This window comes from Pleurodeles waltl, chromosome 7 (genome assembly GCF_031143425.1).
Source record: "Pleurodeles waltl isolate 20211129_DDA chromosome 7, aPleWal1.hap1.20221129, whole genome shotgun sequence".
In the NCBI taxonomy this organism is placed as follows: Eukaryota; Metazoa; Chordata; class Amphibia; order Caudata; family Salamandridae; genus Pleurodeles; species Pleurodeles waltl.
The window spans coordinates 905258911-905547268 of record NC_090446.1 but is presented as its reverse complement, the minus strand read 5'-3'; the positions used below and the strand labels follow the sequence as shown (position 1 = coordinate 905547268).

The 288358-nt window shown below is 46.5% G+C and overlaps 1 protein-coding gene across 2 annotated transcripts; it reads left to right on the top strand.

The window, feature by feature from the left end:
* Positions 1–170238: 170238 nt before the first annotated feature.
* Positions 170239–262355, top strand: LOC138245698 (vascular endothelial growth factor C-like). 2 transcript variants are annotated; one of them, XM_069199528.1, is made up of 7 exons: positions 170239–171037; positions 191401–191596; positions 194023–194213; positions 209453–209661; positions 231117–231211; positions 231299–231986; positions 260196–262355. In XM_069199528.1, the coding sequence occupies exons 1-7, from the start codon at positions 170807–170809 to the stop codon at positions 260308–260310; spliced, it is 1725 nt and encodes a 574-aa protein (XP_069055629.1). In that variant the 5' UTR covers positions 170239–170806; the 3' UTR covers positions 260311–262355. The 2 variants fall into 2 exon arrangements, with proteins under 2 accessions (XP_069055629.1, XP_069055628.1); XM_069199527.1 differs by having other exon boundaries at positions 170696–171037; positions 231299–231982; positions 260196–260406.
* The last annotated feature ends 26003 nt before the right edge of the window (positions 262356–288358 follow it).

The following is a 288358-nucleotide window of genomic DNA, read 5'->3' as shown; positions in this document are numbered from 1 at the left end:
AAAATCATGGGCCAAGCCCACACTTGACTCCTGCCTCAATACGGAGAGAACACTGCAGGGGCATCAGGTTGAAAACACACAGGCACCTCACGGGGATGGGGAAGGGGTGGCACCTCAGCCGGAAGATGGAAAAACGCCACTTCTCCTCGAGGGGGGTCCATGCCCACTGCTTGGTCCTGGGGAGTGCTAAGCCACAGTCTCTCAAGTGGGTGGTTTGCCCACTGCTTGGTCCTAGGGAGTGCAAGCACAGTCTCTCAAGTCTCTCAAGTGGGTGGTTTGCCCACTGCTTGGTCCTGGGGAGTGCAAAGCCACAGTCACTCAAGTCTCACAAGTGGGTGGTTTGCTCACTGCTTGGTCCTGGGGAGTGCAAAGCCACAGTCTCTCAAGTGGATGGTTTGCACACTGCTTGGTCCTGGGGAGTGCAAAGCCACAGTCTCTCAAGTGGATGGCTTCTTCCACTGGTCCTGGAGGGGGCATTGTGCCCAGTGTGCTTCATCCTGCCAAGGATAGAGTGAGTTGATGCATATCTCCACTGGTTCTGTAGGGGGCCTTGTGCCCAGTGTGCTTCATCCTGCCAAGGATAGGGTGAGTGGATGCCTTTCTCCACTGGTTCTGGAGGGGGCTTTGTGCCCAGTGTGCTTCATCCTGCCAATGATAGGGTGAGTAGAAGCCTTTCTCCACTGGTTCTGGAGGGGGCCTTGTACCCAGGGATGCAACACTTGGGGTGTGGCAGTTCACAGTCTCTCACCTTGGTGTCTGAGGCACAAGATTTGCAGGGAACAGGTTGCATGATAGTCCATGGCGGCAGGGCTAGACTCCATCCTGCGGTGGCTAAGGCTGCAAACTGGTGGTAGTGCCAGTGCGGGTGCTGCCAGTGGCGGTGGGAGGCTCCAGCCCTTCTCCTGCAGCCTCAGACAGCAGCCCAATGGGGCTGCTGCTGTTGGTAGTGGTGCTACTGTCAGCGGTGCAGGTGGCGGTGCATGGGGCGGGGCCTGCGGCGGTGCAGGTGGTTGTGCTGGCCATGGTGCAGGTGCTGGTGCTGCCAGTGGCGGAGGGAGGCTCCAGCCTTCTCCTGCAGCCTTGGACGGCTGCCCACTGGGGCTGCTGCTGCTGACAGTAGTGGTGCTAGCGGCGGTACAGGTGGCGGTGCTTGCGGCGGTGCTAGCAGCTAGGTGCTGGTCACGGTGCAGGTGGTGAGGCTGGCGGTTGTGCTGGTAGCCACCAGGCCTTCACCAGCAGCCTCCAACGGCTGAAGTGCCTTGCCTGGTGTTTTCTGCCCCTTTCTCCCCTTGGCAGATGGTGGTGTGACCTTGGGTCTGGCAGCTGGAGTCTTTGAGATGGCCTTGATGGGTGGTTCGTGCTCCTTGCCCTTGCTGCATGCTGTCCCCCTCTTCACCTTGGCAGGTGGCGGAATGGTTTTGTCCTTTGCAGGGATTGGTGGCACACTGGCTGGGCTGACGGGTGCCCCTTTGAGCCTCTGTGAGCTGCAGGAACCACAGCGGATGTCAACTTGGTGGCTGAGGTGCTTGCCTGGGTTCTGAACACCCTGGCCCAAGGGGAATGACAGGGGGAGGGGGAGGGAAGAGATCAGTGTTTGCCAGGAAAATCTTCTTAGAGACACTGGGGTGGGAAGAGGTAGAGGGTTTGGGAGTGGAGGAAGAGGGAGTGGTTGTAGGAGGTGTCTGTCTGCTGAGTTTGGGTGCAGGTGCATGGGCTGGATGCTGTTGTGAGGTGGATGGCTGTTGGGTGGGTGAGTGCTTGCGTTTGGGTACTTTGAGAGGAGGGGTCACAGACAAACTGGGAGAGGACACGGGATGTGTGCATGGATGTGGGGGTGGTGACTGCCCGCGAGGGGTGTGTTGTAATGGGCGTGCTGGTGATGGAGGTAGTGGATGAGGATGTAGTGCATGCAGGTGTGAGTGCAGACGCTACTGGGAGGAAGGTGGAGGATGAGGAGAAGGGGGACACAGTGGAGGCAGTGGATGTTGATGTGTCTGCATGGGGATGGTGCTTGTGTGAGTGCCTGTGAGATGAAGTGTGGTGCTTATGTTTGCCTGAGCCACTTCTGTGTGTTAATTTGGGTGAATGCTAGTCTGAAGGTGTGCTTGGGATAGGCTGGGGTTGAGGGGATTGGGTCTGGGTAGAGGAAGTTGGAGGGGGAGGCTAGAGACAGGGTCAAGTGCTGCCATCAATGCAGAGGCCAGAGCCTGAAATGCTCTCTGTTGGGCCGCCACGCCAATGTGAATGCCCTCCAGGTATGCATTTGTTTGTTGCAAATGCCTCTCGACACCCTGGATGGCATTCAGAATGGTTGACTGCCCAACAGTGAGGGATCTCAGGAGGTCAATAGCCTTCTCACTGAGGGCAACAGGGCTGACTGGGACAGGGCCTGAGGTGCCTGGGGTGAAGGAGATGCCCACCCTTCTGGGTGAGCAGGCACAGGAAACACGCTGAGGGGCTGCTGGGAGGGCGGTGCTGGTAGGGGGGGTGGCGGCTGTACGTGTTGTTGGGGTGGGCACAGAGGTGTCTGCCACCGCCAGGGAGCTTCCATCGGAGGAGGAGTCGCTGTCTGTTGTCTCCCCTCCTGTCCCCATCGTGGTGCTCCCCTCACCCTCCGCCCCACCCTCAGTGGATTTGGCCTCCAGGCCCATGTGGTATGCAGCCTCCTCCATCGCAGGTGCCTCTGCTCCTCCGGCAGATGATGCTAATGCACACAAGGACAGGGTGACAAAACAAAAAGGAGGGGGGAGAGACAGAGGATACACTTTGTCAATGCCAGCAACAACACTACTGTTGGCGTACACAACACACAGGGAGCAGCCCATGCAGTAGGCCATGCACTACCAGTTACTAAGATAGTCACCAGCCCATGGGGTACAATGCCTAACGCCATTAGCTGCACACCTGAAACCCACAGGACCCTGCCCAGTAGTAGATGCCCACTAACACTATTGGGGTAGGAGTGTTTCAGAGCCTGCCCAACAAGGGACCTACACTGCCATCTTTGCCCTGGCCTAGGGGCACCCCTAGCCCACATCCCCAACCCTAACTTGTAACTATTTACACGCTCAAAGTTAGGATTCACAATCTGTACTCACTGCCTTGTGGCTACTGTGATGCCTTCAAGTGCCCATCCAACTCCGGATAGGCCACCGCCAGGATGTGGAACATCAGGGAGGTCATGGTGCGATGGGCACCCCTTCCTCGTTGGGAGGCCAGCCCCTGCTGGGCCTCCGATGTATTCTTTGCCCAGCGGTGCAGGTACTCCCACCTTTTGTGGCAATGGGTGCTCCGCCTGTCAAAGTCCCCCAGGGTCCGCACCTCCTTGGCGATGGCACGACAAATACCCTTTTTCTGGTGGGCACTGCCCTGCATGAAAAAGACAGGAGAAAAGGGAATTAGTCAACCGTCCTGACTGTCACAATCATGGCCCACCAGATCCCTCTCATCCCCTGACGCACATACATTGACCACCTTACATGCAGCACTCTGGCCAGGGCGCATCAGCCCCCCCTACATGTGGCTTACACACAGAGCAATCCACACATTCATGGCCCACGCATCATGCTCATAGTGTACTCACCTGTTTGTCTGGAGGACCGTAGAGTAACGTGTACTGGGGTAGGACCCCATACACCAGTTTCTCCAACTCCTCCGCAGTGAAGGCATGGGCCCTTGCCCCAGACACATGAGCCATTGTCGCTTCCAGACACAGGTCACAGGAGCACTTGCAGTGTAGGTCCTCTCCTGTTGAAGGTCAGGTAGCAAGTGAGTGAACAGATAGAAAATGGCGGTCACGTCAGCGGCGGTGCGTACCGTCACCACTGGCGTACATCGCCATTGGCTTCTGGAACCCATAGGGCCCAATGATAACCAATGTGAAGTTGCGAGGCGGTCTTTGACCGTCTACTGCAACAGCGCACAACACCAGCAGAATTACCTAATTTCCACTTGTCCCTCCTCACAGGTCAGGTAGCCGCCATTTCAGGGGGGCACAGGGCATGGCACCTTACTGCGTCACAGCAGACACTGGCACAGCAACTGATTCTCTGATTCACATACTGGTTATGTAAAGGGAAAAATGCATCATTAGTACAATAGATGTGTGAATATGACCCTCTGCTCACCGTTTTCTTCCATAGGTTTCAACCGCTGAGGCTGAATATGAGATTGTGGCATCCTTCAGTGTACAGGCCCCTGGTGGATCTTGCGACAATGGAGGACAGACACATTATCATAACCTACAGACTGGGTCAGGCCACAATCCAAGAACTGTGTGCCCAATTGGAGCCAGACCTGATGTCAGCTAACCGCCAGCCCACAGGTATCCCCCCTCTAGTGCAGGTCCTGTCAGTGCTCCATTTCCTGGCAAGTGGTTCCTTCCAAACAACAGTGGCCATGGCATCAGGGATGTTTCAGCCAATATTCTCCAACGTGTTGACCAGAGTGTTGTCAGCCCTGCTGAAACACATGCACAGCTACTTCGCATTCCCCCAGGTGGAGGATTTGGCCACAGTGAAAGCTGACTTTTATGCCCTGGGACATATCCCCAACATCATTGGTGCCATTGATGGTACACATGTGCCATTTGTCCCTCCACCCCCGGAGAAATGAACAAGTTTTCAGGAATAGAAAAAGCTATCACTCTATGAATGTGCAGATGGTGTGTTTGGCGGACCAGTACATCGCCATTGTGAATGCCAACTATCCTGGCATGACGCCTTTATTTTGAGGAATAACAGCATCCCACATGTGATGGGCCATCTCCAGAGGCATCGGGTGTGGCTAATAGGTGAGCCCAGGGTCCCCACCCAGTATGAGTAGGCGTCTGGGTATGGGGTTGTCCCTACGGGTTAGTGTGTGTCTAAAAGTTGTCCCTCGATATTTGCAGGTGACTCTGGTTACCCCAACCTCTCATGGCTACTGACCCGAGTGAGGAATGCCAGGACAAGGGCAGAGGAACGTTACAATGAGCCACATGGGTGTACAAGGAGGATTATTGAAAGGACCTTAGGCCCCTGATGGCCAGGTTCCAGTGCCTCCATCTGACAGGTAGATCCATGTGCTACTCACCCTAGAAGGTGTGCCAGATCATCGTTGCATGTTGCACAACCTGACCTTGAGACGCCAGGTGCCTTTTCTGCAGAAGGATGTGCCTAGAGATGGTCTTGTGGCAGCAGTGGAGCCTGTGGACAGTGAGGAAGAGAAGGCAGAGGAAGAAGTTGTTGACAACAGAAGTAATATAATTCAGCAGTACTTCCAGTGGCACACAGGTAAGACACTGTAACTTCACTTAACTTCTCAGTTTTGTGTTGGACATTGTACATGGCAGCCTGATTTCCCTATGTCTATGGCCACTTACTGTACCCTCTGGAATCTCTATTTTCAGATCTATGTGTCCCACTCCGGCTCCCGCTATGTGTACTGCTGCCCACCAAAGGTCATTCCAAAGTATGTTTAACTGTACATATGACTTGCAATGCTTTGATAATGTAGTACTAATACATATTTGAATCATTTGACAGACTCCAGATTTGTATTTGTTCCAAGGGTGTTTATTAAGTGTTAGTGTATCTGCGTGTGCCATCTTGTGCATGGGTGTGTTTCCCTGTATGATTGTGATTTCCCTGTCAGCTTTGCCTTGTGTGCGTGGTGATTTTTTGGGCTAGGTGAGTATCTCTACTGGGCATGCTGTGGTGATGGGTGTCCATGCAGGTCCGTAATGGGGGTCCATGCATTGGTGTTACATGCAGGGCTTGGTATTGGGATGGGTGGGTTGTGATAGTGGGTTATGTGTGAGGTGGTAGAGTGATGGGGGTGAGGGTAGGGGTAGGAGCTTGTGATAGCATGCAGGTAGGGTGGGGGGGATAAAGTAGTAAATATTTGACTTACCAGAGTCCAGTCCTCCTGCTACTCCTGCGAGGCCCTCAAGATGCATTATTGCCAAGACTTGCTCCTTTCATGTTGTTAGTTGTTGGGGGGGAGGTGGGGGTCCACCGCCAGTCCTCTGTACGGCTACCTGGTGTCTTACAACCACGGAACGTACCTTCCCCCGTAGGTCGTTCCACCTCTTCCTGATGTCATCCCTAGTTCTTGGTTGCTGTCCCATGGCGTTGACCCTGTCCACGATCCTCTGCCATAGCTCCATCTTCCTTGCAATGGACATCTGCTGCACTTGTGATCCGAATAGCTGTGGCTCTACCCAGATGATTTCCTCCACCATGACCCTTAGCTCCTCCTTTGAAAACCTAGGGTGTCTTTGGGGTGCCATGGATGTGGTCTGAGTGGTATGTGTGGGGTGATGTGTGGGGTGTTGTGAGGTGTGTGGATGGTGTATGGGTGATGATGTATTGTGCCTCTGATTGAGTGGGTGCTCCTGGCTTGTCTCTCTCTACTTGCTATCTTTTTTTCACTGTAAGGGGTTGTGGGTATTGTCGGTGTGTGTTTTATAGTGGTGTGGGTGTGTGAGTGTGGTGTGTGTATGTGTGTCAGGTGTGTGTAGTTTGAATTGTCCAATGTGGTGTAGTTTTGAACGTGTGTGTATATTTTGAGCGTGGCGGTGTGTACCGCCAATGGTTTACCGCGGTTGAAAGACCGCCGCAGAGATTCGTGGGTCATGATACTGTGGGGATATTCCTGTTGGCGTAATGTGTGACTTTTGCCATCGCCAGTTTATCACTGACCTTTGGTCTGGCGGACTTGTGTGGGTGTCGGTATAGTGGTGGATTTCTTAGTGTTGGCCATAATACCCGTAGCGAAATAACGCTGCGGTCATGGTATGTTGGCGGCCATCGGCACAGCGGTAGGCGGCATTTACCGCCGGGGTTGTAATGAGGGCCATAGACCCTTCCTTTGTCTAGTCTCACGTTCACTATTCGATAAAGATCTGCGAGCCATGTCAATTTGCATAGGTTCCTCATTGGTAGTTCCTCAAGTTTCAGGACGAGTTTCCTCAGAACGATGAGGAGGTGCACGTGCAATTACTGAAGATGGCATACGATTATTTTTCTTTTCCACCCTGAGTTCATGAAGACGATATTCTATGGCGAGAGTTAAGTCCATCAGACTCTTGAGATCCTCCACTCTAGCAGAATGCGCTAATTCGTCTTTGATCTCCTCCCCCAGTCCTCTTCGATAAAGAGTAACAAGGGTACGTTCTACCGAAGAGGTTTCCACTGCCAGTTGCCTAAACTGTGTGATGTATTATAAGACGTCCTGACTCCCTGGTTGGATATCGCATAAGGCTTCTTCTGCAGAAGTTTCAAGTCCAGGATGCTCAATCATTTGCTTAAAGGTAGCGATGAAGGGAGGAAAATTAGACAGACGGGAATCAATGGAGGTTACCAGAGGAGTTGCCAAGGCTAAACCTGGGCCGGACAGGGCACTGATTAGGTATGCAACCTTGGTCTTGTCTTGCGTGAACTGTGACTTTCTAAACGCAAAATAAACTGTTAGGGCATCTAGGAATTCTTTTAATTTGTTGGCAACCCTTGACCTGCGTTTGAGGTCAGGAGAAGCTCCCCGTGTCGCACAGCTCTACCTGTTGTGCCCATGTCCCTCTCCCTGCCCTCACAGCTGCTACTCGAGTTCGAGGCTCTCCTCCACCCGCAGGCTCCCATCTGTGCCTCATCCCTGGTGGTCAGTGGTGCCATAAGTATTGTCTGTCTGTTTGCTTTGTGTCTGTTGTTTACTGCTTTCTTGCTCTGTTTCTCTGTTGTGCATTTTTTGTGCCTTATTTTGCCTTTTGTCTGCTTTTTCTCTGTTTGCTGCGTTTTTCCTGCCTTTCTCAGCTTCTTCCCCTGTGGTTTTCCCGCTGCTGTGTACCCTGCAGCCCCACCCCCTCACGTGCCCATTCGCGCTTCCCTTCCACCTCCCAGCTGCTCCTCTCTCCCATCTCCCCCTCTTAATGGCGGCCGCTGCGCGGTGAGAAGAGCAACCCTTGACCTGCTTTTGAGGTCAGGAGAAGCTCCCCGCGCCACACAGCTCCACCTGTTGCGCCTCTGTCCCTCTCCCTGCCCTCGCAGCTGCTGCTGCGAGTTCGAGGCTTTCCTCCACCCGCAGGCTTCTGCCTGCGCCTCATCCCTGGTGGTCACTGGTGCCGTAAGTATTGTCTGTCTGTTTGCCTTGTGTCAGTTTTTTAATGTTTTCTTGCTCTGTTTCTCTGTTGTGCGTTTTTTGTGCCTTATTTTGCCTTTTGTCGGCTTTTTCTCTGTTCGCTGCGGTTTTCCTGCCTTTCTCAGCTTCTCCCCCGTGGTTTTCTCTCCTCTGCGCCCCCTGCGGCCCAGCCCTTGTCGCGCACCCATTCACGCTTCCCTCCAGCCTCCCACCTGCTCCCCCTCCCACTTCCCCCTCTTAATGGCGGCCTCTGCGAGTTCGAGGTCCTCTTCCACCTGCAGGCTCCTCATCCCTGGTGGCCAGTGGTGCCGTAAGTATTGTCTGTATGTTTGCCTTGTGTCAGTTTTTTACTGTTTTCTTGCACTGTTTCTCTGTTGTGCATTTTTTGTGCCTTATTTTGCCTTTTGTCGGCTTTTTCTCTGTTCCCGGAGTTTTTCCTGCCTTTCTCAGCTTCTCCACCCGTGGTTTTCCCTCCGCTGCAACCCCTGCAGCCCCACCCCCCTCGCACGCCCATCCGTGCTTCTCTCCCGCCTCCCACCTGCTCCCCCTCCCACTTCCCCCTCTTAATGGCAGCCTCTGTGTGGCCGCGTGCAGCGGGCGTGCCAGACACAAGCCCGACTGTGCCCGTCCACGCCTGGATTGCACCCAGCGCCAGTCCCTCTGGCCCCAGCGACCCCTCCGGCACCCGACGCCACTACAATGCCAACGCCCTCCACGCCCTCAACACCGGCTGATCTACCACCTGCTTCCAGGCCTCACCAAAGCTCACCCACTGACCCTTCTCCTGCTGGAGCTGATGCTTCTCCACGCTCCGAGCCACCACCTCACCCACCAGAAACGGACACAACCACCTCAGATGCATCCTTCTCAACACCCGTTCTGTCCACAAGCACGCCATCGAACTCTGGGACCTTCTTGTCTCCTCCTCCCTGGACATCACCTTCCTGACAGAGACCTGGATGAACCCATCCTCAGCACCCGACATCGCCACAGCCATCCCAGATGGTTACAAGATCACCCACAGAAACTGCACCAACAGACCAGGAGGAGGGATCGCCATAGTCCACAGGAACACCATCAGAATCTCAACCAACACTGAAGACACCCTCAGCACCGCCGAACACATGCACTTCCAAATCTACATCGATCCCAAGACCACCCTCAGGGGTACCCTCATCAACAGACCCCCAGACCTCAACCTCGGTTCAGTGACTCCATTGTCGACACCATCAGCACTCAAGCCCTTGCATCTACAGACTACATTCTCCTCGGAGACCTGAACTTCCACCTCGAAAACACCGATGACAGCAGCTCCACCGCCCTGCTCGACAACCTCGACAACCTTGGACTCAAACAGCTCATCACATCTCCCACCCACTCCACCCATCTTCTCTGCCAGCAGCCACATCGCCTTCAGCCACACCGCAGAACTCCACTGGACCGACCACCGCTGCGCCTACTTCACCTTCAATAAAACCACCACCTACAACCAATCCCCCACCGCAGCTGGAACAAGGTCACCAACGACCGGCTGATCTCTGCCCTCGCCCAAGGCCCACCAGCTGACACCACCGATGCCGACACAGCTGCCTGGAACCTCAGGCAATGGATCGACGACTGTGTCAAAACTCTTGCCCCGATCAAGAAAGGCTACCTGGTTCACCACCGATCTCTGGACCTCCAAACAGGCCTGCCGAAAACTCGAAAGGAAGTGGCGCCAGGAACAGACACCAGTCACCCACACGGCCCTCAAGAACGCTATCCGGAAGCACCACCAGCTCATCCAGACCACCAAGAGATCCTCTTTCAAGGAACGTATCGACAACAACGTGCACAATAGCAAAGAGCTCTTGAACATGGTGAAGGAACTCTCCAACCTCAACTCCAGCACCAACGACAGCCCACCTTCGCAAGACCTCTGCAACTCCCTTGCCACCTTCTTTCACCACAAGATCACAGAAATCCACAACAGATTCAACAACAAGACCCCACCAGCTGCCACCAACACCTCCGACTCACCGCCCCCCCCCAACCACACCAACCTCCTGCTCTCCTGGACACACGTCAACGAGGCTGACACCACTAAAGTAATGAAAACCATTTATTCCAGCTCTCCATCTCACCCCTGCCCGCACTACATCTACAACAGAACGAGCTCCATCATTGCCCCCCAACTCCGTATGATCATCAATAGCTCCTTCGTGACCGCCACCTTTACGGAAAGCTGGAAGCACGCCGAGATCAGCTCCTTATTCAAGAAACCCAAGGCGGACCCTAAGGACCTCAAAAACTACCAACCCATCTCCCTGCTTCTGATCCCGGCAAAGGTTCTTGAGGAGATCGTCAACAGGCAACTGACCCACCATCTGGAGGAAAACAACACTCTGGACCCGTCCCAATCCGGCTTTTGTAGCAATCACAGCACCAAGACCACCCTTATCGCTGGACAAGATGAAACCGCAGCCCTCATCCTCCTTGACCTCTCGGCCGCCTTTGACACTGTCTGCCACCACACCCTGCGCACATGCCTTCATGACGCAGGGATCCGCGACAAGGCTCTAGACTGGATGACCTCCTTTCTCTCTGACAGAACACAGAGTCCGCCTCCCTCCATTCCGATCTGAAGCCACCAAGACCATCTGCGGCGTACCACAGGTCTCCTCCCTCAGCCCAACACTCTTCAACGTCTACATGGCATCGCACGCCAAAATCATCCGATCTCACAACCTCAACATCGTCTCTTACGCCGATGACACCCAGCTGATCCTCTCCCTCACCAAGGACCCCGCCACCGTCAAAACCAACCTCCACGAAGGTATGAAGGCCGTCGCCAACTGGATGAGAACATTCACCTAAAACTAAACTCAGATAAGACAGAGGTCCTCATCCTCAGCTTCACCCCCTTCACTTGGGGTACCTCCTGGTGACTGCCCATGCTGGGAGCTGCACCAACGCCCACCAACCACGCCCGCAACCTGGGTTTCATCCTTGACTCATCGCTCTCCATGACCCAACATGTCAACGCGTCTCATCCTCCTGCTTCAGCACCCTCCGCATGCGCTGCAAAATCTACAGGTGGATCCCTACCAAAACCAGAAGGAAGGTTACCCAGGCCCTCGTCAGCAGCAGACTGGACTACGGCAACGCTCTCTACGCGGGAACCACAGCCGCTCTCCAGAAAAGACTGCAATGGATACAGAAAGCCTCAGCACGCCTCATCCTCAACATCCCCCGCCGCAGCCACATCACAGCCCACCTGAGAGACCTACACTGGCTCCCCGTCAACAAAAGGATCACACTCAAACTCCTAACCCATGCCCACAAAGCACTCCACAAATGCAATGATTGATTGGTTGATTGATCCCCACAAAAATGGGGTGTATAGGCAGAAACGGTGGGAACATCAGTGGTCCTGGAAGTTAAGGCTTGGCGTAAGGCCGCGTTTTCGTTTCGTAGCTGTTGTAGTTCCTGGGCTTGTTTTTGGATAGTCAGGAGCAATGACTGATTTGTTTGTTCTGTACTTGTCGAGGGGTCCTCCATGATACTGGACCACGACCGGAGGTTTTGGGCATTGCAATCTGTAAGATTTTGCCTTTGGTTTACCGTCCAGGCCAGAGGGAGATGGCATGGAGCCTCCGTTCTTGCAAGTCCGGCTCTGGCCAAGGTCGGGGCGACCCCTTTCGGTAGCCACGGTGCTGCTGACAGTAATACGCCACTACAGTCCATGCCCTCTAGAAGGGGTCCCAGAGGAAAAAACCCATAGGGAAAAAACCTCCAGACAGGAAAAACTCAGGAAGAACAGAGGGAAAAAAAGGAGCAAAAACTGGATTCCGAATAGAAGACCAGCTGGAGCATGACCACCACAGGAGAAGTGTTGCAATGCAAAGAGAAGAGAATTCAATCCCCTTATATACCCGTAGACAGCAAGTGAAAAACAGGAAGATGAAAAAATTGCCATCTTGGATTGGGAAGGGGTTATAGGACTAGATAGGAAAAGCACCACAGTAAGAAGGGACCAGATGAATGCAGAGAACCAGAAAAGAGAAAGGTATGCTGGGAGAGACAGGAAAAAATGGCTACCAGAAGAAAGAGGAAAAGGAGGCGGACAATTAGTGGGCACCAGGTGAGTGGAAGGCCAAGGGGGGGCCTGTGGGCATCCAGAAGTAATATCCGCGCTGTGCACAACGCGCAGCGAGAACCGAAGCCCAATCCTGGGCTCCCGTCCCTGCCACAGCAGAGAGAACGGCAAGAGGCCAGAAGAAAGGGGCGTGGTGGGCCTCATGGCCCGTAAAATGGACCGTGGCCCCCGTTGTGGCCCGAGCAGGGGTTCCCACGACGTGACACACCTCAACACACCTTGTGAAACAGCATTGTTTGCCCATTCATCATTAAGGCAAGGTGTGTGCCATACGATAGGGGTGTCAGGTAACTTTCCACTTCCTATTCTGTTTGCTTAATCAACACTAATGTGACCTATTGTAAGACTTGACCTGAGCATACGTAACAAAGAGTCACACCATTACCCATGATGTACCCACATGTACAACTGATTGAAACTTCCCAGAAAGTTTAACTTCAAGCCTGAGCTGCACATCAGAGTTGTCAACACATTCCAGAACTGAAGCCGCATACCCTGTGCAATGTTGTGCTACATGTGTTAAATCACACACACAAGGTGCCTGCATGGGTGTCCTTAGGCCCACGGTGAGTTTGGCACTGCAGTGGGTGCTGCAACAGTATCCAGAAACATTTTACATAATTTGCACATACATGTCAGATATCATTAAAGTACCAGGTACGCACACAGCATTCACATCATATACATATGTGATATGACCTACGTCACTCACAAATATCATGGTGACAGGACCATGTTGTGAAAACTGCTTGAGATCTGGTGTGGGAAGAATCACAAGACTTTTCACACAACCATCTGGACCTTAGATGTCTACTAAATGTGTACCCTACTGATTGTTGTACAGCACAATATGGTTCCTTGCAGTACTACAGACTCATTATATCTGAAGGGTACTGAGGCACCTGTGATGTATGTGTCTTCTGCATAAGCCCCCTAGAGACCTCCGCAGATCTCACCTACATCTGAACCATCTTTTCAGTAAGTGAAAACTATGTGTGGCACTGTGCCGACAATGGTGCTGTGACACAGTGGCTGTAAACAGGCATGCTATGTACATAGACAGCTGCTCTGAGACCTATTATGGTAGACACTAATGACTAACTGGCCAGCCATGACAATTCCCATTTCATACAATTCCATGCCAGCACACGTTCCCCCTTGAACTACATGCAAGCTGTTCTCATTGCACAACATTCCAAGATACATGATGTTACCATCCTTATTCTCCAATGATATCAGATCATTGGTCAGGCAAAACCATCTTTCATGACATTCCACTCTTAAGACTGGCTCACACCATACCCTGGATTAGTACCCATGACGCACAAGATGACACTTACTGGGTGCATCAGGGTCTTTGAATCACGCAACCTCTCCTACAGTGTAGGGTGCAGGTCCACCTGCAAGACATGGATGGAAAACATTGGTTAGTGTGATTTGTACTTTTCAGTAAATGGACAACATTGTGTACTGTTACCTTGTTAGGCTGAGTGGGGATGTCATCCTAGTGGAGGGCAGAGCAACTAACAAACATCTGTGATCAGTCAATCACACATAGTTTCAGATAATGTTGACCCACACACCTACGACCCATCATACTCCTGTGGTGCTTCTCACTGCACCATTTATACACAGCATTGTTATGCAGGTGTATGTTAGCCCTACATCTTCATGACCATATGGGACTGCTTGACACTGTAGATTGCATCTGAGGGGCATGCAATGGTTGTTGCAGTGGCTGTCCCACTGTGACACCCATTGCAATTGGGGCTGCCTCAGATGTAGACATCTACCTCATTGTCACAGCAAACTGACAAACTACTGCACAGGGGTTTTGTGGGTATTCCAAGGTGTTGAGGAATGATGTGATACATCCTTCAGTAAAGTAAGTAATGTGTGTGTGCCATCACAAGGCACACACATGAGCAATAGTGCCATGGGAGTATACTTCCTACCTGCACATTGACTGATTGAAATCATGGATGTCTTGCCAATAGTGTGTGGCCAGGCATTATAGCCATGGTATACCATTATTTGTCCAGGAAGGGATAAGGACATGGGTATAGAAAATGCCTCAACACAGAAACACTTGCTCTGTGGTGCAAGGATGCATTTGTTGGTGCAGGTTACTGAGTGATGTGCCAGTGAAGGAGCAGATGCAGGGTAGCCCCATACTGTCAGTGAGCAGTGGCAAGCCTGTGGAACTAACTCTGCCCATGTGTGATAATAGACATAGTATAGAGCGTATGTGATACACAAGGAACTGGAAGAGGAAGTGCTAGTAGTCTGGACCCAGTGCGTGATCAAGCTCCCTTACATGGCCTTGACCAGTGGCACAAAGGGTTCAATAAAACAACAGGGGTGCAGCACCAATTGCATTAATACAGTCCTTGTGGCCCTCAGTGCACCTCTTAGCCCCTCCATGTGTGCGCCTAATGAGAATTAAGGCACAGCATGATCCAGGTAGGGTCCTCACGGATCTATTTCTGTCTAGGTAAATGATATACACAGCAGGAGTTGCAACAGATCCTCACGACTTTTACTGAGTACATTGGGAGCCCATCTCATACATTTAAATCCCCCCATATCACACCTGCTCCCAGGAGCCGTTCAGAGTGCCGGTATAATTGTACTAAGGGATTTCTTAGCTTACTCAGTGGCTTATACATATGCCACCCATACAGGTTTTGGGACCCACTTCCATACGTGATGCATGACGCAGGCCTTATTTGGTGCTGCTCATTACCGAGTTGCCCTATGCATGCATCACAAAACTTTGTAACGGTTGTGCACTGGAAATGGTACATCTGCCCAGCATTGACTTCATCATTGTACATCTGAACTGCAGACGTAAAGGTGGCGTTGGGACTAATCATACAGGTAGCATACAACATGTCCACATCCACAGACGTTACATGCAGCACCCAACCGCATTTGCAACTGTCATGCACATGCAAAAGTAAGGAATTTGTACTGGAATTGGAGACTTACCAATTGCTGCACCAATCACAATTCCACGATGATCCAGCAGATCCTGCTCCCTTGTCAACAGATCTGCCCATCGATGTTTCAGTTGGTGGTCGTTCCTTCCACTGCCAAAGATCCTGGTGCGGTGGTGGAGCACCTTGCCCCATCGCGGCCGCCGTACCTCTGTGGTGTATCCAAGGACCACCCAGCCACCCAGTTGCAGCATCAAAGGGAGGTAGTGCTGTACAAGCCAGATGAACCCCCCCAGCTCATCCGCACACATCCGCCTCATCCTCCCCTTCCCAGACATACTGCAAATGTAGTTCAGCCTAAACAAAAAATAAAGTAAACCTAACCCCTACCCCAACTACCCCAACAACTATTCAACCCCAGACAAACACCCCACAATACAGAGACAAAATACAGTACAATTACACTACAAAAGACAAGTTTAAAGACAACTAAGGACAACACGTACCAGACACAGCACAAGAAGCACTACAAACTCTCCATAATACACCAATCCAACTACAACACCACCCCTACACACCCTCACTCAGTCACATACAATAAGACTGTGAAGTAAAAGTGAACTCACTGTACCATATTTGGAGGCAGGATGTCCTGTTTCATCGGTAACTGGGTGTGCGTGTCACGTTTCCAGTCATGCATCATTTTTTTGACGCATGACGGCCACGCGTTGTGTTTCTCACCATTAGGGTGAAAATGTCTGTGGACGTGCAATAGATAGGGGCTAGGCGTCTTTTAGCTTAGGGGTATTGTATGGTATATGCGTATGCGTGAAAACTTTTGACGCATGATGGTCATGCATGGATTTTACACCATGGTGCATTCAGAGGCGTGTGTACGTGAAACTGCCGTTCAGGGCCCAGCCGTCATTTTACAAATGTTGCAATGTGTACTTTATGCGTTTGCATCATACATTTTTGACTCATGACAAATTTGCGGGGATTTTTACACTGTAGGCCTTGAGTGCACCCTGATTAACTTAACATGTTACATGGGCAAGAATGTTATATTTGTGTTATGGCAACATGTGTGTGAATGTCCAGTACTGTCATTACGGTGACAACGGTATGTTGAACCTATAGGTTTGTTTATGAGTCTGCTGAATGCGACTACTCATACCTTGTGCATGTGTAGCTACACTGTGTCCACATACATTTTGGCCCATGTGTGCTATGTGTGTACACGTGTATGTATACTAATTTGCGGGAGGACTACATTGTCATGTCTGAGATACAAGTGTATACATACCTACAATAGAATATATATGGTGGCCTATATCCAACACATGGTAAAGCATGTGACAACCATGACAGTTTCTACTCACAGAATTCAGTGGACTTGGACTGCAATAACATAACGCAAACCCTGCCTATTTGCGTGTGCATGTGTGTCCACACTGTGGTGTGTTGTTGGATTTTACTTCTTGTTGCTCTGCTACACGTGTGCCATTTGGTCCCTCATGCATCCTCCATCTTAGTTGCAGGAGATGTTATGTACATATGTGTTGGTGAACATGGTATATGCTGTGTTTGTATATTGACATGTGTTTTGTAATATCTGTAACATATGACGACAGTGGTGTGTTCATGGGATGTCAAACCTCATATTACTATCTTCCTGCATTGACATATGTTGGCATTTGACAAATGCATGCGTTGTCACATCAGTGCCACCTATGTTTCCGTATGTCAGAACACATGTGAAAGTCAGTTCTTACAGTCACTGATTTTTTTTTAAACATCTTTTTATTGTTTTCTGCACATCAAACAACAGCAATTACAGTTTGTCATAGTAGAATTTAGTTGATCTAACATAACATAAAACGTAGAAAACAATAACAACTCTAATCTCATTCCATTGTTCATGTTTTGCATCTCAGAGTTAAATCACATGTTACATCTAGCATCATACTTAGCAGCTGGTGTACACCATCCTGTTTTCACATCCTATTTGCAGGTGAGTCGGGGCTCAGACCGGAGTGCCGACTGTTTGTGTATGTATGCACCAATTATGCATGTTACTTCCATGTAAGGCATCCTTGTACCAAGCAGAGTTATATGTGGTCTGTTCACTGTTACCTTTCCGAGTTACTTCCAGGTTTCATGGTGGGCGCTCATCATTTTTAACCTCCAATTTGGCAAAAAAAAATTCCCAAGCATCAAACCCAGTGTGTTTCTGACCTTTCTCTAATAGCTTACGTAGTACCTGATATTCTGTGCGTGCCCAGCGCAGTGTTAAGGCACGCCACGTTTTCAGATCCGGTGCATTAGGGGCTTTCCAATTCATAGCAATCAACCTTTTATACATTATGAAAGCTAGGTCTGCAAACCTGTGTATGCATTCATGCTTTTTATCCCTTTTCCTGACTCCCAGTAAACAGGAGCCTGGATCTAGTATGAATATAAGGTCTGTGATATCTGTAATATCAGCCACTACTCCCCGCCATTCCGATTCCAGGGGTCCGCACTCCCAGACCATATGGTAAAAGTTGACTGATGGGGAACTACATCGAGGGCATTGGAAGTCTGCCCCAGGAAACATGCACTTCAGCCGCGCAGATGCGAGGTATGTTTGATGCGTATAATTAAATTGAGTGTATCTAAACCTGGGGTTTCTTGACACACTGCGGGTATGATTTAAAGCCTGGGACCAATCTTCAGCTGTCAATTGGTTCAGTAACACAGTGTTCTATCGAGTTCTAACGTTTTCTAATCCAGTTACAGGGAATGTGTTTAAGACTTTGTACGTGTTTGTTATAACTTTGTTTTGGTTGTCGTATGACAGCATGTGGTGTAACGCTGGGGAAGTAATAGGTTCCTGGTCCCCCGATGTTCACGCCTTCTTGACTAAATGGCAAATAGAATGATATGCTATAAATTGGCCTGTTCCCACTGAGGTAAGGTCTCTCATAGATTCAAACAACATTAGCTTTCCTTCCTCAAAGCAGTCTCCCACCGTTAGTATGCCTGCCTCTGCCCAAGTTGCAGCGGAATACATGCCAGCTATGTTCCCCCTTCCTGGGATTTGTCCAAATGGGATGAGGAGAGTATGGGATCCCCTTTCGACCCATTTGGACTTATCTTGACCAGCATTCGTGTGCGGCTATCATTAATGGGTTACCGGCTGTCCCTTTCGCCAAGGTATTTAACAGCCATGTAAGCAGTGGTTTGCCATGTAGCTGCTTCATGATCCATGTAGTTTCAGCCGATTTGGGTCTGTGTATCCAGTTTAGGATCCACTGCAGCTGTGCAGCGGCAAAGTACAATTAAAAAATTGGGGCTCCCAGTCCACCCTCACTTAGTGGGCGCTGTAGTGTGGCATGAGCCACTCGAGTCCTACCCCCCAATATAAGTCTCAGTAGGGCTGCGTTTAATTCTCGGAAAAAACTTTTAGGCACTATAACCGGCAATGCCGCAAAGAAGTATAGAAGTCGGGGGAGTAGTAACTTATTCGCTATTTCCGCTCTGCCTAGTGGCGATAGTGGCAGTGCACACCAGAAACATAGAGACCCCTTTATAGAGTTCAGTGCATGTCCCAAGTTGCCATCCCTCAAGTCGTCAGGCTTGTGGTATATATGATCTCCCAGGTACTTGAAGGTGTCAAAGCACCATTTCAAGCGCCCTTCTTGTGCTGACTCCCTGTTCTCAGTAGGCCATTCGGTCAGTGGGACCACACACGACTTATCCCAAGTCACCATCAGTCCTGATATCCTTCCAAATTCCTCTAATAGGGATATCACCAACAGTATGGTTTCATTTCCCTTTCTCACATATATCAGGGCATCATCTGCATATAGCGAAACTATATGGCGAGTTCCTGCACTGATCACTCCCCATCGCTCCCCCTCCGTGCGCAACCTGGTTGCCAGTGGTTCCATCGCTATGGCAAAAAATAAAGGAGATAGTGGGCAACCCTGCCTGGTGCCCGTTTCAATAGGAAAGCTGTCTGATATGATGCCTCCTGTCTTCACTCTGGCCCTGGGTTCTGCGTATAATGTCTGCACCCAGCCTATATAGCTAGGCCCGAACCCCATATTTTGCATAGTTGCGAATAGGTAGTTCCACCCCAGTGTGTCGAATGCTTTCTCAATGTCCAATGCCACTGCCACATTATCATGTGCCTCTGGTGGAGTATCGCCTATTATACTCAGCAGTCTGTGAATATTCAAGAATGTGTTGCGTTTTGGAATAAAACCGTTCTGGCCTTCATGTATTAAGGTGTGTATTATGGGAGCTAATCTGTTCACCAGTATTTTGCCCAGTATTTTGCAGTCTAGGTTTAGTAGCAAGAGTGGTCTGTATGACTTAACATCTGTGGGCTCGCGACCCTGTTTAGGCAGGACCACTATTAATGTTTCTCGCTGTGAGCACGGGAGTAATTTATGTGACCATGCCTCTTCAAACACCTCCAGCAAATGTGATTTCAAATGTTTGGGACACATAGGGGGTCATTCTGACCCTGGCGGTCGGTGATAAAGCGGCGGCCAACCCGCCAACAGGCTGGCGGTTCAAAAAATGGAATTCTGACCCTGGCGGGAACCGCCAACAGAGCCCGCCACATTAACACTCCGACCGCCACGGCGGGACAGACAAACAGCGCGGCGGTCACCGCCAACAGGCAGGCGGCAGACAATGTACCGCCCACCCTATCACAACTCACCAATCCGCCACCTTTTCCAGGGCGGGAGCCCCGCCGATAAAAACACGGCGGAAACAGACTACGAACGGGAAAACGCTCACCTCTATACACTCCACGAGGACGGAGGACAGCATGGAGCACGAATTACACATCCTACCCGCTCTCGTCTACCTGCTCATCTACCACGAGTACGAACTCCGGCGCAGACGACTACGGTGAGTACCGCACCTACGACACAGGGGAGGGGGGGAGGAGGAAGGGTTACGGGCACACACATACGCATCACACCCACCCCCCAACTATCTACACACCAATGCAGAGCACCAAGTCAAAGTGACCCCACCCAAACCCCCCGGAATAACGAAAAGATATGATTAAAGTGAGAAACAACATTTATGTTAAAAATAGGTTCATTGAAGACATGGTAAAATAGGAAAATGAAGCAAAAAATGTCAAATGTACACATTGCGTGACCGAGAAATAGAGGCAGAAAGTTCTGCACAGTCACAGAAATTGCAAATGTCCGTGGGCCAAAGTGTATCAACACATGGGCAAAGCCCACACAGGAGACCTGAGTCCGTTGGAGAGAACACTGCAGGGGCATCAGATGACAAAACTACAGGCACCTCAGGGGGAAGGGAAGGGGGGGCACCAGAGCCACATGAGTCCACGACGCCAGATCCAAGAAGGGGCCACCATGCCCACTGTTCAATCCTGGGGAGTGCAAAGCCACAGTCTCTCAAGTCTCTACAGTGGTTGGCTTGCCCACTGTCACATCCTGGGGAGTGCAAAGCCACAGTCTCTCAAGTCTCTACAGTGGGTGGCTTGCCCACTGTCACATCCTGGGGAGTGCAAAGCCACAGTCCATCAAGTGGATAACAGTCTCCACAGGCAATGGGGGAGGCAGGGTGGCCCGAGTGCAGCGTGAACATTAGCACGACACAGAACCGGCACAGTCATTGGGCCAGCGGTGCTTGAGACGGCGGGGCCCAGCGGAGCGGTGCTTGAGACGGCGGGGCCCAGCGGAGCGGTGCTTGACAGGAAGGGCCCAGCGGAGCGGTGCTTGACAGGAAGGGCCGAGCGGAGTGGTGCTTGAGACGGCGGGGCCCAGCGGAGCGGTGCTTGAGACGGCGGGGCCCAGAGGAGCGGTGCTTGAGACGGCGGGGCCCAGCGGAGCGGTGCCTGAGACGGCGGGGCCCAGCGGAGCGGTGCTTGACAGGAAGGGCCCAGCGGAGCGGTGCTTGACAGGAAGGGCCCAGTGGAGCGGTGCTTGACAGGAAGGGCCCAGCGGAGCGGTGCTTGAGACGGCGGGGCCCAGCGGAGCGGTGCTTGAGACGGCGGGGCCCAGAGGAGCGTGCTTGAGACGGCGGGGTCCAGCGGAGCGGTGCTTGAGACGGCGGGGTCAGCGGAGCGGTGCTTGAGACGGCGGGGCCCAGCGGAGCGGTGCTTGAGACGGCGGGGCCCAGCGGAGCGGTGCTTGAGACGGCGGGGCCCAGAGGAGCGGTGCTTGAGACGGCGGGGCCCAGCGGAGCGGTGCTTGACAGGAAGGGCCCAGCGGAGCGGTGCTTGACAGGAAGGGCCCAGCGGAGCGGTGCTTGACAGGAAGGGCCCAGCGGAGCGGGGCCTGTCTTGGCGGGGCCCTCTTCAGCGGTGCCTTCCTGCACAGCGGGGGCCCTCTTCAGCGGTGCCTTTCTGCACGGCGGGGCCCTCTTCAGCGGTGCTCCTCCCGGTGGGGCCCTCTTCAGCGGTGCCTTTCTGCACGGCGGGGCCCTCTTCAGCGGTGCTCCTCCCGGCGGGGCCCTCTTCAGCGGTGCTCCTCCCGGCGGGGCCCTGTTCAGCGGTGCCTTCCTGGACGGCGGGGCCCTCTTCAGCGGTGCCTTCCTGCACGGCGGGGCCCTCTTCAGCGGTGCCTTTCTGCACGGCGGGGCCCTCTTCAGCGGTGCTCCTCCCGGTGGGGCCCTGTTCAGCGGTGCCTTTCTGGACGGCGGGCCCTCTTCAGCGGTGCTTCTCCTGTAATTCCAGGGAGTCAGACCTGGGCAGGACTCCCTGCTCAGTCGCCCTCCGACCGTGCAGTTGCTGGACCCTTCGGTGACGGTGTCCTGGGCCCTTGGGTGTCCTCCCTCACACCCGGGATGGGGCTTGTGGGGCCCTCCTGGTCCACGCTCCTGCTGCCTGACTTCTCCGCCCTGCTGCCCTTGCCCTCCTTCGCTGTGGCTCTCTGGGCCTTGCCTCCCCTGGATGTTGTGGCAGGTGAAGTGTCCGAACGTTGGTCCTTGGGGGCAGCCGTGGCACTCCTCCCGCGGCGGCCCCTCACTTTCCGGGTCCTCTTTCCAGGGGGGGGGGCTGGCTGTCCCCTTGCTGCTGACCGATGTCTCACTGCTGCCAAAGGGGGGACTCCAAAATCCATGGACTACGCTGACACGTGAACCCGGGCTGGTGGTGGCTGAGGTGCTCTTGGGACTCTTAGCAGATGGAGGGGGTGGGTCAGGTGAGGGAAAGAGGTCAAGATTGGAGAGGTAAAACTTTTTAGGACCAAGGTAAATGGTAGGTGCAGTGGTTATGGGAGTGGAGGAAGAGGAGGTGGTGGTAGGAGAGTCAGGTGTGCTGTCCTTGGGTGAAGGTGCATGGGCTGCAGGCTGTCGTGAGGTGGTTGGCTGTTGGGTGGGTGGCTGCCTGCGTTTGTGTGTCTTGGAAGAGGGGGTGACAGACACAGTGGGAGAGGACACAGGGGACGTGTAAATGGCAGTGGGGGTGGTGACTGCACGTGTGCGGACTGTACTGGAGGGTGTGCTGGTGATGGGTGTACTGGCTGTTGGTGGTGTGCATGCAGGTGTGAGTGTAGACGTCACAGGGAGGGAGGAGGGAGACGAGGAGGTGGGGGACACAGAGGTGGTAGTGGCTGTTGGCATGTCTGCATCTGGGTGTTGCTTGGGTGAATGTTTGTGTTATCTGTGGTGCTTATGTCTGGATGAGCTGCCCTTGGGTGTTGAGGTGTGTGCAGGCTGGTCTGATGGTGTGGATGGGATAGGCAGAGGAACAGGAGACAGAGACAGGCTGGAGGCAGTTAGAAGAGGGAGGCTGGAAACAGGGACAATGGCTGCCGTCAGTGCTGAGGCCAGAGAAGTGAACGATCGTTGATGGGCAGACTGACCCGAATGAATGCCCTCCAGGTATGCATTGCTACGATGCACCTCCCTCTCTACCCCCTGGATGGCATTCAAAAGGGTAGTCTGCCCAACAATGATGGTCCTCAGGAGGTCAGTGACCTCCTCACTGAGGGCAGCAGGGGTAACAGGGGCAGGGGCTGAGGTGCCTGGGGCGAAGGAGATGCCCGCCTTCTTGGGCGAGCGGGCACGGAGCGTAGGCTGAGGGGCTGCTGGGAGGGCGGAGCTGGTGCGCTGGGTGGCGGCTGTACCTGTAGAGGCGGGGGGCACGGATGTTGCCGCCACCGCTAGGGAGCTCCCATCCGAGGACGTGTCGGTGTCGCTGGTTTCAACACGGCTCCCCGTTGTGAAGCTCCCCTCGCCCTCCGTATCACTGGTGGCCTTGGTGTCTGTGCCATGGCCCACCGGGGCCTTGTGAGTCGCAGCTCCCTCGTGCTCCGGTGCCAAGTCTCCTCCGCCTGATGATGCTGAAGCACACATGCACAAGAAGAGAAAGAAAAAGGGTGGGGGGAGACATAATAAAAGGTTGAGTACATGCATTGTCAACACCGTTGGCGGAGAGGACAGACACAGGAGCCTCATGCACTAAGCCGCGCAATCGGGGTACACTACTGAGTACTTGTGACTGGGCCAACAGGTCTAGGGACAACAAACGCGCACATGGGTGATGCAGGACCATGGCTAGCTGTACCTGTCACCGTACAGAGGTGGGGGGCGGGGTCACAGGGACATGGCTAAAGGAGAGGAATACAATACAGAAAGCGCCCTGGCCTAATGTCACCCACAGCCCTCCTCCCCCACCCAGGCACCTCCACTGCGCGTAAAGATAGCTGAATGTGCTGGTACTCACCCCCTTGTGTCTGCTGTGATGTCGTCATGCGCCCATCCAAATCGGGGTAGGCCACCGCCAGGATCCGGGACATCAGGGGGGTCAGGGTACGACTGGCACCCCTCCTAGGTTGGGAGGCCATCCCCAGCAGTGACTCGGCGGTCTTCCTGGTCCCGCGGCGGATGTCCTCCCACCTCTTGCGGCAGTGGGTGCCCCGTCTGTTGTGGACCCCCAGGGTCCGGACTTCCTTGGCGATGGCACGCCAAATGTCGATCTTCTGATGGGCGCTGACCTATTTGACATGTCCAGGGTGGAAATTGAAATATCATCAATTTTCCGCATGATAGATGCGATTGTCCCCCCCTCCCCAACCTTGCCATGTGGCACATGCTCTCATCTGTCGTGCATTGCACTCGTCATTGTCCCCTCACCCCACCATCTTACATCCACCATACACAACCCAGGGATAGCCCATTCAACGTGCACACAGTGTACTTACCTGTTGGTCTGGAGGACCGTAGAGTCGCGCATACTGGGGCAGGACCCCATCCACAAGTTTCTCCAACTCTTCTGTAGTGAAGGCAGGGGCCCTTTCCCCAGTCGCAGCAGCCATTGTATCTCCCAGACCGAGGTCACAGCAGCACTTGCAGTATAGGTCCTCTCCTGTGGATGATCAGGTCTCAAGTGATTAACCAGATAGAAAATGGCGGTCACGGCCGCGGCGGCGCGTACCGCTGTGGTGCGTTCCGCGACCGCCGGCGCAGCTAGTCATTGGCTCGTGAAACCCATAGGGCTCGATATTAACCAATGCGGCTTTGCGCCGCGGTCTTCGACCGCCTACCGCCACGGTGTGTCACGCCAGCGCATTGACCTCACATCCCACTGTCACACTCCTCAGGTCAGGCAGCCGCCATTACAAGGGACCACAGGGCTTAATTACTACTGAGTCACACAGGCTTAGGCCTTGCATTGCCACTCATACAAGCCATTCAATTAATTGACAATCGTGTACTGTGCAAGCTGTAGTTACGTACCTGTGGGTTGCTTGACTCTGTGCTCCATGTTGTCCTTCCTAGGCACCGTCCGCTGGGACTTGCGAGGAGAAGGATGAATCCTCCCGTGTACCGACCGCTGGTGGACCTGTCGACAATGGAGGAACGTCATATTATACTTCGCTACCGACTTGACCGAGCCACTATACATGAACTGTGTGCCCAGCTGGAGCCAGCACTGATGTCCCCCATCCGCCAACCCACAGGAATTCCCCCTCTGGTGCAGGTTCTGTCAGTCCTCCATTTTTTGGCAAGTGGGTCTTTTCAGACAACAGTGGCCATGTCATCAGGGATGTCTCAGCCTATGTTTTCTAAGATTTTGTCCAGAGTGTTGTCTGCCCTGACGAAATACATGCGGAGCTACATTATTTTCCCTGAGGAGGGTGATTTGGCCACTGTGAAGGCTGACTTCTATGCCCTTGGACATATCCCCAACATCATTGGTGCCATTGATGGGACCCATGTGGCCTTAGTACCCCCAAAAGACGATGAGCAGGTGTACAGAAACAGGAAAAGTTACCATTCGATGAATGTCCAGGTGGTCTGTTTGGCTGACCAGTACATCTCCCATGTAAATGCCATGTTCCCTGGGTCAGTGCATGACGTGTATGTTATGCGAAATAGCAGCATCCCCTATGTGATGGAACAGCTACAGAGACACCGTGTGTGGCTAATAGGTGACTCTGGTTACCCCAACCTGCCTTGGCTACTGACCCCAGTGAGGAATCCCCGGACCAGGGCAGAGAAACGGTACAATGAGGCCCATGGGCGATCTAGGAGGATCATAGAAAGGACCTTTGGCCTCCTGAAGGCCAGGTTTAGGTGCCTGCATATGACAGGGGGATCCCTAATGTACTCACCCAAGAAGGTGTGCCAGATCATCGTGGCCTGCTGTATGCTTCACAATCTTGCATTGCGACGCCAGGTGCCTTTTCTGCAGGAGGATGGTCCAGATGGTGGTGTTGTAGCAGCTGTGGAGCCTGTGGAGAGTGAAGAGGAGGAAGACGACGGGGACGACACGGACAACAGGGACACGGTCATACAACAGTATTTTCATTAGCACCCAGGTAAGAATCCCCCACGGCATTTTACATTTACTTCTGGCCTCCTGCATCTCTACTTTCTGTGTTTCCCCCCAGTTCCTTTCAACTGAATTGTGACTTTCCCTTGGCTTTTCAGAGCTGTATGACCCACTGCATGACTTCTGGTTTGTTCGGCCATGGAGTAAAGCAAATTGACATTGGTATGTTGTCATCACAATGTAACTGTACATTTTTTAACCGTTATGTGTAATACATTTGTTAAGAATACAAGCAGACTCCTGAGTGTTTTAAGTGCAATAAGTGATTTATTTAAAGTGCTACATATAGGTCCATGATAGTAAAACGGTGATGGGTGGGGGTGGAGTGATGTCCATGGCAGAGTCCAGTTCTCGGTCGCACAGGTGCATTGTCCATATGCCTGTGGAAGGATGGAGCAGGGGCAGTTCAAGGTTGGACAGGGTGACGATGTGGGACAGTGGAATGACATCCGGGGGGATCTTAGGCTGGCGGGGGTCTTGGCATCCTACTCTGTCTTCCGTTGTGATCTCAGGCTCCTCTTGCGGGGTGGTTGATCTTCAGCAGGAGGTGGGGTTCTGGCGGCCCGTCGTTGTGTGGGGGCCTCCTGTCCACTAGCGCCAGCGGAGGTGGTAGGCTGTTCCTGGTCCGGGCTGGTGACAGGGGCCCTTTGGGGTGCCACATGGTCCCGCAATGTGGTGACTATTAGGTTCAGGGCCTGGACGATGTTCCTGAGCTCCTCTCTGTACCCCATGTACCGTTCCTCCTGCTGTGCCTGGATCTCCTGGAACCTGGCCATTACCGTCGCCATCGTCTCCTGGGAGCGGTAGTATGCTCCCATGATGGTGGTGAGGGCCTCTTGGAGAGTCGGTTCCCTGGGCCTGTCCTCCCCCCCTGTCGCACTGCAGCCCTCCCAGTTGCCCTGTTTCCCCGGGCCTCTGTCCCCTGGACGGTGTGCCCACTACCACTGCCCACAGGTCCCTGTTGTTGTTGGGGTGTTGGGTCAGCCTGGGTGCCCTGTAGTGGCGGACACACCGCTGATTAACCTGTCCTGGAGACAGAGGCATGGGCCCGCTGGGTGGGAGCGGTGCTGATATTACCAGAGGGGGTTAGGTCTGCTGTGGCCTGTGTCTGTGTGTGGGGAACCGACTGTCCAGAGGTCCCCGATGGTCCGGGCTGGTCATCAGGTTCCAGGTCGACAGAGCTGCTGTCCTCACTGCGGGCCTGTTCTGGGGGTGGGATGGACATATCTGGACCCTCCTGGCCGGTGTGTTGGCGTTCGGGCCCTGCAGGGGTGAAAGAGTATGGTTATTGCTTCTGTATGTTCCATGGTGTGCGATTTGTGGGTGCCCTTGTCCCCCAGTGCTGGCATTCCCTTGTGGCAGGAGTTGTGAGGGTGGTTTGTGGGGGGGATGGGTATGTGCAGTGGTCATGCATAGGTGATGGGTGTCCATGGTTTGTGTTGGCATTCAGGGTTTGGTTTTGGGTTGGGTGGGTTGTGCTGGTGAGACATTGGCAGGGAGGCTGTGTGCTGGGGGGTTGGGGGTGAGGGTGGGGGTGTGGGTTGGCATGCTGGTGGTTGGGGGGGGGAGTAGTTGAGACTAGACTTACCAGAGTCCTTTCCTCCGCCTACTCCAGCGAGGCCCGCAGGATGCAGGATGTTAAGGACCTCTTGCTCCCATGCTGTGAATTCGGGAGGGGTGGGTGGTGGTCCGCCGCCAGTCCTCTGCACAGCGATGTTGTGTCTGGAGACCATCGACCGTACCTTCCCCCGTAGGTCGTTCCAGCGCTTTCTGATGTCTTCACGGTTTCTGGGATGCTGTCCCACAGCGTTGACCCTGTCGATAATCCTCTGCCATAGCTCCGCCTTCCTGGCTATTTTGTTGCACCTGTGTGCCGAAGAGCTGGGGCTCTACCCTTATGATTTCCTCCACCATGACCCGGAGTTCTTGGTCCGAAAACCTGGGGTGTCTTTGGGGTGCCATGGGGTGGTGTGGATGAGGTGTGGGGTGGTGTTTGCGGTGATGTGAGTGGTGGTGTGTGGTGATGTGTGCGTAGATGTGGTGTGGTTGATGATGTTGGGTTCCTGTGTGTGTTGGGGTTTTCAATTGCTGTGCTCGCTCCCTCTCTCTCTCTCGCCTTCTCTCCGATTTCCAACTAGTGGGGGTTTGTGGGTGATGTGGGTGTATGTTTTTATAGTTGCTTGGATGTGTGGGGGTGGTGTTTGTATGTGTATCAGGTGTGTGTATTTCAAATTGTCCAATGTGGCTGGGTTTTGGAGCTGGGTGTGTATTTTGAGCGCAGCGGTGTGTACCGCCAATGGAATACCGCGGTTGAATGACCCCCGCGTGGATTGGTGGGTCGTAATGGCATGGGCGTGTTTGTGTTGGCGTGGCGATGGAGGTTTGGTCATCTCCAGTTTATCGCTGCCCGCTGATGAGGCGGCCTTCCGTGGATGTCGGGTTTTTGGCGGCTTGGCAGTTGTTGGTCAGAATGACCGTGGCGGGTTACCGTGGCCGCGGCAGTAGAATGGCGGTCTTCTGACCAGTGGTAAGAGCCTTTTACCGCCGAGGTCAGAATGACCCCCATAGTGTAATATTCTATTGGCAAGCCATCTATTCCAGGCGCTTTATTTCTAGACATCTGTGCCATGGCTGCTTCTAGCTCTGCCATTGTTAGGGGAGCCTCTAGTGTCTCTTTATCTGCTTGTGACAATTGTGTTAAGTTCTCTCCCCTTAAAAAGGTCCCAAGTTGCTGGACAGTGCATGGTTCCTGTCCCTTGTATAAACCTGTATAATACTTCTCAAACGCTTTGTTGATTGCTTCCTGACTAGTGGCCATAATTCCATCTGCCTGTTGTATAGCCCCTATAGGAGCTTGCTGGCGATCCTCTCGGAGTAGCCATGCCAGCAGTCTCCCAGCTCTATCTCCTTCTGTCTGTAATCGCATTAAATAATAATTATAGTCATGGTGGCGGAGTCTTAAATCCGCCTCCTTGTATTTTAAGCGTGTGTTCCCTAGTTCTGCCTGCGATGCCCCATTAAATGCCGCTGCAATTTCCAGCTTTCTCAGCTCCTTTTCCAATTTGGTGACTTCAACATGTAGTGAGCGCCTGAACCCCGAACTGGCAGACAGACAATGCCCCCGAACAATGACTTTGTGTGCATCCCACTCCGTCGCTCTTGTATCTGTGGAGCACTTGCTAATTTCCTAGTAAATTTTTATTGTTGTGTTTAATTCCTCCCTGAAAGCCTGGTCAAGGAGAGCCTCTCCCTGCAGGCGCCACATAGGGATCGCAGATCTTCTCCTTCCCCACTGCAGCGTTAACCGCAGCGGGGAGTGATCAGACCAGGTATTCCACATCTTTGACTAGTGAGCGTATTTTGTGGGTGCCCCACATAGGCCCTCATTCTGACCTTGGCGGGTGGCGGAGGCCGCCCGCCAAAGTCCCGCCGTCAGATTACCGTTCCGCGGTCGAAAGACCGCGGCGGTAATTCTGACTTTCCCGCTGGGCTGGCGGGCGGTCGCCTTCAGACCGCCCGCCAGCCCAGCGGGAAAGAGGCTTCCACGATGAAGCCGGCTCGGAATCGAGCCGGCGGAGTGGAAGCTGTGCGACGGGTGCAGTTGCACCCGTCGCGTATTTCACTGTCTGCACAGCAGACAGTGAAATACATGTAGGGGCCCTCTTACGGGGGCCCCTGCAATGCCCATGCCAGTGGCATGGGCACTGCAGGGGCCCCCAGGGGCCCCGCGACCCCCCCTACCGCCATCCGGATCCCGGCGGTCCGACCGCCGGGATCCGGATGGCGGTAGTGGGGGTCGGAATCCCCGCGGCGGTGCAGCAAGCTGCGCCGCCGCGGAGGATTCAATGGGGCGGCGGTACACTGGCGGGACCCCGCCAGTGGTGCCGGTCCGACCGCGGCTTTACCGCCGCGGTCGGAATCCCCATTGGAGCACCGCCGGCCTGTCGGCGGTGCTCCCGCGGTCCTCCGCCCTGGCGGTCAAAGACCGCCAGGGTCAGAATGACCACCATAATGTCTATCCTAGTGTGCACTTTGTGGGGTATGGAATAAAATGAATATCTGCGTTGTGTTGGGTGGCTCGTGCGCCAGATATTGTGTAGTCTCAAGTCCCCTGCCCATGTCAGCAGTGGACCGGTAGCGTTTCTGTGTGGTAGTCCTCTCGGGGCGGGGTGGAACGATCAAGTGTCTTGTCCGGTGTGCTATTGAAATCCTCACCCCACACCGCTGGTGCCTCTGTGTTGACTAGCAAGGCCAGTGACAGGGTATGCAAGAATTCAGGCAATGCACTATTAGGGGCGTAGATCCCTACTAACGTGAGTTGTCTGCCATCCAACTGCCCCCTAACACCACATATCTGCCCCCTTGATCTATTCTGTGTGTGTGTTGGACATACGGTACTCCCTGGGCTATCCATTAAGTACCCCCCTGGCGTAGGCCGAGTATGATGTGCCTATAATCTGTCCTCCCCATTGCCCCCTTAATACTTTTAGATCGGCCTCTAGTAAGTGTGACTCTTGCAGGATGGCAATGTGTATCCCCTGGCGCTTAAGACGGGCGTGCACACAATGGCCCTCATTACAACATTGGCAGTAGAAGCCGCTTACCGCCGTGCAGAAGACCGCCAACACACCGCTGCGGCTGCGGAATTCCGCCACAGCAATTACGACCCACTGCTAGGAATCCACCAAAATTGAGACACCCACAGAAGTCCGCCACACCAAAGGTCAGTGATAAACTGGATAAAACAAAACCTCCACCGTCACGCCAACAGAAATACGCCCACACTATCACGACACACGAATCCACGCAGCGGTCTTTCAACCGCGGTATTCCATTGACGGTACACACCGCCGCGCTCAAAATACACACACTCTTCCAAAACACTACCACATTGGACAATTCCAAATACACACACCTGATACACATACACACAACACTCCCACACACCCATTACAATATAAAACACACACCCACAACACCCACAAACCCCTACGACAAAATTACAGAGAGAAGGCCAGAGAGAGACACTATAAACTACCACAAAGCATCCACAGGCACACAATACAATCACCCACATAACTTCCACGCACCTCACACAACACACCACTAAATATCACCCCACTTATCACTACACACACCACCCCACACATCACCCACACCACCCCATGGCACGGCAAAAACACCCCAGGTTCTCTGAGGAGGAGCTCACGGTCATGGTGGAGGAAATCGTCCGGGTAGAGCACAGCTATTTGGATCACAGGTGCAGCACACCTCCATAACTAGGAAGATGGAGCTATGGCGCAGAATAGTGGACAGGGTTAACGCAGTGGGACAGCACCCAAGAAATAGGGATGACATCAGGAAGAGGTGGAACGACCTACGGGGGAAGGTGCGTTCTGTGGTCTCAAGACACCACCTTGCGGTTCAGCGGACTGGCGGCGGACCCCCACCTCCTCCCCCACAACTAACAGCATGAGAGGAGCAGGTCTTGGCGATTCTGCATCCTGAGGGCTTCGCAGGAGTAGATGGAGGAATGGACTCTGGTAAGTCTACTCTTAACTATTACATCCCCCACCCTACTTGCATGCTATCGCATACCCTCACCCTCACCCCCATCACTCCAACTCCTCACAAATGTCCCAACATCACAAACCACACATCATAACTCCAAGCCCTGCATGCAACAACAAAGCATGGACACCCATCACCAAACCATGGCCACTGCACATACCCGTACACCCCCCTAAACCACAATCACACAAGGTACCACACAGGAATGCAAGCACTGGGGTACATGGTCACCCACCCGTTGCACACCATGGCACACACAGATGTAATAAACATCCTTCTATACCCCTGCAGGACCCCTACTCAACGTCACCGCACAGGAGGATCCACACATGTCCATACCACCAACAGAAGAGGCCCACAGTGATGACAGCAGCTCTGTCCAACTGGATCTAGAGGACCAGCCAGGCCCATTGGGGACCTCTGGACAGTCGGTTCCCCCGACACAGTCACAGGCCACCACAGAGCTTCCCCCCTCTGGAAACACCAGCACAGCACCCACCCAGCGTGCCCATACCTCTGTCCCCAGGACACGTCAATCAGCAGTGTGTCCACCACTACAGGGATCCCAGGCTAACCCACCACCCCAACAACAACAGGGACCTGGGGGCAGTGGCAGTGGGCACACGGTCCAGGGGACGGAGGCCCAGGAACACAGGGGAACTGGGAGGGCTGCTGTGCGACATGGGGAGGACAGGCCAAGGGAACCCACTCTCCACAAGGCCCTCTCCAACATCATGGGAGCCTACCACCATTCCCAGAAGACGATGGCAACGGTACTGGCCAAGTTTCAGGAGACCCAGCGCCTACAGGAGGAACAGTATTTGGGCTTCGGGGAGGAACTCAGATCCATCAATTCCACCCTTGGCACCATCGTAGGGGTGCTAAAGGAAGTCCTCAATACCAGGAGGGACACTGTGGCACAACAAGGGGCCCCTGACACTAACCTGGACGATGAACTGCCCACCACCTCTGCCGGCGCTAGTGGACAAGAGGTACCGCCACAGGACCACGACACCAGCACCCCACCCCTTGCAGAGGGAGAACCACCCGCCAAACGGTCCCTGAGATCCAGGACAAAGGCAGAGAATGATACCAAGACCCCCGTCAAGAAATGAGACCACCCTGAATGTCATCCTTCTGTCCCACCTTGTCACCCTGTCCATCCTCAAACTGCCCCAGCTCCACTTCCTATGCCCATTTGGGCAATACACCTGTGAGACTAATAGACTGGACTCTGCCATGGACATTCCTCCACCATCACCCCTCACCATTTTACAACCCTCCCCAAATATTGAGCACTGAAATAAACACCCTTAAAGCACAAAACAATCAGGAGTCTGTCTGATTTCGAAATAGTTTATTAGCAATTACAGTGTCAAAATGCTCTATCAATTGTAATGTCAACATACCTATGTCACACAGCTCTAGTCCATGAGGAAACAAAGCAGATGTCACACAGTGGGACCCACATCTGTGAAATCGTAAGGGAAAGTGACAACTCAGTGACCATACACGGGGGGAAAACGACAGACAGTAGAGAGGTAGTAGTGTTAAAGTACATGTAGTAGGCAGGTTTGTATTCTTACCTGTGTCTCACTGGAAGTATTGCAGGATAACTGAGTTCCTGTTGTCGATGTCCTCTTCTTCTGCTTCCTCGTCTTCACTGTCCACAGGCTCCACAGCTGCCACAACACCTCCATCTGGACCCTCCTCCTGCAGAAAAGGCACCTGTTGTCGCAAATCTAAGTTGTGAAGCATACAGCAGGCCACGATGATCTGGCACACCTTCTTTGGTGAGTAGAATAGGGATCCACCTGTCATATGGAGGCACCTGAGCCTGGCCTTCAGGAGGCCGATGGTCCGCTCTATAATCCTCCGAGTCCGCCCATGGGCCTCATTGTAGCAATCCTCTGCCCTTGTCCTGGGATTCCTCACTGGGGTCAGTAGCCATGGCAGGTTGGGGTAACCAGAGTCACCTGCAAATGGCGAGGGACAACTGTTAGACACACACTAACCTGTAGGGATACCCCCAGACAACCATTCCCCATGACTGCTCACCTAATAGCCACACACAGTGCCTCTGGAGTTGACCCATCACATAAGGGATGCTGCTATTCCACAGGATGTAAGCATCATGCACTGAGCCAGGAAATTTGGCATTCACATGGGAGATGTACTGGTCTGCCAAACACACCATCTACACATTCATGGAATGATAACTCTTCCGGTTTCTGTACACCTGTTCACTCCTGCGGGGGGTACCAAAGCCACATGTGTCCCATAAATGGCGCCTATGATGTTGGGGATATGTCCCAGGACATAGAAATCACCTTTCACTGTAGGCAAATCTCCACCTGAGGGAAAACGATGTAGCTCCGCATGTGTTTCAGCAGGGCAGACAACACTCTGGACAACACGTTGGAAAACTTAGGCTGGGACATCCCTGATGCTATGACCACTGTTGTTTGAAATGACCCACTTGCCAGGAAATGGAGTACTGACAGGACCTGCACTAAAGGAGGGATTCCTGTGGGATGGCGGATAGCTGACATCAGGTCTGGCTCCAGCTGGGCACACAGTTCCAGGATTGTGGCACGATCAAGCCTGTAGGTGATGATCACATGTCTTTCCTCCATTTTCGACAGGTCCACCAGCGGTCTGTACACCGGAGGATGCCGCCATCTCCTCACATGTCCCAGCGGAATGTGCCTATGAAGGACAACAGCAAGCACAGAGTCAACCAACTCAGAGGTACGTACCCACAGTTTACACAGAACACAAATTATAATCCGAAATTTGGCCTGTATGAGTGTTGAGGCAAGGCCTAGGTATGTGTGACGCAGTTAAAAATTGAGCTATGTGGGCCCCTGAAATGGCGGCTGCCTGACCTGTAAAGTGGGACAATGGGATGTGAGGTAACTGCGCTGGCGTTGTACACCATTGCGGTAGGCAGTCGAAGACCGCAGCGCAATTCTGCATTGGTTAACATTGGACCCTATGGGTCTCAGGAGCAAATGATGATGTACGCCGCCGTGGACGTGACCACCATTTTCTATCTGTTCAATCACTCGATACCTGATCTTCGACAGGAGAGGACCTACACTGCAAGTGCTGCTGTGACCTCAGTCTGGAAGAGACAATGGCTCGTGCGTCTGGGGAAAGGGCCCCTGCCTTCACATCGGAGGAGTTGGAGAAACTCGTGGATGGGGTCCTCCCCCAGTACACGCTACTCTACGGTCCTCCAGACAAACAGGTAAGTACACTGGGAGCATGCTGTATGGGCTATGCCTGTGTGGAGTGGGGTGGATGAAAGATGGGGGGGGGGGGATTGAGGCGTGCATGTAACAATGGTGAGTGCATGTGCCACATGGCAAGGGTAGGGATGGGGGCCAATGACTGTGATGGTACAGTTGTAATAACTTTCCTTTTTCCCATGTACAATTCATGTAGGTCAGCGCCCACCAGAAGAAGGACATCTGGCATGCCATTGCCAAGGAAGTCCGGACCCTGGGGTTCTATCACAGACAGAGCACCCACTGCCGTAAGAGATGGGAGGATATTCGCCGCTGGAGCAAGAAGACGGCGGAGGCCCAGCTGGGGATGGCCTCCCAACGTGGGAGGGGTGCCCATCGCACTATGACCCCCCTGATGTTCAGGATCCTGGCGGTGGCGTATCCGGAATTGGATGGGCGCTTGAGGGCATCACAGCAGCCACAAGGGGGTGAGTACACTCTCATTCAGCTGATTTTGCGCGCAGTGGAGGTGTCTGGGTGGGGGAGGTGGGTTGTGGGTTTCCCTAGGCCAGGGCGAGTGTGCTAGTTAGGCCCCCTTGTTGTGGCAGACCGTGTGGCACCCCACCCCACCTGTGTACAGTGCCAAGTACACCTAGTCAGGCTCCTGTGACATCCATGTGTGCAGATGTCGGCCATATCCTTGTAGGCCATGTCCCAGGGATTGAACAGTGGAGCCCAAGTGCACGGCGTAGTGCAGGGGGCTTCTGTGTCTGTCGTGTCTGCCAACGGTAGCGGTAATGCATGCACTCACCATGTCTTTCTTCTGTCGTTCCCCCCCTTTTTGTGGTCTCCATGTTCTTGTGTGCATTAGCATCATCAGGTGGAGGAGCAGTGGCACCGGAGCAGGAGGGAGCTGCATCCCACATGGCCCTGAAGGGCGAGACCACAGACTCGGAATTCACCAGTGGGACGGAGGGCGAGGGGAGCTCCACGGCGGGGACATGAGTTGACACCAGTGATACGGACTCGTCCTCTGATGGGAGCTCCCTTGTGGTGGCGGCCACATCTGTGCCCCCCACATCTACAGGCACAGCCCCCACCCCCTACCAGCACCGCCCTCCCAGCAGCCCCTCAGCTTTTGCCCCGTGCCCGCTCACCCAGGAGGGTGGGCATCACCTTCGCCCCAGGCACCTCAGGCCCTGGCCCAGTCACCCCTGCTGCCCTCAGTGAGGAGGCCATTGACCTCCTCAGGTCCCTCACTGGTGGGCAGTCTACCATTTTGAATGCCATCCAGGGTGTAGAAAGGAGGTTGCAACAAACAAATGCATTCCTGGAGGGCATTCATTCTGGTCAGGCGGCCCTTCAGCGAGCTTTTCAGACTCTGGCCTCAGCACTGATGGCAGCTATTGTACCTGTCTCTAGCCTCCCTCCCTCCAACTTCTTCCACCCAGACCCAATCCCCTGTACCTCAGCCTATCCCAAGCACACCATCAAACCAGCATGCACACACGTCAACACACAAGGGAAGCTCAGGCAAACATAAGCACCACACATCGCACAGGCACTCACGCAAGCATCACACACATGCAGACACACCAACATCAACTGCCTCCACTGTGTCCCCCTCCTCCTCGTCTCCCTCCTCCCTTCCAGTCTCGTCTCCACTCACACCTGCATGCACTACATCTACAGCCACTACTTCCATCACCAGCACACACACCACCACATCCCGCTCATGTGCAGTCACCACCCCCACTACCATTCACACGTCCCCTGTGTCCTCTCCCAGTGTGTCTGTGATGCCACCTCCCAAGATACACAAACACAGGCATACACCCACCCAACAGCCATCCACCTCACAACAGCCTACAGTGCATGCACCTTCACCCAAAGTCACCAAACGAACACCTCCTACAACCACAACCTCTTCCTCCACTCCCAAACCCCCTCCAGCTACCCGTCCCAGTGTTCCCAAGAAACGTTTCCTGTCCACCCTTGACCTCTTTCCCTCACCTCCCCACCCCGTCAGTCTCCTAGGGCCCGAGTCTCCAGGTCCCAACCTAGCACCTCAGCCACAACATCTCCGGGACCAGTGGTGCCTGTAGTCACCGGAATCTGGAGTGCACCAGGCAGCAGGGCAGCCAGTGTGGCACAGAGCCACAGAACGGACAGTCCCCCACCTGTTAAGCATCAAAAGTTGGCCAGTGCCCAGTGGGAGAGGGGGAAGACTCCAGCCACCAAAACCGCTCCCAGGGGTACAGGTGGGAGTGTGGAGTCAGCTGCGACACCTTCCAAGGAAGGGTCACAAGAAACTCAGCAAGTCTGGGAAGAGCAGCAGGACGGAGAAGACGGTCATCATCCCCGGTGCCCAGGAGGCCACTGCCATCATCCCCACTGCCCAGGAGGCCACCGCCAGCACCAGCCCTGCTGCCCAGGAGGCCACCGCCATCATCCCCGCAGCCCAGGAGGCCACAGACATCATCCCCGCTGCCCAGGAGGCCACCGCCAGCACCAGCCCAGCTGCCCAGGACAGGACCGCCAGCACCAGCCCAGCTGCCCAGGACAGGACCGCCAGCACCAGCCCAGCTGCCCAGGACAGGACCGTCAGCACCAGCCCCGCTGGGCCATAAAGGACCACCAGCACCAGCCCCGCTGGGCCATAAAGGACCGCCAGCACCAGCCCCGCTGGGCCATTAGGGACCGCCAGTACCAGCCCCGCTGGGCCATAAAGGACCGCCAGCACCAGCCCCGCTGGGCAATAAAGGACCGCCAGCACCAGCCCCGTTGGGTCATAAAGGACCGCCAGCACCAGCCCCACTGGGCCATAAAGGACCGCCAGCACCAGCCCCACTGGGCCAGACAGGACCACCAGCAGCTGAGTCACTGCCAAGGACCCCGCCGCAACACACACCGCTGAACAGGACACCGCCGCCACAAGCACCGCTGAACAGGACACTGCCGCCACAAGTACCGCTGAACAGGACACTGCCACCACAAGCACCGCTGAACAGGACACCGCCGCCACAAGCACCGCTGAACAGGACACTGCCGCCACAAGCACCGCTGAACAGGACACTGTCGCTACAAGCACCGCTGCCAAGGACACCGCCGCAACAAGCACCGCTGGCCCATGAGCGCCAAGGGCACTGACGCTACTGAGTCCGTCATGAGCAGGATGAAGCACTCTGGGCATCAGGCCCCCTCCAGAACCAGTGAAGAGATACATCCACTACCTCAGTCCTTGGCAGGATGAAGCACTCTGGGCACCAGGTCCCCTCCAGACCAGTGGAGAGATACACCCACTACCTCAGTCCTTGGCAGGATGAAGCACTCTGGGTATAAAGCCCTCTCCAGAACCAGTGGAGAGATACATCCACTACCTCAGTCCTTGGCAGGATGAAGCACTCTGGGCACAAAGCCCCCTTCAGAACCAGTGGAGAGATACATCCACTACCTCAGTCCTTGGCAGGATGAAGCACTCTGGGCACCAGGCCCCCACCAGAACCAGTGGAGAGATACATCCACTATCTCAGTCCTTGGCAGGGTGAAGCACTCTGGGCACAAAGCCCCCTCCAGAACCAGTGGAGAGATACATCCACTACCTCAGTCCTTGGCAGGATGAAGCACTCTGGGCACCAGGCCCCCTCCAGAACCAGTGGAGACTGTTATCCACTTGAGAGACTGTGGCTTTGCACTCCCCAGGATGGAACAGTGGGCAAACCACCCACTGTAGAGACTTGAGAGACTGTGGCTTTGCACTCCCCAGGATGGAACAGCGGGCAACCCACCCACTGTAGAGACTTGAAAGACTGTGCCTTTGCACTCCCCAGGATTGAACAGTGGGCAAACCACCCACTGTAGAGAATTGAGAGACTGTGGCTTTGAACTTCCCAGGATTGAACAGTGGGCAAACCACCCACTGTAGAGACTTGAGAGACTGTGGCTTTGCACTCCCAAGGATTGAACAGTGGGCAAACCACCCACTGTAGAGACTTGAGAGACTGTGGCTTTGCACTCCCCAGGATGAAACAGTGGGCAAACCACCCACTGTAGAGACTTGAAAGACTGTGGCTTTGCACTCCCCAGGATTGAACAGTGGGCATGTGGCCCCTCGTGGATTTGGCGTCGTGCACTCAACCGGCTGAGGTGCCCCCCTTTCCCCTCCCCCTGAGCTGCCTGTTTTATTGCTATCTGATGCCCCTGCAGTGTTCTCTCCGTCATGTTCGGGGATTGAGTGTGGGCCTCGCCCATGCCATGTGGGCCCAGTGTTCCACGGACCTCAATGGAGCACTACCTGGACTACTATTCTTGGTGTATATATTTGTTTATAGTGTATATATATTTTTGCGTACTGGATTTTAATATATTACAATGGTTACACTCATTTCCTTTTGTCGTTGCATTCTTCCGGGGGTTTTGAGGGGTGTAACTGTAATGTATCAATATGTATTAGTGTGTGTGTTGTAGTAGGTGAGGGTGGGGGTGGGGGTGTTGCGTGTTGTGTGTGTGTGTCCCTGTTTTTTTCCTCCCCCCTACCCTGTGTCGTAGGTGCAGTAGTCACCTGGTAGAGGAGCAAGAAGTTAAGGGCAGGGAGAATTTGCAGCTCTGGTTCCATGGCGTTCTGGTTCCTCATGGGTTGTGTAGAGGTGAGCGTTTTCCCTTTGGAGTCCTGTTTTTGCCGTGTTTTTGCTCGCGGTTAATCCGCCCCGGAAAAGGTGGCGGATTGGTAGGTTGTGATACTATGGGGGGTACATCGTCCTCCGCCTGTCTGTTGGTGGTGACTGCCATGCTGTTTATTTGTACCGCCGTGGCGGTCGGAGTGTTAAAGTGGCTGTCTATGTTGGCGGTTTCCGCCACAGTTGTGATTCCATTTGTTTTACCGCCAGCCTGTTGGCGGTTTTACCGCCGCTTTAACACCGACCGCCATGGTTGCAATGACCACCAATATCTTTTGCCCTGTGTTGCCATTCCTCCGCACTTTCCATGTAATTATGTTGTATTCGTGCATGGCGTGATTTGATATCTGCCCCATGTGCTTTTCTATCATCTTTGCACATGTACCTCGGCCTGAACCGCCAACACACCCTCCATTATTTTCCCCTGTTCCGTACTTGTAACATCAACTGCCAGCTGTACCAATCTGTTTCATTGTTTGAAAAGACCTAAAAAGCATAAATATCTACAATCCCCTTCCCCCCACCCCAATGAATCACCCACAGCAATGCTGAACTTGAATAAACAACACACACATCACACTTCTAATAGAAAAAAGCTGTATCCATACGGATACCTTCTGGGGAGGCATAATAGCTATTGGAGGTGACCCTTATAAGGGGTCCCCACCTTTGGCCAAGTAATAAATATCAAAAAAGAGATTACAGATGTCAACGCCTCTGGTACAAGCCGGCCCCAACAGCACCTCATATGCAGTGATATATCTTCCTCGTCTATCCCCTGAATGAGACAGCCCGCTGTTTCTTATATGCAAAGGTCGTGTCCCACTTGTGCTGTCCTGACCTTCCGCACCAGTGTTCCGTGATAGCCCCGCTGTGACCGATGAGGGATAAGATCTCTTTAACCCTTTACTGCAATCACAGTGCATCCGCTGATCTGGGTGTTACCTTCGGACCTCTTAGCGCCTCTAGTATCGTCGAGTCGGAACTCACTGAGTCTGAGTCTGTGTGGTCACTTGCATTAGTGCACAGTGCGCCGAAGGAGTTTTGTGTGTGCAAGGACGTCTCCTGCAGTACCTTTGCCCTCTCAGCTGCCACTTGTTTTATGGAGGGTTGTGATTTAGAGCGTTTCCTGGTTTTCCTTCGATCTGGTGGTGTGATCCATTCCTCGCCATCTCCCATGCCCTCTCGGGGTTGTGCCAGCCCCTTGGAATGCAGCCATGTTCACGCGTCTTCCGGAGTGGGAAAAATATGTGTTTTATCCTCTGATATCACTCATAATTTAGCAGGGAATATTAGGGCATACTTGATGTTGTGTTCCCGAAGTTGTTGTTTAATTTTCAAAAAGGAGTTACGTTGTCTCTGTACTTCTTGAGTAAAGTCCGGGTAAGCAGTGATAGATGAGCCCTCATATTGGATAGAGCCTTTATTACGAAAGTGTTGCAGAATTGCGTCTCTGTCCCTGTAGTTCAGAAATCTGGCTATTAGTGGCCTGCGCTGAATCCCCGCCGCCGGCTGTCTCCCTGGTACTCTGTGTGCTCTTTCCACTGAGAAAAACTTTGACGGGTTACCCAGCATTACTTCATTGATTAACCATTGTTACAAAAATAGTTCTGAGTTTTGGCCTTCTGATCTTTCAGGAAACCCCAAAAAGCGGACATTATTGAGTTGGGATTTCTTACAGTCACTGATCTTGTGATACCTATGCCTTTACTGTGCTAGGATGCCTTTTACTCAGAATCCATACACATTGCCATGCCTGCGCCATTACAGTGGTACATGTGGGCTGACAAATGTGGCATATGTGTGCATGCCATCAAGTAGGCACTCACATTTCTCCACATCATGTTTGTTATGACAGTCACAAACAATGGCATACCACTGTGTAACAGTGTTGCAGTCTGGCATAGATAGCAGCCTACTCATCAACACAACAGTGTGCATTTGTATGGCAACACAAAGCCATGGTTCCATGTGAAGGGGCAAGTTGATGAAGCTCCAGTTTACTCAGCGCCCTGTGCACATGCATCAGGCCCCTGACAATGTAATTTGTTAATGTAGCAAGAGCAGTGGTCTGTGGGCTTATTGAGCAGATACCCAGCCTCTTCAATATTGCTACTCAGCAGAACTATGCACACTTCCCAGCAGACAGGCACATACACAATTGTGTTCATACTGACCAGGATATCACATTTTCCTCTGAGGTACTTGATGCAGCTTTCCACTCTCAAGTACAGAGATTGGGTGCTTGCACATGTGGGACATGTGACATTATTTGATGTCCTTGGTTGTTTCCTTGGGCAGCTTGTTGGGCTTGTATATCTGTTGTGACTTCAATATTGGAAACGTGCCAGGGTACAGATTGTGTTGTCTGTCACAGCTTCCTGTCATGGTGGCATGCGATGGGCAAATACCATAGTATCCTACTGCCCAACATGACAAGGTTTTGTACTGACCTGCCCACCCTCACTCTACATATGTAAAATATTGACATGTAGACACTCACTACAGTCAATGTTGGTCTATGTGTCCCTTCTCCATGTATTCCTGCACTACTCGTAAGGCATGTATTGTCACCTAGATTGCTCCCATTCTGTAGGCTGCTTGCACTTTGTATACCTCGTCTACGACAACATTGTCTGGTGTCTGGTCCTACATGGACATAATGCAACATGTGACTTGTGTAATTGGAAGATCTACACATCTCCTTCTACTGGCTACTTGATAGTTAAGGCTCCATTGACAGTATTTGTGAGATGTCATGAGTTCCACACACATGACATTACTCCTGCCACAGCACTTGTGTTGTCTCCATTTCACGTCCCGTGTTGTATTTGCAATTATCTGTGGGTGTCTCAAAGCTGTCCATCCACAACCTCCATTGAACATGGGTATGCATTTCTTCCAGCATGCCACGACTTAGTTAACTCTTACCATGACTGAATGATATTGAGGTGTAAAATCATCTCAGTGCTGTACAGTACATTTGCCAATTGCTACATATATATGGCCGGGTCTACTCACACTCAGAATGGTGTTGTGTTGCAGACATTTTTCAACAATGCTGAACATAGTAGCATATCCCACACCTGATTGCGATGTTGGAAGCAACAACACGGGACAATTTGTTACTGTTGCTATCATGCACTTGTTCTGTCATGTGAGTGGCAATGAGTGGTGTGTATTGCTTTGTGCTGTGTGATGTATTTATACACAGCATACAAGGTATACATGTAGACACGTCAAGAATTGTTGATACTGGCAAATCCATTGCTACCTCCGACATACACCTGTACATCAGTCTTGACATGTTTCCCTGGATTTGCTCTAGGCATGTGTCAAGACAGCAGGTTTGTGTGCCAAGTGTGCACCTCATGTAAATAGTGAAAATTAGACACTCTGCCTACATTCCACCCAGATAAACATTTGTTGGTGCATTTTCCCAATAAATCCATGGATTGTGACTATGGGTTATGTGTCTGGATAGTGATTCTGCACCCTTAGCTGATAATTTAGTCATGCAACCCATTGCGCACTCCACAGCCAACATGTGCATGCGATAAGTGAGGTACAGTCCACCATGTGCCAGGGTTGTGCCCACTGGCAGTGCCAGGACACAATCCCATGGATACACTGTGCAGGCTCAGCGTCAGACATTGGTTAAAATCACTGGACATTTACTGAAGGACCGTAGTTAGCAATGATGTTCCACTATTGTCACACATGTACCATGCAGGCAAAGCTACTTTCACCATGAGTTGTGACAGTGTTCTGTTCATAAATAACTTGATATCCATTTGTTGACAGCCCCTACCTTATGTGTGCCCCACTTACATACATCCTGTTATGCATGTTGTTGTTGTGGTCAATGGGCTAGGTATTAGCAACTTGCCCACTTGATGGAACAAGATATGTAGTGGTGCGTGGATCTAGACCTTCAGGAGTCACATGGCCACAAATTGCATGTCACTGATATGTGAGATGGTGGCAGTTGACCCTCTGACATCACAATGTTGCTACCATACTGGTCAGCTTTGTGTTACTTACCTGCTCACTGGAGTTTGAATCACATTCCAATTGTGTATGTAGTGGAGAATGAGTAGACCAAGGAGAATCAGGTGCAATTTGCAATGTGATGTTTATAGTATAGTGACTACGTGTAGAAATTCTCAACAATGTGGAGTCTCCTACCAACTCCTGCAACAGTCTTCAGTTGTTCCCCCTCCACATTATCTGCTCCATCGTCATCCTCCTCCTTGTTGGGGACATTAACCTGTTCATCATAGGGGATATTTGTCAGGACACAAATGTTGTGCAGGATTGCACATGCCAGAATTATCTTGCAAACATGTGGTGGTACATACAAGAGGCACCCCCTGTCAGGGCCAGGCATCTGAACCCGGATTTCAGGAGCCCAAATATCCTCTCCACCACAGTGTGAGTTTTCCTGTGTCCCTCGTTGTAGGCCCGCTCTTCCACCGTTGTGGGATTGGCAAATGGAGTCATCACCCATGGCTGTATGCTGTACCCTTGATCAGCTGCAAAGGATAGAGAGAAGATGTGTTGGTAAGTGATGATAGTGGTTTGGAACATACCATGGCAGCTGTACTTTTTAGTTGGAGTGGTGACCCAGACTTGCTTGTTGTATAGTGTATTTTCCTGTTCTTGTGAAATGGTTTCATTGGAGTGTGTTGATGGACATGACAATCTTGGGTAGTGGCTCAAGGGCCTGGGTAAATTTATGTTGATCCCAAAATGATGGTTTTGATTTAGGTAAATGTGTTGTGTAGTCCATATTTGAAGTGGTGTTCTATTGTTAGATGGAACCTACCACCTCCTAGCACCACAACGGTGTCAGATGTTGAAACATCATAGTTGCCCTACAAAGCCAGACTGTGCTGTCCATGTTATCCTGTTGCACTACGCATGCAGTGTGACACTTTGTGACCCTTTGTGGCAGATGATGGTTGTGCCAGCCATCAAGTGTACATGAGTGTATATGACACATTAGTAGGATGATGTAATTTGGTGCAGTAGTGTTTCCTAGCTTCCAATTCATGATTTCTGACTTTCTACACATGCACAGCGCAGGCTTTGGTGGGGGGGGCACAGCTATTTTTAACATGGGTCCCTTAGTACGGTGCAGTATGTCCTCCATACTCCTACCAAGTACTACTATGACATCCATGATTCTTAGTGTTGTTTTTACAGACTCACCACCATGGTTGACCGCTTCTGGTATTTGCAATGGACATGGTGCTGTTAGGGGGCACTAGAGTCACATGTGAGGTGGCACTGGAGTAGGTGCTGCCCCATCTCTCATGATTCAGCCCTATGGTCTTTAATGGCAGGTCATTTTGTATTTGTATGTGTGTGACACAATGCAGCAGGTAGGTGTATGTGCACAGTACAGGTATGTCAGGTATGTGTTGCTGATATATATTTGGTTATGGCACCACTTGTGAGGCATTTGATTTAGGTTCTGCCAGATGCTTTACGTGGGACTGTGCCTATATGTTACTTCCTCAAAATGACCATAGCCTATGCCATTGACATGCCTGTGCGCTTCTTTGTTTGGTGTAACGTGTGTGTGAAACCTGTATTTAGTTGTCAATCTGTGGACACTTGTAGTGGTTGTGAGCAGCTTCTGTATGCAAAGGGGACTTGGCTCCTCCTGTCCACACATGGTGTGCCAGTCGGGGTGTGGTTGTGTTATGACCATTTGGGTGTATGTGTTTGTGACATGCAATGTATGCAGTGTAGTGTGGCATGTTGCATATGTGTTGTTGCCTCCACATCTCTGTGGCCCTGCCCATGTGTATTTAGTGTGGTGTTTGTCTTGTTTGTCCTAGATGCTTGGTGTGTTGTGTGTAATGATTGGTATGGTGGCTTACCTATGAGTAGCCCATTGCCATATTGGCCATCCTGGAACCACTGGTTGATGGTGCAATGATGAAAGATGTATTCGCCAGGATGTTGCTGAAGAGCCCACGGTGGTCCACGATGACATTCACATTGATAGAATGTGTGTGCCTGCGGTTCCAATATAGGCATTCTGTTGCTGCAGTTGGCACGAGTTGCACATGGGTAAAGTCCAATGCACCCAGCACATGCGGAAGTCATCAATTTGATAGAAACCTTGCTTGGTCTCCAGCTGCAGATGCTGGGTGTTTGTGAAGCAGATTTGGTGGGGTGTGAGCTTAGGATTCCATCCAGGACCTTTGGTAGAAAGACGGAGAAGGATGACTGGGAGATGCCAGCCACCTGTGCACTCGTCATCTGGAATGATCCAGACACCATCATATGGGAGACAGCGAGGAGTTTTTTCATCTGTGGAATGTTATGGGGAGCTTGCACCCTTGTCGTGATGTGTGGCGCAATATGGTGCAGAAGGCATACAATGGACTCCCGGTTGAGCCTGTACATCCAGACCACATCTTGTTCCCTCATTCCAAGGATGGTTGTCCACTGTCTGAATACCCTCTCCCTCCTTCTACACTACCTTTCTGGCTGCTGAGGTGGTGTTTGGGGTTGCTGCAGTGGTCGTGGAGAGATGTGCTGTCTTCGCAGACGTCTGCGGCATGTACCGAGCTGGAGCAGTATGACTTCAATGTTGTCATGAACATTTCCAAAGCTCCTTCGTGTGTTTTCCTTGAATGGTGGTGTTTGAGCCTCTTTTTAACGTCTAGTCTCACCAGGCAATGAAATGTGACACGCTTCCTTAGTTAGCATTGTTTTTGCATCTGGAGTTAAATATGGTGCTAGGGGGTTGGTGTAGTGTTTAGGAGAGGAACGCCTACCTTGCATCCAAGAAATGGAGCTCACCTCAATATTTTGATGCTAGACAGGTCTAGCGTCAAAATATAAATATGGAGTTAGGTTAGCACCGTTTTAGTGCCAAAATAAATGGTGCTAAGATGACGCTAACCATCCATAAATATGGGCCTTAGAGTCTTTGAACAGCCATTTCAATCTGCTTTAGTGCAGTTAATTGATGACCTGATGGTTGCATCTAACATGCGTGAAGCTGGCAGACAAGATACCATAGCGTTATTGAATCATATGGGTGAAACCGGGCAGAAGGTTTCCCCTGTTACAGTGTAGCCAGAAATAAGTAAGGTATTTGGGTCACCAAATTGAGAAAGGTGCAAGGAAAGTGTCCTGAGAAAGAGTTGTAGCAATTATGCAAATTAATCCCCGAGTTACACAGAAAGATGTCAGAATGGTTTTGGGCATAGTGAGCTACTGTTGCCAAGGGATCGCAAAGTTTTCAGTAATTTCTAAACCTTTGCAGAGGTTGACACACAAAGAAGTCACAGACTTAGTTCCCTTTAATGAAGAGTGCATGAAAGCTTTCACTGAGTTGAGAGAAAGTTTGTGCAAAGCTCCGACTTTGGGAATGCCTGATTTCACGAGAGGTTTTGCATTGTTTTGCCATGAACGTGATGGTTGTGCTCTTTCTGCTTTGATACAGTTGCATAGAGGAACAAACAGGCCAGTGGCATATTTTTCAGCCACATTGGATCCAGTCGCTGCTGCTTTGCCCGGTTGTTTAAAACCTGTGGCCAGTGCTTGTGTGAGCATAAGTCAATTCAAAGGCATTGTGATGTGACAACATTTAACTGTTTACGTCCCACATTCAGGTGAAGTACTTTTGACCCAGCCTAAAACCCAATATTTGACTAATGACGGTCTTACCTTTTATGAGATATTGATCCTTGGGTCAGCCAATGTAACTGTCAAAGGGGATGCAGTCTTAAACCCGGAAATGTTACTGCCTGCAAATGTTGATCATTCCAATGATGTTAGTGAAATGGAACTTTACTGACTCAATGTCACAGAACTGTGCACCAAACCCAGACCTGATATTCAAGATACTCCTTTAGAGAAGAATGACCAAGTTGTATTTGTTGATGGCTCCTGTTTAAGAGACAGTGAAGAGCTCATTATGCAGTTGTCGGAGTGGTTGAAGCCTCATAACTTCAAGGAGTCATTTCTGCCCAAGCAGCCCAATTGGTTGCTCCTACAAGAGCATACTTCGTATCAGAGCAGCTGAAAGTGACAATATTCACAGATAGTCAATACGGATTTGGTGTTGTGCATGTTGGGCAGTTATGGCACCAATGAGGTTTCATGACCTCATCAGGATCACCCATTTGGAATGGTGAAAAAAATCATAATGTGTTGAATGTTTACAGTTATCTGAGAAGATTGTGGTTGTAAAGTATATAGCCCATCAAGGATTGAATGGTTATTTATCGTTGGGCAATGCCTATGCAGATTAAATTGCCAGATATTGTGCACTCCATTGCGTCACCTTTTATGAAGAGTGAAGTGGTGGAAGAGAAACCAGTGAGACAAATCAAAATTTCTTGATGTCAGTGGTTGATACCTGGGATTAGATTAAAAGGCAACAGAGGAAGAACACAGAGGTTGGCTAAAAGGAGGTTGTGTTCAAAGAGAGGGAGAGGATTTCTGGATTTCAAATGAAGGGAAAGTTGTATTGCCAGATTGTTCATTGAACTAGATGGCTAGATATTATCATGGTCAGGTTCATCTTGGCAGAGATGTGATGATTTGCACATTCAAACAGACATGGCACAACCCCAGATTTATATTGATTGCAGAAGCAGTTTGTCACAGATGTGTTACATGCAAACAAATGAATGCAGGGAAACACACAGTGGTTAATTTGAGCCCATATAGGTAGATCAGGAGGTCCATTTACCAGAATGCAACTTGATTTTATTGAGATGCCTGCCTGTAATGGATTGAAATGCGTATTGGTTGTTGTATGTGTATTCTCCCATTGGATCAGGGCATAGCCAACACATAGAAATAATAGTCTCACTGTAACTAAGCTTCTGCTCAGGGAACTGATACCCAGGTATGGGCTTCCAACTTCTTTGGAATCAGATCAAGGAACACATTTGAATAATGAGATCATAAATTTATTGTGTGCAGCACTAAACATTGAGCAAAACCTCACAGCAGTTACGGACCAGAGGCATCTGGATTGGTGGAACAAATGAATGTACCACTGAAAGCTCAATTGGCAAAGGTTTGTGCCTCTACAACATTGAAATGGCCTAATGCATTGTCACTTGTCCTGATGAGCATGCATAGCACACCTGACAGGAAGACAGGACTATCTCCCCATGAGATTCTGATGGGTTGTGCAATGAGCCTACCAGCAGTACTTGCAAATGCACTTGTGAACATAACAGATGACTTAGTGCTGGATTATTGCAAAGGTCTAGCTGATGTGGTTCGCTCTTTGTCTCGTCAGGTTGAAGCAGCAACAGTTCAAACCGCTCATGAAAAATTGTCACAGCTTGAAAGCTGGTGACTGGACTTTAGCCAAGAAGCATGTCAGGAAGACTTGCCTAGAGCAAAGGTGGAAAGGACAGTTTCAAGTTATCTTGGTGACAACAACAGCTGTGCTGGCCTTTCCGAACTGGGTCGATGTAAGCCGTACATGCAAAGTTCTGTGTCCTCTTGAAAACACACAATCTGATCCCACAAGAACGAATGTTGATGAATAAGAGGTTCGACTTGACCAGACTGTGAGGACTGATCAAGTGGCTAAAGCAGAAATCATGCAAAGTGGTGAAGGTGCAAGCAGCCCACATATAGACAAAGGTGCAGGAGAACAAAGTCAAAGTCAACTGAGTCCTACCAATACAGCATACGTTGTAAAAGCAGTTGCAGCCGAAAAGAGAACTGTGAAAGGAGGTAAATGGCCTGCAGCTGCACATGAACTGGTTGCTGATAAACTCCTATCAATAACAGAAGCAGTTGAAGGGTCTAATCAGAATGAAGATGAAGATGGGGCAGTAAGGAGAACAAAAAGTAAAAGAGGGCTAAGTCACAGATACTATTCACCTGAATGGATCTACCTTGTCACAAATGAATGGGAGAACAAGATTATAGCCTTTTGGTTTGACCGTGAGAAATCAGTTGAACATTCTGCAACTTGAAACTGCATTTGAACTGAGTTTTGAAATAACTTTACCAAATGATCAACAAAGACATTAAACTCTGGAAGTGACCATAAGTGATCATCAGACTGTGCTGTATTTAATTATTTCTGAGAGTTTTAGTTAAATCTGAAAGAATTTTCTTGAAGATCAAGAGCTTCTGAAAATTGTGCAACAACTTTGAAAAGCCGCTTTGTTTTTTACTCATTTTTGTTCATATATTTTTGTCTTTCTTTTCACCTCTGATTCTACAGAAGCCATGAATCCTGGACAGCGCAAACATAATAAATGTAAATATGTGTGTATTGGTTTAATAATAGTGTGTATGGTTGCGTGCATTTTATTGATTGTGGTAGTGAGTGTTCCAATGAAAAGAGAGATGTAAAGTACAGCAATTCTGGAGCAGAGAATGAAAGTGGGTGATTGTTATGTGTGTACACAAATTCCTTCATTAGCACAAGAAGGAATCACTTATCATAGTTTTATATTGACATATGGTATTAGTTGCAGTCTACTATTAACACATTTGTACAAAGAATACATTCAGTATTTGTATTCTAATTATGATTTAGTTTTCTCTTTTGTTCCCACTAATCAGCATTTGAGCAGCATTGCAAAGGCTAGGAGCATAGATGTAATAGGAGGATTCTTTGAGCCTACACTGACTTTTGGCACAGCATATCCACACCAGAATAACTTAGCATGTCTTCTTACACAGGTAGAAAAGGAGTTCTTTATTCAAGTAGATGACAGAAGAAAAGCAATGAAAGAAAAGCTAGATAAGGGTATACTTAGCCAGAAGAAAACAGTCCACAACGCCCCTGATACACAGGGATGCTTGGATTGGCAACATGTAGGGAAGCTTTGTATATACAGACCGCAATCAAAAGCTGGCAATAAGTTTGTAGGAATGAGTGAATGCAGACATGTGTTTTCGTTTAAGAATGTAGGGATTTTATGCCAAATGGACAAGACCATGCTGTACCTGGTATCTATTACATCTGTGGTAAGAACGCTTATTACAAGCTGAGGAAAGGCTGATATGGTACATGCTATTTAGGGATGGGTTTTCTGAAAATCTAACAAGTGGACAACATTGACAATCCAGCAAGGATTGAGAGACTTAAAATGAGATTTAAAAGGGAACCAATTATTTCATAGATTACATGAGATATTTTTGGAGCATTTACTCCATCAGTGGGTGTGATCTTGAATGACATGAAGATAAGAAAGTTATCAACGATTGTAGATAAGATGGCAACTGATGCTCCTATTGGACACAGAAATGGTGACAGCAATGTCTATGATCCTGCAGAATTGCCTTGCGTTAGACATCCTTTCAGCAAAAGAAGGCAGAGTCTGTGAGTTTTAAAGTCACAGCACTGCTGCACTTACATTCCTTTCCTAATAACAGCAAGGAGATAAGGATATCCTTATCTAATTTGAGGGTTTTGAAAAATGACTTAAACAACCTAAAAGAGACAAATGTTTGGGAGACAATAGCTGAAGAATTCTTGAAAGTAAGATCTTGGTTTGGAAACTTGGAAAATGGTTTTGTGAGCAGGATCTTGAAATGTTTATTGATTGTAACAGTGTGCATCATTTGTGCACTTGGATTTTACAAGGCTTACAATTTCTGGAAAAGGCAAAGAGTGAGAAAGTTCTTTTGTGACATCATAGATGGCTGCCAGAGGAGGGACAGTAAGAGATCAAATGTATTAATGTATTAGTGGCATAGAAGTTATGATATGGTGACAAATCAACCTAGTTTTAAAGCCTAACAGAGAAAATAGCCCAAGTTGTAAAATGTGTACGTTTGAAATATGGTGGATCATGTGGCCGCCATTTGTATAAAGCACTACGTTTTAACATGAGATATTTGCATTCACATTAAAATAAATACTAAAATGAGTTAACATGAAGAGTGTTTTAAGATGAAAATTAGAATGAAAATATTAAATGAATATGAATTTTCGTACTTATATTGAATTAAATCAATTTTATTAATATGAGTCAAGTGTGCAAAAAAATACATGCACATCTAGAATTGTTCTAAGATGTCATAAATAATGTTTGTGATTAAATATTTTGCTTTGCATATTTGATTTGAATTGTAAGGTGCACAATAGGGTCATTACTGTATTGAGCGTATTAATGTGTATTAAGGCTTTCTTAGCTTGACTAGGCCTAAAAGGTTCATTTTACAGCAGTAATAAAAAATCACTTGTTTATTCTGTCTCCTCTGACCTGAATTATTTTCCTAGGGTGGTAAATTGATGTTAAATGTCCTATTGTAGTGAAGATGCAGTACATGTTTTGTTAATAAAAATGTTGCATTATTTGTTCTAGCTGTTGAACAAGACAGGAAACATATGATTCCCATGAAAATTGTATTAGTTAATTTAGTGTATCATGAGAAAAGAACCTGAGGTTGCAAAGTGTTAGAGAATGTAATATTTTGTCAGAACGGTGTGAAAGTATTAAAATGACAATGCACTTTAGCTGAGAAAATCTGAAATAGTTGCAAGTTTGGTTGTGCCATCAACAGCCATTGGACACTGAATCTACCACCTGAAGTGAGATCACCTGAAGGACCAATTAATGGATCATGCATATTTCTAGTTAGTGAGGAACTTTGAAAACTGAAAGTTAGTTCATGTTAGTGTAAGTTTGAGTCGGTCCTGAGGTGCTGAAGATGTCCAGCTGCTCTCTCTCTGCTTCCTCTGAATCCCTTTAACCATTAGCTGCCTTTTGACGAACAAAAACTTCATTTTAATTGCCCTATTCTGCTATGCGGCTCAGTACTAAGAAGCCCAACTAACTCTGAACTGCTGAGATGTCCTATGTGCACCCTGTGTTATGCACTGACCTGATGATTCTGTCAACTGACGCTAGAATAAAATGACCATCCTGCCTGATGAAGTATTACTGTCTGCTGTCCTATGAGGAGACGAATAACTAAGGGCCAGATGTAGGAAGCATTTTGCATGGTGCAAACTGTGAAAATCACAGTTTGCGCCATGCAAAATGCTCATTGCGATGCTCATTCACAATTTGCGAGTCAGTACCGACTCGCAAATTGTGAATGCGACTCGCAAATAGGAAGGGGTGCCCCCTTCCTTTCTGCGACTCGCATCGCAATGCTAAATTGCTTTATGACCGCGAATGCGTTCGCAGAGCAATTCGCAGTTACCACTAGTGTCACACTGGTGGTAACCCATTCTCATTGGGGACCCCTTCCCCTTTGGGAATGTTGCCCAAATTGCTTTTTCAGAGCAGGCAGTGGTCCAATGGACCACTGCCTACTCTAAAAAAACGAAACCAAATGGTTTCGTTATTTTTTTTATTTTGCAACTCGTTTTCCTTTAAGGAAAACGGGCTGCAAAATAAAAATAAAAAACTGCTTTATTTAAAAAGCAGTCACAGACATGGAGGTCTGCTGTCTTCAGCAGGCCACCATCCCTGTGAGTGCAGGGACTCGCTATGGGGTCGCAAAATGCGACCCACCTCATTTATATTAATGAGGTGGGTCTTTGCGACCCCATAGCGAATCGCAGACGGTGTCTGAGACACCGTTCTACATCCGATTTTGCAAATCAGAAATTGTGAGTCACACCGACTCGCAATTTCCGATTCGCAAAATCTGAACTTCCTACATCTGGCCCTAAATGTGGTTTCTTGTTTTATTTTCAGTTAGATAATTCCACCTGCGTTTTTTTATAGTGAGTTGCCCTAGGTAGATGTTTTTCCAAATTATTTTGGTATTTCTTTAATTTTTCCTTTTGTCCGCATGTTTTAGCCCATTCCCACACATGGAAGTCTAAATTTGTGTCAGTGACAGGAATGGCCCAGCTTTGAAGCCCTGCAATCTGAAATTGACTATGAAAAACTGTATTTTGATGATTTACTGATGTCACCATCATTTGCTTTGAAATCTGGTGATAATGTGCATATTGCGCTGTTGCTAATCTATAATATTCTTTTGGAGTGTTTAACAGTATTAATGTTTGGTAGGTAAAATCTTTTCAGGCCTTTTGGTCAGCCAATCGTTTTCATGTATGCTTATAATTTCCTTCTGCACACCATACATTTCACATTGATTCTGGGATTGTAATAAAGCTTTGAAACTTTAATCAGTTAGAAGTCTGATTTAGTGTTAAATTGCTCATGGTGTCTAGTATTGTTTATGGTTTATATCATTGACTTTTGATTGAATGATTCTGACATCTACACTCTTCGCCAAGTCCAAAGATCTAGTCGACCTAAATTGGTGAGAATAGCTATGATGTCTCACCAGCGCGTTTGTGGTTTCTGAACCCGATGTGGGTAGAAAATCTTCCCAGCACAACATGCCAACAACAATCAGGTATCTAAATATAAAATAACACACAGCTTGAATGAAAAACAAATAAAAAAGTTGTTAGTTGGAAATGCACTATAGTAGATTATGGAACCTTTCTTAAGTAATGTACTGCAGATAACTGTGTGTATATAGAAAGTAACAGAATTAAATCTTGGTTGTTGCAGTAGAGTAATGGCTTGAGTATTTTTAGCACTACAAGGTCACAGTCTGTGACAGAAAGCACTGTGAATATGTATTATTTTAGGTTTGCATTACACACAGTATAAGATAGACTGCAACAAAATGTGCAAAAAGGTTTAAAATAAAATGGTGCTGCTAAAAATATAGATTTTAGTAATACCCAGATTGTATGTAATGCATTTTTTCCATCACTGTGCCTTCAGCACCTCCAGGGGTAGTAAGTGCTATATAAACACAATTGTAATTAAAAGCACACACTTCACTGCTAATTTGTTAACTCTTTGTACAACCACTCAGAATAAATCTTTGTCAGCACAAAGCTTCACAATCAATTAAAGACAGGATTGGCTCCAAGCACCCTTTACATTTGCAGATTAACTTGTTGCACATATTTGTATTTCTTTCAGACAAGCAGACTCCCTGGCAAGAAGGCTTGTTAAGCTGACTGCCCTGCTTCAATTTCACATAATAGGAGACTTACTGAATGACACTTCAGCTGAAGCATTTAAACTATCGGAATTACGTAATGGGGTGGAGGCAGTGTGCTTCTCTATCTCAGACCTTTTATACCGTCACTGCCTTTCATGGCCAAAAATAGAAAGTAGGAGGGCAGAATCATTAGTGGGTGCCCTGTTGGGATGAGATCATTCTGGGTCCGGGCTTTGCATTATGAAAAGTAGGCTGACATTTTGGAACATGTTTAAATTAGTACAGCCCAACACTCTCCTCCACCACCATTTCACCCCTAGGACCCATATCATCTAGCTCCCTGCCTCTGAACTGTATTCACTTTCTGTTACCACAGTGCTGAAACCAAAATTGAAACAGCTGTGGCCTTTCTAATCCCTGACCTGGACTTCCTGGTAGTCTTGGTGCTGCGAGGTGCCAGCTCAAAGCTTGTAACTAAGATTTTTGTATTTCTTGGGTTTAGTGGCTTCCAGATTGTTTTTTATGCAGGTGGGTGGAGTACAGAAAAAAAGAGAGAGCATTACGGACCCGTCTCAACACTTTGCAAGTGAGTCCCATGACCTGTCCACTGAAAATGCAGGAAACACTGGCTGAAGAGATACGTGGGCCATTTCAGTCACAGGTTTGAAGCATCAGAATAGCACAGATAGTTAATGTGATTGCTTCAGATCATATGGTTTCAAGTGTAGGCGACACGACCGGGTTTTATGTAGCATAACAGTTAACAAGCTTGTGACAGAGATTATTATGTTACCCGGTATCCTGCTCATTTTTAGTACTGGTCGAGACTGTGAGAGTCCAGTACGATAGAATGTTTATTTGCACTGGTAGGTGACAGAGTTGTACAACAGGAACCTACCTGGCTCTAATTAGATCATGAGAAATTTCAATAGGAGTGAATAAACTTTGCACATAAGCCAGTCTCCTTCACGGCTGTTGTCAGGTCTGCAGAAAGCACCCTTCAGATTTTAGTGGATTAGGATATGATGTCCTAATGCACCTTAAAATATTGCAGACGCAATCTGCAGTTGGTACAGGTGCCACAAACCTAGGCTCTTGTGATGTACTTGTCGGTATGGAGTCATGGGGAACTGAGTGAGGCCATGCTCCCTCCTACTAAATGCAACCCACTGTTGTTCAAATAACTATTGTTTCCAGTGTTTCTTTACTTCTAGTTGTTAAAACGATGGGGTGCTGGGAGTCAGCATTGGAGGGGTCCAGACGCCTGTCCGCAGGAATAGACATTTCAGGGTCAAGACTTACTCGTAATGCACACCCAGCTCTGATCATACATCCAATCCCATTGTGACACAGGGAAGGGGAGAAAAAACGAAAGGCCTGAGGAGGAACGTAAAGTACAGAAGGCATAACAAAATCTCATGGACAGTAAGTAGTTCAGAAAATCCTGGGCCACACGCCAAAAAAACATAATTTAACGTCAAGGTATGTGGTTTCAATATAAATGCTTATTCTAATACATATAAACAAATTCTACGTCACCCGCATTCTTTATTAAAAAAATGACAGATAATGTCATATCCTCTGAGAACCACTAATTGCAAATATTGAAAATGAGTATATTCACACAAAGTGGATTGTAGTGAAAAACGATGCAGTGATTTGTGCATGTGAAATTAGTATACACAAATTACAATTTTTGGTGAAGCCAAAGTTTAAAAAAATCTCGATATTTCCAAAACTCCAATAATTAGCGAGCTAATGTCAAAAGAAGGAGAATGATTATGTCCAATCTGTCTTTGTTTTGGCAAGGAAGGTCAATATCAGTATCCATAAATACTCGCTAGTTGCGTGCCGATGCCATTCGGACACTAGTGATTGGGTCAATTGGTCATCATTGGGAAGGGATACATTTATCCAGTAATCTGAGATCACGTTTGTCGGGATCGGTTTACACATTCCCTAGAGGCAACCAATCCTTTGAACAACCCCACAATATGTCTCATAAACATTTAATTCAATAGTCAGTAAAGAACTTCTGACTTAGTAATTCATCGAAGCCAGAATTCTTAACAACTTCAATTCCAAGGTAGTCGACAAGCGGGAACAAAGCTTTGATTGTGGGTCAAAAGAAGCACTAAATCTAAGGTCTTTCATGTGCTTGGACACTTCCATGCCCACACTCCCTGCGGGTCTACCATTACACAGATACATGGAGCTGGAAAAGCCTGTCATATGAAGAGCCATGTCTTCAGTTTCTTGCAGAATGTCGTGAGTGTGGTGGCTGTTCTGATGTCCTGTGGGAGGGCGTTCCAGGTCTTTGCTGCTAGGTAGGTGAATGAGTGCCTCCTGCCCTGCGTCTGTGAATGCAGGAAATATCTGCAAGTGACAGCAAAGCCCATCAAAGGCTGCAGGGTGGCTGGTGGAAGTGCAGATGGCGGTTGAGGTAGGTGTGTCTATTCTGTTGTATCACTTTGTAGTCGAGGGTAAGTATCTTGAAGTGGCAGTGTTTCTGGACGGAGGGCCAGTGGAGTTCCCTGAGGTGAGGCATGATATGGGTGGGGCAGAGTAGGTTGAGAACAAGTCTTGCAGCTACATTTTGGGTGGTTTGGCAGTTAGTAGAGGGTGTTGCCATAGTCTAGCCTGGTTGTGATCAATGCCTGAGTGACAGTCTTGCTGGTGTGCCGGGTGAGTCATTTGGATAGTGCTCTGATTATGCAGAGAATGTTGAAGGAGGCAGATGTGGTGGTGTTGATTTGGGGTCTCATGAAGAGTTCAATGTCCATGATAATGTACAGGTTTCAAGCCTTTTCATGGGGATTAGGATGGGTCCAAGTTCAGTGGGCCTTCAGGTGGTGTCCCAAGAGGAGTTGTTGGATCCAAAAAACAGGACTTCCATCTTCTCAGTGTTGAGTTTCAGGTAGTTGGTGGGCCTCCGGATGGCAACTTCCATAATGAAATATTTGAACTTTGAGGTTGCTTATGGTGTTGATGGGGTCTTCTGAGAGGGAGAGGAAGAGTTGTGTGTCATTGGAGTACAAGATGATACTGAGTCTATGGGAGCGGGTGATCTTCGCAAGGGGTGCAAGGTAGATGTTGAAGAAGGTGGGCTCTGAGGAATGATCCTTGTGGGTCTCCACAGATTACATCTTTGGGTTTGGAGGTGAAAGATGGCAGCTTAATGCATTGTGCTCTCCTTGGACTCCCGCATCTTGGAGTCTGGTGATGAGTGTGTGGTTGGAGACCTTGCCGAAAGCGGCAGAGATCGAGCAGAATTATCAAAGAGTTCTTGGTCCAAGATGGTGTGAATGTCGTCAGTTGCAGCGATGATGGCCGTCTCAGTGCTATGGTTGTTGTGAAATCCCAATTGTGAGTTGTCAAGGAGCTTGTGCAGTCCAATGAAGCTGGAAAGCTGGCTGATGATGGATGTTTCTGGGATTTTTTCAGGGAAAGGAAGCAAAACGATAGATCAATAGTTGCTGAGGACTTCGGGGGTCTGTGGATGGTTTCTTGAGGAGAGGGTTACGGCTGTTTGTTTCCAGGCATCTGGGAATGTGGCTGTAGCAATGGATGTGTTGATGAGGGACTGTATTGCTGGGCTTAGCATGATGCTGCTGAGGTTGAAGAGATGGTGCGGATATGGATCAATGGGGGCACCTGAGTGGGTGGATGCTATGAACGTTGTGGTTTCTTCAGTGGTCAGCGGGGCCCATTTGGAGAGATATGGTGCTCAAGACGGGAGATCCTGAGGTGCGTGTGGGAGGCTCATGGGATGATGTGGAGGGTTGGAGTTCTTTTATATGTTGAGATTTTGTCATGGAAGAAGTCTGATAGGTGACAGCAGAGGTCCTGCGATGGGGTGATGAAGTTGTATGTGACTTTGGGGTAGGTGAATTCATTGACAATCGTGAAGAGCTTTTTAGGGTTGTTGTTGCTGGCTTTGATTTTCTGGGGTAGGGCCCTCTTCTTGGTCTCTATCAGCTCATGGTGGTAGGATCTGAGTGCATCCTTGTAAGTGCTTCTGTCCAAAGGTTCTTGAGAAAATCACCTCTTCCTTTCCAGCAGTCTGCAGTGTCTCCTGGAGAACTTGAGGGTGTCTGTGTACTTGTTTGCCTGTTTTCAGGTTTTCCTGGGTTTGTTGACCTTGAGGGGAGCAAGGCTGTTGGTGCAGGTGGTGAGCCAATCATTGAGGCACTGGGTGCTTCTGTCAGCATCATTGGAGAGAGTGGGGTAGTATAGGGTGAGGTTGGTGATCCATGCTCGTTAGGTGATGTTTTCTAGTTGTGGTTCCAGGAGGTGGGTGTCACTGTTTCTGTACTCGTAGGGGTGGAGATGTTGAAATGGATGATGCCTGTTGAAGACATCAAGCAGCTGACACCTATGAATTGTATGTACTTTAGCAGCTACTCAAAATGTAGCACAGGGAATTAATTGACATTTTCACGCAACATTTATTGGGATGCATACTGGCAGCAACAAGCTCTTTATGAAACAACTGTATGATTGTTTGTCAGGACATCAACCATCATCCTAACATTTCCGACATCAGACAGAATATGACCACAGACTCTCCAACCAAACATACACGTCCGCCTATGATTTCCCAGGAACATTAACTGCACTACAGTGGCCATCAGGGGAAGCGACAAATATCAATACACATCGATGTGTGAAGGAGGTTAGCTGCCCAAGCAAAAGAGAAGAAACATAATAAAGAATCATCTGACTCACTGGAAGAAGCAGAGACATGAATATACTGCATTTGCATGATCTCATTGACATTGAGTATTCATGTGTTCGTACAGAATTATAGTATTGTCTTTGAAACAATAAGATGTGTTGATGAAAATATAGAAAAATTGAATGATGTGGTGTACTGCCATTTGATAAAGTTTGTTTTGACCAATGACTTTGTGTTTCACCACTGCGCATATTAGTTGCTCAATGTTCACCAGTAGCACATGGTATGTTTTGTTCAGTTTAGCTGCCTATTGACTTTGACATGCTATTAGATATTCTGCCTATTGGCTTTGACATGATATCATATATTACATTTTGTATTCAGCTCCGCTGCCTATTGGCTTTGACATGATATCATATATTACATTTTGTATTCAGCTTAACTGCCTATTGGCTTTGACATGATATTGTATATTGCATTTTGTATTCAGCTCAGCTGCCTATTGGCTTTGCAGCTGCCTATTGGCTTTGACATGGTATTATACATTGCATTTTATATTCAGCTCAGCTGCCTATGGGCTTTGACATGATATAAGACATTGCATTTTGTATTCAGCTTAGATGCCTATTGGCTTTGACATGACACATGACATTGCATTTGATACTTAGGTTAGCTGCCCATTGCCTTTAACGTGGAGTTAGACATTGCAGTTGAGAATCCAAGCTGTATTTTTCCAAGCTGTGTTTTTGCACCAGAGAACCAAGATGTTTTTCTCACAGTAGACTAGACATGATAAGAGAGAGTACATGGGTGTTGTTTTTTCTTCGCTTGAGCTTGGGAACAGGAGTAGTCTTGGAGACCTGGCCAGTCTCCAAAAGGCTTGCTCAGTTTCCCAGGTCTGAGAGGAGGGGGCACACCTTTGTATCGAATGTAACAGGCTGCAGAGAGTCAGATTCGAATCTGCCGGACCTCGTGCTGGAGCTTGGCGCCAGCTGCCAGCAATCCCGTGTGGGTAGATGAATCTCTCTTTCTCGCGGCTGACAGGGGTCATCAGCTTGCAGACCTTAGAAAGATGAAGCTGTAGATAGTTCCCACACGGTGAAGTATTTGTTTTGCTTTGCATTCAATATCTTATAAATATAACCTGCTGTGTATATTGCAAACTGATATATTTTGTTTGATTAACGCGGACTTGAAAGCTACTAATTCGTCATTCATAAATATTGTGGTTGGGGAAGAATTAACAACAATAAAAGTTTTCTTTGACCTCACAAGTGCATTTCTAGTGGTTTATGTATGTGCTTAGAAACTAAATAAGAGGAAAGCACTACAATTGGTACCAGGAGTGGGGTGTCGGTCATTAAGAGGTGATTAAGGGGGTTTGACGAGTTAGTAGATTTCTAAGTGCACACTTTAAAAGTGTAATTGTTTTTTGTTGTTTGGAGAATTACAGAAATTGTTTTCTGTTTGGGGAATCACAGTAGCACGGCAGACCATGTCTGAGAATTCATGTGTTGATAAACTGCCTGATGGTGCTACGAAAAACTGTGAATTGTTTTCTGTTTGGGGAATTACAGAAGAAAATGCATGTGTAGAAAACGTGTGTTTTGGAAGTAATGATGACAGAAAGGTCTGGATACCTTTATCTGCTTACAGAGAAATGCAGGAGAAATGTAGGAAGTTGGAACATGAAAATAGGAATTTACGTGAGCAAATTAGCCCGACTGAAAGTTATAAAAGGGCTGTTTTTGAAGAATCTTTCTTGTCCCATTCCAGTAATGAGGGGGTTAAGACAGCTCCGAGCTGCACTGAGTTTTCGTGTTTCCTTAACTGATAACACGGACCAAGTAAAACGAAAGATTTTAGAGCAAGAGCCGACTTTCATTAGCTTGTTTGATTTTTGGAAAAAGAATAGCTCTCATTTGAGTGAAATCCTAACACTTTTGTATATGGTCACTGTGAAAAATTATATGCAGCTGCGCGCTTGTGATTTGGCAAATGAAATAATGCAGACTTTAGGTTTTTGCGCAGTGCAAGAAGGAAATACTTATGTACATTTAAATCAAGAACAAGGAAAGAAAATAGTGCCCCTAGCTAGAATCATACAATGGATCTGGTACTTGCAAGACAGGGCTAGAGTACCACAGGTAAAAGAATTATCAATGAAGTTGTGTGCACCATTTGAATTCGTGTCCACTGAAGATAAAAAGCATGTTTGTTTTACTAATGATTCATTGACTGAAATGTTGTTTTCTGGCACAGTAGAAGGAACAGCGTTGTATAATGTGTGTCAGATTTTAAAGCAAGAGCTACGTGAGATGTGTCATTTTTACGCTGATTTTTGGTTCTTTGATAATGTTTTAGCCACATGGCTTGTACCTAACTGGTTCAATTACCTTGCAGATGTTAATGAGAACAATTCAGAGAGAGAAGTGTACACCCGGAACAATGCCTTAGTGGGGATGGCTAAGTGGGTGCCCCAGAAATGTGAACAGCTGAGAGAAAAAGCCACTTACAGGTGGGCAGAGATGAGAGAGATGCACATTCCCCTAGATTTGATAAAAACTGTGCAGCACGCACAAAAGCAATCTGTCATGCAAGCAGTCACAGAGCAGTTGGGGAGAGGAAAGTTACCAGAACAGAAATGGCAAATTGATCAGGTTTTAGGGAGAGTGATTGCTGCAAATTACCAAGGAAAAATCGAAATTATGCTGATACCTAGAAAAGAATCTGATTCATTCATACAAATTGGAGACAGAATGGCCCAAATTGGCAAAAATGCAGTGAATGGAGGTTTGGTAAAGAAGGAGTCTGCCCCAGCCCTTCAAGAAAAGGGAAGCTGTGGCGCAGCAGATAAAAACCTCGGTGCTGATGTGTGGGCTGAAGCCCCAAGTGATCCTCCAGAACCTGCAGAAAATATAACAAAGGGCCTCAAAAACGTCCTGCTGATTATAAAACAGGGAAAGAAAGAGGAAGGGTGCAGTTTAAATGAAAAATGTTATTTGCAAGAAAAGTCATACTTGTTTCTTTTGCAGATCCTACCACGTTTCGCCACTGTCCCTGAGTGTGCTGTGTGGTCCCCCTTCCGGTGTGTGCGTGTGGGGTCGGGGAAGGGACCGAATCCCCAACCTGAACCTGGCTGAGTAAAGTGCCAGCACCATGGATCCATTTTGCGCAAACTGCGCCTTCAGTTCAAGTTCAACTTGTTTGATTGCATTCTTCCACCGGAACTAAGCTGTGTTTTTTTTTTTTTCCCTCTCGTATGGAACTCTGACTTTTGCTTATCTTCCAGCAAACCTTTCAGGTGGACCGTGCCTCTTTACATGAGCAGAACTCATGCCACATCAAATTGCTAACACTGTTGAATTAGAGACTCATTCAGAGTACAAATTGCCCAGTCTTTTCTATGTAGATGTATCTGATGTGAAAGGTTATGAAATCAATGTGTTAATTCACTTCTATTGCTTTGCAGGGATTGTTTTGATCATTCTGATGTTTTTTTTGTGTTTGTTTGAAACAAGAGATATGTGAAACAAAAATTCATTGGTCAAAGGGCGGAATGTACTGCCATTTGATAAAGTTTGTTTTGACCAATGACTTTGTGTTTCACCACTGCGCATATTAGTTGCTCAATGTTCACCAGTAGCACATGGTATGTTTTGTTCAGTTTAGCTGCCTATTGACTTTGACATGCTATTAGATATTCTGCCTATTGGCTTTGACATGATATCATATATTACATTTTGTATTCAGCTCCGCTGCCTATTGGCTTTGACATGATATCATATATTACATTTTGTATTCAGCTTAACTGCCTATTGGCTTTGACATGATATTGTATATTGTATTTTGTATTCAGCTCAGCTGCCTATTGGCTTTGCAGCTGCCTATTGGCTTTGACATGGTATTATACATTGCATTTTATATTCAGCTCAGCTGCCTATGGGCTTTGACATGATATAAGACATTGCATTTTGTATTCAGCTTAGATGCCTATTGGCTTTGACATGACACGTGACATTGCATTTGATACTTAGGTTAGCTGCCCATTGCCTTTAACGTGGAGTTAGACATTGCAGTTGAGAATCCAAGCTGTATTTTTCCAAGCTGTGTTTTTGCACCAGAGAACCAAGATGTTTTTCTCACAGTAGACTAGACATGATAAGAGAGAGTACATGGGTGTTGTTTTTTCTTCGCTTGAGCTTGGGAACAGGAGTAGTCTTGGAGACCTGGCCAGTCTCCAAAAGGCTTGCTCAGTTTCCCAGGTCTGAGAGGAGGGGGCACACCTTTGTAACGAATGTAACAGGCTGCAGAGAGTCAGATTCGAATCTGCCGGACCTCGTGCTGGAGCTTGGCGCCAGCTGCCAGCAATCCCGTGTGGGTAGATGAATCTCTCTTTCTCGCGGCTGACAAATTAACAACAATAAAAGTCTTCTTTGACCTCACAAGTGCATTTCTAGTGGTTTATGTATGTGCTTAGAAACTAAATAAGAGGAAAGCACTACATGTGGTTAAACAAAAGTTTTACTATCAATGTATTTCAGATTTTTGGATCATGATTTGTGGGTATACATGTTTTATCTTGGAGAAGACGGTAATATTGGGTGGGGCTGTTGTTACAAAGTTTTATTGAGATAGAGGTATGTTTGGTATGTCTGATAAGTATGACTAGGTATGCATGTGAATTTCTTTTAATGATGTTGTGCTTCTGAGGGGAAGGGTTCTTTTGAATAATAATTTTGAATGTTGAATTCCCAATATCACACAAATACATATACTTTGTGGTTGTGTAAATAAAGGAAAAGATTTGTAAAAGAACTGATGTTTCCAGGTCTTATGGTTTAGTACATTATATTATCATTTGGAGAAACTGGACTCTAGTGTGAGCCTTATTTGGAGGTGGGTTGTTTTTCTGCTCCCAGCGCCAGGAATGCTGGTCCTCCAGCTGCTACCCTTCAAGCCCTCAACCCCATCCCCCGTGCCACACTGCTACCTCACCAACCCACACAACACAGAGGGAGCATTATCCTGCACTTCCTGCAAGTTTTCATGACTTACCTCCACCCAACACTCACCGCACCAACAGCATCCAACACCCACCTCTCTCACACTCACCCTGTCCTGCAACCATCCACACAGCACTCCACACTCTCATGCATGCTATACAACACCAGCATGCATCTCTACACCCACGTACTCACCAAACATGCCACAGAGATCTGGGACCTGCTGCCCGACAATGGCCCTGACCTACTTTTCGTCATGGGAACCTGTCTCAATCTTGTATCAGCACCTGATTTCACTACAGCCATCCTCTATGACTACAATATTGCCAGGCAAGACAGACACCACAAACCTAAAGGCGGAATCACCATCAGCCCCAACAACACAACCAGCTGCACCACATCTACGAACACATCATCCTCCAACAAGGAATGCCTGGTGTTCAAGCTCACTATCACAGCCAACTTCACCCAAACGGGCGCTTTTATCCACAGATCACCCAAACCACGCACCAACTTCACCAACACCACCACAGGCCCGATATTAGCAATTACATTCTGCACAGACACCTGAACATCCACAAGGAAGACCACGCCAAACTCAAGAACACTTATGGAAGCCTACAAAGAAGTAAAAGGACCTATTCACATCGCCAGACACCCCCTGAACCCTATTTTCACCAACTTCAACAACATCTGAGCCAATGAGCCCATATCAACCCAATGAACATACCACACCCTCGTCAAGTTCAGCATCCCTGTCCTGATCCAATGCACATGCACCACTGTCCAACCAGCCCACCAAAACTGGAACAGCATCACTGAGAAAGACCGGGACACTGCTGTCAACACCCACCAACCCAAACACAGCAAGAGTCTCCCAAAAGCCATTAAGAATTTCAGCAATTGGATCACCTCCAGTGCTGACTAGCTGGACCACCTCAAACTCAGCAATACAACACAATCCAGACCTCAGGCCATTTGGAACATGGAGAAACTCAGACTAAGAAAAAGACACTGCAAACTACTGCAGCACAAATGGATAATGAGCCAGGACAATGCAGACAGGAGCACATTTAAATCTGCTCTAGGGTACTGCCACCAAATGATCCAGACCACCAAACGTGTCGATCACATCAATCTTCGCTATTGTGAAAGATTTCACATCACCATCGGCCTCCTCCAACTCAATCAGCCCCTCACACAACCTCTGCAACAAACTCTCTCAATTCTTCAGCAACAAGGTCACCGCCATTTAAAAGCAGCTTGAACTTGCAACTGCACCCAACAGTCCTCACCAAATACCTCATGATCTTATACAAAGAACCACTGCAAACCTCATGGATCATCATTACTCAAGAAGAAACCACCAGCGGAGAGAGGGGAGACCCAACTCCGGGGACCAGGTTGCCCTTGCCTGACAGTTCTAACCTTTGTTCCTATAATCATTTGAAGGAGTATGTGCTAATACATATCTTATAGTGCAGCTGTACAGCCTGCTATGTGGGGTGAGGTTGTGGGCATGCTCATTATGCAGTGGCTGACAAGGATCCTTTTTCACTTTTTGTCCTGTGGTACAGCACTCTTTCGAATATGTGTATGCTGAGTGAGATTTCCGTTCCTTGTTGTCTTCCTTTGTTGTGGTTGTGACATGCTGCTGAATCAAAAAGGGAATATAAAACCAAACTATTATAATTATTGGAACATATTGTATGTATATATTTGTTATAAATCAGTGATCAACTGACCATATCACAAGAATAGACACCCCTGTTTCCTGAGCACAGACCTGGTTGTTAAGGGCAGAATTTGCATGATTTCACATGTTGTGTGACCTGAAAGCCCATTTAACTACATGAGCTCCCCAAGAATACCTCCTAAAACCCCACTCAAAGTGACCTCATCAAGGGTTTCCAAGTAAACTACTGCCTTAGGGTTACAAACTGACCTTACCCAGTAAAACCCTGGCCTTAGGGTTGCTAGTTCTGATATTGGCACCAGGCTGAGCTCTGCAAAGACAGCCTTCAGGGGGAGTTCCCGGTCCCAACCTCAATAAAGATCTTAGAAAATTATTGTCAGTTACTTGCAGCACACAGGTATTCCCATACCCCCAAAGCTCTGCCGCGAAGAGTGCTGTGGCCACCGCAGTTTGGGCATATATTTGCAAGATGATACTGATGCCTCTGGCGCCATCATTGTGCCTAAACTTCAGCATGGCCCAGCTGCTTGCTTTAGGACTATAGCCGCCTTCGTACATGGCTGTCCCAATTTACATTATCAGAGAACCGTACACCCAGGTAGTCAAAGTGCTCAGTAGTATCAATTGGTTTGCTATCAATCACTTGTTTACACCGGAGACAAGGAGATGGCCGCAAAGCCATTCTCCTCGTCTTGCTATAGTTAATACTCAGCGATTTTTCCTCGCAATGCTTTGCAAAGGGACTAAGTAGCCTTTGTGTTTCATTTTCTGTATGCGGCATAAGCACTGCGTTATTTGCAAATAATAATATTGGGACCTTCCTGCTGGCTATGATAGGAATACCTAACTGCTCTTAGTTGCTAACTTTTGAATGGACAAGCACTGTCTCTTTGTATCCCCTTTTCAAAGTATCTTTTGCACAACGAGGGTTGGTTTCAGAAGCTGCCCTTAATGTCTTGCCGTAGTTAATTGTTATATGTTTTTCTCTGTGTCCCTTTCCAAAGTTCCTTTTGGACGGATGGGGGTCAGCTTCTGTAGCCGTATTTAGGGGGTCATTCCGACCCCGGCGGTCAAGGACCGTCGGGGCCGGGGATGCGGGAGCACCGCCAACAGGCTGGCGGTGCCGCGCAGGGCATTCTGACCGCGGCGGTTTGGCCGCGGTCAGACAAGGAAAACCGGCGGTCTCCCGCCGGTTTTCCGCTGCCCTGGGAATCCCCCATGGCGGCGCAGCAAGGGGATTCCGACCCCCTCACCGCCATCCTGTTCCTGGCGGCTCCGACCGCCAGGAACAGGATGGCGGTGAGGGGTGTCGTGGGGCCCCCGTAAGAGGGCCCCACTTTGTATTTCAGTGTCTGCTGTGCAGACACTGAAATACGCGACGGGTGCCACTGCACCCGTCGCACATACCCACTCCGCCAGCTCCATTCGGAGCCGGCTTCCTCGTGGGGAGGGGTTTCCCGCTGGGCTGGCGGGCGGCCCTCTGGCGGTCGCCCGCCAGCCCAGCGGGAAAGCCAGAATGGCCTCCGCGGTCTTTCGACCGCGGAGCGGCCATTTGGCGGCTTCCTCCAGGCGGGCGGCTCCCGCCGCCCGCCGGGCTCAGAATGAGCCCCTTAATGTCTTGTTACAGTGCCTAGTTAGTGGTATTGCTTTTGTTTAAACACGTGCAAGGTGTGACTTTACGAATTAGTGAATTGCTTTGTGCAGAGTTGTACTATTGGTGTTGCTTTTTTATTCTAATGATTCCTGTTTTTATATGTATTCTAATTATGTTTTTATTTTATTGTTTTATGCATACTGCTTTTTATTCATTTTATGATTTGTGGCTGAAACAATAAACATTTAACTAGTGTGCAGACTAGTCCTTAGAGTGAGAAGAGCATGCACGTATGTTCTATTGTGGCTACAATGGGTCATGTGGTGCTATGATGACTGTTCCTGGGCAAACGAGGGTTGTACTTGGCGATTTGAGGCTGTACTTGATAATGTGACAGCTGTACTGCTGGCCAGTTATTGCCTTGTACTTATTCTATCATATTACACTATTTCCATAAAAATGCAGCACTGCAAGAGGTTAATTTAAAGATAGTTTTAATGATATATTTTCTTTATAGTTCAATTATATTGTTTTAATCGTGTGTATTTTGGCAGATCAGTGATGTCACGTCCTTTAATATCAAGTGTCTCAAATGTCATGTGGCATAACATCCTGTGATGTCATTAGGGTCGAAGGTCAGGTTAAGTCACTTCCTGTGACATCATGAGGAGAGGAGTCAAAGAGTGTGATGTCTCTTCCCTACCCCTGATATTTTCCTGAATGGACATCCAGGCTGGTACGTGCTCTTGGGCAAGCAGAGAAGCCATTTTCAAAACATGTGCCACCCATTTTTTTCAAATGTACAAAAATGCAGTATTTGGTATCGACATCGTGATCTCTAACAGCGTAACATAATACGTTGCAAAGGTAATGGTCCTCATGTGAAAATGACAAATGGAACTTGCCATAGCGTATTTGGATGAATTACCTCATACCATGAAGATGTAGCAGGCGCATTTACACACACAGCCATCTAATTTTACTCTGGCATCTCCTCGAGCTCTACATATTATTGCTTTAATTTGTAAAACGTTCAGTAAATGATTAGGCTCTATGTTTTTACCAAGATGTTCTTAGTTAGTTTTAACAGCATGTTCTGTTTCTTGACATTTCTGTACTTCCTATGAAGTGAATTTGTGCGAGTCTGTGATGACAGGTCTGGCAATACGACAGCATGATTGATAGAGCATTTCTATTACAAAACTAATCGCAGCCTTCAGTGCCTTTTATGTGAAGTTAAAGGTTCGGTCCCAGAGGTGCTGGAACAGTTTTCACAGTAGGGGGTGCTACTATCAGTCTCACATCGCTGACATCATAGGGATTTTGAAAAAAAGCAAATGAGCCAACCCTAATCAGCAGCAGAGTGTGTAGGGGATGGTATAGCCAATGGTGAATTTAGAGCACGTTGTTTCAAGGATATTACTGATTCATGGTGTGGAAGCGTACCGACATTTACAGATGCACGTTTTCCATCGATATGCCCACCTAACCTCAAAATGTGCACTAACATGGTGTTTTACTGATTAACTATACAGCGCAAAAACAATAATGTGAGGAAATGATGGCCCTCATTTTGACCTCAGCGGTCTTTTTTTTAAAGACTGCCGAGGTACCGCTGTGCTGAAGATCGCCAGTGCAGGCGGTTTTTCGCATAGCGTATTAAGACTGCTGGCAGCCCTCTGTCCTTTTTCGGATGGAGAGCCGCCAGAAGCCATACTGGCGGTCGGCGGGGAAGTGGAGGCTGCTCCACCTCCACCGCCCCTTCATCAGAACACCGCCCCAAGTCCCATGATTCGGTGTGGCGGTGTTCTGGTGACGGGGAGCTGGCGGCAGGTCAGCCCCCATGGACCCCTTCCCATCCCGGAGGATCAACGGACAAGGTAAGTTGATCATCCGTTAGGGGAGGGGGGCGAGGGGGTGTTGTGTGTTGTGTGTTGTGTGCATGCATGGAGGTGTGCGTGTGAGTATGTAGAGGAGGTGTGTGAGTGCGTGTATGCAGGTGGGGTGTGTGTTGTGTGTATGGAAAATGTGTGCGGGTCGGTCTGTGTGCATGTCTGTTTGTATGTGTGTGGGTATGTGTTGTTGTAGTGTATGTGTGCGTGTAGGGGTGTGTGTATGTGCATGCTGGGGGTCCTGCCACCTTTGGGAGGTAGCAGGGGGGTGGGGGAGGACTCGGGGGTGGGTGAGACCCCTATCAGTGCCAGGGAAGGAATTCCCTGGCACTGATAGTGCCTACCGCCATGGATTTCGTGGCGGTTCCAAATCACCCGAAATCCATGACGGTATGCAGGGCTCTCATACCGCCGGCGGTCTGGTGACGGCCGTCGGGCTGGAGACCGAAGTCTTTAGCCCAGTGGTCGGCACTGCCCTGGCGGTCGGAGTGGAGAAGTGGCTGATGACCATGACGGTAACCGCTATGGTAATAATTCAATTTTTTTCCGCCACTTCTCCCCCGTCCGCCAGGGTCGTAATGAGGGTCTATATTTTGTTGTGCGTTACAAAAAAACACTGCCACCTTACGGCCTTTCCTGTTACGTGTCATGTACTTCTGCTAGGTTTGCCAGCTGATTGCTTTTCTACCGACATGGCTGAAATTCACCTAACGCTGGTATTTTCCCCCTTATCACCACATACTTCAAACAGCAAATATAAGAAGAAAACTTTTTAAAACGTGTTCTGGAGCTGCCTCAGTAACCCCTGACTGATAAATAAAGTGAACAAATAGAAAAACATCATGTTACAAGTGAATACAGATGAGTGTATATGAGCTTATATATAAATAGCATATCTGGGCCTTTGCAGACTCCTACAACATCAACAAATGACCGGTATTTTTCCTTATGCAAAGATGTCAACCCTAACCTTTGCAAGATTGTCAGTTTGAGGTACAGTAAACTTAGGTTAGTACTGAGCAATATGTGGTACCACAAGGCGGTGCGGATATTAATAGTGCAGTAGGTGCAATTGGACCAGGTCCTAGGGACGTCATTGGCCCACTGCGCACAAATGATGGCTGTCCTTTATATACCAGTCAGGCGGTGGGGCATTTTCCTTGCTTACAATAAAACCATTGCCGCCCCTGCTACGCGACTGGCCAGTAAATGCTGCCCAGACCATTTCTTTCATTAGCACAGCAGGGTATACAAGCCAGCCCCTGAGGCATAGCCACCTGAAAAAAAACGATTGGTTGTTCAATCTGGCCGTGACAAGGCAATGGGAAGAGGGGGCATCCGGTGTGGGTATGGCACAAATTACAGAGTTGGGGGCCTTGGTTTACCTGAGTAGAACTCCACAGGCCTGCTCTGGACAAAAGAGGATGCTTCCATCAACAGAGTGGCAGCAGCACTAGAAACAAGCATTGGCAATGTAATGGGTCTTGCGTTTGCTCGAGTAAGAGCTATTAGGTTTGTAAATTCCTACCTGGACGTTTCCTGCCACATAAATTGAAAATGAAAAGTAAAACAGTTGACATAAGCAAGTCAATTCAAAGCACCACAGCCGCAATGAGCGTGAGTGCAAGAGTTATTGGCTCCCTGGGTGAATGTCTAGAAAGAATGGAGGCTGAGATGAAAGGCAAACCGAAACCAGAGGAGGGGCCATCACAGGCTATAACAGGAGGAAGCATGGCATAGTGTGAGGACATTTAGTGAAATCACCTGGGAGGGAACTTAGCACACAAAGAAAGGATATTTCACAAAATGCACCAATAAAATTGAAGCATTTAAGGCAAGCACAACAAAGAATCAATAGCAAGAGTGGGCATGGTTAATTGAGTGATTGGGGCCCTAGGCCCTCATGCTACCAAAAAGACGGTGACACAGACACAGTGGTATGGTTCTAGGAATTGGCCCTGGACAGGTTCACCCGGCCCTTTTTATTGGCAGGGTCACCTGACTGGTGACGCCTGTGTTGGATGGGTGTGGGGTGTGTGTGTGTAAGGGAAGCCCTCAGCCAAGTGGCTGGTGAAACACTAGAACGTGTCCAGCAGGACACTACAATTAAAAGCCCACAGAGAAATTACAACGAGCCAGATCGTTTGTGTGCTTGACCCTAAAAAAGCAGGAAAGAGATTAATATGATGCAGCCAAGCACTGCACTTTGTTTAATGGGCAACCTACCTGCTAGAGATGAAAGGTTTACTTGGGGCATCATCCCGGTTACGGACCCGAACTAGTCCTTAACACAGAAGGCATAATATGGGAACACCTACCTAATCATCCATAGTCAGGTTAGAAGTGGCTCTCATCCAAGATGGCATTAAAATACTTCTATGATAAAACACACAGTACTGAAATGACTATTCACATTTATTAACCAAAGATAACTCTTAAAAATATCCTCCTGCGTCAAATTTGGAATTTCAAACGTTGTTGACCAGAACGAGCACGACAATGCAAATACATAGCTCGTAAATCCTATTAGATATAGAAAACTGTCTTTGGGAGCACATAAGCTGTTTCTTGTTGCTGTTGCGGGATGTGTCCAGTGCAGCCAAAGTGTCTGATAAGCTTGACATGTCTGTGGTCAAGAAATTCGACCACAAACAGACAAAGAAAGCCTCTACAGATAAAAGGAGCTTCATGAAAATAACATCCGGCCTTCAAATGAAACCTTTGATCAGAAGGAAGCTTGCAAAAATGTAGGGCTAGCATGAAGAACATCCTCCGATTTCGTTTACTGTTCACACATCACCGTCTATAGTTTTAAAATGTTGTATATAAAGGCAAGACAAACCAATCATTACCTATTCGTACTTCATCGCATCTGCTGCTTTGGAGCATGAATCTATGACGCCCATTCATTGTAAAGCCGCAGCTGAACACCTCCTTTGTACACAGGTGTCCTCCATGGAGTTTAAGCTGAAGCCAAAGGATGACAGGTTTAACATGTGGAATCATGGAGGAAGGGGGTCTGCGTTTGCTGTGCGTTCATTGAGTTTTGAGTTCAGAAATTATTATAAGCAGTAAATGTACTTTTGGAAAATTAGGTATAAACATGAAATTAGCTTTCGTAATTGATCACAACATAAACAGCCTCACACTTTCCCCTTTGTCTAAAGCAGCATTTACAATAATTCCATATCGTTTGGCTTTAGTGATGAGGCACTTGTAGCAGGGACCAGAAGCCCCTGGAGTAATAGGTATCAGCGTGTGACAGACGCGGCACTGCTGGGACAGTACAATCCACCCGCATGACTAGAACACTCCTCATCCTCAGCATCAGCAGTAGAGCTCTCAAGCTGTCCCATGTTAAGCATGAGTACCTCATCCAATCCTCTTATTCCTTGCATGTTGGTTTTAACAATTGTGTTTTGCTCTCATAAATACTGGAACCCTGAAGCAGAAGTACAATGAATGGAGTTCCTTACAATATTTGGAATTGTAGCATTTGCATAGCACCCAGTAGATTTTTCACTCCATGTTTGTCAGCCGATCCCCACTTTCACGCATAGTGTTTCTCTGCAGCCCATTTACCACTAAAGTAGCCTATGCAAAGGCATTCATTCTCTAAGTAGGCCTTTGCATAGTTCTCTAACAACCATTATCTTCTGCTCTTCCCTCATCTCTCGTACCTTCTTCGTGTACATTGACACCCTCAAGTTGTTCTGTGTCCACCAGGAGTATTTAACAACTTCCTTCTCCAGCCTATCTTGACAGCTTAACTGCCTCCGCAGCGTTTTGTTGACAAGTATGTACAATAGGCTTCCTCTCCTTCCAAAGGAGCAATTTTCTGTAATCTCATGCTATTGGCTGTTTGGTGTATCCTTTCACTTGTTATGGAGAGCTTTCATTGCAATGCACAAGGGGCTATTTTGCATCCCAGGAGGGCATTACATTTTCACACTTTAAATTTGTTATTTTATAAATGCGTCCTTTACAGAAGACAACATTTTTGTTGTTTTCCACTTCAGCAGTGGTTGTTATTGTTTTAGTAATGACTCAGTATGCAAGCTGGACTTTTTGGCTTTGCCACTGCTTGGTTATCTTTTCATTTTGTTTCTTATAATTCTGCATTCCACATCATAAATACAGAACAAAACTCGTTGCCTCTAGTAGAGGCTTCTGAGTTCCAGGATGCACACAAGAATGAAAAAACATCTTACTTGCACACATACTCCACTGTGCATTGCCAGAGTCTTGCTCCCTTATACTCCGAGCTACAGACTTCAACAACCTGCACCAATAAACAGTACAGGTGCTTCCTCCTCTTTACACTCCACACACACTTCCACACAGAGACTCATTTGCTATTGGAGGAACCTCCCGCATTGCATAAAGCCATGGATTGCCTATTTCAATCATGAGGCAACCACTCTTGTGTTGCCCGTCACATCGGAGCATCTACACTTTCGACTTCAGAGCACATTTTCCTTTCAAATATGACACTGACTCACTACAATGTTGTGCATGATAAAATGTACTGGCAAGAGTAGTATGGAGGAACCATCTACATCTCATGGGTCCAATAAGCAAAATGCAAAAGCAAAATTTGGGTGTTCATAAAAAATAAGCAACACAGCAGCATCCTACCACGTCACAGAACTCCAAATTAAAACAAGCATTGTCAAAGCCAATATTATTCGCCTATGCAAAATCTATTGGCTTTGTCAATGTTTCTTTTACATGTTGCATAGTATTTGAGTTGCTGTGCAACATGGCTTAAAGTTTTTTTTTAAATGCCAACGCGATCAATGGTGGCTGCGTTATAGCGTTTTCTTTTTTTGTTTGTTTGTTTTTTAACTTTAAGGCATGCTGCAGTGCAGCTCTACAGTATTGTTATGCAGGCTAATGACCACACTGATTTAAATCATACTTCCAACAAAGGTAGCTAAATGAGTCACAATCAATAAACTATGAATCAACACAAGATTGCACTGCATATGAAAAATACAAAGAAAATAGCTTGTCAGTGAAAGTGCATCCAGCTACAGAATGGCATGCTTATTTGACGTCTACAAGCAAAAATCCAATAAGATGGATATACTCATCGCTTTTAGTCATTTAGTCACCTTCTGCTATGAAATAAAAGCATACACAATGTTTAAGAGTCACAGTACATCCAATATGGAAGTCACACAATACGACTGCGTAGCGGTGGCGGCGCAGTAAAAAAAAAGTTGTGGGGCAGCGCAGGGGAAAGATTGGGGTAGCGTGGTTGGGGAAATATAATATTAAATTAATTTAAAAAACACTTACCTGCCGGCCGCCGCCTTGGTGCTCTCCTGCACCTCTTCTCTCAACTCTCAGTAGTCCAGAGCAAGGCTCCCAGTCCCTAAAACCAATCCACATGCTGCTCTGATGCTGGTAATTGTATTTACCAGCATGAGGACAGCACTGTGATTGGCCTGATTGCTCTGGTTTGATGCTCAGGCAGGCCCTGGGAGCCTATGCTTTGTTTTCACCTGGCTGTGCACTACAGCTTTTGTGGAGAGATCCAAGTGCGCATGTCGGTTTGGCCATCCTAAGATGGCTGGCCAACCCACATGCACACTTGCAACAGTGCCCACCACTCCTTCCCTTGCTGCAGCTGCTGTCATCAGGGCCCCGCCTTGCCCTTGACTCAACTCAGCAGGAAAACCTAAAAGAGAATAACCTGCATTATCATTTTATTTTTCATGTTTTCGCTGCTGAGAGAGCAGTGGGACGACGCTGCTCCGCCTCAACAGAGGAGTTGTGGCTGCTGCGGATGTATTCTGCCTAAATGTGAAACAGAAAGGGATGAACAAACATTCCAACAAAAACCCGCTGGAAGATTGCAGTAATTTAGTTGGATGCCATATTGCAAATATTTAAAGATTAATGTTTTCTGGCAGAAAGTGAGGGCTGTGATCTCAAAATCATACACACAGTTTGTCTCTGACCTTCCGTCCATTTACCCACAGATAATTTATTAACAAGGGTAGAAAAAAAATTGATAAATGACTCCAAATAAAATAAGCTCACTACCACCTAAACAAAAGATGCAAACCAAAGGTTTGTAGCCTTAAATTGGGTTAAGTCAGAGGGTTGTTCCATTACTAATTTGAGTATCAGTATAAACTCAATTTTCTGCTTTACAGACGGAGGCGGTAACAAACCCGAAGATGCCGGCTGGAAATTAAAATGAAGAGCTGCAAAAAAAAGATCATGAAGAATACTGCTGAGCATTACACTTAATTTTAAACAAGACTATATAATCATGCCATCTTTCTTTAACAGGGAAGGCAGAAAGAAACTGAAAATATAATGGAAAATATACCGAATAGAGAATATTAATCCAGTTTCCACAAAAAAAACAACAGTAAAAGAAGTAATGGTATATGTCGTGATGTTGGCACACACGAACCTGAATTCTTCAACTAGCGAGACAACCAACTCCTTTAAATACTGTTACATGTTTACAAATTAAACATAAAGAAGAAGTAGGAGACTTATTTATTACATGGTTCTGCATTGGGGAAAACACTGCCTCTGCTGCAGCTAGCTAAATGAAAGCAAAATGTCAATAGAACCTAGCACCTTCAATGAGAGGCAGACTCTGCCTGTAAACAATGCATCTCACTGTTCATGGCAGAAGGAAGCTGGTGTTTACCTTCTGATGCGGATCAGACTTTTGTGTGTGTCACAGCTCTTCGGTGTTTGATGCTAATCCTACATGAGTGTTATAAAGACATCATTAAAACATATTTGGTTTAATTGTGTTAGGTGCAGAGGCTTTCTGTATAATGCATAATGAGATGAGACCCGTGCCCTGGAATCCACTAGATCCTGGGTTGTAAAGAAAATTGCATCCTTTACTGTGCCTGTCACCACAAAAAGGCTTCACACCTCCCTGTGGACCGCCCCCAGCAGAACGTTCGTCACAGGTCACCAAAGTTTGCCTCTGCCCTGAGGAACAAAGAAGAAGGATTTCCCATTAGCCCCAGAGTGAAGATGGCAGTGAAGAAAGAAGACAGCATAGAAGGAAGACGACATGCGGAAGACAGCATGCCACGATGAAGAAAGAAAAGAGCAAAGAAAGAAAATGACAGCGAAGAAAGAAGACGGCATGCTGAAAAAAAAAGAAGCACCTTCAGCGTTGTAGGCAGAGGAAGGACACTGGTCAGTGTTCAATGGCAAGTGACCGGAAGGAGTACTTGGTCCAGAGGCAACACAACAGCATAAACGGCAAAGAAGAGAGCAGGAAAAGAAGCAGATGGCATGCAGACAACGCACAAAGCACGCAAATTAGAGCGAAGTTGGACCAAGCCAATTATAAGTACAGGTAAGTAAGGGGCAGTTTCTAAGCCCCTTTGAAATTTTTATTTTCATCTACAAAAGATTTCGCAAGCACAGCATGCAAGCACACGTGTGTCCGGCAAAATCAAAAAATGACCATTTATACAGAAAATGGGAAAGGTTTACTTGTGGTTAATTCAAACCATGCAAATATTCATACAAATATATTATCATGACAATTATCACCCCTTCAGCGACACCGTCTCCGACCTCGCAAGCACCTACGCCCTCGCCTCTCCAGACTACATCCTCCTGGGAGATCTAAACTTCCACCTGGAGAACAACAATGATGCCAACACCGCATCACTGACCACCAACTTCTCCAACCTCGGACTCCGTCAACTGGTCAACACTCCCACCCACATCGCCGGACACACCCTTGACCCACTCTTCACTTCAAGCAACCACATCTCATTCAGCCACACCTCCGAACTCCACTGGACCGACCATTACTGCGTACATTTCACCTTCAAGAAAAACACCGAACACCACCGCACCGCTCTACCGCCTCACCGCCGCTGGGGAAAAGACACCGAAGATCAACTAGCCAGCACCCTCGCCAAAAACCCACCACCCGACCCCACCGACCCGGACTCCGCCGCCATCAACCTCCATCAACCTCCATCAATGGATCCTCAACTGCTCCAACATCCTAGCTCCACTCAAGAGACCCACCGCCAACCAAGATAAGAAAAAAACAGCCTAGTTCACAGACGAACTGACCACCTCCAAACGCACCTGCCAGAAACTCAAGAAAAAATGGATCCTCGAGCGCACACCCGACAACCTGGCCACCCTCAAGGAAGCCAACTGTGAACACCACCAACTGATCCGACTCGCCAAGCGCTCCCACTTCACAGAACGCCTCAACAACAACGCTCACGACTGCAAAGAACTCTTCTGCATCGTGAAGGAACTTTCCAACCCCAACGCCAACGTCAACGACGTCCCTCCTTCCCAGGAACTCTGCGACGATCTCTCCACCTTCTTCTACCAGAAAATCGCAGCCATCCACGACAGCTTCAACACCTCACCTCCGCCAGACCCCACCCCCAACAACTCCTCCCACGCCCACCGCATCACCACCTGGACTCAAGTAGACGACGCCGAAACCCTAAAGACCATGAACTCCATTCACTCAGGATCTCCCGCTGACCCCTGCCCACATCACGTATTCAACAAAGCCGACGCCACCATCGCCCCCAAACTCTGCGAGATCATCAACCTCTCCTTCAACACCGCTACCTTCCCGGACAGCTGGAAGCACGCAGAAATCCAACCCCTCCTCAAGAAACCTAAGGCGGACCTCAACGGTCTCAAAAACTTCCGACCGATCTCCCTCCTCCCTTTCCCAGCGAAAGTCATTGAGAAGATCGTCAACGCACAACTCGCCCACTTCCTAGAAGACAACTCCATCCTAGACCCCTCTCAATCTGGTTTCAGACGAAACCACAGCACTGAGACCGCACTCCTCGCCGCCACAGATGACATCAGACAACAAATGGACAACGGCGAAACCTCAGCCCTGATCCTCTTAGACCTATCAGCCGCTTTCGATACAGTCTGCCACTGCACCCTACTAAACCGTCTCCACGAAGCCGGCATCCAAGACAAAGCCCTCAACTGGATCTCATCCTTTCTCTCCGGCAGAACTCAGAGAGTCTGACTCTCACCCTTCCGCTCCAAAGCCACCAACCTCATCTGCGGCGTCCCCCAAGGCTCCTCACTCAGCCCAACGTTGTTCAACGTCTACATGGCCCCCCTCGCACAACTGGCCCGCCAACACAACCTCAGCATCATCTCCTACGCCGACGACACCCAGCTCGTCCTCTCCCTGACCAAAGATCCTCTCACCGCCAAAACCAACCTCCACGAGGGACTGAAATCCATCGCCGAGTGGATGAGCAACAGCCGCCTGAAACTTAACTCCGACAAGACGGAAGTCCTCATCCTCGGGCGCACACCCTCGGCCTGGAACGACTCTTGGTGGCCCACCGCCCTCGGCCCCCCACCCACCCCAGACAGCCACGCACGAAACCTAGGCTTCATCCTCGACTCTGCTCTCACCATGTCCAAACAGGTCAACGCTGTCTCCTCTTCCTGTTTCAACACCCTCCGCATGCTCCACAGGATCTTCAAGTGGATTCCAACAGGAACTAGAAAGACAGTGACCCAAGCCCTCGTCAGTAGCAGACTCGACTACGGCAATGCACTCTACACAGGCATCCCAACGAAAGACATCAAACGACTCCAACGCATCCAGAACGCATCCGCCCGCCTGATCCTCGACGTACCCTGCCGGTGTCACATCTCCCCCCACCTGAAGAACCTCCACTGGCTCCCCGTGGACAAGAGGATCACCTTTAAACTCCTCACCCACGCACACAAGGCACTGCACAACACCGGACCCACCTACCTGAACTCCAGACTCAACTTCTACGTTCCCTCACGTCAACTACACTCTGCCAACCTTGCCCTCGCCATCGTCCCCTGAATCTAGCGCAAGACCTCTGGCGGCAGATCCTTCTCCTACCTCGCCGCCAAGACCTGGAACTCTCTCCCCACCTCACTACGCCAGACCCAGGACCTCCTCACCTTCAGGAGACTCCTCAAGACTTGCTCTTCGAACGACAGCAGCACCCCCCCCCCCCCCCCCCAGCGCCTCAAAACCCTAACGGGTACATAGCGTGCTTTATAAATCTAGTGATTGATTGATTGATTGATTGATTGACAACATTACAACTACTCGTCATCACACCGGTAGCCTCTCCTCGTGTACAGAATGTAAAATAATTTGTTAATCACAAGTTGATCATCTTGAGCTCTTCTTTTTGTCTTATGTTACAGCCAATCTTCTCTAACACACTGAAAGTCATATTCATAGATTACCAAGCCTGTTCACCAGTCGATGTCCCCAAGCTGTGAAGCACTAGAGCATCACAGAGTGACAGGTTCAAAAATTTGGGTTATGAGGATATGGTTCAGTTTGTTTGAAAATCTATAAGTAATACTCGGTGGACCATTCAGAACATCTCTTTCTTCATTTCCCTATTTGCAGTGCATGGGAAAACAATGAGTAATTAATTCTTTTACGTGATGTAGACTTCTCTCGAAACAGAAAAAATCACTGGAAAAGCTACAAGCACAAAAAAATCTGTGCAGAGAGAAAACAATGGCAAAAGGCTCTTCTCAACAGAGAAACCGCCTGTTCTTAGGAACTGTTTCATAACATCATGTGACAAAATGAGGCATGCACTAGTTTGCACGATCAGGATATAAGACTTAGAATCTCAGAGATTGCATTGACCAACCTTCATTACCATGCCCCCTGTGTCCGTCACGGTGCAAGCCTTGGTATGACTACCACTTTTTACATCAGCACCTAACACCGAACATTGTGTAGTTCCCTAGGCGCCTATCATATATCCTTCCTCATTCAACGTATATCTAACCTCTTTACCAGACCCAATTAGATCGTTCAACCTCATCTGTTAAAACGATGCAAATCATATGCAAAGTGTTCTAAAAACTAATGTCTTGGAAGAATTTGAAAAGTCGAAACTTGACAACTGCCTCAAAGCCTTCTATGCATGGATGATGAGTTACGACCTAAAGATCAACACTGAAAAGACAAGAGACATGAGCTGTGGACAATGACACAGCGGTTGTGTGAGGAAATGCTGCTGACAAAAATATCGACAAAATATTAGAGGGCACTAATATTGACAGAAAGTGAAAAATATAAACAGCAAAAATATAGAAGACCACAATATCATCAGAAAAGTGTAAGTGTATCAGAGTTTAACTGTTATACACTATATTTACTTTAAAAAGTAAACTACATTAAAAAAAATAACCTATAGTACAAAAAAAATGTAATAATGTATATCATGCTACCATAAAATACTCATAAATACTTTAAAATATTTACAAAACATAAGCATATATGTAAAATATTAAATGTATTTAAACATAAATAATAAAAAATCGAAATACTAAGTAATTATCACAAACATTAGATATGAAAAATATTGACAATGTATACAATAACATTAAAACAAAAAAAAGTACTACAAAAACATAAATAAGAAAAACATACATTTACGTTAAACTGACTTTTAAAATTAAAACAATATTATGTGTATTGAAATAATTAAACATTACATTTAAAAAACTAGACTTGGAGGGGTAAAATGGACTACACTCACTCCTCCCTCAGCAGCAGCAGGTAAAGTGCTGAACTTTGAATGAGGCAACGTGTTTATTCACACTCAAAAGTAAACAACAGTGGGGAAAATGTTGGACTTTGGAGGGGTTAAATTTACTATTGCTCCTCCAGCAACATAAACAACAGTAGGAAAAGTGCTGGGTTTTAGACGGGTGATAAATACTCCTCCCACCCCAATGCAAGTAACATTATGGAAAATATGAAACTTCAGAAAGCTCATATTTCATTTTCCTTATCCTACATTAATCCTAAATATATGAAAACCACTGTACCAACCACAGCATCAGTGCTGCGAAACAGGTGGCCACTCACTTAGTATTGCGCACACATTCTCTTAACACATTAATTTGTCCAGAAAAACACCACCACTCTGAACATATCAATCACCCTTTTTTGTTGACAATGGCACGTTTTGTGATGTCTGCCTTTGTCAGATGAAAGTGCCCCACCACCATGTGAAATCATTTAAAACCACACTATAAACACTGAAAACAGACTTCACCTTAACTACAGACACTCTAGTGTTGCCACTGTTTTGACAATAACTATTAATTAATGGAAACCTGAAATGAAGATACAATTCATTCAAATCTATAAACTGGTTCTCTGGCATACACTAATTACCTAAGTGCACAATTAAATCATGTTGCTGGCAGCCATTACAAGACTCAGAGACTTGCCCTGGGTCCGAAAATAGTTTACAAAAAATAATACAAGGGGGGGGGGGCAGCGTAGGGATAGCCTGCCCCCCCCAAGCCTCATGGGTGGGGCCCAGAGGGATCCCACAAGGGCTAAAATTGAAACGAAATCAGCAGCATTTGCCACGATCCAACAGAAGTCCAGCAGGAGCCATTTTTTAATTTATGTATGGGGTGAGGGCATTAGTATGTCCACCCTTCCTGAGGCCATTTTTGCCCCCATGGCACCCCATTCTCCAAGGCCAGGGGTGTTAGTGAAGGGGGGGACACGGCCCCCATTCCTGAGCCACATTTGGGTCAGGGAAACCCATCCCCTAAGGCCCAAAATATTTATTTGGGGAGGCACACGTTGCCCCTCCCTGAGCCTTAAAAATGTCCTGGGGACCCGATCTCACAAGGCTGTTACCTAAATAAAGGATGGGGGGCCCCCCCTTCCTGGGACTTTAATTGCCCCAGGGACCCAATACCACAGGGCCAGCTCTCTTGATGTATTTCTGGGAGCCCATCCCCAGGACACAATAGTTTTCCTGCCCACACAGGCATGGGCGGGAAAACATGTGTTTGCTCCCATCTGGTAGGACCATTTTTAAATTTCCCGCTAAACGGGAGCAAACACATAAGTCTGCTCCCAGTTGGCTGGAACTTCAAAAATTCTCACACTGGCTGGGAACAGACATGTGATCTGTTTCCCTGCCCACACTTAGGCAGGGGAGGGAAACAGAACACAAAATTGCTCCCGCCCAGAGGGAGCTGGATAATTAGCTTTTCCCTTGGGCGGGAGCAATCCAGCCTCCCACACTATGCAGCGGGCTGGCTGGGTCCCGGGGGGCCCTGCTTATTAAAAGATCTATCTTTTATGGCAAGCGTCAAGAAATCTTTTGGTGAGCGTGCATTTTATCAATATGTCTAACACAACAAAATATAACATAATATAACATTACACAACATTGAAAACTTCACAAATAGGCTCAAAATAAAGACAACATTCATATATTCTTCCAACCACACACTGTTTAATATGTTAGTCATGGAGGCATGCACTATAGTTTAATCCTACATAGGGGTAGAATGCAGTATATAAATGTTACAATACACGTGCTCCTAGTATATTTATAGAACCTGAATCACATTTGTCTACTATGCCATTTCTAGTCGGAGGAATTCAATGAGACATAAGCACTTTCTAGGGACATGCAAGTTTTCACCTGTAACCATAGCAAAGTGCTCTGATGCCACCAGAGTGACCATGGCCAACACAAGTGGAAAAAAGATCTTGCCAAACATCAGAGGAGGTCAAGTGTTTAAAAGGAAGGATAAAGCTTCATGTTCACTTCAAAGGATGCCTCACACACACCTAAAGTATGGGCATGATAAAGAATGGATAAAGCTCTATGCAGGTATGAATTAGTTAACTGTGCCATCTTGAGATTTTTGAGGCCTTTGGCAAGACACATTTAGGGGTATACTGTGTAGAGCAACTTTAAGGTTAAAAACCTGCTTTTAGCTAATTCAAGCCCTCATGATGGCAAACAACACTGAATTACACACTAACTTTTAGGAAATGGGTACATTCAAACTGAAGCAAAAGCACAAGCGACCCAGTGTAACCTGTCAAATAGAAAGCTTGAACCAAACACAGTTGAATCTGTTTTTTCCTTTGCATATGAATTGAATTTGTTTGTCTATTTAATGTAGAATTACGATTTTCCAAGAGCTGCAATGGGAGACTCTAGGGCTTATTAGGACAGAAAGACCAGAAGTATACATCGTCTTTCTATGGCACTTCTCAGCAGCTGACTTCAAAGTAGTCAACAGCAGAATGCGAAACGAGAACACTTAATACATTGAACATAATGCCTCCACCACCTTTTGTTTGTCCTCTTTGAATGGCCATTCTCCTTCCTACTCACCTTTATGTCTCCTTTTCAACCGTCTTCTTCTTCTTCTACATTAAACAGCAACTTCCTTCTTTTCCACTACTAGGTTTCTGAAAAATTAAGCATGAAACTGTGTGACATTGTTTCTCCCTAACTTCAACACAGCTAAAGAAAACAAACGTTTTATCCCCAAACCTGTGTAGAAAAACCTTTCTAAATCCCCAGACCCTTAAATACACATCTTAGACCACTATGCTCACTTCCCTTTCCCCCCATTCTTTTATGAGCAGAGTCTGGGAGATATAATGCTAGCCTCTGTACATTTAATAAAACCCATATTCTCATGTAACATTAGTTGGAGAATTGTGATTTTATGCCAATACTGGAGACTGGCACTCTGCATTTTCAAAGCCTCTCATGGCCACACACGCCACGTGCTCTACTGGCTTCAAATAAAACTTCGCACGCACCACTGCATTCGATAAATCTGCAGCCTTCAGAATCTCCTAGAGTCTCCCGGCACTCATATGACCCTTACTTGCCATTGCTCCCGTCACTGCATGTCATTTGAATTTAGTCATATCCACACCAGATTCACAGATCACCATTTTCAACTATCCTGCTATTGTGGCTGATGAAACTTGAGTGGCCTCACAGAAGAACATAAAAACTGATTTTGCTCAGCTGGTCTGAACTCACACATTCTACTTTCATGGTCACTTGTGTGACTCAACACACATAATTTAAGATGCTCCCCAACAAAACCCAATTACAGATGTAGTACCTGGACAATGCCTCGAACACCTTCACATCTGAAAATCTTTGAAAAGACATCAAGCATTAAATGTTTGCTAACATCCCCTCCAGCTGACTTAAAGGCAAAAGTGTATTCATAGGTCATGAGTTCAACAATTTAAACAACTCACCTACCTTCCACTGAATATCTTGACTTCGGAGGTTCTATCCAGCCTAGTACCATTTACAATATCCTTACAAACCGGTATTCCATCCTAAAAAGCAATGGCCTGGCAACACTGCAGATCTGTAAATGTTGCTCTATACTTTCATTCCTGGGAGTTTAGTTTCCACAAAAAATTCACATCACTGCAGAAGCCGCCAGGGGATCCAAATTCTAAGGCAGACAATACAGACTCCCTTAGATTTCTCTCTTGATCCTGGACACCTAGGACTCACTAGCAGACTCAAAGCCACCTATGAAGTCTCTCTAGCTCTCTTGATAACCTTCGAAACAGGAACATTCAGGACCAAATTCAGTACCAGTGGATGATCTAGTTCACCTTGACCTATTAAAATACCTTTATGGGCCAGAATAAAGAAAGGCTCCTTCACAGTTAACACCAACAGTCCAGGGAACTAAGGCTGAACAATCCCAAATGGTGCTACCAGAATGACCTGAGAAGAGGACCTTGTCAAGCCTTGGCCAGGAAAAGATCCCCCTCTCCTGGCCTTGGCAAAAACACCACTTTCTCCAAAACCTCTACACAGAGTTCTAAAGCTGTGAATGCATGAAGATACTTCCCTATACTCTTGACTAGACCTACCACAAAAAGATCTTGTGCCTATACAGATGGCTCTTTATTCACCATATCCCATAATTTGGGGGTTAATGCACATGAATACTACATTCCTGTGCTCAGGAATCAATGCTGAATTAGAATATCACAGGAAACAAATAGGCCTCTGGGACCAACATCTTAATGGATTAACATTAACCTTCATACCTTTTATGGGTGGCTCTTTTGCCATATGCAAAATGCGGGACAAAAAGGTCGTAGAACATCCAACCATCCAAACTGTTTTAACCATCTTTCTAAACCCTCATGTAGATCTCTTTGTAGTCTGAAAAGAAAATGTATGAGATCTGGATCAAGTCTGGTGTGGTACAAAACTTTTTCATCAATTACAGGCCTTGAGCATTTAGCCTTCATCACACTTTCTCTCTGCCTCGCTCTCTCAAGTGGCTGCTTTATCCATTGTTCGATACGCTCACTAAAATGTTCAACAGGCTACCAGACTGCACTTCTTGGATGGCAAGTAGACTTGGGACTAAACAAAACCCCATCTAAAGGTTCTCTTTATTTCCTACCTTATTTTCTATTAAATCCCATCCACGCTCTTCCTGAATATCATTAGCCTCAACCCTGTCAAAAACATACTGAACATAAAAAATAATTTCTAACATTGTCACTCATATAATGGTTGGACACCTCCAAAACAGCGGGATCAACCTGATTCTCATTGGAGCTACTGGAGACACCTACTCTCTGCTTATCGTAATAGTCACTTCACCTTTCGGTGGGTCTCAAGCCACTCAATTTATAGCCACTTCCTTAATAGAGGATTTAATCTCATTACTAATGAACAATTGTAAAACCAGTTGATTTACTTCCTTATTACTTAAATCCACTTCACTCTCCAAACCCTCTGTCATTTTACTTTTCATTTATTTTTCCCTTCCTCAGTGTCATCCCAATGTCTTATCTTGAGAGTAGAAACACTTGAGCTGAGCTGACAACTGGTCTTGAGCTCAGCTGTTTATTACGGCCAACACATCCACCACACTTGCTTTACTGTACTGTTTCCATTGAAAAACGCCCGGCTCAAAATGGAGGTGAAGTCCTGCAAGATCTGTGAGGCAGCCTGTTCAGAAAGATGTGTTCCTTAGATCTCTCCTCCAGCTGATGTGTGTCTACTAAATGACTTGTCATTAAGCCTTGCATCGGGAATCCATCTAATGAATCGTGCTGCCGGCTCACTGATGCTATTCAGCCTTTCCACTGCCTTTCAGAATCACCTTTTCCTCATTTATTAGTAGAACGCAGCAGAGTAGGGTGCTCTCTTTATGGAAGAACTGTTTGTATCCACCTATATCATAGTTCAACTTTACTTTTATGACTTTTGGATTGCTTTGGACTATATATTGATTAAGGCGTTCATGTATTGATTATTGCTGCAAAGAGTTGAAGTTTAGCCATTGGATTTGTCATAATCTAAGATTCCAGGATAGGGATAGAGTTACATTAGGAGGTCTTTGTCTTGTCTGCTGCAGTTCAGGTGTCAGACTGTGAAGCGCTATCAGCTACACCAAAATAGGGATTTATTAAAGTATCATTGTGAGCTTGTATTAACTGAGATTGGTGTTCATTTGATCCTTTGTGCACAGGAGTAGACTGTGCTAGGCCGGGTGAGTTCCCGCTAGTTGAGAATTCACTTTGTATGCTTCATAATGCCAGGAAGGTACTATTCCCATATCCCTAGAGTGATTGCTGACTTTGTTTTTCCTTTAGCGGTAGAGACATGAGTTATTGTTTATCTTGATTTTTTAAAGATTTAGCTTATACAAAGCTGATTGGCGTGGAGTGAGAGCTGCTGTGAGGTGTTGCAGTGACTAGTTAGTGAGCATGTGTGATGCACTTGGATTGGTTGTTACATCCCTGGGTGCTGCGCTGCCAGTGCTCGGATCAGTGATGTTGCACTAGATTTGGATGCGTGTGTCATTGAGCATTGCATTGTGTGATTTGTTGGGAACTGCTGGTTATTTCAATTTGAAATTTACAATTTCTGTTTTTGATTGTCATGTTGAGAAATAATGTGAGAATACCTGTCCATGAGGGTAAGGAGGTCCCACCAGAGGGCACACCTACACATTATATGACTATCAAGGTTGAGCTTGTAGTGCCTTGCATTATTTAGAACGGAACCTTTCTGGCTCCCCGAGAACTCCGTATCAGTGTGTGACGTAATCTCTAGAATAGATTAAAACGTATGAAAGATTGGTTTGGAATTTGGAAGTTCACATGAACACACAGAGGAATAAAAATGTGAGATTTGATGCTCTGTGTGTGGTCTAGTTATTCAGCAGGTGCTAGGCTGGTAAGATACTACAGCTGGTGATGAGATAGGGTATAAGTAACCTGAAGAAACAAAGTGCTCTCCTGGAAAGTTTGCCTGGTCCAAGCAAACTGCTGGTGCATTCCACGTGTGCCTTTGTCAAAGTGCCAAGTAGATGGTTGGCGTATGTGAAGTCAAAGCACAACTTCATCTGGTCTGAAGAGTGTGAATGGAAAGACAACTTTACGCAAAAGTCTACGCATCATTGGTCAGGAAACTATGACCAGGATCTACAAAAAGGTACCATGCCACCATGCAAAATAAAGTTATACAGTATATGGAGTTTTAACGCTGAAAGGCGGATTCAACCAGGTTTATAAAGCACAGTTAAAGACAGTTGTAAGATACCAAATAGCGCTGAATGGCAGAGATCAACCAGGTGTGAGGCAATGCAAACTGTTATAAAAAGAATAAAGGGGGTCATTCTGACCTCGGCGGTAAAAGGCGCTTACCGCCGGTCAGAAGACAGCCATAACACCGCCGCGGCCGCGGTAAACCGCCACGGTCATTCTGACCCGCAACTGGCAAACCGCCAAAAACCCGACATCAACAAAAGTCCGCCACACCAAAGGTCAGCAAAAAACTGGCGATGACCAAACCTCCACCGCCACGCCAACAGAAATACGCCCATTTCATTCCGACCCATGAATCCACGCGGCGGTCTTTCAACCGCGGTAATCCATTGGCGGTACACACCGCCGCGGTCAAAATACACACACCCTTACAAAACACAACCACATTGGACAATTTGAAACACACACACCTGATACACATACAAACAACACTCCCACACACCCAATACAATATAAAACACACACCCACATTACCCACAAACCCTTACGACCACAATAGCGACTGAAGGACAGAGAGAGACAGCACTGCTTAGAGTAGACCATCACACAGAGGCAAATCACAACATCACCCACACAATTACCACGCACAAAACACCATACACCACCACACACACCACACTCTACAACACATACAACATCCCTCACCTCATCCACACCACCCCATGGCACCCCAAAGACACCCCAGGTTCTCTGACGCAGAACTCAGGGTCATGGTGGAGGAAATAGTTTGTGTAGAGCCCCATCTCTTCGGAGCACAGGTGCAGCACACCACAATTGCTAGGAAGATGGAGCTATGGCAAAGGATAGTCGACAGGGTCAACGCTGTGGGACAGCATCCACGCAATCGGGATGACATAAGGAAGCGCTGGAACGACCTACGGGGGAAGGTGCGTTCCATGGTATCAAGGCACAACATTGCGGTGCAGAAGACTGGCGGCGGACCCCCACCTACTCCCCCAGAATTTACAGCATGGGAGGAGGAAGTCTTGCACATCCTGCATCCTGAGGGCCTCACAGGAGTAGGCGGAGGAATGGACTCTGGTAAGTCTAATCTTAACTACTTCTTCCCACCCCCTCCCCACCTGCATCCCAAATCATACCCCCACCCCCATCACACCTACTCCCTGCAAATGGCTCACCATCACAACCCACCCATCCCAACACCAAGCCCTGCATGCGACCACAAAGCATGGACACCCATCACCAAAGCATGCCCACTGCACACACACATCACCCCCACAAGCCACCCTCACAAAAGCCCCCACAAGGGAATGCCTGCACTTGGGTACACGGCCACCCACCCATTACACGAAATGCCACACACAGAAGCAATAACCATACCCTTATACCCCTGCAGGACCCGAACGCCACCACACCGCCACGGAGGGTCCAGAGATGTCCATCCCACCCCCAAAAGAGGCCCCCAGTGATGACAGCAGCTCTGTCTCCCTGGACCCAGATGACCAGCCTGGCCCATCGGGGACCTCGGGACAGTCGGTTCCCCACAGACAGCCACAGGCTACAGCAGACCTAACCCCCTCTGGGAACACCAGCACAGCTCCCACCCAGCGGGCCCATGCCTCTGTCTCCAGGACACGTCAATCAGCGGTGTGTCCGCCACTACAGGGCACCCAGGTTGACCCACCACCCCAACAACAACAGGGACCTGGGGGCAGTGGTAGTGGGCACACCGTCCAGGGGACAGAGGCCCAGGAACACAGGGGAACTGGGAGGGCTGCTGTGCGACAGGGGGGGGACAGGCCCAGGGAACCCACTCTCCAAGAGGCCCTCTCCTCCATCATGGGAGCATACCACCACTCCCAGGAGACAATGGCTACGGTACTGGGCAGGTTCCAGGAGATCCAGGCACTGCAGGAGGAACAGTACATGGGGTTCAGAGAGGAACTGAGGAACATTAGTTCCGCAATGGGGACCATCGTCGTGGCCCTTAACCAGATAGTCACCACATTGCGGGACCATGTGGCACCCCAGAGGGCCCCTGTCACTAGCCTAGACCAGGAACAGCCTACCACCTCCGCCGGCGCTAGTGGACAGGAGGCACCCACACAACGACAGGCCACCAGAACCCCACCTCCTGCAGAAGAAGAACCACCCCGCAAGCGGAACCTGAGATCTCACACGAAGACAGAGTAGGATGCCAAGACCCCCGCCAGCATAAGATACCCCCTGATGTCATCCCACTGTCCCACATTGTCACCCTGTCCAACCTTAAACTGCCCCTGCTCCATCCTTCCACAGGCATATGGACAATGCACCTGTGAGACTGAGAACTGGACTCTGCCATGGACATTACTCCACCCCCACCCATCACCGTTTTACAATCATGTACCTAAATGTAGCATTCAATTAAATCACTTATTGCACTCAAAAAATCTGGAGTTTGCTTGTATTCTTAACAAATGTATTAGACATAACGGTGCAAAAATGTTCAGTTACATTGTGATGACAACATACCACTGTCATACAGCTGTAGTCCATGGGCAAACAAAGCAGAAGTCACGCAGTGGGGCATACAGCTCTGAAAAGGGAAGGGAAAGTCACAAATCAGTTAACAGGAACTGGGTGGAAACATCGACAGTAGAGAGGCAAGAGGCTGTAAGTAAATGTAAAATGGCGTGGTTGATTCTTACCTGTGTGCTACTTAAAATACTGTTGTATCACTGTGTCCCTGTTGTCTGTGTCGTCCCTGTTGTCTTCCTCCTCTTCACTCTCCACAGGCTCCACAGCTGCTACAACACCACCATCTGGACCATCCTCCTTGCAGAAAAGGCACCTGGCGTCGCAAAGCCAGATTGTGAAGCATACAGCAGGCCACAATGATCTGGCACACCTTCTTTGGTGAGTACATTAGGGATCCACCTGTCATATGCAGGCACCTAAACCTGGCCTTCAGGAGGCCGAAGGTTCTTTCTATGATCCTCCTAGTTCGCCCATGGGCCTCATTGTACCGTTCCTCTGCCCTGGTCCGGGGATTCCTCACTGGGGTCAGTAGCCAGGACAGGTTGGGGTAACCAGAGTCCCCCAATAGCCACACACGATGTCTCTGTAGCTGTTCCATCACATAAGGGATGCTGCTATTTTGCATAATGTACGCATCATGCACTGACCCAGGGAACTTGGCATTTACATGGGAGATGTACTGGTCTGCCAAACAGACCACCTGGACATTCATCGAATTATAACTTTTTCTGTTCCTGTACACCTGCTCACTGCCACTGGGGGGGACCAAAGCCACATGGGTCCCATCAATGGCACCAATTATGTTGGGGATATGTCCAATGGCATAGAAATCACCCTTGACTGTAGCCAAATCGCCCACCTCATGGAACACAATGTAGCTCCGCATGTATTTCATCAGGGCAGACAACACTCTGGACAAAACCTTAGAAAACATAGGCTGAGACATCCCTGATGATATGGCCACTGTTGTTTGGAATGATCCACTTGCCAAAAAATGGAGTACTGACAGAACCTGCACCAGAGGGGGAATCCCTGTGGGTTGGCGGATGGGGGACATCAGGTCTGGCTCCAGCTGGGCACACAGTTCATGTATAGTGGCTCTGTCAAGCCTGTATGTCAGTATGATATGTCGTTCTTCCATTGTTGACAGGTCCACCAGCGGTCTGTACACGGGAGGATTCCTCCTTCTCCTCGCAAGTCCCAGCGGACGGTGCCTAGGAAGGACAACATGGAGCACAGAGTCAAGCAACCCACAGGTACGTTCACACAGCTTGCACAGTACACGATTCGCTATGCATTGAATGGCTTGTATGAGTGGCAATGCAAGGCCTAGGCCTGTGTGACGCAGTAGAAATTAAGCCATGTGGGCCCTTGAAATGGCGGCTGCCTGACCTGTGAAGTGTGACAATGGGATGTGAGGTCAATGCGCTGGCGTGGCACACCGTGGCGGTAGGCGGTCGAAGACCGCGGTGCTAAGCCGCATTGGTTAACATTGAACCCTATGGGTTTCAGGAGCCAATGACAATGTGCGCCAGCGGTCGCGGTACGCACCGCCGCGGTACGCACCGCCGCGGTACGCACCGCCGCGGGCGTGACCGCCATTTTCTAACTGCTTAATCACTCGAGACCTGATCATCCACAGGAGAGGACCTATACTGCAAGTGCTGCTGTGACCTCGGTCTGGGAGATACAATGGCTGCTGCAACTGGGGAAAGGGCCCCTGCCTTCACATCTGAGGAATTGGAGAAACTTGTTGATGGGGTCCTCCCCCAGTATGCGCTACTCTACGGTCCTCCAGACCAACAGGTAAGTACACAGGGAGCACGTAGTATGGGCTATGCCTGTGTTGAGTGGGGTGGATGTAAGATGGTGGGGAGGTGAGCGAATGAGGAGTGCAACGCACGACAGATGAGAGCATGTGCCACATGGCAAGGTTGGGGAGGGGGGGCCACTCACATCGACCATGCAGAAAAGTGATGATATTTCTTTTCCCACCCTGTACGTGTCACATAGGTCAGCGCCCATCAGAAGATCGAAATTTGGCGTGCCATCGCCAAGGACGTCCGGGCCCTAGGGGTCCACAACAGACGGGGCACCCACTGCCGAAAGAGGTGGGAGGACATCCGCCGCGGGAGCAGAAAGACCGCCGAGGCTCTGCTGGGGATGGCCTCCCAACGTAGGAGGGGTGCCAGCCGCCAATTGACCCCCCTGATGTCCCGGATCCTGGCGGTGGCCTACCCCGATTTGGATGGGCACGTGAGGACATCACAGCAGACACAAGGGGGTGAGTATCAGCACATTCTGCTATCTTTGCGCGCAGTGGAGGTGCCTGGGTGGGGGAGGAGGGCTGTGGCTATCTCTAGGCCAGGGCGCTTTCTGTAGGCTAGGCCCCTCCGTTAGGCATGGCCCTGTGCCCCCACCCCCCACCTATGTAGGGTGCTATGTACAGCTATCCATGGTCCGGCCTCACATATGTGTGCATTTGTCATCCATAGACCTGTAGGCCAAGTCACAATAATTGAGTAGTGTACCCCGAGTGCACGGCGTAGTGCTGGGGGCTTCTGTGTCTGTCCTCTCCGCCAACGGTGCCGCCAATGCATGCACTCAACATGTCTTTCTTTCTTCTCCCCGCCCTTTTTTCTTGGTTTTGCTGTTCATGTGTGCATTAGCATCATCAGGCGGAGGAGAAGTGGCATCGGGGCACGAGGGAGCTGCATCTCACATGGGCCCGGAGGCCCATACAACCGACTCCGAATACACCAGTGAGACGGAGGGCGAGGGGAGCTCCACAACGGGGACCCGTGGAGACGTCAGCAACACCGACACGTCCTCGGAAGGGCGCTCCCTTGCGGTGGCGGCAACATCCGTGCCCACGGCAACAACAGGTACAGCCGCCACCCAGCGCACCAGACCCGCCCTCCCAGCAGCCCCTCAGCGTTCGGCCCGTGCCCGCTCGGCCAGGAAGCCGGCCATCTCCTTCGCCCCAGGCACCTCAGGCCCTGCCCCTGTCACCCCTGCTGCCCTCAGTGAGGAGGTCATTGACCTCCTGAGGACCATCATTGTTGGGCAGTCTACCCTTTTGAATGCCATCCAGGGTGTAGAGAGGGAGGTGCATCGGAGCAATGCATACCTGGAGGGCATTCATTCGGGTCAGGCTGCCCATCAGCGATCGTTCAACGCTCTGGCCTCAGCACTGACGGCAGCAATTGTCCCTGTGTCTAGCCTCCCCCCTCCAACTTCCTCAACCCAGTCCCACTCCCCTGTTCCTCTGCCTATCCCTGCCACACCTACAGACCAGCCTGCACACACCTCAACACCCAAGGGCAGCTCATCCAGACATAAGCACCACAGATCACACAAGCATTCACCCAAGCAACATCCACATGCAGACATGCCAACAGCCACTGCCTCCACTGTGTCCCCCTCCTCCTCGTCTCCCTCCTCCCTCCCTGTGACGTCTCCACTCACACTTGCATGCACAACATCATCATCCACTACGTCCATCACCAGCACACCCACCAGAACACTCTGCACACGTGCAGTCACCACCCCCACTACCATTTACACGTCCCCTGTGTCCTCTCCCAGTGTGTCTGTCACCCCCTCTTCCAAACCACACAAACGCAAGCAGCCACCCACCCAACAGCCATCCACCCCACGACAGCTTCCAGCCCAAGCACCTGCACCCAAAGACACCAGACTTCACACTCCTACAACCACATCCTCTTCCTCCACTCCCATACCCACTACACCTAACCGTCCCTCTCTTTCCAAATTGCTTTTCTTTTGAAAACTTGACCTCTTTCCTACAACTCCCCCACCCCGTCCATCTCATAAGGCAGCAATCAGCACCTCAGCCACCACCAAACCCGGACCTATCAGGACTGTTGTCCAAGGACATTGGAGTCCCCCACCCTTAAGGGCAACTACTCCGGCTAGGAGCCAAGGCACGGCCAGCCCACCCCCGGAAAAGCAGCCAAAACTTAGCAGTGCCCGGCGCGAGAGGCCACGGACACCAGGGACCGAAATCCCTACCCTGGCTCCGTCTGGAAGTGGGGTGCCACCTGGCACACCGCCAAAGGTGTCAAAGGGCCACAGACGACCAGGGAAGGGTGGGAAGGGCAGCACGCCCGACAAGTCCGGCAGCAGGCCAGCTGCCCAGGAGTGCCCCACCAGCCCTCTCCCAGGTGTGCAGGAGGACACCCAGAGGCCCGGTACGGCAGCCCAGGAGGGCCCAGCAAGCCAACGGACAGATGGGCAGGAAGGCCCCGCCAGCCACATGTCAGGTGGCGAGTGACACCCATGCCTGGGCCGGAACCGCTGAACTGAGCCCTTTCACTCAAGCACCGCTGAACTGGGCCCTTTCAAACAAGCACCGCTGAACAGGGCACAGCCGTCTCAAGCACCGCTGAACAGGGCACCGCCGTCTCAAGCACCGCTGAACTGGGCCCTTTCACTCAAGCACCGCTGAACTGGGCCCTTTCACTCAAGCACCGCTGAACAGGGCACCGCCGTCTCAAGCACCGCTGAACAGGGCACCGCCGTCTCAAGCACCGCTGAACAGGGCACCGCCGTCTCAAGCACCGCTGAACTGGGCCCTTTCAAACAAGCACCGCTGAACAGGGCACCGCCGTCTCAAGCACCGCTGAACAGGGCACCGCCGTCTCAAGCACCGCTGAACAGGGCACCGCCGTCTCAAGCACTGCTGAACTGGGCCCTTTTAAACAAGCACCGCTGAACAGGGCACTGCCGTCTCAAGCACCGCTGAACTGGGCCCTTTCAAACAAGCACCGCTGAACAGGGCACCGCCGTCTCAAGCACCGCTGAACAGGGCACCGCCGTCTCAAGCACCGCTTAACTGGGCCCTTTCAAACAAGCACCGCTGAACAGGGCACCGCCGTCTCAAGCACCGCTGAACTGGGCCCTTTCACTCAAGCACTGCTGAACTGGGCCCTTTCAAACAAGCACCGCTGAACAGGGCACCGCTGTCTCAAGCACTGCTGAACAGGGCACCGCCGTCTCAAGCACCGCTGAACTGGGCCCTTTCAAACAAGCACCGCTGAACAGGGCACCGCCGTCTCAAGCACCGCTGAACAGGGCACCGCCGTCTCAAGCACCGCTGAACTGGGCCCTTTCAAACAAGCACAGCTGAACTGGGCCCTTTCAAACAAGCACCGCTGAACAGGGCACCGCCGTCTCAAGCACCGCTGAACAGGGCAGCGCCGTCTCTGAACTGCTCTGCTGGGCCCTTCATCTCAAACACCGCTCCGCTGGGCCCTTCCTGTCAAGCACCGCTCCGCTGGGCCCTTCATCTCAAGCACCACTCTGCTGGGCACTGCCGTGTCAAGCACCGCTCCGCTGGGCCCTTCATCTCAAGCACCGCTCCGCTGGGCCCTTCCTGTCAAGCACCGCTCCGCTGGGCACCGCCGTCTCTGAACTGCTCTGCTGGGCCCTTCATCGCAAGCACCGCTCCGCTGGGCACCGCCGTGTCAAGCACCACTCCGCTGGGCCCTTCATCTCAAACACTGATCCGCTGGGCCCTTCCTGTCAAGCACCGCTCCGCTGGGCCCTTCATCGCAAGCACTGCTCCGCTGGGCACCGCCGTGTCAAGCACCGCTCCGCTGGGCCCTTCATCGCAAGCACCGCTCGCCCATTGGCAGGGCCGGTTCTGTGTCGAGCAGGGCTTCATGAAGCACTCTGGCCACCATGCCTCCTCCATGGCCAGTGGAGTCTGTAATCCACCTGATGGACTGTGGCTTTGCACTTCCCAGGATACAGCAGTGGGCAAACCACCCACTGTAGAGACTTGATAAACTGTGACTTTGCACTCCCCAGGACGTAACAGTGGGCAACCCACCCACTGTAGAGACTTGAGAGACTGTGGCTTTGCACTCCCCAGGATGGTACAGTGGGCATGGAGGCCCCTCGTGGATCTGGCGTCGTGGACTCATGTGGCTGAGGTGCTCCCCCTTCCCTTCCCCCTGAGGTGCCTGTAGTTTTATCATCTGATGCCCCAGCAGTGTTCTCTCCAATGGAATCTGGTCTCGTGTGTGGGCTTTGCCCATGTGTTTGTGCACATTGGCCCACGAACGATGGAACTTTGCCAAAATGTGCAGGACGTATAGCCTATGTATATATTTTTAATTATGTTCTTTATTTAATATGTATATTTCATATTTCATATTTCACATTACTTCATTTGAGCAATAATATACTTATATTTTAATGATCATTTTATTTTGTCTTTGCATTATTCCGGGGGGTTTGGGGGGTGTCACTCTGATTTGTTGCTCTGCATTGGGTGTAGGGATTTGGGGTGGGTGTGGGGGGTGGGTGTATCGCGTATGTGTGTGCCCGTAACCTTTCCTCTTCCCCCCTCTCCTGTGTCGTAGGTGCAGTACTCACCGTTGTTGACGGCGCCGGCGTTCGTGCTCTTGGTAGAAGAGCAGGTAGACAATAGCTGGTAGGATGTTTAATTTGGGTTCCATGCTGTCCAGATTCCTCGTGGAGTGTATAGAGGTGAGCGTTTTCCCGTTCGTAGTCTGTTTCTGCCGTGTTTTTATCGGCGGGGCTCCCGCCCCGGAAAAGGTGGCGGACTGGTGAGTTGTGATAGGGTGGGCGGTACATTGTCTGCCGCCTGCCTGTTGGCGGTGACCGCTGCGCTGTTTGTTTGTCCCGCCGTGGCGGTCGGAGTGTTAAAGTGGCGGTCTGTGTTGGCGGTTCCCGCCAGGGTCAGAATTCCATTTTTTTGACCGCCTGCCTGTTGGCGGGTTGGCCGCCGCTTTATCACCGACCGCCAGGGTTGGAATGACCCCCAAAGTAACTAACTTACAGAGACCAATAGACAGTGTCATCAAACCCCATTGACGGTGTCCTCAAGAGAAGTGCCCAGGGTTGTGATACAGGAGCAGTCCATACTTCCAGCAGCCAGAATCTTGGCAGAAGGCCGTTTTGCTGATGGAGGCCATCAAAGACGACCCGAGGCTGGCCCATCATAGGGCCAGCGTTGGAACATTAAAGGAACTGATCTTGATTTTCTAGGCAGAGAGACTGGGAAAAGCTCCAATTCCTATGTCAGTAAATTCCACACTGGTTTACAATGCGGCTGCCTTCCTTAAACCACCACCATCATTTGACACACCCAATAAGCAAAACATTGGTGATAGATTGACTGCATGGATAGATATATTTGTAGATTTCAGAGATGTGCTTGAAGAGACTGATAACAGGAAGATGATCAAATATCTCAGAAATGTTACTAGTGATGGTGTGAAAGAAGTCATAAAGCAAATTCCAAGAACTGATGACATCACATACTGTCAGATTAAGAATGGTTGAATCTCAAGTTTAATCCAGTACCAAAGGTCAACTATGGACAATATGTTTTCAGTAAATAATGTCAAAGAGTTGGCGAAACAATCAACAGATTTGTGAAAAAAATGGATAGGCTCATAAAACACTAGGGCCCTCATTACAACCCTGGTGGTCGGTGATAAAGCAGCGGTAATACCGCCAACAGGCCGGCGGTAAAAAAATGGAATTATGACTACGGCAGAAACCGATCACACAGACAGCCACTTTAACACACTGACTGCCATGGCGGTAGCAACAAGCACCACGGTGGTAACAGCCAACAGCCAGACGAAGACAATGTACCGCCCACTGTATTACGACAGGCCTATCCGCCACCTTTTCCGGGGCGAAACCAAAGACATCAAAAGCATGGCAGAAACAGAACACAAAAGTCAAAGGACTCACCTCTGGAGACTCAGGGAACAACCATGACGCCATGGAACCCGAGTTGCACATCTTCCCCATGCTTGTCTACCTTTTCCTGCATTACGAACATCAACGCCGGCGAAGACGACCACAGTGAGTACTGCTGCTTAGCATACAAGGGGGATGAGGGAACAGAGTGACACACACGCAATACGCAACAACCCCACCCCCACCCCCATACACACAACCAGATGCACTAACATTACATATCCACCCCGTACCCCTCAGGAATAATGCAAGGACAAAAGGAATTGAGCTGCTGTCATCACTGTGGGCCTCTTCTGTGTGGGGACTGGATGTTGCTGGCACCTCCTCTCTGGTGACGTTGGGTGGGGGTCAGTGGGGATGTAAATGCAGTGTTATTGTTTCTGCATGTGACATCTTGTGCATGGGTGTGTTGCCCTCTATGGTTATGATTGCCCTGTCAGCTTTGTCTTGTGTGAGTAGTGATTTTGTGAGCTAGGTGATTCTCTATAATGTGCATGCTTCAGTGATGTGTGTCCATGCAGGTCTGTGATGGAGGTCCGTGCATTGGTGTTACGTGCAGGGCTTGGCTTTGGGATGGGTGGGTTGTGATGGTGGGGTGTATGTGAGGTGGTGGAGTGATGGGGTTGAGGGTATGGGTGGGGGCATGTGATGGCATGCAGGTAGGGGGGTGAAAGTAGCAAAGAGTTGACTTACCAGAGTCCAGTCCTCCTGCTACTCCTGCCAGGCCCTCAAGATGCATGATTGCCAAGACTTGCTCCTCCCACGTTGTTAGTTGTGGGGGAGGAGGTGGGGGCCACCGCCAGTCCTCTCTAGTGCTATTTGGTGTCTTGCTACCATGGAATGCACCTTCCCCCGTAGGTCATTCCACCTCTTCCTGATGTCATCCCTTATTCTTGGATGCTGTCCCACAGCGTTGACCCTGTCCACGATTCTCCGCCATAGCTCCATCTTCCTAGCAATGGATGTCTGCTGCACCTGTGATCCGAATAGCTGTGTCTCTACCCTGATGATTTTTTTCCACCATCACCCTTAGCTCCTCCTCTGAGAACCTGGGGTGTCTTTGTGGTGCCATGGGTGTAGTGGGAGTGGTGTGTGTAAGGGTGTGTGGGGTGATGTGTTGGGGTGTGTACTGTAAGGTGCGTGGATGGTGTATGGGTGATGGTGTTATGTGGCTCTGGTTCTGTAGGTGCTCTTGGTGTCTCTCTCTGTAAGTTGTCAATTTTTTTTAATCGTAAAGGGTTGTGGGTAGTGTGGGTGTGTGTTTTATAGTGGTGTGGGTGTGGTGTGTGTATGTGTGTCAGGTGTGTGTAGTTTGAATAATCCAATGTGGTGTTGTTCTGTTTGTGTGTGTGTATTTTGAGCGCGGCGGTGTGTACCGCCAATGGTTTACTGTGGTTGAATGTCCGCCGCAGTGATGCGTGGGTCATAATGCTGTCGGCATAGTTCTGTTGGCGTAACGGTGTGGGTTTTGGTACCACCAATTTATCACTGACCTTTGGGCTGGAGGACTTGTGTGTGTGGCTGTATAGTGACGGATTGCTAAGTGTGGGTCATAATATGGGTAGCGGTAATCCACTGTGCCGGCGGTATGTTGGCGGCAGACAGCATGGCGGTAAGCGGGACTTACCACCCATGTCACAATGAGGGCCTCTGAGTTCAATTAATTTAATGATGAAGCCATGCTGTTTAAAGCGATTAATGGATGCTTGCCCGATTCATTCAGACTTAGGGGTCATTCTGACCCTGGCGGTCATAGACCGCCAGGGCCGCGAATGACGGAAGCACCGCCAACAGGCTGGCGGTGCTTCCAAGCCTATTCTGACCACGGCGGTAAAGCCGCGGTCAGAAAACCGGGTCCGGCGGTTTCCCGCCGTTTTTCCCCCGGCTGGGGCGAATCCGCCAGGGCAGCGCTGCAAGCAGCACTGCCCTGGGGATTCTGACCCCCTTAACGCCAGCCTGTTTCTGGGGGTTTTCACCGCCAGGAAGAGGCTGGCGGGAACGGGTGTCCTGGGGCCCTTGGGGGCCCCTGCACTGCCCATGCCACTGGCATGGGCAGTGCAGGGGCCCCCTAACAGGGCCCCAGCCAGCTTTTCACTGTCTGCCCAGCAGACAGTGAAAAGCGCGACGGGTGCAACTGCACCCGTTGCACGCCCGCAACACTGCCGGCTCCATTCGGAGCCGGCTTCTGTGTTGCAGGCCTCCTTCCCGCTGCGTCAGCGGGCGCTAACATAGTTAGCGCCCGCCGGCCCAGCGGGAAGGTTAGAATGCTGGCAGCGGTCTTTTGACCGCGTAGCGGGCAAATGGCGGTTCCCGTCTGAGTTGGAATGACCCCCTTAGTCTGGAGCAAGCGTTGATGGCTGCCAGAACTGAGGAATGTGCTGAGAGACAAGCTGCTGTCATGGAGGCTGGAGGCGCTGAGAGTGAGTCAGTCATGAGTGTGAAAGGTAATTCGAAATGAAAGACTGAAGGACTCAAAGTGATGTCTACATGCAAGAACAAGTGTGATTCTGGTGTGGGTTTGCATTTCCACACAAATGAAAATGTCCCACCTATGGTCAGAAATGCAAAGCCTGTGGCAAAGAGAACCATTTTGTGACAATGTGCAGAGCGGAAAAAAAGTAAGTTTGTCACAACTCGAAAACAAAATGGCAGGCAGAATGTTCCAGAAGCAAAGTTTGACGCATACCCACAAGGCCAATTGGTGACAACAGTTGAGACAAATAGATACCAAACAAAGTCAATCGTCATCTGAATTATCATCAAATAGTTCTTCATCCTCAATAATGAGTGAAAGTGAAGAAAGTGATTGTGCCATGTCAATGCTTACCTCAGACAAAACGTACACGTCGGACTGGTTGCTTGTGAGGAGGAAAGTCAAAGAAAAGTTGACATGTCAAAGTACCGAAATCAGACAAACATTGTCCAAACAGTACATTGAAAATGAATGGATATTCAATACCTTTCATTATTGATAAAGGTGTTTCAATAAATATAATGCCTGAAGAAAAGTACAATGAACTGTCTCCATTACTGCAGCGTATGCCATCAAAGACCAAAGTGTACACTTGGGCTGCATCAACATCCATGAAGAGTAAAGGTTAGTTTATTGTGACAGTCAAACATAAGAAAACAAAGGTACAAGCCCCGATCTATGTGCTTCAAGGTACAGTAGCAAGTACCTGTTTGTTCAGTTTCAACACAGCTACTGACATGGGACTGATCTTAGTAAATTACATGAATGATTATCATGAAATAGTAAGTCTGTTCCCTTCATTGGTTCATGGTTTAGGAAAGTTGAAGACTTTGAAAGCAAAACTGCATATTAATGAGGATGTCTGTCTTGTTGCTTAGACACACAGACAAGTTGCTTTTCATTTACAAGAAACTGTTGAAATAAAAACTTGTATTGAAAGTTTTACTGGTCCAACGCCATGTGTTTCTCCCATAGTGGTAGTGCCTAAAAAGGACCATGAAGGAGCTCTGCACATAAGTGTTGACATGCACCAGGCCAACAAGGCAATTAAATGAGAGCGACATCCGGGGCTGACATGATCACTCAATTGAATGATTACAAAATTGTCTCTCGACTTGATCTATAATAAAGGTTATCATCAATTAAAATTAGAAGAAAGCTGTAGATCTATTACAACCTTTGCTACACATGTTTGTTTATTTAGATACAAGAGACTTAGTTGTGGTGTGTAATTGGCTACAGAACGTTTCCAAGACATCATACAATGCATCATACAATCTACAGTGAATGCATTTAACTATAGTGATGATATACTGATAATCAAGCTTCACTGGAGGAGCACGATAGAGCCCTCACACAAGTATGTCAATCAGAGATGTAGGTTTGACTTTGAATGAAGACACGTTTGAATTCAGTAAGACTTAATTGAAATTCTTTGGCCATACCTTTTCCTTTGGGAGCATGATGCCTGATCCTGCAAAAGTACAAGCCTAGACAAATGGTGAACACCCACACCCCACAACATGTTTCAATGGTACCTTCTTTTCTTGGAATGTCCACTGTCAGTGCCCCATTATGAGCGGCAACAAAGAGAAATGTTTCCTTTAAATGGTCACAAGAATGTGAAAAGAGTTTCACGAGATTGAACCATGCCATTGAAAATGCTTCAGAAATGGTGTACTTCAATCCAAAGCTTCACACCAAGATCATGGTTGACGGTAGCCACGTTGAGTTAGGCGCTATACTTGCACAGCATAGTGGATGCCCAGATGCAAGATAACATATTGTAGCCTATGCTAGTAGAAGTTTGTTTCAAACAGAACATGCTTACTTACAGCCTGAAAAGGAAAGTTTGGCTTTATTATGGGCTTGTGAACATGTCCATGTTTTCTTGTATGGAAAGGCTTTTATAATAGTGACTGATCATCAAACTTTGCTGACCATCTTCGGCAATCCAAAAGCCAAGATGCCTTCTTGAATTGAATGATGGGGAAAACGATTGCAAGAGTACGATTATTTAATTGTGCATCCACCAGGAAAAGATCAAAATCCTGCTGTCTACCTTTCGAGTTACAGAAAGTAGGTCACTCTTGCACCATGTGTGTTTTTTTTAGAGGTGCCTCACGTGTTTAAGTGTGTTGTAGTGTTTCTTATGTGAGGTATGTCTTGTATTTGTGTTTTCAGCATGATTTGCAACTGCCATTTGGCTGGGTGATGGTGACATTAGCACCACACCGTTGAGAGCTGCATTTACGCTTTTATTTTATTTTATTTCCTTTCTCTTCCATGGCTTGCCCAGCAGGATAACGTTACTGATGGGTACTATTTAATTTATTTGATTTAGTTATATACATTACCTTACCACATAGCGAGTAGTAACAGTACTTCTATCAGTGGCAAGCGCACAAAGAGTGACACTAGGGAGTTCACTTTGGTCCTGAGGAGGAGTCTAGGGGTAGACTCCGAAACATGTAGACCACCTAGGAGGACAGGTACATAATATACCCACCCTCCCCATACTCCCTTTTAATCATACCACTCCTGTGAGACGTATTAAATTGGTAATATCATCCAGAGGGTAGTATTCTTAACTCACCAAGACCCCACCACTCCTATCCCTTACTAGTGTGCACATTGTTAAAACCAACAGTGCTCCCACGTATTCCGTCAGTCGCAGCATGCCTCATTCCGCAACAGAACGGGAAGAAACCCAATGATGAAGCATGCCACCAAGGGGTAACCCTGGTGGTTGAGGGTTTTTTCTCCCTATGGAAGTTCCTCTTCCAGGATGGGTCTTTATGTATGTTTACTGAAGCATTAAGGAGGATAGACCCAGGCCCTCTGAACCCTCCTTCTCCCCTTTAGTTAGTATACTTTTCAAGAGTGCCTATTCAAGGTCATGGTACTTCATCCAAACCAGCTGAGTCCTTCATAAATTTCATTATTAAGTCAAGTACACTAGCTGCTCTATCGTTAGCCCAGATTGTCACTGCTACGAGTCATGATAGTGACCTGTTAAAGTTAAAAGATATAATTACACAACAGTCATGGAACAAACATGTTTGACCTCTCAGTTGTGACGGTGAATATCACAAGTACAAGAATGTCAAAGATGAATTGTCCATAACTCGGGACAGTTATACTGCGAGGATCGAGAATCCTGACTCCAGAGACTCAATGACAAAAGGTGACAAAAGTAGCTCACGAAGGACATTGTGGTATTGTTGCCACAAGGAGAGCTCCCTGAGACTAAGTTTGGTTTCCATACCATGATGAAAGAGTTGAAAAGGAACTCAGAGCCTGTCACATATGCAACTATCTGTCAACCAAAGTCACTCAAAATACTTTGAAAAAGTCACAACTCCATAAACATGTCTGAAAGAGAATACCCATTGATTTCTTTTGTGCACTTGACAATGGACATCATTTAATGGTTCTTGTAGATGAATATTCACATTTTCCTTTGGTCGAAGATCTCTCAACCATGACACATGAGCGAGTAATCACAAAATTTGCTGGCATCTTTGCAACCTGGGTCTTTGCAACCTGGGGCTTACTAGCCATTTTGAATTCTGACTATGGTCCACCCTCCAACAGCAAATAATTTAAAGAATTTCTGGAGCATCTGAACATAAAGCATCAAAAAAGCACACCCTTATGGCCACAGGCCAATAGACTTGTTGAGCGTTTTATGAATACACTAAGGAAAGCATAGTAGTGGGACTCTTAGTCTAAAAAAAGTACTGAACTCTACGACCTTATTATTCAACACCCCACTAAACCACAGGTGAAAGCTCTGCGACCTTTATTTTCGGGAGAGCAATAGCAACCAATGTACTCCAATGGACCACAGAAAGAAATAGTAATGAAAAAACAATTTGTATGAGGGACTTGGTTCAAAAACAGAAAATTTAAATGCATTCAGGCAAGAGGCGAAATGCAAAATACCTCTCATTCTGAAAAGGAGATTTGGTGATTGATCGACATTTATGGAAAATAAAATCTGATGCTCCTTATGATGGTCAACCTTTCCAAATATTGTCTATAAAAGGGCATATGGTGACTGCTCAAAGAGCAGGGAAGTTCATTACCAGAGACTCTTCTCACTTCAGACCTGAGTTTCATGGTTTTCAACTCAAAATGGTGAAAGAAGGACTGCTTTTGAAGACTCAATGACTGTTGCTGATTCCCTACCATCATGGCAATCTCCGACATTGAAGATTACCATTTACAGCTTTCAGTAACAAGATCTGGTCGACAGATCAAAGCACAAAGAAGACTGATTGAAGAGAAATATAATTGTATATGTCTCTCTACATATGTAGATACTTGTATTTGTCTCATGATTTTCTAAGAATTTTGAATTTTACTTTCAACAGAGGGTGAGATGTAGTGTCTTGCATGATTTAGAACACAACTTTTCCGGCTCGCTGAGGACTATGTATCAGTGTGTGATGTAATCACTAGAATAGAATGTATGAAAGCTTGCTTTAGAATGTGGGAGCTTACAGACACACAGAGAGGAATAAAGATGTGTGATTTATAGGTCTGTGTGTGGCCCAGTTATTCAGCCGGTACCAGACAGGGAAGATGCTGCAGGGTTACACACCTGTATTTGGATCAAACAATGGAAATAGATTACAGCCAATGAAGGTTGAGGCTCCCAGCAAGACCGGCTCTATATGTATCTTTCAATGCATGGGAATGTGCTGCAAATATGAAAGAAAAAGAATAACATAAAGCTCAAGCAAGAAATCAAGTCCATAGTTGGCTAGAGGCAACATGTGATATACAGCAGTAGGGGTTGAGAGAAAATGTGATTGAGGGCATAGGGATGTATCCAATAACAGCGAAGGGAAGAACATAGAGAGAGAGAGAGGAGGATCACAAGAGGGAGGTTGGGTGAAGTAAAAAGCGACAAGAGCAACAGTGATACAGATGATTACTTTTTCAATGATTTACAATCTCCCCAGCCACCTCGATACAATGTTTTTCTCCTAGCCACTAGAAGCTAACAACCCCTATTGGGAGGTGCAGGAGGAGGAGCCAGTTGATGAGAGTTACCCAGAGGGAGGTTTACTCCATCACTCCAGATACATTATTAAAAGCCACTAGTACTACTGTTATCATTACAACCTCAGCTGCAGCTATTGTCACCACAGCATCTACTACATCTGCTACTGGTACTAACCTAGATTTGGGAGTACAACCTCACAAAGGAGGAACCTCCCCATTTAAATGTGCTCATTTTGGTGCTTAGGCAGATCTAGAGACGCAACTTCAAGAAAAGTAAGTATCTCGTTGAGAATTGGATGTTTTAAAAGCAGACTTTGAGTAGCTTACCTACGGAAATCTTGAGTTAGGATTCATAGATGGGTTCAGTGAAGAAGAGCTAGGATTCATAAATGTCATCAATGTGTTTAGTGAAGAACAGCTATTGTTACTGAGTATTGAAGCTGTGAGGTGTGCTTGTCAAACTCACAACAAAATTGGAAGAACTGACTAGAGTTCGGAGTTGGTTTTTAATAAAAATCAGGAATTAAAGAAGAATTTCAGAATGTTCATGAATGAGGATTTTATAAAGAATTTGAGAACAAAGGGTTTGAGATGACATTTAAGGGAATTTTTACCTTGTAGCAAACATTGTGAAACACCCAGAAGCACAAGAATTGGTGGTCCAAAACAGAAAAAAGAAAGAATAAACAGGTGAGCCAGAAATGAAAACTAGTACGAGTGCTACGGAGGTCAGAGCATATCCGTTGAGAGAGGTGCATGGAGGTGGATATGTGCACAGGCCCTGGAGCCATGGTGATCTTTCCACATTTACAAATCAGTTTAAAAAATTATGGTACAATCCTGGCCTATGATATGTTCTTTGTGAGAACTTAAACACCTGCTTTGACTTTGCGTTCCCTAACAATTTGTGGGCAGAATGCAAGGTAGCCGTAGCTTGGCCAGATGGTGTACCACAGAGAGATGCTCAGACTCAGACACCTTCTCCTACTGTTTTGGGCAAGTATAACCAGGTAACTGCTCATTTGAAAATGAAGGTTCTGCAGAAAGAGGTTGATTGGATTTAAATAACCAGAACTACTCAAGAGTATGAGTCTGTGTATGCTTTTTTTTAGAGGTTGATGAATGTTTTCAGACAGCATAACTGTGTGGAAAATCCACAAACGGAAAACCTACAGTTCGGTTTTGGTTTTCACCCAGATATTAGCTCTCATATACAACAGAATGTGATTTGTTGTCTGTCAAAGTCTGTGGATGAAATTTTGCAGTGTATTAAATATAGCAGTGATGATTTGTAGGTGAAACAAAATAAGATTAAGGAGAAATACATGTCAGCACAGATTAAATTGGAACACAAGGGTGTCAGAATAGTCAATAAGTGATGGATACTAGGTTAAATCCTGTTCCCGGAGTTGGTGCAGGAATGAAAGGAGTTGGTTTCCAAGGTGGTGGTCAGATGTTGCAGAATGGGAGTTTCGTTCTGCAGGGCAGAAGCCAAGGAATGGCAGTCGATCTGAATGCAGGGATGGACATAAGCAAGATGAAAAAGATCATATTTTAAAAAATGTCAGATTTGTAACAAAGTGAGCCACTGGAAGCACAAATGTAGACTGATCCCAAATCACATGCAAACTGATGTCTACATTTCAAACATAGGGGCTCCCTGAGTTCAGAGCTCTAGCAGCCTGTTGGTTAAATAACTGCTTATCCACCACCATTGCTTACCTAAACGAGCAGGAACAACAAATTCATTCTTGGTAGGCACACAGGACACTTTTGAACTGCCCGGGGAGCCTGCCATGACCATGGGCAAGGACCCTGTAGCCTGGCCAGGTGAGGATTGCAGTGCAGTGTGCCAGTAGCATGGTTTGGGACCCATTGGCATCTTCTTCACTGTCCAGTGGCTGGGGACCCACTGTGGGGCTTGCTGGAGTACCTCTGTGCCCCTTGGAGGACTCCACTTTTGCCTACTGTCTGGAGGACAGCAAGAGCAGCCTACATTCTACTGGGCGTGGTGACCATGAGAAGACACACTCTGGACTGAGTCGCTGCTTCTGTCAGGCAGAGCGGGCGGCCTGACTGGAGCAGCGTGGAGTCTTACAGGGAGCCTTGACTGGGGATGGCTGGGTCTGGAACTGCTGCTGGTGCGTGTTCTGGCACTCCTTTCTGTGTTAGTGGAGAGCCCAAGTGGCCTGTTAGCAGTGGATAGAATAGCTGCCATCACCACTTCTGCCTGTTTTTCGCAATGCAGCCTGCGCTCCCCACCAGCACTCGTCTGGACCATTCTGCCCCCCACCCTCTGGTGCTACTGGGGAGGTTGTCCTGGCCTTGTGGACAGATGGGGCTGGTGCTTAAATGACCACACCCCCTAACTGCTCTCTCCATCTCCTGGTGCTTGCATGGCAGCACTGAGTGTGAGTGAGTCGTGCTGCCGCACTATCATCTACACGACGCTAAGTCTGTTTGGCTGCTCTCTGCCGGATTGTTCACCTCCTCCTCCCCAAGTGCTAGAGCCATCCCTATCATTGCCTGCCACAACTGTTGACACTGGGTGTTTGTTGGGGCTGTCTTTCACCAATTTTCGGGGTGAGCTGCAGAAGCACTCACTGTGACTGCCACCATGAATTTTTAAGCAATGGCCGTCCAGGAGGCTTGTGTGACAGGCATCATGGGAAAAGGGGATCACAAACAAAGCTTCACTTTGAAAGATGACAGGATGCTACCCAGGTGGAGGATCAGCAGCCAGTTACCTCTGACACTGATAAAAATGTAGGGGTGCACAAGATAAAAGACAACCTACGTTGTATTGGTCGCACGGACAGGCTGGACTAGTTTCTGCAGCAGGTGAACAAGCATGATTCCAGAATCACACAAGCAGAAGTGAGAATACAGACATAGAGGTTTCACAACATAAGTCTACTATCATCCTTACTGTGGTCATGTGTGGAACTGAAGGCAGTCAAGGTGAAAAATGAAAACTTAGTAGGCAAATACCGCAGCAACAGTGCCAGATATGTGGGGGTCCCTGAAGCTGCAAAATCATCAACATGGAACATTTTGTTGAAGAGTTGTTGGACTCCTTGTTTGCTTGCAGGGCATTCTCTGATGTGTTAAGCTTAGACAAAAAGTCTAAGTTTATTTTTCTGAATCAGGCCATATATTTTAAGACTCAATAGAGTCAGTCCTGATTTGCAATATGATCTGTCTCTTTCCACCCAGATTTCACACCTATGGTACAGGAGGCCAGGAAATCATTTATGGAGGTCAAGGAACTACTAAGACTGAAAGCTATCAAATATTCCATGATCTTTCCTGCAAAGTTTTCACTAGAACACAATGGCAAAATACATTTTTTCACACAGTCAGCTGCTGGACTGGAATTTATAGAACTCCACTTCAAGCAGAGCCCAGATCAGGCTCTGACAGCCCTGTGTCTCCCAGGACTACTTGCCACTGTTGCACTTCGACTCTCAGTAACAATTATTAGGTCATTTTTGGCATCTTATTCTTACACTTGATCAATGAATTGCGTGCGTCATGTTTTGTTGCTGGTGCGCCTACTGAACGTGGGCGCTTAAAAGGGATATACTGTGCACCATTTACCTATTATTGTTTCTCTCTCTCTGCCTTTAAGATGGTTACCAAATGTTTGAATGACAGCCATGAATATGCTCTCTGTCAAAGCTTACATTGATATTATATATGCTATTGGGATGGCAGATGGTGAATAGAGATCTCCCATAGTACTGAGGTTTAATATCCCAGTTATGGCCGAGCTCCTTGGCAACCCTACTCATGGAGCTCAAACATGATGTTTAAGGACGTCATTATGTTGCACTGCCTTTGTTGTTTGATGAGGCATTGGAAACTCGCTGATGACTGTGGATTGTGTGGGAGGGGGAGGGTGGAGAGGAATTGTTGAAGCTTTCTGTGATGGGTTTTTTGTTACACACAGCAATGGTTCTACGTTTCTATATACTAAGTGGGATGCCAGTGATGTCACAAGGACTGTCATTTGGGCGCAGATACATCATTTATGCATAGAAGATGGTGTTAGATCTGACAGCCTTAGGGTGTTCATCCCCCAACTTTTGCCTGCTTCCCTCCACTTTTCTGACACTGTTTTTGCTGGTTATAGGACTCTGCGCACTTTACCACTGCTAACCAGTGCTAAAGTGCATGCGCTCTCTCCCTTAAACATGGTCAAATTGGTTAATCCCCAGTAGGCATTTTTGATTTACTTATAAGTCCCTAGTAAAGTCCACTATATGTGCCCAGGGCCTGTAAATGAAATGCTTCTAGTGGACCTGCAGCACTGATTGTGCCACCCCCTAAGTAGCCCTTAATCATGTCTCAGGCCTGCCATTGCAAGCCCTGTGTGTGCAGTTTCCCTGCCACTTTGACTTGGCATTTAAAAGTACTTGCTAAACCTTAAACACCTCTTTTTCTCCATATAAGTCCTAGGCCCTGGGTAACCCATAGGGCAAGGTGATATTGTAGGTAAAAGGCAAGACATGTACACGTGGGTGAAATGCCCGGGTAGTGAAAAACTCCTAAGTTCATTTTCCACTACTGTGAGGACTTCTCCTTTCATAGACTAGCATTAGGTCTGCCCTCATATACTTTTTACGTGGTAGTTTCTGATCTGAAAGGGGTAACCAGGTCATATTTAGTATGGCCAGAATGGTCATAGAAAATCCAGCCTATTGGTGAGGTTGGATTTTATATTACTATTTTAGAAATGCCACTTTTAGAAAGTGAGCATTTCTCTGCACTTAAAAAACATCTGTGCCTTATAGCCTGTCTCCAATCAGCATTTGGGCTAGGCTGGTTGACAGCTCCCTTGTGTATTTCACCCAGACAACCACAAACACAGGACTCTCAGTCACACCTGCACTCATCTACATATTGAATGGGTCTTCCTGGGCTGGAAGGGTGGAGGGCCTGACACTTACATTTCAAAGGCTAGTGACCTACCCTCACACAATGGACTGCCAAACCCCCTACTGGGACCCTGGCAGACAGGACTGTACTGAAAGGGGAACTTGTGCACTTCCAAACTACCCTTTGAAGTCTACCCCCATTTCAAATGCATTTTTGGGTATATAAACTGGGTCCCTGACCCCACCAAATCAGACACTTTTGGACCTGCATCTGAACTCTGTCAGAAGACCCGTCTGGCTGCCCATAGGACTCTCTGGACTGCTTTACTGCAAAGGACTGCTGTCCTGCTGCCCTGCTGGCCTCTGACTGTGCTTGAAGGACTCTGCCTTCCCCCTCAAAGTGCTCTCCAAGGTCTTGGATTGAGCTTGCCTCCTGTTCTGCGGTCTCAGGGACTGCAAATACCTCCACTGCTATCTTTTTGCTAGTACACTGACTTCAGTGACTTCGGAACGACTTCAGTGATGCCAGCAATGCCGCAGCCTGCTCCCGCTCTGTGGACCTCCCTGCACGACTCCGGCCTGCAATACAAGACTGAAGTCACCACGACTCCTCTGATATCACCCAGGGTCATTGCGACACTGCTAAGTCGACACATCACATCCTGATGTACCGGAGCCAATGACCCCACCGTGTCACGAGGAATCAACGCATGGCAGATGATGCCACATCATCCCCCTGCATCCAGACGGAGCTGAAGCTGCACCTCCACCTGCTTCGCAGCGCGAAACCGACGCATCTCTCCTCGGATGCCATAAGGGACTGATGCCAGAACAACTCCACCAACATCTCTTTCCAACTCCGTGCGATGCCCTTGTTCTTCGTTTTCCAAAGGTACTATACCTAGGAGTCCATGTGACTTCATGACCGGCACCAGTTGTTGGGAACGACTCCATCAACGATGCCATGATACATCCAGTTGGAGCTATTGTGTTTTCTAGGCACTTTTTAAAGATTTAGGGGGTCATTACGACCCAGGCGGTCGGTGCTAAAGCGGTGGTAAGACCGCTGGGCTGGAGATTGCGGTCTCCAGCCCGGCGGTCGTCACTAGACCGCCGACGGTATCAGGACCCTGCATACCGCCATGGATCTCGGGTAGTTGGGAACCGCCATGAGATCCATGGCGGTAGGCACTATCAGTGCCAGGGAATTCCTTCCCTGGCACTGATAGGGGTCTTCCCCACCCCCGCTACCCCTCATGAATTCTCCCCCACATCCCCCTGCCACCCCCAAAAGGTGCCACAACCCCCCTCCCCACCCCGATCCCGAACATGCACATATACACACCCCTACACGCACACCCCCCCAACATGCACATTTACACACCCCTACATGCACTCATACACCCCGACAACACATACCCGCACACATACAAACAGACATGCACACTGTCTGACCCGCACACATTTCCCATACACACAACACCCCCCTGCACGCATACACTCACTCACCCCCTCTACACTCTCACACGCACACCCCCATGCACGCACATAACACACAACACCACCCCCTCTTCCCTAACGGATGATCAACTTACCTTTTCCGTTGATCCTCCGGGAGGGGACAGGATCCATGGGCGCAGCTACGCCACCAGAACACCGTCACCAGAACACCGCCACACCGAATCATGGGACATAATTCAGTGGGCGGTGTTCTGTTGACGTGGCGGTGGAGGTTGAGCAACCTCCACTTACCCGCCGTCCGCCAGTATGGCTGCTGGCGGCTTTCCGTATGAAAAAGGACGGCGGGCTGCCAGCGGTCATAATATGCGGCGCGGAAGACCGCCACCACTGGCGGTCTTCAGCACAGCGGTACCTCGGCGGTCTTGCGAAAAGACCGCCAAGGTCGTAATGATCCCTTTAATCTTTAAAAATTTAGAACTTTGCTTGTGTACATTGGATTTTCATCATTTCAACAGTATTTTATTCAGATAAGTATTCCCTATTTTTCTAAACCCGTGTGGTGTCATTTAGTGGTGTTTTCACTGTGTTACTGTATGATTTATTGAACAAATACTTTACACATTGCCTTCTAAGTTAAGCCTGACTGCTCAATGCCAAGCTACCAGAGGGTGGGCACAGGATAATTTGGATTGAGTGTGACTTACTCTGACTAGGATTGTGGTCCCTACTTGGACAAGGGTGTATGCATCTGCCAACTAGAGAACCCACATCTAACAGATGGTAAATGCACTCAGCTGGAATGTATATGTGCCATTAACAATCTCCACAAAATTAGACAATTGCACGGCGCTCTGTGTGTTGATTTTCTTGTCTTTAGGCTGCCAGCTTTTCCTTTCAGGGTCCCAGGAACTGGATGGGCACCACAGGGCAGAGTAGGAGTCTCTCCAGAGACTCCAGGTGCTGGCAGAGAGAAGTCTTTGCTGTCCATGAGACTTCAAACAACAGGAGGCAAGCTCTAGATCAAGCCCTTGGAGATTTCTTATCAAGGTGGAAGGCACACAAAGTCCAGTCTTTGCCCTCTTACTCTGGCAGAAGCAGCAAGTGCAGGATAGCTCCACAAAGCACAGTCACAGGCAGGGCAGCTCTTCTTCCTCAGCTATTCAGCTCTTCTCCCGGCAGAGGTTCCTCTTGGTTGCAGACGTGTTTCTAAAGTCTGTAGATTTGGGTGCCCTTCTTATACCCATTGTAATCTTTGAAGTCACCTTTCTTCAAAGGGGACTCACACCTACTTGTGAAATCCTGCCTTGTCCAGGCAAGGCCTCAGACACACACCAGGGGGTTGGAGTCTGCATTGTCAGAGGCAGGCACAGTCCTTTTCAGATGAGAGTGACCACTCCACCCCTCCCTCCTAGCAGAGATGGCTAATTAGGAAATGCAGGCTACACCCCAGCTCCCCTTGTGTCACTGTCTAGTGTGAGGTGAAAAACAACCCCACTGTCAAACTGATCCAGACAGGCAATCCACAAACACAATGCAGAGTCACAGAATGGTTTAAGCAAGAAAATGCTCTCTTTCTAAAAGTGTCATTTTCAAACACATAATCTTAAAACCAACTTTACTAAAAGATGTATTTTTAAATTGTGAGTTCAGGGACCACAAATTCCACATGTCCATCTACTCTCTAGGGCAGTGTTCCCCAACCCCCGGTCCGTGGATCAATCGGCACCGGGCCGCCCGAGGAACTTCAACTTCATTTCACTGTGGCGGGCGGCCGAGGCGCAGAGCATTGCGCCCTCCCAAGCGGGCCACGGAAAAATTATCAAACATTTACCGGTCCGCGGCGATAAAAAGGTTGGACAACACTGCTCTAGGGGAATCTACACTTTAATCATATTTAAAGGTTGCCCCCATATTATCCTATGAGAGAGACAGGCCTTGCAACAGTGAAAAACTAAATTGGCAGTATTTCACTGTCAGGACATATAAACCGCATTACTATGGGGGTCAATTTGACCTTGGCGGTCTTTTTTAAAGACCGCCGAGGGACCGCCGTGCAGAAGACCGCCATTGGTGGCGGTTTGCCGCTCGGCCTATTATGACTGTTGGCAGCTCTCCGGCGGGGAAGTGGAGGTTGCTCTACCTCCACCACCACGCCAACAGAACACCGGCCAGCGAATCACGTCCTGTGATTCGCTGTGGCGGTGTACTGTTGGCGGTGTGGTGTCGGCAGAGCTGCCCCCATGGCTCCCGTCCCCTCCCAGAGGATCGTCGGAGCAGGTAAGTCAATCGTCCGTGAGGGGGGTGGGGGGTGTTGTGTGTTGTGTGGGTGCATGGGGGTGTGCGTGTGTGTATGTAGAGGGGGGGTGTGAGTGCGTGTATGCCTGTGGGGGTGTTGTGTGTATGGGAATGAGTGCGTGTATGTCTGTGGGTGTGTCTGTATGGATGTGTACGTGTATGTTTGAATGTGGGTGTACGTGTATGACTGTGTGTGTTTGGATGTAGGCCTGTATGTCGGCATGTGTGCGTGCAAGTATGTAGGTGGTGCAGGTATGGGTGAAGTGATGTTGGGGGTTGGGGTGGGGAGGGGGGCCCTGCCACCTTTGGGGAGTGGCAGGGGTGGTGGGGGGGTAGGGGAGGGAGTCAGGGCGGGGTTGGGGGTTGGGGGAGACCCCTATCAGTGCCAGGGAAGGAATTCCCTGGCACTGATAGTGCTTACCGCCATGGATTTCATGGCGGTTCAAACCGCTGGAAATCCACAGCAGTAAGCCGGGTCCAAATACCGCCGGCGGTATAGTGACAGCCGCCGGGCTGGAGACCCAGGTCTCCAGCCCGGCGGGCGGAACGGAGAACCAGCGGTTGACCATGGCGTTAACCGCCATGTTCATAATTCCACATGGTAAGACCGCAGCCTGTTGGCGGTCTTACCGACGGTTCTCCGCCTTCCGCCAGGGTTGGAATGACCCCCTATATGTCCTACCTTATCCATACACTGCGCCCTGCCCTTGGGGCTACCTAGGGCCTACCTTAGGGGTGCCTTACATGTAAGAAAAGGGAAGGCTTAGGCCTGGCAAGTGGGTACACTTGCCAAGTCGAATTTACAGTGTAAAAATACACACACAGACACTGCAGTGGTAGGTCTGAGACATGATTACAGGGTTACGTGTGTGGGTGGCACAACCAGTGCTGCAGGCCCACTAGTAACATTTGATTTACAGGCCCTGGGCACCTCTAGTGCACTTTACTAGTGACTTAACAGTAAGACAAATATGCCAATCATGGAGAACCAATTACATACACATTTTAAACAGGAGCACTTGCACTTTAGCACTGGTTAGCAGTGGTAAAGTGCCCAGAGTAATAAAAACAGCAAAATCAGAGTCCAGCACACATCATAACCTGGGGAACAGAGGCAAAAAGTTAAGGGAGACCATGCCAAGGATGAAAAGTCTAACAGGCATAAGTATTGCTTTGCTTCAGGAATGCTTTGCTCACCATTGAGCCAGCCCACATTTTCCTCCTCCTGGGGCCTCCCTTGCTACTTCTCTTCACATCCTTCTGTTGGTGCCTCTCATTAGGAAATCCCTGCATTTTTGGTTAGTGGAGTATATTTAAGGTACTGCTGGGTGAAATACAAATGTGGCGGGCATTCTGAATGAATAGCAATTTTTATTGGTAAATTTATATGATCATAATCCGGACAATCCTTAATTCTTTGATGAGGTACTGTCCAAATGTGACAAATTCAGGAATGCTGCATTCTTTTGGGGGGCAGAGGGTTATTTTAATCCTGCCTAATCTGCCAAACTGCAAATCTTCTTCTGCGGAACTAATACATATTATGGAACTTTATGACCTAGTGTATGTCTGGAGAGAACGATACGACTGATTTTACATGTTCGCCAGTTCACAACATGTGTTCTCCTATAGATATGTAGTGTATCTCCCATTCCCTGATGCCACTGGTGCAGAATGCTAATATTCTGCCTAGAATGCAGGCTAATCACTCCCCAGTTGCATTGGTACTGGAGAATTCCCCCACCCTTCCACCTCGTTCATCAACTGGAGCGGCACAGAAATACATTCAGAGGTGTTTCGCACCGCGATTCGTGAAATAATTGTGGAATACTACAAACTGAATCCCCGGCAGAAGGGCCCTACCTGCCCAACAAATAATGAAACACCACACCGCCATCAGCTCCAGGGCGGGAACCACGGCCACGCAAAGCTTGGCGGAAACGACCCATATAAAGTGAAACACTCAACGAAGGCACACAGAACACGCCGACGCCGACAAGGAGGGAGAGTTGGAAATAATCTTAGTGCTTCTCCTTGTCATATTTCTCCAGGACCATGACGGATGACGAAGACGACGACGGGAAGTACTGCAGCCTAGTACACATGGGAGGAAAGGGCACAGTTACACACCCACCCACCACACCCAAACTGCAACGCACTCCCAACCCCTTCCACCATCCCAAACTATACATGCCATAACAAGATGTACTTACCAGACATAAGCCAACAAATACCTGCAGCAATGCACACACCTGTGCACACCACACCCCCACAGTGAAACGCTGCACAACAAGTCAATATTGTGCCAACAGGACTGCTGGGCACTAAAATGTACTCCAACTGGATTAAAAATAAATGTACAAACAAGGCCATAGGCCAGTCCATATGTACACGTCCCGGAAGGGCAAATATAGGCAACACTTGACCCCTACGATGACAAAGGAAACTCCACTGAGAAGGGGCACCTATGGGGCAGCCAGGCACCTCAGGGATCAGGGGCAGGGGGTGGTGAGGGTGGTGAGTCATGTTTGGAAGGGGGGGGCTTGGGCTTAGGTTTATGAGGTGGAGAGGGTTTGAGCTTGCCCTTGGAAGGAGGGAGAGTGGGCCTGGACGGGGGTGTGGCCGAGGGACCTGAGGCAGCACGGGCTTCTTCCTCCCTGGGGAAGGTGCACGGGAATTGGAAGGGTGGACTGTTGAGGACTTTGAAGAGGAGGGAGTGGACTGGGCGAGGGCATGGGAACGTTTAGGGACAAGACGGGGTGGGCCAGTAGGTTCAAACAGGTCCACATAGGAGAGGAAAAGCTTCTTAGGTGCAGTTGGAGGGGTTTTGGAGCCAGGTCTGGGAGTGGAGGTTGAGGGAGTGGTGGTATGAGGTGTAGGTGTGCTGGAAGTGGATGCAGGTGCCCATTTAGTCTGCTTATGTATGGTAGATGTGTGTGGTGTGGATGAGTATGAGTGTTTTGGGGGGTTGGACACAGTGGGAGAAGACATGCTGCCAGTGTATATGGATGTTGTGTGTGTGGTGAGTGTGCTGCAACTGTCTGTGAATGTAGTCGTGGTGAGTGCAGGTGTGGTGCCTGGGGTGCATGACTGGATGTCAGCTGTTGTGGTGACCTCAAGACTGGGGGCAGAAGCAGTGACCGAGGGTGCACTGCATGTGGGTGTGCATGGTGAAGTGACAGACAGGGAGGCGGGGGATGTTGACACACTAGGGGAGGTGGATGTTGTAGTGTGTGCTTTGGTATGTTGGGTGTGTGCCTGCATGTGGTGGGAAGTGTGGTCCTTGTGTTTCTCTGTGTGCTTCTTGTGTGTTGATCTGTGTGCATGGCTGTCTGTATGTGTGCTTGGATGGGTTAAGGGAGTGGGGTGCTGGAAAGGGAAGAGGTGATGGGATGGGGGACGGAAAGACCAGGGACACTGGCTGCTGTCAAAGAAGAGGCCACAGCCTGAAAAGATCTCTGTAGGCCAGACATGGCACGGTATGCATTGCATTGCTGCATCTGGGATGTTAGTCCCTAGATAGCATTCACAATGGTTGTCTGCCCTACAGAGATGGTTCTCTTCTATGAGGGCAGCAGAGCTGACTGGGGCAGGAGATGAAGTGCCTGGGGTGAAGCAGACGCCCACCCTCCTGGGTGAGCGGGCACGGGCAACTCGTTGGGGAGCTACTGGAAAGGTGGTGATGATATGGGGGGTGGCGGAAGATGGCAAAGAATAGGTGGGCCCAGTAGGGTCCGCCACTACCAAGGAGCTGCCATCGGAGGAGGTATCGGAGTCACTACCTCCAGTGGTAGTTGCCACCCATGTGGTACTCTTGTCGCCCTCCAAGCCACTGGTCCCCTTGGCATCGGTGGACTCTGCCACATGGGCCCCATTGGCTGCAGCATCCCCACTCGCTGTTGCCTCAGCTCCCTTGCCAGATGATGCTAAAATACACAAGGACACAAGAGCACGGGGAGACAAAACGAGAAAGAAGAATGTCAATTCCAGGAAATATGTACATGTTGGGACACATACACTCCCACCCAGCTCAGGCACTAACCCTCAGCAGACACAACACATGTTATGAATGTTCCCCTGACTGGTAGGCATGACCCCAGAGTACACTACATTCCCATCCTGACCCACTACTCTGATACACTTTGTAGGGTGAACCAATGAGAGACAGTGACATGCCAAAGCATCTGCAAGTCCATGAGGCTATATTGAATACAATGGCCCAAACAGAGGACCCCCCACAGGCCTACAGACCCAGCCAAAAATACCTAGGACACTATCCCACGGACGTGGAAGGGTGCAGGACTGCAGAGACACACCTGTCTATTTGCCTGTCACTACTACGCATGCACCCCTTAGCACCTAACTACACTTTTCCTAGTGGCATCACAACAGTGTTGGTACTCACCCCCTTCTGGCTGCTGTGTTGCCTTCAAGAGCCGATCCAAATCCGGATAGGCCACCACCAGAATGCGGGCCATTAGGGGGGTCAAGGTTCAACGGGCACCCCCTCCCTCGTTGGGAGGCCTTCCCCAGCTAGGCTTCACCGGTATTCCTGGCCCAGCGCCTAAGGTCCTCCCACCGCTTCCTGCAGTGGGTGCTCCACCAGTTGTAGACCACCAGGGTCTGCACTTCCTCGGCGATGGCTTGCCACAGTCCCCTCTTCTGATGGGCGCTGACCTGCATGGGACACACAGAGTAAAGAAATAGACGATAGTGTGGATGCCCCATACACAAATGCCATGCCCGTTCAACCTGACATGGCCCATGGAGACATACATATGGAGAATTTCCAAGCCAAAAACTACAAGACACTACTAGTGAGCATTCACAAAGCTAACAAAACCGCATACAGGCATCTACCACATTCACACACATCTAGGGAGAACAAATAGCAACTCACCTGCTCCTCTGGTCGCCCATACAGCTTAGCATACAGGGGTAGGACCCTGTCCACCAGCTTCTCCAGCTCCTCCACGGTGAAGGTCGGCGCCCGTTCCCCTGTAACACGTGCCATCTCAGGGATCAAAGTCAGGACACAGCAGCACACGCAGTGGAGTTCTTCCCTTCTCGTAGTACAGGAGTCAAGTGTCAAGGCCAAGTCAAAATGGTGGTAGATACTGCGGCGGTGTGCACCGTCACCGCTGGCGGGGATCATGATTGGCCCAGCTTCCCCATTGACAGCCATGTTATCCAATGATCAGGTGCATGGGGTGAACCGCCTGCCGCCATGACGTGTAACGCCAGCGGAATGAACTCATTTCCACACTACACTACCTGTATGGCTGGAGGCTGCCATTTTGCATCCACCAAGCCTGCATAGCCTGGAAGGGGGTCTCATCCATGGCTCCATTCCCTCTCCCCTTCATTGATTACTGACATGAGTACTGGTCCTCCATGTGGAATCATGGTGGGAAGTGTGTCTACACTGTGGTGCCATCATGACTGAGACAACTCACCACACATTAGCCTGACAGAATAACTTGCTTATTTGTGTCTGTGTCTGTGTCAGGTACATTTGTGTTGCATGTAAAACATGAATTCTGTCACCATGGGATGCAAGTGTATGTCCCAACTCAATGTGTCTTCCTTCCCCCCCCATAGGTACAGACCCATGTGGCGAGGGAGAGCCCCATCTGTTTACAGAACCCTGGTAGATCTGGCCACCATGGAGGAAAGTCACATCACCATAAATTACAGCCTGAATCGAGCTACAATCCTGGAATTCTGTGCAGAAATGGAGCCTGTTCTGAAGCCAGCAAATAGGAATCCCTATGTCATATCTACAACTGCGCAATTACTATCTATGCTCCATTTTGTGGCCACAGGCTTATTCCAAGTGACAGTGGGCATGGCTACCGGGGTATCTAAGACAATGTTCAGCCACACCCTGTCCAATTTCTGAATGCATTTGTGCAACACCTGCAGAGTTATGTCCAGTTTCCCCAGAGGGCTGATGTCACTGCCATCAAATCTGGATTCTATGCTTTTGCAAATATCCCCCATGTGATAGGTGTCATTGATGGTACCCACATAGCCCTCATACCCCCAAGACTAAGTGAACAGATGTTTCGGAATCGTAAAAACTATCACTCCATGAATGTCCAATTGGTGTGTACTGCTGATCAGGACATATCACGCCAGGGCAAGGTTTACAAGATCAGTCCATGATACTTTTTTCCTGAGAAACAGCAGTGTGCCACACATGATGGGACAACTACAGGGGGACAGAGCTTGGCTCATAGGTGAGTGTGTATGACACTGGATCAGTTACATAGCTGAAAGGCAGGCTGTATGCAAGTAGATAGTATGTGTTTCAACCCTCTTTTGCCCACTTTTGCAGGGCGAAAGAGGCTACCAAACATGGAAAGGCTCCTGACACCTGTGAGAAATCCCAGGACAGATGCAGAAAGGCATCATAATAAGGCACATGGTCGAACTAGGAGGGTGAATGAGCGGACCATAGGACTCCTGAAGGCAAGATTTAATTGCCTTCATCTCCCTGTGCTATGTCCCTGACAAGGTGTGTAAGATAGTGGTGGCCTGCTGCATGCTGCACAACTTGGCTGTGAGGAAAGCTATCCCACTCCTGGAAGAGGAGGATGCTGTCCAACCAGACCTGCCACTTCAGAGGAGGGATAAGAGTGATGGTGAAGAAGAGGAGGAAGACATCAACTCCAGGACCCAGATAATCCGGCTATACTTCAGGTACATTTCCTACGATGCTGATGGCTTCAGTGCATTGTTTCAGGGTGACTCATGTAGTAAGTGCTGTGGTGTCCCTTACTAGTGATGTAGCAAATTCATGACTGAAGTGGCAATGCAAGCAGCATCATGATGGTAACTAGCTATTGCACACACAATCACATTTGATTGCTCATAATAAATAAGGACAGAGATTTAGGGTGCACACGTGTATTTATTCCAAGCCAAAACACCTGTGAGTGATGGGACAGTGGAAGGGAGTGGGCACATGGTGAACAACATTCTCAGGTATATTTGCACAGCTGTTGGTAGCACAGGGGCACAGTCCATAGGGCCATTGGAAGATGGTGAAGTGGCAGTGGCATGTCAACAAGGTATCTCAGTGGCAATCAAGGGAGACAGTTCAGGGCAGAATCACTTCCTGGTGGTGGGCTTGGTCTTGGCTGGTGTTTCAGTGGGTTGTCTAGGCCTGAGGACACATTTGCGAGGGTGTAGCTGGGCTGCAGGGGAAGGAGTGTTGGTGTCCTGTGAGTCCTCTGGCAGTGCCACCAGCCCAGTAGCTGCTGCAGATGTAGATAGCAGGGCAGTGTCCTAGATAATGGAAGGGGTCTGCAGGTGGGTGGAGGACTCAGGCTGGATGTCTGTCTGGTGTTGCAGCATCCCTGCAATGGTGGCCATGGTAGCACTGAGCTGTTTCCATTGCTCCATGGCCTTCTGGTGGTGTGCCACCTGCAGCCTCTGATTCTCATCCAAGGTGGCCAGGATCTGGCCCATCCTGTCCTGAGAATGGTGGTATGCTCCCGGTACCTCAGCAATGGCCTCCTGGGCAGCAGCATCCCTCCTTGGGCCACCCCCCTGCACCACTGATACCCTCACACTGGCCCTCGCCTCCTGTGCCTGTGTCCCCTGCACAGGTCTGGCAGTCCCACTTGAAATGGGCCCTTCATCATCCTTCGTGGGGGTGGGTGGGCACTCAGGCTTCTGTACATGTGGGCAGCCAGTTCGTGGCCTGGGGACATTGGTGTGGGGGTGTTGGGCCAGAGCTGATGGTGGTGGCTGGTTGGTAGGGGTGTCAGTGGTGTCCTGGGTGGGTCTTCTGGAAGGTGACTGGAAGGTGTGGGATGGGCCAGGATTTCCTCGGTGTCCAGACATCCATCTTCACTCTCCTGAGTGGGTCTTTCGTCTTCAGGTGGAAGACTGGCACTCCTTAACGACTCCTTCTGGGTGGCATGGGTGGTGGTGCCTGTGTGCGAGAGAATTGAGATGTGGGTGCCTTACTCATTCTTGTCATTTGCAGCACTGGTCAGCAGTAATTGGTGGTTGGATTTCCATGTAGTGGCAAGCAGGGTCCCTTTGTGTTCTCTTTGATGCAGTTTTTGTGGGGAGGTGGTGCATTGTGGGCGCTGTGGCGCTCCTAAGATTACATGCATGGGTTGGTGACTGTGCACAGGGGGCTGGATGGTGATTTGTATGGGGGATTGTGGACATGTAGGTAACATTGATATGCGCATTTGGGTGTTGTGGACTAGTTAGGGGCCTGGTGCTAGTGAGAGGGATTGGGTGATACATGCATTACAGGTGTGGTGACTGTTGGGGTGTTTGTAGTTGATTTACCTGAGTCCAGTCCTCCAGTGAATCCAGTGAGACCCTCTGGGTGCAGGATAGCCAAGACCTTCTCCTCCCAGTCGGTGTCTTTGGGGGATGAGGCGGAGACCACCACCAGTCTTTGGATGGCAATGTTGTGCCTGGATGCCATGGAACGCATCTTTCCCTCCAGGTCGTTCCATCTCTTCCTGATGTCGTCCCTTGTGCATGGATGGTTCCCACTACATTGACCTTGTGGATTATCCTCTGCCATAGCTCCATCTTCCTGGCCAAGGATGTCTGCTACACCTGTGTCCTGAATAGGTGTGGCTGGACCCTGAGTATTTTGTCCACTATGGTCCTTAACTCCCTGTCAGTGAAGCAGGGGTGCTTAGGGGGTGCCATGGTGTGGGTTGTGGGTGGTGTGTTGTAGGTGTGTTGGTGAGGGTGCTGTAGTGTGGTTGGGTGTGTGGCTTGTGATGGTGGTTGTGCAATGTATGTGTGATTAGGTGGTGTTTTTGTGTGTGTGACTTGTGTGATGGTTAGTTCAGTGTATGTGTGTTGTGGTGTCAATATTTAACGTTGAAAAGGATTGTGGTGTGTGTATGTGTGTGTTTTAAAGTGTAGTGGATGTGTGTCAGGTGTGTGCTTTTCGAACTTGCAAATGAGTTCATTTGTTGTTGACGGGCCCCATTGCTGGCCGTGGCAGTCCGCACCCCCAATGGTCATTCGACATTCACTGTCCGCCAAGCTGATTTGTGCTTCATTATTTGGTGGGCAGGGGATTTGTCTGCATGGCAGTGGTGGAGTGAGGTGTACTGCCTTTCCGCCAACATTGGCCCTGGTGGTAGGTGGAGGTTGCAAGATTTTTTGGAGGTTTGTTTTTTTGGCATCATTATACGGCCGTGTGCAGTTCACCGCCACTGGCGGTCTTTTGTTCACCGTCAGCACGGCAGTCGGCGGTGATTGCCGCCAAGTTCATAATGAGGGCCTAAGTATTGGCAAACTAACAGTGCGTCCTTCCTGTCTAAACTGTAAGAATTAATGACAGAGCTCCATGAGGAGGTTGACCGTAAGTTTTGTTTCTGAGGAAGAACATCCAGGCTTGTGTGTTTGAGGAGGCAGATCAACATGTTAAACCTTAGCATGAGTGACTAAGGTCCTCCTTACAACCCTGGCGGCCAGTGATAAAGCAACGATAACCAAAATGGAATTATGACCACGGCGGAAACTGCTCAGACAGACAGACACTTTAACACACCGACCGCCACGGCGGAATCAACAAGTACCACAGCAGTAACCACCAACAGCCAGGCGGAAGACAATATACCACCCACACTATTACGACCGGCCTATCCGCCACCTTTTCCGGGGCAGTACCAACGACATCAAAAGCATGGTAGACACAAAACATAACATAACATGAATAAGTGCATCAAAATACAAAAGTATATACATATTTACAATTGTAGGGACATTGCCCAGTCCTCAATGTCTGAGGGCCACAACACATAGGCCAAGGCTCTACCTCACTCCTGCAACAACACAGAGAGAACACTGCAGGGGCATCAGGTCGAAAATACACAGGCACCTCAGGGAGACGGGGAAGGGGGGGGGTCACCTCAGCGGGAAGATGGTACAACACCACTTGTCCTGGAGGGGGCTACATGCCCTGTGCGATGTCCTGGGGAGTGCAAGGCCACAGTCTCTCAAGTGGGTGGTTTGTTCACTGCTTGGTCCTGGGGAGTGCAAGGACACAGTCTCTCAAGTGGGTGGTTTGCCCACTGCTTGGTCCTGGGGAGTGCAAGGCCACAGTCTTTATAGTGGATGGCTTCTCCACTAGTTCTGGAGGGGGCATAGTTCCCAGTGTGCTTCATCCTGGGAAGGATGGGGTGAGTGGATGGCTTCTCGATTGGATCTGGAGGGGGAATTGTGCCCTGTGATGCAGATCTTGAGGAGTGCAGGGTCACAGTCTCTGACCTGGGTGTCACAACAGCCCATGGAGGCAGGACTACACACTGTTCGCCGGCAGTGACGGCTGATCAGTGGTGGCAGTGCTGGTGGCGGTACTGGCAGTGGTGGGGGGAGGCTCCAGCCCATACCCTGCAGCATCGGATTGCTGCCCACTGGGGCTGCTGCTGTTGGCAGTGGTTCTGGTGCCAGTGCTGGTGGCGGTGCTAGCAGTGGTGGGGGGAGGCTCCAGCCCTTTCGTTGCAGCCTCGGATGGCTGAATCACCATGGTTGGTGGTGGGGGCTCCGAATGAGTCCCAGCACTATGCCGCCTGTCCTTCCTGCCTGCTGGTGCAGGCCCCTTGCCCTTCCTGTCAGCAGCCGGGGATTGCCCCTTGCCCTTCCCTCCTTCAGCTGGTGGTGCCTCCTTGCCCTTCCTAGATGTTGCTGGTGGTGCCACCTTGCCCTTCCCTGTCACAGCTGGTGGTGCCTCCTTGCCCTTCCTTGATGCACCTGGTGCAGGCACCCTTTCAGTGTTGCTGCCTCGGGCCCGGGATCCACTCCCACCTGTAGTAGCTGTCGACACTACTGTGGCCGTGGACTAGGTGGCTGAGGTGCTCGTCTGGGTTCTGACCACCCTGGCCTGACGTGAAGGACGGGAGGGTAGGAGGAGTGGTAGGGAAGAGGTCAACGTGGAGAGGAAAAGCTTCTTAGGGACATTGGGCCGGGAGGAGGGTGAAGGTTTGGGAGTGGAGGAAAAGGAAGTGGTTGTAGGAGGTGTCTGCTGTGTTTGGGTGCAGGTGCATGGGCAGGATGCTGTTGTGAGGTGGATAGCTGTTGGGTATCTGAGTGCTTTCGTTTGTGTACTTTGGGAGGAGGGGGCACAGACACAGTGGGAATGGACACAGGGGACGTGTGCATGGATGTGGGGGTGGTGACTGCCAGTGAGGGATGTGTAGTGATAGGCGTGATGGTGGTAGTGGCTGAGGATGTAGTGCATGCAGTTGTGAGTGTAGACACTACTGGGAGGGAGGTGGACGAGGAGGAGGAGGGGGACACAGAGTAGGCAGTGGGTGTTGGTATGTCTGCTTCCGGATGTTGTTTGTGTGAGTGCCTGTGGGATGAAATGTTTTGCTTGTGTTTGCCTGAACCACTTCTATGTGTTGTCCTGGGTGCATGCTGGTCTGCCTGTGTGCTTGGGATAGGTTGGGGTTGAGGGGAATGGGATTGGGTAGCGGAACTTGGAGGGGGGGAGGCTAGAAACAGGGACAATGGCTGCCATCAGAGAAGAGGCCAGAGCCTGGATTGATCTCTGTTGGGCCGCCACACCAGAGTGAATGCCCTCCAGAAATGCCTTTGTTTGTTCAAATGGGCTGCCAGACCCTGGATGGCATTCACAATGGTTGACTTCTCAACAGAGATAGATCGCAGGAGGTCAAGAGCCTCCTCACTCAGGGCAGCAGGGCTAACTGGGGTAGGGCCTAAGGTGCCTGGGGCGAAGGAGATGCCCACCCTCCTTGGTGAGCAAGCACGGGAAACAAGCTGAGGGGCTGCTGGGAGGGCGGTGCTGGTACGGGGGTGGCGGCAGTACCTGTAGTTGGGGTGGGCATAGAGGTGTCCGCCACCACCAGGGAACTTCCATCGGAGGAGGTATCATTGTCAGAAATGTCCCCTCCAGTCTCCGCTGTGGTCCTCCCCTCCGACCCACTGGTGCCCTCACCATCTGTGGATTCAGCCTCCTTGGCCCTGTGGGATGAAGCTCTCCCCATCGCCGGTGCCTCTGCTCCTCCGCCAGATGATGCTAATGCGCATAAGGACAGGGTGACAAAACAAAAAGGTGGGAGAGAGACAAAGGATACCCTTGGTCAATGGCGGCAATAACACCACCTTTGGCGTACGCGACACACACACACAGGGAACAGCCCTACCCACTAGGCAATGCACTAACAGTCACAATGCTAGTCACCAGCCCATGGACAGGGATACCTAACGCCAATTGCAGCATAACTGAGACCCACAGACCCCTGCCCAGGAGTGGATGCCTACTGCCTTGATTGGAGGAGGTTTATATCAGACCCTGCCCAACATGGACCCTACCTGCAATGTCTGGCCTGGCCAAGGGGCACCCACAGGCCCACATCCCCCACCCAAATGACACCCCACCACGTGCAAGTAGTATACTGGGGCACTGTACTCACCCCCTTGTGGCTGCTGTGATGCCCTCAAGTGCCCATCTAGCTCTGGATAGGCCACTGCCAGTATGCAGGACATCAGGGGGGTCAGGATTCGACAGGAACATCTTCCTCGTTGGGAGGCCATCCCCAGCTGGGCCTCCGCCATCTTCGGTGTCCAGCGTCTCACGTCCTCCCACCATTTGCGACAGTGGTTGCTCCGCCTGCTGTAGACCCCCAGGGTCAGCACGTCCTTGGCGATGGCACGCCATATACCCTTTTTTTGATTGGCGCTGACCTGCAGATAAATACACATAGGAAATCAGTCAAACCCTCCTGCCTCTTACACTCATGGCCCACCATAGCCCTCACATCCCATTACGCACAGATATTGCCCCCCATACATGCAGCACGCTGCCCATGGCCCTTCCACCAACCCCCCTACACAAGGCCCTCACACACAGCACTCCATGCATTCATGCCCCATGCATCGTGCTCACAGTGTACTCACCTGTTGGTCTGGAGGCCCATACAGCATTCAGTACTGTGGTAGGACCCCACCCACCAGTCTCTCCAACTCTGCAGCGGTGAAAGCAGGAGCCCTTACTCCAGTGACACGAGCCATGGTCGGTTCCAGACACAGGTCACAGCAGAATTTGCAGTATCGGCCCTCTCCTGTTGACGGTCAGATAGCAAGTGAGTGAACAGATAGAAAATGGAGGTCACGTCCGCGGCGGTGCATACCGTCACCGCCGGCGTACATCACCATTGGCCACTGTAACCCATAGGGCCCAATAATAACCAATGAGGAGTTGCACAGCGGTTCTCGATTGGCTCCCACAATGGCGCACAACGTCAGCAGAATGACCTCATTTCCACATATCCCTCCACAGAGGAAAGGCAGATGCCATTTCGGGGGGTGTGGGGGAAGGCCATGGCACCTAACTGTGTCACAGTACACATAGGCACCATTTGGCCCTATCTAACAATATACTGTTACAGTCACAACAGGCAATGCAGTGTAGTGTTTGGAAATATGGAATACTGACCAGCTGCTCACTGCTTGCCCCATAGATTGCAACCGCTGCGGATGAATAGGAGATGGAGACATCCCCCCATGTACAGGCCCCTGGTGGACTTGGCAACAATGGAGGACAGGCACATTATCCTCTACTATAGACTGGACAGGGCCACAATCACAGAGCTGTATACCCAGTTGGAACCTGACCTGATATCTGATATCCGTCAGCCACCGGGATCCCCCTCTTGTGCAAGTCCTATTTGTGCTCCATTTCCTGGCAACTGGCTCCTTCCAAGTGACAGTGGGCTTGGCAGCAAGAATGTCACAGCCAATGTTCTCAATAGAGCTGACCAGAGTGTTGTCTGCCATGATTAACCACATGCGCAGCTACATCGTTTTCTACCAGGTGGAGGATTTGGCCACAGGGAAAGCTGATTTCTATGCAATGGGACATATCCCCAACATTATTGGGGCTATTGATGGTACACATATTGCATTTGTCCCTTCCCCCCCTCCCCGGAGAGATGAACAGGTGTTCAGAATTCGAAAGAGCTTTCACTCCATGAATGTGCAGATAGTGTGCCTGGCGGACCAGTACATCTCCCATGTCAATACAAAGTATCATGGGTATGTGCATGATGCCTTTATCCTGAGGGATAGCAACATCCCATATGTGATGGCTCAGCTCCAGAGGCACTGGGTGTTGCTAATAGGTGAGTCCTGGTTCTCACCCAGTAGGTGTTGATGTATGGGTATGGTATGGTGTGGGCCCTAAGCGTTAGTGTGTGGCTAACAGTTGTCCCTCGATATTTGCAGGTGACTCTGGTTACCCCAACTTCTCATGGCTACTGACCCCTGTGAGGATTCCCAGGACAAGGGCAGAGGAACGTTACAATGAGGCACATGGGCGAACATGAAGAATCATAGAAAGGACATTCGGCCTCCTGAAGGCCAGGTTTCGTTGCCTATATTTAACAGGTGGATCCCTGTACTACTCACCCAAGAAGGTGTGCCAGATCATCGTGGCATGCTGTATGTTGCACAACCTTGCCTTACGTCACCAGGTGCCTTTTCTGCAGGAGGATGAAGCTGGAGATGGCTGTGTGGCAGCAGTGGACCCTGTGGACAGTGAAGATGAGGAGGCAGAGGATGAGGATGAGGACAACAGAAGTGCAATAATACGACAATACTTCCAATGACACACAGGTAAGACACTGTAACTTCACTTTTACTTGACAATTTTGTTTTTGACATTGTCACTGGCAGGCTGATTTTCCCACTTCTATGGCCACTTACTGTACCCTTTGGCATCTCTATTTTCAGATATTTGTGCCCCAATATCGCTCCTGGTGTGTTGATTGCAGCCAACTACAGGTCATTCCTATGTATACATTACTGTACAGCTGTATTGCAGTTTAAAGCTTGTTAAACGAATACATAGTTCAATCATTTGACAGACTCCATACTTGTATTTATTCAAATTGTGTTTATTTAAGTGCTAATAAATAGAGGTGGATGTGCAATGGGCTGGGGTGATGGTGAAGGAATGTCCAAGAGAGATTCCAGTCTATGTAGATCACAGGTGTGTTGTCCAAGGGGGCATAGGAAGTTGAGCAATGGTAGTTCAAGTTGGACAGGGTGACAGAGTGGGACACAAGGGTGACAATCGGGAGAGTTTATTTCCTGGCGGGGTTCTTGGCAACAGTCTCTGGCTTCTGCCTGGATCTTAGAGACCGTTTGCGGGGTGGTTCTCCTTCTGTAGAGGGTGGGGTGCTGGTGGCCTGTTGGTCCTGTGGCGGGGCCTGCTGTCCACTAGCAGAGGGGAGGTGGAAGGCTGTTCATCGGTTTGGCTAGTGTCAGGGCCCCGTGGTGTGCCACTGCCTCCCTCATGGTGTTGGCCATGTCTGCCAGCACCCCTGCAATGGTGACCAGGGTGGTGTTGATGTCCTTCAAGTCCTCCCTGATCCCCAGGTACTGTCCCTCCTGCAGCCGCTGGGTTTCCTGCAACTTGTCTTGTATCTAGCCCATCATCTCCTGGGAATTGTGGTATGCTCCCAGGATGTTGGTGAGTGCCTCCCGGAGAGTCAGTTCCCTGGCCCTGTCCTCCCCCTGTCGCACAGCTTCCCTTTGTCCTGTGCCTCTGTCCCCTGAACCGTGTGCCCACTGACCCCAGGTCCCTGATCGTCCTGTGTTTGTGGGGTGGCCTGGGGTCCCTGTAGTGGTGGACACTCTGCTGATTGATGTTTCCTGGGGACAGAGGTATGGGCCCGCTGGGTAGGTTCTGTGCTGGTGTTTACTGAGGGGGGAGGGTCTGTGATGGTATGGGACTGTGCCTGGGTAACCGACTGTCCGGAGGTCCCTGATGGGCCACGTTTGTCATCCAGATCCAGGCATCCAGAGCTGCTGTCATCACTACGGGCCTCTTCTGGGGGGCACTGGATTTTGCTGGCACCTCCTCTCCAGTGACGTTGGGTGGGGGACCTGTGTGGATGTAAATGCAGTGTTATTGTTTCTGTGTGTGACATCTTGTGCATGGGTGTGTTGCCCTCTATGGTTATTATTGCCCTGGCAGCTTTGCATTGTGTGAGTAGTTATTTGGTGGGCTAGGTGATTCTCTCTAGTGTGCATGCTTTAGTGATGGGTGTCCAGGCAGGTCTGTGATGGGGTCTGTGCATTGGTGTTACATGCAGGGCTTGGTATTGGGAGAGGTGGATTGTGATGTTGGGGTGTGTGTGAGGTGGTGGAGTGATGGGAGTGAGGATGAGGGTGGTGGTTTGTGATGGCATGCAGAAGGGGAGTGGTAAGATATTTGACTTACCAGAGTCCAGTCCACCTCCTACTCCTGACAGGCTCTCAGGAAGCATGATTGCCAAGACTCCTCCCATGTTGTTAGTTGGGGGGGAGGAGGTGGGGGTCCACCGCCAGTCCTCTGTATAGCTATTTGGGGTCTTGCTGCTGTGGAACGCACCTTCCCCCGTAGGTCGTTCCACCTCTTCCTGATGTCGTCCCTTCTTCTGGGGTTCTGTCCCACGGCGTTGACCCTGTCCACAATTCTCAGACCTAGCTCCATCTTCCTAGCAATGGATGTCTGCTGCACCTGTGATCCGAATAGCGTTGGCTCTACATGGATGATTTCCTCCACCATGACCCTTATCTCCTCCTCTGAGAACCTGGGGTGTCGTTGTGGTGCCGTGGGTGTAGTGTGAGTGATGTGGGCGAGGGTGTGTGGGGTGATGTGTTGGGGTGTGTGATGTAAAGTGCATGGATGGTGTATAGGTGATGGTGGTGTGTCTGTGGTCTTGCTATCTCTCTGGTGGCACTTGTTTGTAGTCATAAAGGGTTGTGGGTATTGTGGGTGTGTGTTTTATAGTGGTGTGTGGGGGTGGGGGTGGTGTGTGCATGGGTGTCAGGTATATGTTATTCAAATTGTCCAATGTAGTGTTTTTTTGTATGTGTGTGTGCATTTTGAGCGTGGCAGTATGTACCGCCAATGGTTTAGCACCATTGAATGTCCGCCACGGTGATTCGTGGGTCATAATGCTGTGGGAGTAATTCTGTTGGCATAACGGTGTGGGTTTTGATACCACCAGTTTATCACTGACCTTTGGGCTGGCGGAATCATGTGTGTGGCTGTATAGTGACGGATTGCTATGAGTGTGTCATAATATGGGTTGCAGTAATCTGCTCCGGCAGTGGTATGTTGGCAGCAGTCAGCATGGCAGTAAGCAGTATTTACCGCCAATGTCATAATGAGGGCTTAAATCTTTTAAAGTTGAGGCTGAGATTTCCTGTCTATGTCCCGGTGAGTTGAAGGCAGATACTGCATTGATGGACCACCTAGCTACATCTAAGAAATGTTATGAATGGCTGTATACTCTTGGTCTCCATGTCCGCGGGGTAGATATATTGTCATATCTAGATCAGGTGGGGCTGGCGTGGCTTGATGGGGATACTAAGGAATTATTGAACTCCCCAGTTAGATTCGAAGATGTCAAATGAGCTTTCAGGATTTTGGGACTGGAGAGGTTGCCGTAAGACATGTCTAGAGCTGCATAAATAAAGAGCCTTCTTTAAAGACCACTGAATTGTATCTACAGAATTTGGCACTGAGCCGTAGCACCCTAGATGCAGTGAAGGTGAACCTGTGGTAGTGATCATAACAGCGAGTGCGAAAGTGTGCTGATCAGCATTGCTGTTGTGCGGACCGCTGAACAGCCTTGAAGGTGTGCCAGGAGTATAGGACACCAGTGCAAGCTGAGGTGTACCTGAGGGCGCTGTGTGGGAAGCCCGACGACTAGCAGGCACAAAGTGAACAGGTGTCTGCCATTGCTGGAGTTACCTCCAGTGACGTTGCTATCAGCTATTGCGATTTGCATTCCAGTGATGCCTGCCGCTGTGACGATCCCGATGGCTGATGTCATGATGTGAGATTCTGTTTCCTTTAGAGTGCACAGTGTTGCACGTCACGCAGCGTCACCCTTGATCCTAGGCGACCGTCATCAAAGGTGTGAATATTTCTGAAGCAACTCTGAAGCTGGAAAGCATCACATACAAGCAGTATAGCATGCCACAGTGCTGATAAGGAGTGCATGTGGTATTATCTACAACTGCGTATGAGGTACTTTTAAGTGCATTAGCTCGACAGCTGGCTCGAACTCGTTTCCAACTTACATCAAAGAAACAATTCTCATGAGTGCAGTGAGCCAGCTTCATTTCTTGCCATTTGTTTTTTAAGTCTCACTGGGTGACATGCTTTAACGCTACTTTATAGATTGCTTCAAATTGTTTTTTTTATAGTGTTGTTTGCTCAGCAGCGCTGTTGGCCTGCGCGTGATATAATTGTGCCGCAGTATTACATGGTTTGGTTGTGATAAATGTAAACAGTACATGCATTTCCAAGCACATAAGTTCAGTTCAATGTGAATTTTGGAAGCAGTTTTGGTTTCATTTTACATTTGGCTTTTACGCACTGTACATCATGTGTGCCTTAAACCCATTACATTTAACAACTCCACAGCATTTCTAACAGCAAAGGGCTAACCCAGTATGCCATGGAAATAGTGTAAGGAGTACTTTTGAAATCACATTGATACTTTTGATGATGAAGAATTTTCTCCAGAAAAGAAAAAAAAAGTATTACTATATTGTCTAGGTCCAAGAGCGCTTAAAACTTACAATCAGATGGAGAAGAAGCCAAGAGGGAGTGGAGATGTATTTAAGCATGCATTGGAGGACCTGGATTAACACTTTTTGGTGGTAGTGTGTGTTGCAGTAGATAGGTATACGTTTTTTCAAAGAAAACAAGGAAAAACTGAGGGGGCTGACTATGTTTCAGCTCTGCATGCTCTGGCTTTGACCTGCTGATTTGGAACACTTCACAATGAACTTATTCATGACTAAATTATTCTGCATGTGAGTAATCCAAATTTTCAAGTTAAATTGTGGGTGAAAGGGGAGGCACCTTTGAAGGAGGTTGTCAAAAAAGTGGAACTCAAAAGGAGACGTGTTAAAGCAGTCATGGATGAAGCACAAGAAGTCAAAGTAGTGAATAAAATATATGCATCTTCTACGAGCTCAGGTCCTAAAACAATGTTTCAGATGTGAAAGTACAGATCATTTAGCATTCTACAAGAAATGTCCTGCAAGAAATCAAAAGTGTTTGCAATGTGGCATTTTTGGTCACTATGTAAGGGTTTGCTGTTTGAAAAAAATGTAGGGCCATATTTATACTTTTTTAGCCCCACATTTGCATCATTTTTTGATGCAAAAGCAGCACAAACATACAAAATGCAATTGTATTTTGTAAATTTGCGCTGCTTTTGCGTCAAAAAGTGACGCAAATGCGGCGCAAAAAAAGTGTAAATATGGGCCTTAGTAACACCAAAATGAATGTTAAATGTATTATAGATGACAATGAGTCTAGCTCGGATGATTCTGAAAAAACTAATGTGAATCAGGTGTTTTGTATTGACTATGACATCTTGGGTGTGGATCAGGTAAAAAGGAAGAAACCAATGTGTGAATTGATAATGGGAGGGATGGTGGTTAATGTTATCGCAGATTCATGATCACCGTTTACCATAGTGGATGAAGATGTATCGAAGGACCAGTTCACAAGGAGGTTGACCACACACCCTGACAAATCAGATATGATAGCAAAGAGCTACACAGGAGACAGGACTGAATGTATGTGTTTTCATGAGATGGAATTTCAATTTAAAGAAACAAAGGCAAATTGCAAATTGTATGTGACTAAGAAAGAACCTTCGGTATTAAGTTGAGCAGATCAGGGTGAATTGGGGATTACATTAAACCCCAACAGTCCGGAACCTGTGTTGACGGTCAATGATAATTTTGATGGAAATACATGATTACTAAAATAATTTCCCAAGGTATTCACAGGTAAAGTGAGTTTGCTGAATTATTTCCAGCATAAAATAAAATTGAAATTGTCAGCTGTTCCTGAGCAGATCAGGGTGAATTGGGGTTTACATCAAAACATAACAGTCCGGAACCTGTGTTGACGGTCAATGATAATTTTGATGGGAATACATGATTACTAAAATAATTTCCCGAGGTATTCACAGGTAAAGTGAGTTTGCTGAATGATTTCCAGCATAAAATAAAATTGAAATTGTCAGCTGTTCCATGTGTACACATTCCGATTTTGATCAGGGATGAAGTGTATCAGGAATTAAAAAAATTAATTGATGAAGGTGTAATAGAGCACGTTGAGTCAGCAGAATGGGTTTCTCCTTTAGTGGTGGTAAGTAGACCCAATGGGAAAGTAAGGTTTTGTGTGGAGCTCACGGAACTGAATAAAAAAATCTTGGTCGATCAGTATTTCCTACTGAGAATCAATGAGATGTTTGCTGCAAATAAGGATATGTGTTGTTTTTGGCTTCAGATCTTAAGTTAGCTTATCATCAAATATTGCTACACTAGGATAGCACAAAATTCACAACATTCATCACGCCATTTTAATGTTTCCCATTCACCAGAATGCCATTTGGATAAGCATTGGCTGCAGCGATGTTCCAACAAATTATGAGTAACATGTTTTGCGGAATCAGTGGGTGATGTTTTTCCAAGATGACCTCCTGGTCATGAATAAAAAACAGATTGCAACATGACAACAGGCTAAAACAAGTGTTGGAAGAACTTAAAGAGAAAGACCTGATGGTTGAAGTTAGCAAGTGCAAGTTTGAACAGGATGAAGTTGTATACTTGGGATACAGAGACAGTAAGAGTGCATTTAACTTATAAAATAGTTAATAGAAGCAATGAAAAAAGGCCCTAGACTGATGGCAAAGGATGATGTAAGAGCTTTCCTAGGTTTAACTGAATTTTACTCCGAACTCATTAACAATTATTCTGAGAAAACGTATTACATATGTCAATTGCATAAAAACATATCCAAATTTATTTGGTCAAAGGAGTTTCAAGAAGCCTTTGTAAATGTGAAAAATCATATTTGCAATGCACCATTTCTGAAAGGGTTTGATCCGAAATGTAAAATCATTGTGACAACCAATGCAAGTGATGAAGGGTTGGGGGCAGTGCTGTCCCAGTGTGATGATAAGCAAAATGACTGGGTGGTTGCATTTGCATCACGTTCTTTGTCCCCAGCGAAAGTAAGATATTGGGTGATCGAATGAGAGACATTAACTTGTGTGTGGGCATTAAATCATTTTTGTCAATTTGTGTGGGGCTTTCATGTACTGTTACGGTCAGATCATAAACCCTTACCAAAGGTATTGACAACTGCAGGTTTGCAAAATGGGTCCCAAAGATTGGGTAGGATGTCTGTAAAATGATTGGATTTTACATATGATGGACAGTATTGGCCAGGTGTCCAGAACAGGGTAGCTGATTTTCCCAGTAAGCCATTACCTATAAAAAGGTTGTGTGGCTGGACTATTTAATGGCAGAATTGAAGGCATTAAAATGCCTGGATGGGGAAATGGTTGGTAAAAGGCTGACAGTTTAAAAACAATAGTAGTATATGTTAATAAAGGCTGACAAACAAGAAAGACTTAGGTTCTGACGAAGGAGTGTTTTGGGAGGTGGGGAATGAACTATGCATGGAAAATGACGTGTAGCTGAGATGTGGTACAGTAATACCACCAGTTTCACTTTAAAAAATGTAGGAAAATGGCTCCCTGTTGCAGTTACCCCCCACATTTTGCCTGATATTGATGCTGACTTGACTGCGAAGTGTGCTGGGACCCTGCTAACCACGCCCCAGCACCAGTGTTCTTTCACTAAAAATGTACCATTGTTTCCACAATTGGCACACGCTTGGCACACACATAAGTCCCTTGTAAAAGGTACCATTGGTACCAAGGGCCCTGTGACCAGGGAAGGTCCCTAAGGGCTGCAGCATGTGTTGTGCCACCCTAAGGGGCCCCTCACCTAACACATGCACACTGCCATTACAGATTGTGTGTCTTTGTGGGGAGAAAAAGGCAAAGTCGACATGGCATCCCCCCCAGGATGCCATGCCCACAAAATACTGCCTGTGGCATAGGTAAGTCACCCCTCTAGCAGGCCTTACAGCCCTAAGGCAGGGTGCACTATACCACAGGTGAGGGCATAGCTGCATGAGCAATATGTCCCTACAGTGTTTAAGTCTATTCTTAGACATTGTAAGTACAGTGTGGCCATATTAAGTATATGGTTTGGGAGTTTGTCAAAAACAGAACTCCACAGCTCCATAATAGCTACACTGAATACTGGGACATTTGGTATCAAACTTATCAGAATAATAAACCCACATGATGCCAGTGTTGGATTTGTTACAAAATGCGCACAGAGAGCATCTTAGAAGATGCCCCCTGTAATGTACCCAATCCTTCACAGCAGGACTAACTGGTCATTGCCAGCCTGCCACTGAAAAGAGTTTCTGCCCCCCTGGGGTGAGAGCCTTTGTGCTCAGGACAGAAACAAAGCCTGCACTGGGTGGAGGTGCATCTCACCTCCCCCTGCAGGAACTGTAACACCTGGCGGTGAGCCACAAAGGCTCATGCCTTTTGTTACAGCACCCCAGGGCATCCCAGCTAGTGGAGATGCCCGTCCCTCCGGCCACTGACCCCACTTTTGGGGGCAAGGCTGGAGGAGATCATTAGAAAAACAAGGAGGAGTCACCCACCAGTTAGGACAGCCCCTAAGGTGTCCTGAGCTGAGGTGACCCCTGCCTTTATAAATCCTCCATTTTGAGATTGGAGGATTCCCCCAATAGGATTAGGGACCTGCCCCCCTCCCCTCAGGGAGGAGGCACAAAGAGGGTGTAGCCACCCTCCAGGACAGTAACCATTAGTTAGTGCCCTCCTGACCTAAACACACCCCTAAATCTAGTATTTAGGGGCACCCCAGAACCCAGGAAATCAGATTCCTGCAACCTGAACCAAGAAGAAGGACTGCTGACCTGAAAGCCCTGCAGAGACGACGGAGACGACAACTGCTTTGGCCCCAGCCCTACCGGCCTGTCTCCTGACTCGAAAATTTGCAACAGCGACGCATTCGACAGGGACCAGTGACCTCTGAAGCCTCAGAGGAGAGCCCTGAACCTAAGGACCAAGAAACTCCAGTGAGCAGCGGCTCTGCTCAACAACAGCAATAATATTGCAACTTTTCTGCAACTTCCAAGGACTTCACTCTTCCCCCCGGAAGCGTCAGACTTCTCCCTCTGCACCGGACGCCCCCACCTCGAGATCCAGAGAACCAACACCATAGGGAGGACTCTCAGGTGACTGAAACCCCGTGAGCAGCCCAAGGCGACCACCCTGGACCCCCACAGCGATGCAGGCAGAGAGAACCCAGAGGCTCCCTCTGACCGCGAAAGCCTGTAACAAGGTACCCGACGCCTGGACCAAGCACTGCACCCGCAGCCCCCAGGACCAGAAGGAACCGAACCTCAGTGCAGGAGTGACCCCCCCAGGCGACCCTCTGCCTAGCCCAGTCGGTGGCTAGCCCGAGAAGCCCCCCTGTGCCCTGCCTGCACCGCTAGAGTGACCCCCGGGTCTCTCCATTGAATCCAATACAAAACCCAATGCCTGCTTTGCACACTGCACACGGCCGCCCTGTGCCGCTGAGGGTGTATCTTGTGTGCCTACTTGTGTCCCCCCCAGTGCTCTACAAAACTCCCCTGGTCTAGCCTCCGAGGACGCAGGTACTTACCTGTAGGCAGACTGGAACCAGAGCACCCCTGTTCTTCATAGGCGCCTATGTGTTTTGGGCACCTCTTTGACCTCTGCACCTGACCGTCCCTGAGCTGCAGGTGTGGTAACTTTGGGGTTGCCTTGAACCCCCAACGGTGGGCTACCTATACCCAGGAACTTAGACTTGTAAGTGTCTTACTTACCTGAGAAACTAACCATTACTTACCTCCCCCAGGAACTGTTGATTTTTGCACAGTGTCCACTTTTAAAATAGCTTATTGCCATTCTAACAAAAACTGTATATGTTATTGCTCTAATTCAAAGTTCCTAACTTACCTTGCATTTTATGTATTTACTTCAAATCTTGAACTTGTGGTTCTAAAAATAGATTAAGAAAATATATTTTTCTATATAAAAACTATTGGCCTGGAGTTAAGTCTTTGAGTGTTTGTTCCTCATTTATTGCCTGTGTGTGTACAACAAATGCTTAACACTACCCTCTGATAAGCCTACTGCTCGACCACACTACCACTATCTTACCTCTAAGGGGAACCCTTGGACTCTGTGCACACTATCTCTTACTTTGAGATAGTATATACAGAGCCAGCTTCCTACATTGGTGGATCAGTGGTGGGGACTAAGACTTTGCATTTGCTGGACTACTCAGCCAATACCTGATCACACAACTAAATTCCATAAATTGTCATTAGAAACTGATTTTGGAAATTTGAGCTATGTTTCTAATTTTTTTAAAGTCCTGATAGGGCCTTGTGTAAGTCACTGTTAGCATTTGTTTTAGAGTCTAAAAGTTTGTAAAAGTTTTGGTTTAAGTTCTAGAAGTAGTCTTTAGATTCTTAAAAAGTTATCCCAACTTTTAGAGTGATAATGTCTAGCACAGATGAGATGATGGTGGAACTCAACCTCACCCCTTACCTGCATCTAAGGAAGTCAGAGTTAAGGACTCTCTGTAAGCTAAAAAAAAGATAAAAACTGGGTCCAACCCTACCACAGTAAAGCTCCAGGAGCTTTTGGCAGAGTTCAGAGGGGACCACCCCTCTGAGGATAATCCTTCCGATAGGGAAGTTTGTGAGCAGGAATGATGAATTCCCCCTTCCTATCCTAAATAGGGAGAACAGGGTTCCTCTAACCCTGGCTCCACAAATCATAGTCAAAGAGACTGGTTCTTCCACAGGGGAGAGCAGCACCTCTGAAAGCATTGAGGGCAGCCTCGATGAAGATGACCTCCTGTTAGCCAGGATGGCCAAAAGATTGGCTTTGGAGAAGCAGCTCGTAGCCATAGAGAGGGAAAGAAAAGAGCTGGGTTTAGCTCCCATCAGTGGTAGCAGCAACTTAAATAGGGTCAGAGAGAATACTGACATCCTAAAAATTCCCAAAGGGATTGTAACAAAATATGAAGATGGTGATGATATCACCAAATAGTTCACAGCTTTTGAGAGGGCTTGTGCAACCAGAAAAGTAAACAGATCTCACTGGGGTGCTCTCCTTTGGCAAATGTTCACTGAAAAGTGTAGGGATAGACTCCTCACACTCTCTGGTAAAGTTGCAGAATCCTATGACCTCATGAAGGCTACCCTGATTGAGGGCTTTGGATTCTCCACTGAGGAGTACAGGATTAGGTTGAGGGGGAGCTCAAAAATCCTCGAACCGGACCTGGGTTGATTTTGTAGACTACTCAATGAAAACACTGGATGGTTGGGTAACTGGAAATGAAGTGCATGACTATATTGGAGTTTATAATTTGTTCATGAAAGAACACATTTTAAGTAACCGCTTCAATGAAAAGTTGCATCAGTATCTGGTAGACCTAGGTCCAATTTCTCCCCACAAATTGGGAAAGAAGGCAGACCACTGGGTCAAGACTAGGATAACCAAAACTTCCACTGGGGGTGACCAAAAGAAAAGGGTTACAAAGCCTCCCCAGCAGGAAGTGGGGGACAATAGAAACAAAGGAAAAGAGTCCTCTGTAGGCCCCCAAAAACCAGACCAGGTGGGTGGGCCCCAAGACACAACCCAAAACAAAGGTGGGTACCAGGGTAAGACCTGGGATGCCACTAAGGCATGGTGCCAAAACTGTAGACAGACAAGGCACCACACCAAGGACACTTCTTTTCCCAAAAACAAACCCCCTAGCAAAATCCCAGGGGTGACCAGTGTAGCCATTGGGGATGACTCCTCAGATGAGGAGGTCTTCATAGCCTTATCTGGAAAAAGGGCCCAACAGGTGAGTTGGAGATTCCAGAGGGAAGTAGACACTTCCACCACCTACTGGTGAATAGAATCCTAGCCACTGCCCTGAGAGACACTTGTGCCAGTCACGCTATTGTGCATGACAGGCTGGTGGTTTCAAACCAGTACATCCCAGGTGAGACTGACAGAGTAAGAGTTAGCCCAGACAAGGTCACTGATATGCCTGTGGCTTTTATGCCCATAGAAGTGGGTGGGACTTTTAGCTGGAGAAGGGTGGTAGTCAGTACAGACCTCCCCCTTGATTGTCTCCTTGGAAATGACTACCTGGAGGTTAGTCAAAGCCCAAGAGAGGAACTGGTCTAGTGCCAGTCCTCTCCCAAGGATTCTGGAGGTCCTGCCTCTGCAGAAACTGCAAGTAGGCCCCAGAAGAAAAAGAAAAGAAAACAGTGCAGGAAGGGTGGACAACCTTTGCCAAGGTTCCAGCAAGCCAAGGAGATTCTGCTCCAGTAGGGGAAAACTCCAAAAGTGGCACTGGTAAAGTGCAACCTGACCCACAAGAAGTCCTGGCTAGTCAGGCAACTGTTAAGCCTGAGTGGGTGGCTCCTCAGCTAACAGAAGAAAGAGTGGGAGAAGGGTGTTTACTACAAGATGTAGTAAACCCCCACTCTAACACAGCAGACAGGCACCCTGAACCCAAACAAGCCTGTAACTTAGCCCCTTCCCTTGTAGGTGTAGAGCTAAAGGTGTGGTTCTGGGAACTGACAGCTGTCAGTGGCCTTTGATGGGTGTTAGCCTTTATGGCTGCACTGTCATTGGCATGGTGGTCTGACCCCATGCCAAATAGCACGTTAGCCCCCCTGTCCCTGTTGGTCATGGTGGAGTTACTCCAGCTCTGGGTAACCTCTTTAAGTAAACTAGGGGTGACCCTGGCTAAGATAAGATTAACAGAGGTGGATACCTCTAACCCCAAAATAGAGAGAATGGGTGAAGACAATAAAAACTCAGGCAAGAGGCAATTCAGACTAGGTCCTATCACTGTGGACATGGGTCAGTTCCCCAGAGGGAATGGCCTGAACAGGAGGATGTAAGGCAGAGTAGGCCCTGCAACAAAACAGCCTATTTTCCCTACTCTTCCTCGCCTGACAGACTAGGAAGACTCTCCCAGCTTTGGCTGAGTCTCCTGGCCTGTGGGCTGGTGGGGGGAGCTTGTGTAGGAAAATGGCTCCCTGTTGCAGTTACCCCCCACTTTTTGCCTGATATTGATGCTGACTTGACTGAGAAGTGTGCTGGGACCCTGATAACCAGGCCCCATCACCAGTGTTCCTTCACTAAAAATGTACCATTGTTTCCACAATTGGCACACCCCTGGAACACAGATAAGTCCCTTGTAAAAGGTACCAGTGGTATCAAGGGCCCTGTGACCAGGGAAGGTCCCTAAGGGCTGCAGCATGTGTTGGGCCACCCTAAGGGACCCCTCACCTAACACATGCACACTGTCATTACAGATTGTGTGTGTTGGTGGGGAGAAAAAGGCAAAGTCGACATGGCATCCCCCTCAGCATGCCATGCCCACAAAATACTGCCTGTGGCATAGGTAAGTCACCCCTCTAGAAGGCCTGACAGCCCTAAGGCAGGGTACACTATACCACAGGTGAGGGCATGGCTGCATGAGCAATATGCCCCTACAGTGTCTAAGTCTATTCTTAGACATTGTAAGTGCAGTGCGGCCATATTAAGTATATGGTCTGGGAGTTTGTCAAAAACGAACTCCACAACTCCATAATGGCTACACTGAATACTGGGAAGTTTGGTATCAAACTTCTCAGAATAATAAACCCACTCTGATGCCAGTGTTGGATTTGTTTCAAAATGCACACAGAGGGCATCCTAGAAGATGTCCCCTGTAATTTACCCAATCCTTCAGAGCAGGACTGACTGGTCAGTGCCAGCCTTCCACTGAGATGAGTTTCTGCCCCCCTGGAGTGAGAGCCTCTGTGCTCTCTGAGGACAGAAACAAAGCCTGCACTGAGTGGAGGTGCTTCTCACCTCCCCCGGCAGGAACTGCAACACCTGGGGGTGAGCCTCAAAGGCTCATGCCTTTTGTTACAGCACCCCGGGCATCCAAGCTAGTGGAGATGCCCGCCCCTCCGGCCACTGCCCCCACATTTGGCAGCAAGGCTGGAGGAGATAATGAGAAAAACAAGGAGGAGTCACCCACCAGTCAGGACAGCCCCTAAGGTGTCCTGAGCTGAGGTGACCCCTGCCTTTAGAAATCCTCCATCTTGAGATTGGAGGATTCCCCCAATAGGATTAGGGATGTGCCCCCCTCCCCTCAGGGAGGAGGCTCAAAGAGGGTGTAGCCACCCTCCAGGACAGTAGACATTTGCTACTGCCCTCCTGACCTAAACACACCCCTAAATCTAGTATTTAGGGCACCCCAGAACCCAGGAAATCACATTCCTGCAACCTGAACCAAGAAGGACTGCTGACCTGAAAGCCCTGCAGAGACCACGGAGACGACAACTGCTTTGGCCCCAGCCCTACCAGCCTGTCTCCTGACTCGAAAACCTGCAACAGTTACGCATCCAACAGGGACCAGCGACCTCTGAAGCCTCAGAGGACTGCCCTGAACCTAAGGACCAAGAAACTCCCGTGAGCAGCGGCTCTGCTCAACAACAGCAGCAACAATATTGCAAGTTTTCTGCAACTTCTAAGGACTTCACTCTTCCCGCTGGAAGCGTCAGACTTCTCCCTCTGCACCCAATGCCCCCGGCTCGAGATCCAGAGAACCAACACCACAGGGAGGACTCCCAGGCGACTGCGACCCCGTGAGTAGCCCAAGACGAACCCCTCGGCCCCCACAGCGACGCATGCAGAGAAAACCCAGAGACTCCCCCTGACTGCCTGTACCAAGGAACCCGACGCCCCCAGGACCAGAAGGAACCGAGCCTTAGTGCAGGAGTGACCCACAGGCGACCATCTGCCTAGCCCAGTCAGTGGCTGGCCCGAGAAGCCCCCCTGTGCCCTGCCTGCACCACTAAAGTGACCTCCGGGTCCCTCCATTGAATACAATACAAAACCCAAAGCCTGCTTTGTACACTGCACCCGTCCGCCCCTGTGCCGCTGAGGGTGTGTCTTGCGTGCCTACTTGTGTCCCCCCCAGTGCTCTACAAAACCCCCCTCGTCTGCCCTCCTAGGACACAAGTACTTACCTGTAGGCAGACTGGAACCCCTGTTTTTCATAGGCGCATATGTGTTTTGGGCACCTCTTTGTCCTCTGCACCTGACCGGCCCTGAGCTGCTGGTGTGGTAACTTCGGGGTTGCCTTGAACCCCCAACAGTGGGCTTCCTATGCCCAGGAACTTAGACTTGTAAGTGTCTTAATTACCTGAAAAACTAACCATTACTAACCTTCCCCAGGAACTGTTGATTTTTGACTGTGTCCACTTTTAAAATAGCTTATTGGCATTTTAATGAAAACTGTATATGTTATTGCTCTAATTCAAAGTTCCTAACTTACCTGTGTAGAGTACCTTGCATTTTATGTATTTACTTCAAATCTTGAACTTGTGGTTCAAAAAATAAATTAAGAAAATATATTTTTCTAAATAAAAACTATTGGCCTGGAGTTAAGTCTTTGAGTATGTGTTCCTCATTTATTGCCTCTGTGTGTACAACAAATGCTTTTTTTTTTTCTCCTCATAGAAGCCCATATTTCCAAACAAGGGTCATCAACCTGTGCCCCCCACAAAGGGAGGCACATATATTCTCACCTCTCCAGGACTTGACCAGATCTCTGAGCCTGTTGATCGGCGTGTTATATTATATAGGCCATCCAGACTTATGGGGTTAACCTTCTGGACAGGGGGCCAATAATCATTGGACTATAGAGAAAAGGGGATCGCCGCTCTGCTGAAAATGTTCCCATATGGCCCAGCAATCATCCCTTTTACCGAGCGGGCCGAGACCCTCCAGGCGACAATAATAATTTACTGATTTCAACCAGCCAGATACAGAGGGGGGGGAGAGATCCACCTGAAGCATATTTGTCTTCTAGCCAGTAGGATCAATAAGAACATAAGATCCTTATAAGATTTGGATAGTTTTGACACCCCAGGTGTTACCCCAAAGATCAGTAATGGAAGAGTTACCTCCATATCAGGGTCTATAATATGTTTAAAAATCCTTCCTATAATGGCCCAAAAACCTTTGAGGCTAACGTAGCTCCAAAACATATGAATATCATTCGCGTTAACCTCCCCACAACGTGGACAACTTCTATCTGACTTTCCCAAAGCTGACAGCCTCTGAGGGGACCAGTAGGCCCTGTACAAGGTAAACAAGTGATTTTTCTTTAACGGGGCTGGCCTAATAACAGAACAAAGCATAGAACAAGAGGTTTCCCAAACTTTTGCCACCTCCAAAGTTGGTAGCACAGCACCCCATTTCTTCTCAGGTAGAAGGAAGCTTGAATCGGAGGCTTCTAGTAGCGCCTGATACCAGACAGCAATTTCTTTATGAACTGAAACCTGAACTAATTTCTCCTCCCAAGCATTCTTCATAACCCCCTCATCCCGAAGAGTTGCAGCCAACTAACTAACTGATAATATTTAAACTTTGAAATCCTGTGTTCGGTTAGTTCCTCAACCCTATACCATGACACCAACTTTGAATCTTCCAGGATTTGTCCCCAACATGCCACCCCTTTTAATGAAAGTGCTAATTTATCCGTAAGACATTCTGGGGTGCCAGAGGAATCTCAAACCGGGGCCAGGGAACTATAGTACTTCATTTCTATGCTTGTCGAACCAGCCACCATACTCTAGCGGCATCCTTGAGGATCTTCAAACAAATCTTTTAAAAATACTTAGGATGACCAAACTTGTACAAAAAATGGCTGCCGGCCTCTAACAATTCCTGAGTCATTGCAAACCAAAAAAACGTATATTCCGATCTATCACGTAGCAAAATCCACACATTCTTCAAATGAAAAACTAACTAATATTTATAAAAGTCTAGAGCTGCAATCCTGCCTTTTCCTTTTGTCCTACATAGTTTCTGCCAGGCAATCCTAACCCCCCTGGATGACCACACAAACAAAGTTAAATGTGCCTGTATTTTTGTGAACCAACATTTCTTAAATTCCAGAGGGATTGCGTTGAACAGAAAAGTGAACTTTAGGAGGATGATCATTTAAAAAATATTAACTCTTCCAAGAAAAGACAATGGAAGGCCCGCCCAAATTCTAAGCAGTCTACGAGTCTCTATATAAGCCTTATCAAAATTTATCTCAGCTATTTCTTGAAGGCAAGCGGTAACTTGAATCCCTAAATATCTAATTTGTTGTTTAACTTGGGGACTATTATAAGTAGTGTTCCAACACATAATTTCTGTTTTCTCTGGATTCACAGAGTAACCTGACACCTTACCAAAATCGTTTAAACGTTGTATAGTTCTAGGAAAGACATGCGTCAGGTCACCAGTATAAATCATCAGATCGTCAGCATATAAAGCAACCTTCTTTGTCCAGCCTTGATATTGAAAAGGAGGGATCTGGCTATCAGCTCTGATTATTGCAGCCAAGGGCACAATACACAAATCAAAAAAGAGAGGGGACAGTGGACAGCCCTGCTGCGTCCCTCTTTCGATCTTAAATTTCGAAGATGTTCTATCATTGACCAAGATACTAGCAACCGGGACTTTATAGATAGCCTGAACTGCTCTAATAAATTTTGGACCGAAGTTGTAGCCCTTCATGACACTCTGTAAAAAATACCAATTCAGCCGATCAAATGCTTTGGCAGCATCAAAGATGAGAACCATCAAAGGGACCCTTCCTAGACTTGCTAAATCCACTGCACCTAATAAATCATGAGTTAACTCATGCAGTTGCCGCCCCCTAATAAACCCTTTTTGGTCTTCATGGATCAACCTACTAATCAGATCTTGGATTCTCTTAGACAAAAGATAAGTATAAAGTTTATAATCTGAGTTCAACAAAGATATTGGTCTGTATGAACTACACAATGCCGGGTCTTTCCCGGGCTTTAAGAGAAGGCATATGCCCACTTCATTCCACGAAAATAGGCATATCTACACCTTCCTGTAAAAGAAAGTAGAACAGCTCCACTAAAATTGGGACTTCCTCGTCACAAAGTGCAAAGTACAGCTCATTGGGGAGCCCATCCGGGCCCGAGGCCTTCCCCTTTTTAAAAACTTGAATTGCTGCCTTTACCGCCCCTGCATCTATCCTCGTCACCAAATGTAACTGTTCAGCTTCCGTTAGCTGGGGAGATGAACCCCTTCTAAACAACTCCTAGCCGCTATTTCCGAACAATGCAAATCATCGGTGTAGTGATCCTGAACAAATTGTCCCCGTTCCTTCTAATTTTCCCCTCTAAGAATAAAGCTAGGTCTGTTTTAGCAAAGTCTAATTGTGCATCTAAAGTGCCCAGCTGGTTTCCCTCACCTGTATGAGCATTAAAGATTATTTCCTGTAGAAATGCCACCTGAGATTCAAGTTGCTCTAGCTGATTCTTTTCTTCCCTATTCTTAAAGGTAGCCAACCCCACAAGCCTCCCTCTAATGAATGCTTTATACGCATCCCACAGTCTGCAAGGTAGTGGTACCATGATTAATTAAAAAAAACTCTTTAGTTTCCTGCCTAAATCCCTCAACAACCATCTCATCCAAAAAAAGAGCTCGATTAACTGTCCATCTGTGAGAGGATGGTTGAGTTTTAGGAAAGATATGCAATTTTACCACTGCATGATCCGATAGGTGAGCCGGGGCATGACCAACATATCTCACCATATCCCTCAAGTTGCTCTGTATTAAGAAAAAGTCTATCCTAGAATGATGGCCATACTTTTTATTATTACACGTAAACCTTGGACCCTGATTCAAAAGGCCAGGGCACTCGTATGAAATAAGATAAGAGTCTGTGCAGTTAGGTTCTTGGTCTTCGGAGAATCAATATATAATCCAAACAGAGTTAAAGTTCAGTGTCTTTATTCTTGTGCGAGGTTTTCATACATGTTCATCACATCAGAAAGATTCCATATGTGGTCATCACAACAACATCCAACAGCCAACACGTGTTTCGTCTCCGAGAAATTAATCTCATTGACTTCCTCAGGGCTGTCAGAAACATAATAATGAGCTTGGTCATAATCTGCAGTTATACATGACTATGGAAAATTAATACCTGGCACTAAAATCGTGGCCAAGTCCTTCACCAGTATTGTGTGAGTGTCTAAAATCATCAAGTGACATTACCAAACGGAGCCACAGAGAAAAAACTGTGATTACAGTCTACCACGAGTGATAAACTTGTTATTATTATAAATATCACCAAAAGTTTGATGTGCACGTGAAACGAAGTGGAAATTGAGAATTAGAAATAGGGATAAAGACTCCCACTAGATATGTGGCGATGAGAAACGGAAACTAAGGTTGAGAAATGTACTCTTAATGACAGGGTGTCATTGGGAAAAAAGGAAACAGAAAGGCGTCATAACACCTAGGAAATTGATGAGTGAGTGTGCTAAATTAAGCATTCGCAAGTGTGTGTGAATAAAGAAAAACGTACCAAAGTATAAGTAAGGTGTTAACATGAATAAATGGCTTATCCTAATCAAGTAAAACTCTTCAAGATAATGTACGATCTGAAATAAAATGATTGTAAGTCATTAGGAGGAAGATAATGAGTAAGCTGAATTTAAAAGGAACTAACAAAAGGACTATCACGTACCAATAGAGAAAGAGTAGTGGGAATCACGTGACGGGGGCTGTTAGAAATGGGGTTTTTGGTTGACAGTCAGGTTGCCCTCTGTCCAAGTAAGAACCCTCACTCTAGTCAGGGTAAGTCACACGCAATCCAAAATCAGCCTGTGCCCACCCTCTGGTAGCTTGGCACGAGCAGTCAGGCTTAACTTAGAAGGCAATGTGTAAAGCATTTGTGCAATAAATCATACAATACCATAATATAACACCACAAAAATACACCACACAGTGTTTAGAAAAATAATATAATATTTATCTGGGTATTTGCAGGTCAAAACGATCAAAGTTGCAATATGAATTTGTAAAGATATCACTGAAAAGTGATATAAAGTGTCTTAAGTCTTTAAAAAGCAAACAAAGTCTCTTTCAAGCACAAAATACCTGGTTTCTGGTGAGAAATCTCCACAGAGGGCCACAGAAGAGGAGATGCGTGGAAAAATGGTGTGTGCGTCGGTTACGCCCCTTCACACAAGGACTTGCGTTGTTATTTTTCACGCGGGGAGACGTGCGTCGTTCTATGGGAGGAAAAATGGTGTGTGCGTCAGTTGCGCCCCTTCACACACGGACTTGCGTCATTATTTTTCACTCGGGGAAGACGTGCGTCATTTTCCGGCACGCGGACCGTCTCCTTCTATGGTTCGCGGGGATTACCAGATGTCCCAGGTCTGTGCGTGGATTCTCCTGCTTGTTTTCCGGCTGCGCGTCGTTCCGCGGGGCTGGGCGTCGAAGTTTCGATCTCACGGCAGGCGTTGCGTCGATTTCTCCTCTGGAAGTCGGGCGGCGTTGTCCTTACGAGGCCGTGCGTCGAAGTTTCGGTCGTCCCGAAGGCGTCGCGTCGATCAGCGTCGGTGTACGGCATTTTTCTTGCCGCGGAACAAGCTGTGTGTCGAAAATTTCGGCGAGCGAAGCGTCCAAGTTAAAGAGAGAAGTCTTTTTGGTCCTGAGACTTCAGGGAACAGGAGCCAAGCTCTATCCAAGCCCTTGGAGAGCACTTTTACAGCCAGACAAGAGTTCAGCAAGGCAGCAGGCCTACAGCAAGGCAGCAGTCCTTTGTAGAAAAGCAGACAGGTGAGTCCTTTGAGCAGCCGGGCAGTTCTTCTTGGCAGGATTTCGTTTCTGGTTCAGGTTTCTTCTCCAGCAAGTGTCTGATGAGGTAGGGCAGAGGCCCTGTTTTATACTAAGTTGTGCCTTTGAAGTGGGGGTGACTTCAAAGAGCGTCTAAGAAATGCACCAAGCCCCCTTTCAGTTCAATCCTGTCTGCCAGAGTCCCAGTAGGGGGTGTGGCAGTCCTTTGTGTAAGGGCAGGCCCTCCATCCTCCCAGCCCAGGAAGACCCATTCAAAATGCAGATGTATGCAAGTGAGGCTGAGTACCCTGTGTTTGGGGTGTGTCTGAGTGAATGCACAAGGAGCTGTCAACTAAACCTAGCCAGACGTGGATTGAAGGGCACAACAAGATTTAAGTGCAAAGAAATGCTCACTTTCTAAAAGTGGCATTTCTAGAATAGTAATATTAAATCCGACTTCACCAGTAAGCAGGACTTTATATTACCATTCTGGCCATACTAAATAGGACCTTCCTGCTCCTTTCAGATCAGCAGCTGCCACTTCAACAGTGTATGAGGGCAGTCCCAGTGTTAGCCTATGAAGGGAGCAGGCCTCACAGTAGTGTAAAAACAAATTTAGGAGTTTTACACTACCAGGACATATAACTACACAGGTACATGTCCTGCCTTTTACCCACACAGCACCATGTTCTAGGGGTTACCTAGGGCACACATTAGGGATGACTTATATGTAGAAAAAGGGGAGTTCTAGGCTTGGCAAGTACTTTTAAATGCCAAGTCGAAGTGGCAGTGAAACTGCACACACAGGCATTGCAAAGGCAGGCCTGAGACAAGGTTAAGGGGCTACTGAAGTGGGTGGCACAACCAGTGCTGCAGGCCCACTAGCAGCATTTAATCTACAGGCCCTAGGCACATATAGTGCACTCTACTAGGGACTTATAAGTAAATTAAATAGCCAATCATGGATAAACCAATCAATAGTACAATTTACACAGAAAGCATATGCACTTTAGCACTGGTTAGCAGTGGTAAATTGCCCAGAGGTCAAAAGCCAACAACAACAGGTCAGAAAAAATAGGAGGAAGGAGGCAAAAAGTTTGGGGATGTCCCTGTCAAAAAGCCAGGTACAACACTATGGAACAAAATCAGTACAAAAATATATATTCACTGAGGCCTGTTCCACTGAGGGCTCCTGAGGTCGTGGGAGGGGCGCCTTGCTTTCAGCTGCTCCTGTACAAAAGCTGCCAGTATCCACTCCCGAGATCTTTCTGCTGCTCTTAGGCGCTAGGATGGGGACGTATTACCTAGGATAGACTTCTAGGGGAAGAAACCACAACACATGTCCCTCTCTTGGATAGACATCTGGGCTGTGTGAGGCACAGTGTGTCAAAACACAAGTAAACAACACTGCAAGAAGCCAGTGCAAATGCACACCGACAGAAGGACAGCCGTCTGATCAGCGCTCCTCCACTTCATAGCAATCACCAAACCTAAACCAGCCCTTAATATCCAACATATTTTACAAATAAAAATAAACAAGTAGATAGAAGAATGCTACTTGACCTTTCAGGACATAGGGCCTGATTCTGACCCCGGCGGTAAGGAACCGCCGGGGCCAGGGTCGGCGGAAGCACCGCCAACAGGCTGGCGGTGCCCCACAGGGCATTCTGACCGCGGCGGTTTTGCCGCGGTCAGAAGTGGAAAACCGGCGGTCTCCCGCCGGTTTTCCGCTGCCCATTAGAATCCTCCATGGCGGCGCAGCTCGCTGCGCCGCCATGGGGATTCTGACAGCCCATGCCGCCATCCTGTTCCTGGCGGTTCTCCCGCCAGGAACAGGATGGCGGTATGGGTTGTCCTGGGGCCCCTGGGGGCCCCACAAAGAATTTCACTGTCTGCATTGCAGACAGTGAAATTCGCGACGGGTGCAACTGCACCCGTCGCACCTTCCCACTCCGCTGGCTCAATTCTGAGCCGGCGTCCTCGTGGGAAGGGAGTTTTACACTGGGCTGGCGGGCGGCCTTTTGGCGGTCGCCCGCCAGCCCAGTGTAAAACAAAGAATAGCCGCAGCGGTCTTCCGACCGCGGTGCGGTATTCTGGAGGGGGGAAGTGTGGCGGGCGGCCTCCGCCGCCCGCCAGACTTAGAATGAGGCCCTTAGACTCCGACACCCTTGTTTAGTGTAAAAGGACATTATTAGGACAGACTTGCTCTTCATGATAACACATCACTGTAACCAGAACTTAAATAACAACATTTATCTTTAACCTTCTAACTCCCCTTCTTTCATCCTCATTTCAATCCACCACTTATCCTTTGCTCACCCAAAATTCCACTTCCATTCCCACACATCCCCCTTTTCTTTTTATCCCCTGCCTGACTCAGGCCTCCCCAGTCTGCCATCCTTCACCTGCTTCTCTTTCCCCCCTGGAAGGGTGGACAAGCCTGCATCTGACTCTCCAACCTCCCCAATCTACTGCTCGCACAAAGCAACGTGCCCTAAAACTGGCAATGAAAATTCCTTCCCATCCTTGACATACGCTGTCACACCAGACCCATCCTTCTCTTCTTACATGTAGGGCGGGCAGGTGGCCAACCTCTGCGCAGCTTGATTTGCTGGTGCCGAAGAGGCCGGTCCTCCCGCCCCCCATCCCCATTTGTACCCGCCCAAGAACCTTCCCATGCCTAACTCCCCAGCCTATCCACTCACCGGCCGTCTACTTCCGGCCTGAGAGCTCTAGTGAAAAGACAGAGCCCTATTCTCTACCCCTCCATGGGCTCAGAGCCAGGTCTGCGCTTGTTTACCGCGGGTGGGGCTGGGCTCTCAAAAGACATGACCTTGGCAGACACAGATTACAACTAGCAACGCAAGGAGGGGGCAAAAATGAAGAAAGGGAGCCAGGCATGTGCACGAAATATTCATAGATTCACCTGAAAGTAGTTCATCCTTCCAGAAAGAAAATCAGACAAGAAAACAAACTCTAAAGAGGGAGCAGCGGGAGGGGTGAAGAAATAGTACCTCAATTGCGTAGCAGCGGATGAGCACTGATTAAGTTTAATCAATCTGTGCTTGGCTGGTGCTCCACTGCAAGCAGTGGTAGTGACGTTTCGGCTGAACTAGTGGGCTCCAAGCCCTTTTCTGTATACAACATGGTCTTGCAAGCGAGACGCATGCACTAGAGCATGCACTCACAGGCTCGACCATAAAAAGTGCACTCTCTGGACCAAGAGCTATCTTTTTGCCAAATTTGGTGTAATTCTGTCTAGCAGTTTAGACTGTAGTCGGGTCCAAAATCCCTATGGGAATTAACATGAGAAACGCACTTTTTTGGACCCCCTCTTTTTTCTGCACCCACTTGATGAATCACCCTGAAACTTACCATGTACAATAAGACACAGCAGGGCACCTTTTTGGAACATTTTGTGAAGATTCATCAAACGGCGTCAAAGTTATAGGCAAGTCAAAAACCGCTTTTCCTATGGAAACTAGGTCCTAGCTATAACTACCTACTGGTGGCTACCAGTAGGTAAAATATATATAAATATATATATATATATATATATTCAGTCAGCTAATGGGCAAGTTTCGAAATCCCAGGATTTACCGCTGTCAGGTAGGATAATACATTTGATGGCCCATGACCGCAGCACTGCTGGCTGGGAACATCAATTTGGCAGTCCCTGACTGCGGTACAGGACGCACGTGGGGCATACCCGGATGAAGACCGGGCCAAGAGCGGGGCCATCTTCGCCCGTCATTGGCCAGAAGAAGCTGGGCTGGGCCTCTTGGCACCTGACTTGTCTTTCTAGCAGTGAGTCGCCATTTATTTCCAATTTCACCTCATTTGACTGGGGCCTTTTTCACATTTGGGACAATACTTACAATTTTAATTGCAACATTTTTCCAGGTGGCTCCTTTCTATTGAATATGCCGATCTACACGGCTATTTTAACAACTTAGCTATATCTCACTTGGGGAGGCATGTGAAGGATCATGGGGAGAAGAAAGCTACCTAGGGTAAGGATAATTTTAAAGCTAACACCCCTCATTACACCACTCTGGGCTCCTTTCTGGCTGGAGCTGTTGGGGTCATCTCTAAAGAGACTGACCTTGCAGACAGGCAGGTAGCCCTGGACCAGAGGGAACACCCAAACACCCCCTCTTTGGGGCTCTTAGATTACCAACAGTGTGCTGGAACTAGTGATTCCTTGGTCATACACAGCTCTCATTCAATGGAATCGAGCCTGAGGTGCCCCAGGACCATTTTCTATCTAGATATGACCCTAATGAGTCAGTCATATTCCATGTAAGCAAGAGTGATCCCCCTGGCCAAAAGGAGATGACAGCCCAAGCTCATTTGTGGTTCTAAGCCTCACACACATAGATGCTTAGACAAGAACAGTTCGGTCGTAATGCATCAACCTGGGCCCTCCAAGCCATCTGTCGTTGGTGACCTCAACTGGCATTAGGTTCTTGACAAATTTTAAGCTATTGTTGTTGCTTGCATTACCCCTTTCGTGGAAAGGATGAGGAGCCTATTAACGCCTTTGCTGCCATGCCTTTTCCCCTTCAGGTGCCAAGCCTTTTTTTGAGTATTTGGGGCAGTTTGCGCTTAGGCCCTCATAACTTTTTGTCCACAAAAGCATCCCACACCAAATTTGTGTCCTTTTTTCCAACATCCTAGGGATTCTAGAGGTACCCAGACTTTGTAGGTTCCCGTGAAGGATACCAAAAAATTAGCCAAAATACAGTGAAAATTTCGTTTTTTTTCTCCAAAAAGTGAGAAAAAAGGGCTGCAGAAGAAGGCTCGTGTTTTTTTCCCTGAAAATGGCATCAACAAAGGGTTTGTGGTGCTAAAGCCACCATCTTCCCAGCTTTCAGGAACAGGCAGACTTGAATCAGAAAACCCAATTTTACAACACAATTGTGGCATTTTACTGGGACATACCCCATTTTTACTATTTTTTGTGCTTTCTGCCTCCTTCCACTTAGTGACAGAAATGGGTGTGAAACTAATGCTGGATCCCAGAAAGCTAAACATTTCTGAAAAGTAGACAACATTCTGAATTCAGCAAGGGGTCATTTGTGTAGATCCTACAAGGGTTTCCTACAGAAAATAACAGCTGAAATAAAAAAATATTGAAATTGAGGTGAAACAAAACAACAATTTTTCTAAATGTTTTATTCTGTAACTTTTTACTGCGATGTCAGATTTTTGAAAACAATATACAGTTACGTCTGCCGGATTCTTCTGGTTGCTGGGATATATAGGGCTTGTAGGTTCATCAAGAACCCTAAGTACCCAGAGCCAATTAATGAGTTGCACCTTGCAATAGGTTTTCATTCTGTACCAGGTATACAGCAATTCATTTGCTGAAATATAAAGAGTGAGAAATAGGTATCAAGAAAACCTGCACAAGATGAGGTGTTGAGAAGCAGTGGTTATTTGCACATCTCTGAATTCCGGGGTGCCCATACTAGCATGGGAATTACAGGGCATTTCTCAATTACACACTGTCTTACATTTGGAAGGAAAAAATGAAAGGAAAGACAAGGGGCAATAACACTTGTTTTGCTATTCTGTGTTCCCCAAGTCTCCCGATAAAAATGGTACCTCACTTCCGTGGGTAGGCCTGATGCTTGCGACAGGAAACGCAACATGGACACATCGCATTTTTACATTGAAATCTGATGTGTTTTTTTGCAAAGTGACTAGCTGTAGGTTTTGGCCTCTAGCTCAGCCAGCACCTATGGAAACCTAGCAAACCTGCACGTTTTTGAAAACTAGAAACGTAGGGGAATCCAAGATGGGGTGACTTGTGGTGCTCTGACCAGGTTCTATTACCCGGAGCCATTTGCAAACCTCAAAATTTGGCCCCAAAAATATTTTTTCCTCTCATTTCGGTGACAGAAAGTTCTGGAATCTGAGAGGAGCCACACCTAGGGAAACCTACCAAACCTGTGCATTTTTGAAAACTAGACACATAGGGGAATCCAAGATGGGGTAACTTGTGGGGCTCTCACCAGGTTTTGTTACCAAGAATCCTTTGCAAACCTCAAAATTTGGCCAAAAGTATACTTTTTTGTCTCATTTTGGTGACAGAAAGTTCTGGAATCTGAGAGGAGCCACAAATTTCCTTCCACCCAGCATTTCCCCAAGTCTCCCGATAAAAATGATACCTCACTTGTGTAGGTAGGCCTAGCGCCCGCGACAGGAAGTGCCTCAAAACACAACGTGGACACATCACATTTTCCCAAAGAAAACACACCTGTTTTTTGCAAAGTGCCTACCTGTGGATTTTGGCCTCTAGCTCAGCTGGCACCTAGGGAAGCCTACCAAACCTGTGCATTTTTTAAAACTAGACACCTATGGGAATCCAAGGTGGGTAGACTTGTGGGGCTCTCACCAGGTTTCATTACCAAGAATCCTATGCAAACCTCAAAATTTGGCTAAAAAACACTATGGGGGTCATTATGACCCTGGCGGCAGGCGGAGAAGCGGCGGTAAGACCGCCAACAGGCTGGGGGTCTTTTTTTTGGTATTATGACCATGGCGGTCAGGGCAGAGACGACCGCCGGGCTGGAGACCTGGGTGTCCAGCCCGGCGGCCGCCACTATACTGCCGGCGGTATTTTGACCCGGCTGACCGCCATGGATTTCATGCGGTTTGAAATCGCCATAAAATCCATGGCGGTCAGCACTATCAGTGCCAGGGAATTCCTTCCCTGGCACTGATAGGGGTCTCCCGCACCCCCCACCCCCACCCCGACTCCCTCCCCTACACCCCCCACCACCCCTGCCACCCCCCTCTTATTTTGAAATAAAAATCTTCCCTGGTCTCTGGTGGGCTTTCTGCCCCCATTGGGGGCAGATAAGCCTTCCAAAAATAGGCCAATCTGCCCCCAAGGGGGGAAGATATGGCCAACAGTAATGTGCCCCCATGGGGAGCGACCCTTGCCTAAGGGGCAGCCCCCCAAACAAAACACACACATACACACACACAATCCCTGGTGTCTAGTGATTTCTGCACCCCTTGGGGGCCGATTGGCCTAGCAAAAATAGGCTGAACTACCCCCAAGGGGGGCAGAAATGGCCTAAATACAATTTGCCCCCAGGGGAGCGAACCTTGCCTAGGGGTTCGCTCCCCATACATAAAAACATAAAGTAAATAAAAATATATATATATATATCCCTGGTGTCTAGAGGTTTCTGCACCCCCCCCCGGTGGCAGATCGGCCTAATTACATTAGGCCGATCTGCCCCTGGAGGGGCAGAAATGGCCTAAAAATTATTTGCCCCCCTGGAGAGCAGCCCTTACCCAAGGGTCCGCTCCCTTTATACGTAAGTATAAGATAAAAAAAATGTCCCTTGTGTCTAGTGGTTTCTGCCCCCCCGGTGGCCTTTCCTTTCCTTTCATGTCTCTGCTGGCCCCCTCCTCCTGAGCGGAAGAGAAATGCTAAGCATTTCTCTTCCGCAATCGCGCTGGAAGCATGCTTCCAGCGCGATGGGAGGTGACCTCTGATGAGGTCAGCACGCAAATGACGTCATCAGACGTCACTGGAGCGGTTGGGGGGGTTCGGGATTGAAGGGGAAGTGATTCCCCTTCCAGCCCTGACCTGGGGGAAGTAGGGGGCAGCCCTTGGGGAGCACTAGCACTTCCCCCGAGGGCCGGTAAATGAAGGTAATGGTTACATCCATGGCGCCACACAGGCGCAGCCATGGACGTAACCATTACGTCCATGGCAGACAAGGGGTTAAATACTGTCTCGGATTTAACCAGGTCACATGACAGGGATATGGTACCCTTCAATGCTGGATCAGCTGGTTCTGTCAGTTCAATGGGGCCTGTTATGTCTGAGTGGCCAGCGGGGCCAGTAACAACCACTACCGGTGTGATTAGTGTAGAGGGGCCCACATTATCAGTGTACAAAGGCTCTGCCAACAATAAACCATCTGCCCATACTGCTGGCGGTATCCCAAAGACCTTGAGTGGGGTAAATGGTACACAGCAGAAGGTTGAGGGCTTGAGTATGTCCTCTGTTCGAGACACCGAAGGCCTCAACTAGCCTGATTTGATCGATCAGCCACATCTAAACTTCCCTCCTGATTGCTGTCCATACATCACAGTAATAACGGGGGTGTCACCTCGATCCCCCAAACAGAGGAATCGTCCACTCAACTTAAGAATGAGGTGTGCCATTGGTTAGCACAAAACTCAACTTTTAACATTAAGGACTACAATAACAACATTGTTGTAAGGTGCGTAGGGTGGACTGGCCCTACTTCCAAAAACTTGAAGGAAGGCTATATAGTTATCAATTGCAGGCATTCAAGCTTAGCCTATCACTTAATTTTAAGCAATAAGAAGGATAATTATCTGGTTGGCTGTAATAATGTTCTTCCGTTAGAGAGTTTTTTTTTATAAACACTTGCAACCTAGGATAGAGACTGGCCTTCAGAGGTTTCTTTCTGTGGCTTGTGGGTGTGCTAGACTTCCCATTCCAACCTCAAACTGATTTTCTCTTCTGTCGGACTTTGAATCTGTTGACTGTCTAGCATTGCAGTCCACCTCACCCAAGCATGTAACAAAAATATTAAAAGCCTGCCATGCCTTTGCATGACCCTTATTAATAGACTTAGCTTCTGCAAATGGGCTTGCTACAACACTTGTTTGTTGGAATATCGCTGGTATTCGGTCTAAACAGCAGGGTTCAACATGGATTACCAAATTTGACATTATAATGGTACAAGAGACTTTGTCCTCAGAGGAAATTGTGTGCAATGGTTTTGAAAGATTTGCAGTTCCTGCTGTTGCTTCAACTGGACAGAGGGCACAGTAAGGTCTAGCTGTTATGATTCTAGTCTCAAAGTTTTGCAAGATTGTCCCAGTTGTTTGTAATCATGGTGGGATACACGTTTTGTGGACTGGATTTTTTTTATCTAATGAGTTCAATTTTTTCTTTCTTAATTTTTATAATGCAGTCTTTGAAATATGCGGCCAGAGAGACATCTTATTTCAGGAGCAATTGGTCTTAAAATTGGCATTAAACATTTCAATAACTTTTATGTGGTCGTATGGGGTGATTTTAATACCAAGTTGGGCACTAACTCAACAATGAATCATACCTTTCTGGAAATTGATAATCCGTTATGTACCCAAGTATCTGACTACAGGGGTTTGAAGCTGTTTAATGCTTTGTGTAACTTTGGCCTACTTAACATAGCAGACATTTTGGGATACCTCCACAAACAGCCTCATATCTTTGTTGGTTGGGGAAAAGGTTCAACTACAGATGATATATTATTTCCAACAACCTGAAACCATTAGCCCACTCGGGGGGAAGGTAGTAACTGAAAATAGTTTTAGCCATCACAACCCTCTTGAGCTTGCTCTAAATTTACGGGACTGTGTGAATCCCTTGTTTCCCCTACTGGCCTGTCCCAGAAGGCTGGTGGGCTTAGGTTACGCTGAAAGGCTATCTATATTACCAACCTACTGAATTCACTTATTGGGTCTAATTTAGATTTTTTTGCCAATCATTTGTTAAATATTAATCCCTTGTCTTCTAACTTTTTAGGGATGTGAAGCAGCTACTAGAATTATTACATTAGGTCACTCAGGGGTTAAAAGGGTTCCCAAATCAGGGTGGTTTGACAAGGATTGTAGAATTGCTAACCAAAGACTGCATGAACCCCTAAATGCTAAGCCCAGGAATCAGCAGTATATATATATGAAGCAAGGCTAGTTTACAATCAATTCAAAAAATGAAATCAGCGAACAAAGAGGAAACATGGGAACACTTGGGCCCATATTTATACTTTTTTAGCACCGCATTTGCGCTGCTTTTTGACGCAAAAAAGGCACAAATTTACAATATACAATTGTATTTTGTAAGTTTGCGCCGCTTTTGTGTCAAAAAATGACGCAAATCCGGCACTAAAAAAGTATTAATATGGCCCTTACTTCATACAAGTCAGGGACACAAAGGGTTTCTTGGCAATGGTAAATGGAAGGAAGGTATCTTCTCCCATGTCAGAGAGGTTAGGCTCTAACATTGGTCCTGACAAATTGTTAGAGCATTTTATACAGATTTATTTGTATGGCAACAGCCCTATGGCTGCTGATGTGGAAAGTGTATCACATTTCCCTATAGAGATCAGATTTGAGTTGCGTGAGGTTGCTGCTGCAATACTGGCTAGTTAATCTAATAAGGCGCTGGGTCCAGAAGGGGTGCCTATGGACCTTTATTAGAAGAACATCCAACTGTTGACCCCTGTAACCACTAAGGTTATAAACAGAGCTGCTTCTCACAGCATTGCTACCTCCTGGCAGAATGCCATAATTGTGTCAGTGATTAAGAAAGGCAATGGACAGGACACCCACTGCTACAGGCCAATATTGCTTCTGGATTCTGTGGTGAAGATTGCGGGGTGTATTATTTTGCACAGAATTGAGGACTGGCTGGAGCAAAAGGACACGCTCTGTCCCGCACATTATGGCTCCAGGGAAGGCCTTGGAACAGTGTTCGAATTTGTACCTTATCATAGGGGAATGTGTGATTGCAAAGTAGGGTCCATTTTATTTAGCTTTCATGGATGTAAGTAGTGCACTTGACTGTGTCTATTACTCCAAGTTATGGAGCATCTTAACTAATATCGGTCTGCCCTCACCTGTGGTGGATTTCTTCTGCGCTTTGCCCAACAGGGTCAGTGTTTTTATAAAATCTGAGTTTGAGGTGAATGCACAGATCCCTTTGATCTGTCCTGGGGAGTTTGCCAGGGATGTGTTTTGGCCCCTATTTTATTTATTTTCTGTATTAATTGCTTAAATTCGTTGTTAGTATTACAGAGGAAGGGCATGTCCAAAGTGAAATTGACTTTTATCCTGGCCATACTTTATGGTGCTGATACGGTCTTGCTTTCAAATCACACCAAACAGTCTTAGGGGCCTTACTGATGCCTTTGTTGTATTTATGGATAACTTAGATTTAGAAACTAACATCACTAGGACCCATTATATGGTTTTAGGAAAGCAGAACTGCAAAATTATGTCAATTTCCATCAAGGGGAAAAACATCACACAGGTTAGCGGGTTTCCCTATTTAGGGACCACCTTTGATTCAAGGAACAGATGGATACCCTCTCTTGCAAACCGTTGTTTGTGTTTTAAGCAATCAGTAGGGGTACTGTTTGGACTGGCAGCAAGAGTGTGGAGCAAGCTTATATAGCCTTTGTTGGAAGTTTATGGACCAAGGCCCTGATTTATTCAAAAGTGGCACAGCGCTGTGCTGCACCAAAAATAGTAGCAAAAAATGAGGAGGAATGCTTTCATTTTGCCATGCTAATGCACCCCTGCTGGGGCGTTCGTTTTTGGCGCTGTCTCAGGTTTACGCCTTCTTTTAAATCTGGAGCAGCGTCAAAAGCAATGGGTGTTGTGGTGGAATGTCCACTGCAACACCCATTGCATGTCTCTTTGACACAGAAAACTGCATCGGAGGGGCCCATAGTTACAAGAAGGCATAATGCCACAAAAACTGGTGTTACACCTCCTTGTAAGTATGGAACAGTGGTTAGTGCCACCAGAGCATCATGAAAAGTGATGCTCCGGTGGAGGTAGGGGCTCTTCAATCTGTCCCTAAGTGTCTACCAGTTTTGACTTATGGGACAGCCATATAGGGGTACTGGGACTTCTCGAAATTACATAAGGAGGTGAACCATTTTTGCAAGAGATTATTAGGCCTACGCCCAAGTAGTCCCCACTTTTTTCTCCACGATGTATTGAGTTTATCTTAGGTGGAATACCATTTAAAACTCGTCGCGCTCCTCTTATTGAAGGCAGTTGTAGCAAACAGTATACCTCACTTAATTGTGAGGTGATCTTGGTTTGTTTAGGCTGTGACAATGGTCATAAGATTTCATTGCTGGGTTATATAAGGAGCACCGCTGAGGGATTGGGCATGCCTTACCTGTATTGCTCTCCTCATAAATTGGGTAAGAGTGAGCATGTTAGGGTCAAAGAATTATTCATGCCGTCTGCCTCTGCAATTGGGGAAGGTAATTGGATAAATTGACCCTGAGAGATTATCTCACCATTAAAATCAGTGATGAGCCTGAGTTTTGTCTCTCCCTAGTGGTAAACGCCTGGAAACGGTCCCATCTAACTAAGTTCCAAGTAGGCTCAATCAGAAGTCATCTCTGCTTCCCAACATGCGAGTATTATCTGAAACGCATATTCCCTTGCCCCTGTTGTAATTCCTCTTTGCAGATGTTCAAGCACTTTATTATTTTTTGTAGTTATTATGAGCGCTTCCGGCGCAGATATTTATTACCTATTTTTAAAATTCATTTTTTTCAGCATTTTACTTTCTCCGTATGGTGTCCAAGCCGGCTGCTTGCTATTCTGTGGGAGGATTTTTTTAAACGTGCTCTGCGCTGGTACAATACAATGAATTTTTAGATCTCTTTTTAGCCTTAACCTATCCTTTATTGTATCTTGTTATGTATAAAATGGTCCGGATAGGTTATGAGTATGTTTTGTTTTGGTGTTCTGTTTGGATTTTTGCTGATTTTATTATGTATCATTTTACTGTTGTGTTTTTTTATTACTTTTTAAAATAAAGATTAAACTGAAATTGAATGTTAAAATAATTAAATTATTTGAACTTTTAAATCCCTGGATGTAGTTTTTGTTGTATTTTATTAGCTGAAACAATAATGATCAACAAATTAAAGAACAAATTAAAATATAATAATATAATTAAAAATTGCTAGATAGGGTGGTATTTATTTTATTTTGTTTAAAAAATAAAATTTATCAAATAAATTCAGGTATTTAGATTATTATTTACTCTATCATTTCACTGTATTAGTTCTAGTGTAAAAATAATTATTCTAATTTATTTTACATTTATATTTTATGATAAAATAAATACAATAGTTAAACAAAATTAATAAACTGTAATATTTGTTTCTCTAACCACTCCTTTAGGGAGAGATTCACCCCACTGGCAGAGATCTCCACTTTCTTGATGGAGGTCTCAGCACACCTGTGAAAAGTTACAAATAAAAACATTATACTTGGAAACTTGACTCCACCTCATCGTTTCAGGGAGTTGACACCTGTAAGTCTACCCTTTAGAGTAATTTTACACCTAGAAATGGTCAATAGCCAAAAGTAGTAAATTTACTCTATAATGTGAGGGTAGGGTTATACATGGAGATTTACTCAGTTTTGCAAATAGACCACTGAAGTCATATTATTTCATGTGGTTATGTATCAGTCATTATTATGGTACCACACCCATGCAGCAGGTTATAGTAGTCCCTCTCCGTACCACTTGTTAACGTTTTGCAGAATTGCACCACACAGTACTGACTCTCCTTTTATCTCCTTGGTGATGTGTTCGGTGTCATTCTTGCAATGGCTCATCACCGATGTAATAAACAAAGCTCTGGCCTATTGTAGAGGTCATGGCACTCGATTCTTTTGTTGGCAGGATGCACAAAAGAACGAGATAAAACATAAACACAACCAACCACGACTCCTTCCTAGCACACCCATCTTAAGCCACCAACAATCACACCTATGGCACACAAATAACTTTTCTCACATTTCACAGCTTAATCATTCTCTCAGGGTTAATTTGGCAAAAAAACACTACGATGTAACATATCTCTCACCACATGAGAGGGAAATGAATGGAAGGCATAACACACAGGCACCAGAAATAACCAATCAAACAAGACTGGATGCATTACCTATGAGCGACATGGAACATATTAGATGTTTGGCCCTGCCTTTCATTGCTCTGCCGTCCCTCAATTACTACGTCTATTTGCAGTCTGTCTTATCAACTAGTTCTGCCCTTCAGTAATATCAAGGCCTTTTTCCCTTCAGCCATGCCAGGGGTGGAACGGAGGATGCTGTCGTGAAGTCAACCCTGCCACCGAAGGTGGGCTAATGTTTCCTGATCTTCACCTGGTAGCAGTCCAAGAGGAGCTTTCCTGGGCACGGTGGCTTCATGAAATATTCCCTTTGTATATATACTGAAGAACACAACCTGAATTGTCTCTTCCTACTTAAATATTACGGGTCTCAGTACATAAATGGGGTTGCACACCGTCCATTGATTATTCTGGATAGAATTCAGTGAGATGCCGCTCGTTACAGAAAAACTGATATAGTCAGTGGAGTAAACTTTAGGTGATAATACTATCCCGGGACAGCATATCTCTGGATTTCTATTTGCATGAAATCTGGGCATATACTTCCCTTCACAAATAGTTTGGGCTGTGCTGTTCCCATTGGAGAAGTGTCAAGAGTGATTTTTATATGGCTGGGAACAAACCGAGGTTTCATAGTGTGCAAATTGACAATGGACTGGAATGTGGTCTGTGTAATTATGAGTGGCTGAGATTAATTCAAGCATTACATCCATTACTTTTTTGTGCATTTTAGTGTCACGCCCTAAGTGGGACGGGTATGCCAGACAAGGGGCCTGTGCATACTGTGCTACTGAAACCTAGCTGTACTTTGCTGATGAGCCCTAGTGAGGACAAAACCAGTCCTGTGTAGCTTCTGTTCCAGTTCAGGGAGGACGTGGCCTGCCAGTTTGGCTGGACTATTGCCATTAGTGCAGAGTCAATAATGATATGTCTAAGGCTGGGTGCAATCATAGGCCACATGGTGTAAAAAGTAACAATAAACTGGGTAATTACCAGTGGCTGAGGGAAAACTAAGCATTCAATCCATCACTTTTGTGTGTACTTCAGTGTGACGCCCTAAGCTCAGGGATGACCTTGCCAGGCAGTTCAGCAATAATTGTTCCAATTGGAGGAGGGTCAAGATTTGATTTGCATATGGCTGGATCCAAACTGAGTTGGCATGGAGTGCAAAATAACAATGCATTGGGATGCAGGCCTGAGTAATTACAAGTGGCTGAGAGCAATTCAAGCATAGCTTTTTTGTGTACTTCAGTGCACCTCCCTCCTGTTTTACAATTCTGCCTAATCCTTTTTCCCAGATGTGTCACTCTATATTTCACCTAACAACCAATCCCCCCGGTTACTCCCTCCCGCCCTACCTTTACACCCTGTGTTTTGTCCCTTGTTCGCCACATCCTCCCTTCACTCATTGTTACTTCTCATTAGTTTTGTGGGTGCTAGTTGTTTTTAAGTGCATATAAATGGAGCCTTTATTAATGAATGTTCCTTTGCTTTCACATCTTTGTCATAGAAACGAGCAGCAGTCTGCATTGAAGGATCACTTGCCTTCATTACAGACCTCCTTTTGTTTCCATTTGAAATGAAGCTCAAGAGATGCTACATACAGTATAGTACTTCATTTATTTCTGTCATAGAAACAATCGAGAGGCTATAGTGAAAGCTCTCATGCCATCAGACCGTCATTTCACATATAAACGAAAAACAGGACTGTAAGAAAGGCACAACCCAGGCCTATTGGATCTGCTAATACTCATCGTGTGATTATATCCTCCATTAGTATGACATATGAGCAACCCACTTAGTGATCTGTAGTTCAGTGAGGCTAAGTCAGCATCAATCTTTTGTATTACAGAATTATTTGTTCTCACACAATGTAGGAAAGAGAGTTCCCCCAGACGTCTTTCTAAAATGGTTAGCGCAGCAGAAAGTGCTTGTGGTTCCCTACTTCTCACAGTCTACACTGCTAGAACCTCTGTGTTTCTGGTTGAACCTACATTTTAGGCCACATTGAGGTATTCAGCAAGACTGGGTTTCATTGATCTGCCCATGTGCAAGAGACAGAGAAACAGAAGAAAGACAGACATGCTTTTCAGCAAAAAGAACAAGGCCTACCTGGCCAAATGTGTATAGCTGTGGCTCGTCCATGGCAAAATAATAAGTACTAGCATGTTACACTTTAGCCAATTCTCAAAACAATTATACATTTACTCCCATATGTTACTCATTTTACTCTTTAACCTTACCCGTGACAACAGTAAATCTCAGATCATTCCAATATGGGAATATTCCTTGCAAATATTAGCAAGCATCCCAAAACTCACACATTGGCGCAACGTTCGATGCAACATCTTGTGATTCTGGTCAAATCACTTAATCTACCCATACCCATGGACAGCACCTGGATACCCTCACATGCGATAAACTGCGCTATATAAATCTACAGATTTCATTTTTTACATTTGTATGAGTTTATCAGGGCAAACCCCGTCCTGGGTTGCTTGTGTTCCGGTACAGAGAGGGCATACCTTGGCAGTACAAGCTGGAGTGTTCCCATTAGAGCAAGGTTGAGTGCTATAGGTATAGCTGGATCTAATCTGAGGTGGCATAGTGGGCAAAAGAAGATGGGTTGGAATGTTACCTCGAGCGATTACAAGCATTCTCCCATCACCTTTTGTGTGTTTGTATGTATTTATGAACAGGATATCAACACAAACTGGCACCTCAATATGCACTCAAAAGAAACCTGAGATCGAAAGTGGCAAATCTCGTCACCTAAGTCTTTCAGAGGTCCGAAATATGGAGGAAACTGCTGGGAGATTAGCTCCCCTGTTAAATTTGCACCAAACCCAATCTTGAGGTCACAGCCAGAGAGCATGTGTTTCAGAAAATCCTAGAACCTTAACACTTGTAAACAGGGAAGGCTGGAACCTTCATGATTTTGATGGAATTCTAACTTCTCCCTCATCACAATGTCCAGACTCCTTCTGCCTTACAGCGCTCTGAAGTGTCCACGACGCAATGTGAAGCACTATACAAATCTCCAAATCAATTACTATAAAATACATGTCTCTAGATATGAAGCGTGTTTTCTACAGATGTATGCAGTACTCCGAAGTATTAACTGACCCGAGGTAGACAAAACAAAACTAAACAAACGTAAAAATAATAACGCTTCCATTGAATAAATATAGTTTCCTGACTGTTAATACTTGAAGTGCATAAAACTAATCGAATCCAGGGAATCTACATTCACCAGAAGGGTTTGTTGATTTTTTAAACGCGTGTTTCTCATGTTTAGTCAGTGCTTAATTTGTAAATAAAAACGTGCTAGTGCCCAAAGCCCTCCTCCTAAACACGCGGCTGCTGCAATTAAATGTGCGAACACGGAAAACGAAGACAGCGTAATCCTGAAGCCATATCGGGCCACTTTAACCCATTTACATCCACTTCCTGCCCCTCTAGGTCACTTTTGCAGATTTCTGCTTTCTCCCATTTTGACGCTTTTTCGTTTTTCTCTTCCTCCGTCTCTCCCATATGTGTCTTTTGCTCGCAGTAAATGCTTGAGGCAGAAAAATATGTCCCGGTCCTCAAAAATAACAAGCACAAATTAAGCACTGGGTTTAGAACTCTGGTTTTAGAGAAATCTATTGGACTTGGAATGTGGAGTGAATTCTACATGGTTTGTTGCAGACTGCAACACTACAAATATATGTTATTAACCCAGGAAGAGAGGATTCCAGTCTTGAGCTTAAATGGATAATATTTGATAGAGTGACGCACCTCAATGTTCCGGCGTGTGGAAAAGATATGGGTGAGACTGATGAGGTAATGTTCGTTTCAACAAGATGAACGACAAACCACACTACTTCCGCCCCCTCCACCCTTGGCTCGTTAGGTAACAGCAGCGACCTGTGGGCCTCTATCTGGGCTCCTCAGGCGGAGCCCTCTGGGCCCGGCCTCCCAGCTCAAGGACTTTTATCAGTCGAGCACACGTGGGCGAGAGACCCTGATGTCACTTCACGGAGGCCTCTACTGCAGCCTGCGTCATGGAGCACAGCCTAAGGTCCTTGGATAGGTATTTGTTTTTTTTAAATAAAAGGTGCCATCGAGTGAATAACGTTACAACACTTCTCAGACCCCAATAAGGCATTCTTAGACCAGGCAAAATTCTAAAAGTCGGTTGTAGGTGACTGTTAACAACGTAGGTCTGGTAAAAGAGAAATATTTTTCCTTCATCAAATATATTACAGGGCAGCTACATTAACAAAACTCTCCCCTCAGAACATTTATTGTTCCTCTAGATGTGAGGTGAGGATGCTGAACATGGACAAGGGCGTTCCCAGTGCCAGAGTCTCAACTTAGTCTGGTCTAATATGTCCTCCTTTTGCATGGAGCTGTTCTTGTTTTGGTTCTTTAAGTGCCAGCTTGAAATGAATCGGTGGGTAATCAGTCTTCCAGGACCACTCCGGTCAGCACATACTCTCTACCACAAGGACCAGGGGTAGCTTGGCTTACAATAGCTAGGCATGGAAAGACTTGGCTCCTACCGGTTTCAGTGCACATCTGGAAGAAGGACTGGGAGTAACTCTTCCCAGGTATGCCTTAACCATCCCCACAAAGAATCCGATTCGAACAAACCGGGTTACCTGGAGCTATTTATATAACACAGCTTATGGCACTGATGCTTGGATTGCTTCTTTTATTTATACTTATGCTGTTTTTGGATGCTGTGGTTTTCTTTTTCTCTCCATTCTTTTTCTGATTTCGTTTTTTTCTCCTTTGTCTTTTTTTACCAGTACACTTAGAGAGGATGAGCTTTGATGGTAGTATTGAAGGTTACTGGAGCACTGACCTGTACTTGATTTGGCCGCTTCATTTCAGTGATCTGTGCTCCTAGGACAGAGCCCATTTGCTCACTGATGCCTAAGGATTAGGCCAAAGCAATGGGGTTGGGGCCTAGAGTTCAAAGGTTACATGAAACCATAAGTGTAATATGTTGATAAGAAGGCTTCAAAAATAAAGAAAACAAAACTAGCAAAATGTATAACCAGGACAGTATGTTGCCGCTTAAAATGTATGTATCCAATATAATGTTTAATACATCTATTGCAGAGTGCTAAGCGTGACCTGTACATCTGGTTAAAGACCTTGTGCGCAGCTCAGTAGGTTAATATTCTGACTGCAGAAGTCTATATAGAAGTCATATTACAGCATCTAACCAAGTCAGAAAACTGTGCATACGTGCACGTCTCAGGTTCCAGTAGTATTGGAATAGATCATTGGGTAATGTTCCTATTGTCGGGATCTCTGTACAGCAAGGTTCTCCAACCTTTTCAGTAATTAGGAGCTACATCTGTTCAATCAAAATCATCCCAAGCTACTGATATGATTGGTGGTGTAATAGTGTCCATATCTGACAAGAATACGTTAGTGGCACCGTATCCAAGATTATTAGCAGCGACCACCACCGTGCATCAGGTAATGTTGCAAGCAGTCATGTAAAAGGCTTTTTCAATTGTGAATGCCTCTACACGGGTAACATATCACAACCATAGTGGCAATGCTCTTGGAAACAGGTTACCATTATTAGTAATACGTTTTCACCAAGCAACATGCTTTACCACTAAAATGGCACCTTTAAATGCGTTTTGGAAACGATAAGGTCTGAAAATATACAAATTTTCGCCTGGAATAGACACGTTTGAATTTTGGTCAATATTAATTAATTGAACAACGCAAAGACTTCTAATTTAGATGGCTGGGCTGCAGACAGGAAAGCTACTCACAGGTAGGTGGAGAGCTACCGCAGCTCACGAGCTGCTCATTGGAGAGGCCTGCAGTAGAACCTGCAAGTCACAGGCTCAAAACCTAGCCTGATAGGCAGCCAGCTCGAGCAGTTGCACAGGCATAGAGGATTGTCTTAGGTCTAAAAAAAGAATCTGAAAAATCACAGAAGTTGAAACAATCACACCTAAAATTCTACAATAATGAAACAATGACGAGCTCAGACTTTCATCTCGAGGTCTCCCCTGCTCTTCACCCAAACCACGCCAAGGGCTGTAAGCCGATGTTCCCCACGGGGGACCTTTCCCTTAAATCTGTCATTGGAAAAGAAGGAACAAGTTTTCGCTAAGCCGTCGTGCTTTGCATACAGAGCAGGGGCAGATATGGGCATGTGCTATAAGCACAGGCAGACTGCACACAATTATGCTGCACAAGAGAAGTGGAAAACGTCATATATTGGATGCACGGCAGACAACCATTAAATAGGGAATGGGTTGTTTGTGGCCACCGAGTGTGGGGATTCCTACTTTGTATACTAGTGCATTACAGACTCTGGCCCTGGGGAGAGTTGGTATCAGTGTTATACGGAGCAGGACTTTGTGTATACTGAGTTGATAGTACTTTATCATCATTGAGGCTGTCTGGAGGGTTCTGCATCACATAATGAAACTTTGTCAAGACCTGCCTGGTTCTGTTCATGTATGTGCTGGGCCATTATGGGCGCTAACTTGAGAACTGTGCATTAGGTACTCGGGCACTGTGGATGCTCTCCTGGGAGACGGTGCTTTACACTAGGTCTTTACATTTACTGGCCTAGGGAGAGTGCTTTACGTATTACAGCAGTATGGATGCATAAGGCATACTTGTTGCAGTGAGGCTATTTTAGGAACTGTGGCTACTGGCCTGGAAACTGTGCCTTACTAGGGCACTGTGAAAACTGACCTAACTTTTAAGCTCACATACTAGAGTGAACCATTCCAAGTACAGCACTTTGTGTACTGTGGAAATACAGGCCTGTCTGTAGAGCTAGACATATTTAGGTATTCTAGATCATGACCCAGTATGGTGCTTTAAATCCTGAGGACTGTGTAACTTGCATGGACATGATACTATGTACACTAAGATTGTGGAAACTACCCTGACTATGGCGGTGCACCACGGAAGTGGCCTGGCGGTGTTGGTATTTAAAAAGCTCTTCATAAGGATTTTTTTAAACCTTTAGCTTTGTAGAAGACATAGTTGAGAAAGGCGTTTATGTCAAATATATTGTTTTTTAAAAAATGTTCTTGGGAGTGGAAATTACACAGCCCCCTGCAGAATGGTTGGTTCAAAAGCAAGTGACTAATGGTCTGCAGCTTGGGGCTCGTATTAAAATATTCTGGAGGGCCCTTTGGATTCCCGTCCATCTCTGCAAGTCATATAAGGGGGAACCATAAAGACCGCCTCTGCCTTCCGGCTAGGTGAGAAAAGCATGCAGCATTTAATAGGCTGGCAACTAGCTTCTAGTCCCAGTAGTTCGATTGAAATGAGGTATAATAATCGAAATTGATATTTAAGAAGATATTTATGGACAGGCCCCCAAATTCCTTATGTTTTACAATTTTCTTTCTGGCCTTTTCCTCTAATTACACATTGATGAGGAATTGTATCCCTGAACTATGCATCAAGCTTCAAATTGTGTATATGAATGCTTGACCAAAAGAAAAATCTTGGGCCTCTGACATTTTAGTTTGCCACGGACCGCTTTTCACACCGTATGTGCAATTCGGAGAACACAGGCTCGTGGAAGATTCTATTCTTCAGAATTTGTAGAGCACATGGTTACCCAACGGGCCTCTTGTGCTGGATGGACTGATAGAGGAAAATCCAGAGAATGAGCTCATATTTTCGCCTGAACTACCACAACTTTTACACGTAAACTGGAAACCCCCTCCAGTCAAACCCTGCCCACGGCGACGTCCCTGTCAGCTGCAGATAAGACTCAAAAGATGGTGCCGAGCACCTGCGCCGTCACAGCGCGGGACGGGAGAGCTGAGGGGAGAGACGGCGTCTCCCGGCCTCTGCAGACTCCGAGGCCACCATTTGCTGCACTGAGGTGAAAGAAGCAGACACCCTCAGACCGTCGCCCATCCACTCCAGCTTGGTGGAGCTTCAGTCGGGTCAGAAACCACATGCCTCGTCGTCATTGACTAAAAAGCACACCGAACAGGGAAAGTAGGCGACGGTGTGTGATCCTGGTGACCTCCGGCGACATTGAAGGAGGGAGCATCCTCATCCATGACCTGCACGCCGTGAACTGCAGGCTCTCCGTGCGTCGATAACATTAGCTGACTCAGGGGAAGTCGTCTCATCTCATGGACCTCGGAGGAGACAACGCTGAGTAGCCCTTAAGTTGTCAGCAGTTCAGCCTGAAGTCCTCCGCTTACACACACATCTCTTCAGCTGTATCTCAACCCACTGAACTATTTCACCATTTCTGGTAGAATTTTTAGAATTCAGGCGAGAAAAGACCTCTCTTTCGGTGATGACATTCTTCCTGAATGCACTTTCCCTTCAGTAAGCTGATCCTGTGGTGCTCTTTTACGCCAGTGGGAGGGCCCTACGAGCAGAAGCACAACCCAGGACATTTATTGATAGGCATGTGGGCTTCGGTCATGCTTCCAATGACTATTGCCCTCTTGAAGATCCTGCCAAAAGCCTATGCGGACAAAGGGTTACCCTATGAACTGGACGCTGAAATGGATCCCAGGCTGGAGGAAGACTCAGCTCAGGTAGGTAACAGATTGTTGTGTTACTTCAATGAGCGTGTTTTCACGACACTAGTGCACCAAGAATAGGGAACTGATGTTTATGAAAGGGAGAATTCAGAGGGAAGTGGCTTAGCAAAGTAGAAATGGAATTGTATTTTTCCACTTAAAGAAAGCCGCAGCAGCATAATATAAAAGCGTTGTCGTCCCACACAGGTCCTTCCTACTAGACCCCATCACATGGATGTCATTCAAGACCCAAACATTGCATTATCTGCTGATCTGTGTCCTGGGCAGAGTAAAGGTGTATTATTATCTTTTATTGATAGATTGAGAATAAACTAGCAAAAAAAGAAAGGTGTTTCCTGAAGTATTGTGTTCTGTCCTGGCTGGCACATTTAGGGTTTTGTGCACACCTCTGAGCCACAGGAGGACCTATCAGTTGTGCGCAGTCATTTGGAGTAAAATGTCCTGTTATAAGGATCACTCGGGCGTTAGTGTCCTGTTCTATTGGTTACATAATATTGGCCGGTGTCTGGTTCTATACCTCACACCCCCAGAAGAATGGATTCAAATTCTCTCTTAGATGGCCGGAAAAAGATGATGTTTGAAAGCACAAGTTATTACCCGAAGCGGGAGTTACAAATCTAAATGTGTGTACACAGATAAAATATATCATGGAGATATTACAAGCTTCAAAGCAGTTGTGCAGGAACACATTTCAGAGTGGGAGTGGTGCCATCGATGTTACATCACTGAAGTCACAGGGTTTGTGAAAAATCAAAGCTCTGCATTTAGGAGAAGTGTGGCAAATGAGCCACATCCATTCAGCAGGAGAGTGGGAAAGATGCAGGATGTGTCCTGTGGTCTAATTTGAAGCACACTGTCCTAAATATATGAGTAAGCTATGGAGTGGTAAGGTACTGTCCTGCACAGAGAGCACATTTTTCATTGAAATGGCCATATCGTTTGCTTCAGGTATGCTGCTTTACTGCAAAACGAATACAGTGCACAAACAATAACATGTGGAAATTTGGTTTATGTCTAAATGTATTACACAAGCAGAGTGTCATGATTTGTTTTGATCCTATTAAAATCTCCGTATCCACCATAATTCAGAATTAGAAAAAACTTTATGCCTTATTTGGTCTTTAATTGCTGCCAATATATTTTTAAATATTTGTAAAGTTAATTGACAGTCATTTGACCTCGGTCTTTGAATGCACAGTACATGCTACAAGATAAAACATAATGAAAAGCCCTCTTTATTGATCATTCTCCTTTTAGACTCCTAAAAGGTTATTCGGTGGTGCTTTAGCACCTCTCATACCATAGTTCCAGAACCAGTGCCTCAAAGTGAAACCCAGTGCTTAATTTGTAAGTAAAGAGGTGCCGGTGCTCAAAGCCCTTCTCTTAAACACGAGACTGCTGTATTTAAATCTGCAAGCACTGAATACTAAGGCAGCGTAATCCTGAAACCATCTAGGGTCTGTTCAATCCATTTACGGCCACCCCTGCCCCTTCAGCCCATCCTGCAACTTTCTACTTTCTCCCTTAATGACGCTTTTTAGTTTTTTCTTCTTCCGTCTTTCCCATATGTGTCTTTTGCTCGCAGCAAATGCTTGAGGCATAAGAATAAGCCCTGGCCCTCACAAATAAGTGCCGGTGCTCAGCACCGGAAACAACAAGCACAAATTAAGCACTGGTGAAACCACTCAAGAGGCAGCTCTTCCGACAATCTAGAGGTAATGCTATGAGGCTGAATGGAATAAAGGATGACACCGGAGAGGATATCACTCAAGAAAGAGCAACCACAAAGAGGTTAGCAACGACGTTAAATTATCTCACAGAAATAGTATTAGGGATACACCCATCTAATGAATTGCAGAAGCTACGGAGGGGCAATATGATGGGGTAAGCATTGTTAAAGCTGGAGACCTGCTAAAGCTTCATTGCGAAAATTGGTTTTATTGAACAATTACAAAATAAAAATACAATCTGTCCTTCTAGGTGATCTTCAGGGACAATGCAGGAAGTTTTACTTCAACTGAGCAATTTTATAACTTTGCAATAACCACCTTTTTTGCAGATTAATTTGGAAGTGTGGGAGATTCCTTTGAAACACTCTTAATACCCTAAATAAGGGCCTGACTTAGGGTTTGGTGTACAGGGTACTCTATCACAAACGCGACATCCACTCTTTTTTAAGTTGGATGGACCTTCAGTTTCAGACATCAAATGTAGTTGCCGGCTCTGCATAAACAGGGGTTGAAACAGATTTGGAGGAGTTTGCTGAAGCTTGAAAATAAGTTGTGTGTTATCGACATATATGTATAATTGTACATACACAGAATATGGATGTTGTTCTGGGGGGCATATCAATATTGAAAAGTAAAAGTGGTAGTACAGATTTCTGTGGAACTCCACAAGTTGCCAACTAGAGTTAGGTTTAAAAGGAGAAAGGAAAGTGTTTCTGTCTCTGAAGTGAGAAATTACTCAAATGAGAATACTGACAGATGGTCACAGACCACATTCTTTAGTTTGGAAAGAGGCATAGCATGGGAAAAGTATCAAACACTGCTGGCAGATCTAATAAAATTACAGAAACCTTTGAGGCCAAATTGGCATCACTCCAATTATCTCTGCCTTCTCTGTCAAAATCTTCTCCAGCACTCAAGATAGGAGAGCAATTAAAACCATTCTGGCCAAGACACAATAGGGCACCCACTCCCGAAGGCTGGGAACAGAATTGTGGTGAAAAAAACAGAGGGGCAATTGCATCCTCCTGGGAGGAGAGAGATCTTGGAGAGAAGATTTACTTAACATACATTTGAAGAAATATCTTTCAGCACAAGCAGAAATATACTGATGAAGGATTCTGGCAAAGGGAAAATAAACTGCTTTTTGAGTCAATAGTTGAGACCCTGTCTGTAGAAAAAATTCTGAACCAACAAAAGTAGAGAAACAGATTGTACCTTCCTGCTTGATATAGACCTTGGGTACCTGATTGTCTGTCCTCCCTATCAGGTAACGCTATTCCTTCTAAAGAACAAATAAGTTAAAGCCAGTAAGAATGGCATGTAGTCTCCTTCAAGTTGAAGAGTTCAGAGCCTGTGAATGTGACAAACAACTGTTAGACCTGACAGCCTTAGGGTTGTCTTTTCCACAGCTTCTTGCATAACTCCTCAATTTTTCTGACCTTGTTTTTGCTGGTATTTAGACTGTGCATTTTAACACTGCTAGCCAGAGCTAAAACGCTTGCACTCTCTCCCCTAAACGTGGTAATATTGGCTTATCCCCAAATGCCATACTTAATTTGCTTGCAAATCCCTACTAAAGTGCACTACATGTGCCTAGGGCCTGTAAATTAAATGTTATTTGTGGGCCTGCAGCACTGATTGTGCCACCCACCTAAGTAGCCCTTTAACCATGTCCCAGGCCTGTCATTGCAGAGCCTATGTGCAGTTTTAAACTGCCATGTCGACCTGGCAAAATAACCCTTTTGCCAGACCCAAACCTTCCCTTGTGACACAAACAAATCACCCCTAAGGTAGGCCCTGGACAACTTAGAGGGCAGGATGGAATGTATTTAAAAGGCATGACGCACTTATGAGTTTTACATGTCATGGTAGTGAAAAAACTCCCAAGCCGTTTTTCACTACAGCAAAGCCTATCACTCCTACAGGATAACATTGGGATTACCTTATTATAAGTGTAATTCGAAGAGATAAACTTTTCAAGTTTGATGTCTCTGGAATCACAATTTAAAATCACAACTAGTGGTGAAGTCGAATTTTAAATTGTAATTCTGACTTTTGGAAAGTTGGCATTTTCTGACTTTAGCCATTTGGTGCCTGATGCCTGCTCCATTGTCCAGGGTGGGTGATAGCTGGGCTTTATGTATTCCCCCTAGGCAGCCACACACAGTGGGAGCCTCAGTGTGACTTGATGGGCCATCCTCGGAGGATGGGAGGGAGAGGCTGGACACAGCCTCACTTACACCTGAATAGGCTGTATCCTGTCCCTGCAGAAAGTACTGCATAACACCCTGTAGTGAGCCTGGAGACAGGGCAGGAAGGGCAGGACCTCTGTGCACTTAAAAGGTTTGCCTTTGAAGTCTCCCCTACTTCAAAGTCCCACCTGGGTATAAGTACTGAACCTCTGACACCACCTACTCAATACTCTTTTGAACCTGTGAAAACTCTGCAAGGAAGAAGAACTGCTGTGCTGCTAAACAGCTGCCACTTTGCTGGACAGCTGCTTTGCTGGATTCCTGCCTTGCTGTGCTTCCCTCTTGCCTGCTGTTCTCCTGCCTGGGTACGAAGGACTGGACCTGCATCACTTGAACCTAGTGTGTCTCCAGTGGCTAGGTGGCGGGCCTCCTGATCTCAAGTCTCAGGGACAAAAAATATTTCCAACCACCCTGCTCCTGCACCTGGGCTCTGCCATCTGTGAGTCTGCCCTGCGAAGTGGTGCTACCCCAATCCTAAGTGGGCCTAAGGTATTTGCTGCATCAGAACTGATACATCCTCTGCTGCAAGAGCAGAACCATCACATTGCTGCTGTTGCATGGATCAGAACTGGCGCATCGCCACTGCAGCGTGGGTCGGAACCGACCCACCAGACTCACATCCCCGCATCTTGGGACCAGCACATCGCCTTCGGAACTGCCAATCCACCTCTTTTCCCGGCACCAGCTCCTCGCATCTCTCGTCAACAGCAGCCTCGATGACGACTCTACAGGACCTTGCACTGCAGCCTCGCCGCATCTTAGAACCGACGCATCGTCTTGGCTGTGCAGCACATATGTGTTTCAGTTCCATGCAATGGTCGGCAACCAGGATTTAAAGAACTTTGGTTCAGTGGATCTAACTGGGTCCCTGTAGTCGGCCCATGCTCCATCGTGTTCAGCCTGAAATTTTGACTTTGTCCCGGGCAGGCACAACCAGATGTCCCCAATTGGCGCTTCTTGCTATTAAGCCCTAGTTTACAGTTTAATTTTTTTAAAAATCATAACTCCAGTTCTTCCTATTGGATTTTTATTGTGTTGGTCTTGTTTTATTTATTAAAATTAGAGTTATTGTTTTGATCTGGTGTGGAATCTTTTTGTGTGGTGTTTTCACTGTTTTACTGTTTGAAGTGTTGCACAAATACTTTAGACATTGCCTTTAAGTTAAACCTGACTGCTCTGTGCCAATCTACCAGAGGGTGAGCACAGGTCAATGTAGGGTTTGCTTGATATTTACCCTGACTAGGATTGTGGGTGCTGCTTGACCAGGGCTCAATACCCCAGTCAACCACCAACCCACGTCTAACAATGACCCTGAGCTGACAATTCCCCCAGAGAAGGACTCCATCCCACTAGACTGGCATATGTTGTTAGAAGTAGAGGGTACTGAGAAAGAGCAGCTATACCTTTTAACAGATTGGCTTTATTCTGTCACCAGGCCAGGGATGTCCAAAGAACCACAGGAGCCCTGAGAGATATGTTGTTGTCCTGTGACAATGGATCCCAGTTCACTAGAACTTTGGTGAAAATGTGAGAGGTTGAAGTCAACTAAAAGGTAGAGAGAATCTCTCACAATTAATATCAAGGAGTGCTGAAAACTGGTGTGAATGGCCAAATGAAAGTTTGCATCTTTTATATCCAAAGGTAAAAGCAAAACCCCAGGGCGTATTATGGGCAGAATGGATTCTAATGGTGTAATTTTTAAACTTTAATGCTGAATGTACTTGTTCAGGTCCTAGAGATTTAGCATGGGCCCATAATGCCCATCTGGATTTTTTGTTTTACCAAAAACAAAATTGAATAAATGCCTACGCTAGTGACTCTTCTGAGAGCTTTAGAGATAGCGACCCTTGCACCATTAGTTTACAACTAGATATTCAAGTTAATTTGAAAAGGTGTTTATTTGGAAAATATTCATATTCCATATAATATCCCTGTTTTACCAATTGAAAAACCCACACATGTGAAACCAGTTCTCTCCACGGTTTCAAAATAGTGACAACCTTCCACAACTGTAATGTGTATTTGAATACTCAAATATTCATGCTTTTGTAAGTCCTGGTGAAAGGGAGGTGGGAGAGGGAGCTAGGAACAGTTGCTGGGATCTAGAATTTGCCATAGAAGAATGGCACCTTGCCACAGGCCCTGAAAAAAAGAGATGCCTAGACTTAGGGACCAGACCACATCTGACCTATGAAAGGCAGGTGAAGAAGAGAACTAGGCTTGGCTGAATAATTTTCTAATTATGTAGCAACACATCATTGAGCAGAAATATCTGTTTCAGGCGCAGGAATAGCAGCCCAAATTGTGTCAAAAGTCTCATTCGACAAGAGCCAAAATTGATCTTCCATGACAGTAAAAGAGATCTTTTGATCTGTGGCATTTACTGGAGAAGTATCTTCAGATGCTAAAGCAAACTGAGGAGCCTCACTGGCTACCAAATAATCCTCTTTAGTAACAGATGGGACTGCAACTTCAAATTGCCATTATACTATTCTTCCGAGGACCTAACCACCACAGTATCATTCTGTTGTAATTTCTTGACAAAAATATTTTGCATTTCTGTTTCCACCTTTCTGTATCCTATTAACCTTGCTTCGTATTGATTTCATCTCTCCAATCATAATCCCATTGAACGTATCTATATTGTCATGTGGTGTTTGCAGGATGAATTTAGATTTAGGTCTATATGATGTATTTCCTTCTTCCTCAACCCCTCTGCAATTGCAACTCCACATCTCACTATCATCCTCAATACTTTCCAAACTCAGTAAATCTCTCATTAAATCAATGTCTTATATCAATACGTTTTTTCAACCTGTGTACCACTTCTCTGTCTCACATTGTGTCTATTCTTATTCATTTTAAATATTTTCAATAACTTCAACTTCCTGATGTACTTATATACATCATCTCTACATAATTAATCATGACTCCGGACAGTGTGATAACCCTAAAGATAGAATTTGTACATCCACAGAAGTTAATACCTCATTAGAAAGATTGATTACTATTCGCATATCGGTTTTGACATCTTGGCTGCTCTCATTGTTCTCTTGGGTTGTCCTCCACCATTTCCTTTTCCCTTGTCCGTCCGCCTTTGTCTCCTTCCTCTCTTATATTTCTTTGTGGCCTCCATGGTCTGTGTTTTTTCCTCTGATCCAATTGCAAAAAACAAAATTTGTCCACAACTAATGGTCTTGCTCTCTCACCACTCCTAATTCCACTCGCACCATCCTCCTGCTCTATTTCGTATCTCGGATCAGAGCTGAGGTCAAATGCAGAAACATCCTGTCTTGTGTTTTGTTATAATCTCCTAGTCTATGTCTTCTTAATGAGTCAAACCTCTTTACAAATGTGTATATTGACCATGTTCATAGTCCAAAAGGTCCCTTTGAAATTTTAATGTTTTTCTTGTTTTCACTGAATCCTCAAATTTCTTCTTCCTTGCTTTCATTTCTATTTTAAATGTATTCACTTGTTCCTTCTCTTCTTTCTCCAGCTGTTCATTCAATCCTTTTATTTACACTAACAAATTATTTCTGTCTATTTCAGCATATTTAATTAACATTTGTAACATTCCTCGCGAGCTGTTGTCATTGTGTTTTGCCCATTCATTTAGTAACTCTGAATGTGGGTATTCATAGCTTGGTGTGATCATAATTCCTAACCCTGGAGGTATTCACCCTACTGCCAAATATTTCCTCAATAATGCTGCTTCCCACCACTTAGATATTTCTCTTTTTGTTAATCTCTCTAATTTATTGAACATGCCCTTTAGATATAGGGCTGCAGCAACCCCCACCGAGTCAGTGATACCTCCTTCTTTCCTCTGGGGTTCACTCTCGGTAAACAGTTCTTCCACCACCTGTTCGCTCTCCCAAAATTCCTCCTCTATGCATTTGTGTCTTTGATGCCTAAATGCTGGATGAACAAATTACAGTGAAATGCTGCCGGAGTGCCGATCTTCATTCTTAAACAGGAAGGAGGAGGTGTGTTGTGTTATCGCACTTGTGAGCATGCTGGTTATGGTGTTTGTAGAACTCATATATATATATATATATATATATATATATATATATATATATATATATATATATATATATATATATATATATATATATGTTATATATAAGTCACAGCACAAAGATGCCACTGCACTCCCAGGAGTTAAAAATTCCTAACTTTATTCAAAATAATCACCATCCATGTTACGTCTCTTTCCAAAATGCGTTTTGACAACTGTTTTCGTCAGGTGCAATACAAAAAATGGATAAGTCCTTGGATTTTACTTTTCTATTTATAACCATTTGAAAGGCATTCTGGGAGTCGTAGTACGGTCTCTTTCCCTTAAGGAAGGATGCTGGTCATAACATACCAATTTTATTGTGATCATACTATTCTTGATGATAAGGGTCACAATAAAATTGTTATGTTATGACCACAAGGTTTCATTATAAAAATGTACATAATATGTTACACGGTAACCACATGGAAGAAAATGACGATTAAAAAAATCGCTAACATTGGTGATATCATTTTATCTGTATTAGTGTAACCAAACTAGGATAGATACAATTAAAAGGAAATAAGACGTAACAATAAAGTTAAGATTGAAAATGACATTGGAAATTACACCATACTGTAATCACAATGATTAGGCAATTTACAAACCATTCCTATAGCATGGGAGGCCAACAGAACATTGTTGTAGAACTCAGATATATTGGTATCCAATATGTATCACTAGCTGCCCATCTCTGTTTGAGACCCCTCCCCAAGCCTCATAAGGCCCGGGGACCCCGTTCCTCCCATACAAATATTTTAAATAAGGGGAGGATGTGCGCCTCCCCTCCTGGAGCCTCTCAGAAGCCCACAAGCAAGCAGTCACACACATTTCAACATTCCCATGACACAACCCATCTACCCAGCGCATGCAACAACACTGACACAACCCATACACAGAACTCACACTCCGTTGCACACAGATGTCACACCATCAAGTAGAAGGAAACCAGGACAAGCATCTCATCTTGCCAACCACAGCAATGTGAACAGATGTAATTGGAACCATCATTTAAAAAAATATATATACAAAATCTGCCAAATGGCAAGTCCAATCTGCATTAATGCAGATTAATGCAGTAATGCAGAAACGCATAAAGTCCATATATCATGACCCCAACTTGACTCCTGACAGAAAATAGGCCTCCATGTCATAGGGGCATCAATGGGACAGGCAGGCACCTTAGGGGTTTGGGAGAGGCTTTGATTTTGAAGGGGCATGTCTCGGTTTGGGCTTGGAAGGGGGGACTTTGGCTCTGGGAGAAGTGAATTTCTTGCTGGGTGGAGGAGCAGGGGAAACACCAGGGGGGGCACATGAGGAATGGGAGGTGGAAGAGCCTGGGAGGGGCAGGAGGACATGACATTTACAGGGAACACGGGGTGAGAGGAGTAGGGAAGAGGTCAAGGGCGGCAAGGAAAACTTTCTTAGGTACAAATGGCCGGTCACATTATTGAGGGTTGGGAGTGGAGGTAGAGGGAGTGCTCATCTGACGTGTTGGTGTGCTGTACATGAATGCTGGTGTGTGCAATGTGTGAATGTGTATGGTGGGTGAATGTTGGGTGGGTAAGTGGGTGCGTGTGCATTAACTGGGAGGAGGGGGTAGAGATGCAGGGAGAGGGAATGGGAGATGTGTGAGGGAATGTTGCATTGGTGTGTGCAAGTGAGGTAGATGTGCTGCAGGTGGCAGAAATGGTAGTCGTGGTGAATGCGGATGTGGTGTGTGTGTCTGTGAGTCTGCTGTTGTGGTGAATGAGGGTATGACTCTAAGATGTGACTGTAAGGGAAGAGGTGGAGGGGGAAGTGTCTGTTGTTGTGTATGCAGATGTGTGCTCTGTGTGTCCAGGAACACAGTGGAATGCTGCATCTGGGATGCCAGTCCCTGGATGGCATTCACAATGGTTATCTGCCCCACAGAGATGGACCTAAGGAGGTCAATAGCCTCCTCATTGAGGGCAGCAGGGCTCACTGGGGCGGGGCAGAGGTGCCTGCAGTGAAGGCGATGCTCATCCTGCTGGGTGAGCGGGCAAGGGCAACTGGGTGGGGTGCTACATGGAGGGCGGTGCTCGTAAGGGGGGTGGTGGACAAGGACGGTGCTGGGGTGGTCCCAGATGGGTCCTCTACCACCAGGAAGCCACCATCGGAGGAGGAATCTGTATCACCCACCAGTCTCCCCGTGGTGCTCCCCTTGCCCTCCGACCACTACATGCCAATCAACTGGCTAAAAGACTGATCCAACAATCCAGGCCAGAAACATGCCCAATCACATGTCATCCATTACGGGGTGAGACAAATCTGAGCTCAGAGGAACTGAGTACACAAACCAATTGACAGAAATGTGTGGAGTTCATGTGGTAGAGAGGTCCATTGATGTAGCAATTGCAATGTTCACGAAACATGCCTGTCATTACCCAAATACAGTGCCAATATGATCAACTTGTACTACAAAGTACATGCAGAGATGGAGGATGCAGCCAGTGACATGACAGAATACTTGAGCGACCCATACGTACAGGTGAACGTGTGTCACAGTACCACCACTTCTTTTCCTGCATGGCTCAACATAGCTAACGTGTCACACTCCTACATGACTGTTGTGACAACCAGGACTGTACATCTCCTGAATTTCATCTGACCACGTACATCCCAAGTCCAGTGAGGGTCACAGTATACAACCAGGCAGAAGTCACCTAACAGTCAACACTTACTGCCTTGTGGCTGCCGTGCTGCCCTTCAGCACCCATCCAACTCTGGGTAGGCCACCGCCACTATGAGGGCCATTAGGGAGGTCAGGGTCAGACGGGCACCCCTCCCACATTAGGAGGCCATCCCCAGCTGGGCCTCTGCGGTCTTCCGGGCCTAGCGAGTCAGGTCCTCCCACCACTTCCTGCAGTGGGTGCTCTGCGAGCTATGGAACCCCAGGGTACGCACTTCCTTGGCAACGGCTCTCCATAACCCTTTTTTCTGCTGCGTGCTGACCTGCATGGGAAACATTCTGAAAATGAGGGATATGATGTAATTAATACCAATACAGCAGAAACCTTTGGCGACACACAACATACACGGACCACGCACACTGCAATTTACCCCACATATCATGTGCATGCAAATCACCTGATCAGTCATGACATGTCAATGTGCACACACATACCGTATCAAACTCAACCCGACGTGTGGGACAAAGGACATTGTATTGACCTGTTACCCACAAGCACCGTACAACCGCCCATACAGGGGTAGGACCCCTTCCACCTGTTTCTCCAGTTCCTCTGTAGTGATGGCTGGGGCCCTATCCCCTGCAGTGCGTGCCATCGTTGTTCCAAGATACAGGACACAGCAGCACACAAAGTGGAGTTATGTCTTGCCCGCATGCCAGGAGTCGTGAGCTAGCCCATACAAAATGGCGGTTTCGACCGTAGCAGTCATGACCGTCACCGCTGGCAGTGATCGTCATTGGTCCCATTCTCCCATAGACAACAATGTTAACCAATGAGGATTCGCACAGCGGTTCAGACCGCCTTCCGCCATGATGACTTCCGCCGGCAGAACAAGGTCACTTCCAATTGTCCAATGCATGCCGGACAGGCGGATGCCATATTAGTCTGTAACATGACTGTCCTGGGTTCACAATGCGTACTTAACAGCATGTCATCACAAATTGATACATTAGGTCACACATTGTGGATAATGACATATGTAGTGGGTTCCTGGTGATATCACCTCACTTGTCACTACAGTTGTCAGTATTTATGATCCGTATAGTGGAACACATGGAAGGTGTATGTTTACATATCCTGTATGTGCCATCGTCTGGTTAGGAATGGAGTGTGGAGTAATGTGTCTTCCCACAACATGACAGCCAACTTGCATAAACAAAACTTTATGACTGTTGTATGTCATACTTGGTGCACAACATTGTGTGAGGTTCCCAGATTGCTGTTTGTCTCCCCACCCAGATATCGCCACAATTGAGTGATAAGGAATGCACCAGTTTACCTGTCACCCGTAGATCTTGATACCATGGAAGAGCGCCACATCATCCTGACCTATCGACTGAACCATTTGTGCATCAGGGAACTGGTCGCCCAGTTGGAGCCAGACCTCCTGCCGTGTTTGAGAAATCCCCATGCCATTCCTCCAACAGTCCAGGTGTTGTCAGTCCTGTATTTTCTTGTATTTTCTTTTCAGGTTACAGTGGGACTGGCTGCAGGGATGTCACAGCCCCAGTTCAGTAAGGTGTTGCAGGATGTGCTGCATGCCCTACTCAAGCATGTGCACAGGTACATTATGTTCCCACAACGTTTGTACCCCTCCCAACACAGTCTGCACTCTGCCTAGAAATTGTTACCTATTGTCATGTACCCTTTTCCACACAGTTGACTCCAGATACCCCAACCTGCCCTCGCTCCTGACACCTGTGAGACATCCAGCTATAGGAGGGGAGAACAGGTACAATGAGGCACATGACCGGACGAGGTGAGTGATTGAGCGGACTTTCGGTCTCCTGAAAGTTAGAGTTTGTTGCCTCCATGTGTCCGGTGGTGCCCTACAGTACCAACCAGGGAAAGTCTGCAAGATCATTGTTGCATGCTCCATGCTCCATAATCTAGCCCTCAGAAGGCACATCCTACTGTTGGAGGAGGGGGAGATTGATGCTGGAGCAGTTTTTGGGGCCAGTGACTCTGATGCTGAGGGGGAGGCAAACGAGGATGAGGCACATGACAACAGGACTGACCTGATTCATTACTACTTTCAATGGTGTACAGGTATGTGTACTTCGTATGTTATCTGCACTTGGAAGATGTATTGTTGAAGCCAGTCTGTATCCAGTATTTGCATGCATCAAGGTGTGTGTGGGGACTACAGCATTCCATCTTGGCTTCCGACCCTGAAAGGTAGCTGACTTACCATGAGGGGTAGTGGAAATGAACTGCTGCTAAGGACGTGTGGTATGCTGGTGCCATTACTGTACATCCTTATAGTTCTACCAAAGGTTTAGAGTCCTCAGTCTGTCCGCTTGGGTAAATGTAAGGGGGACTTATCAGTCTTGTCCTGCTGTGTATGCATGTCATGCTGCATTGTCAGCTGCTATGTGGGGAGTACCTGTTCCTGACTACTCAGGGAGGTGAACAATAGAGGATGTTACCTATGTGACATCTTTCCTGTCCTACACGTGTGTGCGTGCCTATGCAGGCCCTTACATATGTAGTATCATTGCAGCTGGGCCAGTCATCCTGTGTATGTGTTCAAATGCTGTGGATGTATGAGGGTGGTTCACATGCCTTACAACATCATGCCAGATTCCATTTCATTTTCCCTCATCAGGTCACATCTCTGTTTGAAAGCTGATTACTGTATTGCCTGCTGGCAAAGTTGAAAGCAGATATCATTACAATATCGATGTACTTATACACCTGCTGGAGTGTCCCATTACCTCTGTTGCTTCAACATTATTGTGGTGCTGACATGTGTATATATTTGTTGCTTGGAAACAGGATTGCCACTACATACAATGAAGAGACGTGCACCATGACTTCTGTTCATTTGTGTTTATTATGTGTATGACATCACAGTCCAGACGAGTGGGTTAAGGGTCTATGTGCTGATCAGAGTGGGTGGTAAAGCTGTTTGTCTCACAGGTCCTGTATCCATTTGCCCGGTATGATGTGAACTTGGTTTTGGACAGCCAACAGGGTGTAACAGTGGCACACAAGGGTGACAGATCAGAAGAGGGATCACTTCCTGGTGTGGGGATTGGTCTTGGCCTCAGGTCCTGCAGGATGTCTGGTTGGGAGACCTATTTTACGGGGGGTCCCTGAGCTGCAGGGGTAGGGGCGCTGGTGGCCTGTGGGTCCTCCTGCTGGGCCTCCATTCCTGTAGCAGGTGCTGATGTTGATGGCAGTGGTGTTGCCTGACTACTGGGTGGGGCCTGCTGTTGGTTGCAGGTTGTCCGCGGGATAATGTTCAATTCCTTGAACTCCCCTAATATGGAGACCATGGTGGCATTGAGTGCCTGCCACTGCTGCATGGCCTCCTGGTGGTATTCACCCCTGCAGCCTTGTCCTGCAAGGTGGTGAGTATCAGGCCCATCTTGTCCTGGGTTTGTTGGTAGGCTCCCAGGACTCTGGTGACAGCCTCCTAGCCACCTGCTTCGTTCCTAGACTCATGATTGCCCTCCCTCTGGCCCTTGCCCCCTGTGCCACTGGTGCAGTGTGCCCCCTCTCATTGACATCAAGGCCGTCATGGTCTTAGGTTTACACCGTTGACTCCTGCCCCTGTCCTGTGGGGCACACTGATGTTTGATGTGACCTTGGGACACAGGTATGGAAAGGTGGGATCTGCTCTGCATTGGCTGCCACAGGGGAGGTGGCTTGAGTTGTGGGGACGGTGAGGCTGGTGGTGGTGGACTAGCCACTCATGCCTGATGGGCCAGGTTCGTCATCCATATCCAGACTTCCAGGGGAGTCCTCCCCTATTGGAACTGCTTCCAGGCCTGGGCTTTCTGTCACTGGCCTCCTCTGCTGTGTGGCAGTACTTGGGAGACCTGTGGAATGAGAGGTATTGTGTCAGATGATGGTATTGTAGCAGTGACACACATGATTGTATGCCATCATTGACTGGATTTGCAGGGTAGTAATGGCATTGATAGTTACTAGTTCACTGCTTGTGTTACTATCAGTGGAATGTTGCAATGGGCCTATTTTGGAGAATAGGTATTGTTTGTCATGGTTTAATGTGCAATTGCAGGGGTGTGAAGTGGATGTAGCGGCCATGCAAGGGTAGGGAGTGCTGAATTGTGGTAGTTGTGGTACTTGCTGCAGTGTGGGGTATCCATGCACTGGGTGGGCCTGTGAGGGAATGGTGTCAGTAGGGGGCTGTGGCATGCAAGACTGGGTATTGGGTCCATGGTGGGCTTGTTCACGTTAGGGTGGTGTGAGGGGGTGGGAGGCCGGGGGGGGGGTACATGCTGTGCACGGGCACATGTTGGCTGGGTACTGTAGTTGACTTACCAGTGTCCAGTCCACTAGCTATTCCCGTCAGCCCTCCTGGATGTAGAATGTCCAGGACCTCCTCCTCCCACTAGGACAATTCTGGGGGAGGCGGTGGGGGCCCACCACCAGTCCTCATGATGGCGATTTGGTGCCTGGAAGCCTTGGCCCGTACCTTCCCCCTAAGGTCGTTCATCCTCTTCCTAATGTCCTCACTTGTGCGTGGATGGTTCCCCACTGCATTCACCCTGATGACTATCCTCTGCCATAAATCGTTCTTCAGGGCTATGGATGTCTGTTGGACCTGTGCTCCAAACAGTTTCGGCTCCACTCTGACGATTTCGTCAACCATGACCCTCAGCTCCTCATCTGTGAATCATGGGTTTTTTGGTGGTGCCATGGTGGATGGGTTGTGGGTGTGGGTGTATGTATATTGTGCAGGGATGCTGGGTGTGGTGTTTGTTGGTGTGTGTTTGGGTAGTGGTATGTGTGTGGGCTCCGTGGTGTTTGTGTGCAGTGGTGTGTTGTGTTATGTGTGTTCAGTGTGATGGTGCCTGTGATATCTAGGTGCAGTGCCTCCTTTCAGTGTGCTCTTGCCTCGCTCTGTCAAAATTTCTGGTTGCAAAGGGTTCTGGGTATGTGTGGGGGGTGTTTTGTAGTGCTGTGGACAGGTGTGTGTATGTGTCTCAGGTGTGGGGTAATGGTATTATCCAGTGCGGTGCAGTGTTCTGGTGGTGGTGCCTTTTTTCCGGCAGTGGTTCCGATCGCCAATGGATTGCTGCTGTGTTGGGACCGTGCTGCTGATTTGTGATTCATTATTTCGAGGTTGGGATGTTCTCGGCATGGCAGTGCTGGTGGTGCAGCCAACTCTTTCACTCCGTCATTTAGGTTGACTGTGTCATATTTTGGGTGTATTTTGGGTGGTGTTGTGTGGGTGACTAGTAATGCGGCAGTCTTCACACCGCCACCACTGGTGCTTATTCCGCAGCCACTTGCACAGCGGTCTTTGGTAAAGCCCCCCAAACTCAGAATGACCACCTGAGTATCTAAAAGTCCCCAGGTACTTCCATATTGCTGTATCCCAGGGAGCCCCCTTCTTCTGCCCGCAAGAATGCACGCAGGGGACAAAATGTGCATTCCCAATCAGGAGGAGCTGTAAAAATTCATTTTTCTTTCCTGCCTGTGCTCTTGCTGATAGGGAAACTGAGATTGCACAGCTGGCTACTGCTGCACTCAGGATGGCTGCGTTCGGGAGCTGGTTGGCCCATGGGGCACTTAGGCTCCCTCTGCAGCCCCCAGCTTTCTTCTTTGTGGGTGCTTTGGGTGGGCACTAGGGCACCCAACTAAGGCCCACAGTGATGGGGTCCCAGGGGCCAGATTTGGCTCAGAGAAGGAGATTGCATGCCCCCTCTCCTTAAAAAAGAAAAAAACTATGGCCCTGAGGATTAGGTCTTAGGCCCTGCAAAGGCTAGGGGAGTGGGACGCACCACCACCTCCCCTAAAAAAAAACACAATGGTTCCAGGCGATGGGAGGGGGTCTGTGTACTTCCCTCCCCTTAAAATGAATAGGGTCCAGGGGGATGGGGTTCCTTGGGGCTCTTATAGCCAATGGGAGGGGACCGCACGCCCTAGTCCCAGTATTATTAGAAAAAATTGCAAGTTCCTACCAGCACCTAGAATGGGTGATGGCTGGGGAGCCGGCAGGGCTGTGGGAGGCCTGGGGCTTCCACCATAGCCACCAACAACAAATAAGCATCTGGGTGTACCTGGTTGCTCTATGCTCTTCAGCTGAAGTGCAGAGCATCCTTAAGGTTGCTTCTACGGCTGCACTTTGTAGCTTGAAAAATGTAAAAAAAAATGACTCAAAGGCATGTTGTGTTTTTTTTTTTAATACAACTTTACTAATTTTTTAAGACAATCACTTTTACTAAACATTGAACTGTGTGAATTAATGAAATATACATTTCATTATATTGATTGGTCATTTTCTGACAAAGACAATACATTTGTTTTATATAAGCTGATATTCTGATCCCTTCATAAAGCTTATAGGCCCATTTTTCATATTTTAATGTACTGCCTTTTTGACAAAGTCAATAGCTCTGCATTACTTAAAATGACAACCCTTATATTCAGCCATCTGTTCACGTAGACTTTGGGCACCAGGCCGTGCGCCCAACCCCCGCCGCATGCAGCGGGAGGCAGGGTTGGCCATGTAAGGTGTGGGCTTGGCTGCCTGTGGGGCCTGGCCTCATCTCCCACTCGTGTCTTTAAGTAACTATAACTTGTGCCGTTGCCATGCACTCCTAATTATGCCACATATTACATCACTCATGACATGATCTTTGACAACATTGATAACATGTCTGCAACAGCTGCAATTACATCAGTAATGACAAGACTGTGCATGGTGGGGGCACAAGTTATATTTAGGTTAGGGCACAAGTTATAGTAACTTGAGACACCTATAAGTGGTGACATTCAGTGGCTTTGTTAGTTTAAAACAGTATGTATAATCTGATATTTTCAACTAACTATAATGCCCCTTTAACCCTGGCTTTTTAGTGAATGTCTAAGATTTTTTTAATGGAAATTAAGGGCCTGATTTACAGTTTGGCGGAGAGGGTTACTCTGTCACAAATGTGATGGATAGCCCATCCAGCGTATTACAATTCCATTATAGCCTATTTAGCTTGTAGTACGCTGGATGGAACCCCTACACCAAACTCTAAATCAGACCCTAAGATAATATTAACAAACCTAACTGTAAAGTCACTTTACCTTCATTCTTTCAGTGAATATATGTGTGTGTATATATATATATATATATTTCCACGTAATTTGCTGGCCGCCGCCGTGCTCCAAACCAAAGGGCGCATTGGCTTGCAAGCGGAGTCAGCACTCTATGCATTCATGTCACCACTGTCCTGAATACTCAAACAAAAAACGCCAACAATGAGGGGTGTTTCAAAGCTGGTTTATTGCCAAAGTGTTCGTGGTCCCGCTAACACGTTTTGGTGGTCTAGACACCTTGCTTGCTCACAGTTGCATGCCTTGTTAAAGTGTGCAGGGAAGTGGTGATATAAATATATATATATATATATTATTTTTTTTTCCACGAGTGGTGAGAAAATGCTCACCAGACGGCTGCACCAAATCAGTCATCGATCCAAAGAGGCAGAAGATACCAATTTCTTCAAATATAATTCATCAGCTTTATTGTCACTCGTAATCAAATCAACGCTGTCTCCACAAAAATGTCTATGCATTTCGACTAACGCCTTCTACTGGACATTGACAGCCCTCTTCGACACACCTACAAATACACACCTAGACCCTCATTTGTTTCAATGATACACTAGTGCAAACTAACATGGTGGCCATCTTTGAACATGCATATTGCTGAATTCAAACTGTAATGTCTATTGTTATGATACTATCCATCCACATACCCTTGATGAAAGACGGCACATATTTAAAATAACAGTGCATTATGGCCAAACGTTTTACATATATGGTCACAATGAAAATTAATAAATAGTATTTAAATCAGGCCTCTGCAAACTTAGTCAAAGCTCAGTTGTAGCTGTCAAAACGTTCCTAAAGGCAGAATCAATGCTTCATTTATATCAAAATGATCTTTTCTCTCACAGCTAAAGTGCATAGTGCCTAATATGCCTATAAGTATATTAGAAAAACAATATGACTGGTAGCAGCAATATATCAATAAATGTCTATCAATAAATGGATTTGTCAAAAAATAAATCACTGTTCATCATAACATGCATACATGTATATTCAATAAAGTTTAAAAACAACTGTTGCATTATCAAAGTGTGCAATGTCGGCCATGTTATATAAAGTGCCTAGTGCAAAAGTGCTAACCCATTTATATATATAGGGGGTTATTCCAACTTTGGAGGAGGTGGTAATCTGTCCCAAATGTGACGGATTTACCACCAGTCGTATTACGAGTTCCATAGGATATAATGGACTCGTAATACGGCTGGTGGTATATCCGTCACTTTACCGTCACTTTTGGGACGGATTACCACTTCTTCCAAAGTTGGAATAACCCCCATAGTGTAGTAAGACCAAAAATGTGTGATAAAAGGGAAAAATATTTGTAACACTTCCAGCATCTACATATAAAAAGCCCACATGTTATCAAATATTGTTCTGTTAAGCGAATTGTCTCTATATGGCACCAATATGTAAACCATCTGGGATATCTTATATCATAACTTGGGGAGATTAAAAAAGCTAAAAATATAGCTAAAGGGTAAACTCTTATTGATGTTGTGTTGATTTCATCATGATGAATCATCATAGATGGACATGTAGTTCTGCATCAAGATTATGTCCCCATGGGTTTTCTAAGCCGAGCAATAGTATCACCTTGGATTCCATCTGTCTCAACTCCAATGTTCTATCACCTGCCCTCGGACTCAGTCTGATTGATTTAATTCAATAAAAAGTCAAAGTACCACAATCTCCTGCATGTACATCCCAGAAATGTTTAGCTAGAGGGTAAGATCTATCATGATTTTTGATTGCTCTTAAATGTAAAAATCTGATCTTAAATTTATCAATGGTGCTGCCTACATATTTCTTCTGGCAGCCACATTCAATGACATATACAACATATTCTGTTTCACAAGTAATCTGATCTTTGATCTCACATTTTTGCCATCAAATGTAATTCTGTGCATTCTGTGCATATTTACACGCTTTGCAATGACATTTGATCATATATATATATATATATATATATGTACACATATATATATATATATATATATACACACATACAGATTAGATCAACAGAATATACATGTTCACATAGAACAAGAATTCACATCATTAAATCTTTTTCAAAGAATGAAATCATATGAGTTTAAAATACAAAATAACGCTTTAATAAAACTTATGTTTATACTCTGGCATAAAAATGAAAAAAAGTTTTCAAAAGTAACAGTTGAATACCATAGGATCTCTCTATTATGTGAAAGGAGAAAAAAATCCATATAATTAAATTGTGTAACTCTGGTATACCTGAACATATTAGTAGGATTTGCTTTTAAAGAATATGACATTGTTGGCGAAATTAAGAGACAGTCTTACTGTGGTTTTGTTAATGTTCACTTATACCATTCTGTCTGACAAATAATTGACCCTTACTCAGCCCTAACAGCCTTTAAGAAAAACCAGCTTTTAGGACTTTCTGTATGTCTACTCAAACCACCCATAGCCATTGGTGGGGGTAATGTTGCTTAGCTCTGACACCTTACTGTACTGACACGTGATCTCCTCTGTGTACTCCCAGGACCCAGGTGAGCCTCAGCAATTGGCAGTCACCGACTTCCAGCCAGACACCAATGAGGGACTAAAGGGTTATGCCCCATTCCTACTCTGCTTGCAGAGGAAGAAGACCCACCAAAAAGAAACCCCTCGTACAGGCACACCGTATCACCGCCCAGGCTTCAAGACCCAGATGAACAGTTGGATTCAGGACATGAAGAGTAAGTCAGAGAAGGATAAAGTGGAAAACAAAATCCAAAAATGGGTTTGGACGTACGAATAACAGTAACCATTCAGTTTCATCACTCTGTACAGCATGTTGTCTCTTATTTAGTAAGCAGATATCTCCAAAAAATCTTCTGAATGTAATACTGGATCCAATATGTTACAGTACAATAAGTCAGACAGGGTGTCCACAAGAGCTTACTTTACTCTTCATTTCAATATTTGTCCTAATATACACGCAATGCTATTTTAATTTCCAGGATTTGCCTTCTTAACATACATAAGTAAAACTGGTACCTTGTCACTTGCTCTTCATATGGACATAAGCCAACTTTGGGAAGTTATCTCATGCTTTCACTTCACCTACGTTCTGCATAGTCTGTTAAAGAGTTTCATACTCTTCCTGATACTTCAGTAATTTGCCTATGGCAGGTTGTTACACACTTATTAACCTATGCACTCCACAGTTACCGTTTAACATAAAATTAAGAGAAAACATATATTGATTGGAAATATGTTAACAATTATTTAACAAGACAAAGCAAGACAAAAACCATCCATTTCCAGATAATTCGTGTGAAGGACAGAAACATTAAAATAAGTGTGCACGTCTCAAATGCTACTGGCAAGATAAATCACATCAAGCAGGTAACCTTCCACATGATAATTATTACCATTTGACTTGCATTAGTTTGTCCCCTCTCAAAAATCTGCTACGCCATACCACTCAATCCAAGTCTTCAAACAGGGAAAATAGTGCCTGATAACAGCACAGTGAGAGACTGCTCAAACGTCTGTTAAACATGGATAGATAGATCGATATATAGATAGATAGATAGATAGATAGATAGATAGATAGATAGATAGATAGATAGATAGATAGATAGATAGATAGATAGATACTGTTTTCAGGGTTTTCTGCAGGTTCGTCACAGGCGAGGCTAACTTGTTTTACAGTGTTTTTCCTACAAAGATATGCCCTTTTCCATGCTCCATTGATGGGAAAGTAATTTTTAAGAATGTCCTTCTACTCCGAGAAGTAGTGAAGGAACAAAGGCATCCTGGTCTCTGCTTACCATAAGCCCCGTAGCATCAGCAAATTCAAGCTTTTGAGTTTGTAAATCTGATCTGGGGGTTACTGTTTTTTAATTTCACTGTGTTGTTCCTTAATCTGTAGCTGGTGAGGTTTGTTATTTAGGGCCTGATTATGAGTTTGGCAGTCTGACTACTCACAGTGGGGGTCAGACTGCCGCACCCCAGGGGATCCGACCCCCAGATTATAATGCGAACGGACGGACCGCCAGGAGCCTGCCGCCACCGCCAGGATCGTGGATCCCGATGGGTTGGCGGCAGTCAGAGTTGTGGTCAGCCACTGCAGTGTCCATGGCAGCACCACCTTGAGGAGGTAGGGAATGAGCAACCATATTTCTTCCCTTCTGGGCCCACAAGAGGTAGCTGGCATTTGCAGCTATTGTGCTATTCCCACTCCCTCCCCTACCCCCAAACTCTCCTGATGCTGTACAGGTTTCATGGAAAGTTTTTCAATTGCATACAGTCAGGGGCGTAGCTTGGTCCACGAAGGGTAGGGGGCCAGGGCAGTGTCAGATTTTCCAACAATCACATTGGCACATAATGTTAAAGTACATTACACGACAAGCAGGGCTCATAAGGGGTGCATAAGAGGCAGTAGAAAGGACGAGGAACATGAATTGGTAGGAGTACTATCTGAGAGAAAACACAATATCTGGTAAAATAACCAACATTTTTGAAGACTTTTAAAACTGAGAGTGGGAGAGAGAGAGTGTGTGTGTGTGTGTTTTTTCTTTGTTTATGGAAAAATGCCTTGTGAAATCTGACAGGCACCTCACCATACCCACCATACCCAACCGAAAGCTCCTGTACCCAACTATTCATCAGAAAATATATTTATTAGGGGGATGTAACACCGCAAACACCACACCTGAAGCTACGCCCCTGCGTACAGTTAGGGCCCCTTGGTCCCTTGTGCGAATTATCGAAAAACTGAGCTACAGTGTGACGTCAGGTCTCTCTCTTGGGACACTGCTTGAAGAGCACAATTCTATTCTCACTTCTCTGTTTAATTTCATTTACTCCCCCACTACTGGGTCGTTTTCATCCAGCACAAAGTAGCGAAAAAGAAACTACATCATGTCAGTAATGAGGAGGCGAATGTACTGGGATACATGGAAACTACTCCACTTCCGCAGTGCAATACATGGTTCTGTGCCTAACCATTCTAGGTGCCTATGATCATATAGGGATTGGCCTACACTGAGAACAAGTCATTATCTGAGTGCATAGGTATAGTCAGCCACATGTTTGAGTCTCTCACAGAACGTCAATCACTGAATACCTTGATATTGCACAGGGCCTTATAATGCCCATGTATTCCTCTCCACAGGCGTGGAGGCGGAGCTGGTGAAGACACGCTGCCAGCCCCGGGAGGTGTGCATCCAAGTGTCTGTCGAGCACCCACCCTCCCCCAGCACCTTCTATGTTCCCAAGTGCGTGTCGGTGCACCGCTGTGGAGGCTGCTGCCACGGAGAAGGGAATAACTGCGTTAATACCAGCCAGACCTTTATCCACAAAACCGTGAGTATTGTGGGCGTAGAACCCAAGGGGACAGACTCCCGGGATGCGCGTGCCCATATCAGACACAGAGCAGTCAGCTATTTTATGTCAAGAGGATTCCAGCAGTGAAAATAATGCGCCACTGTACTATGCAGTAGAAAAGACTGACTTCATATTGGCTTGAAATTGATAGAGCGGTCCGTACTAATAATTTACCTGTATTCGGACGCTCTTTAGGCTGATGAATCTTTTGGCTAAGTGGAACTCTCCGTACTCTATATCGATCAATTTCATTTAAATCAATAATCAATAACGAACATAAGCAATACCCTGATCAACATAACACTTTACAATTAATCCAGAATACATTTCGACGAACCCTGACTTTTCAGTCAGGAATAACCACACCAGTTTATTCAAAGTTAGTGAATTTATTTCCCTATATTAACAAAGCTAGCACAATGTAAATGTGTCTCAACACCAAATGATAAACATAAATGAACATTAATAGCTGTCCATAGTGGCGAAACAGGTGCAATCTATGCAGCATTTGAATAATAAGGCATTCGATAATAGCAATGCAAATCACTAATACTATAATCTGTAATGAGCTAATTGCATACATTTAGTCAGCATAACAAGGTCTCAAATTGCATCGTGCGACAAAAGGAATCCTCATCTAACCTCAAATTAGCATCGGCATGTGGGACTTCATGCAAAAAAAACAATTTAGCAACATCAATTTAGAAAACTCCTAACTAGGGCTCTTATCAAATCAGCAGTTGGTTACCTAAAAGAGGCACAATGCAATTGTACAATTTCCTTTCATATTTACCAATTACGATCAGCATTCAAGGAAGTCTTCGTCTCACAGGTACCGTTTCTCGATCAGCATGGGACGGGGCAAAGGGGCAGGGGTGGACGGGGCAATTGCCTCACGGCGGCAAAATAAAACTACTACTTCATGCAAAGGGATCAAAGTTAAAGTCTCTAGGGCAAGAATCATTAAAGTCTCTTTCTCTCGATTAGAGAAAGCATCAAAGTCTCTTTCAAAATGGCGTCGCAGCCAAGTGGGCCATAATAGCTGCAATGTCCTGCAAAATGGCGGGATGTCCAATAATGGCTACTTTCCTCTCGTGCACCTGGTTTTTATAGACAACAGTTCAAATCCAGTAGGGTCTTCCATTGGAGGGTTCATAGGTTAGCTTCAAATTGTCCAATCAAAAACGACAGTTCTCAAGCTTTTACTTAAGCATACATTATCCTTGAAGATGGGTACGCAAGTTGCAACATTTTATACCAATTAACTCACTTTCAGAGCTTCCATTGTCCGTACCTGCAGATTGACCTTGGAGTAAAGAGAAAATATGCCAGGCTGGCACGAAACCTTAAGATAAGCATGTGAACGATCTCAGTGGAAAAGTACAGCTTCAAGCAAAAATACACGTTTATTAGCACATTGGAAAAATACGAGCATCTAAACCGTGAGACCAGGCAACTAGGCCAAAGCCTCCACTAAAGTTATGCTAAGCTAAAACATTTCAAACAAGCAAATCGTAGCACACGTTCATGATTATGTCGGATTAGTGCAATTCTAATACATCACGTTATATAAAGCACGCTTATAAATGCTGGCAAACTACTCTGAGGGCACATTTTGTCCCCGTACAATCTTTATTAGTTTGGTTAAAGTCACACATGATTATTTCATACTACGTTTATGCGTTAATAAATGTAAAACCTTCATTTTCTGCTTCATCAATCCCTCCTCTGATGACTACTTGTCATCACACCAAACCATGCCCACAAATTTTATTTCATTAAAATTCTGTCAGTTCTCTTTTCCTTTTAATTCCCCTAGTTTTCACTTTGTATTCTTCTGCCATTCTTTTCATCATTTTCTCTTCCTTTCTTCTCTTAATTCTTTCCATAATCATTATTATTCCCCTTTTTATTCCCCAAATTCCAAAAATGCAAATCAATACTATTAAAATTCCCTCTATTATTTTTAGCAATATTCCATTCCAAATTCCCCCAATCCAATGTCCCACTGAAGCAAGTCCTTTTCCAACCTTCTCCCACACTCCTGGTTCTTTCAGTTCCTTCAAATCTGCACTCTCTTTCGTTAGATTAGCAAGCATAGTTTTAATCTTCACACTGTTGTCTGGAATATACGTACAACAGTGTCGTGCACCAAGCATTTTGCAAACGTCGCCATCCTTTGCTAAAAGAATGTCTAAAGAAAGCCTATTTTGAAGAGTCATAGCTCTTTCCGCTGCAAGTTCAGCATCTATCAGGATTATAGCACCTGAAAACTTTGTCAACATGTTATCCACTATAGTAGACAACTTTCTTATTTTGATGGAATTCAACACAACTCCCAATGAAGGAATCATGGCTCCAAATATATCTCCTACCACAGCAGTTGCGGTCTCTCTTTTCTGGATACGATGGGATCCAGATGTCTTTGGAATCATCGATAGGTCATCCAGTTGATAAACCTTTGGGAACACTATACCCAAATAACATCTCCCCCACCATCCTTTCGGAAGACGATAATAGGCATTATATCCACAAATGTAATATACACCTGGAATGACAGGGTCAAGTCCGTTCATCATGAATGTCCATTTGGCCTTAAAGATAAACGTATGTTTACACTCACTCGCTCCTACAAAAATGTTGTCATAATAAGATTCACCTCGATATATACAACATTTCCCTACATGCCAAGCATCTAAAGCAATTCTCCCTTGTGTTTTTATTGCAGCAAAATCATAATTATCTACTGAAGTCCTCTTATGTAGCTCTTTTTCTAATTTCGCATTCATTTGTGCCCTTCTATCATCTGTGCGATCTAGAAAGCTTATTTCTACTGCAGATAGCGAGCAGGTAAGGTTTTCCCTATGAGCGTGAGCCGTTTCAAAAGGTTGCATTGGCTCGAAAAATTCCCTCATTATTTTAGCATCCCAATCTTTAGCAATCTGGCTTAGCTGCGCTATTATAGGAACATATGCAAAGGTAACATCATAATTTGAGTAAAAATACTGTATGTTAGTTTGACCATAAAACCTAGACATTACTATACTACATGTAATCCCATATGTAAGAGGCATGTGGTGATATGTCACCCCTTCCTTTACTGATGTCGGTATCTGTGTACACACATAACAATCTTTCGCATCCATAGTCTCAACATATTCTGTTAGCAAGCGATAGAAAACATTATATGAAAGTTCTTTCTTATCATGCAAGAGTCTCTCATCCAATTCTAGTCTTTTCAATGCGGTTAGTTCAGTGACAGTAACAGGAGCAAAAGTAGAAGCATCAATTTTCTCATTCTCACCCTTACCATGCATTCCAAGCACTATTGCCATTATTATTAGTACACATGCAATTATCAAGCCTATACACACATATTTACAATATTTCTTTCTACTGTTTTGCGTCATGATCTGTATAGAATCAGAGAGCTAGAAGCACCTATAAAACTATTTAGCAAATCAGTTACAAAGCTGAACGAGCGCAATGTTCACACAGTTTTCTTCAAGAGGCCAGTCACTTATCGGTTAGCAGCATTTGTCTCAATTCGGCAATAACTCAGTCTTTTATCAGTTCAGCAAGTGTCTCATCCGGTTTAGCAATGTCTCAGCTGGTTGTTTGTATCACGTTAGATTGTAGCGAGCAATGTCATTTATCACCCTTTCAATCAACAGAGTCCATAAAACTTTTCTTTTCTATTGGTATCTCTTCTTCTTCGTTCTCGAGGCTTAGAGATACAAATTCGTCCGTCCAATCGTCATTGGCTACATATGCCCATTCAGGACCGGAATACCTTCTGTTCGGTATCCTTTTCCTTTTCAATTTTGCTTCTCTTTTCGATTCTGCTTCGCTGGTACTTTCCACTTTTGTCAAGTCTTTTTCTTCACTCGGGGATGGTACCGCGACAGTTACTTCTTTTCTTTTCTCTTTCACTTTTGGCCTTTCTCCGTCGTTCAAACTTTCTTCGGTCCTTTGTTTTATTGGTGATATGCTTAGCCTCCTCTTTGCACCGTGTCCATTTGATGGACCTGCGACCTTTTCTGAGGAAGCTTGAACCTTTTCGTTCTGTTCTGCCTTGTCCCCTCCTTCTGGGGAATCAATCACGTTCTCTTTTTCTTTTTCTGTATCGTCTGCTTCTGGGAAAGCCCTCCTCTGATCAGGCTCTCCTGCTTTTTCACCTTTTTCGAGCCCTTCGTCACCGTTACTTTCGTCAGGCTCTTTATCACTTTCAGCTGCTTCAGGTTCCTTGTCACCTTCGGCTGCTTCAGGCTTTTTGCTACCCTCAGCTGCTTCAGGTTCTTTGTCACCTTCAGCTGCTTCGTCGCTGTCTGAACTTTCTCCTTGGTCTTCCCCAAGTGAATTAGTCTCTTCGTCTTCAGAGAATATCTCTCTCTCTTCCGTTCCTGCCTGTTCGCTTTCAGTTCGGTTTTGCTCTGTCTCGGCACTCAGCACTGTTTTATCAGGCACTGGCAGTTTCAGCGCTTCAACTTCCTCATCTGTGGGACACAACACTTTCTTTGTGTGACTAGCGTGAATCCAGTTGGGAACCCCCGCACACTTCACAGCAGTAGTTGTCGTCAGGATCACTTGAAAAGGGCCTTTCCAACGGGGTTCCAGACACGACTTTCTCACGTGCTTCTTTACCACGACCCAGTCACCTGCTTTCAGTGCGTGTCCTGGACCTTGGATCGGTGGCAAGGTGGTCGCTTCCACCTGGTGAGAGAAAGAGCGAACCACGTCAGCCAGACCCTTGCAGTAGTCTAACACCATATCATCTGTAATATTCAAAAGCGCATTTGCGGGAACTGCAGGAAGTCTCATAGCCCTGCCCATGAGAATTTCGTGCGGAGACAATCCAGTCTTTCTATCAGGGGTGTTTCTCATTGACATTAGCACCAAGGGCAATGCGTCAGGCCATTTCAAATTTGTCGATGCACATATTTTCGCCATTCTTGATTTCAGTGTACCATTCATTTGTTCCACCAGTCCTGAGGCTTCAGGGCGATAGCTACAATGCAGCTTTTGCTCAATGTTCAGCGCTTCGCAAAGTAACTTTATCACCTCGTTATTGAAGTGACTTCCCCTATCTGATTCTAAAGAGATCGGGAATCCGAAACGTGGTATTAACTCCCTCAACAATAGTTTTGCAACTGTAAGGCTGTCATTTCTACGTGTGGGGTATGCCTCAATCCAATGACTAAAAATGCACACAATCACCAACACATACTTCAATCCTCCATGCACAGGCATCTCAATGAAGTCCATCTGCATCCGACTAAACGGGCCACTGGCTCTGCCAATGTGGCTCGCGTTCACAACTGTTCCCTTTCCTGGGTTCATCTGCTGGCAAGTGACACATCGATGGCAAACTGCTTCTGCAGCTTGACGAAATCTGGGGTTAAACCAATCAGTTTTGAACAATCTTATCATGGCATCTCTCCCTAGGTGAGCTTGCCCATGATAGAACCGCGCAAGCTGTGATAAGAGACCATTTGGCAAAACAAATTTTCCCTCATTTGAAACCCATAACTCGTCTGGTCTCTTTATACATTGTGATTTAATCCAGGAATCTCTTTCGTCCTCCCTGACGTTATTCTGTAATGCTTTTAATTCATCTATTGTATCTACAACTTTCAAGGCAAATGCTTCAGCTGGTTCGAGTTCTGGTTCACTTATCGAATTCCATTCATCTCTGAGCAATATACAATTCAAGGCGCAAAATCTTGCGACTTGATCCGCATATGCATTTCCCAGAGAAACATAGGGCCTGATTCTAACTTTGGAGGATGGTGTTAAACCGTCCCAAAAGTGGCGGATATACCACCTACCGTATTACGAGTCCATTATATCCTATGGAACTCGTAATACGGTAGGTGGTATATCTGCCACTTTTGGGACGGTTTAACACCGTCCTCCAGAGTTAGAATCAGGCCCATAGTCCTGTCCTTTTGTATGAGCACTACACTTTACCACTGCAACTTCGGCTGGCATTTGAATGGCGTGTAACAATTCCCTTATTCTTTCCCCATTCTTCACTGGGGATCCTGAAGAAGTCAGGAAACCTCTCTGTGACCATAGTTGTCCAAAGTCGTGTACAATCCCAAACCCGTACTGACTATCAGTGTAAATGGTGACTTTCATCAATGTAGACAGTTGACATGCTCTTGTAAGGGCTACAAGTTCTGCTACTTGTGCAGAATAGACTCCTTGAAGCCACCCTGCTTCCAAGACACCTGTTACAGTACATACAGCATATCCCGCTTTCAAAATTCCCATCCCATCTCTTAGACATGACCCATCAACAAAAACAATTTGGTCATTTTCATCAAGCTTAGTATCCTTAATGTCAGGTCGAGGTTTTGTGCAAAATTCAGTCACCTGAAGGCAGTCATGCTCGACGTCTTCAGCGTTCTCAATTTCAGCGTTTTCACCGGGAAGCAAGGTTGCTGGATTCAACGTAGTGCACCTTTTCAGCTGCACGTTCGGTGAGCCCAGAATTATCGTTTCATACCTTGTGAGTCTTGCTCCAGTCATGTGTTGCGTTCGGGAGCGGGTCAAAAGTATCTCAACTGAGTGAGGGACCATGACTGTTACTGGGTGTCCCATCACTATTCCTTCACTCTGAGTGAGGCTGATACCAACTGCTGCTACGGCGCGCAAACACCCTGGAAGTGCTGCTGCGACCGGATCCAAAGTAGCTGAAAAATACGCTACTGGTCTGTTTATGCCACCATGGGCTTGAGTCAAGACAGACAAAGAACATGCATCACGTTCATGACTAAACAGTGTGAAAGGCTTTGTGTAGTCAGGCATGCCTAAATCTGGAGCCCTGCACATGCATTCCTTTAATTCAATAAAAGCATCCATCTCATCTCCTTTCAGCTCAATTTGGTCCAAGGCATCCTTCTGGGTCAGTTTCAGTAAAGGCTTTGCTAGAGTCGAGAAGTTGGGAATCCACTGGCGACAATAGCCCACCATTCCCAAAAACTTCCTCACCTCCCTCCTTGTCTTTGGTGGACTCATTTGAAGTACGGTTGTTATTCTTTCCTTCATTATTCTCCGTGACCCTTTCTCTATCTGGTGACCCAAGTATTTCACTTTCTTCTGACAGAACTGCAATTTGGAAGGAGACACCTTGTGTCCATTCCTTCCCAAATGGTTCAACAGAGCAATGGTATCAGCTGTGCAGCCACTTTCTGTCTTTGATGCAATCAGCAAGTCATCGATGTACTGTACTAGGGTTGACTCGAATGGCAATTCTAATGCTTCCAAGTCTTTCTTTAGAATCTGATTGAATATTGACGGTGACTCAGAAAACCCTTGAGGAATTCGACACCAACTGTACACTCTGTCTAAGAATTTGAAACAAAAGAGAAATTGGCTGTCCTCATGAAGAGGCACCGAGAAGAATGCTTGTGACAAGTCGATGACTGAGAATCACTCGGCATCGCAAGGGACTTGAAACATTATCACAGCTGGATTCGGTACTACAGGGCAGCATTTGACTATGATATCATTTATTTTCCTCAAGTCCTGCACAAGTCGGACCTTTCCACTCGGCTTTATTAGTCCCATGATTGGTGAATTACATGGACTGCTTAACACTTCTTTCAGTACTCCCTGTTTTACAAATTCGTCAATGAGTTGGGCAACTTTCATGAGGGTGTCCTGTGCCATGTGGTATTGTGGGGTCTGGGGAAAGATTGCATTGGGCTTTACAGTCACTTTCACTGGTTCCACTCCTTTCATCAATCCCACCTCTTTCCCTGTCATATCCCACACTTCCTTTCCGACTGTTTCCCGTAATTCAGCTGGAATATCTTCTTCAGTTATCATCGGGAAAAGACAAATCAGAGGATAGTCTTCATCGACAGTTTCCATCTCATCCCCCTCTACACTGTCCTCTTCTTCCCCATCACTGCTCGTCTGAATTTTTATTCCCTCGTTCGAACACATAATCGAACATCCCAATTTGCACAATAGGTCTCTCCCTAATAGTGCTATCGGGCTTGAATCACATACCACAGATTTGTGTAACCCTTGATAGTTGCCAATGCTGACTGGTACCGGATCTGTTATTGGGTTTGTCAGGTGCCTGTTTGCTACTCCCACCACTTGAACTGTACTCCCTGAGAGTGGCAAATTTGGTACTTCACTGCTCTTAACTGTTGAACATGTGGCTCCCGTGTCAATCAAGAATGAGACACGATGACCCATTACTCTTCCCTCTACGTACGGACCCTTTTGATCAACTTCCAAGGATGCTGCAAGCACACAATCTCCTTCCTCTCCTGAACTTTCACTCTCCCATACATTGTTTATTCCACTCTCACTGTGTAGTGGGAACTGTTCTACGGTGCCATTTGTACTCATTACCTGACCCGAGACCTGTGGAGGAACCATCACTTGCTGCTGACTCATTGGTGCCAAAGGTATTTGCATTTGCTGATTAGGTACCATGGGAAACTGCTGTTGCATTGGCTGCATTTGCGTCATCTGCATACGGGGCATCTGCATCTGCTGCGGCTGCATAGGTTGTAATCCCTGCAGTTGATTTACGGTCTGAAAATTTGGGTTTGGACCTCTCATTTTCGGTCCCCTCATTGTCTGAAATGCATTGACATCATTGTTTTGCTGACCAACACCTGCACCTTCCTGCACCACCATCGGGCACTCGCGTTTCCAATGACCGACAATTCCGCACACGTGACACGGCATCACCTTCTTCATTGCCTGCACACCAGTCACAACAGTGTTCAAATCCGGACCATTATTCACAAAACCTCCTCTGCCTCTGCCTCTCGCCTGTGGCTGAAACGCCATGTTTCCCTGCAACTGCGGCTGCGGTTGCGGTACCTGCTGTTGGAACCCTTGCAACCCTTGCAAACCTTGCAGACCTGTCTGAGCTGCTTTAAGTTGCATCATCATCACCTTCTCTTTCAACCTTTTCTGTTTCACTTCAATTTCGTCGCTACAGTATTTCGCATAATTCAACACGTCATCAATCGGTTTCGATTGCCAGCAAATCAAATGCGACTTTATCATCTGACTTATCTCTGGTCTCAGCCCTTCCACAAATCTAAACACAAAATGAAGCATGTCCTTCGCCTCTATTGTTTCCGTGCCGCTGTAGTTCTTAAACGCCTTCAACAACCTCTCATAGTAACTATGAATCGACTCTTTAGCCTCTTGGGCAGTTCGATCGATCTTCTGCCAATCCACATTTTTCGCGGCAACCTTCGTCTTCAAATGCTCAATCACCTTGTAGTACAAGCTCATCACCTTAGGTGATGGTGCACCCGTATCCCTGTCTCTCTCTGGTTCACTTGTCGGCCAACCTACAGCTCTTTTGCAATCCTCCCACAAATCTGCCGGAACCACAATCTCAAAGAGAGTGTTCAGATCTTCCCAAAGACATTTTGCAAGCTTCACAAACCTATCAGTCTGCTGATACCATTCAATCGGTTTCTCTCTCAATTTGGGAAAATCATCCGTAAAAGACTGAATGTCACTTCTGTGCCACGGTACATGTATTAATTTTCCCCCTGCTGTCTCCCTCATTGGTAACATGGTTACTGCCTCGCTACTCTGTGGTCTTTTCTCATTGTGCTCTGTAGCACTGTCCCTCCTCTTTTCCTTTCTCTTTACCCACCTGCTTTCCCACTTGTCTAAACACCTCCACACTTGTGCACTCTGCAGCAATTCTCTAAGGTGCGCCTTCATGCCTGCTGACCTCATGTGTTCAAAATCTGTGGTCCCAAAATCCAATCTATAGCTCCTGCTCAAGTGTTTTGTCTTGTCTATGTCAACCCCGTTTTTGTCAGCTATTTCCTGCAAACTTTTATGTACCTTATTCACTTCTTTCGTAATCCTTGGACATAGGTATCTCAGCTCTTCTTCCGAGTAGGACTCTAACCTATTCACACCCATGGTCCCTTCCACCAATTCTTGTGCTTCCATGTTCAACCTCATCCTGTTCATATAATCTTCTCCCTTCCCACTGTCTGAGCTTTGTGTGGAATTCAAACTGTTGAACCACTGTGTCAGCTATTGCGCATTCAACCCCATCAGTGTAGCATTCACATCGACTGCCATTGATGGTTGCGGCAACTTTTCAGTATTCGATGACAGCGGTATCACCAGTGGGGGACTCGACCTCACCAGTGTTGACTGAGCACATATGGGACTAAACTCCATTAAGGATCCGGGTCCAGTTGGTTGAACCGCTATAGGGGTTATCCCTGGAGTGTTTTCTATGCACCTCCTTTCTGTCCCATTCTGCAGCATTGATCCCTGACCGCTCATACCTAAGTTAGGTTGACTGTATAAAGGCACCGGTGGACCTACAGTAATGGGTAGCGATATCGCGTCAGGGTTCTGTCCATTTCCCATGTTCTGAGGCATGTTCATTCCCATATTATGGGTCATCATTGCCGGCATACCCATTTGACTCCCCGTCACCTGAGCATGTGCATTTCCCCCCTGCATCTGCTTTTGAGGCATCAAAAACTGAGTTGATTCAGCTTGTGCCAATGTCGGATTGTGACCACTCTGTACTCCCCTTACGGTTGAATCTAGAATCATTCCTGCACTGTTGTCACTGCTATAGTATCCTGGAATCTGCGGCTGATAATTTTCTGCTGGTTTCAACATGGGCACATCTGGATATATTCTCCTAACCTGCGGTATCTGCGGGGTGAACAGTAGACTCGGGTCCTTAGATCCCGATGATGCTCCTGAACTCTGAGTTTCACTGTTCTGTACCGGTGCCGGAGGGGCAGAACTGGTACTTGGACCTTGTCCACTCTCCGCATAAGGTGGTGGACGGTCGTTCAGCAATTGCATTATTAGCTCCTCATCCTCTAACTCCTCTTCTCTTCTCAATTTTTCCTCGTCCTCTCTATCCTTGGAACACCTCCTGTTTGTCTTACAGGTAGCTTTCTTACCTGTCTCCTCTTCTTCCTTAGTAATTGCGGGAAACAATTTTATCCCCTGCAATACATCTGACCTCCACACCTTCTGTGCATTATCCCACCTAGCATCCGCTAGTGTCTTTTCTACCTTCCTTATCCTTGTTTCGAACTTATTTTTCTGTTGCTGTCTAGCCATTAATTCCCAAATCGCTAGAGCCTCAAACTGTGCTGGCCTTGGAGGCACCTTCATGTCGTACATCGTGAATCTCAAATTCTCTAGGATCCTTATATTGAATGTCCCATGGATCGGGAATGCTACGCTCCCATGTTTCTCTGTCAACTTGTGCCATTGCTTTAGCCAAAGGCACGGAGCTACCGCTTTTTCCTCCATTACAATATAAGCGGGTGTACCTTCAGGCGGCGTCTCCTCTCCTACGCTCGCTTTAATGTAAGACTCCCCCTTCATCGCACTCCTTAATGCTTTAAAAAATTTCATTTTCTCGTCTTTTTATTTCACAAAGTTTGTAATCAATAGGTGACTTTAATTCCCGGAATACTCTTCGCCTGCCTTTCCCCTTCCAATCGAGCCCCACGGACTGCGTCCAATCCATGCGCGACCCTTCTCTGCAACCAACCTATCCCAGCGCGGCTCCTAGTGACGTCACACTCACACACACTGCGGCTGACAAAGCCTCGCGGCTAGTCTTCCTTCACTCAGCTCTTTTCGTAACAACTTCTTGCATGTATCGCGAGCTACCAAAATAAAACAGATCTGTCGGTTTACTACAGGAAGGGTAACACAATCGCTTCAGGACCTTAGGGATTTTTCACTAGCCTCGGCAGTTATTCCATCTTTCTCGGTCCCCACGTTCGCAAGCAAATCTGACCCGCAGACCTACTCTCAACTTGTCAGTGATCTATTCTAGTGCACTTAGAATTTTGTCAAAGCCCGAAGTCGACAGTTTGTTTCACTCCCTTACACACGTACCGACTCGTTGACCACGCTCGATCAACCTACTAAACCGCCCAGACCACAACATAAAACAACATACTCCGGAGTCTCTTGACCTCGCAGGGCCCGTCTCAACAACAACAACCACGTGGACCTTTTTATGCACAAAGCGCCACACGCACATGAAGTTCGACGACTTCCCTACTCTCACACTCGGAGTCGCACCTCCGCTATTTCTATGAAGTTCGACGACTTCTCTACTTCTACACTCGGAGTCGCACCTCCGCTATTTTCTAAAAAAAGAAAAAAATCCTCGCAACCTTTTCACACACCCTGCGGCAATAAGCTGTGCAAGCGCAAAACCCTAACTTCACTCATACCATCACTAGTACCGCCAACGCCGATTCCACACCTCCATTCTCTCCATTCGCAAGCTCCGAGATCCCGGGAAAGTCGCGGTGGACCTAGCCCATCATCATTCTGTCAATCTATTTTACCCAAGAAAATCTAATTCAACTTCTCGAGTGGGGTCTCAAAGGGCGTAACCGTCAATTCAACACCATGTACTTTAAGAGTACGGGGTCCCAAAAGACGTAACCGTCCTCTGCTACCATCTACTGATAGAGCGGTCCGTACTAATAATTTACCTGTATTCGGACGCTCTTTAGGCTGATGAATCTTTTGGCTAAGTGGAACTCTCCGTACTCTATATCGATCAATTTCATTTAAATCAATAATCAATAACGAACATAAGCAATACCCTGATCAACATAACACTTTACAATTAATCCAGAATACATTTCGACGAACCCTGACCTTTCAGTCAGGAATAACCACACCAGTTTATTCAAAGTTAATGAATTTATTTCCCTATATTAACAAAGCTAGCACAATGTAAATGTGTCTCAACACCAAATGATAAACATAAATGAACATTAATAGCTGTCCATAGCGGCGAAACAGGTGCAATCTATGCAGCATTTGAATAACAAGGCATTCGATAATAGCAATGCAAATCACTAATACTATAATCTGTAATGAGCTAATTGCATACATTTAGTCAGCATAACAAGGTCTCAAATTGCATCGTGCGACAAAAGGAATCCTCATCTAACCTCAAATTAGCATCGGCATGTGGGACTTCATGCAAAAAAAACAATTTAGCAACATCAATTTAGAAAACTCCTAACTAGGGCTCTTATCAAATCAGCAGTTGGTTACCTAAAAGAGGCACAATGCAATTGTACAATTTCCTTTCATATTTACCAATTACGATCAGTATTCAAGGAAGTCTTCGTCTCACAGGTACCGTTTCTCGATCAGCATGGGACGGGGCAAAGGGGCAGGGGTGGACGGGGCAATTGCCTCACGGCGGCAAAATAAAACTACTACTTCATGCAAAGGGATCAAAGTTAAAGTCTCTAGGGCAAGAATCATTAAAGTCTCTTTCTCTCGATTAGAGAAAGCATCAAAGTCTCTTTCAAAATGGCGTCGCAGCCAAGTGGGCCATAATAGCTGCAATGTCCTGCAAAATGGCGGGATGTCCAATAATGGCTACTTTCCTCTCGTGCACCTGGTTTTTATAGACAACAGTTCAAATCCAGTAGGGTCTTCCATTGGAGGGTTCATAGGTTAGCTTCAAATTGTCCAATCAAAAACGACAGTTCTCAAGCTTTTACTTAAGCATACATTATCCTTGAAGATGGGTACGCAAGTTGCAACATTTTATACCAATTAACTCACTTTCAGAGCTTCCATTGTCCGCACCTGCAGATTGACCTTGGAGTAAAGAGAAAATATGCCAGGCTGGCACGAAAACTTAAGATAAGCATGTGAACGATCTCAGTGGAAAAGTACAGCTTCAAGCAAAAATACACGTTTATTAGCACATTGGAAAAATACGAGCATCTAAACCGTGAGACCAGGCAACTAGGCCAAAGCCTCCACTAAAGTTATGCTAAGCTAAAACATTTCAAACAAGCAAATCGTAGCACACGTTCATGATTATGTCGGATTAGTGCAATTCTAATACATCACGTTATATAAAGCACGCTTATAAATGCTGGCAAACTACTCTGAGGGCACATTTTGTCCCCGTACAATCTTTATTAGTTCGGTTAAAGTCACACATGATTATTTCATACTACGTTTATGCGTTAATAAATGTAAAACCTTCATTTTCTGCTTCATCAAAATCCATCTATAATGAGGTAAAATGGAGATGTTTAGTATATAGAAAGCCATTTTAAAATCATTTTCTTTTCTGAACCCTCACTCTGGGATTCTGCTTCAGACATTCAAACTATAAAGAGGGAGCTTCCCATGCATAAGTTTCACGTCCACAGCCCAAGTTTTAACCAGTCTGGGTGCTGCTGGTATGGGACACCAACAGGGCAAAACAAAATAACGGGCCTTAAGACAGTTTCTTACTGGTTCCTCTAGAGACCTTAGCTAAAAACAAAAGGTGTCGGGGTGGAGCATCAAAACATAATCGTTTATCTGGGTAGGTGGTGGCGGATTCTGCTTTAACTAATGGAATCGAACAGTAAACGTAAATAATCTGAACGTGTTGCGTTTCTTCGATTTGATATGCACTTTGCCATATGTATATTGCTAGTGGCACAGATAAAGGGTACTATATAAACTGCTAAATGTTTATTTTCTTACTGAGTTCAGCTGTTCTTGATACAAAATAAGGTTCTATTTCCGAGTGTGCAAACAAAGTTCTTATTCACATGCGTTAGACAAGGCCCTTTGCTTTTTTCATCAAAATACAGCTTTGACTGCATGCAGTCTTTCATTGAGCCTTGATTTTCTGGTGGAATCCTTCAACAAGAGGTGGCGGGGTTGTGTAGGAATGAGGAACACAGTGAATGGTTGCTTCCGTCTAAAAGCAGTTTAATTTGCAAATATGTATTTTACAGAGCATAGGCTGCTGCCACTTCTATTTGCAAAATAATAGGTCAACTTGTAGAGTGTACATTGATCTCAAGAGATATCTTGGCGCAGTTGTTAAATAAAGTGTGTATATTACTATCCAACTCAATGATACTCATTTTATCAACCTCATAAGGATGAGTGTCTGAGTGAACCCTCATGATTCAAGACTGCTACCATGGGATCAAACATAGATCTTTGACATGAAACCATTAATTTACTTAACCACTACTCTTCTCAGTCATTGGTTGTGTCCTCTCACTTTCATGTACCATCCACTGGCAGCAGAGTGAGGTGATAAGTTCAGCCATGTGTCTACAGCCATTCAATCAAACTGAGGAAGACAACAATACAGATCCACTATATTTTCTTCTGGCATTTTATCTTCTCCATCTAATGGCCCCTCTCTCTTTCAGCTTATCGAGATAACAATCCCTCCAATCCGGGAGCCCAGAACGGTGTCTATGTTGTTCCACAATCACACCAACTGTGGATGCACCAGCCAACTGGCCCAACCACGCTCCATCATGAAAAGGGCCTCCGTAGACTCTCATCTCGCCTACTCTGGATCATTCACATCTCAAAATGGGGCCAGAGCATACAGACGTGGAACCGGTTCTGCACGGTAAGCGAGCGGAGTCTACAGGTGCACAGTGAGGACCACAGTCAGGTTGCATGATCACCAAAAGAGGGAGTACTGGTACATTCACATGTCCCAGAAGTAGGACCACAGAGCTCAGGTCTGCTAATACACCCCAGCACTGATTTACGGACCCCTGCTATTTCAGTATAGAGACTAACAGACTACTCTGCCATGCACTTCTGTCCTGGCCTGGTGATAAAGAACCCTCTCCTGCTCCATTACTGGAAGTCACACACATGCCAACTACAGCACAGTCTTGACAACCAGCAGTGTTATCCCAATATTGGCACCTGTGGCCACTTGCGTATAGCACACATGTTGCTCTTCAATACTGAGATGCACGAGGTCTGCAGGTGTACATTAGGCCTCACCAGAGTTACTTTATCAGAATCCAACACAACACTGCACCACAAACAAACTTCTACCACTTTAAACCTACAAGTAGCATTTTTAGTGCATTCTGGTTTTACGAATGGCACCTATAAACATCGTATGGCTTCCACTCAACATGACCTTATCAGGACCCCCTTGGTATTCCAGCACTTGAACTTATGAGACCTCCTGCCCTATGTTTGAAGTGGGATCCACATTTTAAGATGCGAGCATCAGCAGCCACATGTAATAATACCAATTAACAAAATCCTAAGGTCTAGCATACTCAGTACTTTCAAAATGAAAGTAGGATGAAAACTAGCAATAGAGTTAAACTAAATAATTACTCTCAGCGACACAAGAGTTGTACCCTCAGGTAGCTGAATGAGTGATGGGTCCATGATCCTTTATTACAGGGTCCAGTCTGGCTGTGAGACTTAGATGAAAGCACCTCATGTGCAAGAAGTGCTGGAAAATCAGCCGTTAGCTTCTTCTTGGTTCGTTTTGTAGTGGGGGTTTAACCTGAACTCTGGCCTTCAGAATCGCTTTGTGCTGAGTGCTGAACACTTTCAGGTTTCTCTGAGCTGGAGCTCAGTTAGGATGGATTGGTAAATTTGCCCCTATGATGCGGCTGTGAGAGTGATTATTCAGTACCTCCTAACTGCATGTGTGCGTGCACACAGACACCCACATACACACACACACTTGGCAATTCCATGCTCTTGGTAGCAGTAGTAAGCATCCCTTGGTACCTCTCTTTCGAGCAGATGAAAGTCATTCTCTAGTGATTCATCTGGGCCACAGATGGACAGGAGAATCATTTAAAGGAGTCGTGACGGTAAAACACATCCATTAGAATGTAAGTACTTTGTACTTTCATTGAGGCTTGCAAAGAGACTGAACCCATGGTAGAAAAATGTGCCCTGGGAAAAGGAATGGTTCCCACAGGATACCTCAACCTCCTCACATTCTATCTGATATTTGCCATCACCCTATGCTCGGGTAGCACATGCATCCAACCTTGATATGAGTTCTTTCGGGGAGGAAGAGGGGAGAGCTGATAAGCAAATACAACAGACAACTCTTGAGGAGGAGGCACTCTGTGCCCAGCAGTGTACTAATAATCACGATATCAGGGCAGGTCAATCATGGATATGATTTTCAATTCTAATTTGCAGATGAATTTTACCATACCCATGTAAGGATTTATTTGTATTTTATCGTTATATTAAAGCTGATAATACACAATTGCACACTATCTTGATTATGAGCTAATATTTTTTGTGTGGTGTGTTTGACTTATGCACTTCTAATTTACTTCACAATATTCACTTTTGAACCATTATGCTGCAATCCCAAGTGATAATTTCAAAGTAAACCATTTGCATTTGCTTAAGGCACAATACCACACCCACTGTTTTATACATTAATCATTAATTGTTTGTGTGGTGCACTTAGGCAATGTACCTGCATTTAATTGTAAAGTGGCAAATTATACTATACGGCTCCTGTCATATGCTATAATGAAGGCATTTATATTTCGTAATTGGAGGTAGATCTAAGGTTCTCTCTGCCCTTGCCGAGTGTATGATGAGTGAGGGGCGAGCATGCTGAGTTGGCAGCTGGTGTGCAGGTCCCTCTGGAGCGTGAGAGCTCATTAGTTGCATGTTTGTTGCTGACCCTCGGTGGCTCTGCAGTGTATGCTACCTAGAGAGTTGTGGTGCCTGAGTAAGCAGCCACAGTGCGTGATGCGTTTTAATTTCCTCAATTTTGCCCCACCTTGATAAGTTCAGGGAAGAATATTTGTTCTTTTTCTCCATAAGTTTAGTTAACAATTTTGCAATTTAAATCAATTGTATTTCTTATTGTAGTAAAAAAATAAATACCAAGATGCTTAAGACCCATGGTAGTCCATATTAATAATGTCTATGCCATGTATCATATCTGCAGTACAAAATATTTTTAAAAGAAAACCAATAATTTTCTGATATTTAAAGTATATCCTGCTACCAATGCATAAGCATCAACAGTATCCAATATCAGTGGTACACTATGCACAGGGCCCATAAAATAATGAAAACCATAATCTGCATAAGCAGAAACTTTGACGGCTGTTATTCATGATAATGCCTGTAATGTCCCTAGGACTACAAATCAGTGGTTCAATGGCTAATATAAAAAGTAAGAGGGGCAAACAACATCCTTGTATAGTGCCTATAAACAAGTGAAAAGGGGAGGTGTTAATGCTACTAACAAAAATGGTGGAGGAGGGTGAGCAATGTGTGCTTTAATCATGGAGATAAATCTAGCACTGAGACAGAATTTTTGCATAGTTCCAAATAAAAATTCCTAAATGATCCTATCAAAAGCTTTTTTCAACATCTAAAGCTAATAAGCCTACGGGATATTTAAAGTTCTTTATGAATGCAAATTGTGAGAATTTGAGCATACATTTTGTAGTCTTAATTAATGAGTGAGACAGTTGACAATTAGGAATTAATGGAGAATTTATATCTGGTTTAGAAAGAACAATGATTGTTGAGTCTTTCAAAGATCCTTTTGCGGAAAGTTGGTTCATAAAATTTATATAAATTTCTGCTGGAATACCATCAGGACCTTGGGATTTTTTGGCATTTAAATGCTAATGACATTGCAAACCTTTTCCATAGTAAAAGAGGCATCAATAATGCATCTGTTAGTATGTGATAAGGGCAGTAAGTTCCACTTGAGTAAGAATGTATCTAGTATGATATATTGAATATCATGAGGTTTACTATAAAGGTTTGAATAAAATGTCTGATATTGTGTAGCTTCTTCCATGGCAGAGGACAATAAATGACCACCTGGAGTTCTTATAGCACATATCTAGTTTTTATCTTTTTTTATTTGTGAGTAATTAGCAAATGTGTGGCCAGATGTATTTGCATTTAATTGGAAATTAACTTTTGGTATGCAAATAAGAAGAGCTGCTCTTTTACTGAGTAAAATAATTCAATAATTTATTAAATTTTATAATGGGGTATTAACTTGAATGTCGGAAGATGATAGAAATACCTTTTCAGCTTCGGCAATTGGCCGTTTTAAATTATTAAGATTTAAGTTGATTATTCTACTCTCCTGTGCCATGATAGCAATAGGAACACCTCTAATATAAGCCTTAGAAGTATCCCAATGAGTAATGTTAGAGATATGATCTTGTTCATTATGTAAGTATTCAGAAATAGCAGATAACTTTTTTTCAGTTTGCATCAGATAATGCAAAAACAATATTCATTCTCCATTTGGGCTTATGTTTAGAATATCCTCAAGAGTGTTTTTTAAATTCTTTATTTATTCAAATTTCAAGACAACCAACAACAAGCCTGTTGCACACATGTGCCTTTTCCCAGTTTTATTCTCTCATTTCACATATAAGTAATACAAGATAGCACAGGATTTAATTCCTTCCCTCTGCCTTCCACCGCCCCACCCACTGCTAATGTTCCTTTTTGACATTTAGATAGCCTCAATTATTTGTAGGCATAAACCATATGCGGTGCCCGTATGACAATTGTATTATCCAATGTTAAGCACAGATTGTAGGCAAACATCTCAGATTCCCTGCCTCTTCTACATATTCACCATGTATGTTGAGTGTCCCCATGCCCCTCAGTATCCCCGCTCTTTGTACAATCTGCCAGAATGGCTCCCAAGCTAGTAGGTTATCCTGAACCTCTTCATCCTTTCCAGTAATTGTTATATGTGTGTCCTCTGCCAGAGACCACTCCAGTGTGTCCCGCATCCACAACTCCACACTTGGTTGTCTCAATGTCAACCATCCAATGGCAATACACCATTTCGCCGGGAGCAGAGCAAGCTGCAGGAATTTATATTGCATTTTAATTTCCTTCGCCTGTTCCACAGGACCCAATAACCGTTGGCAAGGCTGTAATGGCAGCTGAATCCCCACCACCTCCTGTGCTACCTCCCACCTTAAGGCAATATTGAACAGTCTACTTACCTTCAGTAACAAATTATCTGGTAGAGACATATTCTAGTTGCAGATTCTTTACCTCACAATTTCCCCCAGGCATCAGTCTGGATCCTGAGATTTTTCTTGGAGCCGTACCCTTGCCCACTGTCAGGTGGCGCCTGTTGACTTCGGGTCAATTGTTGGTGTCGTGTTGACCGGATATGACGTTGCAGGTCGTACATAAGCGGCTGGTTTTTTTCACAACTTTCCACGCCAGAAGCGCAGAGCCATGAAGAACACTGATACTGGTGTGCCAGAACTAGGGCCCTGAAAGGGAAGTCCCTGCCCCTAGAAATCAGTTCGCAGAGTGGGGAGGATGTGTGGGTCGGGATGGAATCTGCAACTAGAATATATCTCTACCTGATAATTCGTTACCAAAGGTAAGTAACTTGTTCATCTGATAGAGACCTCTAGTTGCAGACTCTGTACCTTAATATCAATACCCAGGCAATACCACCCACAGAGTTGGGTCTGTGAACCAAGATCATACTAAGAAGTTTTGCAGGACCGAACGGCCAAAATAGCCATCCCTGTGAACATGACTGTCCAGGCAGTAGTGTTTAGTGAACGTGTGCAAGGACGCCCACGTTGCTGCCTGACAGATATCCAGGAGTGGAACTCTGCATGCTAACGCAGTTGTGGCAGCTGTTGCCCGGGTAGAGTGAGCATGCAAACCCTCAGGGGGTTGCTTCTTAGCCAAAGCGTAGCACATTTTAATGCAGAGAACAACCCATCTCAAGATGCTTCTCTTCTGCACTGTCCAGCCTATCTTCGCGCCCAAATAGCTCACAAAGATTTGATCATCCATCTGGAACTCTTGAGTATGATTGAGGTAGAATGCCAACTTTCTTTTTGGCTCCAGGTGGTGGAGTCTCTCCTCTTTTTTAAAGGGATGTTGGGGAGCGTAAAAAGTAGGCAAGGTGATGGATTGTCTTACATGGAAGGTCAAAACCACTTTAGGAAGAAAAGAAGCCCTAGTACGAAGCACCTCTATGTCAGGGTGGATGGAGAGGAGAGATGGCTTAGAAGAAAGAGCTTGCAACTCACTCACTCTGCCGGCAGAGGTGATAGCCACAAGGAAGCTGATTTCAGAGTAAGCAAGCAAAGTGGACAATTGTGAAGTGGCTCAAAGGGAGCACCCATGAGATAAGTGAGAACTACGTTCAAATCCCAGTGGGGCATTATGAACGGCGAAGGAGGAAAGAATTTGGTAAGACCTTTAGGAAATCATCCCACACCAGGAGATTTAAACAAGGAGGTTTGGTCAGGCAAGCGGATGAAAGCCGAGATGGCAGACAAATAACCCTTGAGGGTGCCCAGAGTACAGCCCTGCTAGGAAAGAGAAAGAACAAACACAAGGACCTCAGAAAGACGGGCAGAGAGGGGGTCAACAGACTTGTCTGTACACTATTCCACAAATTTGTTCCAACAACAGACGTATGCCATTTTGCTGGGGGAAATCCTGGCTGCTAAGATCACATTACAGACTGTGGGCGGAAGGTCAAAAGTTGTAAACTCCCCCTGCTCAATCTCCACACAAGAAGCCAGAAACTGGACAGGATCGGGTGAAGAAACGTCCACTGCTGCTGTGACAGAAAATCCTCCCAAAGAGGCAGTCTCATTGGAGGATCGATGGCCATGCTCTAAAGCTCTGGATACTAGGCTCTTTTTGCTCAGTCCAGATCCACAAGAAATACTTGGGCCCAGTCGTTCTTGATCTTCTTAAGAACTATGGGCAGAAGTGGTCTAGGCAGAAAGGAGCCCCGAGTTCCTCTCAAGACGAAAAGTCCAATGCGCAAAACAGCATTCTCTGCGGAGGTGACAGATGTCACCAAGGCTCTCCCCACTGCTGAAAGAGACTTTGCGCCACCTCCGGATGGAGACGCCATTCGTGATCAACCAAGCATTGACGGCTGGGTTTGTCCGCTCTGACGTTCAGAGAGCCCGCCAGATGTTTAACCACTAGGGATATGCCCTGCTGTTCCAGCCATGTCCAGAGGCTGTTTGTTGCAGTACCACATGGCGGTGGTGTTGTCCGTGAACACCTGCACCACTTTCCCTTTGAGAGAGGGAAGGAATGCTTTCAATGCCTTGGATTACCCTGAGTTCCAAGAGGTTGATATGGAGCTCGGACTCTGCCAGAAACCATACACCTTTGATCTCTGCCTCTTCCATGAAGCCGCCTCATCCCAGAAGTGATGCATCTGTCACTACAATTACATCTGGTTGGGGAAAAGTGATCTGCCTCTGACCCAATCGCGGTTCAAAAGCCACCACTGCAGATTTTGCGGAGTCCCCTCCAAGATCTGGACCATGTTGGAGTGATTCCACTGATACTGTGCCCACAGGAACTTCAGGTCCCACTGCAGAGTTCGCATATGCAATCTGGCAGGTGTCACCAGCAGGATGCAGGAGCCCATGATGCCCAGCAGCCTCAGAGTCATTCTCACCAAAATCCAGGAGAGAGGCTCAAGCATTGGTATCATAGCCTGAATATCCTGGACTCACCACTCTGGAGGATAGGCCCAAAACTGCACTGTGTCCAGAACAGCTCCAATGAAAGGAAGCATCTGAGAGGGAGTCAGGTGTGACTTTGGCACGTTTATAGTGAACCCCAGTAAATGCAGGAAGTCTGCCGTAGTCTGGAGGTGGGAGAGGACAGCCTTGGGAGAGAACACCTTCAAAAGCCAGTCATCGAGGTAGGGGTAGACTGAAAACCTTAACCTGCGAAGATAAGCTGCAACTACCACCATCACTTTGGTGAACACCCAAGGTGCGCTGGTAAGGCCAAAAGGGAGCACAGTGAATTGAAAATGCTCGTGACATACCATGAACAGCAGGTAACATCAATGGGAAGGCAGGACCGGAATATGGAAGTAAGCGTCACGGAAGTCCAATGCTACCATCCAGTCTCCAGGGTCCAGGGCAGATAGGACCTAACCCAGAGTGAGCATTTTGAACTTCTCCTTCCTGAGGGAGAGATTGAGGGATCGGACCTTGAGAATAGGGCAGAAGCCCTTGTCCTTTTTGGGCATCAGAAAGTAGTGGGAATAACAACCATGACCTATTTCTGGCACAGGGACCCTTTCTATGGCTTTCTTGGCTAAGAGAGCCGTAACCGCCTCGCGGAGTACAAGTGATCCTCTGTCATCCGATCGTAGGATGGTAGCATGGCAGGAGGGGTAGTCTTGAAGTTGAGGGAGTAGCCCCTTCGGTCTATTTGCAAAACCCACCTGTCTGATGTGATGGTGGTCCGGTGGGGCAGGTGTTGGCAAATCCTGCCACCAACTGGTCCCTGGTGGGGAAGCGCCAGATCAGGAAGGCTTGGAGGTTGCAACAGAGGGAGGGGCACTGGACTGACTAGACTGTTGGCTCCAAGATCCACGCGAACGGTGGATCCTACATCCACGACCACGCAGAGGTTGTGTAGCATGTGTAGCACAGTGGCTGGCAGGTAACGGGCATGGCAAGGCACCCATTCTGTAGCCACAAAAGGGGCGAAAAGCAGACTGAAGGGGGCGAGGGGCAGTTGTGAGGCCAAGAGACCGAGCCTTAGGAGTAAAGTTACCCTACTACCCCAGAAAGACAGTAAAGTCGAGATAGGGGATTCTGCAAAGGCAACAACTGACTGCAAAGCACTGAAGACTGATTCCTGGACCTGAGGACTTGCAAAGGAAGGGGACCAAGTCCAAGAGTCACGAAAGTGTCCAAGGGGGGCAGGAGCCCACTAAACCCTGGATGAAGGTGCAAAAGAGCTGCTTCCGGGTGGAAGAAGCCAAAGATTCTGCAACAACGACAAAGGTGCCAGTAACTTCACCTTTGGTCAGAAGATGTTTCACGGCGTGCTGGAGGATGCAGAGTTGTTTCCACGCAGAAAGACTGCAAACAAGCCTTGCTAGCTGCAAGAGTCGCAGTTGAAGCTTTTGGGTGCTGCCAGGACCCAGGAAGGACCAGGAGGTCGCCCCTTGGAGGAGGAGACAGAGGGGTCACTCAGCAACACGGAAAGCCCATACAGAAGCAGGCAGCACCCGCAGAAGCACCTGAACAGGCGTTCAGAAGATCTGAGCACGACAGTCGACTCAGCACAGCAAAAGAGAGTACCACGAAGTCAGAATCCAACTCAGTGAGTTGGGCAATTCAGGACAGAGTTCTGGGGACCTGGGCTAGGCTGAGCACAAAGGAAGTCTTGCAAAAGTGCACAGAAGCTCTAGCAGCTGCAATTCACGCAGTACACAGGATTACTGTCTGGCGTGGGGAGGCAAGGACTTACCTCCACCAAATTTGGACAGAAGGGCCACTGGACTGTCAGGGACACTTGGACCCAGCTCCTGTGTTCCAGGGACAACGCTCGTCAAGATGAGAGGGGACCCAAAGGACCGGTAATGCAGAAGTTTGGTGCCTACTTTGGCAGGGGGAAGATTCCGTCGACCCACAGGAGATTTCTTCGTGGCTTCCAGTGCAGGGTGAAGGCAGACAGCCCTCAGAGCATGCACCACCAGGAAACAGTCGAGAAAGCCGGCAGGATGAGGCGCTACAATGTTGCTGTCAGTCTTCTTGCTACTTTGTTGCGTTTTTCCAGGCGTCCTGGAGCACTCGCGGTCGATCCTTGGCAGAAGTCGAAGAGGGAAGTGCAGAGGAACTGCATTCGTTATCTGATGAGAAACCCACAGGAGAGACCCTAAATAGCCCTCAGAGGAGGATTGGCTACAGAGAAAGGTAAGCACCTATCAGGAGGGATCTCTGACATCACCTGCTGGCACTGACCACTCAGAGGTGTCCATTGTGCCCTCACACCTCTGCATCCAAGATGTCAGAGGTCTGGGACACACTGGAGGAGCTCTGGGCACCTCCTCTTTGGAGGTGCTGGTCAGGGGAGTGGTCACTCCCCTTTCCTTTGTCCAGTTTCACATCAGAGCAGGGCTGGGGGGATCCCTGAACCGGTGTAGACTGGCTTATGCAAGGAGGGCACCATCTGTGCTCTTCAAAGCATTTCCAGAGGCCAGGAGAGGCTACTCCTCTCAGGCCCTTCACACCTATTTCCAAAGGGAGAGGGTGTAACACCCTCTCTCAGACGAAATCCTTTGTTCTGCCTTCCTGGGACTGGGCTGCCCAGGCCCCAGGGGGGCAGAAACCTGTCTCTGGGTTGGCAGCAGCGGTAGCTGCAGAGAAAACCCCAGAGAGTTAGTTTGGCAGTACCCGGGCTCTATGCTGGAGCCCCGGGGATGCATGGAATTGTCCCCCCAATAGGTATTGGGGGGACAATTCCATGATCCTAGACATGTTACATGGCCATGTTACATGGCCATGTTCGGAGTTACCATTGTGACGCTACATATAGGTATTGACCTATATGTAGTGCACGCGTGTAATGGTGCCCCCACACTCACAAAGTCCGGGGAAATTGCCCTGAACAATGTGGGGGCACCTTGGCTAGTGCCAGGGTGCCCTCACACTAAGTAACTTTGCACCTAACCTTCACTAAGTGAGGGTTAGACAAATAGGTGAATTATAAGTTACTTAAGTGCAGTGAAAAATGGCTGTGAAATAACATGGACGTTATTTCACTCAGGCTGCAGTGGCAGTCCTGTGTAAGAATTGTCTGAGCTCCCTATGGGTGGCAAAAGAAATGCTGCAGCCTATAGGGATCTCCTGGAAACCCACTACCCTGGGTACCTAGGTACCATATACTAGGGAATTATAAGGGTGTTCCAGTTTGCCAATCAGAATTGGTAAAAGTAGTCACTAGCCTGCAGTGACAATTTTAAAAGCAGAGAGAGCATAAACACTGAGGTTCTGGTTAGCAGAGCCTCAGTGATACAGTTAGGCACCACACAGGGAACACATATAGGCCACAAACTTATGAGCACTGGGGTCCTGGCTAGCAGGATCCCAGTGACACATATCAAACATACTGACAACATAGGGTTTTCACTATGAGCACTGGGCCCTGGCTAGCAAGATCCCAGTGGGACAGTAAAAACACCCTGACATATACTCACAAACAGGCCAAAAGTGGGGGTAACAAGGCTAGAAAGAGGCTACCTGTTAGACCTGACAGCCTTAGGGTGGTCACCCCTAACTTTTTGCCTGCCTCCCTCCACTTTTTGGGCACTGTTTTTGCTGGCTTTTAGACTCTGCGCACTTTACCACTGCTAACCAGTGCTAAAGTGCATATGCTCTCTCCCTTAAAACATGGTAACCTTGAATCATACCTGATTGGAATATTTAATTTACTTATAAGTCCCTAGTAATGTGCACTCTCTGTGCCTAGGGCCTGTAGATTAAATGCTACTAGTGGGCCTGCAGCACTGGTTGTGCCAACCACTTAAGTAGCCCCTTTTCCTTGTCTCAGGCCTGCCAGTGCGAAGACTGAGAAGTCTTTTTGGTCCTGAGACTTCAGGGAACAGGAGGCAAGCTCTATCCAAGCCCTTGGAGAGCACTTTCACAGCCAGACAAGAGTTCAGCAAGGCAGCAGGGCAACAGCAAGGCAGCAGTCCTTTGTAGAAAGCAGACAGGAGTCCTTTGAGCAGCCAGGCAGTTCTTCTTGGCAGGATGTAGTTTCTGGTTCAGGTTTCTTCTCCAGCAAGTGTCTGATGAGGTAGGGCAGAGGCCCTGTTTTATACCCAAATGTGCCTTTGAAGTGGGGGAGACTTCAAAGAGTGGCTAAGAAGTGCACCAGGTCCCCTTTCAGTTCAATCCTGTCTGCCAGGGTCCCAGTAGGGGGTGTGGCAGTCCTTTGTGTGAGAGCAGGCCCTCCACCCTCCCAGCCCAGGAAGACCCATTCAAAATGCAGATGTAGGCAAGTGAGGCTGAGTACCCTGTGTTTGGGGTGTGTCTGAGTGAATGCACAAGGAGCTGTCAACTAAGCCCAGCCAGACGTGGATTGTAAGGCACAGAAAGATTTAAGTGCAAAGAAATGCTCACTTTCTAAAAGTGGCATTTCTAGAATAGTAATATTAAATCCAACTTCACCAGTCAGCAGGATTTTATATTACCATTCTGGCCATACTAAATATGACCTTCCTACTCCTTTCAGATCAGCAGCTTCAATACTTCAATACAGTAGGAGGGCAGCCCCAATGTTAGCCTAGGAAGGGAGCAGGCCTCACAGTAGTGCAAAAACGAATTTTGGAGTTTTACACTACCAGGACATGCAAACTACACAGGTACATGTCCTGCCTTTCACCCACACAGCACCCTGCTCTAGGGGTTACCTAGGGCACACATTAGAGGTGACTTATATGTGGAGAAAGGGGAGGTTTAGGCTTGGCAAGTACTTTTAAATGCCAAGTCGAGGTGACAGTGAAACTGCACACACAGGCCTTGCAGTGGCAGGCCTGAGACAAGGAAAAGGGGCTACTTAAGTGGTTGGCACAACCAGTGCTGCAGGCCCACTAGTAGCATTTAATCTACAGGCCCTAGGCACAGAGAGTGCACATTACTAGGGACTTATAAGTAAATTAAATAGTCCAATCAGGTATGATTCAAGGTTACCATGTTTTAAGGGAGAGAGCATATGCACTTTAGCACTGATTAGCAGTGGTAAAGTGCGCAGAGTCTAAAAGCCAGCAAAAACAGTGTCCAAAAAGTGGAGGGAGGCAGGCAAAAAGTTAGGGGTGACCACCCTAAGGCTGTCAGGTCTAACACTACCTTCCTACACGAGGCAGAGGAGGAGACGGACACCGGGCCATGAGCAGCTGTAAGGACCACTCCCTCAAAGCCATTGGGTTCATGGCGCCGCAGTCGGAGCACGACTTCGGGTTGTGGTTGCGCTCTGAGTTTGACAAACACACCAGGTGCGGATCCGTCACCGACATAATGTGGTGGCAGGAGTCGCAGGACCTGAAGCCTGTCTTCCTGGACATCCTCAACTCACCAGAAAAGTCCCAAAAGCGTAGACAAAAAGTAAAAAATCCTGTCAAAAAGCGACGGAGGGTAGCTGTTCTCTGGATCTGCGCGTAGGCTGGCATGGAAAGGAAAAAACTGATGTCAGCGTGCCAGTGTAGTGCTTATATATGACCTGCGATGTCATACCAGACGACCACGATGCCAAAGATGGACATGGAGTCGATCGACGCCACCTAACGACGCGCAAGGGTACTGCTTGAAGAAAAATCTCCGGATCCAGACTGACGCCTGAGGGAAATTTTAAGATAAGGAATCTGCAACTAGAAGTCTCCATCAGATACAAGACAATCAGCATGGGCAAAACATATGGAAGAATGTTGCCCTTTCCACCCCACATCAGGGGCAGTTCTGCGATCTAGTCGGTTAGATTTAAGCTGGTGCACTTGGGGTCTGGTATGTGTGGTGGGGAATATTCAAATATATCAGCCTAAACTGGCCATTTCTGGACACTTTCCGCACCAGTTTACACATCCTTGCACATTCCCTGTTGGTCAACGGGACTTCCATATCTATATCCCAGGCTCTTGTAATGCCGTAGTCAGGTTTAAGATGGCCAGATATCAGTGCCCTACATGTCACATTATCATGTGGCGTCCCTCATCAGTCTGTAAAATACTTTCCAGTATATGTGTCGTGGGAAGGGCCCTGGAGAAAATTTGTCCATATTTCCCTCTCCTTTCTGGCCAGCTTAGCATACTGGAGGAACTGCCAAGGGCCCACTTCAAATGTGTCCTGCGCCCCCTGAAAAGTAATAAATGTATCCCCTGGGTATAAGTCACCATGCAATTGGCAGCCCCCCTCACTCCATCTAGCAATCGTCATGTCACTACAAATGTGACTAAAGGGCTGCAAATCCCAGATGTTTAAGTCCCTGGAAAAAGACGGGCACCTGACAACCCTCTTAATGACCCGTTCCTGTATTCGGGCTGTCTGTATGACAATGTAAGGCACCAAAGACTCCAAACTGTCCCCTCTCATCAACAGCACTGACAATGACTCTCCATTACACTAGGGGTGACCAATAAATTCCGCTTCTCCAGAAGAGTTGGTGGAATTTTGGCCACTTCGCATTATGCTTGTAACACATATTTCTGGCCATATTCCGCAAACCACTGCAAGGTGAAGTCACACGCAGCCCAACTCCAGAAGTAGCGCCCTCTGGCATACGTGTGGTCCCATTCAGAATGGAATGAGCTCCTGACACTAAAAATCAGCACGAGCAGAGTGATGTGCCTATTTTCACCCACTCACGAAACTCTGAGGAAGCTTGTAGAGCTTTCATGTAACCCCACTGAATTCTGCAAAGTAAAACTGCACAAGTTCCGCCGACTCCTACATTACACATGCCCTTCAGTAATCGCAATTCCCAGTTATCTTCTTCCACTAGTCACTTACCACCATGCTGAATGTGGGGCGGGTAATAATACCATTCAAGGCTCGGCACCCCCATGCCTCCCAATTCCTGATCTCTTTGGAGGATCTCCAGTGTAACCCTAGGACACCCACCAGTCCAGACTATAACAGCAATATACTGTTTAGCTGCTAAAACACTTCAGCCCTCAAAGGGCAAAGAGTGTTTTGGAGATGGTATAGACAGTGCAGCAGCAACACCATCTTGGCTACAATCACCTGCCCCATAACTGACAATGGCAGTGTACACCAGAAGTGTGCTGATTAATGCAGCCCCTCTTTCACTTGCCCTAGGTTATAGGCATAATGACGGTCAGCCAGAAGGGCAATTTTAATCCCTGGATATTGAAAATCATCATCTCCCCACCGCAGACCCAAATTGTGGAGTCTCTCCCTCTCCAAACCAGCCAAATTCCCTAGGGGAAAAAGAAGGCTCTTGTTTAGATTAAACCAAAGCCCATGGATCTCCCCAAGCTCCTCCAGCAGGTGCAGAAGGTGGCAGGAGAGTCCAGGGCTCTCACAGATAAAAAAGAGCATAATCGGCTTACTGGAAAACCAAATGGATCTTCTCGACAACGGGCATCCCTGCCTTTTGCCAACAGTCCAGGCTCCTAACACCATACTACCCATTCACACATGCTCCATGGGTCCTGTGTATAGCAATTCCACGTGCCATCTGCCGGAGAACTTCCATCAGATAGGCCAAGCCCATGGTGTCCAACACTTTCTCAAGGTCTGTTGTGACCAGTGTGAGCTCATCATCTCAGCCCAGCAATGGGTGCAGCACATGAGTAAGTCTCAAGTTTATGGCAGTACTTGGGCCTAGAATGAACCCATGCTGACCTTCATGCTCCAACTGTCCTATCATCAATTTCAGTCTATTAGCCAGCACCTTACAAAGGACTTTAGTGTCCATAGTGATCATAGTTAAAGGTCTATAAGAAACCTGGTTCTCTGCTTCTCTGTCCAGCTTAGGAACCATACAGATTAAGCCCTCTTGCATGGTCAGCGGAAGAGAGCCTATCCGTTGCGCCTCAGTGTACACCTCCAGAAGCTTGTTTGTAAGCCAAAGCAGAAAGGCTTGATAAAAGTCCACCAAGAAGCCATCTTGTCCTGGTGTTTTACCCATGGGCATTGAACGCAGGGCCTCCCTACCCTGATCTCCTGTAGGGTAAGAGCAGCCTCAAGTTCCTTAATGAAGGCCTCGGGATCACTAGAGACCCCCCTCCCACACTCAACACATATTTCCAAACACAGTCCAGCTCACCAACAGGCACCTCCTCATACACTCCTCGCAGGTGGTCAACTAAGACTTCATTTATGGCCCTTTATGTAATTACAGCCATACTGTCTGGGTGTGACAGGCAACACACCAGTGGTGTCTCTGCTTCCCTTTACAATATCCAAGTGAGTAGTCGGCTAGGTTTGTCCCCCTATTTATGCAACCCTTGCAATAAATGTTAAGGGTGTATTTCTCCAATCTGTCCCATGTGTCTTCAACGTGACACCGTAAATCCAACAACTCCCAGTGAGCATCCAGAGAGTTCCCCTACCCCACTGTGCCTCTGCTAGTAATCCCTCCCAATTTGACAGATCCTGCTGGAGTTGCTTCTTCACCCCAGAAAGCAGTTGCCAATAACTCCAGTGCTAGAGCAAACAAAAGTGCAAACAAAAGTGGATACAGTCCAGATTCCGAACACCACCTTACCCATTCGCACAAGCACTGTGGGTCCTGTGAATAGCAATTCCACCGATCCATAAACACAGTTGACAAGCAGTGGGGCATGATCTGAGAGAAATCTGCCAGATATTTAATAGATGCTATTTTATGCATGACAAGCCCAGCAACTAGGATATGGTTGAGTCATCTATGCATGCTGTGGGTAGGGGAATAGCAAGAATACTCTGTAAATATCAGGTATTTGGCCCTCCAGGCATCTACAAAACCTACTTTACCCAGAACTTCTGCCACAGACGCTGTCATGCCCGGCTTGGTTAGCTGTTTAGACGTTGCTCTGTCCATCTCACCATTAAGAACACAGGTGAAATATGCAGCCCAAACCGTGGGTGTGCCTACATATTCCATTAAAAGGGTCTGCACTTGATAATAATAGCTTGCATCGTCAGTGTTTGTTGCATAAGAGATGACTACGCCAATATCTCTCCCATTCCATTTCCCAAAGTCTAACACATATCACCCTTTTATATCTACCTCCGAATAGAGGTGCCTAAAGTGGACCCTTGGGACTATCCACACAATCATCCCTGTGTCATAGCCAGAATAAGTGGCCAAATACATCTGACCTCTCCATTTCTTCGGAATGTTCTGGACTTCCGCCTCTATGAGATGTGTTTCCTGGAGGCATGCAACTGCAACCTTATTGCGCTACAAGAATGTGAGCACTGTATGTCTCTTTGTGAAACCACAAAGACCTCTAACGTTCCAAGTAATAAACTGATAATTACTTTCCATAATTGCTTGTAGAGGTAGAGAATAAAGGGTCAAGGTGTGTCAGACACGATCGAGGCACTACCGACCCAAGACTTCCCGTTCCCTCCACAGTGAAGCTAGAGAGGAGCTCATCTGTGTATCATCAGGCAAAAAACATGGAAACATGAAGCTAATAAACAATAGAACCATAAGAAACATTCCTTCCCAACAATCCATCCCCGGAGAGACACAGAATAATCAAATAGAACTTTGTCTGCCCATGCAAATTTGGCTAGCACACCAAATTAGCACAGCTCCCCTATGTGTATAAACAGATATCCCTACAACTCCTCTCCCTTTGTCATATTAATCACAGATCTCCCCCAGCCCTACCCGAGGCCTACAAACCTCCAGGGTGAGACAGCGGGTTCCCAACCCTGGGGGCCATAGCCCAACTGCATCTCAATCCTTTGTAGTCTGGGTAAGAGGATGAATGCTGCTGAGCAGGCAGCTTTCACACCACACTACACCACACCACTAAAAGTGTCTGTCCATGCCTACCATGCAGGTGTCTCTGCATTCCCATCTGGGCTCCTATATAACCATTGCTAAAGCATCAGTGTTGGCATACACTGTAGATCAATGAAGCGTTTCATTTATCAAAACTGAGTCAGGACTCTAATCTGCCCATTTCCTCCCTGTTAAGGGCCCATCTGCAAGGGCATCCACAGCACCTCCTTAGTAGCAAGTGTGAGGCTCTCTAGTGAAGATGACAGCTCCTTCTGCCTCATGGCACCATTCTACTGCACTTACACATGTGGTCCTGCACATAATAATCCAGGCCAATCTTAACTGGCAATGCAGCCTGTCCACAGTGCCTCCCTGGCCTTCTCAAATCTACACAGTACATCTCTCCCTCCAAACGTCTTTCAGAGACCCTGTCCCAGAGTTCAAGCCACGTCCAGACTTCCTTCGGTCGGTCAAAGAAGTGAGTTTTTCCATTAGCAATTGCACATAATCTATCAAGATATAGTAAGATATAACACAGGTTCAATGCTTTGAGTTTTTGCTTGACCTCGTGGCATAAGTTCCTCTAAGTCTGCACCTCATGAGTATAGTCTGGTTAAAGGCAATGGTGTGATTTTCGTAGCACAGCCCTCCAACCCCCCCGGCCGCTCTCAGGATGCAATCACAGTCTTTACAATGGAAGATATGGGCAGTGATTACACTTGGAGGCATACCCGGGTGGGGGTGGGCCACCAGCGCCCGATGCACACTCTCTACCAAGAACATTGCAGACAGCCCCTGTGGCCTCGGCGTCTGACGGATCCAGTCCTCTAGGAATTGTTCAGCAGATGGGGTCTCTATCCCCTTAGGGAACCCTAGCACACAAATGTTATTACCCCTCAAGTGCCCTTCTACATCTACAGCCCTAGCTTCCAACATTTTTGTCATTGTTTCCAGTTTTACCATGCACTCCTGCAGTGCTGTGACCTCCATCTGGAGGTCCGTGATGGATTTCTCAGCTGCATTTACTTTTTCCGTCACATTCCGGAGGTCTGCTTAGAACAGATAGATGTCAATATCCACTGCCTCTATCTTGCCCCTCGAGTCCTAAATTATGGCAGTAGATCCACCCTCGTTGGCTGCCTCTGCGACAGGCCACCCCCACAGTCAGTCAAGGATTCCCTCTGCCTCAGTTCCTGGGGCAACCTTGTACTTTGTGATCGTATTGCTCTGTGGGGGACCAGGCACCTTATGTTTACCCTTGGTCCCCCAAAGAGGCAGCAGTCACCCAGGTGCGTAGCCAGCAAGCACCACCTCAATGCAGGAGGCTGCACCATTCACACAAGAGCAGATCCAGATGCGGGACCAGGAGAAGGCTTGTTAGGGAGGCAGATCATAGCAGGGACTTGCATGCAAACCAGCTGTAGCCCCATACATCTCAACTCATTCATAGGATAGAGTTCAGCCAAGCATGCAGTCTGCAGTTAGGTGGGGCAAATGTAGGGTCTTCTCAGCACGCAGTCCTTTCGTAATCAGCACTTACCAGGGTGATATGTTCCAATCAGGGAAAAAGCAGGTAGATGCACACTGGAGTCACCAAGGATGAAGCCCATCGTCTTCCAAAGAGATGTCTCTCAGGAATAGTGCAGTCACAAGCGTGGCTCCTCTCTCACTATAGGTCAGGCGCTCATTAACCCTCATCTGTAGCCAATCTCATGCCACCTGGGGTTGCCTGAATAGTCCATCCCACTCAGGACCTCTCTTCTCCGGCCCTCCATTAGGGCTCAAACAGCACCACTGGTAGTGCGGCTCAGACGGCGCTGTGTCCGGGATCCCCTTCAGCAGGGTGTAGGCCATGGCCATCCTCCCAGGCCCCGGGGCCTGAACCAATTCGCTGCGGGCCACAACGCCAGCCTCGTTTGTCACCATCAGGTTCCTCAGCCATCCCAGTGCTCCTCTCTGTGCGGGGGTGGAGGGCAAGGTGCAAATCTCACCCACCAGCCAAGGGCAGCAGATACATGATCAACATTGCAGGCTTCTCGGTGCCTGAGGAGCATTTGTAGGGCGTGGGAGCTCCGAGCCTTCAATCCTTGCACTCAAGCTTCGACGCACACTTTGGTCCCCAAGCGGGGCATGACACAGTACAGCACTGTTGTTAGCCCCACTGAAGTCAGTAAGGAATATTATGAGGGAGGATTATGCAGAACAACAACAGGACAAGTTGGATCTCCTCAGGGGTACATCCTGGCCGCCATCTTGCCTGGCTATGCCCCCATCCTAAGAGTTAAAGAAAATCAAAATAAGGTATTGTCTGAAATAGTTATGGGTTCTACTTTAGGATTTGAAATTTAACGGCATAAATTCCTGGAGGAAATTAAGTAGTCAATATGGGAATATGTAGTATGAGTATTAGAAAAGAAAGTAAAATTCTTATCAATAGGAAAAGTGAGCTTCCAGTGATAAATTAACTTAGTATTAACCAGGAATGCTTTAAGTAGGGCATAGCACCTTGAATGACAAAATGTAACGGTTGAAATTTTACCTAAAAGTGAATCAGAAATCATGTTAAAGTCTCCTCCTAGAATAAGAGTATGTTGTTTTCCAAAAATTAGAACCATCTTGCGTGGGAGCATGAACATTAAAGAAATGAATGGGGTGTTTGTCAATTAATGTTTGAACATACACATATCGACCATCAGAATCATGTTTGTAATTTACAATGTTAACTTGTAACTTGAGAGAGAAAAATATAGCAACACCATTTTTACACCCCTGTTCAGGCGATAAAACTATATTACCAACCCATGACTTGACATATAGGCCAGAACATTACCATCAGTGGAAGTTTCATTCAGAAAACATATATCCACTTTACATTTATGTAAATAGTCTAATATTTTCCTTCTCTTCAGTAGATGACTAAGACCTTTAACACTTAAAGAGACAACTTTTAAAGTATATCTAGTTGCTACAGTGTAAAAAAGAAGGATAGGATAGAAAAGAAATTAGAAGACTGGAATGGAATATATGGAATAAATAGAGAGAGTAGTACATATATAAAAACAAACAGAACAGACAAGACCTATAACTATAAGGGAAGAAAACACTAATTGAAACACTGAGACAGCATAGGTAAAATACAAAATGGAGATAGGGAGCCATAGTACCTGCTGAAGAAAAGACAATTATTACAAAAGTAATTTGGCTGATAAAACCTCATGTATCAAGAACAGAAGCTTGAGAATCCATCACAACTGGAGCATGAAGACCCAAATCAGCAACCGGATCCGCAACAGTTTCTTAGCAAAGTCTTGATGTATGTATATTTTATTGCCTTCCATCATTAAGGATGAAGTTTCCGTGACAGCTTTATGTATTATTTTGAGGTGGTGGTGATGCAACACTTGAAATATGACTGGGTGTGGTTTAGATTGATTAAGTTTACGACGTCAGGGTAGGTGATGAGCTTTCTCTATTTCAAACTTCTCTGAGTGTTAAAATTTCTATAAAGATGGCAATAGATTTTCCAAAAAGACTCTGCAATTCTAACCCTCCATAGTCTCAGGCAAGTTATAGATACACCTGTTATATTGATGATTTCTATTTTCCAAATCCAATAGCATCTTTTTCATAGGCACATTGTGTGCATCTGGAGGGGCCAAGTAAGTGATTGCAGCTTTTGTTTTATCACATATCTCAATCTCCTTAACAGATATCATTGTTAAGCTGTCTACGTCATTGAATATGCTTAATATCAGAGCAAATGGTGCCAGTTTTACTACAAATTGCTTGAACTTCTTCCAGAATTTTCGCCATAGACTTTTCTTGTGGCTCATTCATTGTAGACATGAAAGGTGGTAGTGAAGTAGTTTGCTTCCTTTTATCATAAGTAGGCAACATAACTTTCATTTCTGAGTTGGACATATTTGAACCTTTTTAGGAAAGGCAGCTGTCAAATTGGATATGAAATGCAGTAGTATTATGTATCACTTCAAAGAAAAGTCAACTGACTGAAAGTATTAATGAAAAAAGAACTTTAAGTTGCTTGCTAGTGTAAGAAATGTCACAGTATGCCTTTAAGAACTACAAGGCATAGAAAAAGTAGCTCCTTTAAGAAAACCAAAGAAGTTGTGAAGCCCCTCTTCTCTCCTCAGGCTCCTCTCACACAGTCACCTGAAAGGAGCTGCACTGGGCAAAACCTCATCCTCAGTCGCGAGAAAAGTAGGAAAACACCTGTATTTTGCAATTAAAAGCTTGAAATTTGCTAGATGCGCCTTAAAATGGGCCAAAATCCTTTATTTCAGCATTTATGCAGACAAGAAAGGAGCTCACATCGCACTTGCCATCTTGGTCGCGGGCATTCACGTGTCTCACAATTCTCGGTTATGCAGCACTCTTAGGGGTGTTTCGACAGGGGTTGATCCCTCTAAGTAGGGCCAGGTTACAGGGTTTTCAGGGGCAGGACAGACCTCACTAGGTCATTGGAGAATTCGCCTGGGGAACACACAGAGGTTCAGATTGGCTGCACAGAATGGAGGAGTCAGGGTATATGGGCCCACATACAGTTGTCAACATTCTAGCTTGGTTACGGTACCTAAGGAAGCAACCTAGCTACATTTTATGAGCGTGAGTTGCCACAGTAAAAGGTACACCCATGCAACCCACCATAATCAACAACACTTATTAATGTTCCATAACACAAATCTTTGTTAGAACTCTGAACCATTAAGCATGCATACGTTACAGTGTGGGTCACTTTCCATTGCCCCAATTTTTAATGAATTCCTTTTTTCACAGGTGCAACAAGCTTCATGGTAGCTGCAGCAGTGGTCTGTCTTGGGATCCCCTCCTCTGCCTCTGCGTAAAAGATCAGAAACTGGAGGATTTTGGGGGTAAGTACTACAATAGTAACATAATACCTACTAAGTGGCCTGGTACAGACCCCCATCTAAATACATTTCTCTCCTTTGCTTGCAAAGGAACGGCAGAAGGAAGCAGTGTGTGCGGAGCCCACCGGGTGTTCAGTGAGGATTCCTGCAGCTGCGTCTGTAGGAACAGCATGGGGAGCTCCAACTGTGGTCCCCACAAGGTGTTCAATAATGAATCCTGCAGCTGTGTCTGTAAGAACAGTCTTGACAAATTTAGCTGCAAGCCCCCCAAAGTGTTCAGTGAGAAGTCCTGCACCTGTGCCTGTGAGGACAGCTTTGACAGCCCCAGCTGTGGACCCTACAGAACGTTCAGCGCGGAGTCATGCAGCTGTGTCTGCAAGAACGCCCTCGACGGATCAAAGTGTGGGGCCCACAAGGTGTTCAGCGAGGAGACCTGTAGTTGTGTCTGTAAGAATGGCCTTGACAAATCGAGCTGTGAACCTCACAAAGTTTTTCACGAGGATTCCTGCAGTTGCGGCTGCAACGGTCTAGCTCGTGCAAGCTGTGAGCCTCCCATGCTCCTCCAGGACAACACGTGCGCTTGTGTGTGCCCGGGGCATGCACAGAAGGATTCTTGCAAACCTGACTGGGGTTGGGACAAGGAGAAGTGCAGCTGTGTATGTCAGAAGAGTTGCCCTAAAAACAAGCCACTGAACATGAGCACCTGCCAGTGCGAGTGCCAGGAGAAGAGCCCAGGCTGTACCCGCAGAGGAAGTAAATTCGACCCTCACTCCTGTAGGTAGGATTTCTTTTTAGTAAATTAATTAATTTACTTTTTACCTGTCTCGTTTGCTGCAGCGAAACAGCGCCAGTTTATTGAACCTTCTATGTCAATTTGCAACCACAAGCATATGGCTGTCAGACCTGGAGGATGGAACTCTAAGCATTCAAAATGCTGACTAGTGTATGAACACACCCTTTACAGATAAGAGAAGAAAAGAAGTATTGTGTCCTGCAGAATTGCGTGTCAGTTAGTGTAGACCCACTTAATAATAGAAATTATTCAATTTTAACCTCTACAGGGGAACGCAGATGTTCCAGGTGTTTAATTTATCTCTGGATATTAGCAGGTTTCGCAGACTTATGAAGGGGAGACTTAAGGTCGGTCATATCACTTTTGAAGGGGGACAGTAAACTGTAAACTTTGCACTTGTATAGCACACTACTCACTCGTTAGGGTCTCAAGGCGCTGTACTCAAACCACTATGGAACCCCTCCTGGCTTTTCCCTGTGAGGTGCTCACTCCTGGGCACCCCCAGGGTGAAGCCAGGCATCCAAGCCTGTTGTGGAGATTAAGCAAGCTATTGCCCAGAGTTACAGAGTGGGACCCATTAATTAGATTAGGCAGCAAGGCGAGAAATACCTGGTCCAAGGGAATTGAGCCCAAGACCTGCTGAAGCAGGACTTGAACCCTGGTCTTGGGCCAGATCTCTGCTTCAGGGTCTGCCACTGTAACCATTGTGCCACACTTATCCACTCATTTCACAGTCATTTCACAGTACAGATAGCTGCAGTTTTGTGGCGTAAGTGCTTTGGTTGGAAAAGTTCACCTATCTTGAAAGATCAGTCAGAGCAAAAAACAGCACTGCATATCTTCACCAGAGCAGCCACAGTCAATCACATATGGGAACTGGCAGTTAGGAGGAACTGGAAGTACTCTATGATATTGCAATAAGTACAAGCGATTGTGTTGTGACTGAGACTTCTATTACACATTGGCAAATGTAGGCATGGCATACGTTTTATAGGCAGCAGGTTTACAATGGAAGACACTAGCTGACAATTTACATATGCACACCAGTGCTTAATTTGTAAATACAAAGGTGCCAGTGCTCAAAGCTCTCCTCTTAAACATGCGGCACTGCAATTAAAAGTGCGAGCACATAATACTGATGCAGCGTAATCCTGAAGCCACCTATGGCCTCTTCAGTCCATTTACAGCCACTCCCTGCCCCTTCAGCTCACTCTTGCAGCTTCCTGCTTTTCCCCTTTCGGACTCTTTTTCGTTTTTCTCTTTCTCCATCTTCCCACGTGTCTTTTGCTCGCAGTAGATGCTTGAGACAGAAAACTAAGCGCCGGCCCTCAGAAATAAGTGCCGGTGCTTTGCACCGGAAGCAACAAGCACAAATTAAGCACTGATGCACACCAAATACTACTGTATGACAGCAATCTGCCATTTGGGTAGAAAGTGCCACCATGCGTGAATCGAGCACACAAGCTCCTGCCAGAGCCTCTGAAAATGGACGTCAACCAAAAGGGTCTTCCTGAGACCAGCTGCTTCAGGTTAAAGGCACTGTTAACCCACCAATTATGCGTCTTTACGCTGACTGAAAAAAGTTGGAAATGGGAATCTATCCACTTTCAGGTACCTTACAATGTGGGACCACACAGATAAGATATTTTTTAATGACATAATTGGGCCTATTTGCAAGCTGCATTTGTAGCACATTTTGTAGTGGGGAAGATGAACGTACTGGGAATTGAGAAATGCTTACTACCAAAACGGAGATGAATAAAAAGGAGTAGACAAGGTTAAGGGACGATTTAAAAAGGGATATCTACTCACCTGCAAAAGGGTAAGCTCATTCCTATTCACAAACCACTTCTAAAGTTGCTACAGCCAAAAAGAGACCCACAACGGTAGTAAAGTACAATAGCTCAAAACAGGAGTAAGTTCACCATGCATCTAGCAGACAACTGGCACTGCAAAACCCTTGCATTGAAATCAAAGGAGTTAGGGACTTAAAACAAAACCCCATAGGAAATAATACTAAATTAATTTAAATAGTTAAACATATTAACATCATTTAATGTTAAATATATAAAAATAGTACATATTTGTAATTTATTTATAAGATACTTTTTGCATTTAAAAATGTATATAACAATACATTTTATTAAATAATGATTATTAATGCATTGTAAAAAAAAACAAGTAGTTTATGAGGTATTATATGTTTCAATTGACCCTTGAGAAACATAATTTGAATGTAATTTAATATCTTTTAAATAATAATTACATTTACATCCTTAAGTCAAAATACAGTTAATAGTACTGTAGCATTTGTAGTTGTATTGTTAAAATACATTTTGTAAAATATTTTACAATAATTAATATAAAATATTTTAACAAAGATTTTCCAATTTCATGGAACTTTTTACTTTTCCCTGTACTTATCACAGAGAGACTCTACATTTGGCACAGAGATTTCTGGTTGGTAAAATATAAGGAAATGTTCCCAATACTTAGGGCAACACTAAAGCCCTCTTGCCTAGGGAAACAGAAAATAATAGTACAGGTATGACATTTAATGAACAAAGCAGGGAGCGTAGCAGCCCCAATGTAGTAATGACAGTAAAATTTACCATAATTAGTGAAACAAAACACTCTGCAGAAATCGGCAATGTTTTCGGTGCTATCATAGTCGTAACACTCATTGAGGGGTAGAGGATGGTGTTGTCTTCAAGCATAGGTGAGGCAATGTGTCCCTGGTGGTATGATTCAAACAACCTTTCAAAATACAATTAATAATAAAGAATGAAGTCAAAAAGGGAGTTCGAGATCAGAAATGTAGGAAAAACATAAAGGTTTTATTAAAATATTAAAGTGCAATACAGAATAAAAACAAATATTGCAGTGTCAATAAATCAGTAAACATACATAGAAATCAATTGCTGTAAAGGCCCTCAGAGTTTAAATAAATGCAGCATATTCTAAAAAAAATAAACTAAGTTCCAATTCTGCAGCAACTCAATAGAGAAACGGGTCCTTAATAGAGACCCAGAAAGATCTGGTTTACACCTAGATTTGAGGGCATTATAACAAATTTCCCATAGAAAGTAATAGAAACATTATAGTCAACACAGAGTCAGCAAAAGTATCGACATTACAGCAAATCACGTTTCTACGTTATAAAACGTGATATAATACCTCCATCCTAGGACAATCCCACAATATGAATTATAATTAAGCCCTTCTGACTTAATGTCATGTCAGGTGTCAGACAAACGAGTCATACGAACTATGAAAATACTCATAAATGAATGCAATAACTTGTGCAAACAGGAAGAGCTTTGAAAGTATCTAAAGGCTTCCTCCAGAGATGTTCTTCAAGAAGAACAAATCTTACAAAATAAACAATCCACATTTTGCTGCATGTGGTGTCAAAGAGAAAACATAAACCTACAATGAATATTATGAAACAACACCAAATAAATGCATAGCGCAACCTAACATCAAGAAGGGCTCTCCTATCACTAGTCACTTGATTAAAAAAACCTTTTATTTTTAGGGCAAGAACCATCACCCATGATTAGATGGCATGCTTCATCATGGATTCCCTCTTCACAACACTTCCCATGGAAACAGTGATGTGGGTTAGCACTCACCAAAAATTGGAGAGGAGCACTTTTGGTTGGACAGCAATGTGGGCTGTTTAGTATGAGTGAGTGTTTGCCCAATTAGTACTGAGGAAAAGTGAAAAGGATAAAAATATAATTTGATTTACTGAATCACAACTTTATTGTATGTCCCGAATGGGTATATGAAAAAAAAACAGGGGGCTAGGACTTCAACTACGTTAATGATATTAGGGACGACATGTTTCTGCCAATTGTTAAACCCTACAAAGAGTTTGGCACTCAGCAGGAGCTAAACTGGAATCCTATCCCTCTGCTTGTAGAAGTGTGTCACTTAGTCAAAGAATGTATATCTACAGTGTTCTTGAAAATACAACGGTTATCCCGCATTCAGCGCGGCTGTGCTCACCAGTGTCCTCACCTTTAAAGAAGCACAGGAATGACTTGTTTCACTCTCACTTTGGGAATATGTGTGGCACAATGGGCATGCCTGGTACTGACACTGCTTGGTGAAAGATAGACATACTGATTCATAGGACAATGTCACCCGAATTATGCTTTTTTGTTTGTCTTTTCAATGTTGTTTTCTTGTAGGTGACGACAACGGTGAACACAGTAGATATGTGTTCTTTATCTAAACGGCACACTTCTACCTGCAGAGCGATAGGATTTTAGTTTTGGTCCTGACAAATGCCACACACCTCTTTGAAGAGTTAAGCAATTGACAGAAACATGTTGAACCCAATCTCATTAATTAGTTGAAGTCATCCCTCCTGTTTCTTTTTAATATACCCCTCGGAGACATGCATGGTTTTCCAGAGCACATTACATCACGTACAGAGACACAATAAATCATACAAATATATAAATCAGTATACTGGAAATGTTACATTAAACAATCAGGGTTTTAATGTGTTGGAATCACCTATCATTCAAAATTGCAGACATCACATGCTAAGAGTGAATGGCTGAGAGAAACACAAAGTCAGGGTATAAAACACAGTGAGCGGTCTTGTATGTACTAACACAATGTAGTACTTATCGAAAAGCCTAGCAAAGAATGGAGCGAGACATGCCTCGTCTGTCCTTCGGGCCCCTGTAGGCCTTCTAGCACTGTCTCAGTACTGGGTCAGCAACAACGAGGTCCCAGCCGCAATGAGACAGTGGTCCCTCCTGTGAACCCTGGGGGAGGGGATATTGCCCCGCAAATGAGGTCCTGGTGATAGCTTTGCAGCCCCTTGGTCGGGTCTTGCCGGATTAGAGCTGCCATCTTGTGGAGTGGTGTCCCATGATCTGCAGCACTGCAGACAGAGGTAAAAGACTGTGTGGCCTGGATCCATGCAATGCAGCCTAAGAGGAGCAGGACACTGCTGGCGAGAGAGCCCTGAACGATCTCGCTCCTAATTGCTCCTAGAACCCCGTAGACGACGTGACCTGTAGCTGCGGGGCTGCCATCTTCTGAGGAGTGTTAATCGAAATGGGGAGTAATCAAGTTGCAGTGGTAGGGGGCAAGATCCTTAAATCACATACACAAATAGTACCCCCTACAAAATAGATTAATTACATCTTTATGTGGGTTACATAATCATACTGTGCCTCTCACTAAAAGTTAATCACAAATCCTTTTAAAAGAATGTTACTTTTCAAAAGTTGACCTCCCAGTACTGTACTTATGATGATCATATGATGTGTGGCACACCAACCACAACGTACGCCGTAAATAATCTTTTGCAAGAAAAGAACAGATGATGGACGAATGTGGAACAAATCAAATATTCACCCCCGTCACAGATCTGGATTTAATCCATCAAGTGTTTTTGCTCACCATGCCACTCCAGTTTGGACGCAGCCATATGCAAATCAGTCTTGACCTTGCTCCCCATGGGAACAGTCTAGCCAGAACTGCAAGGCTAGGTCCTCCATGGATTGGAAATAAGCATCCTGGGACTGGTTTCAGGGAATAACCTCTCATCAGCCAGGCTAGCCTGAATCCAGTGGCCCAGTGAGCATGGGATCCAAACCTGGGCAGACCCTTCCCACGTAGGGTGACAAAAGCAAAAAGAACAGATGATGGACGGAATGCACAACAAATCAAACATTCCCCCCACCTAGTTACAGATCTGGATTTAATCCATCAAGTTTTTTTGCTCACCATGCCACCCCAGTTTAGACCCAGCTATATGCAAATCGGTCTTGACCCTGCTCCCCATGGGAACGGTCCAGCCAGAACTGCGAGGCACGATTCTCTCTGGATCGGAAACAAGCATCCTGGGACCGGTTTCAGGGTATCACCCCTCATAAGCCAGGCTAGCTTGAATACAGTGGTACAGTGAGCACAGGACCTACACCTGGGCATAACCTATCACTTAGGGTGACAAAAGCAAAAATAATAGATGATAAATGTTCACCCCAGTCACATATTTGGGTTTAATCTATCAAGTGCTTTTGTTCACCAGGCCTCCGCAGTTTAGACCCTGCCAGATGCAAATCAGTCCTGACCCTGCTCCCCATGGGAAAGTCCAGCCAAAACTGCCAGGCTAGGTCCTACGTGGACTGGAAATAAGTATCTTGGGACCGGTTTTGGGGTATCACCCATCACCAGCTACACTAGCGTGAATCCAGTGGCACAGTGAGCATGGGACCCACGTCTGGGCTTACTCTTCCCACTTAGGGTGAGAAAAGCAAAAAGAACAGATGATGGACAGAATGCAAAACAAATCAAGCACTCACCCCGTCACAGATTTGGGTTTAATCCATCAAGTTTTTTTGCACGCCATGCCACCCCAGTTTGGACCCAGTCGTATGCAAATCAGTGTTGACCCCGCTCCCCATGGGAACAGTCCAGCCCGAACTGCCAGGCTAGGTCCTCTCAGGACCGTAAACAAGCATCCTGAGACAGGGTTTCAGGGTATCACCCCTAATCAGCCAGGCTAGCTTGAATCTAATGGCACAGTGAGCATGGGACCCACGTCTGGACATAGCCTTCCCACTTAGGGCGGCAAAAGCAAAAAGAACAGATGATAGACAGAATGTGGAACAAATCAAACATTCACCTCCAGTCAAACATCTGGGTTTAATCCATCAAGTATTTTTGCTCATCATGTCACACCAGTTTGGACCCAGCCATAAGCAAATCAGTCTTGACCCTGCTCCCCATGGGAACAGTCCAGCCCGAACTTTGATTTGTTTGCTTTTGTCGTGTAAAGAATCGTTTGTCATGAATTTTATGATGTATCCACAAACAGTATTCAAAGGACAATGCAAAACATAATAACGTATAAACAATGCTCTTAGACAAAGACTTTGATATTCATAGAAATTACATTACATTTCATTACACAAATTGACATGTATGTGTCCAACATGTAGATCAGTGGTTCCCAACCTGTGGTCCGGGACCCCTGGGGGTCTGCAAAGCTTCCTCAGGGGGTCTGCGACTGCTTAGAAAATTAAATAATATTAACAGATTAGGTCACCAGCTTTCAGTAATGACTCCGTGGGGGGGGTCCCTGGATTCCAATAATGATTTAGTGGGGGTCCCGGGTTCCAGTAATGATAAAGTGTGGGTCCACAGAAGTCAAAAGGTTGGGAACCACTGATGTAGATAAATATTTTATTAGTAAATATAAGTGTCAACAAATAAAAGTGTCAAGAAACAGAAGTGTCCATCATGTCACTTAAACCAATATAGTGTCCGACATGCTTATTTTATTGTTATCGCTGGGGGTGCAATATATCTTTCAGAACCGAGGTTATCCAGGTATCGTAGGCGCTTAAATTATGCCTATGTGTTTCCATCTCCTGAGTGGGCCTATTATTCCTAGTGAAGGTCTAGGTTTTTGCACATCTGGTATTCTACACGGACGTATTTGAAGGTACTTTCATATGCACCAGTGAAGAAAAAGAAGGATTGATAACATAAAATATTTGCCTAAGATTACACAATTAGGTTAGGCAGGGACGATTTGATTAATCCAAGTTTTCTGGTTCCATTTTCTACAATTCAGGCACTAAATAGGTATCTATGTGTCTCTATTTTTACCTCAAATGGTAATGCTTTGTTTTTACCTCTTTGTGCATGAGGTTAGAGCAAGGGTGGCAGGGATAAGCCACATGCAAGCTGCCTTGTTATGGGCTTGAGGTTGCAACGGGACATCGAGTTGAGCCAGATCTAGGCTTAGGCTAGAGCCTGACTCGAACTTTAATCGGCTCATCAGTCTCTTTTTGAATCTTTAGGTTGATTGCAGAATTATTTGCTGTTTCCTGCACATTGATCACCCTTTATAAAGTAAAGGTGAGTCAGGAAAATAAACAGAACAGCTGGAGTATTGCATGTCCGCCTAAACATACAGACGTTCCCAGCACCACATTTGGAAAGCTGCATCAGGTTTCCAGGTATACAATTGGGAATGTCATGTGAAATCTCACGCAGGATCCTATTCCTCATATAGTGAACTCTACGTAGCATAGAACTATGCACAGGGCAAATATAGTCCACCAAATCTTGGGGGGGTGGGATCTGTATCCATGCGCCCACACTTGGGGGTCATCTGGAGGAAAAAAGAGTTGTAAACACAATAGGTCTGTGTCTAGGTGTCATAGGAAAGACCTATCGGCTTTACCCATGCATGGCTTTTACTTTTAAACTATTTTTATTGATAATAATGGGCAAAATAATATATAAATAAGAGATTATGAAACTTTGCAGCACAGCATGTTCAAATTATGCTGTGTCCTATGTGATCAAAAAGGCAAATTATACAGCATTTTGAATTATCTAGCTGTTTTTTTTCATTTTACTAGTGTTCTGAAAAGGTGTGAAATTAGGTCACTACTTTTCTTTTTTAAACATTGCACAGGCACCTGGACACCTAGGCTGCCACTTGTCTGTGGCCTGCAGTCCCTGCTTGTTACAGACTGATCCAGTGACAACGCCGCTGCCCAGGTTTTCCTACGTGGGGTTTCTCACTCACTGTTCCTCCTGCCAACAGAACCCTCACCCACCCCAGGATCTACTTAATGAAGGCAGCAACATGACCATGCAGGGGATGAGTGCAGCAAGCATTCTGCTGGTGTGCCTAGGGCAAGCCCATCTGCGCATGTTCGTGCTTGGACCGTGCACAGCACCACAACCCCTTGCCCTCCTGCCACCTGAAGATACACCATCGCTGAGCTCTACACCGTGACCCTGGATGCCACAACAAACACTGCCACCGCACTGGGCCACTCTGCACAGTAGGATCTTTCACCTGCACCTACTGCCACTTCGCCTGCCAGTGCACACATCCCAGCCCACCGAACAGGCCCACCCCATACACTTTAGGCACCACCTGAACAAAATCACCAACTCGCATGGGCCCTTCTCAGCACACGCTCACACTCCACGCATTCTACCGAATTATTGTACCTCAGTGCCTCCCTTGCATCCAACATTATCTTCATCACAAAGACTAGGCGCAACTCTACATCTGCCACAGCAATTCACTCACCAAGACCGCACCAACAAGCCAGGAGGAGGAACAGCATGCATCCACAAAGAGACTATACAGTGCACCACCACCATTGAAAACACTGCCACCCGCATAGAACATCTCAACTTCTGTGAGCTCCATACGAACAAGACAACCATCAGAGGCACCCTTGCATACTGACCCCCAGGCCTGCACTCCAGCTTCCGCAAAGCCATCGTAGACTTCATTGCATTACTAGCCTTACACTCCAAGGACTACATCTTCCTCGGTAACCTGAATTTCCACATTGATGACCCCAGCGACAACAATACTGCACACCTCCTCAACAGTATGAGCAGCCTCAGATTGACCCAGATCATCCAAGATCCTACACACTTTCCAGGACAGACACTGAACCCCCTTTTCACCTTCCACAACATGCCATATACAGTCATATCACAGAACTCACATGGAATGATCAGTCCATCGTCCACTTCAGCATCTCCATCCCTTGCACCGCCACCCCCGAGATGACCAGCACCTGCATCCAGAGGTGGAACAAAATCTCAGAGACCAGGTGGATGGACAGATGCACTCAATACCTGTAATTCCACTACCACCACCAACCTTGAACAGGGAGTGAAGAACTTCAACACGTGGATCACCAATTGCGCCGACAGCATCATTCCCATCAAGAGCAACATCCAGAGAAAATACTCCAAAAAGGCCAGTTGGTGCACCCAAGAATTCAAAACACTGAAACGAGGCAGCAAACAGCTGGAGAGAACATGGCGCACCAGCAAGGACACCTCTAACGGGGCAGCCTTCAAGACCTCTCTCAACATTTACCACTGCCTGATGAGGGCAACAAAGCAGCACCAACAACACCAAGGAACTTTTCAACATGGTTAAGGAATTCTCTAAATCAGGTGGCAGCGAAACCAACATCACACCCTCACAGGAGCTGTGCAACAACCTCACTGGCTTCTCCCGCAACAAGATCATAACCATACACAGAAACTTAAAACCCCAACCCACACTTATGTACTTCCTCTGCAGATACGCCACCTCTGCAACCAACACGAAGCACAGACTGATCACCTGGAATCTTCTGTCCACCTAAGACAACACCTCCACCATGAAATCCATCCACTCGGGAGCGCCCACAGACCCATGTCCACACCACATCTTCACCCTTGGAAACCAAAGGATAGGACAGGAACTCACCAGCCTGCTTAACACCTCTTTCACTACCACAACATTTCTCGATGCCTGTGAACATGCTAAAGTCAGACCACTACTCGAAAAACCCTCCACTGACCCCAGTGAACTCAACAACTTCTGGCCAATCTCACTTGACCCATTCCCAGCAAAGGTACTAGAAAAGATCATCAACAAACAAATCATGACACTCCTGGAGCAGAACCAGCTCGACACCTCCTCCTCCGGCTTCCTCAGCAATCACAGCACTGAAACTGCCATGATTGCAGCCACCAATAAAACATGAGCCCTCATCGACCAGGGACAAACAGCAGCTCTGATCCTCCTCGACTTCTCTGAGCCTTCAACATCGGATCCCACTACACGCTGGTTGAAAGACTCCATCACATCGGCATCCAAGAGGACATATTCAGATGGATCATCTCCTTCCTCACCAGAAGAACCCAGAGGCTCCACCTTTCACCTCTGGTGTCCCCTAGGGCTCACCCCACAGCCCCATGCTTTTCAATACATACATGATGACCCCACCACCACCAGAGCCAACTTCCACATATGCATGACAAGCTTTGCAAACTAGATAAAGAACTGCCTGCAGCTCAAGACAGACAAGATGTAAGTACTGATCCTCAGCAACAGATGCAACACATGTAATGACTCCTAGTGGCCACCAGATGTAGGACCCGCACCCACTCCCTCCGACCATGCCAGAAACCTAGGTATCACCATTGACAACAACCTCTTCATGAAATCACAGATCAACGCAGTCTCCTCCATCTGCTTCCTCACTCTGCTCATGCAATGTAAGGTCTTCCAGTGGCTACCCCTCCACACGAGATGCACCGTGACACAGGCCCTTACCATCAGCCAACTGGATAACAGCAACGCCTTCTATGTAGGAATCATCGCACACGTCCTACAGAGACTTCAGGCCATACAGAATGCCATAGCCAGACTCATCCTCGGCCTTCCCCAGCAACCCTACATCACACCCTACCTCATGCAACTCCACTGGCTCCTCATACAGAAGAGATGCCAATTCAAGCTGCTGACCCACGCACCCAAGGCTTTACACAACCAAGGACCTGCCTACATTAATCACCGCCTGAACTCCCATATTACCCACATCTACCACAGCGGAAGTGGAGGACACTCCTTTTCCCACATCTCAGTAAAGACCTGGAACAGCCTCCTCACGCAACTCTGGACCATCACCTCACTTCCAGAATTCCAAATAGCCCTCAAGACCTGGCTGTTTGAATAAGCCTCCGGTACCTGGAACTGCTTAGAAACCCTATTAGGTGATTAGTGGCGCTTTAAAAATCCTGTTTGATTGATTGAAAGATTGTAGGCTTTCACAAGTGCAACGTTCTTGTCAGCCGTGAAGTCAAGCAACAATCTTAAACATCAAAGATATAACCTAAGGGGATCAGGATCAAGGTTGCTGCTAGGCATTCAAAAAAGTAGGGAGTTCATTGGCATCCAAGTCCTGTCTTATGAAGGGGACTACTTTTTCAGTGCACTTTCTTCACATGGTGTCATCACTGGAAAAGGAGACAGTTGCTCAGGTAGGTTGACTTATTGCCCCAAGCTGAATGCTGTGGTGGGTGAAAGGAAAATAAGACACTTCAGCAGAGCAATGGATAAAGAGGCCTAGCTGCAAGCCTCTCGAAGAAGTCTATTATATACATATGCTTTTTTTTTATCAAAACACCAGATCTAAACAGGAAACCTAGAGATGGGTTGACCATATAGTGAATGGTTTAATTGTTGTCTTTTTTGAGGGAGAGTAACTTTTTTCAGCCAATAAAATGCTTTTGCTTTTTTACATTTGTTTGAAAATAGGTCAGGAGTAGTGTACACATCTCTGTTGATTACATGAACAAACTTGTTTGCATCTCATTATTTGGATCATAATCCACTGTGGTGTTGCTTTAACAAAGTGCATTACTGATCATATCGCTGTGTGCATTTAGTTGCATATGTTTAACAGTTCACCTTGAACTGGCCTGTTTTCATTAACAAAGCTGCACACCATACCACCTGACCTATTATTTAGGATTTATGTTGCAAAAACTCTTACTAAAAAACATTCATTCAAAAGAAATATTTAACATATGGCAACCCCATGCAATACTGTACCAGAATACTGTGCTGCAAAAATATCAACTTTCGAAGTAGCATCATAGCTAGGATATATAGTTAATTATAAGTAAATATTGGCGTATTTGGTGTATGGGCCCCAGGTCAAGCAACATACACAATCCCTTGCAGGGTTAACCACAAAAAGTCACTAATTTAATTTATCCTGTGCTTAACTCCGGGTAGCTTGGCACAAAAAGCAGTCAGGCTGAACTCAGAGGCAATGTGTTAAGTATTTATACAACACACTAACAGCAATACAGTGAAAACACAACACAATATACATCCCAGAGCAATGTATAAAAATAGAGTACATTTCAATAAATTAGTTGACACCAAAGCCATCAAAATCAAATTAGTGGAACCACAATGAAGAATTGTTGAAGTTCAAGGTTCAAAATAACAAGTCTTCAGTTTTGCAATATGCCCCCCAGACACATTTAGTACCACACCCAAGGGACCAAGAGTCGATGGAGACCTCCTGGGGGTTCAAGACTCACCCAGGCTCAGTTCGGGTGCAGGTTCAAGATGGTGGAAACCTGTTATGTCCATGTGGCTCTGAACAGGAGGCCAGCTAAACTAGCCCTTGGAGTCACTTCTGAAGCCCTGGTTGCAAATGAAGATGCAGAGCTCCATGGCAGGACTGGTCTCTGAAAGTTCAAGGCAGGCTCCAGGCAGCAAAGCAGTCTTTACAGGTACAGCAGCAGTCTGGCAAAATGCACAGCAGGTCACAGCAGAAGGCAGTCCTCTGAGAGTCCCTCCACAGATCCAGTAGTGAACGGAAGAGTGGGTCTGAGAGCCCTATTTTTATACCGTGGTACCCTACTCCTGGAAGCTGGGAGACATTTCCAGAAGGGTTCTTTGAAGTTCCAGGAGTTTCCTGCCTTCCCTGCCATGGCTCCTAACTGACTACAATAACAATACAGGGTCGTTAAGCCTATTGTGTGGTGGCCCAGCCCAGCCTATTCAGATGCAAGTGGGCCTGTGCCTAGTTCCACCCCCTCTGAAGTCAGTTAATGGCCTATTCAGGCTCTGCTAATCCCACTATTGTGTGACTGTCTGGGGTGAATTCACAAAGTCTCAACTGTCAGTTACACAAAGTAATGTGACCTAAGACAGGTTGCAGGCACAGAGGGCCAAGGGCAGGTAAAATCCAGTTTTTTAAAAGTGGCTTTTTTAAACTTGTAACGATAAAACTGACTTTACCATTAAAGAAGGTTTATCATTACAAGTTCATAGATACCAAATATGAGATATTTACCATCTTTGTAGTAGGAATTACAACTTAGTAAATCTAATGAGTAATCCCCAATGTTATCCTATGGGAGCGGTAGGTCTCACAGTAGTGAAAAAAAAAAAATTGGGGGAGTTTTTCACTACTACTAAAAAGTACATGTCCTACCTTTTAATTACACAGCACCCTGCCCTAAGGGCTACTAGGGCCTTCGTTAGGGGTGACCTATATGTAATAAAACGGGAGTTTAAGCCTTGACAAGAGGTTTTAAATGCCAAGTCGATATGGCAGTCGAGCACTGCCTTCAGGCTGCAATGGCAGGCCTGGGACATATTTAAAGTGCTACTTAAGTGAGTGGCACAATAAGTGTTGCAGGCCCACTGGTAGCATTTAATTTACAGGCCCAGGGTATATGGTATACCACTCTACAAGGGACTTACATGGAAATTAAACATGCCAATCAAGCCATGTTTAGGGGAGTGAGCACAAGCACTTTAGCAAGGCCAACAGAGCGAAAATCCAGCCAAGATAGTGGTAGTAGTAGGTAGTTATACTACATAATTTCAATAGGAAAAACATTTTTAGTTTGCTTATAACTTTGGCGCCATGGCACCCAAAAGCTTTTTACTGGTTGGGATTACTGTCCTTTATTACTTTTCAGGCCCGCCATGTCACTTAACTCATATAAATGGTGTGTTCCAATACTTTCACCAATACAACCCGTCCAGATATTGAAAACACCTATGATGCAGAAACTTTAAGCACACTTGAATGCAAAACTTAAAATGAAAGGATTGTGAATGATTTAGTTTTACTTAAGTCCCTCCAGCACGTGCCTTCCCTTGAGCCTGTTCACAGTGCAAAAAGAGAACCTAGCATATCTTCCCCATGTAATCTCAAGAATCAGCCTAAGGGAAGTGGCTTACTCATACAGTTATAATGCAGGCCCCATGTGCCAGATCTTTATATTGGATGACCAGCTCCCTGAGTGACTGCAGTCCAAGCAGCCATTGGTGCAGAGGAGATGTTAGCTGGCATCTGAACTTCTTGGGCCTGGAGAGAAATTCTGAATAAACCTGTATGTACTACAAGTTTATGTTGATTAAAAGTAGCAACTATTTCTCCAAGCCAACAGCACCGTCTTGTTTATTCTTGTGTTTGCAGACCAGAGCTTTATGAATATCAGTTTGCTAGTTTAGACTGGATGTAACACCCTGCGTTTACTGATAAATCGATATTTAGAGTAGGCGTAGTATGTGTCTGTTACTCGATTTGAGTCATGTTCAGCATAATGCCCAGGGTCATGATAAAGAAACTAGCAGTGCCTCTGGTGCACTGGAGCAGCATGTGGTAGTAAGGGTTTGGACTGGTGTTTCAATAGTGTCCAATGTAGGCCCAGGAAGGCCAACTCCATATCTGATTTTCAGATAGTTATCAATAAATATACATACAATTAATCACTTTAGAACTATTTTACAAAACAAGTGGTTATCCTGAAAGTCTGGATTGGATCCGGCCTTCCTGGACCTACATATTAGCAATTTTGCCTTAGAGCCTAGAAAAACAAAAGAACCCCCCCATTCTGAATGCTCTTTATCAGGTAGTAAAGCTCAAGTTAGGCTCTGCCTGGCACACAGTCATGGCTGACTGACCTCTAAAGGGGTGGGACGGGTGCGGGGAACATTTAATAATATATTTTTTTTAAACTTACCTCCTTTGCTGCTGCCGTGCTGCTCCTCAGTTCTTTGTCGCTCCAGGCTTCAGGCACAGTCTCCAGCCTACCCTGACACTGTCAAAGCAGCATTAGGATTGGCTGGGAGTGCCCAGCTAGGGCGCTCCCAGGCAGACTGGGAGCCTGTGCAGGACCGCTCCAGCCTGACAACACAGTGCTGGGCTGGAGAGAGAGCCTACTGCACATGGGTGTTTCTGGCCAGCCCGAAATGGCCGGTCAAACATACATACGATCTGAGGGGAGTGCTGTGTGCACTCTCTTCAAGTGCTCATCACCCCCAATGCCCACGCCCCTTTTAAAAAAAACGATAATAAACACAGTTTATTATCGTTTTCTTGAAAAGGTTTTGCAGCTGCTTCCTCGGTTGGGGGGGCGACACTCCTCCGCACTAATGGAGGAGCCGCTGATGCTGGCACATGACAGGCATTGCCTGTGCTGCAGCTGATGGATCTCAGTCTGTCTCACAATTGACTGGATGTTGAGCCATCTGTGACTGCTTCTGTCTCAAAAAACTACTGTCACTGCCAGGACCATGTTACCCTGGGTAGCCAGGGTTTGAGTTCCCTCCACAGCACTGCACACAGCAAACAAAAGCTGGTTCACTAATGCCAGTATAGTCTTAGAGCAGCCTCTCATGTGAACTCATTTACTGTTGCTTTTCTGTAAGTTTGAATATATAATTTTATAAATTTTTGCTTTAGCATTATTAGTAAATACTGCTTTGGTTTATCAGCACTAATAAAATAAAAAACATAATAATGTTTCCCAGTCTGCCTGTATAATTAATATAGGGAATAGGTGGGACAAGTGGATTTTACAGGACATGTAGATTTCTGTAGCATTTTGTCCCTTGGATTATTTTAAAAATTCCACACCCCGGGAAGATGTCGTGCGTGATGCAATATCTGGGGTAATTAGCAGTCCAGGTGGGAGTAATGCCATCTCCCACAGCATGTGGGGAGCCAGCTGGGCCCAGTGGGTCCTTGGGACTCCCCCGCAAAGCCCCCAACATTGTGTACAGTGGGTGTCCTAGGTGTGCATCGGGCAGCCACCTTTTATTAATGTGAGCCTCAGGGATGGGGTCCTTGGGACAAAAATAGGCTTGGGGATGAGGCCGCATGGCCCCCTCTCCTTTAAAATAAAAAAAGCCCTGTGGTCAAGTCCCCAGGACCTAATGCATTTCAACAAGGGGGAGCATACAGTCTCACTCCCCTTTAAAAAAAAAAAAAGACCATAGGGGATGTGGTCACCAACTCACCAAGTCCTTATGAGGCCCGGGGAGGAAGGCCACATAGCCACCTCACCTTTGGCTCTGGGGGATGGGGCCCCCAGGGCCTCATGATGCTTGGGCAGAGGGGCCCACACAATCCCCCTTATCTTTAAAAAAAAATTGCCCTTTGGTGATTGGGTCCCCAGTGCCTAATGAGCCTCTAGTAGGAGCACCCCAAGGCTCCCTCCCCTTTTAAATACTTAAGGTCCTGGAGGATGGGATCCAGAGGGCTTGATGAGGATCTAGGGTAGGTATGTGACCCATCTCCCCTTCTAAAACAATTATGGTGCTGGAGGATGGGGTTCCCAGGGCTTAAAGTGGCTTGGGAAGGTGGAACATGTGGTCTCTTATCCCTTTTAAAATACATAGGTCCCTGGGGGATGGGGTATCCTTCCCTTTATTTATTGGTATGGCCTCAGGACATGGGATCTCCGGGGACTAATAAGGCTCGGCTACAGGCCCCCCTCCCCTTAGAATTTAGCTCCAGCAATGGGGTGCATAGGGGTCCAAGAGAGCTTGGGGAGGGTGGCCACATGGCCCCCTTCCCATTTTTTATTGCATTTCCCCAAGGGATGGGGTCCCTGGGGCCTATTAAGGATCGGGGAGGGGGGCTGAATGCCCTCCTCTCCTTTTTAATTGTATTTGGCTCCGAGGCATAGGTTCCCCAGGGCCGAATAAGGCGTCCCCAGGGTCAACTAACTGAAAACCAGGCCCTGTGTACATCCCCACTCCGAGTGCAATGAAAGGCTGTGCTCAGCATGTGGTTGGCTATCTGCAGGGGGGTCAGGTGCCTGCGCGTGGGTTGGGTATGACAACAGGGCCTGGCGAAAGGCCAGGCTCTATTGCCAACCCCCAGCTGTGCAAGGCTGAAGTGGGTTGGCTTCATGTAAAGTAATAAAATATTACTTTAAGCAAAAAAACTATAAATTCACTGAAAAAACTAAAGTTAAAGTAACTTTATAGTTAGGTGAATATGTCAGTAACAACTAACGCTTTGAAATAAAGAAAAACACTGAAATTCACCTGTTATAGTTAGCAGAGCTAACCTGCACTGCTTATGACCTCACATGTGACATCACTCATGACCTGTTCTATGACATAATTTATAACGTCACTGATAACATCTCAAATGACATCAGAGATGGCATCACTCTATAAACCTGTATGTCATTAGAGACCTGAAAGTTAGTACAAAATAGCTCTGAATAATAGAAGGATCATTAATGCCATCACAGATACAACTCCCTTGGGTGTAACAAGCATGGATTATGTGCAGAATTGACCATACACTTCACGGGTAGCCTAGTTCCCTTGAACAATCAACCACAGATAGATGGGAAACCCTCATTGCACACAATGTTCAAGCCAGGTCCCTCAAGATAATTAACATCTGTTCCCAAATGAATGCCCTACTATGGACAGCTTTTATCTGTATAAAACCCCTCACAGTCACCAAACATACATTGAGAAATTAAGTTAATGTGAGTAGAACAGTGGGTACTGTAAACAGTATTTACTCTATGGAGAGAGTTTACTCTGCACTACAATGTTTGCAGAAAAGTGAAACTCATGGAAAATACACCACAAGTATTAAAAAGTGTCTACTAAGAACAGTGTACACTCCATGCAACACTTTAAAAACAAAAAAGACACTATTGGCTTAAACCAGCCAAGGTCTGCAGATGCTAAAGATTGTACTACCTATAGCCTTCCTACTGTGGTGAAAACTTCACTGATAGCCCATCTGCTGAAGCAAAAGAAGTACATGTACACAGTGGTTAATTTGTAGGCCCTAAACTCTGTTCTGAAACAAACGACTGCTGCATTTAAATGTGTGAGCTCAGAATACTGAGGCAGCGTAATCCTAAAGCCATCTCGGGCCCCTTTAATCCATATACAGCCACTCCCTGCCCATTCAGCTCACTCTTGTAGCGTCCTGCTTTCTCACATTGTGACACTTTTCCGTCTTTCTTTGCTCCATCTTTCCCATATGTGTCTTTTGCTTGCTGTAATTGCCTGATGCAGAAAAATAAGTGCCAGTGCCCCCCACCGGCAACCACAGGCTCAGATTAAGCCCTATATAGGTTAGTACCTGGTGCACACAGGCTTCTACGTTATATAGAAATTGCCATGCTAGGACAATTCTGTCTAATTGTATATGGCTGCTTACAATACTTAGGGCCATTTTTACTAACCTTTCACACAACGCAGTGTAGCAAAGCACTTGCTGTGCTACACTGCATGAATGGAGAGAGCAGAAATGTGACATTTCTAATGATATACAGCACATTTTTGCCGTCTCATAACACTGGCGGTTCACTTTGTGCAGCCTAGCGCCAACACAAGCGCCCTTGTACCATGGTGCAAGTGGGCCTGCGTTGCAAGGAGAATTGTTTTTGGGCAGGAACGGACATCTTACTGCACAAAAACAATCTCTTGAGGCATTTTCTTTTTTCTGTATGTGCTGCAGATTGCAGCACATATAGAAATAGGAAATAATGAGGAGAAAAAAAAATTATCTTTGTAATGCCATCTTCTGGGAGGCATAGCGATTTCGTGCAAACCCAGGTTTACAAAGCTTTGTAAATTTGGGATTGTGTGAGATCCATTGTCAGATGCATGGCAACACCCATGTTATACCCAAGGAACGCCTCCCAGAACGAAATATGATGCAATGCAAGGCAAACCGCAGTGTGCTAAACATTTTTTACAGAGCCACTCAAGGTGGCGCAAATCGCAGCTTGCTTCGCTTTGTAAATATCGACTAGCATTTTACATCACAAAAGTGGTGCAACAATGATGAAACTGTTAGTAAGTCTGGCCCATAGTATCTATTACATAGAATCTTTGCCCTGTTGGAAACTTATTCTGCAGAACCAAAACATTTGTGTGGGACATACAGCACAGAATTTGTCACCTGTCATCTACACACACAGCTACTCTTCAATACAAAGATTTATGTGTTCATTACCTCTACAAACCTATGATGCATTAGCAGCACATGCTTTTTGTTAACACTTACACCCATTAGTTGGGCACAGACAGTACAAAATAAGGTAGAAAAGTAATGTGGTAGCTACCCATCACTATGTAAACTACACAATAAACTAGCACTCTTACTGGATGATGTCATTAGTGAAATAATTATTGATGTCATCAATGATGTCATTTTAGATGTCATCAGTGATGTCATAAATGATGTCACAGAAAATGTTATGATTGATGTAATATGTGAGATCATAAGCAGTGCATGACGGGGTGCAAGTTATAGTTAGCTGTGCTAACTATAACTGGTGAATTTCTTTGCTTTTTTTAGTTCAAAATGTTAATGTTGTCACTGACATGTTCATCAAACTATAACGTTACTTTAACTTTTGGTGTTTTTTCAGTGAACATATATGTGCAGTTGTAGTTAGGTCTGCATTTCCATAGAAAATGCCTTTTTTGGTTTGCCAATAACTTTGGCGTCACTTGAGGAATCTTACCAAAACTTTCCAAAGAAGTGCTCTGTTTTGCCTAGTTTCTGCATGAAAAGTTTCAGGGTGATCTGTCAAGGTGGGGCCGAGAAAAAGGTGGGGTCCCAAAACACGAAATCCCAAACATTTTCCATAGACTTTTTTTTAAAAGGTATGCAGCCAAAATGGCTTAGCGGAATTACATCAGATTTGGCAGGAAGCTAGATATTGGTGCAGAAAGCACACTTTTTGTGATTTGGTGTAGATCTGTTCAGTAGTTTAGGAGAAATTAAGGTACAAGAATATTTGTATATTCAGACGGCTGGGTTTTAGGGACTTGAACGAGAGCCCCACCAGCACATCTACAAAAAATAGAGCATTCTGATTACTCTACAGTTTTTATTCTCCTTGGGCCTCATCTGTGAGTGAGCACTCTGACTGCCTGGTCTCAACATGAAAGAAAATGTTTTGGCAGCCATTACAGGACTCAGCAACTTAGGGCCTCATTGCGGTGGTGGTCTGACTGCCGCCAAAGCGGGGGTCTGACCGATTCGACAGTGGTTTAACCGCCACATTATGATCGTGTCAGTTGCGCCACGGTTGGCCAGCCAGCACCGCCAGTTTGCAGTGCCGGTGGTCTGAATCCTCCAGGGCAGCGCTGCAAGCAGCGCCGCCCTGGTGATTACAACCCTACCGCCATGTAAAGGCTGGCAGAGACAGGGTTCAGTGCAGGGGCCCCCATGGCCATCCCCGTCGCGCTGTTCACTGTCTGCTTTGAGCTGGCATCAATGTTGTGAGCTGTTTCCCTCTGGGCCAGCTGGCAGAAACAACGTTTCCACCCGCTGACCCAACGGGAAACTCTGAATGAAGCCTGCTGGAAGGGGGCTGCACTGGCGGAAACCTGACCGCTCGATTTTGGCGGACAGCTTTTTCCATCCCCCAAACTCGTAATGACCTCCTTTGCCTCCTGTCCTAAGATTGTTTTAAAAACATGAGATATGTGGGCAGGGTAGGGATTCCCTGCTCCCCCTAGTCCTTGGTGGGGAGGGGGGCATAGAGAGACCCTCCCCCCGGGTCAAAATTTAAAAACTAAATGGTTATTATGCTGCAATCCTGTGGGACCACCGCAACAAAATAAGAAATATCTATTATTATTATGACCTCTGAGCTGGGCCAGGCCAAGGGGTCATTATTTTTAAATATTAGGAGAGAGGGCATAAGTAGGAACCCCCACCGTGCGCCTCTTTTCGGCCTGCGTGACCCCATCCCTCAAAGCCAAATACAAATTAAAGGGGAGGGCGACATGTGCTGCCCCTCCCCATACATCATTGATGCCCTGGAGAACCCATCCCCTGGGGCCGAATATCTATTAAAACATGAGATGGGCATGCGGCCTCCCTCCATGTCACTATTAGGACCCTAGAAAGCCCCTCTCTGGGTCAGAATATTAACTATGGGGAATGAGGCATGTGGGCCCCCCCTCCCCCAGCCACTACTGGGCCCCAGGGAACCCATCCCCAGGGCACTTTCCAAAAACAAGAGGAAGGGAAATGTGGCCACCCTCCGCAAGCTACTGTTGAGCCCTAGGGATCCCATTCCCAGGGGACACATTTCTTAAAAACTATGCAGATAGCAATCCCTCCATACCAATATCAATATCCCCCTGTTCCAGTATCACTATTCAGTATCAGGGATCCCATCCCTAGGACCCGATACTGAATAGTCCCCCAGGGAGCTCACCCTTGGGATACTGTGGTTCCCTAGCTGGGGGAGTGTGGGTTTACCCTTCCTGCACTCTCCCGGGTAGGAAACTCAACCTTGTTCCCACCCAGTGGGAACAGCTACAAAATGACACTCCCACCCATGAGGGAGCAAAGGAAAGGTGCCAGCTCCCACCAGCATCCAGTGTGGTGCTGGCAGGGGAGCTGGTGGGAGCCTTAGAGCTCGCCCTGCGGCTCCATAGGAGCCCTTCAGTGTGGGTGCCTCAGGAAGACATTGAGACACCCACTAAAAAAAAGGGCTGGTTCCCAGATGGGGAGCCAACTGGGGCCCTGGGGCACCCACTAAATAAAAATAGGCCGGCTCTTGACGGCACTCACCATTTATGCCTGATGGGGAATCAGCTGGGGCTGTGGGGCCCTGGAGCTCCCTGCAGCCCACAACTAAAACAAAAGATGTGTGTGTCCCGTTTGGCACTGGGACACCCACAAAATATTATTGAAAAAATAAAACAAATGAGTGGCAAGAGCTGCTCATTTATTATTCGCTGTCCCTTAAGGAAGCATGCTATTTGCTTTTTTTTAAAGCTTTTAACTTGATTGTGTTCCCACATTTTTCAAACGTTGTGGAGGGCAGCAAGAAGCTTAGCAGCCCTACACAGTGGCGTAGCATGGGTTGTCAGCACCCGGGGCAAGGCAAGTAATTTGCGCCCCCTAACCCGGGGCAAGGCAAGTAATTTGTGCCCCCTAACCTGTGGATTTTAGCACTCGAGTCTCTTCCAAGATGTTGCGCCCGGTGCGGCCGGCCCCCCCTGCACCCCCCACGCTATGCCACTGGCCCTACAGCAACATTAAACAAAAAAATCAGTAAGTCTCCTGTGTCATTAAATCCATAAACCATGGAGAACTCGCCATATTTTTTAAAGCACTCCTAGCTCCTAGTTGAAGCTCTGTGCTCTTCAACTGGAGTGCAGGGCCTCTTGTGCTTGTTTTTATGATTGCATTTTGTAGGCTGGAAAATCTTAAAAGAGAGACATTTTGCTTTTATTTAATTAATAAACCCAAAAATAAAAAAACAAAATACTTCCCTGAGTCTTTCAACATTTTTCAGTCCACACAATGCAACATGAAAAACGATGTTAAAAGATCGACTCACAGACGTGTTTTTTTATTAAAACATTATTAAACATTTTTATCATAGTCCCTATTATGAAACATTACATTGGGTGGATTATTGAACAATACATTCAATTAAAAATATTGGTGATTTTTGGACAAAGATGATAGGTCTGTTTCATATATACTGATATGCTCACCACTTGAGAAAGCCAGTAGGTTCACTTTTCATACTTTGGGGTTGTGACTCTTTGACAAAGTTAGTAAGTCTGCTTCAGTGCAGCCAGCGACTGTAAGGTCAACAGCACGCTGGGCATTCCAGAAAGCAGTGTATGGTGTGGGGTTGGCTGCTTGCAAGTGGCTGGACACAGGGCCTGGCCGCATGCCAGACCCTACGGCCAACTACCATACCGTGCACTGCTATTTACATCATTCATGACATGTTCTATAATACCTTTGATGAAATCACTGCAACATCTGAAATAACATTGATGCTAACAATGTGGTGCCTGTTGGGGGTCCATGAGTTACTTAAGGGCACAAGTTAAAGTTACTAGAGATAATTATAATTGGTGAATGGTGAATTTCAGTGTTTTTAACTATAACGTTAGTTTAACCTTTATTTTATTCGGTGAAAAAAAATATATATTTATATACATATATTTTTTTTCTTCTTTACTTAAGAAACCAAAGGTTACAGGGACATTATGGTTAGGTTCTGAATACACTCGGACGTGCACAGAAATTCAGCAGTTAGGGTCATTTCACGTAACTATAACGGGGGGCCTAAGGTAGCTATAACTTGCGGCCCTGCAATGCACAGTTTTTTCTTCAATAATTTGACTGCTAATGTTTCATTTATATTTTCAATGATGTTACAGAAGTTGTCATGAGTGATGTAATATCTGTGGTAATTAGCAGTGCAATGCAAGGACACGAGTTATAGTTACCTTAGGCCGCAAGTTTAGTTACTTGAAATAACTCTAACTATAACTGCTGAATTTCTATGGTTTTGTGCACATATTGGAATAAATACTGCCAGAACAGTCGCAATGTGAGTCATTCCCTCAACTATTTGTTGCTAACTATTCAAGTTAGAGGTTGTCAAGTAATTTTACTTTCACCTGCGGCATCCTGATAAGCATCAGCACTACTAATTGGAGACCAATTTTATGTTTCCAAGCATGCATGGCAGTTACGAGCAATTATTGAGCAAATAGGGTGTGAGTCCTTCGTTTATCTCCACAGTTAAAATCCACCAATTAGAGTGACTGATGTCATCTGTTAAATAGAGGAAGCTGTTGCTGTCAGTGTAAATTCACAAGTAATGAGAAAGGCATCGCACCAACACGCATCTGTGTGGATAACTATTAAAATGTATTTATCATCCTGTGAGTGTTCCAACCTATTGTGTTTATTGATATTAGATGTGACTTGCCCACTGGAAGTTCAGCAGCTTTGGTGGTATTGTGTAATCGCATGTGTATATATATATATATATATATAGTCACTTAAAAAGCCAAAGGTTACAGGAAGGTTCTAGGATCTAAATGTATTCAGCAGTTAGAGTTATTTTAAGTAACTATAACTGGGGCCTAAGGTAACTATAACACGCACCCCTGCCATGCACAGTTTTTTCTTCAATAATTTGACTGCTAATGTTTCATTTATACTTTTAATGACGTTATAGAAGTTGTCATGAGTGCTGTAATATCTGTGGTAATTAACAGTGCATGGCGAGGTTGCGAGTTATAGTTACCTTTGGCCGCAAGTTATAGGTACTTGGAATAACTCTAACTTTAACTACTGAATTTTTATGGTTTTGTGCAAGGAAAATCAGAACCTAACTATAACATCCTTGTAAAAAGTTGTTTTTTTCAGTGAATTTCTATCTTTTTTCAATGTAAAGTCATTTTAATTACTATACATTATTCCAACCACCACGTCACACAGCTTTCGGACGTGTACAGCGTGGGTTGGCTGCAGGGCCTGGCCTGCGGCCAAGCCCTGAGGCCAACCCCTTATAACCATTGAACTTTCAAACTACTGAGTGACAGTCCTAGAACTTTACCAGTGGGCCAAAAGAGAGCCAATCCCCTATAACAGTGGTCTCCAAACCTTTTAATGCCACGCCCCCAGTTGAAAAATATGGGGCCCCCGAAGAATTTTTCACAAATATTTTATACAGATGGCAATGTTTAAATATGTCTAGATGTATTTCAACATTGCAATTAAATACTGTTACCTTTTAAAAAATGCAATAACATGTTTCTGCTTAAAACAAAAGACTGTTATCTGTGTTTTGCTTCTTTTGGCTAGAGCCTGGTACCTCCGCTGGGATCACTTGAGGCCCCGTGAGGGGGGCCCGCCCTATAACCATTGAACTTTCAACCTACTGACAGTCCAAGAACTTTACCAGTGGGCCACAAGGGACTCCCTTCTGCTGTGCCTTAAAATATAACTATAATATTTGTAACCAAGCTTCTTGCCAGTGTGACACTTTCAAGTTATTGCATGGAGAGACCATTGGAATAACAATCTCTCCCACTCTCTTCCATCCCTTTATGGGTGGAAGAAAGAGAGACAATGAGAGGACCACGGGAGGAGCCTGAAGGCCTCGGTAGTGCTGGCCGGCATTGCTTCCCAAGCAGGGAGCTGCTTGAAATAGCAGCTCCCTGCTTGCAGGAGCAATGTTTCCATCTGTTTCCCTGCAACAGATAAAAACTCTGCTTTCTGCAAGAAGGAGCTGAAAGTGGAGTGTTTGCTTTTGCTTGGCGGGAGCTGCCCCCCCCTCCATTGTAGCATTTAGCCTTCTGAATGTGGTGGTCCCCAATGGACCCCCTACTTTAATTTATTTCAGCCCCCGGGAGGTGGAGGTCCTCGGGGCTGCTGGGGGAGGGGGCACCTTCTTAATTTGAATGATTTGCCCTGGAGAGGTGGTGGTCCCTGGAGGTATTGAGGAACCGCGCTGGTCCCCCGCATTAATTTTATGTCTAGCCCTGGGGAGGAGGCGGTCCCTTGGGCTGGAGTGGGGCCAGGCAGGCCCCCTGCATTATTTTAATGAGATTTGCCCCAGGGAGGTGGTGATCCCCTGTGCGGGGCAAGCCCTGTGGGCCCACCACATACATATTTTTAAGAGGCCCGGGGAGGTGGTGGTCCCTGGGCTTTTATGGTGTGCCCCCAGGACCTGGCCCACCTGGGGCAAAGAAACAAAAGAAAGCATGGGAGACTGTGCTTGCTTTTTTGAAAATCACAACAAAATTTGCGGATTTCCTGCGATTTTTGAAGTGATTTAAAAAAATACTTCTAAGCCTTACAGTACCCAAACCATTACGCGAAGGGCGTGGCCTAAGGTTTCGGCCTGAGGCTGTGTCAATCCACGGCCACCACCACCCATGCCTCCAAATGCAGGTTATATCAAATGTTGATTTTCCCACCAATCAATGCACGCTTTCTTCAGGGTATTTTGAAGTGTATTTTTGATTAATTTCGATGTGATTTTTATGTGTATTTACTTCCCGTATGATTCCCAAAATATCTTTCTATTCCTTGCTGTCATTCTCGCTGTCTCTTCTCATGTCCCCTCTTTCTGTTGTTGCTTGCTGTTCTCTTTTGCATTTTCTATCTTTTTCTCACCTGCCCACGTAGCTTCGGCACTTTATCTACCTGTCACTCTCTTTTTGTATCTGTTCCCTTGTCCGTCTTTCTGCGGCCTTCCCTCTCTTGCCCCCTTTTTAGGGTCGACCCTGCGTCACAGGCGCTTGCGCATGCTTATCGCTTGCGAGATGCTTTAGTAGTTAGAAAAGGGCTCGGAGTCCCGTCCATGTCACGGCCGTGTCTTTCATTGGTTCGTGGGCTTGCCTTTTAAAATCTGCTTGCTTTCTTTAGTGGAAGGTATGCATACGTCATGCCTTTTCCGGTGGTTAGCCCTGCTCGAGCGCAGCAATGAAGCACTGAAAACATAAGCGGCTCGCTGTTTTCCATCCGGTTTGTGGACTACTTTTTATATTTTTTCGCAGCGCGATCTCGCTTGGCAGAAGTTGAACGCTTTGCATGACATCGACCCTGTTACAAAGTTAATTGCACTTTTGCCAGTTATGTAGATAATTGCACTTTTGCCGATAGGTTCCACTACAAGTGAACTGTAGCAGCTCGATCACACTTTTTTTCCATTTAATGTGGCAAGAAAAATACATTTTGGAGTTTACAACTGCTAATAGCTGTAACTCAGAGAAATGGGAGACCCATTGCTTTGCAAATGCTTGTTTCATTTGTTTTTGAGACTCGGCTTCAGTTGAGTCTCAAAATGGCTGCCACCACTTCCTGGTTGAAGTGTTGGCAGCCAATCAAATCTCTGCACGAGATCAAGAGGATTTGCAAAACCTTCGCACCTCCAGATATACAAATTTGTTTTTTCTTAAATTTCTCTTAAACTACTCAACAAATTTACACCAAATAACAAAAAGCATAACCTGCGTACTGAAAGCTACCCCTCTGTCAATTTTCGAGTAATTCAATCCAGTAGTTCGGGCTGTAGTTATATTCAAAGCTATGGAAATTAAAATGGGAACTACGCTATTTTTGACCCCTCCCTTTTTCCTAGTCCCCGCTTGATGGGTCACCCTGAAACTTCCGTTGCACAACAAGATTGTTTGGCACACTTTTTTGGCAAATTTCATGAAGATTCGTCAAATAGTGACAAAGATATAGGCAAGTCAAAAAATGCTTTTTCTATGAAAACTAGGTGCTAACTATAACTACCTACTGGTGACCACCAGTAGGTATATATATATATATATATATATATATATATATATATATATATATATGAGAGAGAGAGCGAGAGAGACCTTCACAAATACAAGAAAAGTAACTTTATAGGTACCTATCTATAGTTACCTTGACGATAATGTGTTACTCGATAATTTGACTAAGATATTTTTCAAGTATGGTATTAATGCCCTCAATATTCTGACATACAGTCTCATGCTTATTCTTTAAGTGTTAATGGATCCTTTCTGCTTGAAAAGTTGATGTATTTGACATACTTTAATGGTTTGTATTTGTGAAAATTATATCCACAAGAAATTGTTTAGTTGTACTTCTTTTGTCTGCCTTCTCACCGTTTTAATAGCACAGCCAGAAAATATTTTCTTCTAGTTTTGATGTACATCTCAGTGTTATTTAACATTTGTTACACTAGTTGAAAGGTCTACGGTGGTTCTAATGAATGTCTCTTTATGTGTCTGTCCAGCTGCTACAGGTCACCTTGCCCAAGGAGGAGGTCACGATGTCTGGACAACTATTACTATCGTTATTCTCTTTGCTACTGTCTTCCGAAGCACCTGAGAGCTTATGAGCACCTTTGACCGAGCTAGTCAGCATCGAAAAATAAACTTCGGAGCTCACAAGCCTGAGTCCAGAAACTGGAGGTCTCATGCGTCTACTGGAGTGACCGCATTTGTCAAAATTGGTGCTCAGAAGACTAACGTGGCACACTGGGAATCCTTTTCCACTTCAACAACTTGACATCATCAAATAGAGAGGTGCTGGACTACCTTGCTTCTAATGTTGACAGAATGTTTGTATTATGTGAACCCTTTAATAGAATAATGCACACGTGCTCAAGAGCAGTACCAGAGTGAACAGACCCAGAGCCCCACTGGTTTCAATGGCAACCATCTCAGAAGATGAGAAACATCAGTTACATTTCATTCAAATTCATCCCGTGCATTTCATCTTTAGTCACAAAACTTTACCGCTGCATGAAACCATTTCACTCATTTCCGTTCAAACAATGGGTGGATCTTAAAAAAATCAGTGCCTAGTACACCACGCATTACACAGGTGCACATCTGGCCATGGGTACCTCCGCTCAGTGGTCTATAGTGCTTGAGAGTGATTCCGACCAACTTGTTCCTTTTCTTACCTTTCTCACAACCCCACTCAGCCTCAGATAGCTGAAGAGCTCTGAAGAGACCAAAAGCTAGCAGAAGCACTATACCAAACCCGAAAGAGATAGTACACTTCCAACACAGCTGAGGCCAATAGAGCTGGGTCAGATCATACTACCTGGAAATTAAAATCAATGTAAAGCACATGGAAACATATATGACGTTTTACATTTCATACTTACTCCTACAGCTTCTTTTCAATTTGGGAAGGGGGAAAATAAGGGTAAAAGCTAAACAGTTGGAGACAGAGAAGGTATAATATTCAAATAAATGTGATGGCTTAGGAAGTTATATACTATATTGCTGGAAATGAATAAATGTCTCATTACCAAAACAACTATTAGCAAAAACCAATAGGTCTTGCTTTTGGGAGCAATTGGCTTCGCCAATTATTTTAGTAATATGATACTGAATATACATTGCATATTTATGTAAATAAAGACTTGAATTTCTTAATATTTTAAACCTTTTCCTTTAGTGCAATTGTATGCTAAAATTGGAAGTGCATTTACTAAGCATTTGCAAAGCCAAGAGGTCTCAGCTCTAGAAGGCCGAGGTATTGGGTTTTTCAGTGCTTCTATAGTACATGTGAGCCGGGTCGCATTTAGGTGTCCGGGTGAGGTCGGACAGTGGGAGGGTGTTGATAATGGGTCATGACTGAGAGCTCTGGAGCTGAGGCTGAAGGCAGTGAAACTCAGTTGGCCCTAGCAGTGTTGAGAATACATGCTCATTCAATCCTTCACCTCCCTCCATCCAGTGTGCACAGTGTGGTTGTAACATAGGTACCAAGTGTATTTATCAATTTTATTTACAATAAAATCAATATTGTTACTAATTTATGTCAAACTGGTAACAAGCATTGACAATGCTGGCTAACATAGAAGTGTCAAGAGGCAGCCAGCATAGATCACTATTAGAAATAACATGTCACTGTGCTAGTTTTAATCTCTTCTATTCTCTGTTGCACCCTTCCAGTATATTTTAATATTTTTGTTTTCGTTTGGTTGAAAAACATTCCTAGGCACTAGAAGCTGGGGTGCGGAAGGGGGTGCTGCAGCACCCCCTCTTCCACACCACTTTTCCCCACCAAAATAAACATGCTATAGTTCAGAATATAAATGAGCAATATATATGCCTTTAAATGTTGTTTTTGATATTGTTATACTTGCTATGCGTTCCAAGAAAAAGGTCTAATGTCAGGCTTAGTCTTCTGGTAAATTGCTTTTAATTCTTTTCAAATGTAGATTGGCATTTACCTTTTCTTCTTTGACTACAAAGTTGTAGGATTTTGTAAAGTGAACAATCTGACAATCCTGCTGCAGCACAGGTAGTATGAAAGGAAAGGCTATAGGAATTCCGTTTGTTTTTGTAAAATACAACATTTAAATACCTGTAAATGAAGTGTACAAATATTTCAAAACAGAGCAGTTAGGAAAGTAAAAATAAAGCCATTTTTTGTAAGTCTGAAGTGTGATGGAAACAAAGTATGGAAGTAAATCAAGACACTTTACTTGGTGATGGAGAAATGATACATATTGGTGAAACCCGATTTCCTACATTATCATCTGTGTGCTACACAGTTTTATCAGTAAAACTGGATGTCAGTGCGAAGTTTGTTGCCATTGCAATAGAAAAAATGCTGTGTGTGACAGTGTACTACCACACCATGCTTTAATAATATATTTGCAACGGTGTGCTCCAAGATGCCCCCTCAGCTACATACCATACCTTAGCACACTCCTGCTGCAGTGACCTGGCTTAATTGCTATACTTCCTCTTTCTGTGACACTTGTATTTTTCACAATCCCTTTGACTTTAATGATGTAACATTGACAGCAACATACCCACTCCAAAAATCTCACCGGCACAATTGAAACCGTTGCTAAGGGAGCACTGGTTTTTCATATTTTTTTAGCTGTTACTCTGACCCTCCAGCAAGGTGGGCAGTATCCTACAAATTGGTGAAATGGAAGAGAATAAAATTAAAAATAAATAATGAGCGATAATGACGAGTGACAGTGAGCTCTCTACACAAGGGCAGCACTTGCATAATTAGAGGTTAGAGGTCACTGTGAGAAATGGAAGACGGAGAAAATTGCACTCAATACAGAAGGGACCAGACAGAACAGCATCGGAAGATAGTCATATCGGCGGCCTGGTTACATTTGAATATGTGCAAGGAAATGACGAATTGATCCGTTTGGTGGTATTTAACACTATAGTCTGCTTGCAAATCTTTGTGTCTACACCCACTGGTCTACACCCACAGGATTGTTCCATTGCAGGATCTTGGGTAGAGCAAGCGCGCAGCTGCAGCTGGTGTTAGATGTCAGAGGGGGAGCCGTGCACCTCAGTGATGGAAAGCAGAGGGCCTGACCTTCTGTACTGTGACACCCCCAGGCTAGGATTGTAGTCCCCCCTTTTCATGCTATTGCGGCCCTTTAGAAGTGAAGCTGCAGTATTCCCAGAGAAGTTGATTGTAAAGTCGTGCAGGTTATTTGATCTCTAGCAAAGCAGATCCAAATATTGTCAGCGTATCAGTGAATCAAGCGCAAAGGAAGAAACATGGGCGAGAGACAACAATGTAGAGCACAGAGCAGGGAATTGGAAGCAGTACAGAGGGTTGGGGAATTGGTGGGGGAAAGCAACGGGGGGTGCAGATGTGGGGAAGCAAACTGACAGGGAGGCAAAGCAATGTGAAGCACAGAGGGCAGAAGAAATACAGAGGAGGGGCGGAAGCATGTAGGACGGGAAATCAACACAGGAGAGCACAGGTGGAAAGGAAGGAACTTGGGGACGCATGGAGGGATCATGGACCTCATTTAGGGGTCGCCCCTTGCGACCCCTGGCATTGCCTTTGCGACCCGTGACCTCAAAGGTGGCAAAATCAGTGCCAGGAATACAGGGGCAGCTCATCCTTGGTAATGCACTTCCTTGTTTTCAATCAGTTTCGTTGTTACGATAATAGTGAATTATATTATACTATTCACTATTATTGTAATAAAAATGGAGTACAGTTCGCTGGACTATGAGTCTATGTCCCTCCATGGTAGCTGAGGTAAGTAAAAAAACATGTTTTAATGTATGCTGTGTACATGCTTGCAGGTGTGCATGTGCTTATGTAAAAAAGTTTCTGCATTAGTGAATGTGTGTACATATGTGTAAGCATGTGTGTGAGTGAAAGTAAAGATAAAATAGCGTATGTTGTTACTTCTGCTACCCCTGGCATTTTGGTGAGTTGATGTCCATGGGAGGGATACAAACTAATGTCCTTCATAGTAGAGTGATGATTGTGGTAGGTCACTGAGGAGGGCCACTGTCTTCTTAGGATCAGAAACCCCTTACTCTTTTTTCTTTTAATGAGTTTATCTAGTTTTCAGCTTATTTTTGTGTAATGTTTAATGTCGATTGTACCCTTAAATTAAACACGCAATGGTAAATGCAATAGGTTTCGCCAATATCGTTAATAATAAGCTGTGGAGATGCGAAAATACAGACTTGTACCAGAAATGTGCTTATGCATGCCAGTGTAAGAGATGTGCTCATGCATGACAGTGCAGGAGCTGTCAATATGCATGCAGGTGCAGCAGCTGTGCAAAGCCTCAGTACACATCGGATGCTGTTTGGGATTATTAAAGCATGTATACCTGTAGATTCCCACCATAAAAAGAACGTAGATTTACTCCTACTATGGACATGACTGAGTAGGTGGGATTGAAGAGGAAACAACCCAAAAACTGATGTGTTGTTAAATGAGAAAGTATACTTTCTCTTCTCTGAATAAACAAAAAAACATTGCTGCATTCCCGTTACATTTCCATACGGGTAAATGTTTAACACTGTAATCTTGAGAATCTGTGTCAGCTAAAGAATCATAGGAGAGATCCTGCAATTCCTAAAAAGTCTGAAATGTACTTCAAACAAAGGGCAAACCTAATAGGTTAAGCTTTCATTTTTGTTTCATTCAACTTTTCCAATTCTGGCACAGAATTATTAAACACAGTATTGCATAATGGAGGGTCCAGTGGAGAGAGAGACATGGTCTAGTCTCTCTGCTGGACCGTTCGGGAGAGGAAGTGACTTGATACCACAGGATTGGACCCAGGTAAGTGGGGGGAACATGATGAGGGGGTTTATTAGGGGTTGAAGGGTAGGGACCGGCCTCTTTCGCGTATGCTCATCGAGCGGTCAAGAAGTTGGTCGGTCCCTGGGGAATAAAGTCAGACGAGTTTTTCGAATTGTTTAAGCCTCGGCACCATGGCAACTAGCCATGACGCGGAGGCAGCCAGGGCCACGTGTCACATTTTTGGCGAAGCCGGCCTGACCGACTTGCTCAGGCTTGGCGTTTTACACCAGACTTGGGTCGGCATGACGCGCCCGACGCGAGTCGCTTCGGGCAGGGTGGCGGCAGTTGCGGCTGCGTGTGGGTCGCCAAAGGGCTCCTACACCAATTAGGCTGGAGGATCTGTTGCCATGGGTGCACATTTATCCGGATAAAGTCATGGCTTGCAAGTCGGAATGGGGTTTCAGAGAAGGTTTTTGTGTAAGCTACCAGGGCCCGAGAAGGAGGAGATGGGCAGACGACTTGCGGTCTGCGAGAGACATGCCACAGGCCGTGAGGGACAAAATAGACAAAGAAGTGTCATTGGGCAGAATTGTGGGCCCGTTTTACGACTGGCCAACTCAGGATCTTATGATCTCACCGCTAGGCGTGGTCCCAAAAAAGGCGGTAGGTGAGTTTGGCCTTATACATCACTTGTTACTGCCGGAGTGGGCGTCAGTGAACAATTTCATTGCTCCAGAGGACACTAAGGTGGTGTACGCATCTGTGGACGATGACATTAAGCTAGTTCATGGGTGTGGCCGGGGATCGGAGTTAGCCAAATGAGACATCCAATTGGCTTTCAGGCTGCTGCCCATACACCCAGATGATTTTGAGTTCTGGGAATGTAGCTTGATGGGCAAATCTATGTTGACAGTGTACTCCCAATGGTTTGCACCATCTCATGTGCGCTGTTTGAAGCATTTAGTACCTTCTTACAGTGGGTTTTTGTTAAAGTAAGTGGGCACCGTGAGGTGACTCATTATTTGGATGATTTCCTTTTTGTAGGAGCGGCAGGATCTGGGGCTTGTGGGAGGGCCCTGGTTTCCTTTCAGAGATTGTCTCACCAGGTGGAGGTGCCATTGGCTCCTGAGAAGACGGAAGGGCCACATTGTGTGCTGACATTTTTGGGCATTGAACTGGATACAGAATCCTTAATGGCAAGACTACCAGCTGTTAAAGTGGGCGACATATTAGAATTTCTGGGACGCATACGGTCCTTGAACAAGATTGATTTGCAAACAGCGCAGAAGTTGATGGGTTACCTCAATTTCGCTTGTAGGGTTGTCCGGGGGAGCAGGACTTTTTGTAGGTGAATAGGGCTGGCCATGTCTGGGGTCGCTCTTCCACACCACAGGATTCGCTTGTCAATGGGGCTGAGAGAGGACATCAGGGTGTGGGAAACCTTTCTGACACATTTCATTGGTGTCTCCATGTACTTCCGTGAGGAAGACACGATCTGGCAGGTTCAGATATTCTCGGATGCAGCAGGAGCTACAGGCTTTGGGCTTTTTGGGGATGGGAGATGGTGTGCAGCGACATGGCCAAGACAATGGCTTCAGCAAGGTAGGAGCATTGCTTTTCTGGAATTTTTTCCACTACTGGTGGCACTGGCAATATGGGGAGATGAGCTTGCGAACAGGACTGTAGTTTTTCATGTCGACAACATGACAGTTGTAGAACTAGTGAACAGACAGAGAGCGAAAGATCTCAGGGTGCGTTTATTGCAGCATTTCATGCTTCGCTGCTTATCCTTGAATGTTATTTTCAAAGCTGCACACATACATGGGGTGTACAACGAGATTGCAGATTCCCTGTCTTGTTCACAGTGGCAGCGATTTCGCAGCCTGGCACCAGGAGCAGAACAGAACAAGACAGCGGTCCCGGCAGACATTTGGGAGTGGGGGGCGTGATGATCACTGGGCTGGTGGAGATGTCTTTAGCGGAATCCACCCAGCGGAGTTACCGACTGGCATGGTTGGAGTTTCAGAGTTATGAAAGTTTTTCGGGCAATTTCTGGCTACAGAGTAACAGAGAGGTTGAGTTGCGCGTGTTGCATTTTGTGTTTTTTCTGATACAGAAGGGTTTGTCGCCTGCTACGATTGGGGGCAAGTTGGCAGGCGTTTCCTTTTATGGGAAGCTGTTTTTTGGTTGCGATCAAGCTATGGATGACCTGTTGGGGAAGATGTTGAAAGGTTGGGGACGGGTCAGAGTATGGTCAGTTAGGGCGGTCAGGGAACCAATTACGTTTGAGCTGTTGCTGGAAATATTGCATGTTTTGCCAGTATGCTGTGTGGACGCCTATGAGTTGGCTGTTTTCCGGTTATGCCTGGTGTGGATGTTTTTTGGCGCTTTTCGGGTGTCTGAGCTGGAGTGGGAAAGGCTGCGGGTGTGAAAGTTGGGGAGGTTTGTATGCAGGGGAACGTTTGGGCATATGGCTCAGGTGCTCAAAAACTGATCAGTTAGGGAAAGGGAAATGGGTGTGGCTGGAAAAAGCGTGTGATGCAGCAGCATGCCCAGTTTTGGAAAGGATGAGTTTTCAGGTTTTGAGGGGGTCCTTCGGGGGAGTGGGGTTTTTACTCATGTTACTGGAGCTAAGCTTACAATCTTCCAGCTATTGCAGGTTTTAAGGATGGCATTGTGGCAGACAGGTTGACAAGCGCTAGGTTTTGGCACACATTCGTTCAGAATTGGGGCAGCTACAGCTGCGGCGCACCTAGGTTGGGACTGGGCACAGGTTAAGAGAATTGGGAGATGGAAATCTAGGTGCTGTGAGCGTCATGTGAGGCCTTGAGGGTGGGCATCGAAATTCTGAGTAAGTTAGCTGAGGAGGGGGGAGGAGTTCTGGCGTTTGGTATGGGAAAGATGGTAAACGGCGATATTACAGTCTGTTTTCTTTGCAGGTTGTGTGTCCAGTCCCAGGAGAGAAAAATGGTCACATGGCTGGTCGGGCACTTGTTTGTCCACTGGGCGGCAACATTTGCAAAGAAGCAGATTTACGGATGCGCATTAGGACTGCCTAGTAACCAGAATGAAGTATTCTGGTGGGGGAAGAGTGGCATGAGGTGGTGTAATTTGCTTTAATTCATAACATTTGTTTTACCAAATTGGGGTTGTCCTGACCTGCTATTGATCCATCTTGAGAGAATGATTTGGTGAAACTGTCTGGGCTCACCCTACTGCAACATATGCAGCAAGACTTGGAACTGCTCAAGCAGAAAGTACACGGCACATTCTTAGTGTGGACGGAGTTTGTGCCTTGACAAACATGGAGAGGGGCTATGAAGCAGGGAGCAATGGAACGGGCTTAAAGGAAGCTCAATCGGGCTATCAGGCTTTTCTGTTGGGCTCATGACATCAAGGTTTTAAGACACGAGGACATCACAGAGCAAGATGAAGCCCTTTTCAGGGCAGATGGTATGCACCTGTCCGAGTTGGGAAATGCTTTTTATCTTACAGATCTTAGGCTACTTGTGGGTGACTTGTGGGGTGAGAAGATGTGGGTCAGAGAGAAGGTTTAAGGATGTAATTTTGCAGTAGTGTTCGCTGGTGGGGCAGCAAAACGCCAATAGGGTTTGTGCTGGGTGGCAGTAGATGGGGTAGGGTGGAGAGTTAGATGCGGGCCTGGAGACCCTTCCAGTGGAAAAAAGAAGCAGGTGACGGATGAGAGTGTGGGGGATGCCCGAAGCAAGTAGGGCATGAAAGGAAAAGGGGAATGTGTGGGGGAATGGAAGTGAAAAGTGAAGGGATGAGTGAAAAGGATGATCAAGGAGACATTAAAAGGGTGGGGTTCCTAAGTTGGGTTTGTGTTGAAAGTTAAAAGTTATATACAAGTTGCAATCATGTCCTTAATAAATGGCCTTTTACACTAAACGGACTGTGTCACTGAATGGGTCCCGACGGAGGGTCCCATGGAGAGAGAGACATTGTCTAGTCTCTCTGCGGGAACGTTCGGAAGAGGAAGTGACGGGACGACAGGATTGGACCCAGGTAAGTGGGGGCGGGACACGGGGAAGGGGTTTGTTAAGGGCTGAAGGGGAGGGACAAGCCTCTTTGGCGCTTGCTCATCGCGCGGTGAAGAAGTTGGCCACCCACCGTGCAGGAGGAAGAGGATGTGGGAGAGTGTGATGCTGTTTTAATGGTAGGAGGAGATTGTAGGTGTGGGGGTGTTTTGAACGCCGGTTAGGGCAGGTTGTGACCAATTGCGAGGCAGTAGATGGGGGAGGGTGGAGAGTCAGATGCGGGCCTGGCCACCCTTCCAGGGGAAAAAGAAGTAGGTGAAGGATGAGAGTGTGTGGGATACCCGAAGCAGGTAGGGCATGAAAGGAAAAGGGGAATGTGTGGGGGAATGGCAGTGAAAAGTGAAGGGATGAGTGAAAAGGATGATCAAGGAAAAATTAAAAGGGTGGGGTACGTAAAGTTGGGTTTTTGTTGAAAGTTAAAAGTTATGTACCATTTGTAATCCTGTCCTAAATAAATGGCCTTTTACACTAAACAGACTGTGTCACTGAATGAGTCCCGAAAGAGAAATGAGCGAAACAAAGAGTAATTATGAAATGCTGTTAATTCAGGCATACAACATCCACAACAAAATGCAAGTAAATGCGCTTGCACACGGTGTGCAATTAATTGTTGCGAAGGGATACTAAATGCAATCGCCCTGTTTCACACGATGATTGTCTCCATTTGTGTTGAAACGTACATCATACTAGATGCATGCAACATGGTATAACACTATGTACAAACAATCCACTAGAGGGCACTGCAAGGCATCTATGAAATAGGGTTTGGTCAGTGGACTGTAAGCGATGTACACATAACAGCAACTTTTGACAGAAAGATAACAGTAGGGAATGACAGTGAAAATTACATTCAGATAAGCATCGAAACATCTACAAAAAAATCAGTGTCATGCGCAACGATACATAAGGAATTCAAACATTTTTTATGAATGATGGATGTCTTTCTGGGGTGCCGCCACGAACAAAACCCGGGGGTGAGGGAGGCATCAGAATCGGGCAGCGAATAATTAAACATGACATTGCATAAAAGAGAAATGGGGGAAACAAGAAGTCAAATTCGGCAATGTTGTCAATTCAGGAATACAATGTCCATAACAAAAGCCAAGTAAATGTGCTTGCACACGGTGTGCTGTGATAGTGAGCGCTTTAAATACCTGCGGTCGCCAACAAAGCAAACAACATGCTATTTAAAACCACAAATTCGTTCAGTGAGGAATACTTTCTGCTGTGGGGAGATAATAAAAGTTAAGCAATAAATGCTGTGCGGCGATCAAACTAAAGAAGTTCCACCATCAAAGCGGCAAGAGGCGGAAGCGAATGAGTACTTGGAGTCTGATAAGAGAAAAGCACACAAGGAACATAGAAAAAGAACGCTTACAACCATAAGAAAGGAGGAAAAGAAAATTGACAAGCACCCAGAACAATAATAAGGGAAGTCGAAGGAAGGCGGGATGTAAGCCCTTTTTAAGGTATGTTTATTACAATAGATTTCACAAGGGCAGCGCAAGCGTGTGCCCGCAAAACTTAAAAGTAACATTTTATTTTTTCTTCCCATAATAATTCATTTTATAGCTTGAAAATGTTTTATGTTGTTAATCAACAAATAATTCGTGTTCCATACCTGTTTCATTGCTGGAAATTCCGTTTTTGAATGTTCCATTTGCTTTTAGTTGAATTTTGGTTCTGCGGTATACACCTGGTAGGCAAATATGTTCTGAGCATTCCTATATTTCATAAAAATAACCTGTAATTTAAAAAACATGGTATGCCACAGAAATAATAATGAAGTGAAGCACTGAACATTATGTTTGTTGATTTTAAAGCAATGTAGCTTTCCTAACTTTAAGAACGAGCTCCTTAGGTAGAACTTTCTAAACACCTGTACTTTTTTTTAATAATGATTGATAGCAAAGAATATTGTGGTAGCAAATGTTTTTAGGGGTTGTTATGATCACAGATACAGGGACAACTATGTCTTCAATTTAGTAGGACATCTACGGCAGGAGCTCTACTGTAGTTGCCTTTGTTAAAAACTACTGTGCTGTAGTTGGATTTGTCACGAGGGTGCTAGGAGCGCCTATTTGCTGGGGAGACTCAGTCCCAGGATTGTTCTTGACAAGAACTCTTCTGTACACTTTGGGGAACAAGTGATGACGCAGAAATGAAGGTTTTACATTTATTAGCGCATAAACGTAGTGCTGCAATAATCAAGTGTGACTTTAACCGAACTAATAAAGATTGTACGGGGACAAATGTGCCCTCAGAGTAGTTTGCCAACATTTATAAGCGTGCTTTATATAACGTGATGTATTAGAATTGTACTAATCTGACATAACCGTAAACGTGTGCCATGATTTGCTTGTTTGAAATGTTTTAACTTAGCATAACTTTAGTGGAGGCTTCGGCCTAGTTGCCTTGTCTCACGGTTTAGATGCTCGTGTTTTTCTAATGTGCTAATAAAACGTGTATTCTTGCTTGAAGCTGTACTTTTCCAGTGAGATCGGTTCACATGCTTATCTTTAAGGTTTCGTGCCAGCCTGGCATCTTCTTCTTTGCTCCAAGGTCAATCTGCAGGTGCAGACAATGGAAGCTCTGAAAGTGAGTTAATTGGTAAAATATGTTGCAACTTACGTTCCCGACTCCAAGGATAATGTATGCCTAGGTAGAAGCTTGTGAATTGTTGTTTTTGATTGGACAATTTGAAGCCAACCTATGAACCCTCCAATGGAAGACCCTACTGGATTTGAACTGTTGTTTATTTAAACTCGGTGCACAAGAAGAAATCGGACATTACCAGCAGACATTACCCATCGGCCATTACCCATCGGACATTATAGCCATTATAGCCATTAGCCATTGGACATTAGACATTACCCGCCATTTTGCAGGACATTGCAGCCATTATGGCCCATCTTGCAGACTTCGTCATTTTGCCATCTTCTACGATGTCAATTGATGTTCGACGCCATTTTAAATGAGACTTTGATGCTTTCTCTAATCGAGAGAAAGAGACTTTAAGTAATTCTCGCCCTAGAGACTTTAACTTCGATTTGCCCCTTTGCATAAAGTAGTAGTTTTGTCCTTTTGCCGCTGTGAGGCAATTGCCCCGTCCACCCTGCCCCTTTGCCCCGTCCCATGCTGATCGAAGCCGGTACCTGTGAGACGAAGACTTCCTTGAATGCTGATTGAATTTGGTAAATATGAAAGGAAAATGTACAATTGCATTGTGTTTCTTTTTAGGTAACCAACTGCTGATTTTTGATAAGAGCCCTAGTTAGGAGTTTTCCAAATGAATGTTGCTAAATTGTTTTTGCATGAAATCCCACATGCAGATGCTAATTTGAGGTTAGATGAGGATTCATTTGTTGCACGATGCAATTTGAGACCTTGTAATGCTGACTAATGTATGCAATTAGCCCATTACAGATTATAGTTTTAGTGGTTTGTGTTGCTATCATCGAATGCATTGTTATTCAAATGCTGCATAGATTGCATCTGTTTCGCCGTTATGGACAGCTATTAATGTTCATTTACATATATCATTTGGTGTTGAGACACATTTATATCGTGCTAGCTTTGTTAATATAGGGAAATAAATTCATTAACTTTGAATAAACTGGTGTGGTTATTCGTGGCCGGAAGGTCATGGTTCGCCGAAATGTTTTCTGGATTAATTGTGAAGTGTTATGTTGATCAAGGTATTGCTTATGTTCGTTATTGATTATTGATTTGATTAAATTGATTACTCTCGGGTGAAGAGAGCCCCACTTGGTCAAAAGATTCATCGACCCAAGAGCGTCCAAATACAGGTAATTTATTAGGTCGGAACGCTCTATCAGTAGATGGTAGCAGAGGATGGTTACGCCCTTTGGGGCCCAGCTCGAGAGGTAATGGTTTCGCCCTTTGGGACCCCACTCGAGAGGTAACGGTTACGCCCTTTGGGACCCCACTCGAGAGGTAACGGTTTCGCCCTTTGGGACCCCACTCGAGAAGTATATGGTGTTGAATTAGATTTTCTTGGGTAAAACAGATTGAGAGAATGATGATGCCCTAAGTCCCCCGCGACTTTCCCGGGATCTCGGAGCTTGCGAATGGAGAGAATGGAGGTGTGGAATCGGCGTTGGCGGTACTAGTGACGGTATGAGTGTAGTTAGGATTTTGCGCTTGCACAGCTTATTGCTGCAGATTGTTTGAAAAGGTTGCGAGGATTTTAGAGAATAGCGGAGGTGCGACTCCGAGTGTGAGAGTAGGGAAGTCGTCGAACTTCATGTGCATGTGGCGCTTTGTGCAGAAAAAGGTCCACGTGGTTGTTGTTGTTGAGACGGGCCCTGCGAGGTCAAGAGACTCCGGAGTATGTTGAAAAGTGTATGAGACACTTGTTTTATGTTGTGGTCTGGTCGGTTTAATAGGTTGACCGGGCGTGGTCAACGAGTCGGTACGTGTGTTAAGGGAGTGAAAGAAAACTTCGACTTCGGGCTTTGACAAATTCTAAGTGCACTAGAATAGATCACTGACAAGTTGAGAGCAGAGTCTGCGGGTCAGATTTTGCTTGCGAAAGTGGGGACCGAGAAAGATGGAATAACTGCTGAGGCTAGTGAAAAATCCCTAAGGTCCTGAAGCGATTGTGTTACCCCTTCCTGTAGTAAACCGACAGATCTGTTTTATATTTTTGGTTGCTCGCGATACATGCTAGAAGTTGTTACGAGAGGAGCTGAGTGAAGGAGGACAAGCCGCGAGGCTTTGTCAGCCGCAGTGTGTGTGAGTGTGACGTCACTGGGAGCCGCGCTGGGATAGGTTGGTTGCAGAGACGGGTCGCGCACGGATTGGACGCAGTCCGTGGGGCTCGATTGGAAGGGGAAAGGCAAGTGAAGAGTATTCCGGGAATTAAAGTCACTTATTGATTACAAATTTTGTGAAATAAAAGACGAGAAAATGAAATTTTTTAAAGCATTAAAGAGTGCGATGAAGGGGGAGTCTTACATTAAAGCGAGCGTAGGAGAGGAGACGCCACCCGAAGGTACACCAGCTTACATTGTAATGGAGGAAAAGGGGGTAGCTCCGTGCCTTTGGCTAAAGCAATGGCACAAGCTGACAGAGAAACATGGGAGCGTAGCGTTCCCGATCCATGGGACATTCAATATAAGGATCCTAGAGAATTTGAGATTCGCGATGTACGACATGAAGGTACCTCCAAGGCCAGCACAGTTTGAGGCTCTAGCGATTTGGGAAATAATGGCTAGACAGCAACAGCAAAAGAAGTTCGAGAACAGGATAAGAAAGGTAGAAAAGACACTAGCGGACGCTAGGTGGGATAATGCACAGAAGGTGTGGAGGTCAGAAATATTGCAGGGGATAAAATTGTTTCCCGCAATTGCTAAGGAAGAAGAGGCGACAGGCAAGAAAGCTACCTGTAAGACAAACAGGAGGTGTTCCAAAGATAGAGGAGACGAGTCAGAGGATGAGGAGTTCATCATGCAATTGCTGAACGACCGTCCACCACCTTATGTAGAGAGTGAACAAGGTCCAAGTACCAGTTCTGCCCCTCCGGCACCGGTACAGAATAATGAAATTCCGAATTCAGAAACGCCATCGGGATCTAAGGACCCGAGTTTACTCTTCACCCCGCAGATACCGCAGGTTAGGAGAATATATCCAGATGTGCCTATATTGAAAACAGCAGAAAATTATCAGCCGCAGGTCCCAAGGTACTACAGCAGTGACAACAGTACGGGAATGATTCTAGATCCAACCGTAATGGGAGTACAGAATGGTCGCAACCCAACATTGGCACAAGCTGAATCAACCCAGTTTTTGATGCCTCAAAAGCAGATGCAGGGGGGAACCGCACATGCTCAGATGACGGGGAGTCAGACGAGCATGTCGGCAATGATGACCCATAGTGTGGGAATGAACATGCCTCAGAACATGGGGAATGGACAGAACCCAGATGCGACATCCCTACCCATTACTGTAGGTCCACCGGTACCTTTGTACATTCAGCCTAACTCAGGTATGAGCGGTCAAGGATCAGTGGTGCAGAATGGGACGGAAAGGAGGTGCATAGAAAACACTCCAGAGACAACTCCGATAGCGGCTCAGCCAACTGGATCTGGGTCCTTGATGGAGTTTAGTCCCATATGTGCTCAGTCAACAGTGGTGAGGTCGAGTCCCCCACTGATGATACCGCTATCATCGAACACTGAAAAGTTGCCGCAACCATCAATGGCAGTCGATGTGAATGCTACACTGATGGGGTTGAATGCGCAACAGCTGACACAGTGGTTCAACAGTTTGAATTCCACACAAAGCTCAGCCAGTGGGAAGGGAGAAGACTATCTGAATAGGGTAAGGTTGAACATGGAAGCAGAAGAATTGGTGGAAGGGACTATGGGTTTGAATAGGTTAGAGTCCTACTCGGAAGAAGAGCTGAGGTATCTATGTCCCAGGATTACGAGAGAAGTGAACAAGGTACATAGAAGGTTGCAAGAAATAGCTGACAAAAACGGGGTTGAGATAGACAAGACAAAACACTTGAGCAGGAGCTATAGGTTGGATTTCGGGACCACAGACTTTGAACATCTGAGGTCAGCAGGCATGAAAACGCACCTTAGAGAATTGTTGCAGAGTGCACAAGTGTGGAGGTGCTTAGACAAATGGGAGAGCAGATGGGCAAAGAAAAAGGAAAAGAAGAAAGACAGTGTCCCAGAGCACAAGGAGAAAAGACCACAGAGTAGTGATGCAATAACCATGTTACCAATGAGGGAGACAGCAGGGGGAAAATTAATACATGTACCGTGGCACAGAAGCGACATTCAGTCTTTTACGGATGATTTTCCCAAACTGAGAGAGAAACCGATTGAATGGTATCAACAGACTGATAGGTTTGTGAAGCTTGCGAAATGTCTTTGGGAAGACCTGAACACCCTCTTTGAGATTGTGGTTCCGGCAGATTTGTGGGAAGACTGAAAAAGGGCTGTAGGTTGGCCGACAAGTGAACCAGAGAGAGACAGGGATACGGGTGCACCATCACCTATGGTAATGAGCTTGTACTATAAGGTGATTGAGCATTTGAAGACGAAGGTTGCCGCGAAAAATGTGGATTGGCAGAAGATTGATCGAACTGCCCAAGAGGCTAAAGAGTCGATTCATGGTTACTATGAGAGGTTGTTGAAGGCGTTCAAGAACTACAGTGGCACGGAAACAATAGAGGCGAAGGACATGCTTCATTTTGTGTTTAGATTTGTGGAAGGGCTGAGACCAGAGATAAGTCAGATGATAAAGACGCATTTGATTTGTTGGCAGTCGAAACCTATTGATGAGGTGTTGAATTATGCGAAATACTGTAGCGACGAAATTGAAGTGAAACAGAGAAGGTTGAAAGAGAAAGTGATGATGATGCAACTTAAAGCAGCTCAGACAGGTTTGCAAGGGTTCCAACAGCAGATACCGCAGCCGCAGCCGCAGGGAAATATGGTGTTTCAGCCACAGGCGAGAGGCAGAGGCAGAGGAGGCTTTGGGAGTAATGGTCCGGATTTGAACACTGTTGCAATTCCGAATGGTGTGCAGGCAATGAAAAGGGTGATGCCGTGTCACGTGTGCGGAATTGTCGGACATTGGAAACGCGAGTGCCCGATGGTGGTGCAGGAAGGTGCAGGTGTTGGTCAGCAAAACAATGATATCAATGCATTCCAGACAATGAGGGGACCGAAAATGAGAGGTCCAAACCCAAATTTTCAGACCATAAATCAGCTGCAGGGATTACAGCCCATGCAGCCGCAGCAGATGCAGATGCCCCGTATGCAGATGACGCAAATGCAGCCAATGCAACAGCAGTTTCCCATGGTACCTAATCAGCAAATGCAAATACCTTTGGCACCAGTGAGTCAGCAGCAAGTGATGGTTCCTTCACAGGTCTCGGGTCAGGTGATGAATACAAATGGCACAGTACAACAGTTCCCATTACACAGTGAGAATGGAATAAACAATGTATGGGAGAGTGAAAGTTTAGATGAGGAGGGAAATTGTGTGCTTGCAGCATCCTTGGAAGTTGATCAAAAGGGTCCGTATGTGGAGGGAAGAGTTATGGATCATCGTGTTTCATTCTTGGTTGACACAGGAGCCACACGTTCAACTGTTAGGAGCATTGAAGTACCAAATTTGCCACTCTCAGGGAGAACAGTTCAAGTAGTGGGAGTAGCAAACAGGCTCCTGACGAACCCAATCACAGATCCAGTACCAGTCAGAATTGGTAACTATCAAGGGTTACATAATTTTGTGGTATGCGACTCAAGCCCGATAGCACTGCTAGGGAGAGACCTATTGTGCAAATTGGGATGTTCGATTATGTGTTCGAACGATGGAATTAGAATTCAGACGAGCAGTGATGGGGAAGAAGAGGACAGTGTAGAAGGGGATGAGATGGAAACTGTTGATGAAGAATATCCTCTGATTAACCTTTTTCCGATGATAACTGAAGAAGATATTCCAGCTGAATTACGGGAAACAGTCGGAAAGGAGGTGTGGGATATGACAGGAAAAGAGGTGGGATTGGTGAAAGGAGTGGAACCAGTGAAAGTGACCGTAAAACCCAATGTAACTTTTCCCCAGACCCCACAATACCACATGGCACAAGACACCCTCATGAAAGTCGCCCAACTCATTGACGAGTTTGTAAAACAGGGAGTACTGAAAGAAGTGTTAAGCAGTCCATGTAATTCACCAATCATGGGACTAATAAAGCCGAGTGGAAAGGTCTGAATTGTGCAGGACTTGAGGAAAATAAATGACATCGTAATTAAATGCTGCCCTGTAGTACCGAATCCAGCTGTGATAATGTTTCAAATCCCTTGCGATGCCGAGTGGTTCTCAGTCATCGACTTGTCACAAGCATTCTTTTCGGTGCCTCTTCATGAGGACAGCCAATTTCTCTTTTGTTTCAAATTTTTAGACAGAGTTTACAGTTGGTGTCGAATTCCTCAAGGGTTTTCTGAGTCACCGTCAATTTTCAATCAGATTCTAAAGAAAGACTTGGAAGCGTTAGAATTGCCATTCGAGTCAACCCTAGTACAGTACATTGATGACTTACTGATTGAATCTAAGACAGAAAGTGGCTGCACAGCTGACACCATTGCTTTACTGAACCATTTGGGAAGGAGTGGACACAAGGTGTCTCCTTCAAAGTTGCAGTTCTGTCAGAAGAAAGTGAAATACTTGGGTCATCAAATAGAGAAAGGGTCACGGAGAATAATGAAGGAAAGAATAACAAGTGTACTTCAAATGAGTCCACCAAAGACGAGGAGGGAGGTGAGGAAGTTTTTGGGGATGGTGAGCTACTGTCGCCAGTGGATTCCCAACTTCTCAACTCTAGCAAAGCCTTTACTGAAACTGACCCAGAAGGATGCTTTGGATTAAATTGAGCTGAAAGGAGATGAGATGGATGCTTTTATTGAATTGAAAGAATGCATGTGCAGGGCTCCAGCTTTAGGTATGCCTGATTACACAAAGCCTTTCACATTGTTTTGTCATGAACGTGATGCATGTTCTTTGTCTGTCTTGACCCAAGCCCATGGTGGCATAAACAGACCAGTAGCGTATTTTTCAGCTACTTTGGATCCGGTCGCAGCAGCACTGCCAGGGTGTTTGCGCGCCGTAGCAGCAGTTGGTATCAGCCTCACTCAGAGTGAAGGAATAGTGATGGGACACCCATTAACAGTCATGGTCCCTCACTCAGTTGAGATACTTTTGACCCGCTCCCGAACGCAACACATGACTGGAGCAAGACTCACAAGGTATGAAACAATAATTCTGGGCTCACCGAATGTGCAGCTGAAAAGGTGCACTACGTTGAATCCAGCAACCTTGCTTCCCGGTGAAAATGCTGAAATTGAGAACGCTGAAGACGTCGAGCACGACTGCCTTCAGGTGACTGAATTTTGCACAAAACCCCGACCTGACATTAAGGATACTAAGCTTGATGAAAATGACCAAATTGTTTTTGTTGATGGGTCATGTTTAAGAGATGCATTGGGAATATTGAAAGCAGGATATGCTGTATGTACTGTAACAGGTGTCTTGGAAGCGTCCTGGCTTCAAGGAGTCTATTCCGCACAAGTAGCAGAGCTTGTAGCCCTTACAAGAGCATGCCAACTGTCTACATTGATGAAGGTTACCATTTACACTGATAGTCAGTACGGGTTTGGAATTGTGCACGACTTTGGGCAACTATGGTCACAGAGAGGTTTCCTGACCTCTTCAGGGTCCCCAGTGCAAAACGGGGAGAGAATAAGGGAATTGTTACACGCCATTCAGATGCCAGCCGAAATTGCAGTGGTAAAGTGTAGTGCTCATACAAAAGGACAGGACTATGTTTCCCTGGGAAATGCATATGCGGATCAGGTCGCAAGATTTTGTGCCTTGAACTGTATATTGCTCAGGGATGAATGGAATTTGATAAGTGAGCCAGAGCTCGAACCAGCTGAAGCATTTGCCTTGAAGGTCGTGGATACAATGGATGAGCTAAAAGCATTACAGAATAGCGTCAGGGAGGATGAAAGAGTTTCCTGGATTAAGTCACAATGTACAAAGAGACCAGATGAGTTATGGGTTTCAAATGAAGGAACATTTTTTTTAACAAATAGTCTCTTATCGCAGCTAGCGCGGTTCTATCATGGGCAAGCTCACCTAGGGAGAGATGCCATGATAAGATTGTTCAAAACTGATTGGTTTAACCCCAGATTCCGTCAAGTTGCAGAAGCAATTTGCCATTGTTGTGTCATTTGTCAGCAGATGAACCCAGGAAAGGGAACGGTTGTAAACATGAGCCACATTGGCAGGGCGGCTGGCCCGTTCAGCAGAATGCAGATGGACTTTATTGAGATGCCTGTGCATGGAGGTCTGAGGTATGTGTTGGTGATTGTGTGCATTTTTAGTCACTGGATTGAAGCATACCCTACACGTAGAAATGACAGCCTTACAGTTGCAAAACTATTGTTGAGGGAGTTGATACCACGTTTCGGATTCCCGATCTCTTTAGAATCAGATAGAGGAAGTCACTTCAATAACGAGGTGATAAAGTTACTTTGCGCAGCGCTGAACATTGAGCAAAAACTGCATTGTAGCTATCGCCCTGAAGCCTCAGGACTGGTGGAACAAATGAATGGTACACTGAAATCAAGAATGGCGAAAATATGTGCATCGACAAATTTGAAATGGCCTGACGCATTGCCTTTGGTGTTAATGTCAATGAGAAACACCCCTGACAGAAAGACTGGATTGTCCCCGCACGAAATTCTCATGGGCAGGGCCATGAGACTTCCTGCAGTTCCCGCAAACGCGCTTTTGAATATCACAGATGATATGGTGTTAGACTACTGCAAAGGTCTGGATGACGTGGTTCGCTCTTTCTCTCACCAGGTGGAAGCAACCACCTTGCCACCGATCCAAGGTCCAGGACACACACTGAAAGCAGGTGACTGGGTCGTGATAAAGAAGCACGTGAGGAAGTCGTGTCTGGAACCCCGTTGGAAAGGCCCTTTCCAAGTGATCCTGACGACCACTACCGCTGTGAAGTGTGCGGGAGTTCCCAACTGGATTCACGCCAGTCACACAAAGAAAGTGTTGTGTCCCACAGATGAGGAAGTTGAAGCGCTGAAACTGCCAGTACCTGATAACAAAGTGCTGAGCGCTGAGACAGAGCAAAACAGAACTAGAAGTGAACAGGCAGAAATAGAGGAGAGAAAAATATTCTCTGAGGACGAAACAACCGATTCACTTGGGGAAGACCAAGGAGAAACCTCAGACAGTGACGAAGCAGCTGAAGGTAACAAAGAGCCTGAAGCAGCTGAAAGTGACAAAGAGCCTGAAGAAAGTAACGGTGACAAAGGGCTCGAAAGAGGTGAGGAAGCAGGAGAGCCTGATCAGAGGAGGGCTTTCCCAGAAGCAGACGGTACAGAAAAAGAAAAGGAAAACCTGATTGACTCCCCAGAAGGAGGGGACAAGGCAGAACAGAACGAAACTGTTCAAACTTCTTCAGAAGAGATCGCAGGTCCATCAAGTGGACACAGTGCAAAGAGAAGACCAAGTATATCACCAGTAAAACTAAGAACTAGAGAAACGTTGAATGACAGTGAAGGGCCAAGAGTGAAAGAGAAAAGAAGGGAAGTGTCTGTCGTGGTACCAACATCAAGTGAAGGAAAAGACTTGGCCAAAGAGGAAAGTACCAGTGAGGCAGAATCAAAGAGAGATGCAAAATTGAAAAGGAAAAGGATACCAAACAGGAGATATTCCGGTCCAGAATGGGCATATGTAGTCAATGACGATTGGACCGACGAATTTGTATCTCTTAGCCTCGAAAACGAAGAAGAAGAGATACCAATAGAAAAGAAAAGTTTTATGGACACTATTGACTGAAAAAAAAAACTGATAAATGACATTGCTTGCTATAATCTAACGTGATACAACCAGCTGAGACATTGCTAAACCGGATGAGACATTTGCTAACTTGATAAGACTTTGATAACCTGATTGACTCTTAAACCCGATTTGAGACAACGTTGCTAACTGATAAAAGACTGAGTTATTGCCGAATTGAGACAAATGCTGCTAACCGATAAGTGACTGGGCTCCTGAAGAAAACTGTGTGAACATTGCGCTCGTTCAGCTTTGTAACTAATTGCTAAATCGTTTCTTTATAAGTGCTTCTAGCTCTCTGATTCTATACAGATCATGACTAGGTACGCTACACAAAACAGTAGAGTGAAATATTGTAAATATGCGTGTACAGGCTTGATAACTGCATGTGTACTAATAATAATGGCAATAGTGCTTGCAAGGGTGAGAATGAGAAAATTTATGCTTCTACTTCTGCTCCTGTTACTGTCACTGAACTAACCGCATTGAAAAGACTAGAATTAGATGAGAGACACTTGCATGATAAGAAGGAACTTTCGTATAATGTTTTCTATCGCCTACTAACAGAATATGTTGAGACTATGGATGCGAAAGATTGTTATGTGTGTACACAGATACCGACATCGGTAACGGAAGGGGTGACTTATCACCACATGCCTCTTACATATGGGATTACATGTAGTATAGTAACTTCTAGATTTTATGGTCAAACTAACATACAGTATTTTTACTCAAATTATGATGTTACCTTTGCATATGTTCCTATAATAACGCAACTAAGCCAGATTGCTAAAGATTGGGATGCTAAAATAATGAGGGAATTTTTCGAGCCAATGCAACCTTTTGAAACAGCTCACGCTCATAGGGAAAACTTTACCTGCTCGCTCTCTGCAGTAGAAATAAGCTTTTTAGATCGCACAGATGATAGAAGGGCACAAATGAATGCGAAATTAGAAAAAGAGCTAAGTAAGAGGACTTCAGTAGATAATTAGGCTTTTGCCGCAATAAAAACACAAGGGAAAATAGCTTTAGACGCTTGGCATGTAGGGAAATTTTGTATATATCGTGGTGAATCTTATTATGATAACATTTTCGTAGGAGCGAGTGAATGTAAACATACGTTTATCTTTAAGGCCAAATGGACATTCATGCTGAACGGACTTGACCCTGTCATACCTGGTGTATATTACATTTGTGGGCATAATGCCTATTATCGTCTTCCAAAGGGATGGTGGGGAGATGTTATTTGGGTATAGTGTTCCCAAAGGTTTATCAACTGGATGACTTATCGGTGATTCCAAAGACGCCTGGATCTCATCATATCCAGAAAAGAGAGACCACAGCTGCTGTGGTAGGAGATATATTTGGAGCCATGATTCCTTCATTGGGAGTTGTGTTGAATTCCATCAAAATAAGAAAGTTGTCTACTATAGTGGATAACATGTTGACAAAGTTTTCAGGTGCTATAATCCTGATGGATGCTGAACTTGCAGCGGAAAGAGCTATGACTCTTCAAAACAGGCTTGCCCTAGACATTCTTTTAGCAAAGGATGGCGGCGTTTGCAAAATGCTTGGTGCGCGTCACTGTTGCACGTATATACCAGACAACAGTGTGAAGATTAAAACAATGCTTGCAAATCTAACAAAAGAGAGTGCAGACTTGAAGGAATTGAAAGAACCAGGAGTTTGGGAGAAGGTTGGAAAGGGAATTGCTTCCGTGGGAAATTGGCTTGGTGGCATTTGGAATGGAATATTACTAAAAATAATACAGGGAATACTAATAGTACTAATTTGCATCTTTGGGATTTGGGGAATAAAGAGGGGAATACTAATGATCATGGCAAGAATTAAAAGAAGGAAGGAAGAGAAAGTAATGAAAAGAATGTCAGAAGAATACAAGGCCAGAACAAGGGGAACTAAAAGGAAAAGAGAACTGACAGAATTTTAATGGAATAAAATTTGTGGGCATGGTTTTGTGTGATGACAAATAGTCATCAGAGGAGGGATTGATGACGCAGAAATGAAGGTTTTACATTTATTAGCGCATAAACGTAGTGCTGCAATAATCAAGTGTGACTTTAACCGAACTAATAAAGATTGTACGGGGACAAATGTGCCCTCAGAGTAGTTTGCCAACATTTATAAGCGTGCTTTATATAACGTGATGTATTAGAATTGTACTAATCTGACATAACCGTAAACGTGTGCCATGATTTGCTTGTTTGAAATGTTTTAACTTAGCATAACTTTAGTGGAGGCTTCGGCCTAGTTGCCTTGTCTCACGGTTTAGATGCTCGTGTTTTTTTAATGTGCTAATAAAACGTGTATTCTTGCTTGAAGCTGTACTTTTCCAGTGAGATCGGTTCACATGCTTATCTTTAAGGTTTCGTGCCAGCCTGGCATCTTCTTCTTTGCTCCAAGGTCAATCTGCAGGTGCAGACAATGGAAGCTCTGAAAGTGAGTTAATTGGTAAAATATGTTGCAACTTACGTTCCCGACTCCAAGGATAATGTATGCCTAGGTAGAAGCTTGTGAATTGTTGTTTTTGATTGGACAATTTGAAGCCAACCTATGAACCCTCCAATGGAAGACCCTACTGGATTTGAACTGTTGTTTATTTAAACTCGGTGCACAAGAAGAAATCGGACATTACCAGCAGACATTACCCATCGGCCATTACCCATCGGACATTATAGCCATTATAGCCATTAGCCATTGGACATTAGACATTACCCGCCATTTTGCAGGACATTGCAGCCATTATGGCCCATCTTGCAGACTTCGTCATTTTGCCATCTTCTACGATGTCAATTGATGTTCGACGCCATTTTAAATGAGACTTTGATGCTTTCTCTAATCGAGAGAAAGAGACTTTAAGTAATTCTCGCCCTAGAGACTTTAACTTCGATTTGCCCCTTTGCATAAAGTAGTAGTTTTGTCCTTTTGCCGCTGTGAGGCAATTGCCCCGTCCACCCTGCCCCTTTGACCCGTCCCATGCTGATCGAAGCCGGTACCTGTGAGACGAAGACTTCCTTGAATGCTGATTGAATTTGGTAAATATGAAAGGAAAATGTACAATTGCATTGTGTTTCTTTTTAGGTAACCAACTGCTGATTTTTGATAAGAGCCCTAGTTAGGAGTTTTTCAAATTAATGTTGCTAAATTGTTTTTGCATGAAATCCCACATGCAGATGCTAATTTGAGGTTAGATGAGGATTCATTTGTTGCACGATGCAATTTGAGACCTTGTTATGCTGACTAATGTATGCAATTAGCCCATTACAGATTATAGTTTTAGTGGTTTGTGTTGCTATCATCGAATGCATTGTTATTCAAATGCTGCATAGATTGCATCTGTTTCGCCGTTATGGACAGCTATTAATGTTCATTTACATATATCATTTGGTGTTGAGACACATTTATATCGTGCTAGCTTTGTTAATATAGGGAAATAAATTCATTAACTTTGAATAAACTGGTGTGGTTATTCGTGGCCGGAAGGTCATGGTTCGCCGAAATGTTTTCTGGATTAATTGTGAAGTGTTATGTTGATCAAGGTATTGCTTATGTTCGTTATTGATTATTGATTTGATTAAATTGATTACTCTCGGGTGAAGAGAGCCCCACTTGGTCAAAAGATTCATCGACCCAAGAGCGTCCAAATACAGGTAATTTATTAGGTCGGAACGCTCTATCACAAGAAGCCGCAGAACACGGAGACCACAACCGGGAGTACATGTATGAAGCTCCAGAACGGTGAAGGCCCATAAGATGGGCAGTCAATGAGGCTGGGTTGACACGTGGTCCGAAAGATGAGGGATCAGGGAAACATAAGGTACAGGAGAGAGCGACCCCGGACAATGTAGAGGAAGCTGCAGGGAGCCATTAAATTCAGAAATCATAACATGTTTAGTTTTCCTAAAAACCTGTTTTTATTTTTCATAGTTTTAGTTCCAAGTTTAACCAACCAGCACCAGTTCTATTCACAGGTATAATGTTTTCAGAAGGACGACCACGTCGAAAAGGCCTTGTTAACCATTCAAGGGACTGTTTTACAGGCTTATGAGGGCTTGTGTGTGCTCCTGTTGCAGCACAAGTTGCACCCGGTTGGCAGCTCTGCCCTGCTAGGAAGTAGTGGTATTGAGCATAAATCACTACATGGTTCAACTAATTGCTCCAGAGGTGCCACCTAATAACTTCCCAGGACGCGAAGAGGAGAAAGAGAGATGAGAGGAGTGGGTAGTGGGGACATTTGGAGAGAAGCTAGAGGTAGAAGATAGGTAGGAAGAGGATGGAAGAGTATGTAGAGATGGGTGAATGCAGGAGGGTGCAACCTCCCTTACCAGACTCAGGAGGTTTCGCTGACAGTGTAGTTCTGCACCTTGTATGGCAGATATTGGGATGTGGAGCATGTACGGGCAGAGATAGAAGGTAGTAATCGAAGAGTCGATAACTGAGAGAAGTGTGTGGAAGTTTGAGAGGGATCAGGTGGCATAAGCGGGGGTGGGCTATTACAGCAGGTCAAAGAACTGAGGGTGTTTAGAGGAAAACGTGAGAGATGGAGTGAAGTCAGCAGTCTGCTTTTTAACAAGGAGTAAAGAATAGAGTAGGAAGGCGTCAACACAAAATAGGGAGATAGGATAGGAGGGCAAAGGAAAATGGAGATAGGTTAGGGGAGGTTGAGAGGTTGAAGGAGGAAGATGAACTGGAACTGGTGGTATATTTTGGTTTGTTGGTGTGTAGCCTGGAGTATTCTCATTTGCCTAATGTGTCGATTTTTTTTCAGCAAGATCATTTAAACCATTGCATCCAGGGTATGTTCTGGCAAATAAACTAAGGATATGCTGATAGGTGATTTTTTCTGAAAGTTATGGCAGAAAACATGACAATTGAAGGGTGTACCCTACCAATACAGAGGTCTCTGAGGTTTGCCCAGGGGTAAAGCGTCCTTGTTGGGGATCTTAAACTACCAGAGTGGATCTGAGACACCAACTCAGATGTGAAGTTAGGGCAATCAAGGTGTAGTTCTGCCCGGCCTACACCAAAACTAATTTGGGGTAACCTAGGAGGTGGTCTAGGCACTGCAGTAGTTGTGATGGTGTAGATAGATGTAGATAGAGAAGATACAGTCTTACACGAAGAAATATAGGCAATGGCAGTGACCAGGGATGCACAGCTAAAAGAATAAGAGTGGCATATCCAAATAAAGGCTCTCACATGCAAAATATAAATAGTGCACTTTTTAAAAGCAGCATGCATATTCAAAAGCCAACCACTGTGCAGTATTAGGCAGGGCTACAATTCACCAGCCTTGCTTCAAGGATCTAACATAATGCAGTACCCAGCTGGAAATTTACCTCCTATGTATATACTTTTTTCAAGCTTTGTGGCACTGTTCAGAGTCCAAGGCCAGGGTCACACCTGATTAATCTCAGCGCAAGTAGCCACGCATATATAATTCTGAACAGAACAATGCCGTTATAATAGCCTTTGTCAAGGATATTGATTAGGGCCATCATTACTACCACCAAATGTGTCTCTGAGCAAAAGAAAGATAGAACAAACAGGCACTTCTAAGCAGGCCCACAGGCAAAGTGATTAGCTGTTGAATAAAGGGCTACGAGTAACCAAGAGAAAAAGGTTTTTTACGGCAATCACCATCCACAACATAATTTCCGGGAACAGAAATTACTATCACATGTTTCACTAACAAACTGTTATTCCTAGGTACACACGCTATACAGTGTATACATTTAGGAGACTGAAGGTCTTGGGGAGCTTGATTTTTTTGTCTGCTCCCAGGGAAACCTCTGTCCATAGGGCTCCTCATTTTGTGATCATAAAATAAATGCATACATGTATATTCTAACTAAATGAATATAACAATATAGGCATAAAACATGCTTGGCTTCAGAAATGTATTTCGTGTTCTAGGGATAGAGAAAAATATCAGAATAATCCTAATTCATCTGCAGCTTGGACAATACATTTTGAACAAAGAGGGGTGCTTCAAGACTACCTTGCCCCTGTGGAAGAGAATGAAAGGTTCTATGCAAAGCAATGGGTATGCTACTTGCTTGGGCACCCGACCTCCAATAAAGAAATCTTCTGAATTAGTGGCAAAGGGCCAACATTTCAAAAGACTTATGCATCGGGACCAGGTTTTGGTGCCAGCAGGGGCAGCTCCTCCGGTATTGCAGAGGAGCGTTGCCCACTTCACCCACCAGCAGCTGCAAAACTATTACAAGAAAACGATAATAAACATTGTTGTTCTCTTGTAAAAGGGGTGGTGCCATGGGGCTGTGACGAGCACAAAGGGGGAGTGCACAGCACTCCCCCTCAGTGCGCATGTATGTTTGGCCGGCTGTCTCAGGCTAGCCAAACACACATGCGCACTGGGCTCTTTCCAACCCAGCAACACAGGCACTGCGTTGCTGGGTTGGAGACAGCAGGCAGAGACCCACTCTGCCACGGAGCGCCCTAGCTGGTCGCTCCATCCAATTCTAACGCTGCATTCATGCTGCAAGCAACCTGAAAGCAGCGTTAGGATTGGACGCAGGGCAGGCTGGGAGCCTGTTCCTGCAGTTGAGGACTGAGGAGCAGATCAGCGCAGCGTGGCACAGCAATAAAGGTAAGTTTTGGGTTTTTTTTAAATTATATTTTCTCCTGCCCCCCCAGCCACGAGCTGCCCCTCCCTTTTTCCCTCTTCCCTCTTGAAAGCTGCCACTGGGTGTCAGACGGCAGTGGGGTGTCTTATGATGCCTGTTAAATGCTTTTTAACTGTCCTGGTAGGTGCCAGTTTGTGCAGAGTACTTATTGCAAAAATCCATCATGGCTAGCTGAAACAAAAAATTGCGATATCCACTGAGCATGACAGTGAGATGATGTTTATCTCTCTTTTCCAGTTCCAAATTCCTTACCATTTGCTCCT

What these genes read in the sequence shown, in the direction of transcription:
- LOC138245698 (XM_069199528.1), top strand. Translation starts at nt 170,807, where the DNA reads ATGCACTTTCCCTTCAGTAAGCTGATCCTGTGGTGCTCTTTTACGCCA. An exon ending in GAAACTGGAGGATTTTGGGG is followed by an intron (nt 231,212 to 231,298) that starts GTAAGTACTACA and finishes TTGCTTGCAAAG; the next exon opens with GAACGGCAGAAGGAAGCAGT. An exon ending in TTCGACCCTCACTCCTGTAG is followed by an intron (nt 231,987 to 260,195) that starts GTAGGATTTCTT and finishes GTGTCTGTCCAG; the next exon opens with CTGCTACAGGTCACCTTGCC.